This window comes from Budorcas taxicolor, chromosome 17, assembly GCF_023091745.1.
Source record: "Budorcas taxicolor isolate Tak-1 chromosome 17, Takin1.1, whole genome shotgun sequence".
NCBI classification, from domain to species: Eukaryota; Metazoa; Chordata; class Mammalia; order Artiodactyla; family Bovidae; genus Budorcas; species Budorcas taxicolor.
The window spans coordinates 6,050,652-6,339,009 of NC_068926.1; the positions used below are offsets into that span (position 1 = coordinate 6,050,652).

The 288,358-nt window shown below is 45.3% G+C and overlaps 1 non-coding gene across 1 annotated transcript; it reads right to left on the reverse strand.

Moving 5' to 3' along the window:
* Window positions 1-214,320: 214,320 nt before the first annotated feature.
* Window positions 214,321-214,427, reverse strand: LOC128062674 (U6 spliceosomal RNA). The gene has a single exon (XR_008200828.1). It is a non-coding gene; the product is annotated as a U6 spliceosomal RNA (small nuclear RNA).
* Window positions 214,428-288,358: the final 73,931 nt, after the last annotated feature.

Genomic DNA, 288,358 nt, shown 5'->3' on the forward strand with positions numbered 1-288,358 from the left:
GGCGGCCTGGAGACCTGTCTCTCGTGGTCTGACCTTAGCTTTTTCTAATATGCTCATGACTCCTGTAACTAGAATACAGCAGGGCCCCTGCTTTATGTCTCAGAGGGTATCTCCAGCCAGCGAAAGGTGCAAACAGGGCTCATCTCTGATTCTTGTGTCGAGTCTGTATTATGAGTCTTAGGAAGAGTGAAGCAAGCAAAGCCCAGGCAGTCTTGGAACCACTCCACATCCTCATCCCCCAGACCAAACAGACAGGAACACTGGGAATGAAAAAGAAGTTCTCTCCTAAACTGTCAGGAAGTTCTAAGATGAGTAAGCCATATGGGGGACCAGAAGTTGGAAACTTCATTAACTCAGTTAGCACCCTTGCCTAGCGTAAAGGAAGCAGACCCAAATCATGGAAAAAGGGTTTCTACCGTGGGTGTTCCTGCTCATCCAGCTCTCTCTTTGGCACCCCCTTGCCCATGAAGCCCCCTCTTTCAAGTCATGTGGCTTTTCTTCTTCCTTCTCTTCCCTGGGACACTCCCGGCCTCCTCGGAGGAGCGAGAGGTTCACCCCATCCCTTCCCAAGTCTTGCTGACCCACCGGGGGAGACGGGAGATTCCAGCAGCACCAGTGAGAGTAGGGGAGGGAGGGTGTTGATGCTAATTCAGGCTGCAGCGACTGCTTGCTCAGCAGCGGTTCGACTAACAGATAAGCACACCTCCCCTACCCAAGGTTTAACTTTTCCTGGAGACTACCCAGTGTTAACTTGTATGAAGTCAGTTGCCTTGCTCCTATTAGAAAAGCTTGGTTCTCACTCTTTCTGTAACATTAGCCCCTGCCAATATTGTGCTAAGAAGCACTGGGCTTCTTCTTGAATCTGCTATTGTATTACGTTACAAAAGCCTCACATTGACAGTGAAATGGCTCTCTCCGTGGTACCCAGGAGGGACGGCACTGCTGGCATGATAGTCTTGCGGATGCCCCAGATGAAAGAAGGGGGAGGGTTTCCAGTTTATTTCATCCCATGCATTTTTGTTCTTAGTCTATGAAGGCGCTGTTTCTTTCATGAGAGGTAGACATGGGGTGACCACGGGCCAGTTCATCATGTTCTGGAACACCAGATAGATGGGACCTTGTGAAGCTTCTGTTGAATACATTAGGACAAATAGAAGGAAATATCATACAGTCCATCAGAAAATAAACTTTTCAAACTCCTTGCCCCAAGTGCTAGAAAAATTAAAGTTATAAATAGTCTTTAAGAAGATTATAGGTTTGCATATAGTATGATTATTTACTAGGGCAATCCACAGAAATTAACTAAACAAGATACTAGAATTAATCAAATAATTTATAAAGAGGTCAGGCAAAAGAAGAGAATACAAAGATCAATGATATTCAATAATGTTTCTGTATACTTGGAATATTCATTCTGAAAAATACAAAGGACAAGCAAAGTGTTTGGCCTTCCTTCTCTGTGGAGTTTTGTTAGGTTACCACCTGCCTATTAATCAGATGGAACTGTAGGCATTCTGCCCTCAGAAAGGGCTTTCCAGATCCCTGATGTGTGCTTTCTGAGCACCCCATACTTATCTTGTTTATTGGAATTTCCAATTATTGCTTAAGTATCTCTTTCCTTCTAGACTTTAAGCTTCTCCATTAGACTATATCCTGAAGGTAGGAAAGGGGGTCTTGCTGCTACTGCTGCTATGTCACTTCAGTTGTGTCTGACTCTGTGTGACCCCAGAGACGGCAGCCCACCAGGCTCCCCCGTCCCTTGCTTACTGCTAAATCCCTAGTGCCTGGAAGGGAAAACGAAAAGTGTTAGTTGCTCAGTCATGTCTGACTCTGCCACTCTATGGACTGTAGCCTACCAGGCTCCACTGTCCATGGGAATTCTCCAGGCAAGAATACTGGAGTGAGTTGCCATGCCCTCCTCCAGGGGATCTTCCTGACCCAGGGATTGAACCCAGGTCTCCCGCCTTGTAGGCAGATTCTTTACCGTCTGAGCCAACAAAAATGAAGCTATGCACTTCGTGTGTATAGCTTCCTGTATCTCTCCCCTTTGTTTCAGACAGCAGGAAGACTCAAACAGCAAGTCCCTGGGTCTGGCCTTTCATCCCAGGAAGCAGTGGGAGCTCAGGGAAGACAGGGACAAGACAGGTTCATGAACGTTCTTCTGGATTTTGGCCCTGATATTCACAGTCTGGGACTGGACAGGATGCAGCTAGAGGTTACACGGTTCTGTGCAGGCAGTTATGTCCCCTCCCGTGTCCCTTCCCTAAAAGGCCCCTCTCAAAGGGCTGTCTCAGTGCTCCCCTTGTCTGGATTCTGCTCATCGTGTGCCTGATCACTGCCTCCTCGCAGAATAAGCTGGAGTAGCCTCTCCCAGGAAGAGAGGACTCTGTGCCTCCGTCTCCAGTTGTCTCCAGGAGGGTCTCACTGACTGCTGCACCTCTTCTAAGCTTTCTTGCCCAGGAGTGTCTGTAAATGAAGACTTCCTTATTCTGAATGGGGAGGTCCCTGCCTCCTTTTGACACATCTGTCTCAGTTGACTTAGCTCTAGTTCTAATACAAAGAGTCAAAAAGAACAGTGTGAAGCCTTAGGCAATCAAGCGTTTAAATACCTCATTCTAGAACCAAGCAATCAAGAAACGTTTGACACCATGCACCCTCACCTCAAGTCTCATTCCATCAACTTCAATTTAACTCCCTACAAAAATATACCCACCGTGTCATTTTGCTTTGTCCCAGAAATTGAAACATACATTCTAAGTTATAATAACCAACTCCATCCTGTCAAACCCCCTGGAAGAACCTTCATCATTATTACCAAGTCCCCCTATTCCAATCCCAGTGAATTTCCCACGGGACATGCAATCACAAATATTCCCACTGGCTGCAGTTTTAGTAATATTTTTACACCAGGCTGGGAAAATAATTTCTCTCTTTCCCATGTTTGCTTCTAAGTGAGTGCAGCTCAAAATGGATGATTACAATGGAAGATTGAAGTCAGGAGTTGTAGAGAACAAGAAACCACATGGGAGAATCTGAGGTCTAAGAAGCAGAAGAAAGGAGTCTAGTGGGTTCTGAGGTGAAGGGGCCGAGGATGAAACTGGGGTGGGGAAATCAGGACAGAAAAGCAGGGACCATGGGGCAAACACACGGGGAAAACCATCAAGAGCAATTGCCTGGAGCTGGTATTTTACTGCCGTTTACTTCAGGTGCCAGGCACAGGTGGGCTAGGGTGCACCTGGGAAAGAATAAACAGGACCCCAGGGCTTAAACGCATGGAGCTTTGTCTCCCTCCATCCCCTCTCAGGGAGCTGAGCCAGTGTGAGCCCCAACCACACACTGAGAGGCACGTCCTGGCTCCTGTGCGCTGCGCCCCCGGAGCTAGCCCTGACTTCTGCTATCTTTGTGCTCAGCTTGAACAGACTCCACCTTGCAGAGGACCCAGGATCCCCTTGTTCATGGAGAACCACACTGCCTAGCAGTCCTCACCTGGGCCCTGTGCCGTCAACCTTGGACGTCGTGGATCCTTGAACAGTACTCACTGTAGGGCCCTGCGGGCTCCTTCCTGAGGGGACTGACCCGCTGCCCCAGCCAACTTCCTGCAGCCATTGCCCCATGCTGGCCACCTGCCTGACCATAGCTTGCTTCCTTTTCATTGGCTGAAGTTCTCAGAACACTGCATGACTGGAGCTGTGCAGAAGTCAATGACCAGCAGTGATCAGGAGCCCTAGAATGTTGGGTTTAAAATTCCAGCTATGCCATCTATTCTCTGGGTGGCTTTGCACAAGGCACGTAGCCTCTCCAAGCTTGAGTTCTCCCATCCACAAAGGGGGAACTAGTAATTTGTATCTCCTCCGGGGTTGACATGTGAAGAATAAGTGAAAGGCTGTACTTGAATACACCTGGCACTCAATCAATACGTCTTAATCACATTCACAAATCTTATAGGACAGAGTACAATTCATCATTGCCTCCAGACAAGTCATCCTAGTTTAACCCTGTGGGTAGGGTCTGTATCTCTCCTCCCCATTCTCCATGAGTTGCTGAGCCCCTTGTTGGCAGACGTTGATTGGACCCATAAAGTCAACCTCAAAGACTGCTAGTCTGGGGCCACATATTCCATGAGAGGCCAGCCATGCTGCCCACGTGATAGCTCTCTCAAATAACCATGGGGAACAGCCAAGAGACTTAGCGAATTCTGTGTTCACACTTGTGTGCACACACAGTCATACTGCCAGCAGGCTCAACTCGCAGCCAGAAAATGCATAAATATGATCTACACACACCCCCACACAGATTAAAAATATAGGCCAATATCTACTTGCCAAGGAAAGGACTAAGCTATTTTCCTGAAAGAATATATTTAGACCTGACAGCAAGTCCCAGAATTTGCCGAGAAAAGGGGCCTGGGTCTGACACTATCGCTTTCCCACCTGAGAAGGGCTCGTTCACCACAGCGCCTTCGGGTTCTGCGCTCGGCAGAGTTTTGACAGGTTGAGGGGAGGCAGCCTCCAGAAAGCCTTGTTAATTTCGTAGGTGAAATAGCAGGATTGACAGTTGCGGTGATTCCCCACAATAAGGCCATTGAAACGGTGTTCATGGAGGGGTGAACGGAAATGGTTCTGATGTCTTCTGTACACGGTGACCATGGGTCACATTTAATAAGCATTTTGTGCCTGTCTCCCTGGGCTCGTTTAGTGGCTTATTCTTCTTTTCATGGCAGGACGTGGCTCCTATTATCTCAGAAAGAAAAGGGGCAGGGGGAACTCAGCATCCAAAGGGGGCTTTCACTTCGGCTTGAAATTTCCATGGACCCAGTGGTTGGCCAGAGAGTTTCCTAGGAATAGCAATTACTAGGTGGGTGTTTGGGATGGAGTCAACTCCACACATGCCCCTGATTCTCACTCCCACCAGGTGCAGAATATTCAAGTGTGGCCTTCACAAAAGGATTGTGGGGAAGCAGAAGTAGCCGAGCAGAAAGCCCATGCCAAGCTGTTTTACAGGAGGCCAAACTGGATTTCTTGCATTTCTTGCAATTATTTTTTCCTGCTGGCAGGTGGGAAGCATTTCTACTTAATTTTATCCCTCTTGGCACTGACAGTTGGGTTGGATTAAGGACCATATTCGGACCTGAGTTCATTCTCAGTTACTTGGCTTGATTTCTCATGAGTCATGCCTTGCCAGGAAGCTCAGAGATACTGGTCCAAGCAGATGGCCTGTTGGGTCTGCCCTCATTTTCTCGTTCGTTTACCTCTTTGAAGGTCATGGAGCAACTTCCCCACTGCCAGTAGCATCCCCTCACTGTGGGAAAATGCCACTTGGGCCCAGACGGTGAATCAGTAGGGACAGAAGCCAACGTCATCACTCCCCAAAGCTTCCTCACAGAACCCCAGGACCCAGCCGTCACAGATTTGCTCTCTTTCTCCAGCAGGAAGCAAGGCAACTTTGTTGCAAGAAACACATCCTGAGATGCATCCAGGGCTTGAATTTGGTTGGAAATGGATGAGACCTTCAGTCATCCCTTTATTTTAGTACATGTGACTCAAATGCCTGGGTATATGGGTGTGTGTCTCTGTTTCCTTTTGCTCAAGGCATTCAGTGACTGTCATCTTTTCTTTTTTCCCTCCAGCTGCAAGCAGTTAAAGGGAAGAGGCCTTGCTATTTAAAAGCCTTTTAAGCCCTGACACTGTCTACTAGAAAGTGTTAATTCCTTACTGTCCTGACGTTTCTCACCTCTTTGTGGATCATTCTGAGCTTTGGTGCTTTGGGCTATAATCAGTCTTACTTTTCACCTTTCATCTCTTTCCTGTCTGTAACACATGGTGTTCCCTGCCAGCTCCCACTTTCTCTCTTATCCATCTATCTCTATCTACTGGCCTGGCTATATATATCTCTACCTGTCTGTCTCTATATATATCTCCATCTCTATGCTCAGAGTTGACAAATGCCAGAGAGACCTGTAATGAAAAAGTCCCTCCCATTTTAATGCACAGTAAATCCATTTCTATGCAGATTTGAACCCACGTTGGATCCTCCACCACAACTCAGGAAACGATTATTATCTTTCCTACTCCTTGAGAAGAGATCAGGGAAAGAAGATGATGCCCATTTCTAGAGAACTTCTTCTGAAACGCTAAACTCTTCTGAAGTTCATTACTTACAGAGTACTGTTTAGATGGTGGGCATTGTGATGGGCCAGAGGTCCAGAGATGAATGGGTCGTAGCCTCTGACCTCCAGGACTGGCCAGCAAGTTTAGTGGATGAGGACTCAAGCTGAAGACATTGAAAATGACTGAACTGGTACCAGTTGCTGCAAATTGGTCAAGAGAAAAAACTCAGTGGACAGTGGACACTCAGCCTGGGTCATCCAACTGGGAGAACAGGGGAGAGGGTTCATTGTATTTCTAAGTTTGAGAACAATGTCTGGAATAGGTCAGGTGTTCCAAAAATTATTTATTGAATCAAGGGATGAATCTCAGTGGCTGATTTCCCTTTTCTTTTTGGCTGGGCCATTTGCTGCAAGGAATCCCCCTTCTTCCCCAAGATAGGACAGTGTCACTGGGTAGGTATATCTTGGGAATTTGTACCATCTGTTCGGGGCCCATAGAGAGGGTGTACCGGATGGACCCCAGGTCTATTTTGGTCTTTACTTTGCATGTTTCTTGTTTTTCTGCATCCCATGCAGATGGACACTGTCAGGTTATTTATAGCAGGAATGTGCTAACAATAATAGAACAGTTGCTCTAATTCCAAGGCCGATTGAATTAGTTTGGCTTTGCATTCTTTGGCGCACCTATAGCAAACACAGGGTTAAATAGCTGTGGGACCAAGATGGTTCCCATAGAGCATCAGCTGCCACCCATCCTTACCCCCTTCACCAAGACAGTTCTCTCTGAAACATGGGACACAGTGATGGTGTTTGCATGCATCCCACAGGTTTTAGGAACAGTCCATTCCTAGGTGCAAAACTTCTAAATAAAATACTGTACTGGAAAATGTAATTTAACAGGATATTAATACCCATGGCCAAGAATGCAAAGGTGGTTCTTATGTACAAGAATATTCATGATTTTAGAATTTATAATAGTGCACAGCCAAGGAAACCATAAACAAAAATGAAAAGACAACCTACAGAATGGGAGAAAATATTTGCAAATGATGCACTGACAAAGAATTAATTTCCAAAATATACAAACTGCTCATACAGCTCAATATCAACAAAACAAAACAAACGACTTAATAAAAACTGGGCAGAAGACCTAAATAGATATTTCTCCAAAGAAGACATACAGAGGGCCAATAGGCACATGAAAAAATGCTCAACATCACTAATTATTAGAAAAATGCAACTCAAAACCACAATGAGGTATCACTTCACACCAGTCAGAATGGCCATCATTAAAAATTCTACAAATAATGAATGCTGAAGAGGGTGTGGAGAAAAGGGAACCCTCCTACCCTGTGGGTAAGAATGCAAATTGGTGCAGTCACTACGGAAAACGATATGAAACTTCCTTAAAAAACTAAAAATAGGGGGCTTCCCTGATGGTCTAGAGGTTAAGATTTCGCCTTCCAGTACAGAGGGTGCTGGTTCCATCCCTGGTCGGGGAGCTAAGATCTCACACGCCCTGCTGCCAAAATACTAAAGCATAAAACAGAAACAATAGTGTAACAAATAAAGACTTCAAAAATAATCCACATCAAAACATCTTCAAAAAAAAAAAACAAACTAAAAATAGAGTTATCATATAACCTTGCAATCTCATTTCTGGGCGTATATCTGGAGAAAGTGCTAATTTGAAAAGACACATGTACCTCAAAATTCATGGCAACACTACTTATAGTCGTCAAGATATGGAAACAAGGTAAGTGTCCATCAACGGATGAATGGATAAGGAAGAGGTAGTGTATATATAAAATGGAATATTACTCAGCTATAAAAAGAATAAATAATGCCATTTGCAGCATCATGTATGGACCTAGAGATTAGCAAGAAAAGTGAGTCAGAGAAAGACAAATACATGATATTACTTATATGTGGAATCTTAAAAGAAAATGATACAAATGAACTTATTTCCGAATGGAAATAGACTCACAGACATAGAAAACAAACTTATGGTACCAAAAAGGAAAGGGAATGGGAAGGAATATATTAGGAGTTTGGGATTAACAGATATACACTAATATATATAAAATAGATAAACAACAAGGACCAACTGTACAGCACAGAGAAATATACTCAATATGTTATATAATGAAAAAGAATCTGAAATAAAGTATATATAACTGAATCACTTTGCCATATACCTAAAATATAAATCAACTATATTTCAATAAAAAATTAAAATTAAAAAAATTTATAATAGCAAATGGGTGAATGGGCCTCCCTGGTGGCTCAGAGGTAAAGTATTAGCCGGCAATGCAGGAGCCGCAGGAGACGTGAGTTCAATCCCTTAGTCAGGAAGCTCCCCTGGAGGAGGGCATGGCAACCCACTCCAGTATTCTAGCCTGGAGAATCCCATGGACAGAGGATGTTGGTGAGCCACAGTCCATATGGTTGCAAAGAGTCGGACACAACTGAAGCAACTTAGCACACACATAATAGTGAATACTTGAAAACAATCTGTACGTTCGACAGTAGCAGGCTTGTCTAGAAAATTATCCTGCAGTGGTGTGATATAATACTCTGTAACTATCAAATAGTATACTTCAGGATAATAGTTAATACTATTAGAAAGTGGTTGTGATATATTAAGTGAAAACCTGCAGATCAAACACATACATATACATATATGATCTAACCTTGCAAATGTGCATGCCTAGGAAAAAAGATTGAAAGCATACGGTGAGTAATTTCTCAGTGGGAAGATCACGAGTGACTTACTTTCTCGTCCTGCTTTTTTGTTTTTTTTAACAAGATTTCTACAATGAACGTTTATTACCTTTTAATCTAAAAATATACATACTGTTTTGAAGAATAGTCCCTTTGGTTGCTTCCAGGTGGGACTTGGTGTCTGAAGTTTACATTAAATACTAGCTCAGGGCATCTGCTGTGAGAGATGACCAAGGGGAAAAGAGGAAGTGTACAGTCATGGCCTTTAAAGTAGGCATTTAAAAGGTTGCTTTTAATTTAATCTCAAAAGGAAGGAAGGTGGTGTCTTCTCTGTAGATATTTATTAATGCTGGTTTGTATCTTACCCAGGCATCTCGAACTTGCCCTAAAGCCCGTCTATCAAGAACCGGCACGTGTAGGCAGCGCATGCGCTTTTCACGTCCATAAATTGTGTGTTGCCCGAGGCTGGTCCTCTATCAGGTTTGCCGAGGAATGAAGGCCAACCTTTGGAATCTCAGCTTTAAGTAAATAGCAGAAAAGCTTTCGGGAGAGGAAGGAGGACTGTGGACCCAGCTTTTGCTTATATCCTCCCACTTGCCAGTCCCCTGTCTTGGAACCTGGCCCCCACTCATGTGCATTTCCTCATGCACAACCTCCTTGTAAACCCATCTTGGTTAAAGACATGAGCTTTCTAAAGCCTGAGGGAGGAACAGTCTGACTCATAGTCACTGTTTTAACTTGAACAAACTGTAATAGCTACACAGCGGGCTCTGATGATGAGCAGCAGAATTTATCTTTCTTGGTTTGAATTTACAGTGACATACTCAGTGTTATGCGCCTAGATACAGCATCTACAAAGTCAGCTGTATCATGCTCACTATTTTTAACTATAAGAAGAGGAGCCATATCTAATGTAATCTATGATAGCACGGTAACTAAAATGTCCTGCATAATGAGGACGTCTAATAAACAAAGCAGAGCAAGTATTATGTTTCAGAAAAATAGGCAGCCTTAAAATCCAGTTACTACTATTAAAACTTGTCCCAGCAATTGAGAAATGAGGGTCAGCCTTTGACAGCAGAGAAAACAAGATTAGGGACAACCTTTTCAACATGGGATTTAGACAACTGTTGGAGAGAAATAGAGAACACAATTTACTTGACAAAAACTGGTCATCTGAGACAGCTTGGAAAGATGAAAAGAAATGGATTAGAGATTGAATCTATCCTGATTATTCTACTTTAGAATCTGATAATGGCTATCAGTGGGCTTCCCTGGTGGCTCAGAGGTTAAAGCATCTGCCTGCAATGCGGGAGACCTGGGTTCGATCCCTGGGTTGGGAAGATCCAATGGCTATCAGTTCAGTTCAGTCGCTCAGTCGTGTCCAACTCTTGGCGACCCCATGAATCGCAGCACGCCAGGCCTCCCTGTCCATCACCAACTCCCAAAGTTTACCCAAACTCATTTCCATTGAGTCAGTGATGCCATCCACCCATCTCATCATCTGTCATCCCCTTCTCTTCCTACCTCCAATCCCTCCCAGCATCAGGATATTTTCCAATAAGTCATATCTTCGCATGAGGTGGCCAAAGTATTGGAGTTTCAGCTTCAGCATCAGGCCTTCCAATGAACACCCAGGACTGATCTCCTCTAGGATGGACTGACTGGATCTCCTTGCAATCCAAAGTACTCTCAAGAGTCTTCTCCAACACCACAGTTTAAACGTATCAGTTCTTGGGCACTCAGCTTTCTTCACAGTCCAACTCACATCCATACATGACCACTGGCAAAACCATAGCCTTGACTAGATGGACCTTTGTTGGCAAAGTCATGTCTCTGAGCCAGCTATATAGGACCTACTATATAGCACCTGAAGCTCTGCTTAGTGTTACATGGCAGCTTGCATGAGAGTGGAGTTGTGGGAGAATGGATACATACACATGTATGGCTGAGTCCCTTCCCTGTTCTCCTGAAACTATCATGAACAACATTGTCAATCAGCTATACCCCAATACAAAAGAAAATAGTCCTTACATTAAAAAAAAATAATGATCCATCAACATCAAAATAAAGTAAAATCCAAATCAAACATACTTTGCTTAGCTCTTTTCAATCAACTTTGCAACTCTTGCTAATTCTATAATATCATATTGTTTTGTCCTTGCAGTTCTGAGGAAACTTTGGTGGCTATTGTTCTTACATTGCCACTTGAAATCAGTTTCTAGGAAACCCATAGATGTTGTTGGTCTCCTCTTATGTCTCCCACTCAATCTTTGAAATATATTCTGGAAAGGAAGAAATATCTATTCTTTAGTCCTATGAGACTCTTCACTTTCGAGTGAAGAGAATACGGAAGAGACCTTTTCTGTTAAAAGAAAGAATGGAAAACACAGTAGAGGAGGCAGAAAGTCAAGAACACAAGAAGATAAGCAGTGATGCTCTGTATCACCTTTTGGTTTGAAGAATCCCAGTGTCTGTTGTCCCTCTGAGCATAAGACTATCCCAGGGCCTCTGTCTATGAGCAGAACGGCCATGGGAAATGGAAAGCCTGCCATGTCCTGATCACAAGAGAAGCTAAGTTCCAAGCAGCTCTTGAAGATCAGCAACTAGAGAACAGGCCAGGCTCACTCAGGATTTCTATTTTGGAGCTATTAGCAACTACAGCTGTCCTCAGGAGCCCAGGGCTCTGCAGCCTCCATCTGAATGGCTTTCACAATGCCAGATTAAGCATTTATTGAACAAATATATAAATCAATGGACTGCATAATTGGAGAAATGAAGGAAAGCTTTGCTAAACCCTAAAGGCCACAAAATTCCCTCTAAGTACCACTATCTACATTCCATAAGTTTTAACGTGTAGTATTATTGCTACAATTCATAATGATTTTATTAGTTTCATTATTATTTTATTTTTGACATGCTAGAGATGAATTTTTAGTTTACAATGAATGCTTTAGAAAGTTTATCTTTTTATTATTCATTTTAAAGCTAATTTCACTTGGTTGTAAAATATGGTCTATAAATAGAATAGATTCTTTGGAATATGTTGAGACTTATTTATTGACTTTTATTCCTATCTGTGCTTTCTGATTTCTAATCAAGACTCTCTACATAGGTCTTAAATCAAGCTGTTAATTGTGTGGTAAGTCTTTAATACTTTAATTTTTTTGCCTGCTAGATAGACCAGTTTCAAAGAGAGGTATGGTAAACTCTCCCACCATTTTTTATGGGTTTGTCACTGGCTCCTTATAATTCTATCAAATAAGATTTATGTATTTGATGCTATGTGATTAGTTCATACAAAATTAAAATTGTTTATTTTCCTAGTGAATTTAACATTTTATCATTATGAAGCAGCTCCCTCATATTTAAAAGACTTAAAATGTATTTTATTATATTAATATAACTATCTATAAGTTCTTTTGGGTAGCATTTGTGTAATATTCCTATTTAGGTGTTACTTTCCATTCTTTATATTTTAGATATGTGTCTTATAAATAACATATAATTTTGGATCATATACTTGGATATCAAATATGATAATTGAATATCAAAAATATAATCTTATAATCTCTATCTGTATTTGGCAACTTTAGTCCGTTTATGCTTATTGTGACTATTTACATATTTACACTTATTTGTACCATCCTGTGCTAGTTACTTAATTTTTTTGGATACTTTTTTCTTTATTTTGTGCCTTTTTATTGATTAGTTGATAATTTTTTAATGAAATATTTTTCTGTTATTTTTTGGAAATTATGAACTCTATTTTCATTATTTTAATGGTCATCCTTAAAAGTTTAATTGTATCATTGACCTTTGAACAATATGAGTTTGAACTACATGAGTCCACTTATGCTTGGATATTTTTCAGTAGTAAATACTACAGTACTACATGGTCTGTGAGTGATCAAATCCGTGGATGCAGAGAAACCTCGAATATGGAGGGGTGACTATAAATTATACATGGATTAACCCCAGCAGAGTTCAAGGGTCAGCTGTAGTTAACAAAGCTTAAAATGGTATAGAATCTTTTACTCATTTCTTAAACTTTCAGGACATTTAAATCTGACCACTGCCTCACATCTTAGACATTAGACTTTAGATTAGATAAGGTTAGACATCTTAGACATTATTGTTGACTGGTTTTTTAAAAATCTCTAAACTATGTACTATTATTATTATATTACATATTATTGCAGCTCTATATAATAACTATTCATTTACATTTGGATTTGCATGTTTGCCTCTTATTGGCTTACATTTCTTCTTGCATTTTAGATCTCCCTCCAGAGATAATTTTCTTTCTTCCAAAAACATATCTTTTAAAGGTCCTTTTGTCATAGTTTGTTGATGATTCACTCAGCTTTTGTATGTCTGATGGAATTTGATATACCTTGGAATGGAGTTACCAGGATTTGCAGATGGCTGGAATAGAGGTTGAGAATAAGGGAAAGAGGATAGTCAGGAGAGATTCTAGCAGAACACTCCCCATATAGGCACATAAAAGACACTTAGAGATGCTGTAGTGAGAAACCCTGAGGGGTACTGCCTCTGACTAAAATAAATGCTGCTTGATAGACGTGTAAGTCTGAGGACTAAAAATCCTGAGTCCTGAAGACCTTTGTAAACAATTTCAGGTATTCACTCACTCATCAGTTCGTGTTTTGGACTTAATAAATCTGTTTGTTTATTTGTTCATTATTTAATTATTATTTAAACAGAAATTTAAAGCATCTGCTTTGTGTTGGGCATAATGTTAAGTAGTGAGGATGTGAAAATGGGCAAATCTTTACAGGGACTCTGCCCTTGTGGATCAGACAGCCTCGTGGGAGAACAGATAGCAATCAAGTAGTCAGTCACACAAGTCAGTGTAAATATGTAGTTGTGATAAGAGCTCTGAAGAAAGGTGCCTGGTGCTCTGAAGGCCTAGAGTAGGAGGTTTGACTGTTGGGAGGTTAAAGAAGGCTTATCAGAGGAAGAAAACTTCGAGCTGATTGCTAAACGATGATGAGGAACAAACCAGGCACAGAGTGGGTGAAAGAGCCTCTGGGACGAGGACACTGGCAAGTGCAAACACCCTGTGGCAGAAAACATCAGGTCCAAAGCCCTGTGGTGGGGAGATGGGCGTGGACAAGGTATCAGAGAGAAGGAAGAAAGGGATTTAGGGAGACGCTGGGACAATTGGGAACGGACAGACTCGGGTCCTTATAGACCACTCAGGGAGGGGGCCTTATCCTGGGAACAGAGCTGCCGACATGATTTAGGCAGAGGGAGTGACCAGATCAGACTTGTGTTTGAAGAAAAACCAGATAGCTTCCTAGCCTTTTCTCTGTTCTCTGCCTTTGCAGGAGGGCATCTGGGTGCTGTTCTCCTGGAGATGCTCATAAAACTTTCAACACAGGTGGGAGTGGCTGGCGGGAGGCTTTCTGGGACAGACATGGGGACTGTCAGTTTCCTTTCCATGCTCTAAGCCAAGTTTCAGAAATATGTTCTAAGCGCCTCTAGGAAACAAAGGTATAATTAATAACAGCAGCCTGAGCAGCCTTCCTAACCCTTTGACTGTGGAGGACTCTGAGAAGCTGTAGCAGATGAGGGTCAGGCCAGGACTGCTCAGGGCACTGTGTTGTGTGAGTGCCTCTCCTGACGGGGCTTCCCCTCAGCCCTCTTTCCTCTGAGCGGGGAGAGGCATGGCAGGCTAAAAAAGGGGCAATCAGTGAAACATGGAGTGGAGGAAGGAAGAGGGGGTTGCAGGGTCAAATGCGGGGTCCTCGTGGGAAGTGGATCCAAGGCGAGCTCTGGTGCTGGTTCCAGGCTTCGCTGTAGCTACCCCACGGTGTGACCTCAGGCAGATGCCATGACCTCTCTGTTGGCCTCTGCGTCCCAATCTGTAGATGAGGGCTTTCCCAAGGACATCCACACGCTTGGCAGGTGTGGTGAGGGAGGCCTGTGAATAAAGATGATGCAACGTCTTGTGGAGGTTCAATCTTTCTGAGGCAAAAAAATGTTATTCTTATATTAAAACAAATACAGATGTTTTGGCTCAAAATGCAAAATTCACACATCAAAAAGAATACAACAGGCGAAAATTGGTTCATGTTCTTTCCCTTATTACTCAGAGGCCTTGAGTGGGGAGGGTCGGAACGCACTGGATTAGATGTGCTCTGAGATGCCCTCTGGCTCCTTAATGTTTTGATTCTTCGGTTTCATGATGAAGCTCAAGGAGAAGGAGGATTAGGCACTGTGTGGACTCTGCCGGGATTTAGGCGCCCGTTTCAGGTTTGCGAAGGAGTGAGTATTAATGTGGGTGTTCAGCTGTGCTTCACGTTCTCCCGCCTCACCCTTCCCGCCTGCCTTACTCCTCCTTGTTCTGTCAACGCTGGCTCAGTGTCCCTTCCTGGGGGATGCTTTGTCCCTCCCTCCACCCTTCCTGCCCCAATCCTCTAAACACAAATAATTACAAAAACAAAATTATTCGCCAGAGTACTACCGGCAACAGCCTGAAACTCAAAGGACTTGGCGGTGCTTTATACCCTTCTAGAGGAGCCTGTTCTATAATCGATAAACCCCGATAAACCTCACCAATCTTTGCTAATACAGTCTGTATACCGCCATCTTCAGCAAACCCTAAAAAGGAACAAAAGTAAGCTCAATCATAGCACATAAAAACGACTGAGGCTCTCCCTGCTGCCCACAGAGCTCTCCAGGACAGCTCAGAGTTTGCACCATACACTTGTATGGTGTATCGCTGTTTTCTTGCCTCCTCATTGTGTTAATCCGTATTTACAAGCCTTCATGTTGTTGGAGAATAAAGTCTCAGTGTCCAAACAAGCCCTTCGCCATGTAACCTTGCTGACCTTTCTTGCTGTGTGTCTCATAACTTTCTGATTTGTGGCCTGGACGTTGGGCATGCCCAACAACTTGTAGTTCCTCAAAGTGCTATGCTGTCCGCTGGCTTTTGTTTCTGCTTCCTGGAATGCTGTTTTCTGAAACAAGTCTTCCCTTGTCCATATGAAGAATTCCACTTTATCCTTCAAGAATCAGCTCCATTGCTTCTTGGAAAAGCCTTTATTGCTTCCCTGTGTGGAGTCACTGCCCCTCTACATTAGCTCTGTCTGATTTCTAAAGTCACATGTTTGCATGTCGCCTGAACAAATGAAATCTCATGGAGGCCCTTAAGTATGTGCCCCATATGTAGTGTGGCATAAACTCACATCAGTGAATGCCAACTGAATGAATATATGCCCAGGTGAGCGAAAATGGGAGAGGAGTGATCATGCTATACTTCCATAAATGCGTCCCCCAACATTAGCCCAGGCAAAGGGTATAAGTCCTGGGTTCCCAAGGTTGTAAATATAACTCCAAGAATGCCTGTGCTAATTAATTTCATCACCCACTCATCTTCTGAAACGTCCTTATAGAACAACTGCTATTCACTCGTTAATTTATCAAAATGATTTGCACTGTCTTCAGTTCAGTTCAGTCGCTCAGTCCTGTCCGACTCTTTGCGAGCCCGTGAATCGCAGCACGCCAGGCCTCCCTGTCCATCACCAACTCCCGGAGTTCACTCAGACTCACGTCCATCGAGTCAGCGATGCCATCCAGCCATCTCATTCTCTGTTGTCCCCTTCTCCTCCTGCCCCCAATCCCTCCCAGCATCAGAGTCTTTTCCAATGAGTCAACTCTTTGCATGAGGTGGCCAAAGTACTGGAGTTTCAGCTTTAGCATCATTTCTTCCAAAGAAATCCCAGGGCTGATCTCCTTTAGAATGGACTGGTTGGATCTCCTTGCAGTCCAAGGGACTCTCAAGAGTCTTCTCCAACACCACAGTTCAAAAGCATCAATTCTTCGGCACTTAGCTGTTGAGAATTCAGCTTGAAAAAATAGGCAAAGGGAAGAAACAGACAATAAAGGAAATTTGCTAGTCAAATTTTGAAATACATTTATTGAAAGAGAAACAGCAAGGTCATAGGCCAGATCATAAGGCATCTTAGAGTGCCACTGTGGCCTCTGAGTGAGGAGAGGAATGACCTCATCTCCTTTACATTTAAAAAGCTCACTTTGTGTCATGTGCCCTGATTTCAAACTATATTGCAAAGTTATAGTCATCAAAACAGCACAGTACTGGCACAAAAACAGACATATATATAGATCAATGGAACAGAATAGAGAACCCCAAAATAGACGTACTTATATGGTCAATTAATCCATGACAAAGGAGATAAGAATATTGGGAAAAGAGAGCTTCTTCAATAAATGGTGTTTATTAATAACTTGACAACTACATGGGAAAAAAATCAAACTGGACTACTTCCTCCCATCATACATTCAAAGTGGATTAGACACTTCAGTGTAAGACCTGAAGTGACAAAATTTTTAGGAAAAAACAGTCAGTATGTCTTTGACATCAGTCTTAGCAATATTTTTTGGGATGTATCTCCTTAGGCAAGGGAAACAAAGTTAAAATAAATAAATGGAACTATATCAACCTGAAAAGTTTTCAAACAAAAGCTTTTTTGTGAAGAAAACCATCAACAAAATGAAAAGACAAGCTACCGAGGGGAAAAGATATTTACAGATGATATATTTGATAAGGGATTAATATCAAAATAACTCATAGAACTCAATATGAAAAAGGCACAACTAGATTAAAAATGGGCAGAGGCCTTGAAGAGACATTTTTACAGAGAAGACATACAGATGGCCAATCTTTTCATGCGAAAAGATGCTCAACATCACTAATCAGGGAAATGCAGATCAAAATCACAGTGAGATCACTTCACATCTATCAGAATGGCCATCATCAAGAAGACAACAAATAATAAGTCTTGGAAAGGAGGTGGAGAAAGAAAACTCTTGTGCACTGTTGGTAGGAATGTAAATTGGTGCAGCTACTATGGAAAACAGTATGGAAATTCTTTAAAACATTAAAAATAGAGCTACTTACTCTGTTCCAGCAATTCTACTTCTGGGTATTTTTCCCACAGAAAGCAAAAGGAATAATTAGAAACATTATGCAACCCTCTCTTCATTGCAGCATTATTATGGGGAAGGAAATGGCAACCCACTCCAGGATTCTTGCCTGGGAAATCCCATGGACAGAGGAGCCTCGTGGGCTACAGCCCATAGGGCCACAAAAGACTCAGACACAACTTAGCGGCTCAACAACAAAAATGTTCATTGTAGCATTATTTACAATAAGCAAGAAATGGGATCAACTTAAGTGTTCACTGATAGATGATTGGATAAAGAAGACGTCACACACACACACACACACACTGGAATATTACTCAGCCAAAGATACAGAAAACAAACTGTTGGTCACGGGAAGGGAGGCGCTGAAGAGATGAATGAAATAGGTGAGGGAGATTTAGAAGCACAAACTTCCAGTTATAAAATACACAAGTCAGGGGAACGTAACATACAACAAAGAAAGTATAGTCACTAATACTGTAATATCTCTGTATGGTGACAGATGGTAACTAGACTTATCATCGTGATCATGTTGTAATGTTCAAAAATATCAAATCACTATGTTGTACATCTGAAGCTAATATAATATCATTAGAAAACAACTATGCACACCTTTTAAAAAGATTTGTTTTGCATCTTAAAAATCATAATTAAAAGTTAATCATGGGGAAATATACATATACATGAATAAAACAACAAATGAAAAGCTCTGTTTGGCTGTTGTGTTGAACAGAGTTTGTGAGGGGATAGGTGGAAGCAGAAAGATGTTAGGAGATAAGGGATGATGCCATCTTGCACCAGGATGTGGCTGTGGGGGCAGTGGAAAATGGCGAGATTCTGGATGTACTGGGTTGGCCAAAAAATTCATTTGAACCTTTCCATACAATGGTATGGAAAACCTGAATGAATTTTTTGGCCAATCGGATATTGGGTGGGAGCACCAAATGGCTTTGCTAATGGATCGGAAATTGGGATGTGTGAGAGAAAGGAGGCAGAGATGACTCTGAGGATTTTGACCTCAACAACTAGAAGGATGGAGTTAGCACCAACTGAGAGGGAAAGACTCTGGGGTGAGCGGATTAGTGGGAAGACCAGGAGTTTGGACTGCATTCAATTTGAGATCCATGTTGGCTGTGAAAGTGACATGCTGAGTTGGCAGTGAGAGAGATGAGTGGGGACCTGAGGGGAGACACTCAGGCTGGAGATGAGAGTTCAGCATCATTCATACACCAGAGTGGAGGGAAGCTGGCACAGAAGCGGTGAGGCCTGTCCTGGGCTTGGGGCATTGCAGCAGGAGGACCCTGGGAGAAGGAGAAGGGTGAAACAGCACAGGAGATGGAGAAGGAGCAGCCAGTGAGGCCACGGGAGGACCAACAAGGTGATACCCAGGGTTAGAAGGAGGGAGAGAAATGTCAAGATGAATGCGGGGACCTGACAAATATCAGTATTGGAAATGAGAGCAAAATCATGGGGACTTAGGAGTGTATGAGAACTTTCTAGGAAGCTGATCTATTTGTTTTAAGCATACTTAATACCGTACCAGAGCCAGACATCCTGGAATGTGAAGTCAAGTGGGCATTAGGGAGCATCACTATGAGCAAAGCTGGTGGAGGTGATGGAATTCCAGTTGAGCTATTTCAAATCCTAAAAGACGATGCTGTGAAAGTGCTGCATTCAATATACCAGCAGATTTGGAAAACTCAGCAGTGGCCACAGGACTGGAAAAGGTCAGTTTTCATTCCAATCCCAAAGAAAGGCAATGCCAAAGAATGTTCAAACTACCACACAATTGCACTTATCTCACACTCTAGCAAAGTAATGCTCAAAATTCTCTAAGCCAGGCTTCAACAGTACATGAACCGAAAACTTCCAGATGTTCAAGCTGGTTTTAGAAAAGGCAGAGGAACCAGAGATCAAATTGCTGACATCCGTTGGATCATGAAAAAGCAAGAGAGTTCCAGAAAAACATCTGCTTCTTCTTTATTGACTATGCCAAAGCCTTTGACTGTGTGGATCACAACAAACTGGAAAATTCTTCAAGAGATGGGAATACCAGACCACCTTACCTGGCTCTTGAGAAACCTGTATGCAGGTCAAGAAGCAACAGTTAGAACTGGACATGGAACAACAGACTGGTTCCAAATAGGAAAAGGAGTGTGTCAAGACTGTATATTGTCACCCTGCTTATTTAACTTCTATGCAGAGTACATCATGAGAAATGCTGGCCTGGAAGAAGCACAAGCTGGGATCAAGATTGCCGGGAGAAATATCAATAACCTCAGATATGCAGATGACGCCACCCTTATGGAAGAAAGTGAGGAGGAACTGAAGAGTCTCTTGATGAAAGTGAAAGAAGAGAGTGGAACAGCTGGTTTAAAACTCAACATTCAGAAAACTAAGATCATGGCATCTGATCCCATCACTTCATGGCAAATAGATGGGAAAGCAATGGAAACAGTGACACTCTTTATTTCGGGGGGCTCCAAAATCACTGCAGATGGTGACTGCAGCCATGAAATTAAAAGATGCTTGCTTCTTGGAAGAAAAGCTACGACCAACCTAGACAGCATACTAAAAAAGCAGAGACATTACTTTGCCAACAAAGGTCCATCTAGTCAAAGCTATGGTTTCTCCAGTAGTCATGTGTGGATGTGAGAGTTGGACTATAAAGAAAGCTGAGTACTGAAGAATTGATGCTATTGAACTGTGGTGTTGGAGAAGACTCTTGAGAGTCCCTTGGACAGCAAAGAGATCGAACCAGTCCATCCTAAAGGAGATCAGTCCTGAATATTCATTGGGAGGACTGATGCTGAAGTTGAAACTCCAATCCTTTGGCCACGTGATGCAAAGAACTGATTCATTAGAAAAGACCCAGTTGCTGGGAAAGATTGAAGGCAGAAGGAGAAGGGGATGACAGAGGATGAGATGGTTGGATGGCATCACTGACTTGATGGACATGAGTCAGCCAGCTCTGTGACTTGGTGATGGACAGGGAGGCCTGGCGTGCTGCAGTCCGTGGGATCGCAAAGAGTCAGACATGACTGAGTGACTGAACTGAGCTGAACACAGGACAAAACTTACAGCTTTAAATTTTTAGAAATTTGTTACTTATTTGTTTTATCTTTGTGCCGCGTTTTTGTTGCTGTGGGGCTTTTCTCTGGTTGCAGAAATCGTGGGCTACCCTTTAGTTGTGGTGCTTGGGTTTCTCATTGTGGCGGCTTCTCTTGGTGCGGAGCATCGGATCCAGGGCACCGGCTCAATAGTTTTTGCACAGGGGTTTAGTTCTTCTGTGGCATGTGGAAAATTCCTGGATCAAGGAACGCTGGCAGGTCAATTCTTAACCACTGATCCACCAGGGAAGCCCCTAGAGCTGAATTTTTCTTTTTTTAAGGAAAAAGTATTTTCAGTCTTATGGAAGAGAAAAAAATAGACTTTATTTTCAATATTGGCATGTCAAAAGAAGGTCCCCAATACTTGATATGGTCAAACACGGTCTCCAAGATAAAGTCTGCAAGGAAGAAAGAAATCTCACTTCAAATGGATCATTCTAGGAATGTTAAATTGCCCAGAAAACCTTCAGTTTGTGTGTGCTGGCCAGAGATGAGAGAAACTCTAACACAAGCCCCAGGGATGGTAAATGAAGATGAAACAATAGCTAAGCATGGCCCGACCTTGCCACAGACAGTGTCTGAGGTTGTGCTGTGGCCCAGCTTTTCATGGTTTACCTCCTCTCTTGGCAGCTTTTTCCTACTCTGGGTGGGCAGGTTTTCAGGCTAGAGTCTGGCTAGCTTCTGACAAATCCTTGACCCAGCACCAACTCAAGTGCCACTTAATTCTCCATGAGTCCATCTAAAAATTGCACAGAATATCAATGCTGGATTAGAGATCATGGTGCTCAGTGTGGTCCAAATTTAGGTCATATTTCACGTCTAAATCTCCAACAAGCCACACAGACAAGTCACATATGTAATTTAAATTTTCTACTGGGCACCCTTAAAAAACTGAAAGAAACTGGTAAAATTAATTTTGAAAAAAGTGGAAATGTCAGTTGCTCCATGTGTCCAGCTCTTTGTGACACCTGTGGGCTGTAGTCTGCCAGGCTCCTCTCTCCATGGAATTCTCCAGGCAAGAATACTGGAGTGGGTAGCTGTTCCCTTCTCCAGGGGATCTTCCTGACCCAGCGATTAAACCCGGGTCTCCTGCCTTGCAGGCAGATTCTTTCCTGTCTGAGCCACCTAATCGAACCTAATTTTATTTACCCGATACGTCCCAAATATCAACAATTCAACATGTAGACAACATAAAAAATATTGGGGCATTTTACATTCTTTATCTTGTACTAAATATTTCAAACCCAGTGTATTTCACCCTTGAAGCATATCTCAGTTAAGAATGGTCACATTTCACGGGCTCAGTAGTTTCACATGTGTGGTGGCTACAGTGCAGATCCAGACCATGTCCTCCAGTTTACAGATGAGGGGCTGAATACTGGAGGGAAAGACATGAAATAGCAAACACCATTTGGCTGTCACCCTGAAGACTGGCTCTCTGTCCAAAGAATTTCTCGAATGTTCTGCTGTTCCATTGTCCATTTCACTGTTGGACAGCAAAGTCCATTTCACTGTTCCTTGGCATCTTATACGGCAGTCATGAAAAGTCCATACTGATCTCAGCTTTTCAATCCCTCTCCTTACACTGTATTGGCCAAAAAGTCTGTTTGGCTTTTCTCATAACATCCTATGGGCTGTGCTGTGCTGTGCTTAGTTACTCAGTCGTGTCTGACTCTTTGAGACCCCATGGATTGTAACCCACCAGGCCCCTCTGTCCAGGAGGATTCTCCAGGCACGAATACTAGAGTGGGTTGCCATGCCCTTCTCCAGGGGATCTTTCCAACCCAGGGATTGAACCCGCGTCTTCCACATTGCAGGTGAACTGTCTCAGCCACCAGGGAAGCCCAAAAACCTGAGCAAACTTTTTGGCCAACCCAATGTTTTGCTAAATCATTTTGTGTGCATGAGAATCACTATGAGGCGGGTTCCCTGATCTCATTTTCCAGAAGTTCTGATTTAGAAGGCTAAGCATGGGACACGGGAACCTGCGTTTTAACAGCCCTTGGAGGACATAGTGCTATTTGTTCTTAGGCTAATTTTAAGGAATATTCTTTTAGCTTCTTGGTTGTTGTGGAGTCCTAGAGTCCTTAAGGGGGATTTTAAAGATTGCCACAGGCCATTTAGAAAGTCATAGTGCAAAGACTGCTTCGGCTTTTCTTCCCAGATTCTTTGGGTATTTAGAACCCTTCCATCCTTGGCTGTTTTTCAAGGTGGAACATTCTGTGTATCGTATCTCTAAGATCATAGACAGAAGGTTTTGGTTTCCATTTCCCCTCTAGAATGCCAGAAGTAAATGCTTGTTTAATAAAGGGATGAACGAATGTTCTGGAAACTCTCTTGTCAAAGGTGCAAAGGAACAAAGACATAATTCCTAGACCCCTTCTACCTCTGTTTACCCCTTTCTTTTTTGTAGGTATTTGGTTTGCTTTGGGTCTTGGTGACTTAGGACCCTGAGGGCCAGAAGAAAAGGAAGAAATGCCAAGATCATTAGGAAAGTGTCTTTAACAAGTGTGTGGGAGACTTACAAATAAATTAGAAGTCGCTTGCCTGGGTGAAACCTCAGAGAACAAGGGAGCAATCTCCTGTTCCCAGAACAGAATGTCTTAGTTTAAATCCTGGAATGATCATGGCACCTGGAGAAATGAAATAATTTACCTTTGTGAACTGACCTTTGAGAGAATGGTTATCCTAGGTGCAAAAAACTTGGAAGGACTGAGACCAGTTGGTGGAATTTAATCTTTGATTGAGAGCCTAAAACTATCTATAGGATATTGTCTTAAAATATTAAAATAGGCCATCGTTGCAACTTATTTACCTTCTTCCATGTTTCTATAACACCAGCGGCAGCATCGCCACCTCTGCCGCGGTTTCCGCCGTCACCTCCTCAGCACTACCATCGCCGCCGCCAACATCCTCCTCATTATCCCCCTTGAAGAGTGTCTTCTCCTGACCCAAGCCACCCCATAGAGAAATCCTCAGTGTTCACCTGTAAGGCATGGGTAGCTAAGTGGGGTTGGGAGTCAAAAGAGGCGGGAACATCCGTAAGAGCTAAATAGAACACATTGTACTGGAGAAGGCATGGCAACCCACTCCAGTATTCTTGCCTGGGAAATTCCGTGGACAGAGGAGCCTGGTGGGCTACAGTCCCTGAAGTCACAAAGAGTTGGCCATGGTTGAATGACTAACACTAACACTGTACACACAGAACCTTATTTGATTTGTGTTAATAAGAACATGATGGTTAATGGTTGTTTTACACCTACTCTTCAAATGTCTATAAAGTCAGTTAATATTCTTTATGAGTAACAGCACAGACGGCCCTCTAAAACACCTGAACATATCAGCAAATGTTGAATTATGAAATCCCTTCATTTTCATCTGCACACGTTCTGCTCTCCCTCAGCTGTCTTCACGAGGCTGCCAGAAGTTACCCTCTAGTACAGCCTCTTGCTCATCAGGCCCTGTTGATTCAGGGGGATTTGTGAATTGCCTGGAGGAAACGGAGCAGTTGACCTAGCGCTTGAGGAGGACAGAGAACTTTCAGGACTTGTTCTCAGTCCCTGGCCTAACACAGGCCCCTCTACCATCCAATTGTGACCCCCGTGGCTTTTGTAGGAGACACGGTGGCTCCACGGAGGGATTCCATGGGCACAGCAAGGTGGTGGCTATGTGATCCAGGCTCACAAGAGTGTCCCAGAGGTGCCCACCAAGCCCTGATTTCCAATGTGACATCCATCACCTGGGACGTAATCAGGGCAGGGTTTGGCACATTATGAAAACTATCCATGAAGCAGTGAATGAGGATCCGCCAAACAGACCACTTCTGTTATATGAGGTGGCTCAGCTGGTAAAGAATCCGTCTGCAGTGCAGGAGACCTGGGTTCAATTCCTGGGTCAGGAAGATCCCTTGGAAAAGGGAATGGCAACCCATTCCAGTATTTTTGCCTGAAAAATTCCATGGACAGAGGAGCCTAACGGGCTACAGTCCATGGGGTCAGAAAGAGTTGGATGTGACTTAGCGACTTTTACTTTCATACATTAAGATGTACATAGTTCCTGATTTAAGTGTTGTTTTTTTTTTTAAACCTCTCTGTCTCTTTATTGTCCTTCCTCTGAAAGCGCTGGTCCTTGTGGGAGACCACAGCCCTCTGTGATGTGAGCTGTGCATGGCGAGCTTCCAGGAACTGGCCCCCGAGGCCAGAAGGAAATCCTGGCTGAGACCTGGGGCCCTCAGAGCTCCACTCCCCATCACAGGCACGAGCACCTTGGGCACCTTAGGGGAAGACACCAGATGGGAACTCCCTTCCCGCACGGCCTGAGGAACAGAGGCCCATCTGATCCTCCTTCCTCATTCGGCGAGAAAGGGAGCCCCTGGTCCCGAAGGGCCCAGGTCCTAGACAGGGCTCCACCCTGCTGAGCGCCAGGGCCCGGGGAGAGTGTCTGCTGCCCCTGCAAAGAGGCTCTGGCTCCAGGCTCGGGTGGCGGGAAATATGCTGCCTGTCCGAGCAGTTTCTCCTCCAGCTCACGGGCTGCTCCCGGGGCTGCGGCTGTGGGGGCCTTGGCGGCAGGTGAATGGCTAGTTTCCATGTTCTGAGCTGCCTTGCTGAAGAGGGGTTTTGAGAGAAAGGCTGCTGGATGAACTAACCCAGAGGCAGTTCTGACTTCTAGTCAAATCTGGGCCCCCTCTCTCCTTGTGGCTCTGGTTTCAGAGAAGTGCGGCTGGGCATCCCCTGCTCCAAGCTGGCCTGGCTGACCTGGGGGCTTTGGCCAGAGGCCCCACGTTCCTGCACTGCGCAGGGCCCTGCTGGCACTTGCTATGCTTGCTGAGCCCTCTACGTGTGGAATGCAGAGGCCCCTCTGGGGAAGGCTGTGTGTCTGGTGAGGTGCCAACCCACGATGCCAGTGGAAACCTCTGTCTCCAGCAAGGACAAGAGGCACTTCCTGTGATGTCACTTCTGTTGTGCAACCTTTTTTCTCCAGGTATCATTACTTCTCCCCCAGAAAACTCAGAAAAGGGTAGAAAAAGATAGCCTACTGTAGGGAAAGAGCAGATTAGCCAAGATGGTGCCGTCAGGCTCTCTCGCCCCACGGCCTCTCACTCTTGCCCCACAATTTGTAAATAATGATTGTGCAACAGCTGAGATCACTTGTCTCACTGCACATGCCCGTCACAAGGTACTTGCTTGATCACCAGCTACTTTGTGCAGTAAGTATACATAAGCTTCACCTGGAAAAGCCCGGAAGGGCTGTGTGCGGTTATGTTGTGGTCAGTCTCCTGCAACAGATGTGCACCAGCCAGGAGAGAAAAACACGCCTGCAGTTCCTGTGGCTCCTTGCCTCTTAGCTCACGCCTTCCTTACCTGGAGTTCAGCGAAAAGCGCACGCAGTGAGATGCAGCAAGACAACTGGCATCAGGAACAGGATCAGCAATACACCAACCTATCCTATGCCTGGTAGGTCTTTGTGTGATGGTTTGGTCCCTAAGTACTCATGCAGTGAAAGATCTCGCTCCTTCAGACTCATCAGAATGCTTCTCTGTCTCCAGTCCTTACTCCTCAGGGAAGATGAAGTGAAGTCCTGTTGAACTGGGAGGCACCTCAACCTCTGAGGTTATTTTACGGCAGTCTTGGTTTCCACAGATGAACATTCTCATTTTCAGGATTGGTTTGTCTGTTTTCCAGCTCAAAGTCCATTGCATTCAGAGTCTGCCATTTTACTGAGGTTACAAACCAAATTTCCCAGAGGCACTGGTGTGGGTGGCAAGTCCACCCAGCCACCTGGCAGCCACGTGGCACCCTGTTTGTCTGTTGTCTGTTTACTGATATCTGGGGAAAGATTATGAGTTGGGGGATTCCTAAAGGTCTCATAACATACAAGTTTACTGTTTTTCAATTTTTGCAAAAAGTATAGAAGGGTAAAATCCACAACCAAACCCTCCAAACCCAATCCACAGCCAAAGGGCCGTGAGTTCTTCAATATAAAAAGTGCCGAGATTTGGGGCACTTGACATGGGCTTGTATCATGGGTGCAAATGTCCTAATGAGATTTTTCTGGTCCTCTGGTAATGATTTTGGATGGGGCCCCAGAACCAAATTCTATTAAATATACATTATGGCAAATCGGGCTGTAGGGAGAATCCAGTGGATTGATTTATAAATCTGAGCAAAGTGATGGGCCTGTTAGACAGGAGGCAGAGAGAGGGGGTGAAGTCCCAAGAGTGAGCTGTGAGATGATTCTACATTATTAGCTCAGACATTTGCTCCAGAAAGTATCTCTCGCTTTCTCTCCCACGGTTCTGTTTCCGACATATAAACAAGACCTCAAAATTTTAAACAGATGAAATACCTCTGGGCAGAGTTTGCTTTACTGATATTATTTGGATGCATTCTGTTCATAGTGAGCAGCTGGGTGTTGATCTAATTAGCTGAGAGTTAGAAAAGTGAAGACTCACCCTTCTTCCACCTCCTGAGTACTGGGAACCACTTACGATTTCTACAAAGTTAACCTCGGCTGATGAGAGAGCTTTCCTTTTCGGGTTTTGCCTTTGAGCAACTTCAAACTTAACCTGGAGGACAATTTAAATCATTTATTGCTCAAAATTAATTTATTGAGTAGCTTAGGCACTATGAGAATAAAAACAAAAAACGGTGTAAAACTATTATGAAAGTCTACTAGGGTTCTGTTAAAAGCATCACATGTGTCCAGAGGTCCATAATGGAAAACAGAGATATTTGGACAATCAAATGAAAAGTCATTCCAAAGGCACATTTAACAATATGTGGAAAAATTAGTTGTCAGATTGAATTTTCTTCTTTTCTGTCAGGTCCATGGGATCTCACCCAGTAGGGCTCAAGGTGGGTGGGGTAAGGCAAGATGTTTCTCTGTGAGGGACTTAGTTGATTGAAGGACTTTTTTTTTTTTTTTTTTTGCTGTTGTTGGTTTTATTCTTGGTATAAACCATTCATGGATTCCATTTCACCTTCTCTTTTTCTACTTTGTGTTCCTCACTTTCTTCATTATTTTCATCGAGTGAGAGAAGGAAGGGGAAGGTGGAGGGAGACGGAGAAAGCTTTCAATAGTAGCTGCGGCTGGAGTTCAAAGAGCCAGGACCACAAGCAGGGCTGAGCTGCAACTGGCATTGGGTGTGGGGATGGAGCGGCGGGTCTGGGCTGGACCCGGAGTCCGGTGGCACGCTGTACGCATGGCGAGTGGGGGGGCGAGGTGTGGGCAGAGACGGGCGGGAGTTGGTTCTGAAGGAAGAAGCCAGAGGAAGTGAAGGGAGGTGTGGAGTGGGTAAGGGAGTGGAGGGGCCTCTGCGCCCTCTTGGTGCTGGTCCTTACACATTCTGCTGTCTCTGGGCCACTTTCCTCTTTATTTTGTGTAAAGAAAAACCCATACTCCTGCACTCCTCCTGTGTGTCTCCGTTGTTTTCCCACCGCTATCACACTCACAAGGTCTCTGCCACCAGATGTGCGGGTTTTCTCCCACACCGGGCGATTCTCTGCAACACCAGCTCCATGCCCTAACCCAGTTTGACGCTAACTGGAATTAGTGACGATCCCATAGGTTTCGGGCTCAGTCCCAGGAGACTGCCCCTCACTTCAGACGCAAACTGCAGGGAGTAGTTTCCCAGGTGACCTCCCTCTGACTTGTCTACAAACTGGGGGTTCCTGTGACCCTCCCCTTAGACACAATTATTTGCTAGAAAGGCTCACAGAACTCAGGGAAACACTTACATTTTAACAGTTTATCATGTAGTAAAGGATGTGATAAAGGGTACAGACAAACAGCCAGATGGAGAGAAACATGGGACCCCAGAAGAGTCCTGAGCACAAGGGCTTCTCTCCCTGGGAAACTGGTGCATCACCTTGGCCCAAGGTAGATGTGTTCACCAAGCCAGGAGCTCTCAGAACGCTGGGCTTCGGGCATTTTTATGGAGTCTTCATCACATAGGTTTGGTTGATCATTAACTCAGTTGCTTCAGGCTTCCCATCCTGGCTTGATCTTTCTGGTGACTAGCCTCACTCCGGGAGCCATCCAGGAGTCACCTCTTTAGAACAAAAGACACTATCACCCAGGAAATTCTAGGGAAGTCAGGAACCAGAATCAAAGACCAATATTAAACAAAAGATGCTCCTACTGCTTTGATCATTTAGGAAATCACAAGAGCTGAGAGCTCTGTACCAGAAACTGAGGGCAGAGAGCAGTATATGTAAATGTGAATATATGTATGTTAGTCACTCAGTCATGTCTGATTCTTTGCAACCCCATGGACTGTAGCCCGCCTGGCTCCTTTGTTCATGGAATTCTCCAGGCAAGAATACTGGAGTGGGTTGTCATTTCCTACTCCAGGGGATCTTCCCCAACCCAGGGATCGAACCCAGGTCTCCTGCATTGCAGGTGAATTCTTTACCGTCTGAGGCACCAGGGAAGCCATATATATATGTAGATATACATATTATATATACATATATTATATGCATTTTCGATTTTGTCACATTTTGCTAGAACTGATTGTCTCTACTTCCAAGGCACCTTTTCTAACCCCAAAACCCCACTCTTATGTGTCCTGGGTATCCATGGTTACCGTCATCATGATCTTCACACACTGCCTCATTCCCAAGGGCACCATCCAGAAACTTGCAAGCTTCTGGAGGGAAGGGTGTCTCCCCATTGTCACCATATTATTCAAAGTACCAGCCTCAGCTCAGAGTGTGTGCTCATGAATATCTGATGAAAGAGTGTCAAATAAATGTCAGGCCCTGATGTATGTTGCTAGAAAAGGAAACGCATCAGCCCTTTCCCAGAGCAAATAAATTCCTATCATAAGACCTCTGTCCTGTAATCCTTCATATATCACTGGGCAAGGCAAGCCAGCCACTTGCCATCCATTCTTATTTCTGCGCTGACCTCGAGTAGCCTGATATTCTACTGCGCAGCCTGCACACGGCCGTTTGCAATGCAATTGGTTGGATTGCTCCTCCCCATCTGGAGCCTTCATACTGCTAACAGAACATTCTTTTGACGTTCATCAAGCTCCGAGCATCAAGCAGCGCTGCTTCAGCACGTGACTTCCGGTAACCAGGTCCTGCCGGCTTCTCGCTAGTACATTAAAAGTAAAAAGCACACTTACTTCCCCTCTGTAGTGACCTCAGTCCCCCGACCAGGGAAACTGTGACTCAGACGCAGGAAGAAACACTGCTGGTGTCACCAGGAGAAAGTAAGGAGCCGCCTGGGCTGGTGCCGGGGATATTAATAAATCCCTTAGAGTGGATCGTTCGCACCACCAGCCCTCTTTTCTTTAGGGAATTTGAATGTTCGAGTGCTTTAAAGTGGGGATAAAACGACCCATGATTCATGTCCCTGTCTTTCTGAAGAGTTTCTTTGTTTAAGCTCCAACAACCTCTGCAGTGACTTGAAGGTTAAAACTCTTCTTTCCCCAAAAGGAGAAAACCATCTCATTTTTCTATTCATGGCTTTCCTCCTTCAACAGCTGAAAAGAGAGGTGAATTCCTCCCTCTACTCTTCATTCATAACCAGAGAATCTCTTTCCTACTCTCATTTGTTGGGCAATGAGAGCTTTAAAACAGAGGAGTTTGGGATTAGCTGATGTAAACTATCACATGTAGAAGGGATAAACAACAAGGTCCTGTTGCATGATCCAGCGAACCATATTCAAAATCCTGCGATAAACCATAATGAACGAGAATATAAAAAAGAATGTCTGTATGTCTATAACTGAGTCATTTTGCTGTACAGCAGAGGTTGGAACAACATTGTAAATCAACTATACTTCAATTGAAAGAAGGAGAGTATGATTCTCCAACTAATCCTTCAAGGTGTTGGTGGTTTTGTTTTTGTTTCTCCCCTGTCTCTCTTTTCGTTCGTTTTTACTATTAGGCTAGCAAATTTTGGATTTGAGTAGTTTAGACCCCAAACTAGCAGCATGCTAAGTTCATTATGTAAAGGTCACTCGTGGGAGGAAATGCCTCCAGTTGCCTGTGTCTCAGCACAGAGAGAGTTTTTTTCAAAAGGCCTGGTTCTGTTTTCTTTCTTTCATTTTAGATGGTTATGTGTCTTTTATTTGTGACATTTGAATTCCTAAGCTCACAAAGAACTGATTTCATAAATATCCTTTATGATTTTCATAAATAACCTCGCATTTTTGCTAGTCTATTCTTTTTTTAAAATTTATCTATTTTTAATTGAAGGGTAATTGCTTTATAGTATTGTGTTGGTTTCAACCACACATCAACATGAATCAGCCATAGGTTTACCCATGTCTCCTCCCGTGTGAAGATCCCTCCTACCTCCCTCCCCATTCCACCCCTGGTTCTGTTTTCTTAACTGGCTGTGTGCAGCTCTGAAACAGAATGTTCCAGTCAGCATTTGCCCCACAGGTATTGGGGTGTATGCTCAGTCACTAAGTTGTGCCCAACTCTTTGTGGCCCCACAGACTGTAGCCTGCCAGGCTCCTCTGTCCATGGGATTTCCCAGGCAAGAATACTGGAGTGGATTGCCATTTCCTTCTCCAGGGGATCTACCCAACCTAGTGATCGAACCCGAGTCTCCTGCACTGGCAGGGGGGTTCTTTACCACTGAGCCACCAGGGAAGCCTGGTATTGGTGTAAGATCATTCAAAACCTTGAGTGCTTCCAGGAAGTCTGGGAGATTCCTAGGAACTAGGTAAGGTCCAGGAAGAGGGATGGTCTGATTCAGAGCGTATCTTCAGAGCACTGCAATGTTCCATCTGTGACTTTTCAGAGAGAACAGTGGCAATGGGCCATTCCCTTTCAGCCACTATTTCTGTTCTGCTGGCCGACAGATGAGATCTCGGGCACCAAATGTCTCCTCATGAGGCTCAAGATGAGTTGAAGAGAAATTCTAGCTTCCAGAACCACTCATAGGAAAAGGTCTTGGGGGTTCAGTTAAGCAATTTTCTTTGAAGATTTTAGACTCACATTAATTCCCTGAAGATGTTCATTCCCTTTCCAAAGCAATTTCCCTCCGAAGGGTGGTTTGCTCTTGGAAGGGGAACTTTCGTACTGATGTCTGTCATTTATTTCCCACATCTTTTCTGAGAAGGTGTATTGTAGAAAAGCCATAGGAAGTACTCAGTATAATAGTTCCTTCACCCTGGAAACACCTCCTGAGAGGTAGGGGTTGCGGCTGAGACTATATTCCTCTTCCACAGCTCGCTCCTATAAAGCAGCAGAAAAACTGAGCCCCCATGTGTCCACTGATGACCAGAGGTGTCCCGCATCAGGGTGGCCCCTCCGTCTGCCTTTGTCTGTGTTCTCAAGATGAGGATCCTCCGCTCCCGAGAACCCTACTTGTGATTTTCCTTGGTTTAAATCATTCTTATAGGTGCCGTTTCTATTTGTATCACGAGGCACTTCCTGCGTAAGTCTGGTTTTTAATTAAAAAATGTAATGTAGGAACTTGGTTAAAAAAATTCTGTGAATGAATTTACTATAAAAATACTCAATCTGAATACCCCAGACCCATCTCTTCCCAGAAGCTGCTACAGTTTCCTTAGTGTCCTTCTAGAAATATTCTGTTTCCAAGCATATGTGTTTGTATGGACATACACGCACACACACACAGATCTACATTTTAAAGATTACTTTTCCCACAGAGGGGAAAAAAAAGCTTTCAGAGGTATATTGAATAAATTCTCAAATTTTTATTGCTGATTTAGCATGGACAATGATAACAAACTCTATTACTCATTCTAAGTGGGAAAAGTGATATTTCTATTTTCATATATTCTTTATATTAATATGTCCTCAATTCACATATATGCATATTTTAATGTAAATATTAGCATATTATATAGTTTATTTCCCTTTTAAAATATTGTGATAGTTTTTGAATTTATATCAATGCATAAAAGTTTATGTTTCAACACGTAGAAACAAGCCCATCTCACTCTTCTTTAGTTATTGCATGGCATTCTTTAACTAGTTCTTAATCAATGGACAATTTAGCATTTTGACTAGTTTGCTATTATAATACTATGATGGATAGTCCTATACAAATTGTCAATATGTTTAAATATACTTATGGAATAAATTTGTAAAAGTGGAGTTGCTGGGTCAAAGAATATGTGCATTTTTAAAAATTTATTTTTAAAATTTTGACAAATTTTGTTCCCCAAAGAAGCTGTATCACATTAAACTTCGCCAATTACATGAGTATTTCTTGGCATCCTTATCAATATGTTATGTTTAAAACTTTTTGATCTCTGTCAACCTGATAATTAAAAGTTGTGTCTCATTATTTTTTTAATTTACAGTTATTTAATTTCAGATGAAAGTGAGCATCTTCCATGTGTTGGAAAGCCATTTGCATTTCTTTCTTTGTGGGCCACCTGTTCATGGTCTTTGCCGATTTTCCCATTGAACTCTTGGTTATTTTCTTATTTATTCATAAAAGTCTTTTATATATTGAGGAACTGGATCAGTGACTCCTGCCCTCTAAGGCTCTTTCTTCTGCTTCTAACGATCAGTTACTCTTCTTATATATCACCTTCCTCACTCTCTCTCCCACCTGTCTCTTCTGTTACTTTCTTATATGTTTATTTTATCTTGTTTATGTGGATTAAAAAGAAAGATGAGAATCAAGCTTGTGAGGAAGTATACTTTGAATACCCAGAGAGTATATATTTTACAAGATCTGAAGCAAGAAAGGCCCTTTGTATGCGTGCTCAGTTGCCTTAGCTGTATCTGACTCTTTGTGACCCTCCCTATGGACCGCAGCCCACCAGGCTCCTCTGTCCATGGGATTCTCCAGGCAAGAATACCGGAGTGGGTTGCCATGCCTTCCTCCAGGGAATCTTCCTGACCCAGGGATCGAACCTGCCTCTCTTATGTCTCCTGCATTGGCAAGCAGGTTCTTTACCACTAGCACCACTTGGGAAGCCCCAAAGGGCCCGTTACTTGGCATCTACATTAGTACTGAAAGATTGTTTTGAAATAGATCCATGACTGAGAAAGCGAACTTATGGTTACCACAGAGGAAAGGGAAAGGGAGGGATAAATTCAGAGGTTAATATTAAGATATATACACTACTATATACAAAATAACCAACAAGGACCTACTGTATAACACAGGAAACTATACTCAATATTTTGTAATAACCTACAAGGCAAAATAATTTGAAAAAGAATAGATAGATAGATTTCTGAATAACTGAATCACTTAGCTGTACTCCTAAAACTAACACAGCATTTTAAATCAACTTTGTGTGTGTGTGCTTAGTCACTCAGTTGTGTCCAACTCTTCGCGACCCCATGGACTGTAGCCCACCGGCTCCTCTGTCCCTAGGGATTCTCCAGGCAAGAATACTGCAGTGGGTTACCGTGCCTTCCTCCAGGGCATCTTCCCAAGCCAGGGATCGAACCCAGGTCTTCACACTGCAGGCAGATTCTTTACTGTCTGACCCACCAATCAACTGTACTCCAATTTCAAAAAGGAAGGATAAATAAAAAGAGATCGCTCTTCCTCTTGGTTGATTGATGGGCATTGGTAACCTTATATCTGGCTCATTGACCATAAATTAATGCTCAAATTTAACAAACTTCTCAAACTTACTCTCTTATTTTTTGGTTTTCTTCTAACCCTTCCTTCCAATTTATTCCAATTGAATTGGCCAAAATGTTCATTCAGGTGTTTCCATAAGATGTTACAGAAAAACCTGAGCAAGATTTTTGGTCCACTCAGTAGTTACGTCTAGACTTTTCATAAGTACCTGGAGCAGAATGATGCATGTGACGAGATTATGATGGGAAGAGATTATGATGGTCTTGCCTAGGGATGTCTCAGAGGCCTTGATTCATGGAGATGGGGCTCCCATTGAGGGGTATCCTCTTCATAGGTTCTTGTCAAGAACCCTTTCTTTCCAAATCATGTAAAAACCAATTCAACTTTAGCTAATGTGGTAATGATTCGTGGGGAGCAGCAGAAATTCCCTCTGTAATTATGCGTGAATTGATGTGTGATTTCCTAATGAGCTTAAGTGAAGAAATCATCGTTTTGTGATAAATGCTTTATATCTTAAAATGCCAGCAACACATATCTAATAAATTCAATCAAACCACTCTCATTTATATAACATTTGCAATTATTATTTAACATGCTGGCTTTCTTTGCTGCTTTACTGCTTTGGGTAATTGCAGAGTCTAAACGTTCCTTTTTCATAAACAAGGCCACAGAAACTCATTATGTTGGAGTTTTTCCTAATGCGGTCATAAAAGCTTCCATTTTGAAATGCATTTGCATGCTGAGCAGGACAAGACCCCCTTCTCAGAAGACTTTATAGCCATTCAATAAGCTTGTCAAATCGGGGACATTTGTCCCTGATGAGCTAGGTCACTCTCTGACACTCCAGCTTGGGCACCTAGCAATGTCCAAACCATCTGTGGAATAACATTCAATGATCAAAATGTGGTTCCTCTTCATTGAAGAACCAATGAGTGAAGTGACATGACCAGTGGTCACAGGGCAGCAATGAATCTGGTGAATCCACAGAAGATCACAGAACATACTGAGTGAGTCAGTTCTGTATTTGCACTCTGGATGTGCCACTTAAGCAGCTGTGTGACCTTAGGCAAACTCCTCAGCCTCTCTGAGCCTCAGTTTACTCATCTGTCAAATGGAAACAGTGCCTATTGTTGGGAGAATGAGATGAAGTGGCATACGTAAAGCCCCAGGCACACTTCCTGGCACACAACAAATGGACAACAAACTATAGTTAATCAGATAATTATCGGTAGCTCTAAACACTGATAAATGTCAGTGGCAAGTGGCCCTCACCCCACCCAAGCATTTCTCCAGTGACCAAGATGGTAGTTTGCTCCATTTGTATCTTCTAAGTTTCTGAGACAGTGGCAGGAGCTGATAAGAGTTCTGTTCTTGGAACCCAAGGTTATTTCTTGATGAATTGTACTGAGTAGGCGAGTAGGCTGTCAAATCCTGAATGAATGGTCTTTCACTTGAGGTGAGTTAGAATTCAGAGGCCCAAATTGCTTTTGAGACTCATATCAAAATTAACAGCTGTAGCACAATGTTCTTTTTTTACATGTTTATATTTATCTGTCCATTTGGCTGTGCTGGGCCTTGACCGCTGCACGTGAGACCTTCGATCTTGGTGGCGGAATGTGGAAACATCTAGCTGCACCACTCTAACCCCCAGCTGTGGCATGTGGGATTTAGTTCCCTAGCCAGGGAAGGAACCTGGGCCCCCTGCACTGGGAGCATGGACTCTTAGCCACTGGATCATCAGGGAAGTCCCCTCAATATTCTGAAATAACGCAAATGGGAGAAGCATCTGAAAAAGAGTGGATACTCGTTTGGGTGTAACTGAATCGCTTCGCTGTACACCTGTACCTAGCACATTATTGTTAATCAGCTATAACCAGGATAAAACAAACATTTTTAAAACTTAGCAGTCGTAGACTCAGCGTTGGCCGAATGTATTAAAAATCTGTGTAGTGCTAGTTTTCCCAAGGTTCCTTCTAAGAAACTCTACCTTATCGTAGGCATGCCCAGGGGTCAGCCTCAGGAGACCACGTGCTATCCCTGTGACTCAGCCAGTATCCTGCTCAGGCCACTGCTGATAAGGTGGGCACAGGGCCTCGGTCCAGAGCAGTCTTCAGGCTGCCCAACCTCCAGGGCAAGCTAGGCTTGGCCAGTGGTATTTCTTCACTCAGTCACTGAAACTAAAAATTAGAGGGGAAGCTGTAAAGGCACGAGGCTGAGGGCTTTAATGGGCCTTGTATAAGACCTAGTTAAGATGCCGCAGAAACTACGAGAGAGAAGAGGAAGCTGCTGGGAGTAGAGAAGAGGGTCTCTGCACAGATGGCAGGGTCAGATGATAGTTTTCTAGTTCTAGACACAGTCTCCACATATGTCAACAGACCCCCTGTTCCCTGAAGCTGCTTGAAGATGGATTCTTCCTAGGCACTTACTTATAAGAGACCACCTCAAGCCCAGCATGGGTTGCTGCAAGAAAGCAGAGGGTGAAATAAATAGGTAAAAGAAAGGTCAGGATTGATAAATTGTAGCAACAATATGGAGCATTGTTCATTATTCCAGAAGGAGTCTTGTCATCCATTTACTTTTCAGATAACAGTGCAGACCTTGTAAATTGTAATAGAACGTTTGGTTACTGAACATAAATGAATAAAAAAGATGTAAATTCTCAAGATATTTAATTCTAATGAAATTCAAAGGACTTAAACTTCCATTCAAATAGAGAAATCTATTATCTTTTTAGACAATTGGCTTGTTCATTGGGTCCTTCCAAGGACGTTAAGTAAAACACATATGAATGTTCCTTTGTTGCAGTCTGCATAGATTTCACAGCAGCTAACATTTTTTCCTAATAAAGAAACAACTTTCTGTGCTTTTCTGTATTTTCACTGTCACCCTTAGAATTAGACCTTGTCTTTCACCTGAACCACTGCAGTATCCTCCTAGGTGGTCTCACTATGTTATGTAATCAGTTAGCACTTATTAAATGCTTTGTAGGATGTTTCTGCTGCACCTGAACCAACCAGAAGTCCTCAAAGCCATTTCCTCACCCAAGAAAACACAACTTAAAAATATATATATGTATTTTATTATAGAAAATTCCAAACACAAAGAGTAGAGAGAATAATATAATGAATTCCCATATATCCATAGCATAGATTCAACAATCAACTCAGGACCAATTCTGTTTCATGTCTGTATTCGCATATTCCTCCTATCTCCTCTTTTCTCAAACTGATTTTAAAACAAGCCTAAAGTATCCTATTATTTTCCTCATAAATATTGCTATGCATATTTCCAAAAGAAAAACTTCTAATGTAACCAAAATACCATGATCATAACTAAGTTAAAATAATAATTACTCTTTAACAATGTCAAGTATCTAGTCACTGTTTAAATTTCCTTAATTCTTTTCCTTGTGTCCTTATATGACTCATGTTTAATAAGCTTAATCCCTTATCATGATTGACACGTGTGTTAAGTCACTTTCAATGAAGTTTCTCCCTCCCATCCTCTTCTCCCTTCTCTTTTTTGCCCTCTCCTCCCTCTTTCATTGCCTTTCTCTCTTTTGCAATTTATTTTTTGAAGAAAGAGGGTCATTGTTCTGTAGTTTTTCACAGTCTAGATTTTGCTGACCACTTTTTTTGTGCTGTTATTTAAAGTGTTCTTTGATTCACTCTATTGTCCTTAAATTGCTGTTTAGTTTTAGACTGGAGACACTCAGTTTCAGGTTCAACTTTTTGGCCATACCGTAAAGGCAATATTGTGTACCACCACCAAATGCCGCATCAGGCCTTTTTGTCTGTTTTCCTGACATCAGGAGCCATTGAAGATCATTCCGTAAATCCATTAGACCACTTGGGGTTGCAAAGTGGCAATGTCCTAATTTTATCGTTCTTCCCTCATTTATTAACAAGTGAAAATGAAGGTCACTCAGTCATGTCTGACTGTTTGCGACCCCATGGACTATACAGTCCATGGCATTCTCTAGGCCAGAATACTGGAGTGGGTAGCTGTTGTTCCCTTCTCCAGGGGATCTTCCCAACAAGACTGCTTCCCAATTCTCATCAGCTAGTTGTTTACCCTGAGGTGGCGCTAGTGGTAAAGAACCTGCCTGTCAATGCAGGAGACGTAAGAGACAGGGGTTTGATCCCTGGGTCACGAAGATCCTCTGGAAAAGGAAATGGCAACCCGCTCAGTATTTTTGCCTGGAGAATCCTGTGGACTGAGGAGCCTGGCAGAATACAGCCCATAGGCTGTACATAGGCAGCCCATAGGCTGTGCATAGGCAGAATACAGTCTGACTCACACAGAGTCGGACACGACTGAGCCACTTAGCATGCATGCGCAGTTCACAGGAAAGGCAAGATCAATGTTTGTGTTCCCTAGCATCTGTGAGACGTGACCGGTGAGTTTCTTGGTCAAGGGTTATTCTGAACGTGATCCACTGCAGTTATTATTCTTATGAATGATTGTAATGTTCTATCTCTGAATCCTGGGAACTTCCTGAAGCTGGCTCCAGAGGTTTTGGATCAGACTCCCACTGTCTTTGAGGTCTTCCCTGCTGCCCATATTCTAAGATGTTCCAGGATCATCTTGCACAAATCTTACCCTAGACTTGGGTCAGCTTTTTCTCCTGGTTACTTTCAATAGAAAATATATTTAAAGACCATAGTCTAGGCACTAGGGATGTTCATGGTACAGAACTGTTTTTCAATTCTGGGCTTTTCAGGGTAAATAAGTAGTTTTTTTAAAGATAAAATATATTGTAAGTTGATACTGATGCTTCCAATTAAAATTCAAGACTACAGGAGTTTTACTTTATCATATATTTTTATCTGTGATTTCATTGCAAATAATTTTTTTCAGTTGGTCTTTTATTTCTTTTCTTCTTTCCTTTTTTATTTTGCTTATGGTGCTTTTGGCCCTACAAAAGTATTTTATTTTATTTTAAATTATTAAGTAGTCAGATTTGTTAGTCTTTTCCTTACTGCACCTGAGTTTTGAGTCATTGTCCCCTACTCCCATGTTATGAAAGAATTCATCCACCTTTTATTTGGACATATGTGTGGTTCCATTTTTATTTACATTTAAATTTCTAATTCATGTAAAATTTATCTTACTGTGTCTGGATGAAGAAAAGATCCGATTTTATCTTTTTTCCACATGAGTTTCCATTTAATCCAACATTCCTTATTAAAATGTCCACCTTTTCCCACTGGATATGAGATGCCACCTTTGTTATATATTAAATTTCAACATACGATCTGGCCTATTCCTATACCATTGATCTTTCTGTATATTCAGGTGCCAATACTGTACTGTTTGAATTCTAGAAGCTCTCCAATCCACCCTTCGTCTTCAGGGTTTTCTTGGCTATGTTGGCTAAAACAAAACTTTTGAGTGAGTATCTATCTCTATTTCTCCTATCAGGGTCCTCAGCCTGTTTTTCTAAGAAGGCTGATTTAGTAAATGGGATTGAAGGAAGGCATGGGTGGATCCCTTCAGACAGGAATTGGCACACTACAGCCTGCCACCCCATCTGTCTGTAAATAATGCTCAGTTGAAACATGCCTGTTGCCTATGGCTGCTTTCACACTACAGTGGGGGAGCTGAGTCATGGTGAGCAAGCCTGTATGACTGGCAGTGCCGGAAAGATTAAGGTACTATATCTGTCCCTCTAAAGAAAAAGTCTACAGACCCTCGCCTTGAGATAACACATTGGCATCCTAACAGGTCTTCTAGAGATACTGCTAGGGCCCAACGGGACCTGCTCCATGATTTGCAGGGCCCTGTACAAAATGGAAGTTCAGACCCCTTGTTCAAAAAGCTGGAAAAAAGTGTTGCAAAGAGAACTCAGAGATAAAGCTTCTCCTTTTTGCATTTCTCTCTCAATTTGTCATATTATTTTCATATGCTATTTAATTTTCTAAGAAATGAAAAATGGAAAATATTAGCATGAATTTTACTTGCCTTCACATTGTACAATATCTTTTTAAAATCCAAATATAAGAGCATTTAACTTGTGTGCAAACTTATTGAGATTATTCAATTTGTATTTTCTGGCTTATCTGTAGAAGGTGCTTTCAATTGGCCAGAGGTGGCTAACGCTAACCAGATCAGAAAGGTAAGAAAGAGGAAAACCAGGGTCCCTCATGGCTGGGGTGTGCTTGAGGGACAAGTACAGACCCTCAAGGAGGGCCTGAGAACACTTCAGGGCACACAGGGCTTGTCCATTGCCCCACCCACAGCCGCTGGACCAAAGTGGGTGAGTTACCTGTGCAGAGTCACCCTCTAAGGCCTCACACTGTGGAGCCACCAGCTTGCTGGGCGTTGGGCAGCAGTTGTCGGGTAGGTAGGGGTTTGGATTTTGAGAACCGGTCCCAGGGAGGTGTGGGAGGGCAGCTGGAGGAAGACCAGTGTGCCGGCCAACGGTCCCCAATGCACGCTCCACTAACCCAGTAAATTTCACTTAAAAAACACAAATCCAAAGATAAAGTGAGTAAGACTATTAAGACAGGATGACAGTGCATTAAATCCCAAGTTCAGGGCTTGCACATGGTTGACATTAGTCCTGGTCTCAACTAATGATAATGATGCTGGGGAGTGTCTGTCAACACTGCAAGCTTGAAGGGAATAGGTGGAGGTATAAATATTTTGAAGAGCCCTGAAGATGTGTGCTACCTTTTAAAGACACCTTAGAGGGGATGTCCATCTGTTTAAAACCTACAAGTTTTGGGGTCTTTTGTTAGCATGTATTTTTTGTTGTGGTAAAATATATATAATATAACATTTACTGAAGAGGGGACATATGTATACGTGTAGCTGATTCACTGTGCTGTACAGCAGAAACGAACACAACATTGTAAAACAACTATACTCCAAAAAAAATTTAATTAAAAAACAAAAGTCTCTACAAAAATGATTTACCAGTGTCAGCATTTTTAAGTACTGCCCAATTCAGTGACCTTAGGTAAATTCACAGTGTGGAACAGTCACCATCATCCATCTCTGGAGCTTTTTCATCTGTGAAACAAACTCTGTACCCATTAGATGGCAACTCCCCACCTCCCACAGCCCCTGGCAACACCAGTCTATTTTCTATCCTACGAATTTGACTACTCCAGGTACCTCATTTTAAGCAGAAGCATGCAGTATTTGCCCTTTTGTGACTGGCTGATTTCACTTAGCATAATGTTCTCAAGGTTCATCCGTATCGTAACGTGTGTCAAAATCCCCTTCCTTTGAAACTCTGAGTCCCACTCCGCTGTGGGTATAGGCCACGTTGTGTTTATCCAGTCATCTGGTGATGGCCATTTGGGCTACTTCTGTATTTTGACTTTCCTGGTGGCTCAGACGGTAAGAGCTTCTGTCTACAATGTGAGAGACCTGGGTTCAATCCCTGGTTTGGGAAGATTCCCTGGAGAAGGAAATGGCAACCCGCTCCAGTACTCTTGCCTTGAAAATCCCATGGACAGAGGAGCTTGGTGCAGGCTACCATCCATGGGGTTGCAAAGAGTCGGGCACGACTGAGCAACTTCACTTCACTTCACTTCACTTCTGTATTTTAGATATTATGACTAATGTTGCTGGGAGGTGAGTGCATCATGCATCGTCTTCTTAAACTTGGTTCCTTTATCATTGAATAAACCTGCACATAAGATTGCAGTGATGTTGCAGCTGCTCTGTGGGGACCTGATTCACAGGGACCTTCCCTGGGTCACCTCAGTTTTTCACTCAAGATTTGGTTTCTAGCTGCAGAGATCGGCAGTAATAGGAAAATGTTTCAGAAAGAGAAGCCACAGAAGCTTTGTTTTTTGTTTCTGCAAAACAACTTTGCTTTATTTTTTCCCATATGAGGCTTTGTTTTCACCTATGCAAATGTGATTCATCTTTCAGCGCTAGAGAATGGCCTTAAATAACATAATTACTTCACCAATCATCTACTTGGCTCCTGGAAATCATCTTTTTAGTGAGGTCGACTGCAGTTGCTTGAGTTCTATGCAGAACCCAAATCACAAGCAAACTTCTTTTCTTAAAATGCCAATTACTCTCTGAAATGAACGTTATTTTAAAGGGGGGATTTAATTGGAGATTACATCTGCAATGGAAAGATTAAATTATGAAATAAACAAACATATCAGTCTAATAGGTCTTTGGAAAGAATCGGGCATTCTACTCTAAATTTTAAGTACAAATGTGTTCAGATATATATTTAATTCTCTGCCCATTTTTCTGTGCTTTGTGGCTTTCAACCTGAATTCTTTCCTGGGCTGCTTCCAAAGGAACTCATCTCAGGAGGCTGAGTAAGCTTGGGATTCTGTGAGCGCTGGCCCCCAAATAACCTTTTGCTTAAAGACTTTACCTGTATAAATGAAATTCAAGAAATGTTGAGAAACCATTTTGAAATGAATAATACTGAAGCAATTCCAAGGGGTATAATTTGAGATGTATCAAAGGTGGTGGTTGGAGAGTACATTTGCCTCATGGTAAGTTTAAAGAAAATCAAAGATCAAAACAGGTACATGTTCGAGAAGGAAATTAAGAAATGAGAAGTATGGCATTGCTGTATAAAAATCCCGAATGATTTTTCAGAAAATTATTTCAAGGCAAAGTAATACCTTTTTTAACAGAAAAGAACGTGAAACCCCCAAGTTTATAAAGCAGGCTTCCTGGGAATAGGAAATAAAGACAAGTAGCTCTTCAACTTTACATTTTAAAAAGGTACAAGAAAGTAAAGATTTTTTTCCCGCCCCCTAAAATAAGTGCCCATCTGGGAGAATGATAATACAACCACGATAGGAAATCTTTTTCAAGACAGCTTTTTCAGCTACCCGGGGCTAAGAGAAGTGAAAGGAATACGCATCGCTGTCCACCGATGTTCAGTTGGCTGCCCTAGACTGATTACAGGAACTTGCACAGAGCAAAAGTGTGATAGCCAGTGGTGGTGCGTTCTTCACTGCTTAAAAGATCCTTGAAAACGTAGTACTAGATGGGTGCTTTAAGGAGAAAATTCTCATATGTTGTTTGGAGGAAAATACTGTCTTTCATTGACAGTTTATCAAATTGCCATTGTGACTCCTAAATCAGATTAATTTTTAAAAGATTCCTTTTCCACATTTAAAACCTTAGTCATGAGATTTCCTTAAAGGCTTTATTCCAAGACTAGTAAATTAACTGAAATGATATTTTTTCATTTTTTATAATTCTATATATTAATTTTATTTACCTTTTATTTTCTTGCCACAGTGAGCTGTATGTGGGAGCTTAGTCACCTGAGCAGGGATTGAACCCATGCCTCTGCAGTGAAAGTACCGAGTCTTAACCACTGGACCACCAGGGAAGTCTGTGAAATAACATTTTTTGTTGGTGAATCCTTTATCCTCATCTACTGAAATTCCTTGCCAGTCTTTTATGTATTGTTTACAGGTCTGGACACTGAAGTATAGAAAACTGGTCCTTATATTATTAGTTTTTAGATGTGATGGTGGTAATGTAGTTATGTTTAAAAAAAGAGAGTCCTTGTCCTTTAGAGATACATATTGAAATATTTCCTGATAAATACATTATGTTTTGGATTTGCTTTAAAAAGAATGTAGAACCTGGGTAAGTAAGACCACCTCAGTGCAAGCTGATTCTGGGTGCTGAGAGTTCTGTTATTTCCCATACCAGAAAGGTTTTCTTTGCTTTGCTTTTCTTCCTTCTTGTCTTTAAAAAAGCTGTCTTTAGAGGGCTTCCCTGGTGTCCCAGTGACTTAGACTCTGAGCTTGCAATGCAAGGGGCCCTGGTTGGATTCCTGGTCGGGGTGCTAGATCCCACACGCTGCAGCTAAGACCTGGCACAGCTAAACGCATCTGCTGCTGTTGTTAGGCCTCAAAGTCACATCTGGCTCTGCAACCCCATGGACTGCAGCAGACGGGGCTTCCCTGTTCTTTACCAGTTCCCAGAATTTGGTCAAACCCATGTCCTTTGTACTGGTGATGCCATCCAGCCATCTCATCCTCTGTCATCCCCTCTTCCTCCTGCCCTCAATCTTTCCCAACATCAGGGTCTTTTCCAATGAGTTGGCTCTTTGCATCAGGTGGCCAAGATACTGGAGCTTCAGCATTAGTCCTTCCAATGAATATTCAGGGTTGATTTCCTTAAAGATTGACTGGTTTGATCTCCTGGCTGTCCAAGGGACTCTCAAGAGTCTTCTCCAACACCAGTCTGAAAGCATCAATTCTTTAAGAAAGCATCCTTAAGGATTGACTGGTTTGATCTCCTGGCTGTTCAAGGGACTCTCAAGAGTCTTCTCCAGCACCACAGTTTGAAAGCATCACTCAGCCTTTGGTCCAACTCTCACATCTATACATAACTACTGGAAAAACCATAGCTTTGACTATCTGGACCTTTGTTGGCAAAGTGATGTCTCTGCTTTTTAATACACTGTCTAGGTTTATCATTGCTTTTCTTCCAAGGAGCAAGTGTCTTTTAATTTCATGGCTGCAGTCACCAACTGCAGTGATTTTGGAGCCCAAGAAAATAAAGTCTGTCACTGTTTCCCCCTCTATTTGCCATGAAGTAAATGGGACCGGATGTCATGGTCTTAGTTTTCTGAATGTCGAGTTTTAAGCCAACTTTTTAATTTTCTTCTTTCCCTTTCATCAAGGAGCCCTTTAGTTCCTCTTCATTTTCTCCCTTAAGAGTGGTATCATCTGCATATCTGAGGTTATTGATATTTCTCCTGGCAATCTTGATTCCAACTTGTGCTTCATCCAGCCCAGCATTTTGCATGATGTACTCTGCATATAAGTTAAATAAGCAGGGTGACAGTATACAGCCTTGATGTACTGCTTTCCCAATTTGGAACCAGTCTGTTGTTCCATGTCTGGTTCTAACTGTTGCTTCTTGACCTGCATACAGATTTCTCAGGAGGCAGGTAAGATGGTCTGGTATTCCCATCTCTTTAAGAATTTTCCACAGTTTCTTTGTGATCCACAGAGTCAGAGGCTTTAGCGTAATCAATGGAGCAGAGGTAGATGCTTTTCTGGAACTCTCTTGCTTTTTCTATGATGCAATGGATATTGGCAATTTGATCTCTGATTCCTCTGCCTTCTCTAAATCCAGTTCATATATCTGGAAGTTCTTGGTTCATGTACTTTTGAAGACTGGATTGAAGGATTTTGAGCATTACCTTGCTAGCATGTGAAATGAGTGCAGTTATACGGTAGTTTGAAATTCTTTGGCATTGCCCTTCTCTGGGATTGAAATGAAAACTGACCTTTTCCAGTCCCGTGGCCACTGCTAAGTTTTCCAAACTTGCTGGCATATTGAGCGCAGCAGTTTAACAGGATCATCTTTTAGGATTTTAAATAGCTCAACTGGAATTCCATCACATCTACCAGCTTTGTTTGTAGTAATGCTTCTTAAGGCCAAATACATGAATATATATATTTTTAAAGTCTCTTCTTTAATAAAACACAATTGTCTTTACATTCTTTACTGAAGAATCTTTTACTCATTTCCTGGAGTAGAAGAGTGAGTGCAAAGGAGGCATTGTCCCTTTGGGAGTGTGGGTCCCCTCACAGGTTATACTGTGGCTCATGGTTTTCTGTCTCCGTCACACTGACTAGGACAATCATCCCCTGCCTCAGCAGCCTGCTCAGGGCATACTGAGGCACAGGAGCAGAGGCTCCTACAGGCAGAGCTACAGGGCAGGGTCTTTGCACTGTGAACTGAGGAATCTCTTGGAGCCTTTCTGGGTCTCCAAACCCATTTGCTTGGAATAGACACCAAATTCCTACCACTGAGTGTGGTTTTCATTGACACTGTTTTTCCTTTCTTCTTTCTGAATTGGGTGTGCGTATGCAGCACTGCTCTCTCCCCACTAATTGCCAATCCTTGGAGGCAGTAGGGGAATGGGAAAAGAATAACTTTTACTAAATGCTTACTTGTTAAGTGTTAGACAAAGAGCTACCACTTGACAAATGGACTGCCCTGTAATCTTGTGAGATGGAGGTAATTTTAAAACCCCCTGTGAGGTGAAGTGATTTTTTAAAAAATCCTGTTTTACAAAGGAGGAAATTGAGGTTGGAGAGGTTAATGAACTTTTTGGTCTACATAGTTTGGAATATCGTTGGCTGCAAATTAATAGCAAACTAAGCTTGAACAATTTCAGACAATGAAAGGAGCTTATTGGCTAAGCCTTAGATGCAGCAGATTGTAGGGACAACCCTATTAGGATTCTGGCTCTTGCGTCTCTACGTGACTCTCCAGATTCTGCCTTCCTCCAGACTGGATACCCTCCGAGCAACAAAAAAGGCTGCCACAGCCTCAGGCCACATATCTGCATAACATACCAATCAGGGCAAGAAATGCTCCTGTCTTCTCAACTAAGAACCAAGTCCTGCAGCTCCTGGAATGAGATTAACCAATTACCATGAATGACGGGAAGGCTATGCGCTGAGTGGCTCATGCCCATCCCTTGACCATGGCCTTATGGATGAGATTATATTGTAAGGCTGGGGCTCTGGTTAATCTTACCCCAAACACTAGGCTGCTACAAAATTAAATAACTGTTATAAAAGCAGAGAATTACATTCATCAGGTTTCCACAGAAAAATGACTTGATAGAATTAGATGTGCCACCTTCACAGAGAAGGATTGGGAGGTGTGGAGGCCCCTCTTCCACCCATTCTGATGGACCAAACTGGTGGCTGAGTGGAGGAAAGCAAGTGATGGTGGTTATTTCCAGTTTGTGGGGTGGCAAAGAGCCAAGTGGAGAACTTTTTCCTTCCTCCTGGAAGATATTGCAAGAGGCTGTTATACATAGAGAGCCTTTGTACTGTTTCCAATAGTATTAACCATTATTCTTTCTTTCCACACATGCTACAGATGCAGAGTAAAGAATTGAAGCATTAGTAAGAAATTTAAGTTGTTGGGTTTCTCTGAACATGAGCTTGAGCTAAGAATGAGCCACGTGGAGTTCTGCATTTCATTCAGGGTATATAACAAATTGAAGCGAGGTATAGCCAAGAACCAAAAAAAATAATAGACAAAGTGTGTTCTGGTGGTTTAGGAGCTGTGGGCTGCAGGGAGTGGGAAGACCTGGATTTGATACTGTGGAAGGCAGACAGTTGGGTTAAACAAAGTAAAAAAGTTGGGACTTTGCAGAGAAGTTAATATGGCCTCTGTGGGGATCAACCAGAGAGTCTGTGTTGAGAGGCAGCAGGTTGAACGGTAATCGTAAAAACTAGCACTTACTGAGCACTTCATATGTGCCAGACACTGACCTAAATGCTTGACATGTTTTAACTCATTTTAACCCTCATGGAGGTATAAAAGGTTAACTGATTTGTCAGAGGTCACACAGCTAGGAAATGGCAGAGCCAAGATGTACAGGCAGGGGTGCTGACTTTGGCTCATTCTCTTAACAATGTACGTGCTCAGTTGCTAAGTTGTGACTGACTGTTTGTGACCCCATGGACTGTGGCCTGCCAGGCTCCTCTGTCCATGGGATTCTCCAGGTAAGAATACTGGAGTGGGCTGCCGTTTTCTCCTCCACTACACAGACAGGGCCCAATCAGGGGAGCTATCCATGCTCACCGGGCAGAATTACTCATTAGAGGAGGAATCCATGGAAAGCAGAAGTTTAGACACTTGAGTCTTGTGATGGTGCAGGAAACACACCCTCCATGAGATGAGAAGGGAGGCAGAGAGGTAAGTCAGTCTCAGGGCTGAGGAGATGGTGGTGGAAACGTGCATGTGTGAGCAGACTCAGCGCCTCCCTGAAAACTCGGGAGAGGTGGCCTCAACACTGAGTCATGGTTCATCAGCTCTGTCTCACCTCACAGGGCCCTGAAAACCTGGTCCCTGGATGTCAGCCTTGGATGGATAGACAGTAAGGAAAGCCCACAGATGACGCACAGTCTGGGGCAGGGAAGAAAAGGAGAGGGTCATGCGCATAGCTGGGGGGCAAGAGGAGACCATGGGGAGGGGCACCACCAAATTCATCCCTGGCTCGCACAGCTCATCAGAACAATAGGATGTCTGCAGCCCTGAACACTTTACAGCAGCCAGAAGCAACGACCCCTTTGTGATGACAGCTCCACGGAAAGAACGGAAATATCCGCTGTAAGTGCAAAAGGGGAGAAGCAGAAAGAAGCACAGCAGCACTGATCTCGTGTAGAAAACTTAGGCACTTATGATACCAAGCCACATGTTTTACAAGGACGCAGGCATTCCAGGATGTGCAGGGGAATGCCTCAGAAGGAGGAAGGGGAGGGAGGGAATGCACACGGGGCTGGAATGGAGGAGAAAACAGCCAGGACCTCGCCCAAGCCAGAGAGGGGACTGGCGTGGGTGGATGACACTGGTGTGGATTGAACTGGAGAGAGGGGGGTGGCTGCATCCCCCTTGCGTCCCCACAACCAGTGAGGAGAAAGGGCAGAGGACAGTCTCAGCAGCCTGCACGCCAAGCCCAGGCCAGGCTAGGGGAGCACCGTGGGCACAGAACCAGCTTCCTCTGTCTTCCCTGCTTTGGGCACTCTGGAAGGGCATGACGAGCAGCCCCTGGGCCCAGTTGCTTCATCTGTGTTTGGAGGGTTTGTGCTGCCTGTTTTCCAAAGGCTCCTTCCGTCTCAGAAACTCTGGTCCTCCCTCCAGCCTTGCCCAGCCAGCTCCTCCAGAAACAGGCTGTCCCCTCTCTTCCCCACCTCTGAGCCTTTCCCAAGTGTGGAGTCAGGCTCAACATGTGGTGTCAAAGTCCGTGAAAATACAGGGGATCCCACCATCACCCCTCAAGCTGATACAGAAATTACACATTTCTGTAGAAGTTATAATGTGTTTGTAGTGCTGCATGAGTCTGCATGACTCTTGACGCCATAAAGCTTCATGATTCTCTAAAAAAAGGAGTTAGATTCAGTGACTGAAATGAACCATGCCAATGTGTGTGTGTGTGTGTGTGTGTGCACGCATTTTTGTGTATGTGTATGTAAGTGTGTATTGTGTATGTGTATATGTGTGTATATTTATATGTGTGTTTATGGGTATGTGTGATTTATCCAGCCCAGCATTTCGCATGATGTGCTCTGCATATAAGTTAAATAAGCAGGATGACGATATAGGAATCACAAGCTGGAATCAAGATTGCCAGGAGAAATATTGACAACCTCAGATATGCAGATGATACCACTCTAATGACAGAATGTGAAGAGGAACTAAAGAGCCTCTTGATGAGGATGAAAGAGGAGAGTGAAAAGCTTCCTTGAAACTCAACATTCAAAAAACTAAGATCATGGTATCCAGTCCCATCACTTCATGGCAAACAGAAGGGGGAAAAGTGGAAGTAGTGACAGATTTTCTTTTCTTGGGCCCCAAAATCACTGTGGACTGTGGTCGTAGCCATGAAATTAAAAGATGCTTGCTTCTTGGAAGAAAAGCTATGACAAACCTAGACAGTGTATTAAAAGCAGAGACATCACTTTGCTGACAGAGGTCCATACAGTCAAAGCTATGGTTTTTCCAATAGTCATGTACGGATGTGAAAGTTGGACCATAAATAAAGCTGAGACTGAAGAATTGATGCTTTTGAATTGTGGTGTTTGAGAAGATTCTTGACAGTATCTTGACAGCATGGAGATCAAACCAGTCCTGCAATGCTAAAGGAAATCAATCCTGAATATTCATTGGAAAGACTGATGCTGAAGCTGAAGCTCTAAGACTTAGGCCAGTTGATGCAAAGAGCTGACTCACTAGAAAAGATCCAGATACTGGGAAAGATTGAGGGCAAGAGAAGGGGCAACAGAGGATGAGATGGTTAGATACCATCACTGACTCAATGGACATGAGTTTGAACAAACTCCAAGAGGTAGTGAAGGACAGGGAAGCCTGGCATGTAATATATGGGGTCACAAAGAATCAGACACGACTTAGCGACTGAACAACAAACAGATTTGGAGGCAGATTACTTGTGGAGTAAAAAGTATATTACTTGTGAAGCACTAGAAGAGACCCAGAGAGTGGAAGAGGGCGTGAGCCAGGTTTCTGTGGGAGCTGGTCAGGTTCTGTCTCCATCAGGAAGCTGGTCACACAGGTATATTCAGTCTGGGAAAAATTCATCAACCTGTACACTTAGGTGCCCTTTCCTGTATGTATGTTATGTTTTAATTAAAATTTTCTTTTTATCTATTAATCCCAAACTCCTAATTTATCCCCACCCACTTACTTTTACTGTAAGTTTATTTTCTATGTCTGTGAGTTCGTTTCTCTTTAGTAAATAAGTTCATTTATACAATTTTCTTAGATTCCACATACAAATGACATCATATGATATTCATCTTTCTGTTTTACTTCACTCAGTACAATAATCTCTAATTCCATCCATGTTGCTGCACATGGCATTATTTCATTCTTTTTTATAACTGAGTAATATACCATTATATATACTCACACACACACATACGTATACCACAGATACACACTATAAAATAGATAAACAACAAGGGCCCACGTATAGCACAGAGAACCATATTCAATATCTTGTTATAACCTATAATGGAAAAGAATCTGAAAAAGAATATATATGAAAGAATATATATGTTTTCAGATACATATATCGGAAGCACTTTGCTATATACCTGACACTAATACATCATTATAAATCAACTATACCTGGATGCCTGGCCAGCCCTCCTAGCCTCTCTGCGGTCTGCTAGCCTTGAATTTGGCCCCTAAAGGAGGGAAGGTCTACAGGTACTTCATCATGTGGGTCTGTCTGTGCAGAAGTTGAGCTCACTGCTGCAAATTTGCCTTTTACTTAGGATTTGTTGTCACCTGTTTTGCCTAAAGAGGCACATAACCACTGTGCCTTGTTTGGGCTGTGGCCTGGAAACTCAGGCTGCTAGTGGGAAAGGCTGGGTTGGTAATTTCAGAGGAATAAAGTGGATTTGGGGCAGCAGGCGGGGTGGTGAGAATGGAAAGGGGGAGAGGGAGAGGGAAGGAGAAACAGAAAGCATGAAAGAGCAGGCCTGAAGCGGGAGTCGGCCTTGAGTTTGTGCCTCGGCCTGAACACAGGCAGAGGCCGTTAGCAGGGTGAGCGCCGCATTCCACAGGCGAGGAAAAGACTTTAAGCAAGGATTAAAATAGGAAGAGAAACTCATAACCTATGTTTGTTGTACCGGAATGAGAAGCTTATACATGGAGTTATTAGTTTGCACCGGTGTCATCGCCTCTGGCACCGTGTATGGTGGGAAATAGCGGAAGGGAGGGAACCCCTCCCCGCAGAGCCTCTCCGGAGAACCCAGGCCTGCCAAGGAAGGCAGAGGAGGTGAACAAGTCACCTGGCTCGGCCTCCTGCAGGTCGGGCAGTGAGATAAGACGGTTCAGGGCCCCTGCGAAAACCCTCTCAGAAGCGGGGCCCAGCCAGGCTTCAGAAGTCCACCGTGACCCTGTCCGGGCGCCCCGCTGCGCCGCTCACAGGCCAGGACGGGGCCTTGACTCCCCGGCGCCAGCGCTCGGGCCGCCCGCCCGGCTCGCTCCCGCCGCAGCCCCGCCCTCGCCGTCCGCACCCGCACCCCGGAAGGTGCTCCCCTGGATCCCACTACTTTGGCCCTTTTTGCTTCCTCCTTAAGCTCTTTTTCTCCCCTGGCCTAGTGGAAGGAGCTAGAGAGACTGCTGGAAGTTTGGGATTTGGACATGAAGGGAGACTACTTTTCCAGGACAACAGATCGAAGCCTAGAGTCAGCCAGCGCCCTGCTCCGTTGCCACCTCTGCTCCTGACCTGGGCTCCGCTCACCTCCGGCAGGTGGGAAACGGGCTGAGAGCAGGGCCTGCTTCGCTCCAACCCTCTCAGGTTACAGCTTATTGCTAAAACCCACAAGCTGATGTTCAGTTCTCACTGCTTCCGGTCACTCCTGCTTTCTGGAGGCCCTAAAATTCAGCGACGCTGGGACGGGTCAGCTTGGGAGGCTGCTGTGCAGGTTTTTACTCTCACCTAGGCCGCCTTGACGACTATTTATGGTCAATTTAACATGACCCATGATTGAACATCCTCCTTTCCAAGAACCTGAGCCATGGGGAAGTGTGTTTATGTGTGTGTGTGTATATGTATGTATGTATGTATGTGTACACATGTGTGTACCTGTGTGTGTATGTGATTGTGTATGTGTGTGTGTGTTTATGTGCATGCTAAGTCACTTCAGATGTGTCCAGCTCTTTGCAACCCCATGGACTATAGCTCTCCAGACTCCTCTGTCCATGGAATTCTCCAGGCAAGAATACTGGAGTGGGTTGCCATTCCCTTCTCCAGGGGATCTTCCCGACCCGGGGACTGAACCTGTGTCTCTTATGTCTCCTGCATCAGCAGGTAGGTTCTGTACCACTAGCACCATCTGGGAAGCCTGAGTGTGTATATGTATTTGTATATATGTGTATGTGAGATGTGTTTCTGACATACGTGACGTCTGACTCTCCTATACCTAGCACAGTTTCAATCATTCATTCCAATGTTTACTGAGCTCATACCCTGTACTGGGTGCTGCTTTAAAACTTATGAACCAGAAGTGAGAAAAGCAGTTAATTTTGGACTTCATGGAGTTTCTATTCTAGCTGGAGAGAGGGGAAAAAAAGTAAGTACTTTAAAAAATTAAGGCATGAACATGAATCAGCCATAGGTGCACAAACAACAAAATTCTGTAAAACAATAACAATTATCTTTCAATTAAAAAATAAATTAAAAAGAAAAAAAAGCAAAGATTCCAATTAAGAAAAAATTAAGGCATGAGTCCTATTGGGAAAATACAGTGGGGAGGGCGATGAGGGGCACTAGGTTGAGGGGGTCAGTATTAAGCAGGGTGGGTTGCCACGGCCCCACTGGCTGCACTGGAGGTCCCTGTGTTGCCATATTGCCAGCTCTGCTTCCCCTTCACCAAGTGTGTGGATGATGGAGATTAAGTCAATAGCCCAAAACCTGGCCATCATCTATCTGTGTCTCCAAAATAAGATGTGAATGCTCTCACATCCCCAAATCACAAAGGCGCAAACCTGACCTGTCACATCAGCAGAAAGCTCAGAGTTTTCTTGAGTTTTCCTCCCAAAATATTCCTGAGAATCACTGGAATGGATTAGACTTGTCTATCAGTCAGCCCCTGTTTTGCCTGTCTGTGGCCATCCAGCAGGAGAGGGGATCAGCACGGGTCCATGGAGGCTGGGGACATCCAAACCTGCTTGGCCTTCACCTGGCCTAGCAGGCAGCTGGTGCTGAGGTCCAGCTGATGGTCAGGAGAAGCCCTGGAGAAGCTGGATTCACGTTCATGTCCACATTGCTTCTTTGTCACTCCTACTGACCTCTGCCCATTTTCCTTAGCATTAACTTCCTCTAGTCTGGCAAGCACATCCTTTCAGCTTCCAGGTATGGGTCACCCTGCTCAAGTAAATTTCCTCTCAGAACTTTTTTTTTTTTAATACAGTTTGGTTTCATTTGGGAACTTGTTTCATCAAACATGATCAGTTACTTGGGAACCTCTTCTCCAGTGCTGTGTAAATTTGTGAGTGAGGTGGGGGGCACAGCCCAGCTCCACCTGGCAGCATCAGAGACCCACAGGCAGATGAATACATTCAGGGAGTGGTGGGAATCTCACTTCTCCCACAGGGCCAAGCCAAACAAGGACTGTCACTGACACACACACAGGCAGAGTTACGTATGCGCTGTGACTGTAAGGGAAAACAAGAGAACTGATTTCCATAAACTATTGGTGAAAAAATTCCATTTTGTTAACATTTGAAATGTTCAAATAAAACACAAAAGAACTCACCATTCAAATTTGAGCAAAATGTCAACGTTTTACTGTTTTGCTTGAGATTTTTTATGTTTTTAAAGCAATAAAAAGTTGTTATTCCAGGGCAGGGGAAAACCCACCTCGTGGTAAGAGAGTAGCGTGTGCCTCCAGGGGGAGAAGAAATCAATGGTGTCTCTCTTTGGAGACAGGCTACCACACCACCTCATCTCTCAACTCGTCTTTCACATTCAGTATTTCTTTATTTGTTTAATTTCTTTGTTTCTTCAATTCTATTGCATTCTGGGTGATTTCTGCAGGACTATCTTCCTTCTCACTGCTGCTGCTGCTGCTAAGTCGCTTCAGTCATGTCTGACTCTGTGCGACCCCATAGACGGCAGCCCACCAGGCTCCACCGTCCCTGGGATTTTCCAGGCAAGAACACTGGAGTGGGTTGCCATTTCCTTCTCCAATGCATGAAAGTGAAAAGTGAAAGTGAAGTCGTTCAGTTGTGTCTGACTCTGCAACCCGATGGACTGCAGCCCACCAGGCTCCTCCATCCATGGGATTTTCCAGGCAAGGGTACTGGAGTGGGGTGCCATTGCCTTCTCTGTTCCTTCTCACTAAATAACTAAATATCTTTGTGACTACATCCAATCTAAGTTAAATTGCATCTATTAAGAAGCAGAGACATCACTTGGCCGACAAAGGTCCATCTAGTCAAAACTATGATTTTTCCAGTAGTCATGAGAGCTGGGCCATAAAGAAGGCTGAGGGATAAAGAGTCGATGCTTTTGAATTGTGGTGCTTGAGAGTCCCTTGGACAGCAAGGAGATCAAACCAGTCAATCCTAAAGGAAATCAACCCTGAATATTCATTGGAAGGACTCATGCTGAAGCCAAAGCTCCAAAATTTTGGCCACCTGATGCAAACAGCGAACTCTTCGGAAAAGACCCAGATGCTGAAAAAGATTGAGGACAAGAGAAGAAGGGGGCAATGGAGGATGAGATAGTTGGATGGCATCACTGACTCAATAGACATTAAATTTGGGCAAACTCTGGGAGATAGTGAAGGACAGGGAAGCCTGGCATGCTGCAGTCCATGGGTTTGCAAAGAGTCAGACATGACGTAGCAATGACAGATTTTTTTTTTAGTGTTTTAGTGACTTTTTAAAATTTTTGAGATTTCTAATTGATTCTTTTCCCTATCCACTTATTCTTATTATAGCATTGCCTATAGTTTTTGTTTAGTGATTTCTTCTTAATTTTCATAGATTTTACTTTTTATTTCTTTTAATATCCTAAACACAACTATTTTGAACTAAGAAAAACATCAACCTATTTGAAAGAGATTTGTATGCTGAGAATGATAGGATTTGCTGAAGTGTGAAGAATAACTTCTAGGTTTTACAACTTGTTTAGATGGGGATGGGAAACATGGAGAAATACCAGGTCCGTGGGAAAAAATTAGGAGTTCTGTTTTAAGTTTGAAGCCCTTCTTCAAACAGTTGGACAAAACATAACTACTGATGTTAATTTTGAATACAGAATAGGAGAAATAGAGATAGTCCACAGGATAAATTTTAGTTATTGATCCAAGGATTATTCAGTGGCTATAATCTCAAGCTCTATTTTAATTATGAGCTTAAAACTTTAATTCTTCTGTGAGCAAGTGAATAAATATACTCTTAGCAACTTTTATACTATTTTCCTTATAAATTTGCCATTTTTACTTCTGAAAGTTAAAGTATTAGTTGCTCAATGATTCTTTGTGACCCTATGGACTGTAGCCCATCAGGCTCCTCTGTCCATGGAATTCTCCAGGCAAGATAAAGGAGTGAGTTTTCATTTCCTCCTCTAGGGGATCTTCTGGACTGAGGGATCGAACCTGGGTCTCCTGCATGGCAGGCAGATTGTTTACCATCTGAGCCATCAGGAAAGCCTAAATATTTTATGTTTCAGTCACTGGTCGTTAATTCTTGATCCAAATCCCTGTTCCAGAAGTATTGTCACATGATTAGAAATGGAAGTGAGGAAATTAACAGAGAAAATGAAAGTTGAGATGAAAGTCAGATCCCATATTCATATCTTTTGGTACCTTATCACCTACCTCTCTTTTTCTCTGCATATCTGATTATCTTCTCACCTTTGAGCTTCTGTCTCCCTTCTCTCTATCATTTATCTCCCCTGCTGGTTCTGGCCCAGATGGGGAACCAGAAGATTTGATCTTGAGCACAGAGCGGGCTGATCAGATGATGGAGGGGTGGGGATGCTGCAGAGTGGCGGTGAAACGTGCTTCTAGGGGTGACCAGTGCACTCAAGAGGCAATTCTCCCCCAAGCGTACTGCTGGGGGCATGTTTGACAACTATTGCAAGAGAGATTAGTGTTCCTGACTCCAGTTCTATAGGCCAGGGGTCCCCAACCTCCAGGCCTCGGACCAGTACCTCCTGTCAGATCAGTGGTGGCATATTAGAAATCAGTGCCAATAAATGTAACGTGCTTGAACCATCCCAAAACCATCTCCCCAACCTTGGTCTGTGTGAAAAATGGTCTTCTGTGAAACCAGTCCCTGGTGCCAAGAAATGGGGAACTGCTTCAGGCTAATGGCAATATAATTGGGAATCAGAAGCTTCATCTTAAAGTTAATAAAGTAAGATGATGCTTCTTCAGAAGTACTTGGTAAATACTCATTGAGTGAATGAATGAAGAAACAGACTTAGATCAAGCAACAATAAAACAACAACAGACAACCCAAATAGTGGTGATATGTGGTTTCCAGCCTTGGAGCTGGAACCAAAAGATGATTTTCCAAAACTCAGGACAGAAAACTTTAGTAAGTGACTTGCAAAGGTGCAGTCCTCTGAGGTTGGAGGTCACCTACTCCAACCCTCTCCTTTTACAGGTGAGAAACCCAGAAACAGAGAGGTTAAGTGTACCTTCTTCCAAGTCACGGCCTGGTTGGTGGTGGCCAGGCTGGAAACAGATCTCCGGACTCACTGGTTATTCCTGTTTGGCCTCAGGGTTCTCTCTGGGGCCTGAAGCAGTTATTCATCAGTCAGTCACTTGTTAACTCACTCATTCATCCCCCCAGATATGCGCTGAGTACTTCCTCTGTGCTGGTTGTGGGGCGGGAAAAAAGAGAGGTGGAATTCCTGCTTCTGTGAACCTTACCATCTATTGAGGAGACAGGCCATAAATAAATAAACAAACCAAACCAACAGATTGGTTAAAAGAAAAGGAAAGGATCAGGGAGTGAAAACTGCTACGATGAAAACGGGATGTGAAAAAAAAAATGAGGCCTATTTTAGTTTAAGGTTAAAGGAGGGTCTTGTGGGAGCTGCATGTAAGGAGCTTCTCAAAGAAGGACAATCGGGGCCATCCTGAGGAAGAGCATCCCAGGGCTGAGGTCCTTAGAGAAACACGGGCTGGGAGAGCCTGAAGAACAGGGAGAAGAGCAGTGTGAGGAGGGAAGGGAGGGGCAATCTATGTTATTGAGTGGGACACTCAGATCAAAAAGTTGTCAAGCCAAAGTCGTAAGGCTATGCAGCAAGCTGGAAATTGATGATGGTATAATGAGGTGGGGAGAGGGGAGCAAGACAGATGTATCAAAGCCACAGTGGAAACTGTAAATTTACATGAGAAAAGCCTGTATAGGAATGATTAAAATGGGACTGTGAGGTTCCGGGTAATATGATTTCTTTTTTCCCATTTCTTTAGCATTTCCAATTTTTCTCTAATGTGCTTCTTTGCTTAAGTGGCAAAACTGTATAAAATAAATTACAGCTGATGCTTTAAAATTTTTTTAAAAAGACTAAATTTCTGGGTGTCCTGGAATAGATTTGAGTTATATTTTTTTCACTTCAATATTTTAAAATTGCATTTAATATATAGATTTTCAAAAATCAAATAGTACTTAAGAACATGTTGAGAAAGAGCCAAAATGCCCTCGGTTCAGTTCAGTTCAGCTGCTCAGTCGTGTCCTACTCTTTGTGACCCTATGAATCGCAGCATGCCAGGCCTCCCTGTCCATCACCAACTCCCGGAGTTCACTCAGACTCACGTCCATCGAGTCAGTGATGCCATCCAGCCACCTCATCCTCTGTCGTCCCCTTCTCCTCCTGCCCCCAATCCCTCCCAGCATCAGAGTCTTTTCCAATGAGTCAACTCTTTGCATGAGGTGGCCTACACTTACTCAATTCCAGGTTCTGGTTCCATTCTCCTGAGGCAATCACTTCAGGTTTCTGGTATTCATCTCCAAACTTCTAGATAACAGGACTTTATTTTTATTTCTTGATTTTCCCATCATTTTAAGAGTTCCTTTGATCTCTCTCCTATGTTAAATTCTACTTTCCCTCGGCTCCCATATTGGTTTGCTTCCTTGTTTTACTGGAGCCACAGCCTTCTAGAACTTTAACAAAGAGTGCATGCAAAATGAACTTGTGTGCTTCAGTAAACTTTCATTCTGTACTCACATTTGAGTGATAATTTGGTTGGGCAGGAAACTCTACGTAGGAGATATTGTTTCTTCAGCGTGCTTGAAAGCATTGCTCCACTGTCAATGGAGTTTCATTGCAGCCATTGAAAAGGGTGATGATATTCTTGATTCTTCTGTATGTACCTCTTCCTCCTGCTCCCACCACCAAAGCTGTTAGGATCTTCTTTTTATTTTTACTCTATTGAAATTTCACCCATAATGACTCAGGATCGTTTTATTGGGTACTCAGTGGGCCCTGTCAAACTGTACACTTGTGTTCCCTAATTTGGGGAGTTTTTTGTGTGTGTTATTTCTTTAATAATTTCTCCCTTTCCTGTTTTTTTCTTTATTTTTTCTCCTTTTGGAACTTCTGGTACTCATATGTTGGTTGATATTCACATTTTCTTATCTTTTCTCTGCAACTTTGCACCTTTTTCGTTCTATTTTTGGAAGAGTTCCTCAACTTTATTGTCAATCCTTTCTATTGAAATTAAAGTTTGTAGATGTTCTTTTTTGGGTCATTTCGTTTCTTCAGACACTAGTCATTAGAGGACTCTGGACTGGGAGTTAGAGTGGGAGTGATTACAGCTCTTCCAACCCTGGAAGCTAGCATTGTAGGAGCTGAACAAGGTGAGAGGTTATGGGGGAGGGAGAAGGAACTCACTTAAACAAGGAGGTTTTCAGCTCAGTTTTGTGTCTCCAAGGCCAGATCCTTTTGACTCCGTTTCTCCAGAGGGAAACCTTCCAATCTCTGGGATAAAAAAAGGATAGCGTTCTGGCTGAGTATGTTGAGAGATGGAATCTGAGTCTAATTATTCATTGCATAGATTTTAACCAGTAAAATTCTAGTATTCGTCCTCAACTTCCACCCCTGTGTTCACATGTATGTTGTACCTCCAGCCTCTGAGGCTTTCCAGGGGCTTGCATATCTGTAGACTGACTTGTTGGTTCTCCAGCCTTCCTTGTTCTTTTACAGGAACTTAGCAAAGACTGGAAACTGAGGCCTAAGCAGTCCATGGCTCTTAAAATACTTTAATTTACTAAATTATGTCATTATGAACACATTTTGAAGAATATATTTAACATATACATATAATCAAAGCATAATAATGCAGTGAACTCATGGATTTACCATCCAACCACAAAAGGCAGGAGATTGTTAACACTGGTGAATTTCTTCTGAGATGGATCGTTTTCTGAATCATACATTCATTCATTAATTCTCTTCATGAAATCTGTTCAATAACATTTGCATTTCCTCTGCTCTACTTTCTTTTTCTTTTTTTCTCACTTCATCTTCCACTTTTCTTAACCTCTCCTCATATTTTCCATCTCCTGTCTTTCATGCATGTAATTTACCTCGGTGTATTTTGGCAACAGAGTTTGTCAGAATGTCTAGTCTGTCATATTGCTAGAAAAGGAAGTCCCAAATCTCATCCATATGCTTTGTTTCTTGTAATGGTTCATTGATATCACTGGTCAGCTGTCAAAAACTTTTTTGGTTTTTTGCTTTTATGATTTTTAACATTTTCAATTCCCTTTCTGTCAATTTAGAGGAATTTGAGGAGAAATTTGAGATGAACACTTTTGTTCAGTCTGAAGTGTTTAAATTGAAATTAGTTAAGATTCCGTTTTTAGAATTGTGTAGCACTGCATCAGGAATCCAAAATTCTTTTTTTAAAAAAATTTTTATTGAATTATAGTTGATTTATAACATTGGGTTAGTTTCAGGTATGCAGTAAAGTGATTCATATATATATATATATCTGTATCTGTATATATATGTACATATATATATTCTTTTGGGGCCTCCCTGGTGGCTCAGATGGTAAAGCATCTGCCTATAATGCAGGAGACCTGGGTTTGATCCCTGGTCAGGAAGATCTCCTGGAGAAGGAAATGGCAACCCACTCTAGTATTCCTGCTTGGAAAATTCCATGGACTGAGGAGCCTGGTGGGCTACAGTCCAGGGGGTTGCAAAGAGTCGGACATGACTGAGAGACTTCACTTCATGATTTCATATTCTTTTACTTTCTCTTACACTATAGGTTATTACAAGATATTGAGTATGATTCCCTGTGCTATACAGTAGGTCCTTGTTTGTTATCAATATGTACTGTATATATTTTAAAACCAAGCTCCTAATTTGTCCCTGCTACCCTCCTCTTTGGCAACCATAAGTTTGTTTTCTATGTCTATCAGTCTATTTCTGTTTTGCAAATAAGTTTATTTGTATTATTTTTTAAGATTACACAAATAAGTGGTCTGATACTGTTTCCACTGTTTTCCCATCTATTTGCCATGAAGTCATGGGACCAGAGGCCATGATCTTCGTTTTCTGAATGTTGAGCTTTAAGCCAACTTTTTCACTGTCCTCTTTCACTTTCATCAAGAGGCTTTTTAGTTCCTCTTCACTTTCTGCCATAAGGGTGGTGTCATCTGCATATCTGAGGTTATTGAGATTTCTCCCTGCCATCTTGATTCCAGCTTGTGCTTCTTCCAGCCCAGCATTCCTCATGATGTATTCTGCATATAAGTTAAATAAGCAGGGTGACAATATACAGCCTTGACGTACTCGTTTTCCTATTTGGAACCAGTCTGTTGTTCCATGTCCAGTTCTAACTGTTGCTTCCTGACCTGCATATAGGTTTCTCAAGAGCCAGGTCAGGTAGTCTGGTATGCCCATCTCTCTCAGAATTTTCCACAGTTTATTGTGATGCACACAGTCAAAGGCTTTGACATAGTCAATAAAGCAGAAATAGATGTTTTTTTTTTGGAACTTTCTTGCTTTTTCGATGATCCAGCAGATGTTGGCAATTTGATCTCTGGTTCCTCTGCCTTTTCTAAAACCAGCTTGAACATCTGGAAGTTCACGGTTCACGTATTGCTGAAGCCTGGCTTGGAGAATTTTGAGCATTACTTTACTAGCGTGTGAGATGAGTGCAGTTGGGTGGTATTCTTTGGCATTGCCTTTCTTAGGGATTGGAATGAAAACTGACCTTTTCCAGTCCTGTGGCCCCTGCTGAGTTTTCCAAATTTGCTGGCATATTGAGTGAAGCACTTTCACAGAAGATCATGGCATCTGGTCCCATCACTTCATGGGAAATAGATGGGGGAACAGTGGAAACAGTATCAGACTTTATTTTTGGGGGCTCCAAAATCACTGCAGATGGTGACTGCAGCCATGAAATTAAAAGACGCTTACTCCTTGGAAGGAAAGTTATGACCAACCTAGATAGCATATCCAAAAGCACAGACATTACTTTGCCAACAAAGGTCCGTCTAGTCAAGGCTATGGTTTTTCCAGTGGTCATGTATGGATGCTAGAGTTGGACTGTGAAGAAAGCTGAGTGCTGAAGAATTGATGCTTTTGAACTGTGGTGTTAGAGAAGACTCTTGAGAGTCCCTTGGATTGCAAGGAGATCCAACTAGTCCATTCTAAAGGAGATCAGTGCTGGGTGTTCATTGGAAGGAATGATGCTAAAGCTGAAACTCCAGTACTTTGGCCACCTCATGTGAAGAGTTGACTCATTGGAAAAGACTCTGATTCTGGAGGTATTGGGGGCAGGAGGAGAAGGGGACGACAGAGGATGAGATGGCTGGATGGCATCACCAACTCGATGGACGTGAGTCTGAGTGAACTCCGGGAGTTGGTGATGGACAGGGAGGCCTGGTGTGCTGTGATTCATGGGGTTGCAAAGAGTTGGACACGACTGAGCAACTGAACTGAACTGAACTGGACTAAGTGGTATCATATGATATTTGTCTTCTGGTTTACTTCACTTAGTATGATAATCTCTAGGTCCATCCATGTTATTTCATTTTTATGGATGAGTAATATTCCATGTATATTTATATTACATCTTCTTTATCCATTCATCTGTCCATGGACGCTTAGGTTGCTTCCATATCTTGGCAGTTATAAATAGTGCTGCTATAAACATTGGGGTGTATGTATCTTTTCAAATTATGTTTTTCTCCTGATATATGCCCAGGAGTGAAATTGCAGGATCATACTGTAGCTCTATTTTTAGTTATTTTAAAAAACTCCATACTGTTTTCAATAGTGAATATATCAATTTACATTCCTACCAACAGTGTAGGAGGGTCCCCTTTTTCCCACAACCTCTCCAACGTTTATTGTTCGTAGACTTTTTGATGATAGCCGTTCTGACTGGAGTAAGCTAATACCTCATTGTGATTTAGATTTGCATTTCTCTAATAATTAGTGCGAAGAGTTGACTCATTGGAAAAGACTCTGATGCTGGGAGGGATTGGGGGCAGGAGGAGAAGGGGATGACCCAGGATGAGATGGCTGGATGGCATCACCGACTTGATGGACATGAGTTTGGGTAAACTCCGGGAGTTGGTGATGGACAGGGAGGCCTGGCGTGCTATGATTCATGGGGTCACAAAGAGTCGGACACGACTGAGCGACTGGGACACGACTGAGAGACTGAACTGAACTGAACTGAACTGAACTGAATAATTAGTGATGGTGAGCATCTTTTCACGTGTCTTTGGCCACCTGTCTGTCTTCTTTGGAGAGATGTCTATTTAGATCTTCTACCCACTAGTTTTGATTGGGTTATTTGTTGTTCTGATATTAAGCTGGGTGAGCTTTTTGCATATTTTGAGGATTAATCCTTTGTTAGTCGCATCATTTGCAAATATTTTCTCCTGTTCTGTAGGTTGTCTTTTCATTTTGTTTGTGGTTTTTATTGCTGTGCAAAAGCTTTTAAGTTTAATTAGGTCCCATTTGTTTATTATTGTTTTCATTTCCATTACTCTAGGACGTCTAACTTTCTTTGAAAAAGAAAAGAAGTCTCCTTGACGTAGTCATTTAATTTAGTTTTTGCTTAGGTGAAATTATTGGGACAAACTTCTAAGTGGCATTACAAGTGTTCTCCTTTAGCATTCTCTATGGTGAAACCTTGTGGACGGAAAGATTCATTGTGAGACTTATCTAGATGGAAACCTTCACTTTGAGAACATATGTTTTCATTTTATAATATAGTCATCTTGATTAAAGAACTGAACAATGCAAGCTGGTTTAGAGACAAGGAGATACCAAAATATTCACAAGAAACCCATTGTTCTCTTTGTCTTTGAAGGAAGATAATGTTTTGAAATGATCACTTCTTAATTTGGGTGACTGGAAAATCGTCCCTGTATTGCATAATCACTGCTGGGTAACTGCTGGGTTAATAATTGATGGATTTTACAAATTCTTTGAACTGAATGTATTTTTGTAAGCCTAAATCCTGGGTATGTGAAGTGTTAAGTATTTCACTGCAGGATATTAGCGCAGGGCAGTTTTATATCCATATCCAAGCCACACCCACTGCTTCCTTTGTGAGGTAAGAATCTGCCCACAGAGGCCAGTCCAGGACAGCCCTTTGCTGTGATTGGGTAGAGTCCTTTCAGGCAAGGCCCCGCCCCTTGGCCCCGCCCCTCCTGGCTCTGACTTCTGACGTGCAGTCGTCTGTCCTGGAGCACAGGCTCTAATTACCTTTGCCTTAGTCTGCCCAGCAGGACTGCAGATGTTATTAATGGTCATGAAATTATCCAATGCCTTTCCAAACTCCAGACCCAGTTGATGTTTGTGCCTGTGACCCTTCACTGTACTTCATTTCTTTGTTCATTTTGCTGTTGTGTTGAACCTTAACTTTGAGCACAAAACAAAATTTCCGAGAAGAATGTCACTCACCATTTTTTTCCTCACCTCATCAGCCCCCTAATTCCCTATTTATTTGGGACTAGAACTCAAAACTTTGCCTCTTTGCTAGATTGTTTATTTGCAGGTAACTCTTGATTACAGGTATGTCCCATTCTCCCCAGCCCCTACCCATCTCATAGATCTGTTGTCAACAATTAAAAATAACTTGTTCCTCTTTATTATGAAATCAATATATTTTCATGGTTAGAAAAATTAGAGACATGCTGATAAGCAGAAAGAAGAAGAAACATCCATAGTCTCACCTTACAGAGATAAAGACTGTTACAATTTTATGGTCTATTTTTACAGACTTTTCCAGGCAGATGACTTGCCTGGTGACTCAGATGGTAAAGTGTCTTCCTGCAATGTGGGAGTCCTGGGTTCAATTCCTGGGTTGGGAAGATCCCCTGGAGAAGGAAATGGCAACCCCACTCCAGTACTCTTGCCTGGAAAATCCCATGGATGGAGGAGCCTGGTAGGCTACAGTCCATGGGGTTGCAAAGAGTCCAACACGACTGAGTGACTTCACTTTCACTCACTTTCTAGGCAGATAGATAGACATGGGATGATATACTGTTGTGCTGTTAATAATAACTATTTGTTGACTTCTTATTTGTTCAGATTGATTTTCCATGTATTAATTCCTGCATAATTTCAAGAATCCTATGAGGCTTAATTTCTATTCCCATTTTGCAGTTGAGGGGAAACTGAAGCCCAGAGTGGTTAAAAAGATTGCCCAAAGCTTCATAGCTATTCAGTGGAAGAGGTGGGATTTGAACCAGGCAGACTGGCACTAGGCTCTGAACTCTTAAATGATGTTACACCATTATTTAACCCGCTTTTAAACTTTAATAAACTCTCAGTATCTTTTCATGTTACTCTTGGTCCACCAGATGATTTTGAATAATTTTGAAGACAATTAGAATTCAAAAGATGAATATGCTGAACTTTTAAAAGCCAAACAGTAACTGGTTTTCCTTTCCTTAGCTTTAGTTTTATTATTTATTTATTTATTTTTGCTTTGATCTACAATTACATGGATTATTTTGAAGTGGGATAATTCCTTCAGGAATAGGACTTAAGGAAAAACAAAAAATAAACAATGTGAACAATATTCAGTTTATTTCACACTTGTAGGTAATAGTTTGACTCACTCCTTGGTTCCATTATTTCTAAGCAATAATTACTTTAAAAAATACTACTAATTCTTGAATGCTTTCTATGCGTCAGCCTATCTGTGCTGTTTGAGTGCTGACATTTAGTTGACGTAATTTGGATTCTGGTGAAATCAGGGATATTGAAGAGACAAGGCTCTTTTGCGGTGTCCCTGTTACATGCTGTCTCTCCCTGCTGCTGCTGCTGCTGCTAAGTCGCTTCAGTCGTGTTCGACTCTGTGCGACCCCAGAGTCGGCAGCCCACGAGGCTCCCCCGTCCCTGGGATTCTCCAGGCAAGAACACTGGAGTGGGTTGCCATTTCCTTCTCCAGTGCATGAAAGTGAAAAGTGAAAGTGAAGTCTCTCAGTCGTGTCCAACTCTTCTCAACCCCATGGAATCCAGCCTGCCAGGCTCCTCTGTCCATGGGATTTTCCAGGCAAGAGTACTGGAGTGGGCTGCCATCGCCTTCTCCAGTCCTTTTTCCCTAGGTCTTACTCCCAACTGAGTCCCAGCTTGTCCTTGTTCCTTTCTTTCTATTTTCTTTTATTTCCCCTTCTTTCCTTCCTTCCTCACCCTCCATTCCTCTCTCCCTCCTTTCTTTCCTTCCTTTTCCCCCTTCTGTACCTGAATATTCTGTGCTTTCCTTTATCTGGAAATTCTTCAGCTGCAAGTGTCCTGAAACTCTAGTGTGGTTTCAGGCTCATTCCTGTTCTGGAAGGACATTCTTGGCATGCTATTTTGTCTCATCTGAGTTAGAGACAAGGTCTGGATTTGGCCAGTAAATCCAACATGGCAATATCTAGTCAGAATTTTTAGTGATTTCCAGCTGGTCTGTGTAAAATGTATTTGAATTGGCCTCTGGTAGGTAGGATGGACTAAAAACTGTCCAACTTCATAATAGGCTCATCCTTTTATGAATGAGTATACATCCCAGATTCCAGACAAGTCACTGATTGATTAATATTTGGCAGAGGCCATATTTGTTTATTCATTTCTCTACTCCATGCAGTGATATCTAGCACACAGGAGATGTTGGATACCTATTTGTAAAGTTGACAAGGATGTCTCAGGAGATCTGGGTTGCAGTTTCAGCTCCACTATAGGTTGGTTGTTGGAATGAGCAGATTACTGAGCACTTTACCCCTCAACGGCTTCATCCATATTACCCTCTTTGTGAATCTTGGAGACCCAGTAAAGTCATCCCTGAAGATCTTTCATTTCTATAGAAGAATTGTTTCATGGGTTTCCAAGGTAATAACTTTCAAGATTAAGAGTAAAACATATTGACTTTCTTATCTTGAAAGACATACAATTTTAATTCCAAAGAATTGTGTGGGGCAAACATGTGGTAGCTTAGATGTTTTACTCTTTTTTCCCCCCACTTTGATCTGCATTAAGGATAACATTCACATGTAGGGTACTCTCCCATGGGTGACCCAGTGTGAACATCATGGGCTAGGACAAGAATAAGAGAGACTGTGGGATTACATATATTTCTTGGTCTATTAACTGATGCCCTAGCTTCTCTCCCATTGAAGAAAACATATTGATGAAGATGTATTTCAAAACTACCGTAATAAAACCGTGGGGTAGCACTGTAGGAACATGAAAACTGGCCAAAGAGCTTAAATAGAGAGCTTATTCATTGACCCGTGTTTCCATGGGAAAGTTGTGTACAAGAGAACTTCCCAAACTAGTGGGGAGAAGAGGGGTCATTTAATGGATGCGGTTGGGAAAACTGACTCATAATGGAGGGGGCGGGGTTCCTATCTTACAACATATACAGAAACAAATTCCAAATGGATTAATGACCTAAGAATGTAGGGGAAAGAGGCATGTTTTATAGAAGACCATGTAGAAGATTATATTTGTGGCTCTGAGATTTGTAGGGAATTTCTTAACCAAGACCAAAACAACAGAAACCATAAGAGGAAAATTGATGAGTATGACTACATCAAAAGTAAAGATTTCAACTCAGAACAGTTAACCTACATGACAGATGGCACTGGGGAAAGATGTTTGCAGTGTCCAAAAATCAATAACGAATTAATGCCCCCAAGAAAATCCTGCAGGTTGGCAAGAAAAATAGAGGAAACCCACATAGGAAAAATACAGACAAAGAATTTAGGCAGTTCAGAGGAGAAATCCAAATTGCTAAGAAGCATATGAAGAGATGCCATTTCGCTAGTAATCAGAGAAATGCAAATTTCAATGACAATGTGATCCACTTCAAAATCATCAGGTTGTCAAAAATTGGAAATCTTATTAATACTAAGTACTGAAAGGGTTGCAGGGAAATGGGAACCCTCCTGAACTACTGGAGAAAGGATCATATCCTTTGCCTTAGCAGCCTGCTCCTGGTATAGGCCCCAGAACCAGCCTGGCACAAATCTGTGAGGGGACAGCTCTGAGAATACTCCTTGTAGCAAAGAATTGGTGTTGGCCATGAGCCCATCACAGGGACAGGGCAGATTTGGTAATATGTAAGCTGTTGGTTGTCATACTTAGATTTACATACAAGAACAGGATGGAATGCAAAAGCATAGCATTGGCTAAAAGAAAAAAGAAAGAGAATCAGATTTTTAGCACACTGTCTTTTTAAAGTACACACACACACAAAGCAATACCATGTATTATTCAAGTAGGTATATGTGTGCATTCTGTTCATGGGGTTCTCAAGGCAAGAAGTGGTTTGCCACTATTAAAAGATGCTTGCTCCTTGGAAGAAAAGCTGTGACCAACCTAGACAGCATTTTAGAAAGCAGAGACATCACTTTGCCAACAAAGGTCTGTCTAGTCAAAGCTTTGGTTTTTCTGGTAGTCATGTATGGATATGAGGGTTGGACCATAAATAAGGCTGAGAGCCGAAGAATTGAAGCTTTCAAATTGTGGTGCTGGAAGATTCTTGAGAGTTCCTTGGACAGCAAAGAGATCAAACCAGTCAACGCTAAATATTCACTGGAAGGACTGATGCTGAAGCTGAAGCTCCAATACTTTGGCCATCTGTTCCGAAGAGCCCACACGTTGGAAAAGACCCTGAGGCTGGGAAAGATTGAGGGCAGGAAAAGAAAGGGACGACAGAGGATGAGATGGTTGGATGGCATCACCAATTCAATGGCATGAACTTGAGCAAGCTCCAGGAGACAGTGAAGGACAGGGAAGCCTGGCGCGCTGCAGTCCATGGGGTCGTACAGAGTTAGACATGACTGAGCAACTGAACAAGTTGCTTGTGTGCGTGCCCAAGTCACTTAGCCTTGTCTGGCTCTTTATGACCCATGGACTGTAGCCCACCAGGTTTTTCTGTTCATGCGATTTTTCAGGCAAGAGTACTGGAGTGGGTTGCCATTTCCTCCTCTGGGGGATCTTCCCGACCCAGGGACCAAACCCGTGTCTCCTGAATCTCCTGCAATGGCAGAAGGATCCTTTAGCACTGAGCCACCTGGGAAGACCCACCAAGTAGGTATAAAAATAGGAGTGAGGGTGTTTGGAGTCGGGGAGACTGGAGTGGGGATGAGGAAGTAGGAGAGAAAACCATTATAAGATAAAAGAGGGGTGTTTTGTGGATTGATGAATGCATCACGAACTTAAGAGTAGAATTAATTCAACTCTTTGATCCAAAAGAGAAGAAACAGAAATAAAATCAAATTGGGACTTGGATGAGTGAGTGATATCCTTTATGGCAATAAGCTTGAAATACTCTGTTTACATGCTGTATAATAAACCATTGATAAACTTCAATTCTTCATTATTTGTAATAGATTACTTGCCACCTACTTCCCAACTGTCAGAACACAAGAGCTGAGAGCTGTAGTGGGAGCTGTTTGTATTCAAATTCTTTGCTCAACATAATGCTATAGAGTGAATGTAGCCATAAAAACTAAAGAGAGGCTACTACAATATTTGAAGCAAAATGAAGAGAAAGATTTGGAAAAGGTTTGCAATGATTATTCCATAAAAACCGAGTGTGAATACATTTTTATCCATATTTTATTTCTTCCATTAATATTTAAAATCTTCCCCTTATATTTGTAGAGTGAAAAGCAGAGATCTAAATAGCTCTCTAACATTATTTCCCTAGTTCCCATAGCCTGTACCACCTGGATGGATGTCAGGCTCTAAACTCCTAACACAAATGAACAGGAGACAAAATCGTTTTGTGGGATTCTGAAATGAAGTATTTCAGTGGAAGACAGCTAGATTTTGCAAAGCTGTGAAACTGGAGACTGGGCTGTCCTCAAAAATCTACCAACCAGAAATATGGAAAGAGTTCCTTGCTTGAGATTCATCTCTCTCTGTCTCTCCCATCCCAGCCTCCCTTTCTACCCACTTATTTGTGCCAAACTTGCCTGTCAATTTTATCAGAGATGCTAGAAAAGATTTCCTAATCTGCCACCACTCCAAATCGATCAGTAATTGGGTTGATCTCTGTGAGCTTGTTAGAGAACCCCGTCTTGTCTTTTCATGGTCTGTGGCCCCAGTGAACTCGCTTTCTGTGGCGTGCTTCTCAGAGACATCCAGGAAGATGAGCACCCCTAACCCTGCACACAAATAGATTTTATTCAATGAATAATTTGGATTTATTATTTTTTTAGCATTCTTACTGTAAGTACATTGTGCCACTTCTTACTTATGGGTTAAAATGAAGTGGGTTTCTGTTTCTTATTTATTTGCTATTTGTCATTTAAAAATGTGAAATTCTTGGTCTCATGCAGGATTACCATAGATTTGCTTTATCCATTTGCTTTTTTTTAAAAATTATACCAATTACCATTTATTGAGACAGGAACTGTGATTGACTATATATCTATTTTTTGTCCATATATATATGTGATATTTATGTATAATTAATTATATATTCATTAGTGTATATACACTGTTTTATTATGCATATATGTTTATTGTTGTTGTTTAGTTGCTAAGTTGTATCCGACTCTTTTGTGATCCCAGGGACTGTAGCCTGCTAGGCTCCTCTGTCCATGGGATTTCCCAGACAAGAATACTGGAGTGGGTTGCCATTTCCATTTGCTTTGATGATCAGAATGAAACCAACAAATAACGTGGATGTTTCCTGTGGTAATTGACGGGGAGGCAATGCCTGCGCGGCTGCTGCGTGAGAACACTCTGTGGATCTAAGCATCTGAGCATTGTTAATGACCAGAAGTACTTTCGGAGGAAGTGGGGCCAGTGTCCTGGGTACCATCTGATTCCCTCTGAGGGGCTCCAACCACTTGCAGACCATTATCTCATTAGTTCTCAAAATATCCCTGGGAGGAAGAAGGGAAGAAAGATGCTAATGGATAATGAAATGTTACAAAGCACTTTACTAATGAAATAATCACTTCCTTTGCCCCCACCCCTAAATCCCTAAGCCCAGATGCAGAAACTGAGGCCGAGGGAGCTGAAATTGCTGGCCCATGATCCCCAGAGAGAGTGAGAGGCAGAAGCAAGACCTGGGGAGGGGGTGTGGGGTGAGGGGCGGGGGCGGGGAGTGGGATGGAAGGCTGTTGCCTAGCAAGCTGATGGAGCTGTTTTGTTTTGTTTTGTTTAAAGGCAACATGGAGAGAAGGGCTAAATCACTCAAGATAACAGCAAACTTTTATTTTTAAACCAGCACCAGGTGTGAATTGCAGGAAAATCAGAAATGTGCTGAGAAGAGGAGTGGGCACTGGGCCAAGATAAACCCGGGGCCAGGTTCTCGTAAGTGGCACTTGGGGTGCTGCTGGCCTCTTCAGCCAGCTCAGGACTTTGCTGATAAGTACAAGGCAATTTGGGCCACGTCTTTATAGATACACACAGCACGTTTGAAATTGACCTCAATTGGTCTAATTCCTCAGATTTTTAACCCAAGCCTTTGAGGCTATTTTCTTAAAGAACTGCTTTGATCAACTGCTTTCATTTTTAAAGAAGCTGATTTGGTTTGAGTTTCTTCTCTGTTTCAAAAGTAGGAGCCTACATCTTACTGAAAAGTGTTTTGAGAGTCACCTAAGAGGACCCTTCTGGGTCCCTTCTTCTGTTATTCAAAGGTCTTCTGCTTGTGGAACGCACGGCTTCCAGCCCTGGTACATCAGCTGGCTCTTCGCCCTTCTCAGAGGCTGTGTGTGTTCCTTTGTTTAGATTTCATGGCCTTCATGCTCTCTTCTCCAGGCTCTATGAAATCTTTCTTTGGAGAGGTCTCACTACCATACAAATGGCTGGTAAGTGTAGGTCAAAGGAGTGAATCTCTAATTGTGAAACCGCATAGAATCTGTGGGAGAAGAGAATTTGACAACATTCTACCAGGCAGCCTACTTGGAAAGGTCAGCCCCACCAGGAAAAGGTAGATCATTCTTGAAAAAACACAGGTGCTGTTTCTCTCTTAGAGTCAGCTTACCCAACATGTTTAAAGTTGCTAATGTGAATGAATACACAGAATTCATTTGTTCATTCATTCATTTAACAGACTCACAAATGAATAAGTAATGGCCCCTAATCCGCAGGAATTCATTGAAATGTAAATGTAAATTCAGTGACTCCAAGGTAGCTGTGATGGGACTGCATGACCTCAAGCTTTAAAAGGACTCTTGCAGAAAACTGAGAAAAAGCACACTCCCCAGAGATATCACTTTGCCAACAAAGGTCCGTGTAGTCAAAGCTATGGTTTTCCCAGTAGGCATGTACGGATGTGAGGCTTGGACCATAAATAAGGCTGAGTGCCAAAGAATTGATGTGTTCAAATTGTGATGCTGGAGAAGACTCTTGAGGGCCCTTTGGACATTCAAATTACTGCAGTGCAAGGGGGGCCATAAGGAACATTATAGAGGTGGATAGAGAAAGCAGACATTTCTGGCATAAAAGTAGAAGTGTTCATGAGTTTATCATCAAAATTCAAGAAGACTTCTGTATGCTCCAAATCCTAGGTGAAACTAGTAGGAAGAATATGGAATGGATATAAATATATGGCCCAGAATAGGCTTAAAACAACTGATGGAATAATTTCCAGATCAAGGGTGTTTGTTGACATGACATGGTGGCTAAGGCAGAGACTATGAACTGGGTGGCCTGTGTTCCGATCATGTCTCCAGCATTTACTTCTATGATCATGGACAAATTGCACCTCTCTGCTTCAGTGTCCTCATCTGTGAAATGGAGTAATAATGGGTCCTGTCCCAGAACGCTATTGGAGAATTAAATGAAATCATACATTTCAAGTGCTTAGAAACTTGGCTGGCAAAAACCCAGCACTCAGTAAGATTTAACGACTATTATTATTATTCAAAAAGGGCTCTTTCAGAAAAAGCAGAAAAGAGAAATCTTTAACTTTTGTTTTTCAGCCTGCCTAGCTGCAATCAGTGATTTTCTGATAAGCTCACTGGATTGCATACTGGTGTCCCAGAGGGATAGAGGCAACAAGGTTAAATCATTACTCTTAGACCTGATATTCTGTCCACAAAAAGAAAGGGGTTGTGTCCTCCCAGGGTTCTTGATCAACAAGAAGTGAAAACTTGGATCTGACTGGACACATACCATGAGGAAGGCACAGGTCAGGAAGCCTGGAAAGGAAACAGCCCACTGTGTGTTTCTGCGACGTGTGCCCTTTCCAGGAAAGACCACTCCTGACAGTGTTCAGTTCTGTCCAGTTGCTCAGTCGTATCCGACTCTTTGCAACCCCATGAACCACAGCACGCCAGGCCTCCCTGTCCATCACCAACTCCCGGAGTCCACCCAAACCCATGTCCATTGAGTCGGTGATGCCATTCAACCATCTCATCCTCTGTCGCTCCCTTTTCCTCCTGCCCTCAATCTTTCCCAGCATCAGGGTCTTTCCCAATGAGTCAGCTCTTCACATGAGGTGGCCAAAGTATTGGAGTTTCAGGAGAGGCTCTCAGAAACAAACTCCACTCTGTCTTCACAGCAGGTTCTAAGAGGGGAGGAAGTAGGGAAATATTTAGAGACTCCAAGGTAGCCATGATGGGACTGCATGACCGCAAGCTTTAAAAGGACTCTTGCAGAAAACTGAGAAAAAGCACACTCCCCAGAGATATCACTTTGCCAACCAAGGTCCGTGTAGTCAAAGCTATGGTTTTCCCAGTAGGCATGTACGGATGTGAGGCATGGACCATAAATAAGGCTGAGTGCCAAAGAATTGATGTGTTCAAATTGTGATGCTGGAGAAGACTCTTGAGGGCCCTTTGGACAGCAAGGAGATCACACCAGTCAATCCTAAGGGAAGTCAACCTTGAATTGGAAGGGCTGATTCTGAAGCTCTAATACTTTGGCCACCTGATGCCAAGAGTCCACTCATTGGAAAAGTCTCTGATGCTGTGAAAGGCTGAAGGCAAGAGGAGAAGGGGGTGACAGAGGATGAGAGGGTTGAATGGCATCATCGACTCAAAGGACATGAGTTTGAGCAAGCTCTGGGAAATAGTGAAGGACAGGGAAGCTTGGCACCCTGCAGTCCATGGGGTCATAAAGAGTCAGACATGACTGAGCAACTGAACAACAACCAGAGTGACGATATCAGTCCTATTGGGGAGGGGAGCTGAGGCATGCGAAACACTAGAGAAAGGCCTTGCAGAAGTCCCAGGTGAGATCCGGGAGAGAGCGACAGGTCCGGAGCTTGGAGTGATGGTGACATCCAAGCTCGATGGCCTAGAGAAGGCCGAGTTGAGAGAGACCGACTTCTGTTTTCTCTGACAAGGAGGATGGTGGAACAATGCAGAGAAAGAAGGAGCGCCGCCAAGTGATGGCAGAAGCTGGGGAGCTTGTGAGAGACCTGCCGCAGCCACTCTGAATTCAGACCTCAGCAATAAACGAATGACGCTGCAAATCACTGGGGCCACTTGAAGATGAGGTTCTGAAGTTATAACTGGTTGAAATGAGAAGAATCTTAGAGAAAGGAAGACGTGTTAAGGAAAAAGTGCTGGCTAGGCCATGTGTTTATTTTTCAAAATGGAGAGGAAGTTGATTTTACAGGCTATGGACAGGTCACCGTGTTGCACATGCTGGACAAGAGTTGGTCATGGAAGCGTTACTCTGTGAGCACCTTGATGACAATGTAGTGAGCGCTGGAACAAGGTGGGAAGAAGGCACTCCCCCCTCCCTCAGCCTCCTCTTTGTCTTCCTCCATGTGCCTTTGATATTCTTGGGCCAAAGTCCTGAGAAGTCAACCGATGAGAAAGAAATGTGGCAGCTAGTATGTCGCTGTCGTTTCCTGAAGTCACTTGATAACTGTGATGCAGACAGGATGCCAAGGGCACCAGCTAACAAGCCTGTCACACAGGGAAAGGGGAGGAATATGCTGGGGATGTTTGGCTGGGAAGCTACAGCATTAGCGGCCGCTGTGCCTGGTCTCCGTGGGCTGGAAGGGCCGTCAGGCCGGAGCATCTGTCTACTCACTCTCCAGGACTGTGACTTTCCAACTTGCCTGGCTGTTAACCTATAGTAAGAAGGACATTTCCTAGCTCAACCCAGAATATACAGAAACACACATGTGTAACTGAAATTATCATTCCAGAAAACACCAACACTCTCTTATGTACACTCAGTGTACTTCGATATTTTCTAGTCTAGTCAGGTCTACTCTCTTTCATAACAAAATGCTTGTTGAGCCTATTAAATTGATTTCCGGACTTATTAAAGGGCTGAAATTCATAGTTTAAAAGTCTGTGTCTTAGGGACTGGATCTGGGACACACAGATGCTAATTACTGCTTCAGGATCACAACTTCTATGGGCGGAGGTGACAAAAGATGATGTTGGTTTCCTCTGGAGCAGTGAATTATTGCTTCTTCCACTATTCAAGCTCAGGATGAATGAAGGCCTGGTGAGAGTGATGCAGAAAGGATTCAAATATCAAACAGAGACTGAATTAACTCGGCCCCAAGGTCCTTTTTGTTTCTAAGATGCTCTGGTTGGATCAGTGGAACTGACTGCTAAAGCATTCCTGACGTTTTAGGCCACATTGACAGAGGCGTGGTGTACGTCTCCTGGGAGGTCAAGGAGTCACTGGTCCCTGCTATTTCAGACCGCAAATCAGAGTATTAGGAAGCAGTCTGGGAACACACTAGGAGATGTAATTTTGAAATTATTCACTCATTTGCTCATTTGTCGAATGAATGCTTATGGTATGTTTAGTACAGCCCAAGCACTGAACAAGGCTCTGGGGACGCAAGATTGACAAAGCCCCAGACTAAAGGAGCTCACTGTATAGTGAGAAAGAGATGATCATTCAGTATGTTTTTTGAGTGCCTAGCTATCTGTCAGTCACTGCTTTAGGGGCTGGGGTTGTATCAGTGCAAAAGATTAAAAAAAAAAAGAATCCCTGCCCTAATGGAATTTAAGATTATACACGAGAAGTATACAAATAATCAATTTATTCTGATTGCGGTAAGTATGTAGAAGCTAGAGAGTGTCGGCCAAGTGCAGGAGTTAGGGATGTGTCCCTGAGGAGGTGACATTAAAACCGCCACTGAAGGGTGAGTATTGCTAGTTGCAAGGAGAGCAGGAGAGGCAATCGGGAAGGAACATTCCAGACGGAGGAGACAGGAGGCATTTGGAGACGTGAAAAAAATCTAGCCTGCTGGAACGCAGGGTGCAGGGAGGGAACTGACCGCACAAGACCAAGAAGTGGGATTTGATCTTGGGAGCGAGGGAAGCCACGAGAGAGGTGTAGAGACATGTGTGTGCACGCTCAGCCGTGTCCGACTCTTTGCGGCCCCGGGTACTGTAGCCCTCCAGGCTCCTCTGTCCATGGGATTCTCCAGGCAGGAATCCTGGAGTGGGTTGCCATGCCCTCCTCCAGGGGATCTTGTCAGCCCAGGGATCAGACCCGTGTCTCCTGCGTCTCCTGAACTGCAGGTGGATTCTTTACCTGCCGAGCCACCTGGGAACCCTGTAGAGACGCAGATGGACACAAAGATACAGAAAGATCTAGAAGTATAAATGGAGATGGAGAGATGGAGGACTAGAGAAAGAGAGAGATGATGGATTTGAGAGATGTGGGGGATATCCTGGAGGCAGGAGGAAGACCCCAGTGCTTCTATCTTGACCAGCTGGTTGGGTGGGGAAGGGAAGGAGTCCTGTTCAGGGAGATGAGGAGCGGAGGAGACGGAGCCACGGCTGGGGGAAGATCGGGTCAGTTGGGGACATCTTTGCTCATGGAGCTTCAGCTCCTTAAAATACCACCATCCCACTTGTCTGCTGGGAAGACACCTGCTTCTCCTCCAATACCCATGAAGCCTCGTCTTTGCCAAACAGACACACTCCTCACTTAGTAGCACAGTTCTTCCCATGCAGACTCTGCTCACTGCCTCAGCCACACTGCATCACACGTCTCCTTGCTGCCTTTGTCACATCTGCTCATTATCTGCCTAAAAGAATAAGAGTGTCCATGGGCAGCCTGCCGGCCAGGCTCTGCCTTACACCTGCTGTTTAATCCTCCCCACAGCTTTGAGGTTAGTGCTGTCACTCCCCCAGCTCACTGGGAGACAGGCACCAGCAGGTCAGGTGACTTCCCCAGTGGGTGGGGCACTGGTCCCGGCAGAGCTGGGGTCCGAGCCCAGGTAATCTGCCTTCTGGGTGCATGCTCTTAACCACTGTGTGCACCCTATTTCTCACTGGATTGTAGATCCTTGAAGCTCAGAACCATGCATAGTACTTTAAAAAAAAAAGAAACAGTTTGAGAACTTAAATCAGCAAAATAAGAAAAATAAACACAATCGCAACTTGTAAACAAAACAAAATGAGCAGTTATCTAGATCTTTTTCTGCTACAAATTCCAGGAGTTTTGTTTGAAAATCAAAATGTAACTACCATCATGGAGGCTTCCCTAGTGGTTCAGCGGTAAAGAATCTGTCTGCAACGCAGGAGCCTCAGGAGGCGCAGGTTCGATCCCTGGGTCTGAAAGATCCCCTGGAGACAGACATGGCAACCCCCTCCTGTGTTCTTGTCTGGAGAATCCCATGGACAGAGGAGCCTGGCAGGCTACAATCCACAGACTTGCAAAGAGTCTGACACGATCGAAGTGACTTAGAATGCACTCACGCACCATCACCGAATTCTTGAGTTAGAGCTGATCCTTGTTGTTGTTCAGCTGCTAAGGCATGTCTGACTGTTTGCAATCCCATGGACTCTAGTACACCAGAATCCTCTGTCCTCCACTGTCTCCTGAAATTTGCTTAAACTTATGTCCATTGAGCCGGTGATGCCATCGCACCTTTTCATCCTCTGCCTCCCCCTTTTACTTTTGTCTTCAATCTTTCTCAGCGTCAGGGTCTTTTCCAGGGAGCTGGTTCTTCTCAACAGGTGGCCAACGTATTGAAGCTTCAGCTTCAGTGTCACTCCTTCCAGTGAATATTCAGGGTTGATTTCCTTTAGGGGTGACTGGTTTGATCTCCTTGCAGTTCAAAGAACTCTCAAGAGTCTTCTCCAGCACCACAGTGCAAAAGCATCAATTCTTCGGCACTCAGCCTTCTTTGTGATCCAGCTCTCAAACCTGTACGTGACTACTGGAAAAATCATAGCTTTAACTATACGGACCTTTGTTAGCAAAGTGATGTCTCTGCTTTTTAATACACTGTCTAGGTGTGTCATTGCTTTCCTTCCAAGGAGCAAGTGTCTTCTAATTTCATGGCTGCTGTCACCATCTGCGGAGATTTTGGAGCCCAAGAAAAGAAAGTCTGTCACTGCTTCCACTTTTTCCCCTTCTATTTGCCATGAAGTGGTGGGACTAGACGCCATGATCTTCATTTTTTGAATGTTGAGTTTTAAATCAGCTTTTTCAGTCTCTTCTTTCACCCACATCAAGAGGCTTTTTCCTTCCTCTTCACTTTCTGCCATTAGAGTGGTGGTATCATCTGCATATCTGAGATTGTTGACATTTCTCCTGGCAATCTTGATTCCAGCGTGTAATTCATCCAGCCGGGCCTTTTGCATGATGTACTCTACACTGAAGTTAAATAAGCAAGGCGATGATACACAGCCTTGTGGTACTCCTTTCCCAACTTTGAACCAGTCCATTCTTCCATGTTTAGCTCTAACTCTTGCTTCTTGGCCTGCATACAGGTTTCTCAAGAGACAGGTAAGGTGGTCTGATATTTCTCTCTCTTTAAGTATTTTCCACTGTTTGTTGTGATCCACACAGTCAAAGGCTTTAGTGTAGTCAATGAAGCAAAAGTAGATTTTCTGGAATTCCCTTGCTTTTTCTATGATCCAATGGATATTGGAAATTTGATCTCTGGTTCCTTTGCCTTTTCTAAATCCAGCTTGTACTTCTGGAATTTCTTGGTTCAGGTACTGCTGAAGCCTAGCTTGAAGGATTTTGAGCATTACCTTGCTAGCATGTGAAATGAGCACAATTATATGGTAGTTTGACCATTCACTGGCATTTTCTTTCTTTGGGAATCTGGTCCTACCCCCTAGTTTTAAAGATGAGGAGACAGAGGCACCCATTCAGGGTGAAATGCCCAAGGTTGAATGTGCAGCAATGCTGAAGGGCAGGGCCAGGTGCCACCTGTTTCTAATCATGATTCCAGTGCCCTTGAGTGAGTGGCACTGGCCAGGGGCAGGGGGCTCCTCAGGTGGGCATTCCACTCTGCCTGGAAACTGCCCCCATCCTGGGGTCCCTTCTTATTCTCTGTGAACCTTTTACTGCAGGCATGTGGGCACTGGAACATAATCTACATCAAGGTGGGGATCTTTGCTTGTGTTTTGTTTTTGTGTTTTGATGTGGAGCATTTTTAAAGGCTTTTTGAATTCGTTACAATTATTGCTTCTGTTTTATGTTTTGGTTTTTGGCCATGAGGCATGTGGGATCTTAGCTCCCCAACCAGGGATCAAACCTGTACTCCCGTATGGAAAGGCAAAATTTCATGCACTGGTCCATTAGGGAAGGCCCTGGGGGTCCTTGCTTTGTCCTCGCTTTATCCCAGTAACTGAAATAAGCCTGTTGTATCGGCTAAGTCTTGGATGAACCACTGATCTTTCTGGACATACTGTAAGCTTTCCTGCCTCCAGAGCTTTACATAGGAATCATGCTTTAAATAAAGTGAAGTGATGTTACCAAGTTATGTCCAACTCTTTTGCAACCCCGTGGACTGTAGCCCACCAGGCTCCTCTGTCCGTGGAATTCTCCAGGCAAGAATATAGGAGTGGGTAGTCATTCCCTTCTCCAGGGGATCTTCCTGACCAAGGGATAGAATCTGAGAGTTATGCTTGGGGAAAAAAAAAAACAACACCCTCTTAATTCTTTCCAACACTCCCAAACCTATCTCATTCTTTAAGTTTAAGTTAAAATTTACTTTTGTGAAATCTTTCTGAAATGCTCCCTTCCCTTCCTCTGAATTCCTACTGTGTCTCTCTGTATTTTTTATTGTTGTTTGGTGGTGAGAACATTTAAGATCTAAAAGATCTTCCTAGTGCCCAGCAAGCACCTGAACCATCAGAAGCCCTTTAGAGGGTTTGCTAGGGTGAGTCAGTGACATGAAAACATTTTCCACACGTTTTAAGAGAGGTTGGGATTGCTAATGTAACCCTAAAAGTAGGGGGTCAGCAAAATTTCTCTTTAAAGAGACAGAGAGTAAATATCTTAGGCTTTGCGGGCTGTGAGGTTTCTGTAGCAGCCACTCAACTCTGCTGTATGGTGTGGAAGCAGCCATGGAAAATATGAAAATGAATGCATATATTGCAATTAAACTTTATCTGTGGACATTGATGTTTAAATTTCATAAAATTTTCACATGTCATAAATTACTACTTAAAAGTTTCTTAAGAAACTGTTTAAAAAAATGTTAAAACCATTGCTGGAGCCAGTGGTAGAAGTGAGTTTTGACTCCATGGAGTTCATGGTGGTCTCACTGCCCTCAATAGAAAGGAGCTGCTACTCGTGTCCTGGGAAGCTGCTCTCATGGACCATTTCCAAGAAGATCTCTGGGGATTATCCGGGGCCGGGGGGTGGGGTGGAGGACGCAGAGGAGACCCCTGCTGGGGGACTGGGGCAGGAGGTGGGATGCAAGATGACCTCTAAAAGCCCTTTCCTCTTCTCTACAAAATTCTTAGCAGCAGCTTCCTGGGCTTTGAAGTAAAACCACAGGAGCCTAACTGATTGGAGGGAAGGTCATTCTGAATTAGTGGAAAGGTCTGAGTTATAAAACAGTTTATAAGGAATGATGCCTCATTGCATTCAAGGACATTCAGCAATCAAACGAACACTTAACAAAGGGCTGTCAATAATCCATTTGAATTGCACTTTGTACGTTTCAAAGTGCCTTCCAGTACATTATCTCCATTGATCTACCCAGGAACCCTAGGAGACGGACAACCCCATTTTACAGGCGAGGTCGGATGGCTCTGAGATGTTTCAGATCCAGGTCTGTACGGCTCTCTATAGCCTCCATCAGCCTGTTGTTGGAGACATAAAAGTGACAAAAAACTTTATATATCGAGAGTGTGGACATCTAGGTAGCTTCCGTGTTCTAGCTATTGTAAATAGTACTGCAATGAACAATGGGATACATGTGTCTCTTTCAATGTTGGTTTCCTCAGGGTATATGCCTAGGAGTGGGATTGCTGGGTCATATGGTGGTTTTATTCCCAGTTTTTTAAGTCTTCCATAGTGGCTGTATGAATTTACATTCCCACCAACAGTGCAAGAGCATTCCCTTCACAACTTCTTCAGCATTTACTGTTTGCAGACTTTTTGATGATGGCCGTTCTGACCAGTGTGAGGTGATATCTCATGATGGTTTTGATTTGCATTTCTCTAATAATGAGCGATGTTGAACGTCTTTTCATTTTGTTAGCCATCTGTGTGTCTTCTTTGGAGAAATGTCTGTTTAGGTCTTTTTCCCATTTTTTGATTGAGTTGTTTGTTTTTCTGACATTGAGTTGTATGAGCTGCTTGTATATTTTGAAAATTAATCCTTTGCCAATTGCTTCATGTGCTACTATTTTCTCCTTGGGTTGAAAAGGGTTGTCTTTTCACCTTGGTTATAGTTTCCTTTGCTGTGCAAAAGCTTTTATGGAGTTGTAAGAATCTCATGTCTATTTGTATGAAGAATAAACATTCCTAACTCATGCTTGTTTTTAATCCCTGAGAATCTGCCAAAAACATGGCAGTATACCCAGATAAGCGCACAGAGTCCATTCAGCTCTGTTAATAAAACATCGCAAGAGTTCATTAAACGCTGACAAGCTGGAGACCTGGTCTTCACCTGCTCCCTTAGATCAGGATGAAAGAGGCGTTTCCGCTCTGTGGCCTCACATGGGGAGGTGAAGTTTGGCCTCATAGGTGACATAGGGTACATATCCTTAGCAAGTCTGAAGGGTCAGAAATGCGCTTTGAATTAGCAAGATTTCTTCCTTCTGGTAAATTAGTAATTTAGAGCAGTTGGGGGAGCATCTCTGACTCGGGAGGAAATCTAATCATGTTCTAGAAGGTGGGTGGGGGGGTGGGGCGCCGGCGGGCAGAGGGGAGGGACAGAAACACAGCTAGCCAGCAAGCCCTGGCGATTTAGGGGGTAAATCCGCATTTCCCTCCTCAACTTGGGGCTCTCATCAGCATTTTCCTGCCAAATTAGACTTTGGCAAAGCTAAGGGTGCCTTGGCAAACTTTTAAAATTTCCCAAGATCAACTTCCTGGTTCTTAATTAGGGCTTTTATTCGTAGATGTCTATATTTAACTGTGCTCTGTGCGCACTGACCCCTTTTAGATACTGCCAAGAACTTGAGAGACGAGGCCGTTGCGTCTAGACAGGCCAGTTATCCAGATAACTAAGTTCCTCAAACCCGATTCTTAAAGTAAGACACTATGAGGAAACGGACCTTGTCCAATGATTCTTTGGCGAATTCATTAGTTCTGTGCATGCCCTCACTTTTCCCAAGGGAGGCACTTCGCCTGCAGAGGAATACAGGCCTGCTCTATCAAGGTCTCAGCAGTGAACTTGGCAGATGGAGGCGAGATGGAAAACAAGGGTGTGAAAAAGAGGCCTAGAGGAAGGCTCTCAGCTACGCAGCAGGAAGCTGCAAGAATGGTCATTCCACTCATGTTTGTAAAAGAGAAAAATTGAAAATAGCCTGAGCATCTATCACAGGAGAAGTGACTCTATCCATGGAAGCACATTTATTCATACAAGGGAGTACAATTCAGGGGTGTGAAAATGAATGCATTAGAGTTATGCGTGTAGATGTGGGTAGATCTCAAAAAAGTACTGCCGAGTACAAAAAGCAACTTGCTTTATGAAATACCTGCTGTATGAAAACATTTGTAAAAATTTAAAGCATCAATGACGATTGTTATTGTGTATTGTTTGTGAATAGTTATATGTACACGCATGCTCAGTTGTGTCCGAGTCTTTGCAGTCCCATTGGCTGTAACCCTCCAGTCTCCTCTGTCCATGGAATTTTCTAGGCAAGAATACTGGAGAGGGTTGCCATTTCATACTCCTGGGGGTCTTCCTGACCCAGGGATAGAACCCATGTCTCTGGCGTCTCCTGACCAGCATTTAAAAAAATCCGTAGTATATCAAATTAAAAAAAAAAAAACAAACAACAGATCCATTTTTTTTTCTTTTTAAAGGAGAGAAAGAAAATGCATGATAAGGCCACATGCTAAGTCAGGAGAGTGGACCTCAGGAAGGGGATAAGGGGGTCAGTCTGGGCAGGCTCACAGCCTACGGTTGAGGCTGTAGCATTTGCTTTTTCAGCTGGGTGGTAAATTCATGGGCAATTCCCATGGTGTTATCAGCTACACTCTTTAGTGTTCCTGGAATCATTCATAAAAATGCAGAGAGTCTCAAAGGAAAGCTGGGGCTACTGTTTGTTGGGGATGAGTTGGGGAGACAGGAAACGTGTCAGGAGAGGACAGCCTATGACTTCTCTTCTCGCTGAGCTGTGGTCAAGTACGTGAACAGAGGAGCCTGGTGGGCTATAGTCCTTTGGGTCACAAAGAGTCAGACATGACCGAAGTGACTTAGCATGCACACTTACACCCCTTCAGGGAAACAACAGTGTTTGTGGGAAGCTCTGACGGAAGTGCAGAGAATAAGATCCTGGCACCACTTCTGCCCCTCTCATGAGCTAAGGGATGGGCTGTGAGCTCTTGCCTGCCGCAGGTCCCTCCTTTGAAGTGGATCTTGTCAATTCTAGCTGTCTTTGGCGGGTGAAAACCATCCCTGGAGCCCTGTGAGGCAGCTTTGTCAGGGAGTTGATCCCGCTGATACTGGCGGGTGGAGATAAAGTGTGGGGGTGGGGGGAAGTGGGCTTATAAATACTGGATAGAGCTGAGTTAATAATTTGCTTACATAACCCTTTGTGCCTTGCAAACGACCCTGGGGAATAATTACATGAATCATGACAGGGTTTTGTTTGTTTTTTTGGTTTGTTTTATTTTACTTTGTTTCTACCTTTATTTTAGAGAATTTTAAACACACATAATATTAGATACTACTACCCTAGCTACTATCTATTCATCACCTCCTTTGTACAATCATAAAAGATTTGATTTAGGTCATAGGTATGGTGTAGTGGTTTTCCCTACTTTCTTCAATTTAAGCCTGAATTTTGCATTAAGGAGCTCATGATCTGAGCCACAGTCGATTCCAGGTCTTATTTTTGCTGACCGTATAGAGAACTTCTCCACCTGCAGCTGCAGTCCATGGGGTGGCAAGAGTCAGACACAACTTAGCAAGTGAACAACAGCAATAGCAGCAACACCCCAGCTACTACCCAACATCTAAAGCTGTAAACTTATGGTTGATCTTGCCCCAACTATCTACTGACCCCTTTGGAAACGAATCTCAGACAGAAGACCAGGTATTAGTCAGAGTTCTTTGGAGAAACAGAACCGAGAAGGTGTCTGTGTCTGGTATCTTTACCTGTCTATGTCTCTGCCTATCATCTGCGCTGTGCTCCCTTGCTCAGTCATGTCTGACTCTTTCTGACCCATGAACTGTAGCCCGCCAGGCTCCTCTGTCCCTGGGATTCTCCAGGCAAGAATACTGGAGTGGTAGCCTTTCCCTTCTCCAGGGGATCTTCCCAACCCAGGGATCGAACCCAGGTCATCTGGATTGCAGGCAGATTCTTTACCATCTGAGCCACCCGGGAAGCCCACCTATAATCTATCTGGATTTATTTTAAGAAATTGGCTCATCCAGTTGTTGGAGCTGGAACTTCAGGTAAGAGCTGACATTGCAATCTTGAATCTATAGTCTGCAGGCTGTAAATTCAGGCAGGGTTTCTTCTATTAGAGCCTTGAGGCAGAATTTCTTCTTCTGGAAATCTCAGTATTTGGTTTTAAGGGTGTCAACTGATTAGATCAGGCCCACTCACATTGCAGAGGGCAATCAGCTTTACTCAAAATCTACTAATTGAAATGTTAATCACCTGTAAAGAATTACTTTCACAGCAACATCTAGACCGATATTTGACCAGACTACTGGGCACCATAACCTAGCTAAATTGACACATAAAATTTACTATCACAAACTTTTTTATTAATAATGATTTCAGTATGTGTATCAAAAATAAGAACTCCATGTTTTAAACAAGATATTGGGCTTCCCAGGTGGCACTAGTGGTAAAGAATCTGCCTCCCAATGCAGGAGACTCAGGTTCGATCCCTAGGTCAGGAAGATCCCCAGAGGAGGGCATGGCAACCTACCCCAGTATTCTTGCTTGGAAAATCCCAGACAGAGGAGCCTTGTGGGCTACAGTCTATGGGGTCACAAAGAGTTGGACACGACTAAATTGACTTAGCATGCGTGCATGCATGCAAGGAAGGTCTGCACCTTGTGACTGGTTAAATATGTGTTTTACATCTCTTAATCTACATGTTTTCTTAACATTTCTCTCTCTTCCTTACAATTAATTTTTAAAAAATATTGCTTGTCCCATGGAAGCTCTCTCAGTCTGGATTTTGCTGGTGACATTCTCTTAGTGCCATTCATTATGTTCTTCTATCCTCTGTGTGTGTGTGTGTGTGTGTGTGTGTGTGTGTGTGTGTTTTGTAAGCTGGCAGTTAAATTTAGAGGCTCCAGCAGCCATTTAAAGAGATATCAATGTGCATAATTTTGAGAGGTCACTGAAGAATTCTTTATCACCCATTCTGCAAACAAACCAAACAAAAGCAACATGCCTCTCCTATTAGCTTGCTGAGACCTAAAATGGCACTGCTAGAAATGATTTTGTTTTAATTCGCAATTAAAATGCAAATATTCCTAGAGAAAGGAAAACTTATCAGATCTTTATTGCTGGGTATGAATGCCTTTATGAAGTCCTTTTCTGAGCCAGTTTCTGAATGTGGGGGAGGGGAGAGGGATGTGGGTGAAAAGAATACATGGGCAGTGGTGTACATTTCATATTCAGGGACATGGGGTCACTATAAGGAAGGACAGAATCAGTTACCATGGGGCTCATCCTGAGAGCCCCTCAGCTGTGAAGCAACTCTTCTGCTATGGATACCCTATTCAGAGTTTTCAAGCTATTATTTTGTTTCACGCTTATATCAATCCTGGGAAGTGAGTAGAGCTTTTGGCCCTTTTAAAGGTAAAAACACTGAGGCTCAGCCAGGCTCGAGTAACTGGTTAAAGGTCATGTGGCTCATAAAAGCAGCCACGAGGATTCCTGCTGGCATGCCTGGCCCCTCTGCTCTTCCACTCACCCATAGCTTCTGCCTGCATCCTCTTTTGCTTTGAGCTGTGCGCAGGTTTGACACAGGAGATGAGAAGTGGCACCCCCCATAGGTGCTCCCCCATCTCTGTGTGACTTGTTCCTGGACACATTCTGGGGCTTGTGCCCAGAGCTAGGTTGTCTCAGAGGTCAGTCAGGAATCTGCCATTGGCCTCTGAGTAACAAGCCTGTGGTGTATTTTTTTTTTCCCTTTCCTGGGAAAGAAGGGAACACTATCTCTGGAAACCCAGCCTGCTGATTAGATAGAAAAGATGTTTATGACTTCCAGGGTGCTCCCTTGAGTCAGTCATATTCTGAAAAACAAATTGTTTATTGCATGAATGAAATTGTAAGACTAAAAGAAGGTAGCCCCCAGAATTCCATCACCCCAATAAAATCAACTGCTTCCATTTTTTTTTTTTTTTTTTTTTGCGTTCTTTATCAGCCCCTGGCTGGAGGCACGTGCTGTCTGGTTCCTTGCTGAGCATAAAACAGTTGGAGGGAAGTGGGGAGAGACAAATCTGCCCCCCTCCCTCCTCCAATGCCCAACCAAGTTGCTCAACCTGAAGCATTAACCTGCAAGGCTCTGCATCCCAGGCGCCAAGGAGAGGGACCAGCAGAGCCTTATCAACTTACAGCTTCCTCCTTTTCTTCTGCTGGTTTCTTCAAGAACACAGCCATGAACCTTCCTAAGGTAGCTCTTTCTTTTAAAACCGGAAAAGGCAGATCAAAACTAGCAAAGGTAAATGAGAACAAGAAGGAAAGTGCCAAGCAGTTCTGATTTTCCTTCACACAGACATCACATCTAGCTGCAGTTCTTATTCCTGAGTAACTAAAGCCTCGTTATTTAGAAAAATGTATATATATATATATATTTTTTTACTTTACAATATTTTATTGGTTTTGCCTTTTGTGGGCAATTTCAACATTCTAAGACAAAAGGAAGTGCATGGAACCAGTTGCACCTGGGACCACTGTCAGCTGTTTATTCGTATTATAGCTGTTCAATGCACACCCTACATAGACCACTGCTAACCTTGATCAATTTTGTGCATATTTCAAGAGTTTTGCTAGGCACAATCCCAGGCTTTAGCCAGCCAAGAGGAACATGGAGTTCATTTACTCTCAGGACCTATGTACTGTAAAACCTTTGAGATATCCTTAAGGAGAAATGCAACAAGGAAAAGAAAGTTAAGTTTTTGAAAGAAGTCATTTGTCTTTAGCTGAATTCATCTGAGTATGATACGGGTTGCTGCAGACATAAAAATGTCTGGAGTCTGGCTTCAGGGTTTAGAATGATAAAATATTCATGGCGTATAATTTTGCATAATTTGTTTAGCTACCAAGACATAATTTAGTTATTTGGTGGATGAATCCTTCAGAAGACCTAAAGAAGAGAAAACGGACTTCAGGAAGCTAACTCCAGCTTCGATACAAATATAGATAAGGTGAACGTGTCCTGTAGCACCCTGTGTACTCAATACACACACACCCCCCCCCCCCATCTATGTATGTCTACGCGTATGCGTCTTCCTACTGATCCTCAGCGCTGTTTAATCAGGCATTTTATGTGTCTAGTCCCCTAGTCCTACACTGCATCTGATTGCCTATAAACCCGAAGGGAAGAGCTACAGAACTAGTCTTCGATTTCAGTAAGGTGCATTTAGATTATAAAGTCCCTTGATTATGAAGCCAGCGTGGAAACAAACATGATAATTGATTTCTTCGGAGCACTACAAATCAACCTCTGTATCCAGCACTGTGCTGAGCGCTGACCATCGTAACTGTCAGAAGTGGTCCCTGCTACCCGGGGAGCTCACAGCCTAGCTGAGACAAGATACGTAAACAGGAACAAGCGGAGAACAAGCAGCTCGCAGGCATTGCTTAAGCAACTATCACATAAGGAGCTCAGAGCCCTCACCCCAAGACGCAGAGGAAAGGCAGTGCGAGAAGATGACTGTTCTCTGGACCCTCGTTGCCTGCCCAGGCCACGGTCCCATGCTGTGCCAGGGGTGCCCCATCTCTGTGTCTCTGGTCCAGACCCTTTCAACCTACAGTGCAGGGTTATGGTGAGGAGCAAATGAAGTTGTACATGTAAAAGTACTTACACTGGGCTTGGCATATACTTCGTCCTCAGTAACTGTTAGCTCTGCTAGGATAAAGCTTTTAAGGTAACTGCAATGATTTGTAATATGTCTATATACATGTATATACATTGCATTGACAGGTGTATACACATATGTCTGTAAGAGAATGTTGTGTGATCTAATGATCTTGGGTGTTGCTATGACAATTACTGGTTTGCATCCCTCACAACAACAACAACAAAAAAAAGGAAAAAGCAAGAGTTCCAGAAAAACATCTATTTCTGCTTTATTGACTATGCCAAAGCCTTTGACTGTGTGGATCACAATAAACTGTGGAAAATTCTGAAAGAGATGGGAATACCAGACCACCTGACCTGCCTCTTGAGAAATCTGTAGGCAGGTCAGGAAGCAGCAGTTAGAACTGGACATGGAACAACAGAGTGGTTCCAAATAGGAAAAGGAGTGCGTCAAGGCTGTATATTGTCACCCTGCTTATTTAACTTATATGCAGAGTACATCATGAGAAACGGTGGGCTGGAGGAAGCACAAGCTGGAATCAAGATGGCCAGGAGAAACATTAATAACCTCAGATATGCAGATGACACCACCCTTATGGCAGAAAATGAAGAGTAACTAAAAAGCCTCTTGATGAAAGTGAAAGAGGAGAGTGAAAAAGTTGGCTTAAAGCCCAACATTCAGAAAACTAAGATCATGGCATCTGGTCCCATCACTTCATGGGAAATAGATGGGGAAACAGTAGAAACAGTGGCAGACTTTATTTTTCTGGGCTCCAAAATCACTGCAGATGGTGACTGCAGCCATGAAATTAAAAGACGCTTACTCCTTGGAAGGAAAGTTTTGACCAACCTAGATAGCATATTCGAAAGCAGAGACATTACTTTGCCAACAAAGGTCCGTCTAGTCAAGGCTATAGTTTTTCTAGTAGTCATGTATGGATGTGAGAGTTGGACTGTGAAGAAAGCTGAGCGCCATAGAATTGATGCTTTTGAACTGTGGTGTTGGAGAAGACTCTTGAGAGTCACTTGGACTGCAAGGAGAGCTAACCAGTCCATTCTAAAGGAGATCAGTGCTGGGTGTTCATTGGAAGGAGTGATCCTAAAGCTGAAACTCCAGTACTTTGGCCACCTCATGCGAAGAGTTGACTCATTGGAAAAGACTTTGATGCTGGGAGGGAATGGGGGCAAGAGGAGAAGGGGATGACAGAGGATGAGATGGCTGGATGGCATCACTGACTCGATGGGTGTGAGTTTGAGTGAACTCCGGGAGTTGGTGATGGACAGGGAGGCCTGGCGTGTTGCGATTCATGGGGCCACAAAGAGTTGGACACGGCTAAGTGACTGAACTGAACTGAACTGATCCCTCTCAACGCTGTAGAGCCCTGCTCCCCCACAGCGCAAGCTGCAGTAGCCAATCCCAAGGGCCTGTCTGTAGCCCCACAGCCTGCTGTTTGTCGGATTCTGTTCTAAAGGGGAAGGTCAGGGGCTGGGGGTATTTGTGACTGTGTGTCCCAACGTGAGCACAGCAGTGTCTGGGATGCGGACAATGCCCGAGAATTATTTTCTGAATGAACGGGTGCACTGAGTTGCGTACGGTTTCTTACAGGAGCAGAATTTTTGACAGAGAATGGAAGAAAATGTAGGATTGGGTTTGCAGAGGTAAGTGGGAACAGCGTGAAGAGACCGAGGAACAGAGCATGCGTGGGATCAGGAAGCGGAACCTGCATGTCCTGTGCTGTCGGAATTGTTTTCTCTGCACGTGTGTCACTTAAACCCACACACCCAGAGTGCCTGACTGGAGAATATAGCTGTCCTATTAGAGTGTTGAAAGCAGGGCGGTAAAAATAGATATGGGAAAAAGCACAAAGGAGGAACAGTAGAAACAAAACTTCCACGTGTAAGCAAAATAGCTTTGATTGCAAAATGACGACCCTAAAATTGTAATTCCATATGAATTTTAAAACTAACCTTTTACAGATTATAGCCATAATACATATTCATTGCAGCAGATTTGAGATGTGCAGAAAAGCAGACAAAAAATAAAAATTAGCCATAATTCCACCACCTAAAATAACCACACTGATGTAGTTAAGCCTCTAGGTTGTTTTTTTTTCTTTGGCCTGTGCACATGTACATTAGTGAATATAAAATTTTGCATCTTTATCCACTTGTTGTCAGGGTTAGCCTGGTCTCACCCCTCATCCCGGGTTTAGTTCTCATCCCTCGGATCCTGGGATTACAGAGAGTTGATTACAGCAAGGCCCTGAGAGCAGTCAGGAACATGTCTGCTCCCTGCTGGGCCGTTAGTGGCTGGAGCAGGCGTCTTCCTGCCAGGAGAGGCTCTGGGCGCGGTCAGCCGCAGGTTCTGGATGGACCCTGGCTAGCGTCCTGTTGTGGATCCTGAGGGGACCCCAGTTCTATGGCCGGGGCTCGCGGGGACTCACCTTGCTCTGTCTGCCTACCTCTCTCTGGCTTCGGGGCTCAATGTTGCACTTGGTGGATTCATGGAACCTCTTCAAGGTTGTGACGACTCAGGGCCTGGACTTGGTGGATGGATTCTGTATATGTGTGTGTACAGCAGGCTTGTGGACTCGGTGTTCATTCTTTTCTGCCCCTGGCCTGGAGTGTACAGGTATTAATCGATTGAAGGTACCTACCCCCACCCCCTTCCTGCACAGGCTCCCCTCCTAGCCCACCAGAGATCGGACAGAGACAAAACCAGGACTCCATCTTTGGACCAGAGTTCACAAGGGTGGACTGATTTCGGAAACAAGTGTGCATCTCAGATCTCACAGCTGCAATGCCCAGCTTGGACCAGTGGTTCTGCTTCTTCGCTCCAAATCTCTGTGTGGGGGGATCCAGCTCCTGAGTGATCACAGGGCCGAGGTCACAGTTTGTCCCGAATCTGGGCCAAGACCGAGCCTAGGGTGGGTGCCTCAGTGAGAGGCAAAGCACTGCAGGACATAGGGGAGAGTTCTCAGCACAGAGAGGCAGCCGACCCCCAGCAAGAAGAGGCTTCAGAAATCACAATCCATCTTCCCACCCACGGTGAGGCTCCCTTGTCTAAATCTCTTGGTGGAAGATCATGCAACCTCTACTTGGACATGACCAGGAATGAGGAACTCATTCATTCACTCACCACTCAGAATTATGGGACATTTTCTCATATTAAACTGAAAGGTGTTTTGGGAACCATCCATCCAGACGCCCTGGTTCTGCCCTTGGAGTTGTTGTTTTGTGGCTCAGGCATGTTCGACTCTTTTGCAATCCATGGACTGTAGCCTTCCAGTCTCCTTTGTCCACGAGATTTCCCAGGCAAGAACAGTGGAGTGGGTTTCTGCCCCGGGAGTAGCTGGCGGTGAACCTGGCTGGTCCCAGTGGACATCTGGGTAGACAGTAGCTCCCTTCCTCCTCCTAGGCCAGGAGCAAGACATCTGCCCACCTCTGAGTACCAGCCTGGCAGAGAAGTGGGGCTGGGACGGATCCATCCAAGAACACTGTAACCGTTACCAGCTCTGGTCACAGTTGAGGTGTGGAGTTTGCTTTATGGTGAGCAGAGGCAGGTATGGGATAAAGCCCTGGGCCAGGAGCTGGGCAAGACCAGAGAGCTGGAACACATTTACCCTCTGGGTGGCCTTAGCCCCACTGGAAGAGGCGCTTCCTGAAATCAGGGGTGACTCTCTCTTCTGCATCAGGTCTAGTAGTTGGTTCTTTTTGTAATAAACCATGATTAAGAAATTTCAAGACTCCAGGAGACTTGTATAGAACAGACTTTCTGTTCCTTTATTCTCTGAGCAAAACAATAGAATATTTTATTTGTTTCAGCCCTCTGCTTATGAATTAATTTTTTCCCATAGGTCTCAGCAAATGTTAACCCCTCCTCTTCTTTTTGGGAGGTGGACACATAGGCTCAGCTCATTCTAGGACACTGGCTTCAAAGTATCTGACTGCCTTTATCTTCTTTAGGGCAGGAATAATTGGTGGGTGTGGCATTTGATCACAAGCCATTACTTCAATTAAGTGTTTCCTGGGCAGGTCACTTCCTGTTCTTCTATAACAACATTAAAAAGCAAGCAATTTTCCAACTGTGATTTCTCACATCAAATTTGTAAGCACAGTATAGACCATTTATTACAGTAAAATAAAATTTAGCCCTTAGAGTTAGTGCTGACAAATTTTGGTGTGGCTCTAGAACAGTAGTTAAAAATTTTGATCAGTTCTTTCCATCTTTTTCCAAGAAAAAATTAAAATGTATGCTATCAAGGGAGTGTCAGGACCACTTTGAATAATTGATCACAGACTTCCTGGAATGCTATCAAAATCTGACTGCAGATGGCATCAAGTTAGAAGCCATCCTGTCTAGCATAAGAAAGGATAGTTCCCAGCTAAGAGAAAAAAAGGGCTAATTCTATTAAAAGTCAGTGGGTTGATTTTATGACAGTGGCAATAAGGAGGTCTCTGGGCTTTGCAGCAGGAATCAAAATATCTAACTTGGCTGTCAAGGAAGATCTACTTAACTACACATCAGAGAACTGGAAGCAGAGACCATGTATGAGGTGTTAGGCCACTTGTTAGCTGCTGTAACAAAGAAACCCCCAAACACAGTGGTTTAAACAACACGGATGTTAATATTCTACATCCTGTTTGGCATGATGGTTACATGTGGACATACAAATGCCAAAACTCAGTGAAGAGAACCCCTAATTTCTGTGCATTTGGGGATCATTAATTACACCTATATAAGGTGGAATACCAGATCACCTTACCTGTCTCCTGAGAGACCTATATGCAGGTCAAGGAGCAACAGTTGGAACCAAATATGAAACAATTGAATGGCTCCAAATTGGGAAAGGAATATGGCAAGATGTATACTGTCACCCTGCTTATTTAACTGCTATGCAGAGTACATCATGTGAAATGCCAAGCTGCATGAATCACAAACTGGAATCAAGTCTGCTGGGAGAAATATCAACAGCTCAGATATGCAGATGATACCACTCTAATGGCAGGAAGTGAAGAGGAACTTAAGACCCTCTTGATGAGGGTGAAAGAGGAGAGTGAAAAAACTGGTTTAAAACTCAACATTCAAAAAACTAAGATCATGACATCTGGTCCCATCACTTCATGTCAAATAGAAGGGGGAGAAAGTAGAAGCGGTGACAGATTTTCTTTTCTTGGGCTCCAAAATCACTGCAGACAGTGACTATCATCACAAAATTAAAAGATGCTTGCTTGTGGCTCAGACAGTAAAAAAATCTGCCCGCAATACAGGGGACTCAGGTTCAGTCCCTGAGTCGGGAAGATCCCCTGGAGAAGGAATGGCTATGCACTCCAATAATCTTGCTTGGAGAATTCCGTGGACAGAGGAGCCTGGCAGGCTACAGTCCATGGGGTCGCAGAGTCAGACTGAGGGGCTAACACACTTTGCTCCTTGGAAGAAAAGCAAAGACAAATCTAGACAGCATATTTAAAAGCAAAAACATCAGTTTGATGACAAAGGTCTGTACAGTCAAAGCTATGGTTTTTCTAGTAGTCATCTGTGTTTGAGAGAGTTGGACCATAAAGAAGGCTGAGTGCTGAAGAACTGATGCTTGTGAATCATGGTGCTAGAGAAAACTCTTGAGAGTCCCTTGGGCTGCAAGGAGATCAAACCAGTCAATCCTGAACAACCCTGAATACTCATTGGAAGGAGTGATGTTGAAGCTAAAGCTCCAATACTTTGGCCACCTGATGAGAATGGCTGACTCATTGGAAAAGACCCTGATGCTGGGAATGATTTAAGGCAGGAGAAGGGGACGACAGAGGACGAGATGATAGGATGACATCACCGACTCAATGGACATGGGTTTGAGCCAACTCTGGGAGATAGTAAAGGACATGGGAGTCTGGCATGCAGCAGTCCATGGGGTCTCAACGAACCAGACACTACTTAGTGACTGGGCCACAACCACAATTATACTTCGGCTGAAAACAAATAGACACTCATTTCTCTTTCACATCATAGTCCACAGGGGGATAGTTCAATTTTGTTTCCTGGCCAGTTGGCTCAGCCATCCTGAACATGTAACTTCATCTCGGCTGCTTAGTAAGGGGGACCATGGTGGAGGAAACCCAGGGCAAGTGCCCCATCCTCAGGTGGAAGCTGACTTGGAATTGGGCACATCTCTTCTACTCATATGCCACAGGCCCAGACTGGGTCACAGAGTGACAGAAAAGATAGAGGACTAAAGATCTGAGCTGAAAAGACATGTGGCCAGCTGAAACTCCACAGAATGGAGTTTCACACCCCACTACAGTTTGGAGGATGATGCTGGAAAGACTTGGGAAACCTCCATCCCCAGGGTGGTCATAGGAACCAATGGTCATGACGGCTGTGATTCAAAAGGGCAAATGCCAATCTTTAGGGGACAGAACTGACCCAGCTGTGTCACAGTTTGGACCTAGGGACAGAACTATAGTGAGTTGCAATTGGTTATTGGTTCCAAGTGGTTGGAGATGGTAGGTCAGCGAACAGTGGGGCCGGGATGGATATGGGGCAACCGGCACAGCTGGTGCGGGGTGGGGCGGGCAGAAGAGATGACCAAGGAAGACTCAGAGTCTCTATCCTTAGAGACGGTTAATAATAGAGGAGGCAGCTGTCCCTGTTGTTTAGGGCGTGACCCTGCCTGAAACCAAGGAGCTGAGGGAAACAGTTTTTCCTTAAACACAGGCTGAGCGTTTCAAAGGTAAAACAAAGCAGGAGCTGGTGGCTGAGAGCGGTGAGGCTCCCTCTCACCATCAAGGCTCCTGGCATGAGGGCCGCGTCTCAGCTCTCTCCACAGGCCACGGACATCTGAAGAGGATCCACTACAGGCTTATCACTGCCTTTTCTTTAGCACAAACCACAGCTTACCCTTTGCTGAATCCCTGCTTCTCATATCTCCGGCACAATCCACTTTGTGATCGCTACTGAGCTGTATCCTGCATTTGAAAGAACGGTGGCCGAATGCAGATTCAGAAGTATGTTTGGTGGTTAGACACTGCACTGACTGAAGGAGTTTGAGAGTGGGGATGACTGAGGGGGTTCCATCTTTAGCAGAACGATCAGAAAACAACGTGGGTCAAATGTGTGTGGCTTGTCCTGCCTTGCTCTTTGTTCAGCCCCTGTATGGTCTAAATTGAAAGCAGTGAGCTTTCTCATGGAAAAGGTTAGAAAAGCCTTAAAGGCAGTGGCTACATGTCCTACTTCGCTGTTTTCTCAGCTGCTTCTGACAATGCTTGAGATACACATATTTGTTCAATTAATAACCATTTAGATCTAATACAGCATCAACCATTTACCTACTGATCCCTCAAGCAAAGAGTAACTTTCTGTAATCAACCTCCTCAAGCCTCCCTGTATTTAGCCACCACCAGATAACAGGAGTTTTGATAAATCAAGAATTTACAAGCTTTATGCCAACTATAGGAAATATAAGTAAAAATTTTCAAGGCCTGGGACTTTGGCTACATCACTTAACTTCTGGGCCTCAGTTTCTTCATCTGAAAATGGGAGCCAGAGCGAGACCAGGTGATAGCTAAGAACATTTCACAGCATTGATATCATGATTCTCTCTTAGATGAAGCTTATCCTTCAGGCATTTGCACCTCCTCCACTTATCTTTGGAGGTAACAGAGTATTCTCTGTAATGTGTTTCTTGGTCTTAAATGAAAGCAATTCCTGCAATTTAGGCATGGCTAGGGGTATGAGTACAAGTATGAAAGCAATGCTCTTACAGGTAAGTTTTGGAATTAGTTTTTCATTGCTGCATAACCACTTGCCACAAAGTTAGTAGTTTACATCAGTGCAAATCACACAATCCTGTGGGTTGGGAGCCTCGGGTAGGTCGGCTAGATCCCCTGCTTGGGGGCTCATCCACTGAAGTCCATCTACCAGCTGGGGCTGTGAAATCATATGAGGCCCAGGGTGCTCTTCTAAGCTAAGCCAGGCTATTGTCAGTATTTAGTCCTTTGTGGTTGTGGGACTGTGGTCCCATTTTCTTACTGGCTCTAGCCAGGAGTCACTCCCCGCAAGGCTGCCCTCAGGTACTTATTTCTTCAAGGCCAGTAGGAGAGTTTTCGCTGACATTTCTTGTCTCTTTTCATACTGTTCATGGGGTTCTCAAGGCAGGAATACTGAAGTGGTTTGCCATTCCCTTCTCCAGCTGACTGTGGCTCAGATCATGAACTCCTTATTGCCAAATTCAGACTTAAATTGAAGAAAGTAGGGGAAACCACTAGATCACTCAGGTATGACCTAAATCAAATCCCTAACAATTATACAGTAGAAGTGAGAAATAGATTTAAGGGACTAGATCTGATAGACGGAGTGCCTGATGAGCTATGGATGGAGGTTCGTGACGTTGTACAGGAGACAGGGAGCAAGACCATCCTCAAGAAAAAGAAATGCAAAAAGGCAAAATGGCTGTCTGAGGAGGCTTTACAAATAGTTCTGAAAAGAAGAGAAGCCAAAAGCAAAGGAGAAAAGGAAAGATACACCCAGCTGAATACAGAGTTCCAAAGAATAGCAAGAAGAGATAAGAAAGCCTTCCTCAGTGACCAGTGCAGAGAAATAGAGGAAAACAACAGAATGGGAAAGACTAGAGATCTCTTCAAGAAAATTAGAGCTACCAAGGGGACATTTCTTGCAAAGATGGGCTCAATAAAGGACAGATGGTATGGACCTAACAGAAGCAGAAGATATTAAGAAGAGGTAGCAAGAACACAGAAGAACTGTACAAAAAAGATCTTCATGACCCAGATAATCGTGATGCTGTGATCACTCATCTAGAGCCAGAAATCCTGGAAGGTGAAGTCAAGTGGGCCTTAGGAAGCATCACTACGAATAAAGCTAGTGGAGGTGATGGAATTCCAGTTGAACTATTTCAAATCCTAAAAGATGATGCTGTGAAAGTGCTGCACTCAATATGCTGGCAAATTTGGAAAACTCAACAGTGGCCAAAGGACTGGCAAAGGTCAGTTTTCATTCCAATCCCTAAGAAAAACAATGCCAAAGAATGTTGAAACTACCACACAATTGCATTCATCCCACACACTAGCAAAGGAATGCTTAAAATTCTCCAAGCCAGGTCAACAATATGTAAACCATGAACTTCCAAATGTTCAAGCTGGTTTTAGAAAAGGCAAAGGAACCAGAGATCAAATCGCCAACATCCCTGGATCATCAAAAAAGCAAGAGAGTTCCATAAAAACATCTGTTTCTGCTTTATTGACTATGCCAAAGCTTTTGACTGTGTGGATCACAACAAACTGTGGAAAATTCTGCAAGAGATGGGAATACCAGACCACCTGACCTGCCTCTTGAGAAACCTGTATGCAGGTCAGGAAGCAACAGTTAGAACTGGACATGGAACAACAGACTGGTTCCAAATAGGAAAAGGAGTACATCAAGGCTGTATATTGTTACCCTGCTTATTTAACTTATATGCAGAGTACATCATGAGAAACGCTGGGCTGGATGAAGCACAAGCTGGAACCAAGATTGCCAGAAGAAATCTCAATAACCTCAGATGTGCAGATGACACCACCCTTATGGCAGAAAATGAAGAGGAGCTAAAAAGCCTCTTGATGAAAGTGAAAGAGGAGAGTGAAAAAGTTGGCTTAAAGCTCAACATTCAGAAAACAAAGATCATGGCATCTGGTCCCATCACTTCATGGCAAATACATGGGGAAACAGTGGAAACAGTGTCAGACTTTATTTTTTTGGTCTCCAGAATCACTGCAGATGGTGACTGCAGCCATGAAATTAAAAGACTCTTACTCCTTGGAAGAAAAGTTTTGACCAACTGAGACAGCATATTAAAAAAGCAGAGACATTACTTTGGTAACAAAGGTCCGTCTAGTCAAGGTAATGGTTTTTCCAGTAATCATGTATGGATGTGAGAGTTGGACTATAAAGAAAGCTGAGCGCTGAAGAATTGATGCTTCTGAACTGTGGTGTTGGAGAAGACTCTTGAGAGTCCCTTGGACTGCAAGGAGATTCAACCAGTCCATTCTGAAGGAGATCAGCCCTGACTGTTCATTGGAAGGACTGATGTTGAAGCTGAAACTCCAGTACTTTGGCCACTTCATGCGAAGAGTTGACTCATTGGAAAAGACTTTGATGCTGGGAGGGATTGGGGGCAGGAGGAGAAGGGGACGACAGAGGATGAGATGGTTGGATGGCATCGCCGACTCAATGGACATGGGTTTGAGTGGACTCCAGGAGTTGGTGATGGACAGGTAGGCCTGGTGTGCTGCAGTTCATCAGGTCATGGGGTCACAAAGAGTTGGACACGACTGAGCGACTGAACTGAACTGAGCCTGTCTCTTTTAAGGGCTCACCTAATTAGGGTGGCTCACCTAGAATAATCTCCCTTTTAATTAACTCAAAGTCAACTGATTAGGAATCTTAATTATTTTGGGAAAACACATTGCCACCAATCAGAGGGGGTTGTTGCTGTTGTTTAGTCACTCAGGTGTGTCTGACTCTACAACTCCATGGCCTACAGCACACCAAGCTTCCCTGTCCTTCACTCTCCCGGAGTTTGTTCAAACTCACATCCATTGAGTCATTGGTGCCATCCAGAAATCTCATGCTCTGTTGCCCCCGTCTCCTACTGGCCTTAGTCTTCCCAGCATCAGGGTCTTTTCTAGTAAGTCAGCTGTTCGCATCAGGTAGCCAAAGTACTGGAGCTTCAGCTTCAGCATCACTCCTTCCAATGAATTTCCTTTATGATTGACTGGTTTGACCTTGCTGTTCACAGGTGCTACATACACTCCAAGAAAGAGGACTCTATAAAGGGATAGGTATGTACCCAAGATAGCTGGAATCTGGTGGATGGCTCTTAGAATTCTACCTATCACAGCTATAAAAGCTGAGGTTGCAGTCTTAAATGCTTGCAAAAATAGTCAGGCAAAATTACCTGTGAAGATCTCAGAGTTTGTTAGGAGGGACTAGTGGGGTCTATGAGGACCTGGAGAAGATGTTTCTTCCTCAAAGAGGAAAACCTTCACTTCGTGGCATAACTGCTGAGATAATCTGGGAGTCCTGGAAGTGCAAATTCCTGAGTTTCAAACTTGGACCATAATTTTTTTAAATGGTTTTGAAATAGTGTAATTAAAAAAATAAAAACCCCACAATTGTGGGTCGAAAGCAATCTGTTGACCACATGCATGAGTTCTGTATTTGAGAAAGCCAAATCCAGTTGTAGGAGATGACAAAGTAGACCTTGCCAAAGAGAAACCCCATGCTAAAGACAAAATACTTCAGGAAGACAGTCAGCCAGGGCCCTGTATGTGGTCGTGCTTCTTGGGTACCAGAAGCTGACGTTGGAAGTCAGACCTCTGAGGTGGAGCGGGGCTGACTGGAGAGAGCAAGATGGGAGGTTGGGGTTCCACTGGGATCACTGCATTGCGACAGTGTTTACCCTGGAAAAGCCTCTCGGCCTTGCAGTGCGGTTCCATGAGCAGAACGACCCATCAACTCCATTTGTAACACAACACCTTCAACGGTTTGCTGGAAAATTGCTCCCCAAATTATACTTCTGTGAAGGGTACACAGTAATAATGCACCACAAGGGCAAAGAAAAATGCATTGCAATTGGATACATTGAATACTGTAATGTTTCCACAATACCAGAGAGAAGATTGTATTATTAAAATACCAAAGCCATTTTAAAACGCAGTGTTAAAATCACCATGAGCAGGCATTAAGACTGAGAATAACAAATACTGAGTTTTTCTTAGAGTTATGGTGGGTCAAAAAATCCCCGAATCCACTTATACTTTCAGAGAATAGACAGGCATTTACTGGAAAGGGGGACTGAAGTGCAAAGAAATCACTTTGGCTCTCATTCAAGAGAGGAGTGGCAAAAGGATAGACATTTGAGCATCTCTTTAAGCAATCTACAAGGTACAGGAAGCAGGGGCCTGGCCAAAAGTCATGACCAGTTTAGATCAGTCTCCAAAACGCCAAACTTTTCTGGAATTGCCAGTCTTTGTGGGTAAAATAGTCGGTACTTTCAGTGTCCTTAATGACCTTATTTTATGAAGGTTGCTCAGTCATGTCCAACTCTTTGTGACCCCATGCAGTCCATGGAATTCTCCAGGCCAGAATACTGGAGTGGGTAGCCTTTCCCTTCTCCAGGGGATCTTTCTAGCCTAGGGATCGAACCCAGGTCTCCCTCATTGTAGGTGGATTCTTTACCAGCTGAGCCACATGGGAAGCCTAACAATGCTGAAACTAGAACAGGACCACCTGCAAGAGAAGTCACCTTTCCATCCCTTGCTCCCCCGTCCACTGCCTCGGGCTGTGCCTGCAGGCGCACCGGTACAGGGGGTAGCCGTCTCTCTACAAGCAATGTGCAGTTTCTTGCTTCTTCATTTCTTGTGTATGTGCTCTATTTCTCTCTGCCAGTTGTGGGGAGAATGGTGTGTGTGAAAATAGCTGTAGTTTTGCAGGACCAATCAGTCATAAGACTGAACCTTGGGATTTCCCTGGTGGCCCAGTGATTAAGACTGGTCCAAGTTTCCACTGCAAAGGGCGAGGGTTTGATCCCTGGTTGGGGGAACTAAGATCCCGCATGCCATTTGGTGTGGCCAAAAAGGAAGAATAAAATAAGAATTAAAAAAAGAAGACCCAGCCTTGACTGATGAAAGACCTTGGCACCCAGTTCTAAACTGAGATAAGAGGAAGTTGAGTCGACCTATTTCAAGGCCAACCAGAACCTCTTCAATTAGTTTCCTTCCTGTCAATCTCATATTTATTAAACCTTACATTATTTCATCACTGTATCCCAAAGACGATGCCATGGGAAGGGAGTTGGGGAATGCCACTAACTGAAACTGAAGCCCCAAAGACCTACCATCCCACGGATGAGACTAGCCATCTGCTGAAGGGATGACTTGGAGTGTGCTCAGATTAGCTGAGACAGACTCCCCAGACACATCTAAATGTCATTGATCCGAGATAAATAGTAAGTAGCTTTGTAATAGTAAATGATATAAATAGTAAATAGCATTGAAAAAGACCCTGATGCTGGGGAAGATTGAAGGCAGGAGGAGAAGACGATGAGATGGTTGGATGGCATCACCAACTTGATGGACGTGATTTTGAGTAAGCTCTGGGAGTTGGTGATGGACAGGGAAGCCTGGTGTGCCTCGTCCATGGGGTCACAAAGAGTTGGACACGACTGAGTGACTGAACTGAACTGATTGAAATACTAATCATGGAAACAGTACCACATTAATGATAGAAACAAGTAGTTGCTCTACTTGGGATATTTAAAAGCATAAAGATGAAGAACAAGTTGAAGAGCTACTATTTGTCTCTGGCCCTGGGCAGAGGGGTGGGTGCTTTGATCGGTCCAGGGTCTTCTGGCCCACTAGGAGGTGCTCCTCATTAGGGCAGAGGCTCATTAGAGCTTGATGACATCAACCATTAAAAATCTTCCCATGCCCCGCTCTGTGACCTTGCCTTGAGTTAGTAATTTCGTTTTTCAAAAATACTTTCCATTTCAGAAAAAAAAAAATGTACTCAGCAGCTGTCAGCTAGTTTCATGAGTTTGATTAGCCTGAACCAATCATCCAGAACTCTCATGAACTCACAAGTTGAGCTCCTGAACCCTAAGATCTGAAGACCTTGGTGATCTTGTCAAGGTACCAGCCAATGAGTTCCTGCCTTGCTTAAATTACTCTGAAAAAAGGCCTTGCAGCCACAAAAAAACAAGTAAGAAGCCCGGTTAACAACTGAGATGGTCAGTACCCCAGAGTCTTCTTTTCTCCAAACCCATTAGCCCATTCGGCAGGGAGACTTCTTGCCAGGTGAGGGCCCGGGAGCCCCAGCACTGTGGCACAGAGGTGGGTGTGGCAGGTGGAGCTCTCAGAGCACTTCAAGCCTCCAGCTGAAGGCAGCTGCTGTTCTGCCTGTAAGCAGGCAGGGATGGCTGGAAGAAGGACTTGCCGAGCTCTGCCTTTTCGTGAGCAGGCTGGCCACTTCAGCATCTAGACTAATGCTGCCTACCGGGTTTTCTCTCATTCTGCAGCTTCTGTCTGCAGACCTCTGTCTGCTTGGGCTGCCATAACAAAACAGCATAGACTGGGGCATTTAAACAACAGAAATTAATTTTCTCGTGGTTCTGAATGCTGGAAATCCAAGATCAAGATGTTGTCCAGTTTAGCTTCTAGTGAGGACTCTCCTCCCATCTTGCAGACAGCTCCCTTCTTTCTGCGTCCTGACATGGGGAAGTGAGGGAGGGGGGCGTGTAGAGGGGGAGAAAGCTCCATGTCTCTTTTTATGGAATCCCAGGGACGGGGGAGCTTGGTGGGCTGCCGTCTATGGGGTCGCACGGAGTCGGACACGACTGAAGTGACTTAGCAGCAGCAATCCCATCAGACAAGGGCCTAGCCTCATGATCTGATTAATCCCAAATCCTCATTTCCAATTACCATCACCTTGGGGGTTCGAGTTTCAACATGTGAATTTTCAGAGAATACAAACATTCAGTCCTTCGTGGTGCCCTTCATCTTGTCACTGACTTTTCCTCAGGGTCAGGAGCCCATTGCAAGCCCCAGGAACGGTAGTGAAGAGCAGGGCTGAAACTGTTGTAAAATAGAAGTGCCATGTCCTTTTAGAGAAGAGGTGTTGGGAAAGAAGAGCTGCTCACGGAGCTTCACTGACGGGGCTGGTCTCTTTTCTTTTATGAATATGCCCAAGGGAAGTGGTTATAGCCCAGGGACCAACCTCAGGTGCTGCAAAGGAGCCATGGAGGGGAGGGACCCAGAGAGTCACACACCAGTCTTGGGTTCCTTTTGGTGGAGAAAAGCAGTTTGGGGTAGGTAAGGCTCATAACACCTCATGACATCACTGCATTTATTAGCAACCAGCGTGAAACAAACAACCTTTTCTGAAAGCTGAATGACAGCCCAGAATGTATCCCCTTCAGTGCTTCCACCACTACCTTCTACTGAAGGTCATTTGAGCAGTGGGAGAGTCACCTGGAGGTACGATGCTGCTGTCTTTCTGGTTGGCGTCAGGCAGTCAGATCCCCGGACTCGACTGCCGCTATGGCCACTTGGGGAAAGTGCCTTGGGTACCATCTCTAAGAGGACAGCTACAGACCTCACTGGGTTTCTAAATAAAGTTTTATTGGAGTATGGTTGCTTTACAAAGCTGTGTTAGTTTCTGCTGCACAGCAAAGCGAATCAGCTATATGTATACATATACCCCATCTGTTTTGTGATTTCCTTCCCACTCAGGTCCCCACAGAGCACTGAGCAGAATCGCCTGTGCTATATGGTAGGTTCTCATTAGTCACCTATTTTATGTAGAGTTTTGTATATATGCCAATTCCAATCTTCCGGCTCATCCCACCCCTCTTTTCCCTTCTTGGTGTCCGTATATTTGTTCTCTACCTCTGTGACTCTATTTCTACTTTGCAAATCAGTTCATCTGTACCATTTTTCCAGATTCCACATAGATGCATTAATAAACCATATCTGTTTTTCTCTTTCCTGACTTCCTCCACTCTGAATGATAGTCTCTGGGTTCATTCAAAATTGTGCAAATGGCACAATCTCATTCCTTTTAGGGCTGAGTACTATTCCGCTGCATATATGTCTATGCTCCTTTCACATAGGGTGGGGAGTGTCAGCAAAGTATTTTGTCCAGTCAGCACACGTCTCTGGCTCTGAGGCCCAGGCCCCTCTCTGACTGGACTCAGTATTGACGTTCGGGTCCCACACAGTTGTAGTCACATCTGGGGGTTTCCTGACACCCATCCCTGGTCCTTAACACCCAAACTAAGCCAGCCAGCGGTACCGGCTCTCCCCGCCCTGAAGTGAGCTTAGGAGGCAGCAGTGGGCGATAATTAAACAGGTTTGGGAGGTGAGTGATATGAGCATGGTTTCATGGAGGGCCTGAACCCAGACAGACTAAATTCCAGCTCTTCATGACTTTCTGTGTGACTTAGGGCAAGATGCTTAACTTTCCTGAGCTTGTCTCCTCTACCATCCAATTATGTGAACATTAACTTCTGCAAAATTCCTGACACAAAGAAATAGCACAATCAGTGCCGGCTATTATTACTAGTGTTTTTAGTGTGTTATTACTAGTATTTTGATTGTGGTCACACTTAATAGGTGGACAAAACTCAGTGGTGGAGACTCCAAGGATCCTTTGTGTGGGGTCCTTTTAGGGGTGACCACATCTGGCAGCTCCTAAGTTCATGATGAGATGTTAGGCTCAGAAAGAGGGGCTGCAGGGCTGGAGTAGACAGGCACAACTTCAGGAAGAAACATGACCAACTAGGCAGGTAGCCAGAGAGAAACCAAGAAGAATTAGACACAGGCAGAAAACCCATCTGAGAATGGGTACGCCAGAGCTCTGGGTCTCAGCTCAGTGGAAGCCCAGGCCTCCCAGGGCAGGGGCAGCCAGGGCCCTTTGGTAGCCAAGGTGAGCCCTAAGTGGAACTTAGGTTAGACAGGGCTGTTTACCTCTGCAGTCTGGACAGAGCCTAAGGACGGTTGTTATTCCGTCACTCAATTGTGTCTGACTCTTTGTGACCATGGGCTGCGGCATGCCAGGCTTCCCTGTCCCAGTATCTCCCAGAGTTTGCTAAAGTTCATGTCCATTGAGTCAGTGATGCTATCTAACCATCTCATCATCTGCCTTCCCAGCATCAGGGTCTTCCCCAGTGAGTTGGCTCTTCCCGTCAGGTGGCCAAAGTATTGGAGCTTTGGCTTTAGCATCAGTCCTTCCAATGCTGGAAACAAGTTCCACCCAGACTTTCTCAGTATGAAAACTCAAAGAGTGGGTCAGAGTTGATATCTGGGATGAGAGGAATACACAGGGTGAATTTCTCCAGGTCAAATTCTCAGCAGAGATCTGGCTCTGTCCCCAAGAGAAAATTTGAGCTAAAACTCAAATTGCTTGTTTATTAGCAAATGTAAATAATGTACAAATTAAACCACCTACTCCTGTTGAACTAACTTAGGTTATACTGGGGCTGGGATGGAGTGGCTGCTAGTTAGTTAATGCAGTCATGCAAATTAACACATGCCTGGTTTCTAGGCAGATTGCTACTGTCCACAGCCTGGGGCCGGAAGGGAAATCGGGCATCAGACCTGAAAGAAAGCAGTCATCTCTGCTTTGTCTGTTCTGACACTTTTCAGCTGCTTTCCACAGGAGTCTTTTGGGGAGAACATTCAATACCTTTTTTTTCTTAGCCCAACGATGCAAGGAAGCAGAAAATAAAAACTTGGGAAAGAATACCTTAAAACTTGGCATCTTAACGAAAAATTGGCATCTTGGCCAGTGTCCCTCTGGAGATCTAGCGAGGTTATCTTTGTGTGTCTTGTATTTCTCTGTAGCCTCCCAGGACTTCTCAGAGACCTAGAACCATACTCCATCAAGGGGTTATTCAACTTGTCCAGAAGAGATACCTGGACCTCCTTGGGTGGCGGGGGCTGATTCCAGGACACAAGGGAAAGGAAGAGCATAGGATTCCTGTTTTTCATTAGCCACAGGCGTCAGGTCCTCAGCTCTCTCAGGTCCAGAGAGGAGAGAACCTGAGTTATTCGGGTTATAGTCTGAGTGCACACACAGCATTCATGTGTGCTGAGAGAGATGTCTGACTAGCTCCCTTCGTCATCATCTAATACAGAGCAGCTTCTATTGGACTGAGTGTGTGCCAAGTCTCCTGCCATCCCAGTGACCTGCCTGCATTGGTTGGGACACCAAATAGCATAGCATCAGGTGTGGTCCAGGTAGCATGATTGGCCCACTAAGTGCAAGTACCAATCTGGGAAGCCAGGAAGGTTGTGCTCGAAAAGCATTCTTGAGAAGGGGGCTGAGGGCAAGGGCAGGTCCTTACTGTGTCATAGACCAGCGCCAGAACACCTCTGCGATCTTCCCAGTGCAGGGTGGTTGAGCATCATGGAAGGCATGTCAGGGCTAACTCCATGCGAGCAAGGCAGGTGGTAAAGACTGCAGGTGACGCTAGGGAAGGAAGCTCATCTCAGCTTTTCACACCTTGGCTACTTCGTTCCTATCTATGGCTTCTGGAAGCCCACTGCCCATGCTAGATGCCTTATTCCTAACCCCACCTCACTCGGTAGGCGAAGGTCAGTGGGACGAGACAGGAGAGACTGAGGGAATGGACTCACCATGGCCTCTGTGGAGATGCCCTGGGTCTCATCCTTGTCTCCCCTGGAATTACCTGTCTGTCTGTAGAACCATCTCAGGCAGAAGCCCACCATGGGCAGCGCTGATGAAGGGTGTGAGCAGCTTCTTGGAGAGGCGCCCCTGGGACATTCTCCTGGGATGGTGCGCCATGGTGGAAGGACAAGTCATATGGAGACGTGTAACAGATGGTTAAAATCCCAAATGTAAGCTTTTGTCTTGGCTCCCTATGGAACTAGCTGTGAAAGTTTCGGAAGGTCACTTAAGCTTTCCAATCTTTAGTTACCTTATCTGCAAAATGGGAGAAATAACCTAACTTTAAAGAGTGTGGTGAGCATCAAATGAAAATTTTGGCTCTAAAAACATCTTGTAATTCTCAAATGTCATGCAAATGTTTTGTTTCAAACTGTTACTTGAATGACGTTTCTTTTGCTCAATCTGACAGAAAAAAAATTTTTTTAAATGCGAGATTGCAATGCTGCCAGAAAAAAAATTGGAAAAAATTTCTATTACATAAAAGGCTAAGATACACAGATAACTAATTGGATAATATTAAGCCCTTCCCGGGTGGCTCAGTGGTAAAGAATCTGCCTGCCAATGAAAGAGACACAGGAAACGAGGGTTTGATCCCTGGGTCAGGAAGATCTCCTGGAGTAGGAAATGGCAACCCATTCCAGTTTTCTTGCCTGAAAAATCCTATGGACAGAGGAGCCTGGTGGGTTACAGTTCATGGGGTCTCAAAGAGTCAGACATGACTGAGCGTGCCCACATCCACATCCAAGACCTTCTCTTATCTAGATATTCCCATCTCTCTTCAGGAGTTGACAACTGGGCATTTCCCCCAGGAATCCTACCTAACAAAAAATATTAGCATCAGAACTTCACTGGGTTTTCAAGTTTGCATCACATTCCCTGTGGGCTGTTATGTTGAACGTACGGTTGGTTGCATGTTACATTAATTAATTTTTGTTAAACACCTTGAAAAGGAGTGACTATATAAATAGCTGCTAAATCCATATATTGTGAATGTGTTTAATTCTACCCAATGTGTGTAAACACACACACAGATCTAATTTAGAGTTGACATGTAGAAATCAATAAAGGATGTCACAGCAAAATATCGGTGAAGGCAAAATGATTTTTTAAACACTCTTCTGAAATGTTCTGCCCTTTCTCATGGGTAATTTGTCTGTCACTTCTGCGTTCCAGTTCCCCACTGGCTCTGTGAGTAGCATCAAAGCTTGAATAGCCCTACAGGAAAAGGCCTAATAATCCTCTGTGCAAATAGCTGCTTTGTTAGGCTTGAGAGAAAAATTGTGATGATGGGCAATGTATCCTCAAAATATCTCCAGCTTGATTTAAAGAATTTTCTTTTTGGCTGTGCCACACAGTTTACAGTATCTTAGCTCCTCAAGCAGAACCTGCAATGAAAGCACAGAGCCCCAACCAATAGACTGCCCGGGAATTCCCAACGATTTGAAAAAACCCGTATGGTCTCTGCTGCAGAGGCCTGTGGTTTGCTCTGGGAAGAATCTGCATGATAGGTACCTTCTTTCACTAGAGCTGCCTCCACAACTTTGAGAAAATATACTTCTGTTGTTCAAACCACTCAGTCTGTGGAGCCCAGGAGTCCGAGATCAAGGTGTTGGCAGGATGGGCCTCTTCCAAGGCCTCTCTCACTGGCTGGTTGACGGCCATCATCTGTCTGCGTTTCGTGGTCTCCTGCATGTCAGTGTCCCATTCATCTCTTCTTATAAGGACACCAATCACATTGGACTAGGATTCACCCTAGTGGCCTCATTTTACTTGGATTACCTCTTCCAACATCCTATCTCCAAATACTGTTACATTCTGAGATACTGGAGTTTAAGACTTTAACATGTGAATTCAAGAGGAATGCAGTTCCTCTCATGACACTGGAGATTTTTTTAAGTTTATTGAAGTATAGTTGATTTACAATGTTGTGTTAATTTCTGCTGTACAGCAAAGTGATTCAGATAGATATATATATATTCTTTTCCATTATGACTTATTACATGATGTTTAATATAGTTCCCTGTTCTATTATAGTAAGACCTTGTTGTTTATCCATCTATGTATAATAATTTACATATGCTAACTCCTAATTTCCAATCCTTCCCTCTCCTCCACCCCTTAGCATCCATAAGTCTGCCTGCTATATCTGTGAGTCTGTCTCTGTTTCATAGACAGGTTCCTTTAAAAACCAAAAATAAAGTTGCCGTGTGGTCCAGCAATCCCACTCTTAGTCATATATCCAGATAATACTTGAATTTGAAAGGATACGTGTACTTCAGTGTTCATTGCAGCTCTATGTACTATATGCAATATATATTTACTACATGCAAGAGAGCAAAAGAAACACAGACGTAAAGAACAGACCCTTGGACTCCGTGGGAGAAGGTGAGGGTGGGATGATTTGAGAGAATAGCACTGAAGCATGTATATTACCATATGTGAAACAGATGACCAGAGCAAGTTCCGTGCTTGACGCAGGGCATTCAAAGCCGGTGCCCTGGGACAACCCAGAGGGTTGAGGTGGGGAGGGAGGTGGGAGGGGGTTCAGGATGGGGGGACACATGTGCACCCATGGCTGATTCATGGCGACGTATGGCAAAAACCACCACAATATTGTAAAGTAATTATCCTCCAATGAAAATAAATTAATTACAAAAGAAAAGACACATGCACCTCAGTGTTCACTGCAGCACTATTTACAATAGCCAAGATGTGGAAACAACTTAAATGCATGGGTAAAGAGATGTGGTACATACATACAATGGAATATTACTTAGACATAAAAAGAATGAAATAATGTCATTTGCAGCAACATGGACAGATCTAGAGATGACCTACTAAGTGAAGTAAGTCAGAGAGAAAGGCGAATCTCATACAACATTATGTATATGTGAAATATAAAATAGGACACAAAGGGACAGTAAAAAAGTTTGGTCTTGGTACAGGGCAAGAACTGATGTTGTTATTTAGTCATTCAGTCATGTCTGACTCTGCAACCCCATGGACTGCAGCATACCAGGCTTCCCTGTCCTTCACTATCTCCCAGAGTTTGATCCAACTCATGTCCATTGAGTTGATGATGCCATCCAACCATCTCATCCTCTGTCACCCCCTTCTCCTCTTGCCTTCAGTCTTCCCCAGCATCAGTGTATTTTCCAGTGAGTCAGTTCTTTGCATCCGGTGGCCAGAGTGTTGGAGCTTCAACTTCAGCATCAGTCCTTCTGATGAATATTCAGAGTTGATTTCCTTTAGGATTGACTGTTTTGATCTCCTTGCAGTCCAAGAGACTCTCAAGAGTCTTCTCCAACACCACAGTTCAAATGCATCAATTCTTTGGCGCTCAGCCTTCTTTATGGTTCAACTCTCACATCCGTACATGACTGCTGGAAAAACCATAGCTCTGACAATATGGACCTCTGTCAGCAAAGTGATGTCTTTTTTTTAAATACACTGTCGAGCAAGTATTTTTTAATTTCATGGCTGTAGTCACAGTCCACAGTGATTTTGCAGTCCAAGAAAATAAAGTCTGTCACAGTTTCCTTATTTTCCCCATCTATTTGCCATGAAGTGATGCCATGATCTTATTTTTTTTGAAAGTTGCGTTTTAAGTCAGCTTTTTCACTGTCCTCTTTCACTTTCATCAAGAGGTTCTTTAGTTCCTCTTTGCTTTCTTCCATTAGGATGGTGTCATCTGCATTTCTGAGGTTATTGATATTTCTCCCAGCAATCTTGATTCCAGCTTGAGCTTCTTCCAGCCCAGCGTTTCTCATGATGCACTCTGCATATAAGTTAAATAAGCAGGGTGACAATATGCAGCCTTGACGTACTCTTTTCCCAATTTGGAACTAGTCCATTATTCCATGTCTGGTTCTAACCGTCCTTGACTTGCATACAGAACTGATGAAAACCTTTTCCCCCCGGATCCCTAAACACCAGCTTTGTCCCACAACTTGCTGTTTTCATCCTCACTTCTTGATTTGTAAAACCAGCTCTGACTTTCTCCTGAGGCTGTTTCTGCTATGATGGAAGAGAGGTTCTCCGACCCAAAGACTGTCTAGAGGTCATGTATGGCCCCAGTTTACGCTGGTGAAAGAGGGTCTGGAAATGAAGGATGCTTGTGTCATATGGGCAGTGACTTTAGCCTGAGCTAAACTCTCAGATCCACCTAATAGCTGTCAAGTCTCAAGAACTAAATGGCTACCCAGCGAAGTCCACTAGAACTTTCTGCGATGGATGTAAATGCTCTATATATGTGTTGTCCGATGATGGTAGCCAGTAACCACCATATCCACCAAGCATTTGAAATGTGGCAAGTGCAGCTAAGGAATTTAATTTTTAAATATGTTAATTTTAAGTAATCTAGTTTAAATAGCCTCATGGGGATAATCACTGTCACATTGGACAGCACCGTCCTAGACCAAGGATACATAGGAACAGCTCTGGTGTTTGTGGGATGCAGCTGGATTGAAGCAGCGCAAGCTCCTGCTTCTTCCCAACAACACACACTCCCTATGCCCTCTGCTTTCAGTTCCAGTGGCCTTTGGAGAAGGAAGTCATCACCAAAGTCCAATGGAGTGTGCACTCCCTGCCACCAGCTTCAAGTTGGGGCCCTATAAAAAGCTAGGTTAGTTTATTGCTTTACAAGCCAAAGTCTCCAAGAAACCAGATGACTATAGATAGAAATGTTCCTTAGCCACTGGAGGAAAATTTTCTCACTAAGAAATCTACCTCTCAGGAAATATTAACCTGGAAGATTGGTTGAAAGCAATTTTGAGCCCATTGTGGCTTTCTTTGCAAATACTGCTCTGAGAACTCAAGTTAGAAGACTCCATCAGAATAGGGCTTTGGTCAAAATACATAGTACCCGTAACACCTGAGCGTGGCTTCTTATCATCCCATACTGTAAGGGGTTAGCATCTCTGGGAAATCAAGTCACATTTGCTCACTCTTATCATGCATCTGGCTCTGCAGAGCTTAGGTAAGTATCAATTTAGAGCCCTACCATTTTTATTTGTTATTTCACAGAGGTAAGCAGGGTGAGAACTGCCCAAGACAGTGAAGGTAGCCATTACCCGTCATTGGACTAAGTATATAATTTCCCCAGCGATCCTCTGAGTAATAACAAAAACTTATGTGAGGTACATGTAGTGTTATATTCCCTGGGGCTTAATATGGCTCTCAGTAAAATTGATTTTCTGAAATCTTGCAATATACCTCATCAAACTAAATGAAACCTGCTCTGGTTTTATAAGAAGTGATTGGATTGCCTGTGATAAATTAACCCACACCGTCAGAGAGGCACTGGGTAATAGGCCGGTTCATTTTAGCCCCCACAGCTTCCATCCACAATTTTTTTTCCACATGCCCTCATATAACTCCACCAGGGGCTGGGGGGAGCTGCCACTCAACTGAGAGCCTCAGTGGGCTTAGCTGGCCCCATGGAAAGTCATTTCTCCAAGATGGTGATTCATCTCCAATTCCACATGAAGGGAGCATGCCACTGTGGAGAGGAGGCCTCCTAGGACAGAGAAGAAGGCTCAAGTGGGAATTCTGGGGCTTCAGGGAAATGGATTTTGTGAGCGATCAGATGGGGGCCTTGTCCAAGGGGAAAAGCCCTTGTGCTTCTGTGATTTCTCCTTTCAGCAGTATCATTGTGTTATGTTAGTGGAGATCAGAGGGCCTCTCCTCTCCTGTTTTTAAGCTTTACACACACAGAGATATATAATATATGTTATATATCTATAATATATATATTATATATCTATATATCTCTATATATATTATATATCTGTAATATATATATTATATATCTCTCTGTGTGTATGTGTTTATTTATTATTTTATTTTTTAAAGATTTTTTTTTTTTTTTATGTGGACCATTTTAAAGTCTTCATTGAATTTGGCGCAATATTGCTTCTGTTTCATGTTTTGGCTTTTTGGCCCCGGAGCATGTGGAGTCTCAGCTCCCTGACCAGGAATGGAACCGATCCCCGCACATTGGAAGGTAAGGTCTTAACCACTGGACCACCAGGAAAGTCCCTATTTCTTTATTTTTATAACACTTCTGAGAGGCTGGAAACAGCTTTGCATCTCTGAGAAAAGAGGCCATCTGAAATCAAGTCTCCCTTCTGTAAAAGACAACTGTTAGCTGTGCCTCTGAGGCCCAAGGCGGGCAGTTTCCCTTGGAAGGAGCAGTGATTACGGTTGGGCATTGATTCGCTCCATCCCTGGGAGCTGAGTTCCCAAGGAGAGAGCTGAAGAGAAATTACTCAGAGCAAATCCTAGGGGAGGAAGTCAGTCTCCTCTGTGGGAATAACTAAGATCCATTAGGCAGGCATATCTATATAGCATTTGCAGAAGACCACAGCTTATCGTGACAACATTGAAATCCAACTGACATTATGCACCAAGTACTGGGGGAGACTGATAGCAAAATTGCTTATCACGCAGAACGATACCCTAGATGCAAGCACCATGTTGCTAAAATTCTGTCTGGTATGGTTGATTTGGCCAGAGTAGACAGAGCCTCTGAAGAGTGGAAAAAGCAGGAGTTTAAACAAACCAAGTGCCAGATCCCCTCTCGAGACCCACCACCCCCAGAGCATATTCATGCCTGGCCCCATGCCTTTCTCCCCTCCCTAAGGTCCTGCCCAAGTTAATAAGTCTTGGAAAAAGCAAAGAACTGGCAACTTCCCCCAAGCAGACTGTGTAGTGTCTTGCTCAGCTAGAGGGTAGTCTTTTCAAGGAGAATGACAGTGAGGGAGAGATATGCAGTATTCACGAAAGATTTGGGGCAACAGGGGTAGGAAAAATGTGAGAGGTGTTTTCTGTTTGGGAGCACAATGAACGTCAATGTTTTTCAACCCAAGAGGCCAAACTATCCAACAGAGCAAAGAGGGCAGTGAATAAAGTCACCTGGGAAGACAGAGAAGTAAGTTTAAGAGCAATTAGGTGTCACAGAGGGGAATCTTGCAGTGATATAAAATAATGGGTCAATGTTTATTATTAATAATGAAAATAGTCATACATCGTGGGCTAAAGAAAGTTTTGTCTTTGTTATTCAAATTAATATTTTCTTTATTAAGGTAATGAAGGATCCTGGCATGCAGGTTAAGGTTTAAGGTCAGAGTCAGGGTTAGGGTTAGGGTTAAGGTCTGGCTGCTTTCATATTATCTCCAGTCCTATTTATCACTATAACCTGTGTGTCAAGGGTGCATAGTACATGGCAGTGCAAAATAACTGCTTCATTCTTCACTGGGAGGATTTCCAAGAAGCAGTTACCCTGGATGGGTTCAAATGGAGGGAAGGCTGTGCTCAATCAGATGATCTAATTCACAGGCTGCTGTGATTGTCTCTCCCTTCCCTCCGCCCCTTCAAATGGGCCCCTCTTCCCTGCAAGCTTCTGGGTGCTGGCTATTTGCTATTGGCTTTGTTTGATCCTGTCAAGACCTGGAACATGACCGTTGGCACCGGATGCCCTGTTGGGTTTGTTGTAAGTTCTACAACTCACTTCAAGCCTCTCATGTTTCATTTCATCCTTGAAATAGAGAGAATGGAGTTAGCAAGCCGGGGTTAACTAGGATTTGCCATCTTTTTATCTTTCTCCTCTGATATCAGTATTCTAAGTTTACTGAGGTATATGATGTGTGTGTGTGTGTGTGTGTGTGTGTGTGTGTGTGTGTGTGTGTGTGTGTATGTATGAGAAAGAAAGAGAGAGAGAGAGAATCTGTAACCAAATCAGGAGAAGGCTGTAACCTCTTTCTGTTTGTAAAGGGCACCTTCAAAGAGAACCCAACCCTTTGATAGCATGCTAAAATGTTCATTTTTAATTAGTTTCTACTTTCTTCATATTGCAGCAATTAATCCTGCTTCCTAACTTTCATCTCTATAAATAAAGGTATTTAACAGAATTGTAATGTAGTTATATTCTCTTCACCTTCTGTTTTATCTTGCAAAAACACATTATTCCCAGAAATGCTTGTGTTCTGACCTTGCTCCAGAAGGTGCAAAAATGAGCAAATTTCTTGCTCTATGTTTCTGAGAGTTGAACATCTCGCTTCAAGACACTGGTGGGCCCATATTTGGTCTGTTTGTTGGATCCATATGCCTCAGACTGAGCTTCTCTCAATGCCATTATGATCTTAGAGACACGCGGAAGCAGGGCAGAGTTGGCCCAGCAGTGTGGGAGGACCCAGGGGAACATGCAGCAGCCACTGCGGCTCTGGAGTTCAAACAGAGGTTCTCAGCCACGGCGTCCCCCAAAGCAGCAACTGCCATCTTCAGAACGAAGTCAGCAGTGGAGGCTTACCCACGGCGACAGTGAGGAAACCCTTTGCATTTTACAGGTTCCGTCCTTGAACTTGGATGTATCTGTTGACTGATGAAAGCGGAACTTGGGTGGGGACAGCTCCTATTTTTATAAGGCAGTTCAACCCTATTTTGGTTTCTAATCTCAACCGTGTGGTCCACAGTCCTCTGCTCAGGGGTGTGATGTGACTAGCTATTAGAGTGGGGAGGAGAGGAAAGGGGGCTGGAAGCAGCGGGGCCGCCAGGGCGTGGACCACTGTCCTTGGTCCTGAACGCGAGCTTCATGCCGCTTTAGGGCAAGGCCACACTTCACAGCTGATGTCTCCTGTGCATCCGCTTCCAGCTAGTCTGTGTGAGGCCAAGGAAGAGGCTGTGGCAGCACAGAATGAGAGAGGACATCAAAGAGATTCAACCTTGCAGTGGGAAAAAGGATTTTTATTTATGGTGATAAGCAGAGGTTTCATTTGAACAGAAGTCTTGGTAATTTCTTTACAAAACATCCTCTTTAAAGGATTTAAAACAAAATCAGTTTCTGCTCTGCTACTGAAGAAACATGGCTTCAGCTTATGCTTTACAAGGCTGTATAATACCTGGGTGATTTCATGTAAATTTGACCGTTATTAAGTTTTTCCTCTGGGATGTGAGAGAGGAGTCACCCACTAGTGTACTCTGCTCCTGGACCCCCAGCAGCCTGATACAGTGATAGTAACTCCCTTCCTGAGGGTTTGTTTTGCTGTGATCATGAGAATGTTCATGGACCACCAGCAATTCCTAGTTTATATTAAGGATTCTCAAAAAAACCCAGCCAAACAGTCTGCCTCCTCTCAGACAGGCACTCTGCTCTCCCTTGTATCTCTGCGCCTTTCCCCCCAAGCACTCAGAAGCATCTTTTATCTTACCACAGTTCAACCCGCAATCTCTTGGCCTTGGAATGGGTTCAGTACGAAGGAGAGAAACCAAGATTAGCTTTTGGAAGTCTCATGCCAAGGCTGAAAATGTGAGCAGGTTTCCAAGGACTGTGTCTTTTCAGATGGAAACCAAACTCAAGATGTTTCCAATTCTTTGGCAGCCTGTCTCCACTTTGACTTTTCCATGCAAGGAGGTGTAAGAAGTCTATTTACAACTATTGTATAATGTAAAAGTAAATTATTTTGTTGCTATGTTTATTCCTGGTTAATTGAGGAAATTATATCATTTAGCCAAGAGTAAAACCTCGGAGATCTTTCTTCTCATTTCTCTGCCTGTCTGGGGAAACAGGCAGAAGTAAACGATCATGCCCTATTTTATTCCTAGTTAAATGAATTATCACCATAATAATGACCAATAACAGCATCCTGTTTTGGCACAGTTCAACACAGGAATTTCTCAGTGCAAGCTTTGACCTTTATCGTGAATTCTGAACCTTCCTGGTTCCTCAGCTCTTTAAGTTGACCTCTATCCTAGCTGAGGGCAGGACCTTTGAGAGCTAATACTACTTTCAAATTTAGATGAGCTATCCCTTAAAGCACAACTCTTTTGTTGCGGTTATACACAATACCTTTCTGTAGGCTGTTATTGCTTGTTTAATTTTCTATGGAAACGCTCTGCATGCAGAGTTCTCTTCCTTACCTCTGCTCCTGCTGCTTCTCCCAGGGGGACCACCGGAGCTGGCGGCCAGTTGCTGTGGATTCACCAGGACAGCATGGTAGAAGCCAGATACCTCCTGGGGTTTGATGTTCTGAATCTGGGGAGGAGGATAACGCTCTTGTCACATGGGAAACGTGTTGAAAACTTTGTAGTTCCTGAAATTTGAGCAAATTTTAGTTATCCAGTGAAGGCTTGAAAGACAAAGACTGATCAAGGTCAGGCATCTCGAAAGCGCTGTCTGTGGATCCTTCGGGTTATACCCTGAACCTACTGAGTCAGAATTTCTGGCATCTCTATTTTTTAACACCCTCCTCTCACTCACAAGTTATTCTAAAGGTACACTAAAGTTGGAGAACCACTGAGTTAGAGTATAGGAATGTTTCTTCAAGCAGAGAAGCCTAACCTGGGCATTTGGGACCCTGTGTTTGGAAATCTGCCTCCGAATTCTGGGTACGGAAGAGACTTGCTTGATGTAACTGACGCAGACATATGTATCTCACTGCAATGTGAGTCCTAGCAGGGAAAGTTGCATCTGGTTGAAGCACTGAGGCTGTAAGATTCTGGGAAGTTGGCAGGACACCTTGTAGGCTGGTGTCTCCTCCCTCAAAAGGAGGGACAAGACACCAGCCTACAAGGTGTCCTGCCAACTTCCCAGAATCTTTAGAGCTGAAATTCATCTTGGCTGAGAGATGTGCATACCACCAGCAAGGACCTGGTGTCAGATTAAATACGGGCCAAGCAAGATGACCGGCCAGAGACAGCCCAGAAGGTACCCCTATCACCATAAAACCCGAGACTGCCACATGGCAGAGCCGTCCTCCTGGTTCCCTTACTCTGCTGGTCTCCCCTTGGGCACCCCTGCCCAATTAAATCTTTCCTTTGTCAGTATGTGTGTCTCCTGCAATAATTCATCTCCTGGTGTTAAACAAGAATCCACCCTCGGGCCCTGGAAGGGAGCCCCCTTTTCTGCAGCAGTCTCACCAACATAGTGTGATGCAAAGGTCATGACCCAGGAATCAGGAGATGAGTGTTCCTGGCCTGGCGGTGCCCTTCTCAAAAGCTCAGTCTTGGCCACAGCCTTGTTTTCCACCGGGCCTCGGCTTCCATATCTGTAAAATGAGAGGACTGGAATAGGTCTGTGGTTTCCATACTATTTTCCTCAGAGTCAAGAAAGATGAAGGCGCAAGAGGCAGGCTGCGTTTTAGAGGTCAAGATCTTCTCTTCCACCAGAGAAGCTGAGCTTTCATCTTGTTCTACATCACACTTCCACAAAAATGTTGTTTTTGAAAAAAGAAGTCTTCTGCTTTAAAAAAAAGAAAGATAAGAGCAAATTATTAGGCTAGATGATCTATACAATCCTGGGTTTTAGTTGGTTGATCTAGGAAAATACAGCTTCTTCTCTTCGAAACAGAGGATTAAGAAAAACTATACCAACCACTTTGCATGTCAGATTCATCGTACAAAATGTTAATTTAGCATTTGTCATTTAAAAATGAGCCAAGGCTCTAGAAGTTCCATTTTTCCCACAAGAATACAGATAAACTTCAGAATGCTTCTATCAGAGAGAAGTTTGGGCTTTGTCAACCTCGATACTTTACGAATAGTTAAAGATAATAGATGAATTCATAACACTGCTAGGCTTTTCCTCAAAGGGAAACAGCAGGAGTTGATGAAATCTGGAGTGTTTGACTGGTTGACATTAATGGCTAATATTGGGTTTTGAAATATATGTGTGTTTTCATTTTCTGTATCAGCTCTATTCCACATTAATAATGGAAAATCTGGAGTTGATTGCTTTTTGAAAATATCTGCTTAATACTGATGTCCCCAATCACTCCAACTGAAGAACAGAACCACAGCCAACAGACAAGAGAGAGAGTCAGGTGAGATCCCGCCCAGCCTCAGGGGAACTTAGAGTCAGGTGAGATCCCGCCCATCCACAGGGGAACTGAGAGAGAGTCAGGTGAGATCCCGCCCAGCCTCAGGGGAACTGAGAGAGAGTCAGGTGAGATCCCGCCCATCCTCAGGGGAACTGAGAGTCAGGTGAGATCCCGCCCAGCCTCAGGGGAACTGAGAGAGAGTCAGGTGAGATCCCGCCCAGCCACAGGGGAACTGAGAGAGAGTCAGGTGAGATCCCGCCCATCCTCAGGGGAACTGAGAGAGAGTCAGGTGAGATCCCGCCCATCCTCAGGGGAACTGAGAGAGAGTCAGGTGAGATCCCGCCCATCCACAGGGGAACTGAGAGAGAGTCAGGTGAGATCCCGCCCATCCTCAGGGGAACTGAGAGAGAGTCAGGTGAGATCCCGCCCATCCTCAGGGGAACTGAGAGAGAGTCAGGTGAGATCCCGCCCATCCTCAGGGGAACTGAGAGTCAGGTGAGATCCCGCCCATCCTCAGGGGAACTGAGAGAGAGTCAGGTGAGATCCCGCCCATCCTCAGGGGAACTGAGAGAGAGTCAGGTGAGATCCCGCCCATCCTCAGGGGAACTGAGAGAGAGTCAGGTGAGATCCCGCCCATCCTCAGGGGAACTGAGAGAGAGTCAGGTGAGATCCCGCCCATCCTCAGGGGAACTGAGAGAGAGTCAGGTGAGATCCCGCCCATCCACAGGGGAACTGAGAGAGAGTCAGGTGAGATCCCGCCCATCCTCAGGGAACTGAGAGAGAGTCAGGTGAGATCCCGCCCATCCTCAGGGGAACTGAGAGAGAGTCAGGTGAGATCCCGCCCATCCTCAGGGGAACTGAGAGAGAGTCAGGTGAGATCCCGCCCATCCTCAGGGGAACTGAGAGAGAGTCAGGTGAGATCCCGCCCATCCTCAGGGGAACTGAGAGAGAGTCAGGTGAGATCCCGCCCAGCCACAGGGGAACTGAGAGAGAGTCAGGTGAGATCCCGCCCAGCCACAGGGGAACTGAGAGAGAGTCAGGTGAGATCCCGCCCAGCCACAGGGGAACTGAGAGAGAGTCAGGTGAGATCCCGCCCAGCCACAGGGGAAATGAGAGAGAGTCAGGTGAGATCCCGCCCAGCCACAGGGGAACTGAGAGAGAGTCAGGTGAGATCCCGCCCAGCCACAGGGGAACTGAGAGAGAGTCAGGTGAGATCCCGCCCAGCCACAGGGGAACTGAGAGAGAGTCAGGTGAGATCCCGCCCAGCCACAGGGGAACTGAGAGAGAGTCAGGTGAGATCCCGCCCAGCCACAGGGGAACTGAGAGAGAGTCAGGTGAGATCCCGCCCAGCCACAGGGGAACTGAGAGAGAGTCAGGTGAGATCCCGCCCAGCCACAGGGGAACTGAGAGAGAGTCAGGTGAGATCCCGCCCAGCCACAGGGGAACTGAGAGAGAGTCAGGTGAGATCCCGCCCAGCCACAGGGGAACTGAGAGAGAGTCAGGTGAGATCCCGCCCAGCCACAGGGGAACTGAGAGAGAGTCAGGTGAGATCCCGCCCAGCCACAGGGGAACTGAGAGAGAGTCAGGTGAGATCCCGCCCAGCCACAGGGGAACTGAGAGAGAGTCAGGTGAGATCCCGCCCAGCCACAGGGGAACTGAGAGAGAGTCAGGTGAGATCCCGCCCAGCCACAGGGGAACTGAGAGAGAGTCAGGTGAGATCCCGCCCAGCCACAGGGGAACTGAGAGAGAGTCAGGTGAGATCCCGCCCAGCCACAGGGGAACTGAGAGAGAGTCAGGTGAGATCCCGCCCAGCCACAGGGGAACTGAGAGAGAGTCAGGTGAGATCCCGCCCAGCCACAGGGGAACTGAGAGAGAGTCAGGTGAGATCCCGCCCATCCTCAGGGGAACTGAGAGAGAGTCAGGTGAGATCCCGCCCATCCTCAGGGGAACTGAGAGAGAGTCAGGTGAGATCCCGCCCATCCTCAGGGGAACTGAGAGAGAGTCAGGTGAGATCCCGCCCATCCTCAGGGGAACTGAGAGAGAGTCAGGTGAGATCCCGCCCAGCCACAGGGGAACTGAGAGAGAGTCAGGTGAGATCCCGCCCAGCCACAGGGGAACTTAGAGTCAGGTGAGATCCCGCCCATCCACAGGGGAACTGAGAGAGAGTCAGGTGAGATCCCGCCCATCCTCAGGGGAACTGAGAGTCAGGTGAGATCCCGCCCATCCTCAGGGGAACTGAGAGAGAGTCAGGTGAGATCTCGCCCATCCTCAGGGGAACTGAGAGAGAGTCAGGTGAGATCCCGCCCATCCTCAGGGGAACTGAGAGAGAGTCAGGTGAGATCCCGCCCATCCTCAGGGGAACTGAGAGAGAGTCAGGTGAGATCCCGCCCATCCTCAGGGGAACTGAGAGAGAGTCAGGTGAGATCCCGCCCATCCTCAGGGGAACTGAGAGAGAGTCAGGTGAGATCCCGCCCATCCTCAGGGGAACTGAGAGAGAGTCAGGTGAGATCCCGCCCATCCTCAGGGGAACTGAGAGAGAGTCAGGTGAGATCCCGCCCATCCTCAGGGGAACTGAGAGAGAGTCAGGTGAGATCCCGCCCAGCCACAGGGGAACTGAGAGAGAGTCAGGTGAGATCCCGCCCAGCCACAGGGGAACTGAGAGAGAGTCAGGTGAGATCCCGCCCAGCCACAGGGGAACTGAGAGAGAGTCAGGTGAGATCCCGCCCAGCCACAGGGGAACTGAGAGAGAGTCAGGTGAGATCCCGCCCAGCCACAGGGGAACTGAGAGAGAGTCAGGTGAGATCCCGCCCAGCCACAGGGGAACTGAGAGAGAGTCAGGTGAGATCCCGCCCAGCCACAGGGGAACTGAGAGAGAGTCAGGTGAGATCCCGCCCAGCCACAGGGGAACTGAGAGAGAGTCAGGTGAGATCCCGCCCATCCTCAGGGGAACTGAGAGAGAGTCAGGTGAGATCCCGCCCATCCTCAGGGGAACTGAGAGAGAGTCAGGTGAGATCCCGCCCATCCTCAGGGGAACTGAGAGAGAGTCAGGGGAGATCCCGCCCATCCTCAGGGGAACTGAGAGAGAGTCAGGTGAGATCCCGCCCATCCTCAGGGGAACTGAGAGAGAGTCAGGTGAGATCCCGCCCAGCCACAGGGGAACTGAGAGAGAGTCAGGTGAGATCCCGCCCAGCCACAGGGGAACTTAGAGTCAGGTGAGATCCCGCCCATCCACAGGGGAACTGAGAGAGAGTCAGGTGAGATCCCGCCCATCCTCAGGGGAACTGAGAGTCAGGTGAGATCCCGCCCATCCTCAGGGGAACTGAGAGAGAGTCAGGTGAGATCCCGCCCATCCTCAGGGGAACTGAGAGAGAGTCAGGTGAGATCCCGCCCATCCTCAGGGGAACTGAGAGAGAGTCAGGTGAGATCCCGCCCATCCTCAGGGGAACTGAGAGAGAGTCAGGTGAGATCCCGCCCATCCTCAGGGGAACTGAGAGAGAGTCAGGTGAGATCCCGCCCATCCTCAGGGGAACTGAGAGAGAGTCAGGTGAGATCCCGCCCATCCTCAGGGGAACTGAGAGAGAGTCAGGTGAGATCCCGCCCATCCTCAGGGGAACTGAGAGAGAGTCAGGTGAGATCCCGCCCATCCTCAGGGGAACTGAGAGAGAGTCAGGTGAGATCCCGCCCATCCTCAGGGGAACTGAGAGAGAGTCAGGTGAGATCCCGCCCATCCTCAGGGGAACTGAGAGAGAGTCAGGTGAGATCCCGCCCATCCTCAGGGGAACTGAGAGAGAGTCAGGTGAGATCCCGCCCATCCTCAGGGGAACTGAGAGTCAGGTGAGATCCCGCCCATCCACAGGGGAACTGAGAGAGAGTCAGGTGAGATCCCGCCCATCCACAGGGGAACTGAGAGAGAGTCAGGTGAGATCCCGCCCATCCACAGGGGAACTGAGAGAGAGTCAGGTGAGATCCCACCCAGCCACAGGGGAACTGAGAGAGAGTCAGGTGAGATCCCGCCCATCCACAGGGGAACTGAGAGAGAGTTAGGTGAAATCCCGCCTATCCACAGGGGAACTAAGAGAGAGTCAGGTGAGATCCCGCCCATCCTCAGGGGAACTGAGAGAGAGTCAGGTGAGATCCCGCCCATCCTCAGGGGAACTAAGAGGGAGTCAGGTGAGATCCCCCCATCCACAGGGGAACTGAGAGTTAGGTGAGATCCCGCCCATCCACAGGGGAACTGAGAGAGAGTTAGGTGAGATCCCACCCAGCCACAGGGGAACTAAGAGAGAGTTAGGTGAAATCCCGCCCATCCACAGGGGAACTGAGAGAGAATCAGGTGAGATCCCGCCCATCCACAGGGGAACTGAGAGAGAGTTAGGTGAGATCCCGCCCATCCACAGGGGAACTGAGAGAGAGTTAGGTGAGATCCCGCCCATCCACAGGGGAACTGAGAGAGATTTAGGTGAGATCCCGCCCATCCACAGGGGAACTGAGAGAGAGTCAGGTGAGATCCCGCCCATCCACAGGGGAACTGAGAGTCAGGTGAGATCCCGCCCATCCACAGGGGAACTGAGAGAGAGTCAGGTGAGATCCCGCCCATCCACAGGGGAACTGAGAGAGAGTCAGGTGAGATCCCGCCCAGCCACAGGGGAACTGAGAGTTAGGTGAGATCCCGCCCAGCCACAGGGGAACTGAGAGAGAGTCAGGTGAGATCCCGCCCATCCACAGGGGAACTGAGAGTCAGGTGAGATCCCGCCCATCCACAGGGGAACTGAGAGAGAGTCAGGTGAGATCCCGCCCATCCACAGGGGAACTGAGAGTCAGGTGAGATCCCGCCCATCCACAGGGGAACTGAGAGAGAGTCAGGTGAGATCCCGCCCATCCACAGGGGAACTGAGAGTCAGGTGAGATCCCGCCCATCCACAGGGGAACTGAGAGAGAGTCAGGTGAGATCCCGCCCAGCCGCAGGGGAACTGAGAGTTAGGTGAGATCCCGCCCATCCACAGGGGAACTGAGAGAGAGTCAGGTGAGATCCCGCCCATCCACAGGGGAACTGAGAGTCAGGTGAGATCCCGCCCATCCACAGGGGAACTGAGAGAGAGTCAGGTGAGATCCCGCCCATCCACAGGGGAACTGAGAGAGAGTTAGGTGAGATCCCGCCCAGCCACAGGGGAACTGAGAGAGAGTCAGGTGAGATCCCGCCCATCCACAGGGGAACTGAGAGAGAGTCAGGTGAGATCCCGCCCATCCACAGGGGAACTGAGAGAGAGTCAGGTGAGATCCCGCCCATCCACAGGGGAACTGAGAGAGAGTCAGGTGAGATCCCGCCCATCCTCAGGGGAACTGAGAGAGAGTCAGGTGAGATCCCGCCCAGCCACAGGGGAACTGAGAGAGAGTCAGGTGAGATCCCGCCCATCCACAGGGGAACTGAGAGAGAGTCAGGTGAGATCCCGCCCATCCTCAGGGGAACTGAGAGTTAGGTGAGATCCCGCCCATCCACAGGGGAACTGAGAGAGAGTCAGGTGAGATCCCGGCCATCCACAGGGGAACTGAGAGAGAGTCAGGTGAGATCCCACCCATCCACAGGGGAACTGAGAGAGAGTCAGGTGAGATCCCACCCAGCCACAGGGGAACTGAGAGAGAGTCAGGTGAGATCCCGCCCATCCACAGGGGAACTGAGAGAGAGTCAGGTGAGATCCCGCCCATCCACAGGGGAACTGAGAGTTAGGTGAGATCCCGCCCATCCACAGGGGAACTGAGAGAGAGTCAGGTGAGATCCCGCCCATCCACAGGGGAACTGAGAGAGAGTCAGGTGAGATCCCGCCCATCCACAGGGGAACTGAGAGAGAGTCAGGTGAGATCCCACCCAGCCACAGGGGAACTGAGAGAGAGTCAGGTGAGATCCCGCCCATCCACAGGGGAACTGAGAGAGAGTTAGGTGAAATCCCGCCTATCCACAGGGGAACTAAGAGAGAGTCAGGTGAGATCCCGCCCATCCTCAGGGGAACTGAGAGAGAGTCAGGTGAGTTCCCGCCCATCCTCAGGGGAACTAAGAGAGAGTCAGGTGAGATCCCACCCATCCACAGGGGAACTGAGAGTTAGGTGAGATCCCGCCCATCCACAGGGGAACTGAGAGAGAGTTAGGTGAGATCCCACCCAGCCACAGGGGAACTAAGAGAGAGTTAGGTGAAATCCCGCCCATCCACAGGGGAACTGAGAGAGAGTCAGGTGAGATCCCGCCCATCCACAGGGGAACTGAGAGAGAGTTAGGTGAGATCCCGCCCATCCACAGGGGAACTGAGAGAGAGTTAGGTGAGATCCCGCCCATCCACAGGGGAACTGAGAGAGATTTAGGTGAGATCCCGCCCATCCACAGGGGAACTGAGAGTTAGGTGAAATCCCGCCCATCCACAGGGGAACTGAGAGTTAGGTGAAATCCCATCCAGCCACAGGGGAACTGAGAGAGAGTTAGGTGAAATCCCTTCCATCCACAGGGGAACTAAGAGAGAGTTAGGTGAAATCCCACCCATCCACAGGGGAACTGAGAGTTAGGTGAAATCCCATCCAGCCACAGGGAAACTGAGAGAGAGTTAGGTGAAATCCCTTCCATCCACAGGGGAACTAAGAGAGAGTTAGGTGAAATCCCACCCATCCACAGGGCAACTGAGAGTTAGGTGAAATCCCATCCAGCCACAGGGGAACTGAGAGAGAGTTAGGTGAGATCCCGCCCATCCTCAGGGGAACTGAGAGAGAGTTAGGTGAGATCCCGCCCATCCACAGGGGAACTGAGAGAGAGTTAAGTGAAATCCCATCCAGCCACAGGGGAACTGAGAGAGAGTTAGGTGAGATCCCTCCCATCCTCAGGGGAACTGAGAGAGAGTCAGGTGAGATCCCACCCATCCACAGGGGAACTGAGAGTTAGGTGAAATCCCATCCAGCCACAGGGAAACTGAGAGAGAGTTAGGTGAAATCCTGCCCATCCACAGGGGAACTGAGAGAGAGTCAGGTGAGATCCCACCCATCCACAGGGGAACTGAGAGTTAGGTGAAATCCCACCCATCCACAGGGGAACTGAGAGAGAGTCAGGTGAGATCCCACCCAGCCACAGGGGAACTGAGAGAGAGTCAGGTGAGATCCCGCCCATCCACAGGGGAACTGAGAGAGAGTCAGGTGAGATCCCGCCCATCCACAGGGGAACTGAGAGTTAGGTGAGATCCCGCCCATCCACAGGGGAACTGAGAGAGAGTCAGGTGAGATCCCGCCCATCCACAGGGGAACTGAGAGAGAGTCAGGTGAGATCCCGCCCATCCACAGGGGAACTGAGAGAGAGTCAGGTGAGATCCCACCCAGCCACAGGGGAACTGAGAGAGAGTCAGGTGAGATCCCGCCCATCCACAGGGGAACTGAGAGAGAGTTAGGTGAAATCCCGCCTATCCACAGGGGAACTAAGAGAGAGTCAGGTGAGATCCCGCCCATCCTCAGGGGAACTGAGAGAGAGTCAGGTGAGATCCCGCCCATCCTCAGGGGAACTAAGAGAGAGTCAGGTGAGATCCCACCCATCCACAGGGGAACTGAGAGTTAGGTGAGATCCCGCCCATCCACAGGGGAACTGAGAGAGAGTTAGGTGAGATCCCACCCAGCCACAGGGGAACTAAGAGAGAGTTAGGTGAAATCCCGCCCATCCACAGGGGAACTGAGAGAGAGTCAGGTGAGATCCCGCCCATCCACAGGGGAACTGAGAGAGAGTTAGGTGAGATCCCGCCCATCCACAGGGGAACTGAGAGAGAGTTAGGTGAGATCCCGCCCATCCACAGGGGAACTGAGAGAGAGTTAGGTGAGATCCCGCCCATCCACAGGGGAACTGAGAGAGAGTTAGGTGAGATCCCGCCCATCCACAGGGGAACTGAGAGAGAGTCAGGTGAGATCCCGCCCATCCACAGGGGAACTGAGAGAGAGTTAGGTGAGATCCCGCCCATCCACAGGGGAACTGAGAGAGAGTTAGGTGAGATCCCGCCCATCCACAGGGGAACTGAGAGAGATTTAGGTGAGATCCCGCCCATCCACAGGGGAACTGAGAGTTAGGTGAAATCCCGCCCATCCACAGGGGAACTGAGAGTTAGGTGAAATCCCATCCAGCCACAGGGGAACTGAGAGAGAGTTAGGTGAAATCCCTTCCATCCACAGGGGAACTAAGAGAGAGTTAGGTGAAATCCCACCCATCCACAGGGGAACTGAGAGTTAGGTGAAATCCCATCCAGCCACAGGGAAACTGAGAGAGAGTTAGGTGAAATCCCTTCCATCCACAGGGGAACTAAGAGAGAGTTAGGTGAAATCCCACCCATCCACAGGGCAACTGAGAGTTAGGTGAAATCCCATCCAGCCACAGGGGAACTGAGAGAGAGTTAGGTGAGATCCCGCCCATCCTCAGGGGAACTGAGAGAGAGTTAGGTGAGATCCCGCCCATCCACAGGGGAACTGAGAGAGAGTTAAGTGAAATCCCATCCAGCCACAGGGGAACTGAGAGAGAGTTAGGTGAGATCCCTCCCATCCTCAGGGGAACTGAGAGAGAGTCAGGTGAGATCCCACCCATCCACAGGGGAACTGAGAGTTAGGTGAAATCCCATCCAGCCACAGGGAAACTGAGAGAGAGTTAGGTGAAATCCTGCCCATCCACAGGGGAACTGAGAGAGAGTCAGGTGAGATCCCACCCATCCACAGGGGAACTGAGAGTTAGGTGAAATCCCATCCAGCCACAGGGAAACTGAGAGAGAGTTAGGTGAAATCCCGCCCATCCACAGGGGAACTGAGAGAGAGTTAGGTGAGATCCCGCCCATCCACAGGGGAACTGAGAGTTAGGTGAAATCCCACCCAGCCACAGGGAAACTGAGAGAGAGTTAGGTGAAATCCCGCCCATCCACAGGGGAACTGAGAGAGAGTTAGGTGAGATCCCGCCCATCCACAGGGGAACTGAGAGAGAGTTAGGTGAGATCCCACCCAGCCACAGGGGAACTAAGAGAGAGTTAGGTGAAATCCCGCCCATCCACAGGGGAACTGAGAGTCAGGTGAGATCCCGCCCATCCACAGGGGAACTGAGAGAGAGTCAGGTGAGATCCCGCCCAGCCACAGGGGAACTGAGAGTCAGGTGAGATCCCGCCCATCCACAGGGGAACTGAGAGAGAGTCAGGTGAGATCCCGCCCATCCACAGGGGAACTGAGAGTCAGGTGAGATCCCGCCCATCCACAGGGGAACTGAGAGAGAGTCAGGTGAGATCCCGCCCATCCACAGGGGAACTGAGAGAGAGTCAGGTGAGATCCCGCCCAGCCACAGGGGAACTGAGAGAGAGTCAGGTGAGATCCCGCCCATCCACAGGGGAACTGAGAGAGAGTCAGGTGAGATCCCGTCCATCCACAGGGGAACTGAGAGAGAGTCAGGTGAGATCCCGCCCATCCACAGGGGAACTGAGAGAGAGTTAGGTGAGATCCCGCCCATCCTCAGGGGAACTGAGAGAGAGTCAGGTGAGATCCCGCCCAGCCACAGGGGAACTGAGAGAGAGTCAGGTGAGATCCCGCCCATCCACAGGGGAACTGAGAGAGAGTCAGGTGAGATCCCGCCCATCCTCAGGGGAACTGAGAGTTAGGTGAGATCCCGCCCATCCACAGGGGAACTGAGAGAGAGTCAGGTGAGATCCCGCCCATCCACAGGGGAACTGAGAGAGAGTCAGGTGAGATCCCGCCCATCCACAGGGGAACTGAGAGAGAGTCAGGTGAGATCCCACCCAGCCACAGGGGAACTGAGAGAGAGTCAGGTGAGATCCCGCCCATCCACAGGGGAACTGAGAGAGAGTCAGGTGAGATCCCGCCCATCCACAGGGGAACTGAGAGTTAGGTGAGATCCCGCCCATCCACAGGGGAACTGAGAGAGAGTCAGGTGAGATCCCGCCCATCCACAGGGGAACTGAGAGAGAGTCAGGTGAGATCCCGCCCATCCACAGGGGAACTGAGAGAGAGTCAGGTGAGATCCCACCCAGCCACAGGGGAACTGAGAGAGAGTCAGGTGAGATCCCGCCCATCCACAGGGGAACTGAGAGAGAGTTAGGTGAAATCCCGCCTATCCACAGGGGAACTAAGAGAGAGTCAGGTGAGATCCCGCCCATCCTCAGGGGAACTGAGAGAGAGTCAGGTGAGATCCCGCCCATCCTCAGGGGAACTAAGAGGGAGTCAGGTGAGATCCCCCCATCCACAGGGGAACTGAGAGTTAGGTGAGATCCCGCCCATCCACAGGGGAACTGAGAGAGAGTTAGGTGAGATCCCACCCAGCCACAGGGGAACTAAGAGAGAGTTAGGTGAAATCCCGCCCATCCACAGGGGAACTGAGAGAGAATCAGGTGAGATCCCGCCCATCCACAGGGGAACTGAGAGAGAGTTAGGTGAGATCCCGCCCATCCACAGGGGAACTGAGAGAGAGTTAGGTGAGATCCCGCCCATCCACAGGGGAACTGAGAGAGATTTAGGTGAGATCCCGCCCATCCACAGGGGAACTGAGAGAGAGTCAGGTGAGATCCCGCCCATCCACAGGGGAACTGAGAGTCAGGTGAGATCCCGCCCATCCACAGGGGAACTGAGAGAGAGTCAGGTGAGATCCCGCCCATCCACAGGGGAACTGAGAGAGAGTCAGGTGAGATCCCGCCCAGCCACAGGGGAACTGAGAGTTAGGTGAGATCCCGCCCAGCCACAGGGGAACTGAGAGAGAGTCAGGTGAGATCCCGCCCATCCACAGGGGAACTGAGAGTCAGGTGAGATCCCGCCCATCCACAGGGGAACTGAGAGAGAGTCAGGTGAGATCCCGCCCATCCACAGGGGAACTGAGAGTCAGGTGAGATCCCGCCCATCCACAGGGGAACTGAGAGAGAGTCAGGTGAGATCCCGCCCATCCACAGGGGAACTGAGAGTCAGGTGAGATCCCGCCCATCCACAGGGGAACTGCGAGAGAGTCAGGTGAGATCCCGCCCAGCCGCAGGGGAACTGAGAGTTAGGTGAGATCCCGCCCATCCACAGGGGAACTGAGAGAGAGTCAGGTGAGATCCCGCCCATCCACAGGGGAACTGAGAGTCAGGTGAGATCCCGCCCATCCACAGGGGAACTGAGAGAGAGTCAGGTGAGATCCCGCCCATCCACAGGGGAACTGAGAGAGAGTTAGGTGAGATCCCGCCCAGCCACAGGGGAACTGAGAGAGAGTCAGGTGAGATCCCGCCCATCCACAGGGGAACTGAGAGAGAGTCAGGTGAGATCCCGCCCATCCACAGGGGAACTGAGAGAGAGTCAGGTGAGATCCCGCCCATCCACAGGGGAACTGAGAGAGAGTTAGGTGAGATCCCGCCCATCCTCAGGGGAACTGAGAGAGAGTCAGGTGAGATCCCGCCCAGCCACAGGGGAACTGAGAGAGAGTCAGGTGAGATCCCGCCCATCCACAGGGGAACTGAGAGAGAGTCAGGTGAGATCCCGCCCATCCTCAGGGGAACTGAGAGTTAGGTGAGATCCCGCCCATCCACAGGGGAACTGAGAGAGAGTCAGGTGAGATCCCGGCCATTCAGGGGAACTGAGAGAGAGTCAGGTGAGATCCCACCCATCCACAGGGGAACTGAGAGAGAGTCAGGTGAGATCCCACCCAGCCACAGGGGAACTGAGAGAGAGTCAGGTGAGATCCCGCCCATCCACAGGGGAACTGAGAGAGAGTCAGGTGAGATCCCGCCCATCCACAGGGGAACTGAGAGTTAGGTGAGATCCCGCCCATCCACAGGGGAACTGAGAGAGAGTCAGGTGAGATCCCGCCCATCCACAGGGGAACTGAGAGAGAGTCAGGTGAGATCCCGCCCATCCACAGGGGAACTGAGAGAGAGTCAGGTGAGATCCCACCCAGCCACAGGGGAACTGAGAGAGAGTCAGGTGAGATCCCGCCCATCCACAGGGGAACTGAGAGAGAGTTAGGTGAAATCCCGCCTATCCACAGGGGAACTAAGAGAGAGTCAGGTGAGATCCCGCCCATCCTCAGGGGAACTGAGAGAGAGTCAGGTGAGATCCCGCCCATCCTCAGGGGAACTAAGAGAGAGTCAGGTGAGATCCCACCCATCCACAGGGGAACTGAGAGTTAGGTGAGATCCCGCCCATCCACAGGGGAACTGAGAGAGAGTTAGGTGAGATCCCACCCAGCCACAGGGGAACTAAGAGAGAGTTAGGTGAAATCCCGCCCATCCACAGGGGAACTGAGAGAGAGTCAGGTGAGATCCCGCCCATCCACAGGGGAACTGAGAGAGAGTTAGGTGAGATCCCGCCCATCCACAGGGGAACTGAGAGAGAGTTAGGTGAGATCCCGCCCATCCACAGGGGAACTGAGAGAGATTTAGGTGAGATCCCGCCCATCCACAGGGGAACTGAGAGTTAGGTGAAATCCCATCCAGCCACAGGGGAACTGAGAGAGAGTTAGGTGAAATCCCTTCCATCCACAGGGGAACTAAGAGAGAGTTAGGTGAAATCCCACCCATCCACAGGGGAACTGAGAGTTAGGTGAAATCCCATCCAGCCACAGGGAAACTGAGAGAGAGTTAGGTGAAATCCCTTCCATCCACAGGGGAACTAAGAGAGAGTTAGGTGAAATCCCACCCATCCACAGGGCAACTGAGAGTTAGGTGAAATCCCATCCAGCCACAGGGGAACTGAGAGAGAGTTAGGTGAGATCCCGCCCATCCTCAGGGGAACTGAGAGAGAGTTAGGTGAGATCCCGCCCATCCACAGGGGAACTGAGAGAGAGTTAAGTGAAATCCCATCCAGCCACAGGGGAACTGAGAGAGAGTTAGGTGAGATCCCTCCCATCCTCAGGGGAACTGAGAGAGAGTCAGGTGAGATCCCACCCATCCACAGGGGAACTGAGAGTTAGGTGAAATCCCATCCAGCCACAGGGAAACTGAGAGAGAGTTAGGTGAAATCCTGCCCATCCACAGGGGAACTGAGAGAGAGTCAGGTGAGATCCCACCCATCCACAGGGGAACTGAGAGTTAGGTGAAATCCCACCCATCCACAGGGGAACTGAGAGAGAGTCAGGTGAGATCCCACCCAGCCACAGGGGAACTGAGAGAGAGTCAGGTGAGATCCCGCCCATCCACAGGGGAACTGAGAGAGAGTCAGGTGAGATCCCGCCCATCCACAGGGGAACTGAGAGTTAGGTGAGATCCCGCCCATCCACAGGGGAACTGAGAGAGAGTCAGGTGAGATCCCGCCCATCCACAGGGGAACTGAGAGAGAGTCAGGTGAGATCCCGCCCATCCACAGGGGAACTGAGAGAGAGTCAGGTGAGATCCCACCCAGCCACAGGGGAACTGAGAGAGAGTCAGGTGAGATCCCGCCCATCCACAGGGGAACTGAGAGAGAGTTAGGTGAAATCCCGCCTATCCACAGGGGAACTAAGAGAGAGTCAGGTGAGATCCCGCCCATCCTCAGGGGAACTGAGAGAGAGTCAGGTGAGATCCCGCCCATCCTCAGGGGAACTAAGAGAGAGTCAGGTGAGATCCCACCCATCCACAGGGGAACTGAGAGTTAGGTGAGATCCCGCCCATCCACAGGGGAACTGAGAGAGAGTTAGGTGAGATCCCACCCAGCCACAGGGGAACTAAGAGAGAGTTAGGTGAAATCCCGCCCATCCACAGGGGAACTGAGAGAGAGTCAGGTGAGATCCCGCCCATCCACAGGGGAACTGAGAGAGAGTTAGGTGAGATCCCGCCCATCCACAGGGGAACTGAGAGAGAGTTAGGTGAGATCCCGCCCATCCACAGGGGAACTGAGAGAGATTTAGGTGAGATCCCGCCCATCCACAGGGGAACTGAGAGTTAGGTGAAATCCCGCCCATCCACAGGGGAACTGAGAGTTAGGTGAAATCCCATCCAGCCACAGGGGAACTGAGAGAGAGTTAGGTGAAATCCCTTCCATCCACAGGGGAACTAAGAGAGAGTTAGGTGAAATCCCACCCATCCACAGGGGAACTGAGAGTTAGGTGAAATCCCATCCAGCCACAGGGAAACTGAGAGAGAGTTAGGTGAAATCCCTTCCATCCACAGGGGAACTAAGAGAGAGTTAGGTGAAATCCCACCCATCCACAGGGCAACTGAGAGTTAGGTGAAATCCCATCCAGCCACAGGGGAACTGAGAGAGAGTTAGGTGAGATCCCGCCCATCCTCAGGGGAACTGAGAGAGAGTTAGGTGAGATCCCGCCCATCCACAGGGGAACTGAGAGAGAGTTAAGTGAAATCCCATCCAGCCACAGGGGAACTGAGAGAGAGTTAGGTGAGATCCCTCCCATCCTCAGGGGAACTGAGAGAGAGTCAGGTGAGATCCCACCCATCCACAGGGGAACTGAGAGTTAGGTGAAATCCCATCCAGCCACAGGGAAACTGAGAGAGAGTTAGGTGAAATCCTGCCCATCCACAGGGGAACTGAGAGAGAGTCAGGTGAGATCCCACCCATCCACAGGGGAACTGAGAGTTAGGTGAGATCCCGCCCATCCACAGGGGAACTGAGAGAGAGTTAGGTGAGATCCCACCCAGCCACAGGGGAACTAAGAGAGAGTTAGGTGAAATCCCGCCCATCCACAGGGGAACTGAGAGAGAATCAGGTGAGATCCCGCCCATCCACAGGGGAACTGAGAGAGAGTTAGGTGAGATCCCGCCCATCCACAGGGGAACTGAGAGAGAGTTAGGTGAGATCCCGCCCATCCACAGGGGAACTGAGAGAGATTTAGGTGAGATCCCGCCCATCCACAGGGGAACTGAGAGAGAGTCAGGTGAGATCCCGCCCATCCACAGGGGAACTGAGAGTCAGGTGAGATCCCGCCCATCCACAGGGGAACTGAGAGAGAGTCAGGTGAGATCCCGCCCATCCACAGGGGAACTGAGAGAGAGTCAGGTGAGATCCCGCCCAGCCACAGGGGAACTGAGAGTTAGGTGAGATCCCGCCCAGCCACAGGGGAACTGAGAGAGAGTCAGGTGAGATCCCGCCCATCCACAGGGGAACTGAGAGTCAGGTGAGATCCCGCCCATCCACAGGGGAACTGAGAGAGAGTCAGGTGAGATCCCGCCCATCCACAGGGGAACTGAGAGTCAGGTGAGATCCCGCCCATCCACAGGGGAACTGAGAGAGAGTCAGGTGAGATCCCGCCCATCCACAGGGGAACTGAGAGTCAGGTGAGATCCCGCCCATCCACAGGGGAACTGCGAGAGAGTCAGGTGAGATCCCGCCCAGCCGCAGGGGAACTGAGAGTTAGGTGAGATCCCGCCCATCCACAGGGGAACTGAGAGAGAGTCAGGTGAGATCCCGCCCATCCACAGGGGAACTGAGAGTCAGGTGAGATCCCGCCCATCCACAGGGGAACTGAGAGAGAGTCAGGTGAGATCCCGCCCATCCACAGGGGAACTGAGAGAGAGTTAGGTGAGATCCCGCCCAGCCACAGGGGAACTGAGAGAGAGTCAGGTGAGATCCCGCCCATCCACAGGGGAACTGAGAGAGAGTCAGGTGAGATCCCGCCCATCCACAGGGGAACTGAGAGAGAGTCAGGTGAGATCCCGCCCATCCACAGGGGAACTGAGAGAGAGTTAGGTGAGATCCCGCCCATCCTCAGGGGAACTGAGAGAGAGTCAGGTGAGATCCCGCCCAGCCACAGGGGAACTGAGAGAGAGTCAGGTGAGATCCCGCCCATCCACAGGGGAACTGAGAGAGAGTCAGGTGAGATCCCGCCCATCCTCAGGGGAACTGAGAGTTAGGTGAGATCCCGCCCATCCACAGGGGAACTGAGAGAGAGTCAGGTGAGATCCCGGCCATTCAGGGGAACTGAGAGAGAGTCAGGTGAGATCCCACCCATCCACAGGGGAACTGAGAGAGAGTCAGGTGAGATCCCACCCAGCCACAGGGGAACTGAGAGAGAGTCAGGTGAGATCCCGCCCATCCACAGGGGAACTGAGAGAGAGTCAGGTGAGATCCCGCCCATCCACAGGGGAACTGAGAGTTAGGTGAGATCCCGCCCATCCACAGGGGAACTGAGAGAGAGTCAGGTGAGATCCCGCCCATCCACAGGGGAACTGAGAGAGAGTCAGGTGAGATCCCGCCCATCCACAGGGGAACTGAGAGAGAGTCAGGTGAGATCCCACCCAGCCACAGGGGAACTGAGAGAGAGTCAGGTGAGATCCCGCCCATCCACAGGGGAACTGAGAGAGAGTTAGGTGAAATCCCGCCTATCCACAGGGGAACTAAGAGAGAGTCAGGTGAGATCCCGCCCATCCTCAGGGGAACTGAGAGAGAGTCAGGTGAGATCCCGCCCATCCTCAGGGGAACTAAGAGAGAGTCAGGTGAGATCCCACCCATCCACAGGGGAACTGAGAGTTAGGTGAGATCCCGCCCATCCACAGGGGAACTGAGAGAGAGTTAGGTGAGATCCCACCCAGCCACAGGGGAACTAAGAGAGAGTTAGGTGAAATCCCGCCCATCCACAGGGGAACTGAGAGAGAGTCAGGTGAGATCCCGCCCATCCACAGGGGAACTGAGAGAGAGTTAGGTGAGATCCCGCCCATCCACAGGGGAACTGAGAGAGAGTTAGGTGAGATCCCGCCCATCCACAGGGGAACTGAGAGAGATTTAGGTGAGATCCCGCCCATCCACAGGGGAACTGAGAGTTAGGTGAAATCCCATCCAGCCACAGGGGAACTGAGAGAGAGTTAGGTGAAATCCCTTCCATCCACAGGGGAACTAAGAGAGAGTTAGGTGAAATCCCACCCATCCACAGGGGAACTGAGAGTTAGGTGAAATCCCATCCAGCCACAGGGAAACTGAGAGAGAGTTAGGTGAAATCCCTTCCATCCACAGGGGAACTAAGAGAGAGTTAGGTGAAATCCCACCCATCCACAGGGCAACTGAGAGTTAGGTGAAATCCCATCCAGCCACAGGGGAACTGAGAGAGAGTTAGGTGAGATCCCGCCCATCCTCAGGGGAACTGAGAGAGAGTTAGGTGAGATCCCGCCCATCCACAGGGGAACTGAGAGAGAGTTAAGTGAAATCCCATCCAGCCACAGGGGAACTGAGAGAGAGTTAGGTGAGATCCCTCCCATCCTCAGGGGAACTGAGAGAGAGTCAGGTGAGATCCCACCCATCCACAGGGGAACTGAGAGTTAGGTGAAATCCCATCCAGCCACAGGGAAACTGAGAGAGAGTTAGGTGAAATCCTGCCCATCCACAGGGGAACTGAGAGAGAGTCAGGTGAGATCCCACCCATCCACAGGGGAACTGAGAGTTAGGTGAAATCCCACCCATCCACAGGGGAACTGAGAGAGAGTCAGGTGAGATCCCACCCAGCCACAGGGGAACTGAGAGAGAGTCAGGTGAGATCCCGCCCATCCACAGGGGAACTGAGAGAGAGTCAGGTGAGATCCCGCCCATCCACAGGGGAACTGAGAGTTAGGTGAGATCCCGCCCATCCACAGGGGAACTGAGAGAGAGTCAGGTGAGATCCCGCCCATCCACAGGGGAACTGAGAGAGAGTCAGGTGAGATCCCGCCCATCCACAGGGGAACTGAGAGAGAGTCAGGTGAGATCCCACCCAGCCACAGGGGAACTGAGAGAGAGTCAGGTGAGATCCCGCCCATCCACAGGGGAACTGAGAGAGAGTTAGGTGAAATCCCGCCTATCCACAGGGGAACTAAGAGAGAGTCAGGTGAGATCCCGCCCATCCTCAGGGGAACTGAGAGAGAGTCAGGTGAGATCCCGCCCATCCTCAGGGGAACTAAGAGAGAGTCAGGTGAGATCCCACCCATCCACAGGGGAACTGAGAGTTAGGTGAGATCCCGCCCATCCACAGGGGAACTGAGAGAGAGTTAGGTGAGATCCCACCCAGCCACAGGGGAACTAAGAGAGAGTTAGGTGAAATCCCGCCCATCCACAGGGGAACTGAGAGAGAGTCAGGTGAGATCCCGCCCATCCACAGGGGAACTGAGAGAGAGTTAGGTGAGATCCCGCCCATCCACAGGGGAACTGAGAGAGAGTTAGGTGAGATCCCGCCCATCCACAGGGGAACTGAGAGAGATTTAGGTGAGATCCCGCCCATCCACAGGGGAACTGAGAGTTAGGTGAAATCCCGCCCATCCACAGGGGAACTGAGAGTTAGGTGAAATCCCATCCAGCCACAGGGGAACTGAGAGAGAGTTAGGTGAAATCCCTTCCATCCACAGGGGAACTAAGAGAGAGTTAGGTGAAATCCCACCCATCCACAGGGGAACTGAGAGTTAGGTGAAATCCCATCCAGCCACAGGGAAACTGAGAGAGAGTTAGGTGAAATCCCTTCCATCCACAGGGGAACTAAGAGAGAGTTAGGTGAAATCCCACCCATCCACAGGGCAACTGAGAGTTAGGTGAAATCCCATCCAGCCACAGGGGAACTGAGAGAGAGTTAGGTGAGATCCCGCCCATCCTCAGGGGAACTGAGAGAGAGTTAGGTGAGATCCCGCCCATCCACAGGGGAACTGAGAGAGAGTTAAGTGAAATCCCATCCAGCCACAGGGGAACTGAGAGAGAGTTAGGTGAGATCCCTCCCATCCTCAGGGGAACTGAGAGAGAGTCAGGTGAGATCCCACCCATCCACAGGGGAACTGAGAGTTAGGTGAAATCCCATCCAGCCACAGGGAAACTGAGAGAGAGTTAGGTGAAATCCTGCCCATCCACAGGGGAACTGAGAGAGAGTCAGGTGAGATCCCACCCATCCACAGGGGAACTGAGAGTTAGGTGAAATCCCATCCAGCCACAGGGAAACTGAGAGAGAGTTAGGTGAAATCCCGCCCATCCACAGGGGAACTGAGAGAGAGTTAGGTGAGATCCCGCCCATCCACAGGGGAACTGAGAGTTAGGTGAAATCCCACCCAGCCACAGGGAAACTGAGAGAGAGTTAGGTGAAATCCCGCCCATCCACAGGGGAACTGAGAGAGAGTTAGGTGAGATCCCGCCCATCCACAGGGGAACTGAGAGAGAGTTAGGTGAGATCCCACCCAGCCACAGGGGAACTAAGAGAGAGTCAGGTGAAATCCCGCCCATCCACAGGGGAACTAAGAGAGAGTTAGGTGAAATCCCGCCCATCCACAGGGGAACTGAGAGTTAGGTGAAATCCCACCCATCCACAGGGGAACTGAGAGAGAGTTAGGTGAGATCCCGCCCATCCACAGGGGAACTAAGAGTGAGTTAGGTGAAATCCCGCCCATCCACAGGGGAACTGAGAGAGAGTTAGGTGAGATCCCACCCAGCCACAGGGGAACTGAGAGAGAGTTAGGTGAAATCCCGCCCATCCACAGGGGAACTAAGAGAGAGTTAGGTGAAATCCCGCCCATCCACAGGGGAACTGAGAGAGAGTTAGGTGAAATCCCGCCCATCCACAGGGGAACTGAGAGAGAGTTAGGTGAAATCCCGCCCATCCACAGGGGAACTGAGAGAGAGTTAGGTGAAATCCCGCTCATCCACAGGGGAACTGAGAGAGAGTTAGGTGAAATCCCGCCCATCCACAGGGGAACTGAGAGTTAGGTGAAATCCCATCCAGCCACAGGGGAACTGAGAGAGAGTTAGGTGAAATCCCTTCCATCCACAGGGGAACTAAGAGAGAGTTAGGTGAAATCCCTTCCATCCACAGGGGAACTAAGAGAGAGTTAGGTGAAATCCCGCCCATCCACAGGGGAACTGAGAGTTAGGTGAAATCCCATCCAGCCACAGGGGAACTGAGAGAGAGTTAGGTGAAATCCCTTCCATCCACAGGGGAACTAAGAGATAGTTAGGTGAAATCCCACCCATCCACAGGGCAACTGAGAGTTAGGTGAAATCCCGCCCATCCACAGGGGAACTGAGAGTTAGGTGAAATCCCATCCAGCCACAGGGAAACTGAGAGAGAGTTAGGTGAAATCCCTTCCATCCACAGGGGAACTAAGAGAGAGTTAGGTGAAATCCCACCCATCCACAGGGCAACTGAGAGTTAGGTGAAATCCCGCCCATCCACAGGGGAACTGAGAGTTAGGTGAAATCCCATCCAGCCACAGGGAAACTGAGAGAGAGTTAGGTGAAATCCCTTCCATCCACAGGGGAACTAAGAGAGAGTTAGGTGAAATCCCACCCATCCACAGGGGAACTGAGAGTTAGGTGAAATCCCATCCAGCCACAGGGAAACTGAGAGAGAGTTAGGTGAAATCCCTTCCATCCACAGGGGAACTAAGAGAGAGTTAGGTGAAATCCCACCCATCCACAGGGCAACTGAGAGTTAGGTGAAATCCCATCCAGCCACAGGGGAACTGAGAGAGAGTTAGGTGAGGTCCCGCCCATCCTCAGGGGAACTGAGAGAGAGTTAGGTGAGATCCCGCCCATCCTCAGGGGAACTGAGAGAGAGTTAGGTGAGATCCCACCCATCCACAGGGGAACTGAGAGAGAGTTAAGTGAAATCCCATCCAGCCACAGGGGAACTGAGAGAGAGTTAGGTGAGATCCCTCCCATCCTCAGGGGAACTGAGAGAGAGTTAGGTGAGATCCCACCCAGCCACAGGGGAACTTAGAGTCAGGTGAGATCCCACCCAGCCACAGGGGAACTGAGAGAGAGTTAGGTGAGATCCCTCCCATCCACAGGGGAACTGAGAGAGAGTTAGGTGAAATCCCACCCATCCACAGGGGAACTTAGAGTCAGGTGAGATCCCACCCAGCCACGGGGGAACTGAGAGAGAGTTAGGTGAAATCCTGCCCATCCACAGGGGAACTGAGAGAGAGCTAGGTGAAATCCCACCCATCCACAGGGGATTTGAGAGACCCAGGCAAAGCCCACTGATCTCTTCCTGCCTCATTTTTACCAGCTGAAATGGAGGAAACATGTGCAGTTGAGTAACCCCTGTTTTGTATCAGGGAGCTTTTTGGTGTTTTTTTTTTTAACACATTGAATCAGTCATACATATACAGATAGCCACTCTTTTAAAGATTCTCTTCCCAAATAGGTCATTCCAGAGTATTGAGTAGATTTCCCTGTACTATAGACTAGATCCTTATTAGTTACCTATTGCATATATAGCAGCGTGTATAGGTTAATCCCAATCTCCCAGTTTATCCCTTCCCCTCCTCTCCCCCTTGGTAACCATAAGTTTGTTTTGCACACTGTGACTCTATTTCTGTTCTGTAAATAAATTTATTTATACCCCTTTTTTTTTAAGATTCCGTATAACATTGATATATGATATATGTCTTTCTCTGTCTGACTGGCTTCACTCAGTGTGACAGTCTCCAGGCCCATCCATGTTGCTGCAAATGCCATTATTATTTTGTTACTTTCTATGGCTGCGTAGTATTCCGTTATACATGCCACGTCTTTACCCATTTCTCTGTTGACGGATATTTCGTTCGCTTCCATGTCCTGGCTGTTGTAAATAGTGCTGCAGTGAGCATTAAGGTACATGCATCTTTTCAAAGTATGTTTTTCTCCATAGGAAGTTTTTTTTTTTTTTTAAGTTCATGGGTGTATTGTTCTGCTAGGGCTGCCCTAACAAAGGACCACAAACTCAGTGGCTTAAAGAACAAAAAAATATTTTCTCATAGTTCTGGCAGCAAGAGGACAAAGATCAAGTCATAAATTTGGTTGTTTTTCTCTAGAACCTCTCTCCTAGGCTGGCAGAAAGCCTCTGTGGCTGTGTTCCCATGAGGTCCCTCTCTCTATGTCCTAATCTCCGCTTTTTAAAAGGACATCAATCAGACTGGACTAGGGCACACCCTAGCGACCCCGTTTAACTTACTTATTTCTTTAAAGACCATGACCCAAATACACAGTTACATTCGGAGGTACTGGATGTTAGGGCTTTAATACACGAGTAATTAGGGCTTAAATATACGAATCTTAGGGGGACACGATTCAGCCCATATTAATGGGTTAACGTAAGTACAGAACTTTGAGATGTGCTAAAGAATTGCTAAGCATTATCACTGTTATTATTATATTTATTATTACTGTTATTAAGTTGCCATTATTAGGATGCATTTTGCCCTAAATGATTAATTCCTAATCTGTCCATCTGGAATGATCTCTAGGTCTCCAGGACAGAACTGGCCAGTTCTGGCCCAAGCCTGGTGTGGACAGCAGGTCGGCACCTCTCTTCTACGAGGGGTCCAGCTCCTAGAGTGTGCAGACTTGGCTTTGCAAGTTGCTGGCTTTGTAAATTCTCCATGCACTGATATCATCCACCTGTCCGCTCAGCATAAGGTATTTCATGATGAGATCATTTAAATCTGATTTTGAGGTCAGGGAACAAGTCATATTTTTTTTTTTGAAGATATCAAATGGTATCAAAAGCTTTACCAGAGTCAGGCTTTGAACAGTGGGACAGTACGTCACACTTTGATTCATACAGGAAGGATAAAAATAGACCAGCAACAATGGGAAATTATGAGACGTGTCTCTTGAGTCCTCACTGAGAGCCCAGAGGGGCTGTGAAGGGAAATAAGTGTATATGGAGAGACTACCTTCTGCCAGCGTCTGCAAGTGTGTGCCTTGGGGCTGGCACCTACTGTGCTTGATAAATCCTGGGTGATTGATTAATAGAAAAAGATAAGCTGGATACTGGGCTGCAATCCGAGACTTTTTGCTTTTCACATTTAAAGGAGTCTGAATTGACACCTTCCTGGGTCATAATAGCTTGATTTTAGAGCAAGAAAGGAAAGACCCCTTACCTCTACCCCCGCCTGCGGCCCTGGCACTCAAGAAAGCCTGTGGACTCAGACAAAGTTAAGGACAAGCCCGGTTAGTCCGGAGGAGAGCGTGCCAACCCACCCCAGTGTTCTTGCCTGGACAATCCCCACGGACAGAGGAGCCTGGCGGGCTACAGTCCATGGGGTCTCAAAGAGCTGGACACGGTTAGTCGGTACATCCAGTCCTAGGAGGACTCACGTGTGTGTCTAGAACAAGCAAATGCTCAAGAGCACCCATTTTGACTCTGATTTTGGAATTACTTTCTTGGGTGTGTCTAGAGAGGATGAACTCTGACTGCTCTCTGCTGGCCGCTTCTCCCTGGGCCTGTATCGGGGGTCGGGAGTGGGGTTTTGGGAGCAGTGTTTTCACCAGCTTTTCACTATCATGACACACAGAGAACCAAGCTTGTAGGGTTATCCAGGATCCTCCTGGGATACCCAGGTATGTGAATCAGGGTGCAGTTCAGGAAATCAGAAACTGCTCTATTTATTGTATCCAAGAGTTACTCTATGACAGCACAGGAAATTGGTTAAAAACTGGCATTAGGACTGAGGTGAGAACCCACATGGAGGAATGAACGTTGGCACCGCCAGGCTGGGGGAAAGAGGAGAGAAGCTGTGATGCTCAGACCTGGAGCTTGGAGGAGGGTCCCAGAGTGCTGGGCCCAGTCCTTGTAGCACGGGTGTGCTGACAAGCCGCTGCTGGCAGCCAAGAAACTCAGAAGGGGGGCCCTGGGCGCTGGGGCCTGGCCAGGCTGCTGCCAATCCTTCTGAGGGGCAGGAGAGTGCACAAGCTGTAAGCTGGGTTCAGGGTGGAGGGCAGGAGCTAAGGCGAGGTCATTGCTGACCAAACAGCCAGCAGGTCAGCAGGAGAGCGTCCTCTTCCTCCTCTTGCCTTCCGGTCTCCCTCTCTCGCTTGTGGGTAGAGCCTCCCATGGACACATCTGTGATGGCTCCATACTTGCAGCTCCCCAGCACCCAGTATCTCATCACGGAGCAGAGTGCAGAGAGTGGCTCTGGAATCTGGAGGGGATCGCTATAGTTGGCACCCAGGGCTGGGCTACCAGCCGAAGGTATCTGGTCCCACCCCCTGCCCCTCAAGATGGAAAATCAAATCTCAGCCTAATTAGAGCCCACTGGGTGTAAGATCCATCAGGCAGTGCTGGTTTAGAGACCTAACTGTCAGCAAAGAGAGATGAGGCCATATTGTGGGGAGAAGGAAGGAGGATCCAGCAAATGCTGTGAGGTGAGAAGTGTCCCTGAGTGCAATGAGAGGACAGAAAGAAAGCAAGGTTTGAATGTGGGCTCGAGATCAACTGCCAGAACTAAAGCCAGGTTCCAGCCCTGAGGGTGACCCTGACCTGGGGCGAGCTTCTTAACCTTCCGGAGCTGCGAGCTGCGCAGAGCTAGTGAGGATTAAATGAGATAATCCAGGTAAAGTGATTAGCCCAGGGCTGGTCACAGGTGCACAGTCAACGTGTCGGTCTCTACAACTGGAGAATTTGTGCACTTCCTTCCTCCACTCTCTCCGTCCTTATGATCCTGATTGCTGTGCACACATGTGATGACCCATTTCCTCATTCTGACAGGCCTGTGATACTCAAATTCCGCGTTGGATACACTTTGATCTTTACTGGCCGGTTAGAGACTTCATCCTCTTTGTAAAGCTGGTGGGGAGAATGGGTCCATTCAGGATCCTTTCTGTCTCCTACTCTAAAGCAGTGTGGTTCTGCCCGTGTGATGAAGTCAACTCCCCTGGTATCTGGGAGCTTAATCTTCTGTCTGGTTGGAATTAGTGCCATGGTTCCATATTTATGAACAGTGCTGGAGCAGTCATTACTGAGTGCCTTGCTACTACTCTTGGTGACTGTGGGCAGGTAACCAAATGTGTGGTTACATGCCAGCTGGCTCCATGAGACACCTGTCTCTGAAGCCAAGTGGTGTTTTTAAGGTAAGGATGCTACCCGTGGGACAGGGCAATAACACCTGCCTCTGACTGTGAGCAAGCTCTCAAAATTTATCTCCTGCTCTTGGTCTTATGGCTTGTGCCTGACCCCATATCCAGCTGCTGTCCTTGGACTTCAGATTTCACGCTGGCCTGAACAGTGGGCACCTCCTTCACGTTACCTGCTGCTTTACCCCAGATTGGATGCTCTCACCTCAGACCCACGCTCTCCCATGTTCTGGCTCTGTGTAGTCACTCTGCTTGGGTCAATTAATGTGGGGATGTACCTGGAGAGGTTGGAGAAGGGAATGGCAGCCCACTTCAGTACTCTTCCCTGGAGAATTCCATGGACAGAAAAGCCTGGTGGGCTACAGTTTATGGGCTTGCAAAGAGTCAGACATGACTGAGTGACTTACACACACACACACGCACACCTGGGCAGGTACCCTGACAAGATGGTCTTCCTTGTGTATTTGAAGGTAACTAACATCTTACCATTAGAGATACATTGCTTTAGTCCAAGGTATAGGGCTTGGGATGGTAATAAGAGAAGGGAAATGGTTTTATGGTGAAATTTCGGAAATACTGGGTTAACATGGTTAGACAGGTTCCCTTCACCTCAAATCTTCCCTGAGCTGTTAAGGTGTTGATGTTAACTGTGAGCTTCCAAGAAAGGAAGTAGGAAGCAGTGTTCTGCCATCGTCAGCTCGTTTTGGAGAAGTAGTGCCTGAGACTGACAAGTGTTGCGGTGTCAGGGCTGACTTTTTCTTGTGATCTCTGTCTTTCTGTCTCTTTCTAGGTGTCTTCTTCCTAAATAAAAATGCTGTATGATATCACTTGTATGTGGAGTCTAAAATATGACACAAATGAACTTATCTACAAAACAGAAACAGACTCAGACAGAGAAAACAGACTTGTGCTTGCAAGGGGGAGGCAGGGGACGGAAGTGATGGGGAGTCTGGGATTAGCAGATGCAAACTATTATATGCAGGGGAGATGAACAACAAAATCCTACTGTATAACACAGAGAACTATATTCAATATCCTGTGATAAACCTTATGAAAAAGAATATATATGTGTGTGATGAATTATATTGCAGAACAGCAAAAATTAACACAGCATTGTAAATTACCTATACTTCAATTTCAAAAAAGTAATTCTGAAAGGAAACACAGATCAAGTCACGATCAAATTAGTGATAATTAGCCCAATTAGTTTCCAAGCACTTGGGTTTTTCCTTCCCGAAGACCCTCCGCTGTCTCTTCTTTTCCATCTCATCCTAACAGTCTGCTTGGACTTGGCCTGGAAGGGACTGATGGGGAAGACGTGGATCCTGAGCCACCGCACCTCACCAACTTTCCACTTTATTCCTTTATTGTGTTTCCTCGGTTCCCAAACTTGTGACTTTTCTGTCCATCTGTTGTGTCCTCCAGCCCACCCAGTGTGGGTCCCAGGTCTTTATGCCTGATCTCCCCTTCCTCAGATGAGTTTGGAAGGTCACTGATATGGTTTATATGAAGATAGTAGAATATTGGTGATGTTGTGAAGTCAAGTGAGCCTTGGAAACCATCACTGTGAACAAAGCTAGTGGAGGTGATGGAATCCCAGTTGAGCTATTTCAAATCCTGGAAGATGATGCTGTGAAAGTGCTGCACTCAATATGCCAGCAAATTTGGAAAACTCAGCAGTGGCCACAGGACTGGAAAAGGTCAGTTTTCATTCCAATCCCAAAGAAAGGCAATGCCAAAGAATGCTCAAACTACTGCACAATTGCACTCATTTCACACACTAGTAAAGTAATGCTCAAAATTTTCCAAGTCAGGCATCAGCAATATGTGAACCATGAACTTCCAGATATTCAAGCTGGTTTTAGAAAAGGCAGAGGAACCAGAGATCAAATTGCCAACATCCGCTGGATCATGGAAAAAGGAAGAAAGTTCCAGAAAAACATCTATTTCTGCTTTATTGACTATGCCAAAGCCTTTGACTGTGTGGATCACAATAAACTGTGGAAAATTCTGAAAGAGATGGGAATACCAGACCACCTGACCTGCCTCTTGAGAAACCTATATGCAGGTCAGGAAGCAACAGTTAGAACTGGACATGGAACAACAGACTGGTTCCAAATAGGAAAAGAAGTACTTCAAGGCTGTACATTGTCACCCTGCTTATTTAACTTCTATGCAGAGTACATCATGAGAAACGCTGGGCTGGATGAAGCACAAGCTGGAATCAAGATTGCCGGGAGAAATATCAATAACCTCAGATATGCTGATGACACCACCCTTATGGCAGAAAGTGAAGAGGAACTCAAAAGCCTCTTGATGAAAGTGAAAGAGGAGAGTGAAAAAGTTGGCTTAAAGCTCAACATTCAGAAAACAAAGATCATGGCATCTGGTCCCATCATTTCATGGGAATTAGATGGGGAAACAGTGGAAACAGTGTCAGACTTTATTTTTTGGGGGCTCCAAAATCACTGCAGATGGTGATTGCAGCCATGAAATTAAAAGACGCTTACTCATTGGAAGGAAAGTTATGAGCAACCTAGATAGCATATTGCAAAGCAGAGACATTACTTTGCCAACAAAGGTCCATCTAGTCAAGGCTATGGTTTTTCCTGTGGTCATGTATGGATGCAAGAGTTGGACTGTGAAGAAAGCTGAGCACCGAAGAATTGATGCTTTTGAACTGTGGTGTTGGAGAAGACTCTTGAGAGTCCCTTGGACTGCAAGGAGATCCAACCAGTCTAAAGGAGATCAGTGCTGGATGTTCATTGGAAGGAATGATGCTAAAGCTGAAACTCCAGTACTTTGGCCACCTCATGCGAAGAGTTGACTCATTGGAAAAGACCCTGATGCTGGGAGGGATTGGGGGCAGGAGGAGAAGGGGACGACAGAGGATGAGATGGCTGGATGGCATCACCGACTCGATGGACATGAGTTTGGGTGAACTCCAGGAGTTGGTGATGGACAAGGAGGCCTGGTGTGCTGCGATTCATGGGGTCGCAAAGAGTTGGACACGACTGAGCAACTGAACTGAACTGAACTGAACTGAGGGGTCCTCATGCTGTTCCACATTATATTCGTTGTTCAGGAGGAAGAAGAAGGGTGAATGCTATGTTGGCTTCTGACTGCCAGGCTAGTCCTTTTTCTCCTTGAACCAAGCTGCTCCCAGGACTGTATCAATCAAGACTTTTTATTCTGTGTTTTTGATACTTTAACCTTTGGGGCCTTGATATCCCAGTAAGACTGCCTCTCCCAGCTAATTCCTAGAGATACCAAATAGCTCACCTATCTTGCAAACATGCCTTGTAAACCAATCACCTCCTAGATCAGACTCTCACACTCCAGGCCACTATCCACATTCCTAATATCCCAGGGCCAGGTCTCAGGCACCTAGGGACATCCCTGTGCCCCCAAACCTGCTGAAATTATTCAAACAGCCAATCCTAGGCTTGCTTACCTGTCTCATCCATTCTTCCCCATGGAAAGTGTCTCCAGCTCCAAATTTCCTCCCTGCCTCTGCTGGTGACCTTGGTGCATCCCCATGTAACCCCTCCTCTTGGGATCTGTGAGTGTAACAAGCTCTGATCTTCATTGGCAGTTGTTTCCTGAAAAATTCTTTTTATATCTTATATTTTAAAACAGGGCTTGGTCCCAGGGAACTGGCTACACTTTTGGAAGCCCTCCGAGCTCTGGGCCTGTGGAGGCCCAGAGGAAGGATTTCCTGGTGGCGGAGATCTGTGGTGTGAGTGAGCCTGCTAGTTCCTGCCCCTGGAGACGGCCTCTCTGAGGGAGGCCCTGACATCGCTGCTCCTGGCTCTGGAAGACCACTCTCTAGGGTCCAACACTGACAAAACCGCCATCTTTTTTCCTTGTGTGTTTTCACTCAAGCCAGGCATGCCAGAATTTTCAAAGGGAAATCAACTTCAAAATAAGAGAAATCAAAAGGAAAAATGTACCAAGAAACACACACACACACACACACACACACACACAAAACCCCACTAACATACATAGGAACCAAAAACAGAAAATGAAAGCAAAAAAGGAAAGAATGGAAGAAAGGAAAGAGAGGAAAAAGGGAGGGAGGGAGGAAGGAAGGAAGAAAAAGGGAAAGAAAAAGGAGAAAACCTAAGAATGGTCCACTCGAAAGCTCTGGCCGGCAGCCATTCTGGCCGTGCTCCAGCCAGTCCTTTCAGTCCACAAGAGATGAGCTGTTACTGGATGACAGTGAATTCCACCCCCTCCCCCAATGCCCCCATCCCTCCCCTCCACCCTCAGCTACATTATTGATTAAAAAACTGGCATCATTATGGGATCCATTTGGCAGCCACTTCCCCTCTTTGGGTAGGGTTCAAGGCAAATGAACATTGCACTCAGATATTGCTTTCGAGTGTAACTATTCCATTCTGTCTGCACCCTGATTTGGGGTCACACCCCTTCCTGCAGCCCCAGAACCCCAGGACCCCCGGGCTTCATCTGCCTCCATCGCTGCTCCCGGCCACCAGCTCCCAGTGGCCCCCGATCCTCTAGCCTTGCCTCTTTCTGCCAGAAGCTTTCTCCTCCGGCTCTCTTGGACATGATGGTCTGGTCCGGGCTCGCTACTCTGGCCTGTGGTCTTGACACTCTGGAAGACTCTGCTGTCGAATATCACCCTAAGCTCTGGTGCATGCTCCTGGGACACTGTTGAACACAGCCTTGAACTCCTGAGGGTCTGGAAGGGACATTGTACAGAAACCATGTTACTAGATGCTTCTTGCTATATTCTTTGTATGGTAAACAAACATCATCACTCCAGTAAAAAAAAAAAGTGAAAATAGTTAGAAAGGGAAGGAAAGCAGGAAAGACCACACAAAGGCAAACAAGGCTCTTTGAGCTTCTGTGACCTCATTCATATCTATAACAAATAGCGCGTCTTCCACTGAATAAATACTTATTGAGCACCAACTCATTGGGTACTATGACTTCTAGACTCTCGGGGTATGTCAATAAACAGGGGAAAATCTCCATCCTTGTGGTGCTTCCATTCTACTGAGAATGTTCAGTGTCTGCAGACACTAAATACGATAAAGTAGCAAATTAATTAACCAATGGAAGGTAATAGGTGCTGATGAGAATCCAGAAGGCAGGACAGGGCATTAAGGCACCCCAGGGAGGCTCCAACCTGGATTCTTAGAGACAGAGAATTCAGTCAAGGCCTCAATGAGAAGGTGACATTTGAACCTTAAGGGAAGTGAGGGAGAATTTATGCAAATATTAGAGTGCTTTAGGCAGATGGTTCTAGATGGGCCAGTGCAAAGGCTGCGGCATTCAAGGATAGCAAAGAAGTCAGTGTGGCTGCAGCAGAATGCATGAGGGGAGAGCAGTCAGAAAGGGATGGTGGGCTCCTGGGTCATGGAGCATCGTGGGAATGATAGACTTTATAAGTACTTTGACATTTACTCTGAGTAAGATGGGGAGCCGTGGCCAGCTTTGAACAGATAAATAATGTCATTTGACTTATATTTTGAAAAAAGTGCACTTCTAATTTATTGAACACTTGGGATGATGCCAGAAATTATGTTAAATACTCCACATGCACTTTTCTTCTGATCTTCACAGCAACTTTTTGGGAAAGAATCTATTATTATCGTCTAAACTTTAAGAAGTGAGGAAACAGACTAGGGAACTGAGAAACGTGCCCTTAGACAGCTGAGACGCCAAGGGAGCCGGTGGAGCCCCTGACTTCCTGACTCGGAAGCAAGAGCCCGCGACCTGTGCCTTGCGGGCACTGTCATGGCCCCACCGGACTTCCAGCCCTCGCCACCCACCTGGCCACTTTCTGGAGAGCACGATACTCGAAGCAAAAATGAGACCCAACCTCAGGTCTCTGGGTGCCGACTTTGCACAAAGGACATTTCACCCCTGCTTGGCTACATTTAAATTTCTCCTTCACATGTGACCCATTGCGGTTCAAAGTTCATACTGATCAGCATCAGCCCGTGAAATCGGTACATTGTGAAGACACTGATTGAAAGCAAGCATGTGAATATTGCTTATAAAATGCCCCTTCAAACCTACAGATCGATAGTGAGGCCTCGCCTTGTTCCTGTCTGACCTGCCCAGTTTGGCAGGCAGCCCACCTTGGCACTGCAAACCAAACAGCAGATCATAAATCTGGGTATGCCTCAGATTCTCGTAGTACCCCAGCATTCCGCTCCAAGTGGCTTAAATTGGTCAGAGCCTAGGACATGGTCCACTGAGCAACCCCTGGCCCATGTAGAGCCAGTTGTGTGTGTCTGTGAGGTGGGTGTGTCAAGTAAAGGATGAGAGAGTTAATGCAAAGGGTTAAGGTTAAAAAAAAAACAAAAGCAAAAACGCAGTTGTGCTGGGGAAGGTGTGGCAAGGAGCTGTCTGAGAGGGCTGGGACAAAGCCAAAGGGCTTCATTTTGCAGCCTCCTCTGATGGGCAGCTCTGCACCCCAAGAGCAAAAGCTCTAAAACATCATTACTATTTAAAGTGACATCATGATTTATAACAAGATATACATATTTGGTCTTTGTTCCTATTTCTGTCACTGAGTTCCTAAAACCACTGGAATTTTCTAAGTAGTGAGAACAATTAAGATGTCTTCTGCTATGCTAATAAGGCTACTTTTGGAAAGCACCCTGGTAACCTGAGATGGGAAGGGGAGAGGGGTTGGAAGTTGACTCAGATGCCAGAGGCTGATGATTTAATAAATGGTGCCTATGTAAGGAAGCTTCCATAGAAACCCGGAAGGATGGGGCTCTGAGCGTTTCTGAGTTGGGCAACACATAGATTCGGGGAGAGTGATGCACCGGGAGAGGACACGGAGCCTTTTTACCCTTTCCCCACCCCTTGCCCTGGGCATCTTTTCCAACTGTTTGTTCCTGAGTTGTATCTTTTCACAATAAATAGGTGATCTAGTAAGTAAAAAGTTTGTCTGAGTTCTGTGAGCTGCCATAGCAAATCGATCGAACTCAGGCATGGGAAGCTCTGGTCTGTAGCTGACTGGTTAGAAAGTCACAGCCTGGACTTGTGACTGGTGTCTGAAGTGGGGAGGGGTGGTGTGGCAGGGCAGAGCTCATAACCTGGGAGATCCAGTGGCATCTCCAAGGAGACAGGGTCAGACACCTAACTGTACCCAGAGCATTGCTTGGTGTGTTAAATCGCGTGCACACACACACACACACATACACACTGGAACTGGGTGCAGAATGGAACACCTACTTGGAGTGCGAGTGGAGGGAGCAGGAGAAACTGTCAGGCTCAAGTGAGACTCTTCCCAGGGCCATTCAAACAAGGCAAGGTGCACTTCTCCAGGCCAGAGGCTTCCCTGAGTGCAAGTCTGAAGGAGAGCGCAGTCACTGACCAAGGCTGCCGAGCCAAGGGCCACCTTGGAACTCCACCGGACACGTCTGTGGAGTTTTCAGTGTAGCTGTGACCTTGACTTTCACTGACCTTCAGTTGGTGTTCTTCTTCTTCCCAAGAGCATTCTTACCAGAGGGAAGCATTTGGCCACAGGACAAATATCAGCCAGGCTTAGCGGGCGGGAATGCTGCCCCCGTTGGAGCCTCTGGCTCTTGACAGGCTTGACTGGAACATCATCCTGTCTGGCCAGTGGACAGGCAGCTTCTGTCTACACTGGCACACTTCCCGTGTCTATACTACCCTGAAGAGGGGAGCAAACCTGGACCCATTGACTGTAGTATTTGCAGCCGCGTCTCTCAGAGGCAGCAGGTGGTGAGTCGGGCTTGGCAGTCTGTGAGTGAGGCTGGAGAAAGTGGACTCCTGGAACAGAAGCAGCAGATGCGGCCCCTCGAAGGGAGCTACTGTTTGGGGGCGGGGAGTGCAGATGGTGACTGGACCACGGATGTTGCCACCTGTGTGAACTCAAGAGTCACTGGGGCAAAAATTAGTCAGAACCCAATGGGACCTGCTTCTTCAGAAAAGATGCTAGTTAGACCATTCGTTTTTTTATTCAGCAGTTCTCTTTATTTTGCGTGATGATCCATTAGGAGCTAGGAATAGAGACATCTACATTGTAGATGTCTCTACAATTTCCGGCAGAAATCTACAATTTCTGCCTTAAAGTTTGCAGTCAGACCAGTGCTGACCAACACAGCTTCCTGAGGGGCTAGAAATGTTCTCGAGTTTCCCAGGGGAGCTCAGTGGTAAAGAACTCACCTGCCAAGGCAGGAGGTGGTAAGAGACAAGCATTCAGTCCCTGGGTCTGGAAGATTCCCTGGAGGAGGGCATGGCAACCCGCTCCAATATTCTTGCCTGGAGAATCCCGTGGACAGAGGAGCCTGGCGGGCTCAGTCCACATGACTGAAGTGACTTAGCACGCGTGCTGAAATGTCCTGTCTAACTCTGCGCTAGCCAGTAAGGTGGCCACTTGCCGCATGTGGACTATTGAGCGCTCAATAGAGGGCTAGTGCACCCGAGACAGTAAATTTTATTTTATTTATTTATTTTTTTAATTTTTATTTTTACTTTATTTTACTTTACAATACTGTATTGGTTTTGCCATACATTGACATGAATCTGCCACAGGTATACATGAGTTCCCAATCCTGAAACCCCCCCCTCCCACCTCCCACCCCATATCATCTCTCTGGATCATCCCCGTGCACCAGCCCCAAGCATCCTGTATCCTGTATCGAACATAGACTGGTGATTCATTTCTTATATGATAGTATACATGTTTCAATGCCATTCTCCCAAATCATCCCACCCTCTCCCTCTCCCTCAGAGTCCAAAAGTCCATTCTATACATCTGTGTCTTTTTTGCTGTCTCGCATACAGGGTTAGCGTTACCATCTTTCTAAATTCCATATATATGTGTCAGTATACTGTATTGCTGTTTTTCTCTCTGGCTTACTTCACTCTGTATAATCGGCTCCAGTTTCATCCACCTCATTAGAACTGATTCAAATGTATTCTTTTTAATGGCTGAGTAATACTCCATTGTGTATATGTACCACAGCTTTCTTATCCATTCATCTGCTGATGGCCATCTAGGTTGTTTCCATGTCCTGGCTATTATAAACAGTGCTGCAATGAACATTGGGGTACATGGAGACACTGAATTTTAAATTTTATTTAAGTTTAATTAATTCAAATTTAAATTTAAATAGGCACTTGAGAATAGCTACCTTATTGAACAGAGCAGGTTTAGAGGAGGAATCAGTAAAGATATTTTTGGCTGTGAATCACAGTAGATGCAGCTCAGAATCAACAGAGAGTCTACAGAGATGGGACGGTCCTTGGGTTGATTCAATGCAAACATCATCAAGGATTCCGGTTCCTTCCAGGTCTCCTTTCTGCCTTCCTCAGCACGTTGACTTTGACTTCAGCTTTTTCCCTCACGGTCATAAGATCGTTACCGTATCCCTGCCCACAGCATCAGTGTGAGGGCTGTGTTCCTGTTACTCTTGCTAAGGAGAAACACTTCTCAGACGCCCCCACTGCCGCTGCCCCAGCATCTCCCCTCTGGTCTCACTGATGAGATCTGTCACACGCTGTGTCCGTGATGGATACATGACTGATCACCATCAGCGGATGGAAGCAGCAGGGTGCCCCTTGAGGCCAGGCTGCTGGCTGGGCTCTGACACTGAGCAGGCATGGGAAGGGCTGTTGGTGGATAACCACCAGAACTGACTCAGTGGAGACTCCAACAGGTATGCAATTCTAACACACACAAAAGATAAAGGCTCTAAATGATGTAGGAATGAAGGGCTATGGGAGTACAGAGAAAGCAGTGGTAAAGTCTTCCCAGGAGATGTAGAAAAGATAGCTTCTTAACTGAGCCCTGAAAGATCAGATTAAAAATCATCACTTGCCGCAAGCATGGTCTAGCCAAGCTCTGCCAGTAGGTGAGGGGTGGCCCACACTTGGACATGCGAAGCTCTTCACAATAATGATGGCATCATCCCATGGCTTTCTCCAGTTATTCTTCTGCTTGCTCTCATTTCATTTTTCTCCAAAGAAATGGAAAGGAAGTCTCTTGAGCCAGTGGTGAAACTGACCCCTAATTTCTTGCTCCGTGTAGTCACCATCTCTCCATCCATTCATCCACCTTCCTTCACACCCAGCCTTTCTTTGATTCAACTTCCTTCTCTTGGAAGATCGGATGGAGAAAACTGGCAAGTGAGAAGTGGTGTAAAGAATAAGCATGTGATCTGGGACACATGTACACACACCTAGGAGGCCCCTGGTAGTGGGTATGATGAGGCCATAGAGATGGATCTTTTTCAAGATTTTTTTTTTTAATGTTGACTATTTCTTTTAAGTCTTTATTGAATTTGTTACAATGTTGCTTCAAGTTTATGTTGTTTATTTTTAGCCTTGAGACATGTGAGATCTTAGCTGCTCAACCAGGGATCGAATCCTCACCCCCCTGCATTAGAAGGTGAAGTCTTAACCACTGGGTCATCAGGGAAGTCCCAGAGATGGATCTTAATGACACTGATGAGTGGATTTTTTTTTATGCCAGGCATGTTGTCTTATAGTAAAGGAAAACTATTAGCATTAATAACAGCCAAGATGGCGGTCTGCCCCATCTCTCGCTATTTTCATCTTGAGCAGCCCCTGCTTCTACCTTGAAGATGGTTCTATCCCATCACTGGTAAGGGGCTGAGTTGTCTCTGCCTGGGGCTCATCTACATTTTCTTCAGGGAAAGCAGTCAAGGATATGGCCATGTTTTTGCTTCAACTGTGGCGTCTCATAAGCCCCATCGCACCTTGGGTTGGCAGCTGAGGGATTTCCCACACATTTAGTGAGACATCTGAGAGTCAAAGGGATGCAGAAAGGTCATCTACATAATTTAAGACATTTCCTCCCTTACGTGCACGCATGGGCACAGATCCCCACATGCACACACACAGAGCTGAAATACTAGGGGCTGTCAGACAATGCCTTCTCTCAGCTGTTGCTTATTCTCTCCATCCAGTGAATTTTGCTGAGAAAATGTGCACGCCTGAGAAAGAAGAGTTAAGTGGTCTGATGTTGGGGAATAGAGTGTGAGGGAAGCTATTATGTCAACAAAATGTTGAGAGTCTTCTAATTTTTAGCCAATTGTTTAAAAGACGACAGATGGTAATGTTTATGAGATGTATAATTCAAGGCAAATCTGTCCAGATAGAGAGGATACAGCATCCTTAACTTGGCTAACAAATGTTGAGCTGCTTTCAGATAAATAAAACCAACCAAGCCCAAGGCACATAATTGCAACATTGGAGAGATGGAAAACAACCTTATTTTTTTATTATAAATAAAAGAATGATGTGTATGAGAATAAGGGATTGGGATGGTCCTCTCCTTCTCTGCTGATCAGTTATATCATCAGTCACAGGTGAAAGCAGGGCAGCCTCAGATCTTGAATCTTCAACATTTGTCTGCTCTGTCCAAGGTCATGCTGCAGATCAGTTTTTTAGCTCTCCAACTTTTTGTTTTGAGCCGAATAATGAGACCTTCGTTGCATTAATATTTAAGAGTAATTTAGATTGTGCCAGATGATCTTAAAGCTCATTTAAATCAGCTTGAAGATAATATTAAGCTTTCTCCCAGCATAACCTACTACCATAAATGATAGTGTCATCTGCATATAAATGATAAGCTGAGTATGATAATGAATAGCCAAGATAATCAATACAGAATGACATCTGCATTGGATTTCAGATAAATCTTTCAAGAATCCGTTATTCTGCTTTCAGAGTTAAAGATGCATTGTTTTTGTCCAAATCTTCTAAAGAAAACACAAAAGGTTTTCATGAAATGACTCTTTTATTATGTTGGAACGGGGGATGTCCACAAATCATACACGTACTGTTTTGCAAATACAATAATTAGAGTTCACACAGATCATTACTTTATTGGATTGAACAACTGTCTCTTGGCAATTGCTGCTGCTTCTCCTTCCTCTCCTCCTCCCCGCTTCCCGGTTCCCCTCCTTCTCCTTCTTCTCCGCCTCCCCCATCCCTCCATTTCACCCCCTCCCACCCCCCACCTCCCTCCTTCTCCTCCCTCCCCTTCCTTCCAACAATGAATGCTTTTCAAATACTGTTTCACTTGGGACTGACTTGAACCCTTATTTAAATTGCTACAGATCTGTAGGCTGCCTGCCTATGACACCATCTAGGGGAACCTTCATATTCTAAAAGTATTTATTTGAATAAATCATATCTTCCCTCTTTATTGGGCTTCCCTGATAGCTCAGTTGGTAAAGGATCTACCTGCAGTGCAGGAGACCCCAGTTCAACTCCTGGGTTGGGAAGATCCACTGGAGAAGGGATAGGCTACCCTCTCCAGTATTCTTTGGCTCCCCTTGTGGTTCAGCTGGTAAAGAATCCACCTGCAGTGCAGGAGACCTGGGTTCAAGCCCAAGGTTGGGGAGATCCCCTAGAGAAGGGAAGATCCCCTAGAGAAGGGAATATCCACTCCAGTATTCTGGCGTGGAGAATTCCATGGACTGTATAGTCCATGGGGTTGCAAAGAGTCAGACATGACTGGGAGAATTTCACTTCACTTCCTTCTTGATTGACCTAGAACTTACTGATATCTCTTATTTGAATAAAATACAAACTTTGGATAACTATGTATCAAATATGATTTGTAAGAATTAGGGTATATTTTTCTTTCCTAAGAGAAGAGACTATTTTTAAAGTCAAAGAGAAAAAGCATAATAAGGAGAAGTGGAGAAATGGACAAAAAGAAAAGTCAGTGTCAAAAGACACGAACTGGTCTGTGTGTGGCTGAAGAGAGAGGCTGCAAAGTCAACCCTATTCGTCTCCTTAGCAGATCCTGGGTAGCGTCATGCAAGGCGGTGATTACTCTTCCTTTCCTCCCATCTCTCATCACATCTTTTTATCTCTGATGTTCTAGCAGGACTTCCCCAAATGCATCAGGGTCTCTAATCCACATCCCAGACTTTCAGGAGGTGCTCTTAAGGTTTTAGAGCTAGTGGAGAAGGTGGGGTTTGCTCCTGGATCAGGAAAGAATGGTTTTCCCTCTTTGCAGACTCAGCAAGGCCAGTTACTCTTCTGAGTCCAGGGAGATAGAAGGGATGGTAAACATACCAGTAGACAAGCCAATAAGCTCCCTGTGGGCAGCTGGGGATTTGCCTGGTTTATCTGTGTATCTCCTCCCACAGCCCCTGGAATGGAAAGTATACCCAGTGTTTGTTAATGGAATGAGTGGCTGTAGTTAGAGAAAGCCTGTTGTAGAGACCGAGGGCTTACTGTTCCTCTGCATCACTGGACTCGTTCAGGCAAGCGAATAACTCTTCTCTTCTGGGACTCCCCCTGCCCACTCCCGCCCCAGCTCTACATTACTTGAGGAATCACTTCTTGGACTTTCCAGATCTGGAGAGAAAAGACCTTGAGATGAAGGTCTTTTGCTCCTCTCTCAGGGAGGCATAGTTCCCTGAGAAGCTGTGAGGGAAGAGGAACTACGGGGACTCTAGGTGTGGAGAGAAGATCTAAGGGAAAAAGAACTAAGGGGACTCCAGGTATGGTGGGGAGATCTAGGGTAGAAGTCAACTCAAACTGTTCTGCAAACATCACCCTGCCTCATGTCTCCTTATCTTGGCCTTGCCTGTGCTTTATGTCTAGAATGTTCTTGTCAGTCTGGAGGGTTCCTGCTCTTCTTCCTTCAAGATTCTGCCCCAACTGTCATCTTCTTTTTGAAGTTTTCTGATATTTTTTTTGGTAACATTAAATCTTCTTTCTTTGCCTCTGTGTTGCTTTATGTATAACTTTATTAGCACTGGATATTTACCTCCAGGCGTCTGTCTTCTCCACAAAACTGTGGACTCTGAAGGACAAATTTTGTTTCTCTTGATGTGTGCTATGCCAAGCACAGTGCCTGGCACAGAGTAGACACTTAAAGGGGGTTTGCTGAATGAGAATGATGATGCTGCCGGGCACTGAGATGGCGCATGAAAAGAGTGCTGTCAGGCTGTTTAGCTTGTACACTGCACGTCTGTGCACTGGGCTCACATCTCTGGATCTCTTCCCTCTGAGTGGAAAGATGGGGAGGTTGGGGCTTAGGAAAAGGGTCATCCCAGAGCTTCCTCTGTTCCTCTTCTGCCTGACTCCAGGGCTCTAAAACGATGTGAGTTCTCAAGTGTAACATGCTTTCCAGGACCAGAGGTCTTCCCTGTGTCCCCTCAAGTCTCCCTGTCTGTGGCTCATGTCTCAGTCTCCCTCAAGAGACTTCTTGATCTTTCATTCCCTCCATAGGTAAATACTTGTGTTTTAATTTGAGAATAGTATTGAGACCCGATCTTTTCCTGTTGGGATCATTTGTCGAGACTGGAGAGGAGGAAATCATAATGCCTACAGTGGAGGGAGAGAGGAGTGGGATGAAGGTGGAAAAAGTTGCAAAGAAAATAGAATAGAGCCCAAGGAAATCTCCCTCAGTAAGTGGCCAGGCCCACCCGGGTAGATGAGAGAACACACACAGGGGAACCAGAGGGCCAGCCAGGTTTCAGCCATGAAGGGGCAGTTCAGCTCTGAGGGCAGGGCTGTGCTGAGGGGGAGGAGGGTTGCTGGGGTAACCGGCACAGAAAAGGCTCCCATCTGAAGAGCTTTTTCACTTGCCTGATGGTCTGACCAACTAGGGTGATCATCTCACAATGCTCAGTGCTTCCTCTGAGGTTGGTTTATCCTATTCTAACAATGATCGCAGGAACACAGCTCCTTAAAACCTTTTCACACCTTTAATTGTTGTTGCTGTAATCGGTGATGCCATCCAACCATCTCATCTTCTGTTGCCCCCTTCTCCTCCTGCCCTCAATCTTCCCCAGAATCAGGGTCTTTTCCAATGAGTCGGCTCTTCACATCAGGTAGCTAAAGTATTGAAGCTTCAGCATCAGTCCTTTTAATGAATATTTAAGACTGATTTCCTTTAGGATTGACTGGTTTGATCTCCTCGCTGTCCAAAGGACTCTCAAGAGTCTTCACTGGTGCCACAGTTTGAAGCATCCGTTATTTGGCTCTCAGCCTTCTTTATGGTCCAACTCTCACATCCATAAATGACTACTGGAAAAATAATCGCTTTGACTATATGGACATTTGTCGGCAAAGTAATGTCCCTGCTTTTTAATAAGCTGTCTAGGTTTGTAGTAGCTTTCCTTCCAAGTAGCAAGCATCTTTTAATTTTGTGGCTGCAGTCGCTGTCTGCAGCGATTTTGGAGCACAAGAAAATAAAATCTGTCACTACTTCCACTTTTTCCCCACCTATTTAACATGGAGTGATGGGATCAGATGCCATGATCTTAGTTCTTTGAATGTTGAGTTTTTAAGCCAGCTTTTTCACTCTCCTCTTTCACCTTCATCAAGAGGCTCTTTAGTTCCTCTTCGCTTTCTGCCTTTAGGGTGGTATCATCGACATATCTGAGGTTGATATTTCTCCCCACAGTCGTGATTCCAGTCTGAGTCATCCAGGCTGGCATTTCCCAGATGTATTCTGCATAGAAGTTAAATAAGCAAGGTGACAGTATGTAGCCTTGAATCCGATATACAAAGTGAGGCTGTGTTTTGTCATCTGTCTTTACTAGTCACGGTTCAGTGGTTGAAACATGCTCAGAGGGAGCCACAGCTCCAGGCAGGTCTGGTCTCCCCGCATGGCCCTTGCATGGAGGCGCTTGCTGTCTCCTCCAGACAGGCATCCCAGGCCCATGGAGTGTGACTGGAACTGAGGAGCCCTTTGATGGTGAAGGAGGAGATGTCACAGAGACATCCGTTTCCTTCCTTGGGGTAAACTTCATTCTTCATGGCTCTGCCCAAAGCCAGAGCTTTCCCACCCAGGGAGATTAAAGAGCCCTTCTCACCAGTCGGAATCAGTGGTTTCAAAAAACGTCTCCTCTGAAAGAGTCAGAACAGGGTGGGCGATGGGCATACTGATGGGGGTAGGAGGCGGTGAGAGCAAGGGCGCTCAGAGAAGAGCCGAGAGGCGAGTGGTGGGGAACATGCCCTTGGCAGGCCCTGCAGTTTGTTTCCTCAGTAACACAATAGGAGGAAACCTCTAACCAGATCTAGGAAGCAGATAAGGCCCACTGACCTCATGGTGATCAGTGAACTAGGCAAGCGTGAGCCTAGCTATGCAGAGCTCTTCTCCCAGAGTGTGAGCCACAGTCCTCTACCTAGGACACAGGCCAGGCTGGGCTTCGTCCCCTCCTGCACCCCACAGTCTTATGCTGCTACCAGTGGGAAAAACGACCCCCTTTAATAGCCAGCCTATGAGGTAGCTGTCATTTTACACCCCCCACAGCCTGTCCCACATTGTACAGATGAGGAAACTGAGGCAGAGTCGAGGTCAACAGGACATAAGAGAAGAGGAATTTGAACCCAAGGAGTTCAGCTATAGAGCCTGAGCCCTAACCCATGGCAAGAGCCTTCCTTGCCATTTTCAAATAAGATGTTTGTTTAGAATCAACTCAAGAGTTTTATTAGGGATCACTGAGAACAGAAATGGGCTTCCCAGATGACGCTAATGGTAAAGAACCTTCCTGCCAATGCAGGAGATGTAAGAGATGTGAGTTCAGTCCCTGAGTCGGGGAGAGCCCCTGGAGGAGAGCATGGCAACCCACTCCATTATCCTTGTCCAGAGAATCCCAGACAGGAGCCTGGTGGGCTACAGCCGATAGGGTTGCAAAGAGTCGGACACACCTGAAGTGATTTAACATGCAGTCACGAGACCAGAAATCTCCTCCTGGGCCCCTGAGTCTCTTCACTGGTGCTCAGATATGGCCACTGGCATCTTTATTTACTGAGTTGGGAGGAGAGACGGTCTTCAGACGTCACATCTCTGTGGGGGTGGTGCTGGTGGGGGGTGAACCTGGACTCCTCAGCAGGAGCCGTGCTTCTGCTGCTAAGAAGCACGATTCTTCCTCACCTTGTCTCGAAGGCCCAGCGGTCTGTCACCCAGGAGTCTACGTCTTATTTTGCAAACTGAATATCTGCCGGTTATTGATTTGTCTGACACTGAAAAATGTCCACCACTAAAAGGAACGCTGGGTCTTTCATTCTGTTCTCTCCCTCCCTATTTCCTTTATTGAGGAAAACATTCTATGACAAAAACCACGTTAATGGTTCTTTTCATGTTCTGGGCATCTTTCAAAGAAGAGTTCATAAAACTTCATCCCAGCCTTGCCAGGTGAACATGGTCACTGGTGAGAGATGAGGGACCTGAGCTTGATGAGGGGAGTTAAGGAGGTAGGGGAAGGGGCCCAGTGGGGTGGGGCACCCGCAGAAAAGGCCACTGGGCACCTGAGGCTCTTACCTTGGCAGCAGCAAGAGGCTGAATTTAAGCCTCACGAGTCTCAGGCCACTCCCAGAAACAGTGAAGCGGATTCTCTGGGATGCGGACCCCAACGGCACACCTTTTAAAGGCTCCCATGTAATCCTACTGTAGCCTTCTGCTTGTTGCACCGCACGTCTTCTCCTTTTTTTTTTTTTTTACTCAAAAGACATGTGTAACTCCAGCCCAGTCCTTGTTATGGAACTGGGGTGTGGGCTTCTATCAGAAAATGGTCCTACCCGCCAGCTCACATATGAACCCCAGAGTGGGTTCCAGGAGTCCTTTACTTTGACTTTCAGTGACAATTGATATTCATGGTGAGCTAGTTATCTGTTACTGCATAACAAATTACCCCATACTTACTGACTCAGAACAACTGACATTTATTATCTTGTAGTTCCTGTGGGTCAGGAGTGTGGGGGCAGCTTAGCTGGGTGATTCTGGCTTAGAATCTCTTATTAGGTTATAGCCAAGATGTCAACTGGGGCTGCAGGATCCCCCAGCAAGATGATTCCTACAGATGGCGATAGGCAGGAGGCCCCAGTTCCTCACCATGTGGGCCTCTGACAAGGCTGCTTGAGTGTCCTACATGGTAGCTGGCTTCCTCTAAAGTGAGTGACTCGGGAGCCAAAACAAGGAGAAAGACAACACGTTTTTTAGGTCTTCATCTTAGTCATCATATACCATCACTTCCACCACATTCTATGGCAAATGAACAGAGAACTTCCAGATGTACAAGCTGGATTTAGAAAAGGCACAGGAAACAGAGATCACATTGCCAACATCAGTTAGATCTCAGAAAAACCAAGGGAGTTCCAGAAAAACATCTGCTTCTGCTTCATTGACTCTACAAAACCCTTTGACTGTGTGGATCACAGAAAACTGTGGAAAATTCTTAGAGAGATGGGAATATCAGACCACCTGACCTGCCTACTGAGAAACCTGTATGCAGGTCAAGAAGCAACATTAGAACTGGACATGGAACAATGCACTGGTTCAAAATTGAGAAAGAAGTATGTCAAGGCTGTGTATTGTCACTCTGCATATTTAATGTGTATGCAGAGTTCATCATGGGAAATGCTGGGCTGGATGAAGCACAAGCTGGAATCAAGATTACCAGGAGAAATATCAATAACCTCAGATGTGCGGATGATACCACCTGTGCAAAAAGCAAAGAGGATCTAAAGAGCCTGTTGATGAAGGTGAAAGAGGAGAGTGAAAAAGCTGGCTTAAAACTCAACATTCAAAAAACTACGATCATGGAATCCCATCACTTCATGCAAATAGATGGGGAAAAAGTGGAAAATGGCAGGTTTGATTTTCCTGGGCTCCAAAATCTCTGCAGATGGTTACTTAAACCATGAAATTAAAAGACACTTGCTCCTTGGAAGAAAAGCTATGACAAACCTAGGCAGAGTAGCAGAGACATTATTTTGCCTGACAATGGTATAGTCAGGGCTATGGTTTTTCCAATAGTCATGTATGGATGTGAGAGCTGGACCGCAAGAAAGGATGAGACCCAAAGAATTGATGCTTTCAAACTGTGGTGCTGGAAAAGACTCTTGAGAGTCCCTTGGACAGCAAGGAAATCAAACCAGTCGATCCAAAAGGAAATCAAGCCTGACTGTTCATTGGAAGGACTGATGCTGAAGCTCCAATACTTTAGCTACCTGATGTGAAGAGCCAACTCATTGGAAAAGACCCTGATTCTGGGGAAGATTGAGGGCAGGAGGAGAAGGGGCTAACAGAAGATGAGATGGTTGGATGGCATCATCAACTGAATGGACATGAGTTTGAGCAAACTCCGGGAGATAGTGAAGGACAGGGAAGCCTGGTGTGCTGCCGTCCCTGGGTTCACAAGTAGTTGGGCATGACTTAGTGACTGAACAACTACAACAAGCCATTAAACACAGCCCACAGGTAAGAACTGGGAAATTAGATTCCACCATTTAGAGGGAGAAAGAGCAAAGAATTCATGGACATATGTCAAAACCATCACAGTGGGGTACTGGAGATTAGTGGCTTTCCTCATTTTATCCCTCCTTTTTCCCCAGATGGAGGCCTTCGTCCTGGATTCCGGAGATGCACCACGACGCCAAATGCACAGCCGGGAGAGAGACTGTATCCCCTGGGCCAGCTTCTTTACTTCTGCCTTCTCTCTGTTTTGTTCTGGTCCTTGACTTATTTTCCCCAGAAACCCACAGCTCTCTGTCCCGGTTCTGCTTTCTCTTGTCTGGCCTCGGTGTGAATTGTCAGTCTCTTCTCAGTGTGGTCCTGCTTCTGGGGGTGGTCATGGGGCTGGGGATGCTGTGGGCCAAGAGGGAGGAGAAGGTAAGAGAAAAGAAGTCCTCTCTGCGGTCTGATCCCTCACTCAGTCTGTCTCCTCCATGAATCATATCTCCCAGGAGCTCAGCTCCTATTATGCTAATGGAGTGCTTGTCCCATTGCCAGACTTGAACGACATTATACAAGGTCTGGCTTTGAGCTGTTGGAAACTGGAATTAGAGCAGGAGGGAAGGATCTTGCCCACAACATTTGAAACCTTGATTTTAAATTAATTATACATAATTAGCATAATTTAATTACACTTAGGACAGAAGTTTTCAAAGTATGTTCTAAGGAGCCTAAGATTCTGTGAAGATCTTTGGGGAATTTTGCAAATGTTTTATTGAAAAATTTTAAATACCATATGTTTTTAATTGTAAACAAATAATATATTATATACCAACTTTTAACAATCAGCACATAAGCTTGTGCCTGCCAACCTAGCTTTGAGTGTCTGAGCCCAGATATTGGAATAAAGCTCTTCCTACTATGACTATTAACTATAAAATGTCTGGAATTTGCAAAGCAAATCGGTTTTTCATAACCTGTTACCATTTGCAGCTCCTCATCTGTGGGAACCAGTCTTCCCTCACAATTATACAATCAAAAAAATGCTAAAATAAATTGGATGTTTAGGCTGATGTAAGTTCAATTTATGGCCCTAAGTCCCTGTTTTAAATTATGTGTCACAAAGATTTTCCATTATCTCCTCAAAATAAAAATTTTGAGTGAAAGTCTATAAAATAAATGTTTAATAATAATTTTCCCATTTTAATCTGTTTTCTATGTTAGTATATCAGAATACTTGCTGTTGCAAATTAGAGAAAACCCAACTCAAAATGGCTTAAAGCAATAGGAGGATTTGTCACCTTACATATAAAGAAATTCTGGGGTTGGTGGATTTGATGGCTGAGCAACATTGTGGAGGACCTAGGTTCCTCTCATTTTCTATTCTGCCTTCCTCAGCGTGTTGACTTGGGGTTAATTCCCTTCAAAATGGCAAGATGGTTGTCAGTTTCAATTGCCCCATGCTCAGATGGTTGTCAGTTTCAAGCATCCCATGCACACACGTCCCCAAATAGTCAATGGGCAGAAAGGGTAAAGAGTCTCCTCTTAGGACCAAGCACTCTTTCCCAGAAGCCCCTGAGCAGGTCTCCCTCTGGTGTCTAATTGCCTAGAGCCTGTCTAAACCAGGTTTAGAAGGAGAAAGCCCACCATCATTGGCTTTTTCTGAATCACAGACCCTAAAACAAACCTGGGCTCAGGCAGCATGATCATAGGAAAGGAAGGCTGTTGGGACCCTACTAACAGTGTATGCTAGGACTTGCATTCACTGTATGAATTATTTGATAAAATAATTTTCCCATTAAAAAAAATCAGTTGGAGAAACCAGGATTATTGGGAACTTTTCTTGGATTGGCCTTGTGGCTGTTTTTGCGGAAGGTCAGCTTTGCTGATCCTGCCCTAGTTTTGCTGGGAGAGAAGGGAGAGCTCCCGTCTGTATTAACCTCGGGGCTTGCAGCCTGCTTTTTCACATCAGTCCTGTCTGCAGTCACAGTCTTCATGGGGAGTGACAGTTTACAAGGTGCTTTTGTAGATATTGACCCAGTTAATTCCCAAAGGATGATGTAGTCCAGGGGCTCCAAAACCTAATTGACCACCCCATCATCCCCATCACATGGAGGAGCATCTTGAGCTAATGAGAGTCATCGTTCCAACTGTGGACCCACTGAATCAGGATATCCCAAGGTAGGGTTTGGGAATTAATTTTTCTCAAAAAGTGCTTACTGGAAACTGAGAGGGGTTTGACGTGGCTGGAAAGTTGGTGCAGCTGGACAAGAGGCTGCAGATGTCGGTGGTGGTCAGGTGAAGCAGGGACTTGACCTTGTCCTGTGGGACATCAGGTGAGCACCTCTGCAGGCATCATCAGGTGAGACATGGCTGACAGGTGACGGGCATTAAGCCAAAGCAAAGTCAGGGCGAGAAGAGAAGATGGCCCAAGAAGAGGCTAAGGATACACAGTCAATAGGGCTTGGCTTCTTTTTTTGAAATTTTAAAACACTGTAGTATAGTTGATTTACAGGGTCATTTACAATGTGCTAATTTCTGCTGTATAGCAAAGTGATTCAGTTGTATACATGTATACATTCTCTTTCTAATATTCTTTTCCATGATGGTTTATCATAGGATATTGAATACAGTTCCCTGTGTTATACAACAGAACCTTGTCGTATGTCCATTCTATATATAAAAAGAATTAGCAGATTACATTTGCTAATTCCAGCTTCCCATGCCATCCTTCCCCCAGCCGCCTCCCCACTGGCTACCACAAGTCTGTTCTCTGTGTCTCTGAGTCTGTTTCTGTTTTGTAGATAGGATCGCTAGTGTCATAGTTTAGATTCCACATGCAAGTGATATCATGCGGTATTTGTCTTTCTCTTTCTGACCTACTTCACTTAGTATGATAATCCTAGTTGCATCTGTGTTGCTGCAAATGGCATTATTCCATTCTTTTCTGTGGCTGAGTAGTACTCCATTGTGTATATGCAGCACATCTTCTTCATCCATTTATTAACGGACATTTAGGTTGTTTCCATGTCTTGGCCACTGTGAATAGTGTTGCCATGAACATAGGGGAGTGTGTGTGTGTGTGTGTGTGTGTGTGTGTGTGTGTGTGTGTGTGTGACTCAGTCGTGTCACTCTTTGCAGCCTCATGGACTGTAGCCCACCCGGACCTCTGTCACGAGAATTCTCCATGCAAGAATCCTGGAGTGGGTTGCCATTCCTGTCTCCAGGGGATTTTCCCAACCCAGGGGTTGAACCTGGGTCTCCTGCATTGCAGGCAGGTTCTTTACCATCTGAGCCGCCAGGGAAGCCCACAGAGGGTGAGTGTATCCTTTTAAATTATAATTTTGTCTGGATAAATGCCAAGGAGTGGGATTGATGAATCATATGGTAATTCTATTTTTAATTTTCTAAGAAACCTCTAGACTGCTTTCCATAGTGGCTGTACCAACTTACATTTCCACCAATAGTATAAGAGGGTTTCTAGGATTTGGCTTCTAATGGAATTAGGAGAAAGACCTGAAGTAACTCTCCAGTATCTAGCATGGAGGTTCTGTCTAAACAGACCCCTTTTCTCTGTCACTGACTTTCTGGCCAAGGAAGGCAACTTTACAATCCAGCTGTCTCTAAGGCTGAAAGTGCTAGCATTGCCTGTGCTGATGGTGTCCTAACCCTCCCTTCTGCCCACACCTGACCACTAGTCCCTAACCGCAAGAGAACAATCATAAACAACCAGGCTTTCACTGAACTTACACATCATAGTTTTTGTCTGCAGGAAAAAGGAATAAATCCATTTCATGTCAGCTGGAGAAGAAACATCCATCTACAGTGTAAGCAAGGAGAGGGGCTATGTGGGGCTGCTGCTGCTGCTGCTGCTGCTAAGTTGCTTCAGTCGTGTCTGACTCTGTGCGACCCCATAGACGGCAGCCCACCAGGCTCCCCCGTCCCTGGGATTCTCCAGGCAAGAACACTGGAGTGGGTTGCCATTTCCTTCTCCAATGCATGAAAGTGAAAAGTGAAAGTGAAGTCGCTCAGTCGTGTCAGACTCTTTGTGACCCCATGGACTGCAGCCTACCAGGCTCCTCCGTCCATGGGATTTTCCAGGCAAGAGTACTGGAGAGGGGTGCCATTGCCTTCTCCATATGTGGGGCTAATTTGACTTAAATAAATCATTAATGAAGTTCCTTAGCGGCTCAGAGGGTAAAGAGTCTGTCTGCAATGCAGGAGACCCGGGTTTGATCCCTGGGTTGAGACGATCCTGTAGAGAAGGAGAAAAGCCCATAGACAGAGGAGCCTGGAAAGCTACATGGTGTCACAAAGAGTCGGACACAACTGAGCGACTTCACAAGCCAAATCATTAATGTTTAATTAAAGAAAATTTTAAAAAGTGAGTATTAAAGAGCCTGAACTAAACCAGAAGATATTTGAATTCTCAAATTGTATTCTTGTCTCTTTGTATTCATTTTATTCCATTGTGTTCCAGATAAAATGAATTTTAATGTTTTGCTAAAACACTGATGGAAACTATGAATGAACAGCAGGAAGGGTAAAATGAAAATCCTTGAATTTCATAAATAGTTTTTTCATAGGAAAAAAAAAACACCCAGGAAGAGCTCGGCAAATTTACTTTTCTTAAGGGCAATGTTTTATGAGCACCATCTCCAATCTGACCACTTACTTCTGTTTTGCCAAGCTCTCTAGGCTGATTCCCATTCTGTACCTCTCCTCCACATATGGAAGTCTCTACACACCCCATTCATTGCTTCACTCTCTGGAAACCTGGCTTGTTCAGTTGCTGACATCCTGGATGAACTCAGGAAGCCCACTTCTTTGCCACTAACATAAAACACATTAGAGGGAGTCAGTTCATGTATAATAGGGTGGAGATTTCTCATGACTTCAGGTCCACCATCTCATTCACTGAAGAGCAAGTGGAAATGATGTTGAAGAAGAAACAGAGGTTTGGTGAAATGATGCCATTTGCAGCAACATGGACAGACCTAGAGGTTATCACGCTAAGTGAAGTAAGTCAGAGAGAGACAAATGTCACAGATATCACATGCACGAATGAACTCATCTATGAAACAGACTCATGGACATTGAGAACAGACATGTTTGCCAAAGTGGCCACGGGAGGGACGGACTGGGAGCCTGGGATCAGCAGATGCGGACTGTTGTATAGTGGAGTGGGTAAACAAGGCCCCAGTGTATAGCATCGGGACAGAGTCAGTACTCTGTGATAAACCATGGTGGGAAACAATAGGAAAAACAGTGTATACGTGTGTATAACTGAGTGACTTTGCTGCATAGCTGAAATCACCACAACACTGTAAATCAACTATCAGTTCATACCGTATTGGTGTTTTTCTTTCTGGCTTACTTCACTCTGTATAATCGGCTCCAGTTTCATCCATCTCATCAGAACTGATTCAAATGGCAATGATGACCCTGTATGCAAGACAGCAAAAAAGACGCAGATGTGTTTAGCGGACTTTTGGACTCAGAGGGAGAGGGATAGGGTGGGATGATTTGGGAGAATGGCATTGAAACATGTATACTATCATGTAAGAAACGAATCGCCAGTCTATGTCCGATGCAGGATACAGCATGCTTGGGGCTGGTGCAAGGGGATGACTCAGAGGGATGTTATGGGGAGGGAGGTGGGGGGGGTTCATGTTTGGGAACGCATGTACACCTGTGGTGGATTCATGTCAATGTATGGCAAAACCAATACAGTACTGTAAAATAAAATAAAGTAAAAATAAAAATTAAAAACAAAAAAACAAAAACTATCAGTTCAGTTCAGTTCAGTCACTCAGTCGTGTCCGACTCTTTGCGACCCCGTGAACCGCAGCATGCCAGGCCTCCCTGTCCATCACCAACTCCCGGAGCTTACCCAAACTCATGTCCGTTGAGTCTGTGATTCCATCCAACCATCTCATCCTCTGTCATCCCCTTCTCCTCCTGCCTTCAATCTTTCCCAGCATAGGGGTCTTTTCCAATGAGTCAGCTCTTTGTATCAAGTGGCTGAAGTATGGGAGTTTCAGCTTCAGCATCAGTCCTTCCAATGAACACCCAGCACTGATCTCCTTTAGGATGGACTAGTTGGATCTCCCTGTAGTCCAACAGACTTTCAAGAGTCTTCTCCAACACCACAGTTCAAAAGCATCAATTCTTTGGTGCTCAGCTTTCTTTACAGTCCAACTCTCACATCCATATATGACCACTGGAAAAACCATAGCCTTGATGAGACAGACCTTTGTTGGCAAAGTAATGTCTCTGCTTTTGAATATGCTATCCAGGTTGGTCATAACTTTTCTTCCAAGGAGTAAGCGTCGTTTAATTTCATGGCTGCAATCACCATCTGCAGTGATTTTGGAGCCCCAAAAAATAAAGTCTGACACTGTTTCCACTGTTTCCCATCTATTTCCCATGACATGATGGGACTGGATGCCATGATCTTCGTTTTCTGAATGTTGAGCTTTAAGCCAACTTTTTCACTCTCCTCTTTCACTTTCATCAGGAGGCTTTTTAGCTCCTCTTCACTTTCTGCCATAAGGGTGGTGTCATCTGCATATCTGAGGTTATTGATATTTCTCCCAGCAATCTTGATTCCAGCTTGTGCTTCTTCCAGCCCAGCGTTTCTCATGATGTATTCTGCATATAAGTTAAATAAGAAGGGTGACAATATACAGCCTTGACGTACTCCTTTTCCTATTTGGAACCAGTCTGTTTTTCCATGTCCAGTTCTAACTGTTGCTTCCTGACCTGCATACAGATTTCTCAAGAGGCAGGTCAGGTAGTCTGGTATTCCCATCTCTTTCAGAATTTTCCACAGTTTATTGTGATTCACACAGTCAAAGGCTTTATACTTCAGGAAAATAAATTTTAAAAAGGATTTGAAATAGTCAGTTTTTAAAAAGTGGCATATCTATCCAATGGAATTTTACTCAGCAGCAGCACCTTGCAAATACATGGATGAATTTCAAAATAACTTTATTGAGTAAAAGATGCCATACCCATGGGTGTACGTGTCCCCATCTGCAATCCGCCTCCCACCTCCCTCCCCACCCTATCCTTCTGGGTTGTCCCAGTACACCCGTGGCTGATTCATGCCAGTGTATGGCAAGAACCACCACAATATTGTAAAGTAATTAGCCTCCAGTTAATTAATTTTAAAAAAAAGCCAGACCCAATCGTGTATGTATGTTGATGCTACTTTCTCCATTCATCGTCCCGCTCTCCCTCGCCCACTGTGTTCAGAAGTCCACTCTCTACATCTGTGTCTTCTTTCCTTCCCTACAGATAGGTTCATCAGTATCATTTTTCTAGATTCCATATATATGTGTTAATATACTGTATTTGTTTTTCTCTTTCTGACTTACTTCACACCGTATAACAGGCTCTAGGTGTAAGATGGGTGGCTGGTGAGAAGTTTGCTGTGTAGCACAAGGGAGCCCAGGCTGGCACTCTGTGATGAGAGGGTGGGGGGAGGAGATGTCTGTATAATTATGGCTGATTTGTTATTTTTGTATGGCAGAAACCAGCACAACATTGTAAAACTTTCTTTAAAATTTTTTTAAATTAAATAAAAGAAGCCAGACCATACAGTATACGACTTCATTATTAATAAAATTTTGTAAAATGGAAACTACTCTATGACAAAATATGTGGTGGTGTCTAGAGATGATGAAGGGAAGAACAAAGTATTAGGAGTACAAGGCAACATTCAGGGGCGACGGATCCACCGGGAATCTTGACGGTGGTGAGAGTTTCACAAGGGTATACATATGTCAAAGCCCATCAAATTTATACTTAAAGTGTGTGCAATTTATTATGCCTCAATTCTATATAAATAAAGCTATAAAAAGAAAAGCAATGGGAGGAAAAGAGAGAGTGAACATTCTCAACTGAAAGTTTTCAACCCAAGATGACTAATCGTCATTCTCGAGGGAAGTTTTTCTTTATAATTTTACAGCTGTTTTCGCAGGTGTATGTTTCCATATTAATCCCGCAAGTCATGTCAGTAGGTCGTTTCTGTTTACCAGATGCTTGGGCGTAAGGAGGCTTTAGAGACACAGGTTGGTGAAGATGTAAAATTAGTCTTTTCTGTTTTGCCTAGTCCTATTTGCAGCTCCTGGTGGTTCTGAAGGATTTCAACCTCAGCCTGCGCTGGAGGTGGGAGCCTCCCTCTGTGCCTGGCCCCTCTCCAGCTGCCCTTTCTCTCCTCCATGCTCTGGAAGGTCCGATGGAGCAAGCGGCAACTGTGTGCCTGGAGATGCTGAGCAGGAGTGCAGATGCTGGGAGGAGACAGGCTCCCCTGGGCAGAAGCGCTGCTCAGAGACCAAATGCCTTCCCTGAAGAGAAGCAGAAAGAGAAATCAGAGCAGGGAGGGGTGAGACCAGGGCAGTGTGCGGAGAGAAGGAGCCCTTGCTGCCTGTCGTGGGCCCTGGGACGCAAAGTTTGTAGAGGTGAGGTCCCGGGGCCCACCCCCTCCTCCGCATCTTCGCCTGTCTGCATTTTCCAATCACAGACGTCGCTGTGGTGTTTGTGATAATGATACTCAGATCCTCGGGAACAATCCTGCTCAATGCAGACACCTGCTTAGAATGTGGGGTTAGGGTGACGGCTTATCAATTGATACCATAACAGCAGGCAGATGTTGGTGCTCAAGAACATGAGAGATTTCAGCCAGAATCACTCCTGCCATTGGCTGTGACACCAATGATATTACATGTATTGAATATATTTTCTGTAATCTATGGGGCAGCTATGACTAGTCCAGTGTTCTTGCCTGGAGAAGCCCAGGGATGGCGGAGCCTGGTGAGCTGCCGTCTGTGGGGTCGCACAGAGTCGGACACAACTAAAGCGACTTAGCAGCAGCAGCAGCATGACTAGTCAGGCACTGAGCTAGGCGTCTTAGACTCATTATGTATTTAATCCATATACCCATCCTGCCAGGAAGTTATTGTGATCCCCATGCTACAGATGGGAAAATTAAAGGTTAAAGAAACAGAGTGACCGCCTCTCTCACCCAAGACCATATACTTAGCAAGTAGAGCTGCTGGGACTTGAACCTCGGTGAGTCCAGCTCAAAACCCAGTTCTCTTTCTTCCCCGGCAGACCACCACCCTTCCTGGGCCGCTTTCTGTCGGATGCCATCTGCCTATCTCGTAGCTCTTCTTTCTGTTTTGGCTTTGGGTTTTTTTTTTTTTTTTTTTTCTGTGCTCTGAAGTTTTGTCTGCCCCCACATCTCTGCCTCCCAACACGTGAAAAATGACATTAGCTGATAAAGAGTTTAGGGGAAGCACTCACAGTTTCAGAACAGAAACAAAAAGACCAAAAAGCAGTCTGGGAATCACCTTAGGAACTGGAAAGACTCTGGTGGGGTTAGACATCGCTGACCTCCAAGCTGTTTCTCTAAGCAGTCCTGAGTAGTCTCCTAGTCAAGGAGACAATTTCAAGGTGGAAAGGTGAGCTCCAGAGCAGGATTCAGGGTTACCCAAATGAATGCAGATGCCAGGCCTCTTTTTTCCACGGAGTCAGATGGGTCCACCCTGAGGACCTCATGACATTCATTTGTTTCCCTTACCTGGTCTCCTCGGGTGATGTCCTCTCATAAGAGGCAAGGGGCCAGGAAGTGAAGATCTGGGGAATAAGAGGAAATGAGAGCTCTTTGGGAAAGGGCAACTGGGACAAATTAAAAGGGTGGAGGAGATCCTAGCCTAAACGAGGGAGAGGAGAAAGGCTGCAGGAGAATAAGCAAGAGGAGTCTGTGTCTGTGGCCCCTGGACCAGCCGAATGCAGGTTTATTTCCTATAAAAAAATACATTTTTTTCTGTCTTCTCTTGGCAAATAATGACAAGAAAGAATGCTTGCAGAGTTTACTGAAATGGAATAGTCTGCAGGGGTATTCTGATTGAAAGAAATGTGTTCTCAGATACCTTATCATGTTCCCCACCAACTTGTTTTTATTTCAAATTGCCTACAACAGGTGCTAGAGTCTGGGCAAACTGTAATAGCGTACCTTGCAACAGCTGTGCATGGGACGCCCCTAGAAATAGTCCAAAAAGGTTATACAACGTGACCAGTCTCCTATGACTCGGAGCAGCCCTAGAACTTAAAACATTTCCCTGTCCTCAAGTTAAATCAGGCCCGTGTGATATGTGTGCTGTAACTTGATATGAAAGGCTGCTGACAGAAGGGTGGATACCGTGACCACAAAGCTGGTGGTGGGCACACGCAAGAGCACATGGTGGACCCAGTTCTGCAAGTACAGACTATTCAGGATGAAGTTGTTCAGTTCCCCCCCAGTCCGCGGAAGACTGCGGAGTTTAACGCAGCTGCCACCCACAGCTAACGAACGCACTTCTCGAGCTGCAGCCCACATGGAATGAACCATAGTTTCTGAGAACATTTCTAGCACCCTTGTGTCCGCTCTTTTTCTCCACCTCAAGAAAGCGCACGTGAATGCAAGTAAGTGGCAGTGGTGTCACGACATCTAATTTGATGCAAATAAATAAATAAATAAAATCCCTAAACTTTATTTGTAAGAGACTCATAGAAGCACAACCTACAGTTGATGCTGGTACTGTGTGAACCAGGACTGCAGCTGAGAACCATTGGCTCATAGGACCACCTTACTTAGATAAAGTATGTCGGTCACATAGAACAGAACACAGCTTTTCTTCCAGTGTTTTTCCCCATGTGATTTGAAATGGGACAGAATGCTTGCAGGGAGCAGAAGTCTAACCATGTGTCTTGGTCAGGATTCTGAGTTGCAAGAGACATAAACAGATTCTGGTTGACTTAAATAGAAAAGAAACATATAAAAAGGGTGGGGGTACACGCATGGCTGATTCATGCCAATGTATGGCAAAAACTACTACAATATTATAAAGTAATTAGCCTCCAATTAAAATAAATAAATATATAAATTTAAAAAATTTAAAGGGTAATGCTGAGCTCACAGAGTTGTCAAGGCACCGCAGGGCCTGTGCATTCAGAACAATATCCCCACTCAGGCTGCAGAACCTTCCTGGCCAGGGCACCGATGGTACTGAGTCCACAAAGAAGTGGCTATTCCCACCCATGCCACCAGCATGAACACTGCCAGCCCAGCAGCTCGTTTTCTGCAAACCCCTCCACTACCAGAGGCCCGTGAGGAAGCCCGATGACTGGCCAAGGGGAGGGCATGAGATGGAATCCCAGAAAGTATTTTAAAGTCAATGTTCTATGAGGGAAATGAGTAGATAAACTTCATTCTGACATTCTGCTAGACTGCAGGCAAGGCCACCATGCTTCTTGTTCCCATCTTCATCCCCAGGACCTAGCATATTACCTGGCACTTAGAAAGGCACTCAGAAATAAGCATTTCTGGAAATGACGTAAAATTGAATTTTAAATTTAGAAGCACCCTTTCGAAGGGCTGACTGCCAGTCACTATTGCAAATTAGCTCTAGTAAATCAAAGTAAATGAGGAAAGCAATCAAAGATAGACTGTCTAAGCTCAGGGATTGTGTTCACTTACCGTCCACACTATTGCCCTTTGACCTCTAGGTTAGTGGTTGGTTTGTCTGTTTTTACGAACAATGACCACTTTCCTTTTTCTAGTAATAACTGTATGTGCCTGTGCTTGTCCATCCAAATGAACAAATTGATTGAAGGCTTTTTACTATCAAGAAATGAAATGCTCACCAGCCTTCATCTGGAGGTCAGGGAATCTCCCAGAGTATTTACTTCTGTTTTGTGAGACTTCTTTCTTGGATGGGGGAGGGAGCAGAAATGGGGATTCTTTACTTACGGGCAAAAACAATTTTCAGAGGCCTGTTTGCCATGTCCATACAATTACCTGGTCTGCTGTGGGTTGCTAAGAGTCGGACACAACTGAGCGACTTCACTTTCACTTTTCACTTTCACTTTTCACTTTCATGCATTGGAGAAGGAAATGGCAACCCATTCCAGTGTTCTTGCCTGGAGAATCCCAGGGACGGGGGAGCCTGGTGGGCGGCCATCTCTGGGGTCACACAGAGTCGGACACGACTGAAGCGACTTAGCAGCAGCAGCAGCAGCACATTACATTCCTGTTGAATCACCTGAGATGTTTTGCCCTGTTTGTTTCTTCCTGGTCCTTTGCAGAATTCCCAAGTATAAGACTAGAGAGGAGCAGGTATTGCAGAAGATCATTCCTGAAGCAGATTCAGCAAGATGGTCCATGTTAATACATTATATGATTAGTGTTTGAGTTCTGCTGTAAAATGGCAGTATGGATTACTTTCCATGTGCCAAAAGTTTTTTTAATTGACTTTGAATAAATCATAAAAATTATACCCTTTGATCAGAAAAATATCTTTTAAAGTTCAAAGATACAAAATCTCAAGGTTATTGGTTAGGAGACTAGAGCAGTGTTTTGAAATGATCATAAACTGGATTTTATCTAAGTTCAATCAGATGAAAGTGTGAATATGCCTATTCTCTGCCAGTTATTTTCTTGGGGAGAGGGGTTTTTTCAGTACATATGTGTATATGTTGAGTTTCTCTACATATATTCTCTCCCTCACTGGTGCAGAAATTATCTTTTAAAATGATTTGCTTTCTTCAGTTTTGAAAAATATAGCATCTTGATTACAATTATGTTTAAAATAAGTATATGTGAATTAAAAATTATCTCTAAATGGGATAATTGTTGGTTATTGAATTTTTTTCTTTTTTCCCTGTAGTTTCCAATTTTTCAGTAATCAGCATGTATGGCTTCCATGATCAGAAAAAATATACATATTACAGACATTTTTGGCTATATGATCTTCTTGCATTCTTAAAAATTATCATCCTACGAAACATTCACCCCAAAATAACAAGTTTTACGGGAAACGAGGACTGGAGCAGATCACTCAAACCTATGGAAATTTTAAACCAAAGTATTTATAGAAATCAATAGCAATTCTAATAAAAATAGTAGCATAGATAAATACATGAAGCTTGAAATCCATATATTTTCTCTTTTGCAATATATGTCTTGGTGGGCATTCATTTCTGATAGAGAACATTTTCATCAATATTTGGATTTAGGATGTAGCCTTCTTCATGAATTCATTGTTTTGACATAGAGTATAATATCTTGGGCAATGTCTTTATTTTCACTTTCAGTCTGCTCAGAACAGCTTAAGATGGAGGAAGCATAAGGTATATGGCAAGTCGCTGAACCAGACAACACTTACTGAAGTCAAGACTGGAGAGTTCCAGTTTCTTCCTGAATTCTGGCATACATTTGTAAGACTTTAATTTTTGAGAAAGCCTCCCTCAGGTTGCTTCAACATGTTAATACACCAAGGGGAACTGCGCAAGAACGATGCTATTTCTGCATTATACTGACCTCATCCCCTCCTTGTTGCTCAGTTGTGAGCTGATTTATATGAAAGGAATATGCATGGCCTCAGAGCAGAGTTTTTAAAAATTCTAGGCCCCGCCATTGTAGGGCCTAGACTGTAGAGAGCTGGAAAGAGCACCAGGAAGAGAAATCTGGATAAGCTAAAAGTGAAAATTTATCTTCAACCGGCTCAGAGGTTAAAGCGTCTGCCTCCAATACGGGAGACCTGGGTTCGATCTCTGGGTCGGGAAGATCCCCTGGAGAAGGAAATGGCAATCCACTCCAGTATTCTTGCCTGGAGAATCCCATGGATGGAGAAGCCTAGTAGGTTACAGTCCACGGGGTTGCAAAGAGTCAGACACAACTGAGCGACTTCACCTCACCTTATGGGCAAGAAACCAAGAAGCTAAGGAAAGACGGACTTCTTTTCCCAAAGGATAAGCATGAACACTGGTTCACTTGTGGCAGAGCATGGGAAAAAGAAATCTCATATGCTGGCTTCATAAATAAGAAAAGATTAGATAAAAAGTTAAAGAATTACTGAAAAAGAGATGGGTTAGTGTGAGAGTATAGAACTGGGGTTGGGGGGCACACACATCAGGGACATTGATTCCACATCTCCATGAGCTCTGGATGCTCATCTTATGGGTAAGACTGGGGGTTGAAGACCTGGAAGAAGGAGCAATTCCCGTGGAGCAAGAGCCTTGAGCTCCTGAAGGTGAGCAGCAAACCCCGACACCCGCAGCTCGTGCGGAAGGAGTTAAGAAGGCACGCCTCTACCTCTGGTCAGCCTGAAGGTGAGCAGCAAACCCCGACACCCTCAGCACGTGGGGAAGAAGTTAAGAAGACATGCCTCCAACTCTGGTCAGCCTGAAGGTGAGCAGCAAACCCTGACACCCTCAGCACATGGGGAAGGAGTTAAGAAGACATGTCTCTACCTCTGGTCAGGAGGCTCCCCTGGGACCAGTATCCTACCCAACACCAGGAGAGTTCTCCTGTTGCTGGAGGAGGGTGGGAAACTCTCATCTACACGGGACCGCTCAAAGATACAAGGTAGAGTTTGGCTGCCAAGGGAAGGGGGAAGAGGATCACTGAGACAATCCCCAAACTGAAACCAAAATCCAGGACTTTCCTAGGCTGATGGTGAGCCAGGAGAATGAAGAAACCACCCGCACCTATCTGCCCATCTCCCACCACCAGGGTAGCAAACCCCAAGTGACAAGCAACATTTATCTTCTTTCAGATGAGAGGCAAGAGCATTGAAAGGGATCCTCTTTGAGGTACACACAAATAAGGAAGGATGAAAAATAAGGGTAAGTTACCTGACACCCTAAGCTTAAGGCAAAGTTAGACCAGAGTTTCTTAACAGTGTCACTGTTGACATTTGGGCCACATAATTCTTGGCTCTTCTCTGCACGTGTGTGTAGTCACTTCAGTCATGTCTGACTCTGCAACGCTATGGACTGTAGCCCACCAGGCTCCTCTGTCCATGGGATTCTCCAGGCAAGAATACTGGAGTGGGTTGCCATGGCCTCCCTCAGGGGATCTTCCCAATCCAGGGATCCAGCCCTCCTCTGCTTGCACCTCCTGCATTGCAGGTGGATTCTTTTCCCACTGAGCCATCTGGGAAGCCCTGTCCTATGCATTGCAAGATATTTAGCAATATCTTTGGCCTCCACCCACTAGATTTCAGTATCATTCACCTCTTCTAGTTGTGACAATCAGAAACATCTCTAGACATTGTTAAAATTTCCCTGGAGGCAAAAATAACTCCTTGTTGAGAACCATTGTGTTAGAGAAATTTGAAGTTAGTAATGTACTGAAGATGGCCATAAGCATAATAAAACTCAACTCACCTTAACTTATTACTAAGTTAAGTCAATCGACTCAACCTCACACTAAAGGCTTGGAAGAAAAGGCATACCTTTTTTCCAGACCTATATGGTATTTAATTTAGTTTCTATTATTTTCCACATGATGTCTAGCACTCAACAAAAAATTATGAGACAGACAAAAAAAGCAAGAAAAACCAGCTCAGTGTTAAGAGCCAAAGTTATCAACAGAATCAAACTCAGAGACAAGTTTGATGTTGTTACTATAAGGGAGGAAATGATTCTGATTAATATTTAAAAGCTCTAGTGGGTTAGTGAACAACATGCATGAACAGGTGGAGAATTTGAGTAGAGAGACGAGGAGAGGAAAAGGGAAAAAAAGAGGAGGAGGAGGAAAAATACAACTGACATGTCATATGGAAACACTGAAAACCAAATATTCTCGGAAACAAGATATAATTAACTCTCTAAAACAGAAATAGTAGGAAAGCATTGTGGTATTATTGCATGTGTGAAAGTAAAATGTATGACAATGGCAGAACAAAAGATGGGAAGGAGGAATTGGAGATTTACGTATACACGAAGCCTTATAATATTATTTGAAGATAGCATGTAATAAATAAAGATGTATATTGCAAACTTAAGGGTATCTACTAAATATCTTTTAAAGAAGTCTAAATAATAAGACAATACTAGAGATAAAATTGAATAAAAATTATTCAATTTAAAATCAGATGAAAAAAGGAGCAAAGCGACGTATGAAACAAATAAAAAATGAGTATTAAAATGACAGATTTAAGTCCAAACATAATGATAATTGTATTAAATGTAAATAATAAATATATAAGTTAAAAGACAGAAATTATTAAACTGGATTAAAAAAGCAAGATTCAAATTAGATGCTTTTATAAGAAATCAACTTTAAATATGAACATTTATTTAAGGAACTTAAAAGTAAAAGGATGGAAAAGGACATACTATGTAAGTGCTAATCAAAAAAAGCTAAAGTGACTATATTAATACAGCACAGAGTAGACTTTAGAATAAAGACTATTACCAAGATTACAGAATGAAAACATAATAAATAAAAGGGTTCATTCATCAAGAGCACACAACAATCTTAAAGAGATGTATATTTACAGACTTCAAAATACATGAAGTGAAAACTGATAGAAATAACAAGAGAAAAGATAAATCCAAAATTATAATTGGAGATTTCAGTTTTCCTATCTCAGTAATAGGTAGGACAAGTTGACATAAAATTACCAAGGAGATAGAAGATTGAACAATATCAACCAGCTTAACCTACTCAAGACATTCACAGAACATGCCACCTAACAATAGTATAATATACATTATCTTTTCAAGTGGAACATTAACAAGATGAATCATATTTTGGGCATAAAAAATCCTAACAAATTTAAATGAATTGAAATAATATAAAGTATGTTCGCTGACCAGACCTCTAGTTCAAAGAATTAAACTAGAAATCAACAGCAGAAAGATATCTGGAACAGTCACAAACATTTAGGAATTAAATAATACAATTCTATTTAACCTGTGAGTGTCCAGGAGTCTCCAGGGGAGGCATGGGTCAACAGTGGCCTGCTGCGGGGTCAGGAACACTGATTACAACAGTACTTGCACAAGTCCTTTTGAAGGAGGTCACCATTGCTATCATTACCCCTACCATAGTGTGGCCTCAGGCCAAACAACAGGCGGGGAACACAGCCCCATCCATCAACAGAAAGTTGGTTTAAAAATTTACCAAGCATGGCTCTGCCCACCAAAACAAGACCCAGTTTCCCCCACAGTCAGCCTTTCCCATCAGAAAGCTTCCATAAGCCTCTTATCCTTATCCATCAGAGGGCAGACAGAATGAAAACCACAGTCACAGGTAACTAACCGAACTGATCAAATGGATGACAGCCTTGTTTAACTCAGTGAAACTATGAGCCATGCCGTGTAGGGCCACCCAAGATGGACAGGTCATGGTGGAGAGTTCTGACAGAACTGGAGAAGGGAATGGCAAACCACTTCAGTATTCTTTCCTTGAGAACCCCATGAATGGTATGAAAAGACAAAAAGACATGACATTGAAAGATGAACTCCCATGTCTGTAGGTGCCCAGTATGCTACTGGAGAAGAGTAGAGAAACAACTACAGAAAGAATGGAGGCAGGGAGCCAAAGTGAAAACAACGCCCAGCTGTGGATGTGACTGGTGATGGAAGTAAAGTCAAATGCAGTAAAGAACAATATTGCATGGAAACCTGGAATGTTAGGTCCATGAATCAGGGTAAATTGGAAGTGGTCAAACAGGAGATGGCAAGAGTGACCATCGACATTCTAGGAATCAGCGAGGTGAAATGGACTGGAATGCGTGAATTTAATTCAGATGACCATTATATCTACTATTGTAGGCAAGAATCCCTTAGAAGAAATGGAGTAGTCCTCATAGTCAACAATAGAGTCTGAAATGCAGTACTTAAGTGCAATCTCAAAAATGACAGAATGATCTATGTTCATTTCCAAGGCAAACCATTCAATATCACAGTAATCCAAGTCTATGCCCCAACCACTAATCCTGAAGAAGCTGAAGCTGAACAGTTCTATGATGACTTACAAAACCTTCTAGAACTAACACAGAAAAAAAGATGTCCTTTTCACCACAGGGGACTGGAATGCAAAAGTGGGAAGTCAAGAGATACCTGGAGTAACAGGCAAACTTGGCCTTGGAGCACAAATGGAACCCAGGCAAAGGCTAACACAGTTTTGCCAAGAGAATGCACTGGTTGCAGCAAACTCCCATCTTCCAACAACACAAGACATGACTCTACATATGGACCTCACCAGATGGTCAACACCGAAATCAGATTGATTGTATTCTTTGTACAGGAAGATGGAGAAGCTCTAAACAGTCAGCAAAAACAAGACCAAGAGCTGACTGTGGCTCAGATCATGAACTCCTTGTTGCAAAATTCAGACTTATATCGAAAATAATAGGGTAAACCACTAGATCAGTCAGGTATGATTTAAATCAAATCCCTTATGATTGTACAGTAGAAGTGACAAATAGATTCAAGGGATTAGATCTGATAGAAAGAGTGCCTGAAGAACTATGGATGGAGGTTTGTGACACTGTGCAGGAGGCAGTGATCAAGACCATCTCCAAGGAAAACAAATGCAAAAAGGCAAAATGGTTGTCTGAGGAGACCTTAGAAATAACCAAAAAAGAGGAGAAGCCAAAGGCAAAGGAGAAAACAAAAGATATACCCAGCTGAATGCAGAGTTCCAAAGAATAGCAAGGAGAGATAAGAAAGCCTTCCTCAGTGATCAATGCAAAGAAATAGAAGAAAACATTAGAATGGGAAAGACTAGAGATCTCTGCTGGGAGCCAGCACGGGAGATCCCACCCATGACAAGGTCATGTGGAAGAGACCTGATAAGCAAGGCTTCAGGACTCGAGGGACCCCTAGACCTGCTCAAGCATCTACCCCAAAACCAGAATCTGTCTGTCTTACTATTTTATGCCTTTTACCAGCTCTTCTGACATGAACAGGAGGCTATCCCCGACCACCTTTCTCTGGAGAAAATCAACTTAGGGCTCTAGCTAATAAGTCTCCTGGACATGACAGGAATATTTCAATTCAAACCCCCTCTGTTAGCATTCTAGCTTGCCTGACAGGTTTATCCAGACTCTTGCAGCTACGCTTATGATTATTCACAGCTTCCCAACTGTGAGAGGCACAGGAAGCCTAAAAATATAGAGCCTTTTGAAGAGTTAAAGACTATTAGAGTAGTGCTGGTGTAGGATTTCACTGTTGAGCCAATGCTTGCTGCTAAGTTCCCATATCGCTTATCCACTGTGCACCTGGGAGTGCATTAGTTAACATAGTTGGAATGTGAGAAAAACAAAATAGTAGCCTTGAATTTAACCACATCAGACCTTTGAGCTAATTGGTTCTTTCTTCATTGTACCTCGCTGTACCTTTGCTCCGTGAGAACGTAACTCTGTTTGATACTTTCTGAGGCTGACATAGATTAGAAATATAAAGAAAAAACACTTCAAGGGAGAATAAGTTTTCTGGTTGAGCAGCCTTTATCAAAAGAGGGTCATAAAATGTCCACAGGCCTCCAAGGCCAGAAGATAATGTACACAACATCGTTTGTGGGACAGGTATGCAGAAAAAATCCTGGTTTCGATAAGGGCCAAACTGTTGGAGTGTTTGGGCTGATTCTGCATGACCTTGCATCTTTCGTTTCCCTCTATGTACAAGTCAAGGTATAAAAGTCCCTTTAGAAAATAAAGTTACGGGCCTTGCTCATCCAAGCTTGGTCACCCTGTGTCTTTCTTTTTTCTTTCTCTCTCTCTCTCTCTCTCTTTTTCAGGCTGATCCCTTGGAGCATAGGGGCTCTCTGCGTTCACTTTCCTGCCTGGGCTTCTAAGACCTGAACGGGAAGGCGCTCTGCGTCTTCACTCCCTGAGGAGACTGGGAGGGCACCTGCGGCCTCCGTGAACAGAGCAAGTCCCTTGTCTTGGGGCTTTATTGGCTTTCTGTGTAAACAAAGGAACATCAGCCTCTTTTTCTCCTCTATTTTCTTATCTACAACATTCTTTCTTTATCTCTCTCTAAATCATTCGCCGACGCCATCACACTTCGGATACCCTGGATCCAACCAGGGCAGGACCCTGGCAGATCTCTTCAAGAAAATTAGAGATACCAAGGGAATAATTCATACAAAGATGGGCTCAATAAAGGACAGAAATGGTATGGACCTAACAGAAGAAGAAGATATTAGGAAGAAGTGGGAAGAATAAACAGAAGAACTATACAAAAAGAGATCTTCACGACCCAGATAACCACAATGGTGTGATCACTCACCTAGAGTCAGACATCCTGAAATTCGAAGTCAAGTGGGCCTTAGGAAGCATCACTATGAGCAAAGCTAGTAGAGGTGATGGAATTCCAGTTGAGCTCTTTCAAATCCTGAAAGATGATGCTGTGAAAGTGCTGCACTCAATATGCCAGCAAATTTGGAAAACTCGGCAGTGGCCACAGGACTGGAAAAGGTCAGTTTTCATTCCAATCCCAAAGAAGGGCAAAGTCAAAGAATGCTCAAACTACCACACAATTACACTCATCTCACATGCTAGCAAAGTAATGCTCAAAATTCTCCAAGCCAGGCTTCAACAATACGTGAACTGTGAACTTTGAGATGTTCAAGCTGGTTTCAGAAGAGGCAGAGGAACCAGAGATGAAATTGCCAACATTCTCTGGATCATGGAAAAAGCAAGAGAGTTCCAGAAAAACATCTACTTCTGCTTTATTGACTATGCCAAAGCCTTTGACTGTGTGGATCACAACAAACTGTGGAAAATTCTGAAAGACATGTGAATACCAGACCATCATACCTGCCTTCTGAGAACTCTGTATGCAGGTCAAGAAGCAACATTTAGAACTGGACATGGAACAACAGACTAGTACCAAATAGGGACAGGAGTATGTCAAGCCTGTATACTGTCACCCTGCTTATTTAACTTATATGCAGAGTACATCATGCAAAATGCCAGGCTGGATGAAGCACAAGCTGGGATCAAGATTGCTGAGAGAAATCTCAATAACCTCAGATATGCAGATGACGCCACCCTTATGGCAGAGAGCCATAACAGGAACTAAAGACCCTCTTGATGATAGTGAAAGAGGAGAGTGAAAAAGATGACTTAGAGCTCAACATTCAAAAAACTAAGATCATGGCATCTGGTCTCATCACTTCATGGCAAATAGATGAGGAAACAATGGAAACAGTGACAGACTTTATTTTCTTGGGCTCCAAAATCACTGCAGCTGGTGACTGCAAGCCATGAAATAAAAAGATGCTTGCTCCTTGGAAGAAAGGCTATGACAAACCTAAACAGCATATTAAAAAGCAGAGGAATTACTTTGCTGACAAAGATCCATCTAGTCAAGGCTATGGTTTTTCCAGTTGTCATGTATGGATGTGAGTGTTGGACTATAAAGAAAGCTGAGCACTGAAGAATTGATGCTTTTGAACTGTGGTGTTGAAGACTCCTGAAGGTCCCTTGGACTGCAAGGAGATCCAACCAGTCAATCCTAAAGGAAATAAGTCCTGAATATTCATTGGAAGGACTAATGCTGAAGCTGAAGCTCCAGTACTTTGGCCACCTGGTGCAAAGGACTGATTCATTGGAAAAGACCCTGATGCTTGGCACGATTGAAGGCAGGAGGAGAAGGGGATGACAGAGGATGAGATGGTTGGATGGCATCACTGACTCAATGGATATGAGTTTGAACAAGATTTGGGAGTTGGTGGTAGATAAGGAACCCTCGCGTGCTGCAGTCCATGGGGTCACAAAAAGTTGGACATGACTGAGCAACTGAACCAAACTGACTTAACCTGTGACCAAAGTCACAAGAAAGATTATAAAAATATTTGAATAGAATGAAAACACAGCATATCAAAATATGTGCGGTAGAGCTGAAACAGTGCTTAGAAGGAATATGTAGCTGTAAACACCTAATTAGAATAGAAGATCTTTAAATCAATCAAATCAGTCTAAGTTATCACCTTAAGAAACTATTAAAAAAAGAGAAAAATCTAAACAAAGAATAAGCAGAGAAAGGAAATAATAAAGAGCAGAAATCAATAGCATTGCAAACAGAAAAATAATAGGGATAGGAAATGAGACAAAAAGTTGCTTCTTTCAGATCAGTAAAGTTGATAAGCCTCTACCCAGATTAATTAAGGGGAAAAAATCTCAAATACCAATTGTTGTTGTTATTTAGTTGCTAAGTCATGTCTGACTCTTTGTGACCCCATGAACTGTAGCCTGCCAGGCTCCTCTGTCCATGGGAATTTCCTGGCAAGAATTCTGGAGTGGGTTGCCATTTCCTTCTCCAGGGGACCTTCCCAACTCAGGGATTGAACCTGCATCCCCTGCATTGACAGATGGATTCTTTACCACCGACCTATCTGGGAAACCCAAAATATCGATATAAGGATTGAAATAGGACGCATCATTACAAATCACACAGACATTAAAAAGCTAATAAGGAACAACAAATAACACACAAGGGGATTCCCATAAGGATAACAGCTGATCTTTCAATAGAAACTCTTCAGGCCAGGAGGGAATGGCAAGACATACTTAGAGTGATGAAAGAAAATAACCTACAGCCCAGATTACTGTACCCAGCAAGGATCTCATTCAAATACGAAGGAGAAATCAAAAGCTTTACAGACAAGCAAAAGCTGAGAGAATTCAGCACCACCAAACCAGCTCTCCAACAAATTCTAAAGGATATTCTCTAAACCCGAACCCAAAACAATAAAGTAAATGGTAACAGGATCATACTTATCAATAATTACCTTAAACATAAATGGTTTGAATGCCCCAACCAAAAGGCAAAAACTGGCTGAATGGACACAAAAACAAGACCCCTCTATATGCTGCTTACAAGAGACCCACCTCAAAACAAGGGACACATACAGACTGAAAGTGAAGGGCTGGAAAAAGATATTCCACGCAAATAGAGACCAAAAAAAGCAGGAGTGACAATACTCATATCTGATAAAATAGACTTTAAAACAAAGGCTGTGAAAAGAGACAAAGAAAGCCACTACGTAATGATCAAAGGATCAATCCAAGAAGAAGATATAACAATTATAAATATATATGCACCCAATATAGGAGCACCGCAATATGTAAGACAAATGCTAACAAGTATGAAAGGGGAAATTAACAATAACACAATAATAGCGGGAGACTTTAATACCCCACTCACACCTATGGACAGATCAACTAAACAGAAAATTAACAAAGAAATGCAAACTTTAAATGATACTATAGACCAGTTAGACCTAATTGATATCTATAGGACATTTCACCCCAAAACAATGAATTTTGCCTTTTTCTCAAGTGCTCATGGAACCTTCTCCAGGATAGATCACATCCTGGGCCATAAATCTAACCTAGATAAATTAAAAAAAATTGAAATCATTCCAAGCATCTTTTCTGACCATAATGCATTAAGATTAGATCTCAACTACAGGAGAAAAACTGTTAAAAATTCCAACATATGGAGGCTGAACAACACGCTTCTGAATAACCAACAAATCACAGAAGAAATCAAAAAAGAAATCAAAATATGCACAGAAACTAATGAAAATGAAAACACAACAACCCAAAACCTGTGGGACACTATAAAAACAGTGCTAAGAGGAAAGTTCATAGCAATACAGGCATACCTCAAGAAACAAGAAAAAAGTCAAATAAATAACCTAACTCTACACCTAAAGCAACTAGAAAAGGAAGAAATGGAGAACCCCAGCGTTAGTAGAGGGAAAGAAATCTTAAAAATTAGGGCAGAAATAAATGGAAAAGAAACAAAAGAGACCATAGCAAAAATCAACAAAGCCAAAAGCTGGTTCTTTGAAAGGATAAATAAAACTGACAAACCATTAGCCAGACTCATCAAGAAACAAAGAGAGAAAAATCAAATCAATAAAATTAGAAATGAAAATGGAGAGATCACAACAGACAACACAGAAATACAAAGGATCATAAGAGACTACTATCAGCAATTATATGCCAATAAAATGGACAACGTGGAAGAAATGGACAAATTCTTAGAAAAGTACAACTTTCCAAAACTGAGCCAGGAAGAAATAGAAAATCTTAACAGACCCATCACAAACATGGAAATTGAAACTGTAATCAGAAATCTTCCAGCAAACAAAAGCCCAGGTCCAGATAGCTTCACAGCTGAATTCTACCAAAATTTTGAGAAGAGCTAACACCTATCCTCCTCAAACTCTTCCAGAAATTGCAGAGGAAGGTAAACTTCCAAACTCATTCTATGAGGCCACCATCACCCTAATACCAAAACCTGACAGAGATGCTACAAAAAAAGAAAACTACAGGCCAATACCACTGATGAACATAGATGCAAAAATCCTCAACAAAATTCTAGCAATCAGAATCCAACAACACATTAAAAAGATCATACACCATGACCAAGTGGGCTTTATCCCAGGGATGCAAGGATTCTTCAACATCTGCAAATCAATCAATGTAATTCACCACATTAACAAACTGAAAAATAAAAGCCATATGATTATCTCAATAGATGCAGAGAAGGCCTTTGATAAAATTCAACATCCATTTATGATAAAAACTCTCCAGAAAGCAGGAATAGAAGGAACATACCTCAACATAATAAAAGCTATATATGACAAACCCACAGCAAACATTATCCTCAATGGTGAAAAATTGAAATCATTTCCCCTAAAGTCAGGAACAAGACAAGGGTGCCCACTTTCACCACTACTATTCAACATAGTTCTGGAAGTTTTGGCCACAGCAATCAGAGCAGAAAAAGAAATAAAAGGAATCCAAACTGGAAAAGATGAAGTAAAACTCTCACTGTTTGCAGATGACATGATCCTCTACATAGAAAACCCTAAAGACTCCACCAAAAAACTACTAGAGCTAATCAGTGAATATAGCAAAGTTGCAGGATATAAAATCAACACACAGAAATCCCTTGCATTCCTATACACTAATAATGAGAAAGTAGAAAAAGAAATTAAGGAAACAATTCCATTCACCATTGTAATGAAAAGAATAAAATACTTAGGAATATATCTACCTAAAGAAACTAAAGACCTATATATAGAAAACTATAAAACACTGATGAAAGAAATCAAAGAGGACACTAATAGATGGAGAAATATACCAGGTTCATGGATCGGAAGAATCAATACAGTGAAAATGAGTATACTACCCAAAGCAATCTACAAATTCATTACAATCCCTATCAAGTTACCAGCGATATTTTTCACAGAAGTAGAACAAATAATTTCAAGATTTGTATGGAAACACAAAAAACCTCGAATAGCCAAAGCAATCTTGAGAATGAAGAATGGAACTGGAGGAATCAACTTGCCTGACTTCAGGCTCTACTACAAAGCCACAGTTATCAAGACAGTATGGTACTGGCACAAAGACAGAAATATAGATCAATGGAACAAAATAGAAAGCCCAGAGATAAATCCACACACATACGGACACCTTATCTTTGACAAAGGAGGCAAGAATATACAATGGAGTAAAGACAGTCTCTTTAACAAGTGGTGCTGGGAAAACTGGTCAACCACTTGTAAAAGAATGAAACTAGATCACTTTCTAACACCACACACAAAAATAAACTCAAAATGAATTAAAGATCTAAATGTAAGACCAGAAACTATTAAACTCCTAGAGGAGAATATAGGCAAAACACTCTCCGACATAAATCACAGCAAGATCCTCTATGATCCACCCCCCAGAATTCTGGAAATAAAAGCAAAAATAAACAAATGGGATCTAATTAAAATTAAAAGCCTCTGCACAACAAAGGAAAAATATAAGCAAGGTGAAAAGACAGCCTTCTGAATGGGAGAAAATAATAGCAAATGAAGCAACTGACAAACAACTAATCTCAAAAATATACAAGCAACTTATGCAGCTCAATTCCAGAAAAATAAATGACCCAATCAAAAAATGGGCCAAAGAACTAAATAGACATTTCTCCAAAGAAGACATACGGATGGCTAACAAACACATGAAAAGATGCTCAACATCACTCATTATTAGAGAAATGCAAATCAAAACCACAATGAGGTACCACTTCACACCAGTCAGAATGTCTGCGATCCAAAAGTCTGCAAGCAATAAATGCTGGAGAGGGTGTGGAGAAAAGGGAACCCTCCTACACTGTTGGTGGGAATGCAAACTAGTACAGCCACTATGGAGAACAGTGTGGAGACTCCTTAAAAAATTGCCAATAGAACTGCCTTATGACCCAGCAATCCCACTGCTGGGCATACACACCGAAGAAACCAGAATTGAAAGAGACACATGTACCCCAATGTTCATTGCAGCACTGTTTATAATAGCCAGGACATGGAAACAACTGAGATGTCCATCAGCAGATGAATGGATAAGAAAGCTGTGGTACATATACACAATGGAGTATTACTCAGCCATTAAAAAGAATACATTTGAATCAGTTCTAATGAGATGGATGAAACTGGAGCCGATTATACAGAGTGAAGTAAGCCAGAAAGAAAAACACCAATACAGTATACTAACACATATATATGGAATTTAGAAAGATGGCAATGATGACCCTGTATGCAAGACAGCAAAAGAGACACAGATGTGTATAACGGACTTTTGGACTCAGAGGGAGAGGGAGAGGGTGGGATGATTTGGGAGAATGGCATTGAAACATGTATACTGTATCATGTAAGAATCGAATCGCCAGTCTATGTCCGATGCAGGATACAGCATGCTTGGGGCTGGTGTACAGGGATGACCCAGAGAGATGTTATGGGGAGAAGGTGGGAGGGGGGTTCATGTTTGGGAACGCATGTACACCCATGGTGGATTCATGTCAATGTATGGCAAAACCAATACAGTATTGTAAAGTAAAATAAAGTAAAAATAAAAATTAAAAAAAAATAGAAAAAATAAAAAGCTAATAAGGGAATACTATGAAAAACTTTATATCCATTAATCGAACAACTTGGATCAAAGGGCAAATTTCTTAAAAGGTATATTTAACAAGCCACTGATAACCTGAATCACTATACATCCTGTTAAAGAAACTTAATTTATAGTTAAAAGCTTTACTATAAATAAAATTCAAGCCTAAGATGGCTTTACTGCAAAATTCCACCAGATGATTTTGATTTAAAATAATGCCAATATTACACAATCTTTTTCCGAAAACAGATGAGAAACAACCATTTCTTAAGTCATTTTATGAGACTAGCAGACAAAGATATTGTATGCAGAGAAAACTACAAACCAATATCCCTCATGAATATAAATATAGAATTTGTCAATTGAATATCAGAAATACATAAAAAGGATAATATTAATACATTATGATCAAGTGAAGCTTATTCTAGGAATGCAAATACATTCAACGCTTTAAAAACTGTTCATTATAATTTACCATATAAACAGATTAAAGAAGAAAAACTATATGACCACCTCAATAGATACAAGAAAAAGCACTGCATGAAATTCAAAGTCTGATCATGATCTATCTATCTATCCTCAGAAAAGTAAGAATAGACTCCTTAATTTGATAAATGGCTTCTACACAAATCCTACAACTGATATTGCACTTGATAAGGGATTGAATAATTTCCCCCTGAAACTGGGAACAAGGTAAGAATTTCCATTCTCATGCTTGTATTCAAAATTGTCCTGAAAGTCTTAGACAGTACAGTAAAGCAAGAAAAAAAAAAGTATACATGTTAGAAAGGGAGAAATAAAATTGCTTCCACTTGTAGATATCATCATAGTCAATATAGAAAGTCTTAAAAAATCTACAAAACAGCTACTGGAATTAGTAAGTAAGGTCAGCTGGGATGAAAGCTATAACACCAGTATGCCAAAAGTGATTATATTTCTATACACCAGCAATGAATGTTTGTAACGGAAATTAAGTATACACCATTATATGCATATAAATATGGCTGAGTCCCTTCTCTGTTTACCTGAGGCTATCACAGCATTGTTTGTTAATCAGTTATACCCCAGTACAAAATAAAAAGCTTTATAAAGCATCTAAACATTATTGGCAAAAAAATTATATATATACCATTTAAAATAAAGCACAACATGGAAGCAGTCTAAATGTCCATCAACAGATGAATGGATAAAGAAAATGTGATACATATACACAATGGAATGTCACACAGTCATAACAAAGAACAAAATAATGCCATTTGCAGGAACATGGATGGACCTGGAGATTATCACACTGAGTGAAGAAACACACTAAGTGAAGAAACACACTAAGTGAAGTAAGTCAGACAGAGACAAATATCACATATCGCCTATATGTGGGAAAAAATGGTACAAATGAACTTATTAATATTTGCAAACAGAAATAGAGTCACAGATATGAAAAATAAACTTATAGTTCCCATGGGGGAAAGGGAAGGAGGGATAAACTGGGAGATTGGGATCGACCTATACACACTGTTCTTTGCAAAATGGGGTTTCCCTGGTGGCTCAGTGGTAAAGAATCTGCCTGCTAGTGCAGGAGATGCGGGTTCAGTCCCTGGGTTAGGGAGATTCCCCTGGAGAAGGAAATGGCAACCCACTCTAGCATTCTTACCTGGGAGTTCCCATGTACAGAGGACCCTGTTGGGCTACGTCCCTGGGCCTAAGTTGTTTGACTTGGTGACTGAGCACATGCATAAAACAGATAACTGACAAGAACCTGCTGCATAGCACAGGAGACTCTACTCAGTACTCTGTAATGATCCATGTGGGGAAAAGAATATACAAAACAGTGGATATATGTATATGTGTGACTGCTCCACTTTGCTGTACGGCAGAAAGTAATACAACACTGTGAATCAACTATACTCCAATAAAAGTTAAACACATAAGGTGCTATTTACAACAGCACCTAAGAACATTACACAGGTTAACATCTAACAAAATATGTGCAAGATCTACATTCTGAATACTATCAAACTGAGGAAAGAAATCAAATAAGGCCTAAATAAATGGAAAGATATACTATGCTTATGGGATGGAAGTTTCAATATTGTTAAGACAGTGATTGTTCAGATTGTTAAGAGTATGTCAAGGCTGTATCTTGTCACCCTGTTTATTTAACTTAAATGCAGAGGACATCATGAGAAACGCTGGGCTGGATGAAGCACACGCTGGAATCAAGATGGCCAGGAGAAATATCAATAACCTCACATATGCAGATGACATCACCCTTATGGCAGAAAGTGAAGAAGAACTAAAGAGCCTCTTATTGAAAGTGAAAGAGGAGAGTGAAAAAGTTGGCTTAAAACTCAACATTAAGAAAATTAAGATCATGGCATCTGATCCCATCACTTCATGGGAAATAGATGGGAAACTTTATGGAAATAGTAGCAGACTTTATTTTGGGGGGCTCCAAAATCACTGCAGATGGTGACTGCAGCCATGAAATTAAAAGACACTTGCTCCTTGGAAGAAAAGTTATGACTAACCTAGACAGCTTATTAAAAAGCAGAGACATTACTTTGCCGATGAAGATCCATCTAGTCAGGGCTATGGTTTTTCCAGTAGTCATGTATGGATGTGAGAGCTGGACTATAAAGAAAGCTGAGTACCAAAGAATTGATGCTTTTGAAATGTGGTGTTGGAGAAGACTCTTGAGAGTCCCTTGGACTGCAAGGAGATCCAACCAGTAAATGTTAAAGGAAATCAGTCCTGAATATTCAATGGAAGGACTGATGCTCAAGCTGAAACTCCAATACTTTGGCCATCTGATGTGAACAACTGACTTGTTGGAAAAGACCCTGATGCTGGGAAAGACTGAAGGCAGGAGAAGAAGGGGACTGCAGAGGATGAGATGGTTGGATGGCATCACTGACTCAATGGACATGAGTTTGAGTAAACTGCAGGAGTTGGTGATGGACAGGGAGGCCTGGCATGCTGCAGTCCATGGGGTCACAAAGAGTTGGACACGACTGAGTGACTGAACTGAACTGAACTGAAGACAGTGATTCTCCTCAAACATATCCATAGATTGAATGCAATTTCAAGTAAATCCCAGTAAGATTTTTTAGCAAAAATCAACAAGTTGCTTCTAAAATGTTTACAAAAACTAGAAGAATAGTCAAGTCAATTAAAAAAAGTCTGGAAAAGCTATGTTATCTATTTCAAGGCTTATTATGAAGCTGTAATAATTAAGATATTCTTGTACTGTGAAAGGATGAACACATAGACCAACTAAACAGAATAGAGAGTCTAAAAACAGAACCACACATGTATGTTTTTAGGCTGATTTTCAACAAAATTAAAAAGGCATTCCAATGGAGAAAGGATGACTTTCAAATAGTGCTGGAAGAATTAGACACTCGATAACAACAACAGCAATATGTATCAATATTAACAATAACATCAATCCATACTTCTATAAAACTTCAAGAAAAAAGCACAGGAGAAAAATCTTTGTAACCTTGAGTTAAACACTGAATTCTAAGGTATAAAAGCCAAAAGCAATCCAGTTAATTAACTGAACTTTATCAAAATTGAAGACTTTGCTCTTTGGAAGACAGTGTTATGAAAATTTAAAAAACACAGACAGGGTAGAAAATATTTGCAAAGCACCCATCTGATAAAAGACTTATATGTAGGACATATTCAATGTGAATATCAATACTTATTGTGGCGATCATTTTGCAATACATACATATTTTGAGTCATTATGCCATGCGCCCGAAACTAATATTCTATGTCAATTATATTTCAGTCAAAAAAGCAATACATAGAATTCTCATGAGTCAGTTATAAGAACACAAATAACTTCGTAAAACATGGGGAAAATCTTGATAGATGTTTCACCAAAGAAGCTATATGGATGGCCAATAGACACATGAAAAAATACGGAATCGTTGGTCATTATAGATATGCAAAATAAAACCACAGTGAGCTACCAGTACATATCTGTCAGAATGGCTGAAAGAAAAGAAAGCCCAGTGATAAAAAACACTGGTGTGTGTGTGTGTGTGTAAGCCTGGAACTCTGTATAGGGCGGGAGGAGTGAAATGATTGAGCCATTTGGGAAATCAGTGTGGTGGTTTCTTAAAAAGGTAAACATGCACTCACTAAAGGATTCAAGAATTTCACTCTTGGGTATTAATCAGAGAAGAATGAAAATTCACGGTCACAGAAAAACCAGCATTTGCATGTTTACAGCAACTTTATTCATAATCACCAAAAAATTGGAATTAACCCAAATGTCTTTCAACATTTATTTAATGGATAAGTAAACTGTGGCACATCCATGCATTGGAATATTTCTCAGCAACACAAAGAAGTAAGCTACGGATGTGTGCAGCTTGTGTATATCTGAAGTGAGTCATGCCAAGTGAGAGAAATCAGACTCCAAAGGCTACAAACTGTATAATTCCAACACTATGACGTTCTGTAAAAGGCAAAACTATGGAGACCCACCACACTGGTGGTTGTCAGGGTCTGGGGCAGAGCCATCAGGGTGGACTACAAAGGAGCCTGAGGGAACTTTTGGGGGTGATGGAAGTTTTATATCTTGATTGTGGTGATAGTAAATGTAAGTCTGAAAGAAATCTAAATGGTTAACCACACTTGTTCCCCAAGTGATCTGGCATCTACTGCTGATGAAGGCTGTGTGCTGTTTTCTGTTGGAAAATGTTTGGGACCCACAGGGCTCAGGGTCAGATAACCACTCTGCCTGAGCAGACACTGGACAGGCTTCTCGGAGATGGGTGGGCGGGCTCTGGGCCCAGCCCTGCTCCTCTCACCAACCAGCTGGTTGCCCCTGACCGGCGTCCAGTGAGAGGTGAGTTTCGCCCACACTGGCTCCTGGGGTCCCCAGATCTAGGGAATTCGCAACAGCCCCCTAATGTGCTCGTGACCTCTGGCCTGCCAGTGTGGGCACCACACCCCAACCAGTCTCCAAACTGAAGTGAAGTTCAAGCTAGCTCCTCGTAGCTCCTGGAGGCAAACCCTCAGGGCAAGTGAAAGGGTCCCAAAGACGGCAGTGGGGTGTTTTGATCAGTGTAAACTGCTTTGCAGCCTGTACTTTCAGGGGCCAGGCCAGGAGTTAAGACCCTGCCGTTAACAGTCACTTTATCCTCTCCGCCCACTCTGCGGAGCCTGGCAGAAAGGCAGGAGGGGCAGCGGGCAACAGATGCACACAGCGGCTGGGCGGAGGCCCAGCAGATAGGAAGAGGCAGTGCGAAGGCCAGTGTGCCCACACGCTGAACGGCCCTGTTTGCTTGGGGTCAAGCATAACCTTGCTTGCTCCGTGAAGCCCCTCTTCCTCTCCCTTTATCAACCTTTCCTCATGCATCGATTCCATTTGATCACTATGTAATCAGACAGAACTGAAAGCGTGATCTGCGATTTGAAGACCTGTGCTTTGAGAAATTGTGTGTTTGCACTGCTGAGGTTCTAGGAAGGTAGTAATGAGACACAGGAGAAGAGAGAATAGGATGGAGCAGACAGAATCAGGGCTTCTATCGCCATAAGGGGTAATCTCTCCAACTGCCCTTAAGTCCTGACTTGGCTAAAACATTGTGCCCCTTCCCAGCCACAATATCGGGATGGGGGTTCAGGATGGGGAACATGTGTGCACCCGTGGTGGATTCATGTTAATGTGTAGCAGAACCAATACAATATTGTAAAGTAATTAGCCTCCAATTAAAATAAATAAATTAGAAAAAAAAAGACAGAGGGGGAAGGGTTCCTTTAAGAGCAGACCCTGCAGGAGTAAGGTGTGTGTTTCAAGCTCCTCTGGTCCTCCACTTTCCCCGTCAGATGACAGAGGAAACTCTTCCTGAGATTTCTACAGCAGAAACCTGTTGGCAAGGCAGAGATCACCTGGCCACCCACCAAGCTGAGCTGAGATGCTGTGTGGCAGAGACGAGGCAGTGAGCGTTTGTGCATCTCTGGTACCTGGAACAAAATATGCTGAGCTGCAAAGTGTGGCTTTCAGAAGTCACCGATGCCATGTGACAGTGCATGTCAGCTGTTCACATCTTTATTACTGAGCTGCGGGGCCCACTGAGACAGATTTGGGTCCCATGGGTTACCGCACACCCCAAGCAATGATGCTCACCAAGGGGTGTCAGGCCAACTGCAAGACCCCTAAAGTGTAGAAACTCGGCGCCTGTCAGTTCCTTCGGGGGTGCGTGTGTGTGTAGGCGTGTGCATCCCTCCTCCAGGCCCGATGGTGTAACAGCTGAGAGGGATCGGGCTCCCGGCTACAGGAACTTGTACTCCGCATGGTTTTCTCATCTCCCTCTGCTTCCGCCAGGCCTCCCTCCCAGCCCATCTGCCAGTGCCTTCCTCCCCCTCTCTCACGCTCCTCTTTGAGGTGGTAACTAACCAACACAGCAATGCCCTTGTGGCTCCCTTTCCAGCTTCTCTCAGATTAATGGAACAGAAACATGTGCTTGCATCTGATGCCAGTAATCATATCCTGAGTGACCACAGAGGGGGAGATTAAGCAGAGCTCCTGGCCTGGCCCCGGGGGATATGGTTACAGGAAGAAAGCATTTCTTGACAGCAGCAGCCCTGGCTCCCTCTCACCTGCCCCCTCCTCCTTCCCAGGCTTGTTAAGTCGCTTGAATATTTTCCATGAGATTAATTAAGGTCTAGCCAGCAATGGTCCCAGTCACTCAAGAACTGGGTTTTGATCTACTTTTTTGATTTGCAGACAAGGATATGGATGTGAGCAGAACATACTTCTATATTCCTGCCTTTGATGTCAACTCTGTGCTCATCTACTTAGGACATTTTCAAACAGTGAAAAGTAAATAAGTATACGGTTATCTAGCCCAATGACTTAATTCAGCAAATATCAACTGTGAGCAAATTACTCTTCTGAAGGATAAAATCTTTGCCCAAAGGGCACAATGTGGGCAGTGAGGCACATACTCAAACTGATGTGACATGAGGTTGTGTGTGCTGAGTGTGGTGAGAGAAACACAGGAAACCCAGGGAGCACAGGGAAGGGAAAGCTCCTGGCTGGGGAAACCCAGAAAGGCTTCTGGGAAGAAGTGGCATTTGAGGCGAGCCTTGAAGGAAGGTAGGATTTTTGATGAACACAGAGAAGAGGGAAGTCTTTATATGAGAAATGTTCAGCTTAAGCAGAAGCCCAGAGATAAGAGGACACAGGGTATTTGGAGATGAGCGAGAATTTGAGTTACATTGCAAAAGTTTGTCCTAAAGGAGAAGTGGTAGATGAGAAGTGGGTCTGGAAAGACTGAATTTTGAAGCATATAGTGTCAGGCTTAGGAGCTGGGAGTTTCTGCCAATTGCAACGGGAGCCACTGAAGGTCTCAGAACAGAAGAGTGACAGGATTCTGTCTTTCTGCTTGGACTTTTAAAAAGTACCCTTGTAGAAGTGTATTATGGAGACTGTGAGGGGTGCGCAGAGGGCAGGGTAGAGACGGCTCAGTGAGGAGGTTTGGAAAAGAGTAGTAAATAAGCACTTGATGGGACTGGAAAAAGACGTTGCGAAGAGATACTCTGGCAACTGGTTGGATTCAGGAGGTGAGGCCAGTGGGTGAACTAGAGATGATGCTGAGATCGGAGAGAGGTTACTGGAGGCTGGTGGTGCCATTCAGAGAAGGCTGTTTGAAGGGAGGATCAGCGCCAGAGCAGCAAATGACCGATCCAGCCTGGGATATTCAGACAACCAGGAAAGGCGCCTGGGATGAGACGTCCTTAGAGCACGGCACCAGGGCGGGAATTGACAAGAGAGCTGTGATGTGAGGACCATCAAGGCGGGGGGCGGGGGGGTGCCCGGTGAGGCTCCGCGAGGGGGTTAGTGAGGGACGGCAGGGAGTGGGCAGCCAAGCTCAGAAGCTCAGGTCTCTGGGGAAATGGCCATATGAGGAAGATAGGAAAGAGACTTCCCTTGTGGCCCAGTGGCTAAGACTCTACACTCCCAGTGCAGGAGCCAGGGTTCAATCCCTGGTCAGTGACCTAGATCTCACATGCCACAAGCAAAAAAGATCTCTCCCGCTACAACTAACACCCCTTGCGGCCAAATTAAAAGAAAAAAAAAAAAGTCCTGAGTTTCCTGTCCCAGAAGCCAAGAGATTTCCTGACAAATGCTGAACTGGTCAAGGATGACGACTGGGCCAGGGGTGCTGAGGAGGTGGTCCCTGGGTCCTTCCTGAGGCTCCAGCGGGTGGAGAGAGAGGTGGGGCGGAAGGCAGATCAGAAGCTGGTGAAGGTGAGTGGGTGGTGAGGAAGTGTAGGCACAAGGGTATTTCCTGGAGAGCTTTTAAAAATAGGACAGAGGCCCCTTGTTTGGTGCTGGAGAAGGCCTCCTGTCTGAGACCCAGGAGATGGATGCCAGAGGCCAAGAGGAACCCCAAACTGAGATCTCTTATGGGTGTTTGTGATATGATTTTCCTCTAAAGCCAGAAACTGTGGCACGTTCGATCACTGGAGGCAGGGAGGAGTTGGCTGTTTGTACATCAGGAGGCTCTCCTTCAATTGCATCCAGTGTGTCTTACTCCAAAGGGTGAGCACTGGCTTGGTGACTTCTAGACTGTTCCTGAGCCTGGTTTTAGGGACCAACCTGGGGTGACCAGGAAGCTCTGTTCTTCAGGGACTCTGATAGAGGTGCATGGAAAATAAACAAAGGGATGTGTCAGCTTCCACCGTCCCTTTTATGTTCCCCAGGAGGAAAAATTCTGTCCTTTTGAAGATAGATGAGGTTCATTGATCTTTACTCAGGAGAAGCTGTCAGAAAAAAAACCCAAGTGTGGGACCTTGCCCTAGGATGCCTGAATATCCTGGTTTGGGGAGAGCAGGAATGTCACTGCCTGCCATGGGAATGTCTCCCTGGACCGGTCAAGCCACACACACTCAGAATGCTCTCCCTGACCCCCCCATGACACAGCTGAGCCCCTAGGACACTGCCAGATCAGCTTGTGTGAGGTTTAAAATCATATACCCTGACTGTGACTAGCTCCTGGCAGGAGAGACATCCAGAGTCTGGATTTGGGGCCTGTGGATAAGTCACTTGTTACCAAAGGAGGTTAGTGCATCCCCATCACCATTTTGGGAAGGAGGTCTCTTCCACCGTTACATGTTGTAGCTATTTATAGAGTCCTGCAGCCAGCGCCTCTTTCAATCTGCAGGAATTCTCCACATGTGTTATCTTAGAGGGTCTCAGTGCACTGCTGCCCACTACGAAAGACACAGCTGGCAGGGGAGGGGAAGCAAGGGTAGCACTTGACTCCGGCTCGGTCCATCACCAGGGATCCTGAATCTGTCAGGAGAGGCAGAAATAAACAAGTGCGGTTTCAGGCACTTCCTGAAAGTCTAGAGGTGGCAGCACCAAACATCCAGAGCAGCGATGCCTCCCTGCAGTGTCCTAACCACCTCCTTCCCTAGCGACCTCAGCTCCGGTTCTGGTTCCTTGCTTTCCGCGTATTTCCCCGGCCCCTCTATCTCCCAGTGAAGTGTTCCCAATCTTTCACCCAACAAACAAAAGTTTCTGTTGCTTGCAGCCAAGAACCTTGACCCAGTGTGGTACAGTTAAGAGATAATCGGGACCCAGGAAATGGGCTCCACTGCACCCAAGAGGCCAACACTGAGTAAAAGTCACCCTCCTGCCAAGATCTCAGAATGTCAACCTTTCAGTGGGAGAGACAGCAAAGAAACAAACAAATGTTTACACATAAACACACGTGTATATATATCAGATGGTGAGAGGAGAAAAATAAAGTACAGCGAAAGAGAGAAAGTTGAAAGGGCTCTGTTTCAGACAGGGAAGGGAAGGAAGCCTGGTTGGAGGAGGCAGCGCTGACGGGAAACCTGAGTGCATAAGTAAGCTGCTGAGTCGGATGCCCGGAGAAAAGCCTTGCAGTCAGGGAACCCCAAGTACAGAGGGCCTGAGGCCAAAAGAAAAATCATCCTCTCTCTCTCCCTCCCCTGCATAGCTTCCCGAGAGCAGGGATTCTGTCTGTTTTGTTCATGACTGTACCCACTGTTTCCAGAACACGTTTGGGCCCATGAGTATTTGCTAGTTGAATGGAGAATGAGCGGGCATCCGACTGGCAGTCAGTCAGGGTCTGGCTAGTCACTGCAGCCCTTCCGGTGAGCCTCCCAAGGAGGGGTCAGAGCGGCAGAGACAGTTGGGAGCAGCTTCAGGACAAGGGCCACCTGGCGGGGACAGGATGGGTTACCTTAGTCATCTCCGGGTGTCAGGAGGATGAAATTACTGACTGTCTGTACATTTCTCAGCACCACGGGCAGAGTGTGTGCTAAAAGTTGGCTATTGTTAATATGACTCCTCTTCCCAATCAATAATAAACCATAAACCTATGTGTCTATGCCCTCTTGGACTCGGTCTATTGTTTCTTTGTACTGAATTTATAAATTGCTGATCAAATATTCATGTTATTTATCTGCCAAGGAGCAATTACAGGCAGGCTCATTTACGATGCTACTGTTACTGTTGTTTAATCACTCAGTCGTGTCTGACTCTTTAGCGACCCCATGGACTGTAGCCTGCCAGGCTCCTCTGTCTGTGGGATTTCCCAGGCAAGGATACTGGAGTGGGTAGCCATTTCCTCCTCCAGGGGATCTTGCCAGTTCAGGGATCAAGCCTGTGTATCTTGCATCCCCTGCATTGGCCGGTGGATTCTTTACCACGGAGCCGCCAGGGAAGCCTACAATACCATTACCCTGCTGTTTATATGGCGGGAGCTTTATCTCCATCCCCCTTTCCTTGAGGCATGATTAAGGGGTAGTCTCTGGCCCCCCAGGCGCTTGTTGATTCCTTTGCGGGACGGGAAATAGAATCCACCATGGAACTTCCTCAGTGAGGGACCTGCCCTATCTCTGTGCCCCAATCCAGTAAAGTTAGGGCCTCAGATGGGGACAATGATCACAGGCATGGAGGTGGGCTCATGGCTCCAGCTCTGGGTTCCCCTCCCCTCCTTCTCTCTCCCTCATGTCCTAACTGGGCTTCTCATTTGCACCCGGCCCCTGCTGTGACCTTCTCTTGGCCTGGGAAACTATTCCCCAAGGAGAAAACTCCACCTGGCACCTTGTATGACTGTCCACCTTGTTCACTACACATTCGGCCAGAGGGAAATGAGGTCAAATGAAACGAAACTCCCAGTCAGTGTCCATCACCTCCTTTCCCGCTATCAGACACCCCGCTGACCCTCGAGTGAACCGACTCTGAAGCCTTCTCCTGTCTTGACAACCGGTCAGTTTTCCTGGCCTGGGAGGTGCAACCTTTCGCAAACATGATCCCCGGGGCAGGCTCAGGGGAGCGCCTTCTTCCCCTAGAGCCCCCTTCCACCAGGCAGCTGGAGCCAGGTCTCCAGGGTGAAGTGGTGCATTTAGATGGCACATGCTAGATTAACTGGCAGGTTCTCCCCTGATGAGGACTCTATATGCATTGCATGTGGGCATTTAAATTGGTGTAATAGCCTTTGGGAGGGTTATTTGGCAATATATATAAAAAGCCTTAAACATATAGATTCCCCTGACTCAGTAATTCCACCCCTGGGAGTTTATCCTGAGAAAACACTCAGAGATGCAGCCAGAAATGTATGTATAAGAATGGTTACTGTGGTTCTAGTTATAATAGTAAAAACAAAAAATTTGGAAAGAATCCACAGGGACTGTGATAAATAATTTATGATACTTTCCTATAGAGGAATACTAGGCATTCTTATTTTGAAAGTGTACTTAAAGCATATATGATGATACGAATTGTGGCTTCTCTCCTTTTTTTTCCTGCTGATTCTCTCCTCTGCTCTCCGGATCACTCTGCACCCTCCAGGCGGCCTGCCCTTGCCCTCCCTCTGGGTTTGTCCAGTGTGGGCACAGCAGGAGGAGAGTGAAGGCAGGGCTTTGATTCCTGGGCAGCTTCCACCGTGTCGGGGGCTTCCTCCCACCCCTCCCGTCCTCTCGCCTCCAGGTCCTTGACTGCCCCTCCTGCAGCTTTACCCAGAGGACCTCTTCCTGGCGCTCTGTCTAGGTTAGCATGCCTCCGAGTCCCTTCATCAGTCCTCGGGAGGTCAGAGGGAAACCTGTTTCCTCCGCACTGGTACAGTGCAGAAGAGAAGACGTGACGACACGAGGTTAAGGGGCTGAGTCAGGCCAGAAAGCAGCACAACCCCGGCTCTGTACATAAACAAATACGTTCAGGAAAGGAAATCACGTGTGCACTTGGCAGGGAATAAAGGGCTGGAAGGAAATATACCAATGATTAACTGTCTTCACCCCTGGGGGTGAGACTGTAGGTGATTTTTCTGGTCTTACATATACAATTCTGTATTTTGTACATTCTTGAAAATAGCCATGTATCGCCATTAGAGCGGAAAAAATGTTGAGTTAACCTACATTTAAAAACAAAACCAAGACTTCCCTGGTGGTTCAGTGTCTAAGACTCTGTGCTTCCAGAGCAGGAGGCCAGGGTTCGATTCCTGGTCAGGAAAGTAGATCCCACGTGCTGCAACTAAGATTTAAGATTCTGCACACTCCAACTAAGACCCAGTACAGCCAAACAAATTTTAAAAGTACATATTTTTTTTAAAAGACTGAGATGTTGAAAAATTATAAAAATAAAACAAAATTGAAATAAAGTAGAAGAATTAACTAGTTGCTAGCAGTATAATGGCTGGTCAGTTACCTTCAAGTATACAGAAGACAATAGATTTTAACTAAATGTATGATAATGAGATTTAAAAGAAATGTAAATATCTCGGGGGTGAATTTAAACGAGGCCTAGACTGTTTTCAATCCCACCTTGTCTAAGGCTGAGTTTCTTGCCTGATGCTGAGCTGCAGTCCTGGTTAACATAGCTCCCTGCTGGGGCTGGACTCTTCCATATACCCTGTTCTGGCTCTGCCCTCAGCCTTGCCTCTTGTGGTGCTGGGGGGGTGGGGGTGGGGGGGCTGAGGAGGTCTGGGGGAGGCCCCAGAATCAAGCTGAAGAGGAGAGCAGAACAAGTTAATACTTTGGCACATCCCAAAATGTTTCCTTACATGTTGTTCCAGATTCATTTAGAAGGGAGAAATTCCGATTTTCTATTAGTAAAACCCATCATATGCCTCCACGTTCTAAGTAAGGGATTTATTTAATACCAAACACAGCATTACATTTTGGCTTATTTGAAATGGTCTTCCTTTCCCAGTTTCTCCAGCGCTCCTAACTAAAAAGAGTTTAGCTGCTTTTCCACTTGGGTTTCCCAGGTGTCTCAGCAGTAAAGAATCTGCCTGGCAGTGCAGGAGATGTGGGTTTATCCCTGGGTCGGGAAGATCCCTGGAGAAAGAAGTGGCAACCCATTCCAGTATTCTTGCCTGGAAATCACAGGGACAGAGGAGCCTGGCGGGCTAGAATCCATGGGGTCACAAAAGAGTTGAACTCGACTTAGCAACTAAGCAACAACTTATCCACTTAGGGTAGAAGTAACACATACAGAGATATGGTTACCATAACTCATTCAACATTTTCAAAAGTTGATTTTTGTTTTTTTTTTTGTAAAGGGTGGTGGTAGAATGGGAATTTCATATGGGCAAAACTTTTCAGTAATGCTTGATTTTGATCAGATTTCTTTCCTAGTTTCTAAATCAGATGGTTTCTTTAAAAACATGCCATGGGGGTTACATTTTTAAGGAAGTAAAATTAATTGCTTGTACATAGGAAAGATCCCTCTTGCAGGACTTACTTTTAGGGTTTCAGCTACGGGAGCCTTGGCCTTGAGGAAGCATTCAGCTGGCTGGTCTCAGATTAAGAGGTGCAGACTCAAATAGCACCAGGCAACTTGATTGAGCTAGTTATAAAAATAAGAAATAGTTGACCTTGGTGACTCAGACAATAAAGAATCTACCTGCCATGCAGGAGACCTGGGTTCAATCCCTGGGTCAGAAAGATCCCCTGGAGAAAGCAATGGCAATCCACTCCAGTATTTTTGCCTAGAAAACTCCATGGATAGAGGAGGCTGGCAGGCTACAGTCCATGGAGTTGCAAAGAGTCTAACACGACTGAACGACTCACAGTCCTCATATAGTGACTGCTACATGCCAGGCTGGATTCTAAATGCTTCAGGTGTGCCCTCAAAACTGACACTACTGCAACCCTTACTTTATAGATGAGGAACAGGAACACAGACAAATTGCCTAGGGTCTCACACACATAGCAGTAGACTCTGGATTTGAACTCAGACAGGTTGGCTCCAGACCCCAGGCTCTGAAGCTATCAAAACTCTCTGTGCCTTCAGGAATGCATTTTAAAACTTTTGTTGAAATCTAGTTGATTTATAATGTTGTGCTAGTTTCAGATGTACAGTGAAGTGAGTCAGTTATATATATCAACATATATATAGGGCTTCCTAGGTGGTGTTAGTGGTAAAGAACCCACTTGCCAGTGCAGGAAAGGTAAGAACTGCGGGTTCGATCCCTGGGTTGGGAAGATCCCCTGCAGGAGGGCATGGCAACCCATTTCAGTATTCTTGCCTGGAGAATCCCATGGACAGAGGAGCCTAGGGTCACAAGGACTCGGACACGACTGAAGGGACCTAGTATGCACACACATAAATATATATAGGAATGTATTTTCCGTCTCCCTCAGGATGAGGTGTACTTTGACTGAGGTTTGCATTTTGACAATTATATCAAGTCACGCATGGAAGCTGAAGCTAACTGGCTCAGTGTTTCTGATTGATTCCTGTGATCTTTTAACGCATTTCGTAGATTGGTAACTGGAACAACTGCCCAGCTCTTCTGTCCCAAATCCCGCTTCGCTGGGCATCCAAGTGTCTCTGATCATGCTCATTGGAGGAATCGTCAGACACAGTCTTTCAGTCTCAGAGCCTAGAAGAGCTGCATCCTGCAGTCGCACAAGCTTTTGGTTCCTGAAAACACTCTGCCTCCTGATTGGCTGCCAGAGGAAATAGTGTCTGACTCTTTCAGCATCCTTTGTAAGGTACAGTGGCCTCTCGATCAGGGAGAGGTTACTCCAGCAACCAAGGGCCTGCATTCCCCCTCCCAGCTCCAGAGGTGAAGGTGTGCACCAATTACCTTCATCTGCAAAACCCACGTCTCTCTGAGCAGGGTGCCCTCAGCAGGATTTTTTAAAAACCTGCCGCAGGTTAAAAAGCAGACTTGCTTTTAATTTATTAAAAGACTTGGCATTTTTTTTTCCCCCACTGAGCATTTTAAAATGCAATTAGACAAAATGGAATAATAATCAGGCAAAAGCACTGAGGAGTTTTCACGTGAGTAGCCGTCTTTCTCACGCTCCTTTCCCTTTCTGGGCATTCCTGCTGGGACGATGTGTCTGTCATTGGAAGCCCGTTACCCATCCCCACATTCCTGCAGATCTGAGCTCTTGGGACTCGAGTGCTGGATCTTCACACAACCCTTGCCAGACGGCAGGGGCTCATCACCCTCACACTGTGCAATGGTCTGTCTCCTGGTTTAGTATATTTTTTCAAATTTCCCTTAAGATTAGGCTGAGCATGCCTGGAAAATCCCATGGATAGGGGAGCCTGGTGGGCTGCAGTCCATGGGGTCGCTAAGAGTCGGACACGACTGAGCAACTTCACTTTCACTTTTCACTTTCATGCATTGGAGAAGGAAATGGCGACCCACTCCAGTGTTCTTGCCTGGAGAATCCCAGGGATGGCAGAGCCTGGTGGGCTGCCGTCTATGGGATTGCACAGAGTCAGACACAACTGAGGCGGCTTGGCAGTGCATGTTTTAATCTGTTTTAAGCTTTTTGTTTTCCTACAACTTTGAAGGTCACGTCCCATTTGCAGTTATTCCAAAATATTGGCTATATTTCCCATGTCATACTATAGAATACATCACGGAGTTTATCTTACACCCAATGTTTGTGCCTTCCATTCCCGCACCCCTGTATTGCCCCTCCCCCCACTGTAGTAGCCACTGGTTCGTCCTTTCTCTCCGTGAGTGTCCTTCTTTTTTGTAATATTCACTGGTTTGTTGTATTTTTTAGATTCCACATCAAAGTGATGTCATACAGTATTTATCTTTCTCTGTCTGACTAATTTCACTCAGCATAATGGCTTGCAATTCCATCCATGTTGCTACAAATGGCAAAAGTTTGTTCTTTTATGACTGAGTGATGGATTGTACATATGTACATCTTTATCCACTCATCTGTCGACAGAGTTTCCATGTCTTGACAACTTTAAATAAGAATATGTGCATTTTTAAGTAAGTTCCTTACTTAGGGAACTGTGTGCCCAGCAGAGTTTGAGAACTACTATCAACTCTGGGAGCGGGCCCACACCCACCTCTCCTGTCCTCACGCCCCTCGGACTGACACTGTGTTGGGGATCACGGACGTTTCAGGTGGATGATGGCCGAATGAGTGAATGTATGAAATTTCAGGAGACATGCTACAGGATTTTATGAAAACAAAAGGCCCAAACCGTCCCCCCTCAGTCACCGATGACAGTGGTCAAGGGAATGGGAAGTGAGGGGAAGTCAGGAACCTCGTGCATTATGTATTGTTAGCAGGGTCAAGCACATGGAGGACACAGGGGTTGTGGTGTAATAACACGCACACGTGAAGAGGAACCTCATGCCCATTAAATACTATTGGCCCCTTGAAGTGCGAAAGTGTTAGCCGCTCAGTCGTGTCCGACTTTGTGACCCATGGGCTATAGCCTGCCAGATTCCTCTGTGCTAGAAATCTCCAGGCAAGAATACTGGAGTGTGTTGCCATTTCCTTCTCCAGGGGAATCTTCCTGACCCAAGGATCGAACCCGGGTCTCCTGCATTACAGATTCTTTACCATCTGCGCCATCTGAGAAACCCAGCTGGTCCCTTACCACTGGCATAACCAGCGCTTTCTTAGCTGGAAAGCTCAGGATCCCTGTGGTGCTGACGTCTATACTGTAAGTGCCACAGCGGTGAAGAGATGTGGGTCCTCTGGGCTGTCACAGCCTCCCTGCCCTGTCCCCAGGCCGCATCAGATGCCTTTCATATGCCTGTAGAGCATGTCCGCAGCTAGCATGCCTTCTTATGAGACACGCACCTCTCAGGTTGCAGCCTGCCCCTGGGGCTGGGAAGGTCTCTACAGCACTTGCCTCTGTGAGGCCTAGCAGAGAGCCTGCTCACTCCTAGTAAGTGGGCCACAAATACCTGAGGAGTCCGTCCACTCGTAGTCAATGTGGATTTGGTAATTAAAGGTGTTTCCATGACACTGGGATTTGTCAACAGGTCAATAATGGGTTCAAGGAGGCCTGTGAGCCTCAGAAGGGAAGTCATCGCATTTTACCAGCTCAGTTGTCCTATCCCCTTCCTCAGCCAGCCTCTTCCCTAAGTTTTAAAGGGCAACTCATCAAGGGCACACTTGTCCTTTGAAAAGAAACTAGCCAGTTGAAAAGGCTTGTACTGAGTTCCTTGTCCAATCAGGGCACTTCATGGAAAAAACCAGATTTGGTTATTGATCAGATTAAATTTCCATTCAATTCTCTTTTCCTTGCTTCTTTTCTTCCTTCTTTCCTGTCTTTCCCCTCCCTCCTTCCTTCCTAATTTTTGCTCCCAGTGTGTACATTTTTCTGAAGTAGGTTGACATTCTTGGTCATGGGCAATGGGCACCAGATCAATTGCTCCAAATTTAACTTGTTAAAAAATCACAAGAGAAATGATCACCTAGGTGCAGTGTGTTCAGATTTTAAATCTCTCCGGGTTTGGCTGGCTGCTGGAGGCCCACCAGTTTGCTCTCTCCGGCCTATGAGAAAAGTCTTGGACATTTGGGCTTCCAAATAAGATTCTCCTCCAGCCACACTAATACTGACGTCCACGCAAACCTCATTTACCCATGAAAAAGGCCCACTCCCCACACCAGGCCTTGCTCACACCTGCAGCCTGCATCCCTATAGGGTGCTTGCATTCTCTGCAAGCCAGGCTCTCGGCACTCAGCAGGCTGTTGATTCCAATGTCCCCAGGATAAGGGAGACCATGAGGTTGACCTCCTAGCTTTTTATTTCCAAGAGCAGAGAGGCTGAGTTCTCTCTTGCAGTGATCTGAGCAGCTGAGTTCTCTCTTTGTGACCTGACGGATGTTCACTGACCATCACCACATGGACCAGACAGAGCGCAAGGCAGAGTCCACCCGGGGGGGCTGCCAGATTCATGCTCAGGAGCAAACAAAACCACGTTTTGGCACCCCAAATGCATAGATGCAGAGCTCCCCAGGGAGGTCACACACTTAAAAATACTATGTAATCATGCAAACTTGTGAGCCTGGAGTCTGTGGCTCATAAGGTGAGCTTGGGACCCCACAGAGTCAGTGGATGGATGCCCAGAACTTCTTCCTTCTGGTCTTGTTTTCTTTTTTCTCTCCTGACCCTCTGCTCAGCCCCAGGCTGGAGCCCCATCTCACGTCAAAGCATGAAGGCTGTTTTCACTAGGCTTGCTGGTGAATCCTCACACTGTGTAGCCTTGACCTCATTCCCCTTCCCCCAAAAGGAGGCAGAGAACATCGCTCTGTTACAGAGCACCCAGAAGACACACCAACTTGCTTCCTGCTGACACTTCCTCTCACCTCCTTCACCTTGATGCCCTGATGTTCTGAAGGACCACCCTCCCCCACTAGGGATGCAGGGAGAACAGACAGAGAGACTGAACCAGGGGGACTGTGGTAGGGCTGCCAGGAAAGATATTTTATCCCAAATATTTGAGATGTACTTACAATAAAAAAAATTATTCTTCACTGGTCTGAAATTCATGTTTAATGGAGTATCTTGTATGTTTGGGCTTCCCAGGTGGCTCATAGTAAAGAAACCGCCTGCCAGTGCAGGAGAGGCAAGAGACGGGGGTTTAGTCTCTGGGTGGGGGAAATCCCCTGGAGAAGGAAATGGAAACCCACTCCAGTATTCTTGCCTGGAGAATCCCACGGACGGAGGAGCCTGGTGGGCTACAGGGCAAGGGATTGCAAAGTGTCAGACACGACTGAGTGAGTGCACACACACTTGTTACATTTATTCTCTAAATCAGATAATCCTTCCAGGAAGGTCATGGCCACCTTAGGAAGCAGCCTCCTTACTTTATGCCACCACCTAGAATCCCATTTCAGCCAGAGAGGCTGCTCCTGTGAGCTGGGGCTGAAAGGCTTTTTTCAAAAGAGGAAACCCCCCCTTTGGAAAATAAATTTTTTTGTTAAGTTATTCTTAACCCCACCCTGTTGAGGTAATATGACCAAACAAGGGCTTCCTTGGTGGCTTAGACAGTAGAGAATCTGCCTGCAATGCAGGAGACCCAGGTTCGATCCCTGGGTTGGGAAGATCCCCTGGAGAAGGGAATGGCAAACAACTCTAGTATTCTTGCCTGGAGAATTCCATGGACAGAGGAGCCTGACGGGTTGCAGCAAACCCGTGATGGAAGAAAGGACTCGGCCTCCCTCTTCTCCATTCGTTGGTTGATGACTCTTCCATGATGAGATGGGACCACTCTTTCTGCCCTCAACGGGCTGGGGTTTTCATGCTGGTATCAGTTTGCTAGGGCTGCCCTAGCAAGCACCGCAAACTGGGAGGCTTAATAGAAATGTCTTGTCTCCCACTTGTGGAGGCTGGAAGTCTGAGAGCAAGACCTTGGCAGAATTGGTTCCTTCTCTGTCCTGTGATGGAGAATCTTCTAGGCCACTGCCTAGCTTCTGGTGTTTGCTGGGAATCTTCAGCGTTCCCTATCTGTGGAAGCCTCACTCCCATCTCTGCCGTCATCCCCACCTCCCTATGTGTGTCTCTATGTCCCAATGTCTCCTTTTCATATGGACACAAGTCATGTTGGATTAGGGTCTATGCTAAGGACCTCATTCTAACTTGATTACCTGTGTAAAGACCTGATATCCAAATAAGGTGCATTCTGATGTCTGGAGTGTTACGATCCCAACATACTTGTCCTAAGGAGGGGGACCCAGATCGGCTCAGAGCACAGGGCCTGCCAGTCGTGTGTATTTGCATTTTCCAGGAAAGCAGCTCCTAATGAGTCAGTGGTATGGTTCCTCTGATGCCTATGGATAGATAATGATTTAAGGCCTTGGGGTAATGGAAGCTAAACCACTTGTCACCGCCTACTCTGTGTTCCAGGAGATTGCATTGCTGTGGGAGGCAGCCCCAGCCTGGCCCTGCAAAGTTTCTCCCATTATGTGAAGAGCGGGAGATGACAGCCAATATTAATATTCAGCCCTTCAGCCTCCATCAGCTCAGCCCTCTGCACTCCTCCCTAACCCTCCAGAGGGAACAGCAGAGCTCTTCTCTTTGAAGAAAGACTTCGGCAAGTATCTGCCTGCAGTAGGGGACTGGTGATGCTTTGCTTAGAGTGGGCACAAGGAACGGAGTGTGGAAGGGAGAAAGGGAGTGTTTCCTAGAGATCGTCCCCCTCCCTCTTCTAATTCAAGATCAGAATCTGCTTGCTTCCCTTCCTCCATGCAGACGTTGGAAGAAAATGATAAATTTCCTTGTCAGCTTGGGCTCTAAATTCTCATTTATTTATTAGGAAATGATACAGTTTTCTCCAAGCAGCCATCTCTCCTGCTTGCTTAGGTACTGTCCATTACTAAAGAGTTGAAGGCAGAAAAAGACCCAGTTGGAGGCCAGGGTGGTTTTCTTTGTTGTTGTTAGCTCTCAGTGTCTGTATCACCAGGGAGAGTGTTTTTTTGAAGCCAGTCCAGGAAATTTCATTCCAAGAACAGCCTGCTAATCTGAGCTTCTTCAGGACTAGCGGGTGTGATGGAGCTGGCATGATGGGCAAAGAGAGTGGCCCCAGGGTGGTGGCAAGTCATCCCTTGGTCTGCCAGGGCTGCCTTGTCAAGCACTACAGACCTAGTAACTCTAACCTCAGGGTCTGGTTTACGATCACAGTGTTGGCAGGGCTGGGTTCTCCTGAGGCCTCTCTCCTTGGCTCAGGGGTGGTGCCTTCTTACGATGCCCTCACGTGGTCTGCCTTCTTGTTGTGACTACGTCCTAATCTCCACTGTCAACTGAAAAAAAAAAAAAAAAAAAAAGCTCAACCTAAAACTTGAGAATAATGCTTTATTTGGTGGACTAGCTAAGAACCTAAATCTGGTAGCCAGCCTTTTCAGTAGCTTTGAGGGACGCACCTGAAGAGGTAAGGGAAGAGCCAAGATACATAGGAGTTAGGGCAACAAAAATCAGGTAGTTGGAACATCTAAAGATCACCGTTAATTACAGAAAAACAGATAAGTTAATGAATATAGCACTTGTCTATGTACGACAGGGCTTCCTCGGTGGCTCAGCCAGTAAAGAACCAGACTGAAGTGCAGGAAACCAGGGTTCGATCTTTGGCTCAGGAGATCCCCTGGAGAAGGGAATGGCTATCCATGCCTGGAGAATTCCATGGACAGAGCAGCCTGGCAGGTTATAGTCCGCTGAGTGGCAAAGAGTCAGACACAGCTGAGCGACTAACCCGTTCTTCACTTCACTATGTATGGGAAGACACAAGAATCTGGGCTCATTGAAATCGTTCCTTTGATAGTCACCTTATTGGTCCAGTCTCACTTTTCTGGATTCCGTCCTCTCTTGAGTGTACCGGCCTGTGGCTGCTGTGGCTGATGGCTTGATGGCTGCACCGTACTTTGCTTATCAATAGGGCAGGTGACAGTCTTTGTTCACACCACCTCTTATAAACAGACCAGTAACACGGATTAGGGGCCACCCATATGACCTCATTTAACCTTCACTACCTCTGAAAAGACCTTGTCCCCACACAGTCACATTCTGAGATTCTGGGGATTAGGATTTCGATACATGGACTCAGGAGGACTTGGTTCAGCCAGTAACAGTGCCCTGTCTGAGATTCAGGAAAAACTTGAGTTCGACTCTGCCCCTGGGTGAGGGGCTGGGGAGTATATCAGTTGGAGGGTTTTGGGTGAGCAACATGGGAACTGAATGAGAGGCTGTGGAGAGAACACCGATGTAGATGGAAAATGTTCATATGAGTAAACAAAGAATTCTGTGGCCATCAGGCCATCAGCTGCTATAGCCGCCCCACGCTGCCCCCAACAAAAAATGCAAGCTGGGAAGGTTCAGGATGGAAAAAATCACAATATTGGCCCTAAAGAGCTGGTGATGGACAGGGAGGCCTGGCGTGCTACAGCCCACGGGGTCACAAAGAGCTGGACACGACTGTGCATTTGAGCTGAACTAGGTAGTTAAGGTGCATACCAAAGGAAAAATTTCAGTGAGGCCAGACTCTCGCCTTCTCCGTATGTAGAAAAGCACTAAGTTCATTACCTTGAGAAGTCTGGCTTTCTATACTTAACAATGATCGGTTTGATGCTCTGACTACCTGGTTTTTGTTGCAAAAACTCCTCTAAAACCTGGCTCCTCCCTTACTCCTTTTGGAGCAATCCCTCAGCACTACCTGAGAGGCTGGTTCCTGGGCTTGAGGCCCATCAAGTCCACCAAATAAAATATAATTCTCAACTTTTGCATGCGTGCTAAGTCGCTTCAGTCATGTCTGACTCTGTGTGACCCCTTGAACTGTAGCCCGCCAGGCTCCTCTGTCCATGGGATTCTCCAGGCAAGAACACTGGAGTGGGTAGCCATTCTTTTCTCCAGGGAATCTTCCTGACCCACGTCTCTTACATCTCCCGCATTAGCAGGCAGATTCTTTACCACTTGCGCCACCTGGGAAGCCTTCTCAACGTTTTTTTCAGTCGACACCGACAAGATGGGAAGCCTGAGGAGCCAGGCAGTCACCCTGGCCCCTTCGGGGGGCGGGGGCAGGAAGCAGGCGCCCAGGAACTGTGCTGTGCTGGGAACACTCCAATCAGGGCGAGGGGGCTCCAGTGGGCTGAGTCCCAGAAGAGGAGGAGGACAGCTGCCCTCTTGGGTTCACTGCTGGCTGGAGTAGAAGGAGGAGGAGGGGTCTAGAGCTTTGGTCTCAGTGATGGGAGTGAGGGACCAGGGTTCACAGGTCAGGCTGGAGAAAGTGAGTTTCAAGAGTGCCTTAGCAGCGGTCAAGAGAGAATGGATGCTGGAAAACTAAAGCAATACGATCGCCTACAAGATCACTCATTTCCTCACTTGAATAAAGGGGTTACAGCGGATGATCCTTAGGCTCTCCACACGTCACTCAGTCGTGTCCGACTCTGCAACACTTTGGACTGTGGCCAGCCAGGCTCCTCTGTCCATGGGATTTTCAGGCAAGAACACTGGAGAGGGTTCCCATTTCCTTCTCCGGGGGATCCTTCCGACCCAGGAATCGAACTCACATCTCCAGCGTCTCCTGCATGGCATGCAGACTCTTTACACACTGAGCCACTGGGGAAGCTCCTCTGTCTTCACTGAACATTTACTGAAGGGGCCCCCTGCCACTACCTTCCTTTGTCATTAGGTGTTGGTACTCCCACTCCTGGCTCTTTATTGCCTGTGAAGCCTCACTGGGCTTGGACAGCTCCCCGGCATCTCCCACCGTGGAGGTGCCAGCCTCTGTGTGTTCATGAAGGTCATCAGACTTACACGGCTATAAAAAAGTGGGCGACGGTTCTCCGGTAAGGCTCAATTTATTAATGTCTTCTTTGTGATTTGGGCTGGTAATAAATAATATATTCATTATAAACAATCATTCAACCTGCCATTATTTCTTTGGTCCTCAGCTACCTTGTCTACAAAACAAGAGAGTTGAACTCAATGAGTATTAAGGGTTCTTTCTGCTCTAGCTCTGTTGGATTCTATGAAAATTAAACTCCTCGGGGTAGGTAGTCTATGGGGCTTGACTGTGAGGCATCCCCCAAGAAGTTGGAAATGGGAAATGTAATTTCCCTCTGAGAGAAGGATTACAAAGCCAACCAGCACTAGATCAAAGGAGATATATTCAACGTCTCCTTAAATGAACAGGATGGATTTGAGATCAGAGCAGTCTGGATTGACAGCAGGGGCATCCCCAGGGAGAGCATAGCCTGTCGGGGCGAGACAGACCATCCTGGACATGCAGAAAAAGGAGGCTGAGATCGTGAGCACATCAGGATTGAGTTCTGATTTGGCCAAGACAAGGCTGGGGTACAAGGGGCTGGGTACCCACACGTTAGAAGGCTCTGTGGAGGTGATGGGGAGGGGCTTCAGGCCATCATGACCGGACCCCTCAGCAGAGATGATAGTTCATATTGTTAAAACCCATATTGTACCGGCACCAACCAAACACAAAGGGCTTCACCTACAGCTGGAACAGGGAGCTAGGATCCTCATTACGCCCAACATGCATCCTCTAGTGCCCGGGGCATCCGTGGAGTCCCTGGTGTGGGAAGGGCTGTGAGCATGAGACTGTAGGAGGCTCAGGGCAAAAGCTATTTACTGAGCTATTACTGAGCAAAAGCTATTACTATTCAGCTCAGAATTAGTTTAATAACTTTCACGTTCATATCATTCAATTCATTCTTTTTCTCTGATTCCCATTCACCGAGCAATCCCTTGCTTTGATTGTGGTTTCCCACATACTTCTATCTAAAGGGCAAGAAGGCATATGACTGGTTACATGATTGTAAGATGAATGTATTTTTCAAGGTAAACAAATAGGTTTCCTGATTTTTTAAATGTATTTATTTTTAATTGAAGGATAATTGCTCTACAATATGGTGCTAGTTTCTGCCATATATCAACATGAAGAGCCATAGGTATACACATGTCCCCTCCCTCTTTTAACCTCCTTCATACCTCCCGCCCCACCCACCCTCCTAGGTTGTTGCGGAGCACTGGATTTGAGCTTGCTTTGTCATACAGTAAACTCCCACTGGTTGTCTGTCTGACATGCGGTAATATTTATGTTTCCATGATGCTCTCTCAGTTCGTCCTACCCTCTCCTTACCCCTGCGTCCGCAAGTCTGTTCTCCGTGTCTGCCTCTCTGTTGCTGCTCTGCAGATAGGTCCATTGGTACCATCTTTCTAGATTCCATATACATGTGCTGCTGCTGCTGCTGCTGCTAAGTCGCTTCAGTTGTGTCCAACTCTGTGCGACCCCATAGACGGCAGCCCACCAGGCTCCCCCGTCCCTGGGATTCTCCAGGCAAGAACACTGGAGTGGGTTGCCATTTCCTTCTCCAATGCATGAAAGTGAAAAGTAAAAGGGAAGTCGCTCAGTTGTGTCCGACTCTCAGTGACCCCATGGACTGCAGCCCACCAGGCTCCTCCATCCATGGGATTTTCCAGGCAAGAGGACTGGAGTGGGGTGCCATTGCCTTCTCCATATATATGTGTTAGTATACGGTATTTGTTTTTCTCTCTCTGACTTACTTTACTCTGTTTAATAGGCTAAAAATATGGAATGCTTCACAAATTTGTGTGTCATCCTTGCACCGGGGCCATGTTAATCTTCTCTGTATTGTTCCAATTTTAGTATATGCGCCACTGAAGTGAGCACAGGCTTTCTGTTTTGTCAGTCTCTTGGGAGCCTGATCCAGTTGATCACATGAATTCACCTCTATCAGGGAAATCCACTCTTGGCTTGCTGACAAAGTCAACTGCCTCAATTAAACAAACAAACAAACAACCCAATTTAAAAATGAGAAGAGGACCTGAATAGACATTATTCCAAAGAAAACATGCACGTGGCCAGCAAGCAAATGAAAAGGCACATCACTAATCATCAGAGAAACGCACATCAAAACCACAGTGAGATTTCACCTCACACCCATCAGAATGGTCATCATCAAAAAGAACACAAATAACAAATGTCGGTTTGAGGATGTGGAAAAAAGAAAACCCTAGGACACTGTTGGTGGGAATGTAAATTGGTGCAGCCATTGTGGAAAACAGTATGGAGGTTTAAAAAAAAAAAAATAGAGCAAGCAACATCATCTAGCAATTCCACTGCTGGGTGGAATATCCAGGGGATCCTCCTGCCCAAAGGAAGCACAGTGTTCATTTGAAAAGAACACACGCACCCCAATGTTCAGAGCAGCATTATGTACAATAGCTAAGATATGGCAGCAACCTAAGTGTCTGTCAGCCGGTGAACTGATAAAGAAGATGTGGTGTAGATATAAAATGGAATATTATCCAGCTATAAAAAATGAAGTTTTGCCATTTGTAGCAAAATGGATGGACTTGCAGGGCATTATGCTAAGTGAAATAAGTCAGACAGAGAAAGACAATATTGTGCATTATTACTTCCACGTGAAATCTAACAAATGAAAAAATGAATGAATGTAACAGAAACAGACTCACAGATGTAGAGAACTAACTAGTGTCTGCGAGTGTGGAGAGAGAAGCAGGGAGCACCAATATAGGGCAGATGCTTAAGAGGTACAGGATATTAGGTATAAAACCAGCTACAAGGATGTATTGTACAACATGAGGAATATAGCTGAAATTTTATAACTTTAAATGGCGTATAATCCATAAAAATATTGGACCACTATGTTGTGCACTTAAAGTTAGTATAATATTATAAGTCAACTAGACTTCAGTTTTGACAAAAAGCCCACACTTGCCTCATGGAAATACTTCTTGGAAGTAGCTGGCCAGCCCCTCTTTCTTTTTCTGAAGTTTTATTGAAGGATAGCTGATTTACAGCATTGTGTTAATTTCTGCTGCACAGAAAAGTGATTCAGTTATACATACGCATATTCTTTTCCATTACGGTTTATCACAAGTTACTTAATATATAGTCCCCTGTGCTGGACGGAAGGACTTTGTTGTTTATCCACCAACCCCTCTTTCCAGTGGTCCAAGAGAACCGTTACTATTTTCCTATAGAATCTCTGGCTGAATTTCTACAACATGTAAACATTTAACTGGAGACTGGTCAGCGTGATGTAGCGGTTTTCTCTGTTTGTGTGTGTGTGATTTTTGTTCAGTCCCTCAGTTCTTCCTAACTCTTTGCAACCCCACGGGCTGCAGCATGCCAGGCTTCTCTGTCCTTCACTATCTCCCAGAGTTTGTGCAAACTCATGTCCATTGAGTCAGTGATGCCATCCAACCATCTCGTCCTCTGTGATTTTATTAATACTAAATTTATTTTCAAATAAAATCTCACGAAGTTCTCCAAGCTCCAGGTAAACACATCCTCATACCAGCTTCTCTGTGTGGATATGAGATGAACCCCTCAAATATAAAAGGTCCAAATGGAATTCTTAATGCCCTGCCCTTGTCTACACCTGCTCCTCCTCGCCTGTTCAGGCCTCAAACCTAAAATCGTTCTCAGGCTCTCTCTTCTCAAATGCCTGCTTCCACCAACAAAATCCATCTAGAGACCCGTCATTTCCACGCCAGGGCCCCTGCCCCTGCCCCTGAAAGCTTGCTCACAGCTGGCATCCTCTCTTACCTGGATTACTGCCTTGTCAAGGTCTTCCTGCCCCCACTCCTGTGTCTGCATGTTCATTCTCTCTGCAGTGAAGTAACATGTGTGAAAATGTGGCTGGATCATGATTTCCCCTGTTCACAGGGCTCTAGTGTTTCCTGCCGGATTTTGAGTAAAATCCAGACCCCTTACTGGGGTCTACCATCCGGTTTCCTGGCGCCTCGCTCACTGAGCCCTTCTCCCTCTCACTCTCTTGGCTCCAGACACACTGGACTTATTGTTGCTCCTCGAACATTCCAAGCTTGTTCTCTGCTTTGCATTCCCTGCGGGCCCTGCTTACAACCACGGGTGCCCTTGACTTCGGATGGCTCACTTCCTCACACCGATTGAGTCGTTGCCCAAATGACCCCTCAGGGAGGCTTCCCTCACCCTTGCCTCGCTCCTGCTCTCCGGCACTTTGGGGCGCCTCCTGTAGTGGGTGCTGGGGTGTGCTGCCAGCTCCCCAGTCAGGACTGGGAGGCACTCGTTGGTTTAGTCTCTAGTCAGCTGCCAACGGCTCTCACACTGAGTGCTTTCCAGACTCTGACCCTTGCCCGAAGAAGCAGCTTCACCCACGTTTTATGCCCACTCCCTGGAGAAGCCTATATTCAGTGGCTGGTCCTATGTGGGTACAGATGCCCAATCCTCTGGTCTCAGCTGAGCCTACTCCGCTGACTGTCTCATGCTCCGGAGCTAGCCCTGCAGGATGGGGTGAGACTTCTCCAAGTGCATCACCAATCAACTCTCCCCCTGCCCATCCCGTACCCCTCGCGTGTGTCCCACCTGGGAGTGCTCCCTCCAAAACGCCTGCAAATCTCTGTCTCAGAGTCGACTCCCTATAGAACCTGACCTGTGGGCCACCACCTAAAATTATGTGTTTGTTTCTTTTCCATTTCCCCAACTAAGACTTGGGTCTTCCTTGGGGGCTCAGCTTGTAAAGAATCTGCCTGCAATGCAGGAGACCTGGGTTTGATCCCTGGGTCAGGAAGATCCCCTGGAGAAGTATTCTTGCCTAGAGAATTCCATAGGGGGGATATTGTCTGTTCCACTTCTGTATTCTACCAGGATGTTTTGCAACGTGCCTGGTGTTCAATAATTATTTACTGAATGAATGAATGACCATAATCCCAGTATCTATCACAGATACAAGTGAAACTGCCTGTTTGAAGTTGGGGGATGGGGGGAGGATGGAAAGGTCTACTCCACCCTCTATGCCCACCATCCCATCACTTGAGAAGGATTGGAGGCACCTCACCATTCCTTTGGGCTGAGATGATTTGTGAACAGAAAAATGAGATTCACGGCCTGGCTCCCCTACTAAGAAGCCCTTCACTATGTCCCCTCAAGTCAAGCCTTGGCCTGGCAGGCCCTTTAGCCCATGCAGCTGGGACAACAAGTCCACACTCTGCTCTGGGAAAAGAAGCCAGGAGGATGGGAAAGAAAAGAGAAATGGTCCATCTCCCTGATGCCTGATGCTAGGGATGTGGAGAAGACACTGGGGACAGAGAAACTCCTGTGAGATATGCGGCTGGAGGGCTCACCTGAGACTCTGGAATCCCAACTCAGGGGTTCCCTTTTTGCAACAAGGGATCCTACTTGGCGCTTCCCTGAAGTTAGTGCCTTGTTCCTGTAGAAGGCCCAGGAAGCCATGGACGCTGGGGACGCAGGACTTGGGTGACAACTTATTTTCTCCTAGGTCATTAGAGTTTCTTTCCCTCTGCCCAGTGTTGGAATTCTGTGGAATGTTCAATGTGCCATCACCACAAGGATGGAAAGACCGTTTCTAGGACAAAGAAGGTGAAGGAGATGGTTTCATCTGCACCTTCCATTTCTACTGTCCTCTCCTGGTCCATTCCCCAGTTACTCCCAAATCTGGCTGATTTTCACCTCTCTAATTATTTATTTTTGACAGAGACAGAAGAATCAGCTTTTGATCTCCTGACTCCTTGCCTGGGCAGAAACATGCTGAGTTTGACTTGAATATTGCTGGGAAGGCTCCTTCCTGAACCCAGGAGGGGATGTGGCTGGGTGTGCTGGATGAATCCTGCTCGGCGAGGCCCCCAGAGCCCCAGAGAAGGTGAGCCAGGGGCAGCCTCAGCCAGCACTGGCTGTTAGAGCGGCTGCAGCTTGGATTTCACTTCCTCCAAATCAGCCAGAACAAATTCTGCTGCCCAGCCCCTAGGAAGAGGTCCCAGGATTATCCAGCCATCTTCCCTTCCCTGAAGTTCTTTCACAAAGCAAGCAGGGAAAGTTACCCCACAGTCAACCCAGCAAATGTCCAGCAGCCTCTGAGACAGTCTGGACCCGTCCCATGGGCCAGGGAGCTCACTGCACAGTCTGAGGAGGCCAGACCTGGATCCTTCTGCAGGCTGTTGTTGGCCTGGAGGCAGAAATGTCTGCGAAGGATACAGAGCAACAGGAGCTGAGCTCGACAGAGTACATCCATGCCTGGGAGCCAGACTGAAAGGACAAGTCCCTTCCCTGGCACTACGAGGGCCACACATCCAGCCCAGGAAACCCACCCTTTCCCCCAGAGGACCTTGGGGCCACACACCTGCAGTCTCAGCACCAGCAGTGCTGCCAATCGATGAACAAACATCCTCTTAGGAGAGCAGACAACGTGTCTGCATGGCTACACTGTTTCACAACATCCCAGTCACTATTTCAAAGAATAAAACCATTGCCAGTGCAGAGTGTCCTCATCAGAGCACAGGCCTCAGGCTCCATTCTTGACCGCGACACCTACTTAGTTTGGTGACTTACAAATCTTGAGCAGATCCATTCACTTTTTTAAAAAAATTAAAAATAATGCTTTAAAATCTGAAAATGAAAGTGAAAGTTGCTCAGTCGTGTCCAACTGTTTGTAACCCGATGGACTGTAGCCTGCCAGGCTCCTCTGTCCATGGTATTCTCCAGGACAGAATACTGGAGTGGGTAGACAGGGTATCTTCCCAACCCAGGGATCGAACCCAGGTCTCCCACACTGTAGGCGGATTCTTTACCAGCTGCGCCACCAGAGGTGCCCAAGAATACTGGAGTGGGTAGCCTATACCTTCTGCAGCGTATTTTCCCAACCCAGAAATCGAACTGGGGTCTCCTGCATTGCAGGCAGATTCTTTACCAGCTGAGCTACCAGGGAAGCCCTGTTTTAAAAATCTAGGCTTTAGAATTCACATTTGTTAGTAATAATATAGCATGATAAATACTACCATTATCCTCAGATGCCCATGATGGGTCAGGCACTGTTCTAGCAGCTAGAAAAACAGTGGTGGGCAAGGAAACAAATGCGCCCTCCTCAAGGAACTTAAAGCTAGATGGAGAATATTGTCTCCATTCTACAGCCAAGGTCATTCAAATTTCGTGAACTTAAGTTATGACGTGGAAAGTACTTGCCATGATTGCCTGTAGTTAAGTCACTTCCTGTTAGCTCAGCCACCCCAGGGGACCATGATTTACGATGCTGAAACAGGACTCAGGAAGCCATGTTTATTTTGCCTTTGGCAACTGCTGCTGGTAGGTTCTACCAATAGGGGGCACTAGAGGGAGCTGAGAGCTGGAGCAGAGAAGGGACTTGCACCCTCCTGAGTGCCTTCTGAGGATTTCCTTGCTTCTGCTTAGTGGTTGCTATTTGCAGCAGTGGTTAAATCCAGTTTGTGGTTTTTCCAACGTGCGCAGAAGCAGACGCAACGCATTCCTTCCCCAGCGCTTGCCAAGCCGCTCCCCTTCTCCCAGATCTGAACCTCAGCTCCATAGGGCCTCTTCACCAAACTTCTGCTACTGCTACTGCTAAGTCACTTCAGTCGTGTCCGACTCTGTGCACCCCAGAGACGGCAGCCCACCAGGCTCCCCCGTCCCTGGGATTCTCCAGGCAAGAACACTGGAGTGGGTTGCCATTTCCTTCTCCAATGCATGAAAGTGGAAAGTCAAAGTGAAGTCGCTCAGTCATGTCCGACTCTTCGCGACCCCATGGACTGCAGCCTACCAGGCTCCGCCGTCCATGGGATTTTCCAGGCAAGAGTACTGGAGTGGGGTGCCAGCGCCTTCTGACTCTTAATTCCTTAGCCTGGGGTGGGGAGGGGGCAGTGCAGCCACTTTCTAAAGTTGCTACCTTCGTGCTGTATTTTGTTGTTGTTTAGTTGCTAAGTAGTGTCTGAGTCTTTGGAATGGAGCCCGCCAGGCCCCTCTGTCCATGGGATTCTTCATGCAAGAATACTGGAGTGGGTGGGTTGCCATGCCCTCTTCCGGGGGATCTTCCATCATTGTAGTCTGGTATTTTGTTGTTACAACAAAAGTAACACCATTTCTGAATGACACAGTCACGGCTGCCTCATCGGGGCCTGCCCAGCCCTCACACCTGCCCTGTGGGCTGCCCCCCAGAAAAGGCAGCCCCTGTCCCACAGTAGTGGGTGCTGATTGCCTGGCAGTGGTGGCCCCAGCCCTCCACCCCCACCCGTGCTAACACACACACACACACACACACACACACACACACACACACACACACGGTGCTGTCTGAAGCGGGGCTCCAGGATAGCGCTCGGAGCAGAAGGGCATATAAATCAAAGGCCTTAGGTTTTGTGGGCTAATCAATATTTATTCATTCCCGGCAGAGCAGTGGTGGAGCCCGGAGGGGCGCAGAGAGACTGTAAAACGTCTCCTGTGCTGAAGCCCTTGCTGGAGGGAAGGGGCTTCTTTGTTCTCTCACTGCCAAACAGTGCTTGGCACAGCTGAGCCTCAGTGCCCCTGGGAAGCAAAGAGGGGGCTCGGTCGATCTGGTGGAGGAGGACCAGGACCGCACGGAGACCAGGTCAGGCCCGCGGACATAAGCTCTGGAAGCAGCTGCACCCTGCCCTCGTGGAGGCTCATGTCAAACGCAGACCGTCCCCGTGTCCCCAGGGCCGCTCGTCCTTCTTGGACCAGGGCATACCGTGGGAGAGCCCACATTCTGAGGGCGGCAGTTGTGGGCTTATGTCAAGTCCTTGGGAGAGTGCTTGCGTGTGTCTGGTGGATGCTTCACACTGCAGGCATCCTGGGCCTCCCCTTCTGCCCTGGCTTTCTCCGGCCAATCGCATTGCTTGCGTGCTGTTGCTTTTGCAACCTCGTGCCCTCTAAGTCCACACAGCTGCCTCCTCCCTGCCTCCCCATTTTGCATCTCTCCCTCTGACCCAGTCTCCACATAGCCATCTGTTACTGTCTTTAGGCAGGATAGACAATCTTCTCTACCCAGGACTTTCAAAGCTCCCCCTGCACCACTGAATCAGGCCCCCAGTCTGTGGCCTGATATTTTCAAGCCTTTCCCACTGCCCTCAAGTGTACAGCCTGATCTGGATCTCCTTGGACACGACGGAAATGTTTCTCCAAACCATGCACTCCTTCCCATGGCCTTTCTTAGGCTGTTCTCTCTTCCAGTGATACTTCACCCTGAAGAATGGTCCTCTCTTCCTGCGATGCTTCAGCACCCCAAAGAATCTGATTGAATCCATCAAGGTGCAGCTTCAATGCCTCCTGTTTCCTTCGGCCTCTGCTTTCCTCACTGGGAGAGAACTTTCTTGCATTTGGATCACTGTAACAATTTATATTCATTGCACAAGAATGATTTCCTGCTTCATGGATGATTTCTTCCTCTTTCTCTTACGTAAGAGATCAATGGTTCTCAACCAGGGGGTGATGCCCCATCTCTAACCCAGGTGTACTTGGCAGACGTTCTTGGTTGTCATGCTATGAGGGTGCCACTGGTCTCGGGACAGAGGCTAGGGAGGCTGACAGACACCCCACAACACCAGGGCAGCCCCCCACAACATGGAATTATCCAGTCCAAGATGCTAACAGTCCAGGGCTGAGACACCCTGTGTTCAGTTATAAGCCTCCTGAAGGCTGAAACAATACTTCCTATTCTTTTTGTTCTCCAGAGTACTCAGCTTTGAGATAGAAGCTTGGTCAACTATTTGAAATGAATAGCTATAAATATTTAATATACATGTGCATATCTTGTTTGGAGCCTATACGGAGATGCCTTGCGTGCTCCTCTTAATATTGGTGACCACATGTAATTGCTAGGAGAGCTCATGGCCATGGGGCCCCTTCATCATTGATGTTCTCTGGGTCCCTCCCTGCTTCAAAGGACCCCACAAAGTCCCAGACCATTTCTTCTCCACTCGCTATAGAAACTCCTTCACTAAACTATGCTTTAGCGTATTGTCTTTATAGAGGGTCAACATAAGCAGGGCTCCACTGAGCAGGCTTCCTACCTCCTCTGTGGAACTTTCTTTAGTCCCGTTTCATACTGCACGGTGCTGTGTGCTTAGTTGCTCAGTTGCCCCCGACTCTTTACGACCCCGTGGACTGCAGCCCACCTGGCTCCTCTGTCCATGGGATTCTCCAGGCAAGAATACTGGAGTGGGTTGCCATGCCCTCCTCCAGAGGATCTTTCCAACCCAGGGCTCGAACCCGGGTCTCCCACATTGCAGGTGGATTCTTTATCATCTGAGCCACCAGGGAAGAAGGCGACTTTGATTGCAGCCCTTTGGCTTGTAAATGATGAGAGTAAGTTTCTCCTTATTATTCTATGCCCTTTATCCAAGGACCTACATGATTAATTCCTAAGTTTAATTCCAAGAAACATTTTTGTCTCCATAGATGCATATGTATGCTATCTATTGTCAAGAAAACAACTGTCTATGTGACCCAATATGCTTCTCTTTTGGGCTTAGCTGTCAGATAAGTTAGAACCAAATTCAATATCCAAGTGTTAGAATCTGCTCAGCTCAGGTGTCTGAAACTATCTATTTCTTTTGCTTTCTTCAGCAAGAGTGTTATCCTTAAATGCCTTCTCTTGCACTGTGTTTTAATCTGCCTCAAGTCTTTGGGAAGTAAGTAGGATAAATTTTGTCACTAAAAAAAAAAAGAAAAGAAAACAATGTCTTAATGTCATTTTGAGCCATCTTCTCCTTTTGGGCCCAGAGGACCAGGATTCAGGGGGTGGGGCCACCTGGTTAAAATTCTAGCTCTCCTCTATCATCCATGTACCCTTAGGCTTGTTATTAAACCTCTCCTGGAATAAGAAGACTCTCTGCAGGACATTGTTGGTAAGCTCAAATAAGAACTGATAAGTTAGACACAGAAAGACAAATATCATGTGACATAACTTATAGGTGGAATTTTTTTTTTAAAAAGGTACAAATGAACTTCTTTACAAAACAGAAGTAGTGTCACAGACGTAGAAAACAAAATTATGGTTACCAGGGGGTAAGGAAGGAAGGGATAAATTGGGAGATTGGGATTAGCATATACACATTTCTGTATATAAAATAGCTAATAAACAAGGACCTACTGTGGAGCACAGGGAACGCTCCTCGATCTTTTTAGGAAAAGAATCTAAAACTATGAAGAGTGCATATACGTGTATATGTAGAGCTGATTCACTTTGCTGTACACCTGAAGTGCACACAACATTGTAAATCAACTGTGTGAAAGTGAAGTCACTCAGTCGTGTCCGACTCTTTGTGACCCTATGGACTGTAGTCAACCAGGTTCCTCCATCCATGGGATTTTCTAGGCAAGAATACTGGAGTGGGTTGTCATTTCCTAAATCAACTATACTCCAAAACAATTAAAAAAAAAAAAAAGAGGTGATATGTCATTAAAGGCACCTTTCTGTCTGTCTGGGATATTTCCTGCTATATGTACATATGTATATTTCTGTTTCAATGCTTGGCAACATTTACAAAGCCCAGTTTGGTATTTACTCTGACTAATATTGGCCACTTTTCAGTAATACTAACAATTGTACATTTTAACATAGATGCTTATAGTTTTAAAGGTAATGTAACTTTAAAGGTAATGTAGCTGATGGGAAGTTGAAATTCTCTGTTCCTGTGATTTTTTTCTTTCCTTTTTTCTTAGAAAAAAATGAAGTATAGTTGATTTACTTCAGCTGTACAGCGCAGTACAGCTGTGTACGTATATGTATATAACAGTTATATGTACTGTTATATGTATGTATATGTACATGTATATATTCATTTTAAGTTATATGTACATGTATATATTCATTTTCAAATTCTTTACAGGTTGTTCCATCCCTAGGCTGTTCATTTCCAGAGGTAAGTTCTGTAAACAGCAGCACGACCCTTCACTTTAGCCCCTTTGATTGGCTGCTGTGGGTGCTATTTGCAGGTCTTAGGCTTCTGGTTGGCCTTGACGTTTCACATTGTAAATATGTGGAACATGGCCAAAAAAGGCTACTTGGTGTTCTTTCTGCCTTAGGATGGTACGAATTTAGAAACCCCATGAAGAATATCCAATATTATGGATATTCTTTTTCACTAAATGGTTTTCTAGTGAAAAATATGTCTTTTTCACTAAATGGTTTCCCATTTGTTTAGAAGCCCAAAGGCCCTGAAAAAGTTTAAAAAACAAAACACTGTAATCCCTTTGAAAAAAGAAACTTCAATTTTGAGAACAGTTTGATTCTCACAACTTGAGATAAAGATGGGGAAGGACCTGAGGCTCCCAGAGACACCAGGGCCTGTCCTGGTCCTGGGGCCACTACTAGCGGCCCCAGTTCTGCAGAGCCATGGAGGGCCTCATGTTCCAGGCCCCTGAAACTGTTAAAACTAAGACCCAAATCCAGAGACACTTCTTTACTGGGCTGAGAGGAGGAGAGCTGAGGTGAAAGTTAGGAAGCCTTCCAGAGTGGTGTTATCCAATACGGTCATCACCAGCCCCGTGTGTCTCTCTAAATTTATGTTTCTGTTAATTGAGAGGGAAAAAAAAAAAAAATTCTGTTCCTCCATTTCTCCAGCCACTATTCAAAAGCTCAACAGCCACATGTGGCTAGTGGGACCCAGCTTGTGCAGTGCAGAGGTAGAAAGTGAAAGTTTTTATCATAACAGAGAGAACCACTCAACAATGCTTTCTAGAGCTGTTTTCTACTTCCGGGGGGCTTGATGTAGAGCAGTGACATCATGGCATGCCCACTCCTTCTGACAACCCCAAAGTAAGTCTTCTTTCTGGAGCAGGGGCTTTGTGACAGGGGTTCTTCATGTTCTACACTGGGGCCTTGCGTGCAGCTACAGAGCCCTGGGAATAACTGGCAACTGTCCTTGAGTCTGAATATGTGTGCATGTGTGTTCAGGGCTGTGACCCACCCACTCACCATCTCAAATTGGAAGTGTTGCCCTGAAACTGTTTACTTTCTAAGTGGAGCTGTTTCTAGCAGAGCGCATGGCATGAAGTCCCAATACCTACCCCAACGAAAGGATCATGGCTTCTGAAAGGCCAGAATTGTTCTAACTTTGCTCCCTTTTATGTTGATTTAGAGAAATTAAAGTGTCCACTAGGCTATTAGGTGCTTCTTATGTAGTCTCTAACTTCCCAGGGAGGCTTCTGCCTCATGCATCTCAGTGCGTATAAAGAAACCAGTGGCACGCTCTCACCACTGTCTCTCTGTGTACCTAAATCCAGCTGACCTTGACTTTTCTTAATTCTCTGCTTCTCTGGAGGCTTTGGCATGGGGACCAATCCCTCGCTGAAGAGCCCGCATGGGGCCTTTGAAGCTTAGAACAATCTTTTTTCTGGTCCTAAAATAGTGTCGCTCTGATTACCCCTGCTGCCCTGCTGTCGTCATCCCGGGGTTCTGGCCCTGCTTCTGCTTATCCAGATAACGTCTGGCACGCAGAACACTGTGTCAGCTCTGCCCCTAATTTGACACGTTCACCCATGTTCTTTGTTAAAAATAATAACTACCGTCACCCTTCACTGAGCTCTTACCGTGTACCAGAAGCAGAAGTGGGCGCTTCACAGGTGTCATGTAAACTTAATCTCACGGCTGCCATAGCTAACACCTTGTTCCAAGTCCCTGTCACCCCTGGACCACTGAAAAACTCCCTATACAGGCCTCCCTCCTTCTGTCCTTGCCCCCTTGAGCCAACTCCCAACCAAGCAGCCAGAAAGATGCTTCAAAACATGAGTAAGATGACATCATTCCTCATTGGCCTCTTTGGATTCAGAGTCAAGGTCAAAGTCTCTACAACGAGCTATAATACCCTAAGCCAGCGGTCCCCAACCTCTTCAGCAACAGGGACTGACTTCATGAAAGACAATTTTTCCATGGCTGGGGTGGGAGGTGGAGAGGAGGGGGTGGTTTCAGGACGATTGAAGTACACTTCATTCATTGTGCACTGTATTTCCGTTATTGTTACATCAGCTCCGCCTCAGATCATCAGACACTAGATCCCAGAGCTTGGGAACCCCTGACCTGAATGATCTGCCCTCATGGCCTGGGTCACTTCTTAGCCACAGCCATTGTCACACAGCCCTCCTCGCCCCGATCCAGCTGTGCTGCCCTGGGGCCTTTGCACTGGCTTCTCTCTGCCAGGTAGTCACATGGCTCGCTCACCTCCTTCAAGTCTTTCTTTATTCAAGTATCACTCTCCCTGTGAGGGCTGCCCATCCACGCTATTTAAAATCAATCACACACACACACACATACACATACACGTACACTATTTGTTTCCTTTATACTCGCCACCATTAGCGGGTCATATATTTTTCTTCTTTGTTTGCTAGTATATCAGTACCTCCCAAGAAAGAATCTAAGCTCCGCAGAGATAGGGATTTTTGTCTGTTTCCTTTACTAGTTTTTTCCAGTGCCTAGCACGGTGCCTGGCACATGATAAGGTACTCAACAAGCATTTTGCATATGTCCTCAGATCATGCTTCATTCCTGTTTACAGCGGGGGGAAGCTGAAGGGGTAGCCTCTTTCCTGAGATCACACAGCTGGTCCCCATGTGCTTCTTCCCAACATGTGCTCACCCCCCACATGACAAGGACTGTCCCCTCCACAGAGTCGCTGCAGGCATGATGCTGCCCCTCCTCCACGGCCCCCTTGTGTCTTCAGGCAGAGGACTTCCAGAGCATGGCCAGCTCCCGCAAAAGCACGATCACCGAATCCCTAAGACGCCAGACGATGGACGGCGTAACATCTGAAATGACAGCATCTCCTTCCCGTTTCAGCCAGAAAAGCTCAGAAAGTACAGATTCTGCATGAACTCCGGGTGCAAGCCCATTGCATCCTGGGTTGGTGGACAGTCGGGTGAGCCACCTCGCTGCCCACCAGAGCTGTGATAACAAGCTCAACCTGTTATTTTGACTTACGATGGAGGGTGAAGATTCTGGCAAATAAAAGTTGAGATTTCTCATTGTTATGGTCATAACTTAAGCTTTAAGTTTAATTTTGACAAGAGATACAGAACAGAAAGAAAAGTGTTTCAAATATTAGCTAATGGTCAGGTTAAAAAAAAAAAACAAACCTTTTCTTTTTCAAGAATGAATTTGGAAGTACCCGCATCCCAAGCATTGCAAGGTGGATTCTTAACCACTGAACCACCAGGAAAACCTCCATCTTAACCATTTTTACATGTACAGTTCAGTAGTGTCAAATATGTACACATTGTTGTACAACTGATCTCCAGAACTTTTTCATCTTATGAAACTGAAACTTGGTACCCACTGAACATCTTTCCCTTCTCCCCTCCTCCCAGCCCCTGGAAACCACCATTCTACTTCCTGTATCCATGAATTTAATGATAAATGCCTCAAAGAATGGAATCATCCTTTTTGTGTCTGCCTTATTTCACTCAGCATCATTTCTCAAAGTTCATCCATGTTGCCGAATGGACACATTTTTTCAGACCCACTTCTGTACAGGCTTTGTTTGATTGGGCTGAGCCTAAAATCCAGGGCCTATTTTTAGAGATGTTTGATTTTTTCATGTGCATTTTGTCTGCATTTATAATATGTAAAAAAGAATGCTTTGCTTATAACCACCCTGTTCAAACAGCGGGGCTTACCACAGAGCAGTGCTTTTCCATTTAATTATACTTTTCCATTAAAATAAAATCATTTATTAAGACAATTAATCATCAATAAATAGAGAACAGTATTTAACTGAGATGGACTGTGCCCTGTGTGTTTTAGAGTAGTGGTTGTCAAACTGCCCCCAGCTCCTTAGAGACATGTCAGGGGCCACCGAGGAGGGGATTGGGCGAGTGAGATGCCCCCCTCACCCGCCTCCGCCTTTGGTCAGAGCAGCTCCAGTTGTCTGTCTCATACTGTGGGCTTCTGCGTAATATTTTCTTCGGATAAAAAGGTTCCATGGTGAGGTGTCATTAGTGCTACCCATCAAATATTCTGGCCCTCCCTGCCTCTAGAGACATTGGAGAGTTGTGCTTCCTGAATTTCTGATGGTCGGGAAAAGCCACGGGACTGATTCTGGCCAACGAAGGTGTCATTGTGGTCTGGAGCATTTAATTCCCAATGAAATCCCCTCCAGGTCACTCTCATCCCTGCTGTTTCCTTTCGCCATGGTGTTACGGACGACATGCTATGTCCTCCCCACATTCATATGCTGAAACCCCAGTCCTCAGTGTGATGCTATTTGGAGATGAGAACTACGGGAGTTCTCGTGATGGAACTGATGCTCTTGTAAGAAGAGATAAGAGAAACCTTGCTTCCCTCTGCTCTAGGTTATGTGAGGACACAGCAAGGAGACAGCCGTCTATGAGCCAGGAAGGATTCTATCATCAGACACTGAGACTGCCAGCACCTTGATCTTGAACTCCCCAGCCTTCAGAATAGGGTGAAATAAAAACACGTTGCTTTAAGCCACTGAAACTTGAGAGCCGATATGTCACTGCAGCATAACCTGGCCTGTCCTGACCGATACACATAGCTTTTTAAAAATGCGAAAACCATTGTTTGGGGAATATAGAAATGCTTAGGTCGATCCAGGCACCTCTTCACTAATCTTTAACACATCTACACACTGCTTAATCAAGTCTTGCTTTCTGTGGCCTTACGTTGAGCTAGGGTTTACTTATCTTTTCTTTCTCTTAGATGTTCACTCTTTACACTCGTCTGGGACTTGAGAAGTTTCTGGAGTTTCACCAAATAGTTAACTTTTGTAGCTTTTCTGATGCTGCAGATTTTAACTTTACCCAGGAGAAGAATCGTTTGATTGTCACGGATATTCTCATTCAGCTCTGTAATACTTTTCCCCAGCTTTCTAGTCCTATCTCAGCTATTTATAAGGGGGGGAAAGTTCCACATCCACTTCTTCTAGCCTCGTGGTGAAGCCATACTGAGAGGCGGAGAGAAACGGAAGGAAGACGAGGAGGGAGAGGGAGGCGGGAGCCGAGAACACTTCTGACAGCTGGGGTATGTTGCTGATCTCCTTTTCTAACCATGGGCTTCAGAGCTAGTGGGGTCTCCTGCCTGAGACTCACGTGATGGGCTTGTCCAAAATGCACGTTGCTGTTCAGTCCACACTGGGAATATTGAGCTGATTCCCATACACACTAAAGCTTGACTAATATTGTTAAAAATCATTCTGATCACCCCAGTTGGCTACATATACAGCACCAAAAACGTTCTTTTCTTTGTAATATTGGACAATTCCACTTTTTTTGGCCTAGTCTCAGTATCCAAAAAATAAAATTTTGTTTAAAAAAATTGTTGTAGTCATTAAATTCGCAGCCCACATCAAAACTCAGCTTTTCTAATATATAGTTAAACAAAATATACCAGTATTTTGACATGGAGAAAAATGTTCGCATTTTGTGCACTTATTTTTATATACTTTAAACTTGCATTCTTAATTTAAAGCCATGCACAAAAGCAAACAGACAAAGACAACCTTGAGTAACTGATTGCACTGAAGCCAAGTGAGCATCAGTCAAACAGGTCCTGGGCCCCAGGATTATTATAGAAGCAAGACATTGGTCATTGATACTGATCGTCAGTTACATGTCCCAAACTTGATGCCTATTATTTCATGTGATCCTTGTAACTGCTCTTGGAAGGAGGAATTATTGTGCTTTTTTACTAGATTCAGAGAGATCAAGTCACTTGCCCAAGGCCAAGCTGGGAAGCAGCAGAACGTGATTTATGACTTACACCTCCAGCCATTGGCCTTCACAATCCATGACCCAAGCCATTTGCCTTGTGAGGAACTATCTGAGACATCTGAGGAGCAGAGGAACAGGAGTGGGTAAACGTCAGGCAGATTGGGAAAAATGGCCCAGTGGGTATCTTTCACCTAGACCAAATCGTTCTTAATTTGCAAGACAAACCTCAGGTTATGGCATGAGAAATATGGAAAGCCTGGATTGCACACTAGCACCTCCCTCTGAAGAGTATTTGCCTGATCAGGGGAAAAAAGCCACTTCGAATATGGATGTTATTTCATTTGGTCAAAGTAGGTCAGAGCAGCTGGGGTATGCTGGTGCTGTGTTGGGCGGAGGAAATTAAAGTAAGATGGAAAGAACACAATGATGCCACAGCATTTCTGTTCACCTGGGTAATATCACAACCCTCCATCGAGGCAGCGACATTCACAGTTCTGATATGAAATGTCACCAGGACACGCTGGCATACACAGCCCATCTCAGAAATAACTGCTAACGTGGAAAAAACTCTATGTGTTGTTGTATTTCCAATTCTATTCCTACAGGACTGGGTTGGGAAGGAAACAAGCTAGAGAGGATGTCCTCTCCTTCACGGTCATTATTAACTGAAGACGCACATTCAGGTGCATCCCCCTGTACTGAGTGGAAAGCCTCTGGACTTTCCATAACCAGCACCTTGCTCCATGTACCCACACAACCAGCCTCACCTATTGTTTTTATTAATGTTCCTTTATTTAGATTTTAATTTAGTTGTGTGTATAACTCCCCTCTCTGCCTATATTTTCTTCAGCAAGTTGCAAGAAGTGGGGACCTAATAAATGCTTATTAATAATGGTTTTCTGTTGTGGATTTTCTATCCTTATGATGAATTGTCATTGGAGGAGAAATGCTTTGCAATAATATGTGTCAACATTTTAATGAGAACTACTATGTGGAGTGTCTGCAAAGAGCTATTCCAATGTAAGTTATTGAGATACCATAGCATTAATTTTTAGGGATGATATATATTAATATTTGTGTCAGGGGCTGGAGGGTACCCTTGTTCCTAGGGAGGCTGAATCATAACCTGAATGTCTTGCTACTTGGCATGCAGGGGGCACCTCCAAAATGGCATGGTTGTCTTGCTGATTGAGTTGTGTAGATCATGCAAATTCCTTGTGATGGTTTACACTTTAATCCTTCTCTCATGGTAACATAATGGTAATTGATGTCTTTAATCTACTGTGCTATTTAATGCCCTGAGACTTCTGGTAATTTCACACAACCCATCCGCCAGGCTTCTCTGTCCACGGAATTCTCCAGGCAAGTATACCAGAGTGGGTTGCCATTCCCTTCTCCAGGGGATCTTCCTGACCCAGGGATCGAACCCAGGTCTCCTGCATTGCAGGCAGGGTCTTTACCATCTGAGCCGCCACTCAAGGCCATCCAACCCTAACCTCCACTGTGTATTTTCTCTGGGAAAGAAAAACGTTCCTTTCTCTCAGGCACCCCAGCTTTTAAAGAAGCAGAATGACGTAGACTCCATCCTACTGGGTGTGTCCCAAACTGGAGAGAGGTTTTGCCTGTCTGAATTCTGAGTCCCTTGGCTTTCACACTTTTCCTAAGGAATTCTTGAGGTCACTGAGTTAATTTGTCTACGGGATTTCCTTTGCTGAAACTCCATCACTCCAGACTTTGAAGCGTTTGAGGGCTGAGATGAGCCCAGCACAGAGGTAAGGGCAGTTCCTTCCTAAATTTGGCACTTCTGGAACCCCGCTCAAGAAGCACGGAAACACAATGCTTAGCGTGTGCCACCAATGTAAGGAGAGGACGTGGATAAAGGAGGAGGGGAATGTGCAGACTCCTCAGCGCTGATCCGTTCCTGAGCTGGGTACCCTTGAACTCGGTCTGTCTCCCAGCTCCCATCCCTCCTGGAGCACAAAAATGTCAGTGCAGCATCTTAAATGAAAACCAATAATGTATGTATCACCCTCCCGTGGAAACAAATGACTGTAGCAGAATGGGAGAAATAAACTCGCCAAGCACATAAATAACCATTATGTGCATCTCTGCATGACTGCGAGGTATTGGATCTGGAACCTGACAGAACATTACAAAGATTTGTAAATGGCTGTGGCTGTCGAGGTGGGAAACAGCAAACCACATATCTCCAGTGTTTTTGAATTTGTTTTATTTTTGTCAAAACGAAGTACCTAACCTTGATCTTTGCTTTGTCGAATGGAAACAAGATTCCAGTGGGTGTCCGTACTTTCCTAGCTACAGATAGGATGCTATGGGAATGCAGTGTGTCCAGGTCCGGGAGCAATCGATCCTGTGTCTGAAGGTACTCCCTGTGTATGTGGACAAAGGAGAAAGGCGGCAAGGGAAGACGCTTGAGCAGCTGTGGCTCTCGACTCCGCGTGTAGACCCGCAGGAAAGGAGACGCGCACGTGGAGACCGCAGCAGCGCAGGGGGAGGGAGCGCGGGGCAGAGCAGCCTATCTCTCAGGCAAAGGCGGATTATCTCTCACAGAGCTTACTCAGATGTTTCACTCTCCTTTGCTCCTCCTCTGCTTCCCTTTCTTTCCCGGATCTTGAGCATCGATCAGGAGCGGTCCATCTCCAGCACGCCCATGCTCACATCCCTCCGGACAGCCACAGGGGTCACACAGGTCCCTCCTCGCAGGTCCCGTCACTCTTTCCCCCTCACACGTGGTCTCAGAGCATCTCCCTCCCAAGTGCTCCTGAACCTCTGAGCAGCGGGAGAAGCTGTCTCTCAGGATGGAACTTCCTCTCCATGCAGAGCAGAACCCGGACCTAGTTTCTCTCTATTCTCCACACATAGAAGGTGCTCCGAATATTTTTGAAACTTTGAGGCGCTTTAGTTCATCTGTTTCATTCTTTGCCCCACTCGTTAGCAAAAGCATAACTAGCTAAAGTTAGAAAATAAGCCAGCAACCCAAGTGCATGTTCGTAGTCTAAGAAACCAACAATGTACAGTTTTGAGAAATTGTATGAGGCTAGTTTATATCCACTAAAATAACATGTTAACAACATGGAAGGAACAGCTGTTCATAATAGAAAATCTGACAAATAAACTAAGTAAAAGAAATTTAAATCATAAATCGTTCTGCTCCCTATATACACTATCATCATTTTTTATATATGAAACTTCCTGTCATGTTTGGAAATATATAAATGTATCTTTACAATAATTTCTTTTCCTTCCTTCCTTTTTTTCTTCCTTCCTTCTTCGCTCCCTTCCTTTTTTCTTTCTTTCCTCTATTTAAGCAAAATTAGTATCACTCAATGCAGTTGCATAACCCACATTTTTTCACTTAAAAATTCATGCTGAGCATCTTTCCAGATAAATGTCTACAATCTAGTGTTCAGAAATGAGTTTCTAGTTTTCCATCAGGATGCAATTTTCTCTTCGGGTCAAATGCTAGATGGTAACAAACCAACATCTTTCAGAAAATGCTTTCACATAAGGCATTTTAAAAAGAGCTATCCACTGTTTCTCATCTTCACCTCTCCTCCTCTCCTCAAATAACTAAGAAGTTAAAAATGTCTGCTACCTTTGAGATGACATTTAAATATCAATGGTTTTATTGGTAGGAAGTTTGTGATTGTGTAAAAAAAGAAAAGGAGGCTTTCAACTGTTCTGTGAAGGTGTTCTAGAGGTTTTGGGAAGTGGGAGGGAGAAATCTTGAAGGATGAAAGCAGAGAGCAGTGTCCTTTTGTCAGCGGAATTGCAGCAACTTGGGGTGCACTTAGCTTCTTAGGATTAGGGTTGGCCCTGGATTTGGGAAAGGCCGCCCCTTGCCACAGCAGGAGACCTGAATTGGTGCAGTTTGGAGACCACGTGGAGACAGACCCAGGGCTCCCAGAGTCTCTGCATTTTCTGCAGCACAGCTGACAGAGTCTGGCCCCCAGACCATTTTCCCTGGAGGTGACAAGAACAGTCAGATCTACAACTCTTAGAACACTGCTTCTGTAAGGCAGGAAAGAGGAAACCGACACTGGAGGGTTTTCTGGAGAAGATGCTTCCAGGAAACCAGAATGAGTCAAGGTCAGTGGACTGAACCCGTTCTTGGCTATTGAACAGAGCACTGAAGCCTGGGGTCACAGAGCACAACAGAGTAGGACCATAGCCAGCCTCCCCTTTAACTGACGACTTCTCCTTTGAAGCCTCACCAGAGTGCAGATGGAGACCCAAAGGATGGCTTTAGGTCTGCCTGACCTGCCTGTTGATTTCACAGAGGCACAGCGTCTTACATCCAAGGTGAGCATTTTGATGCCCCGGCCTATAAGGAGGGCCACCTGCAATGAAACCAGGCCCTAAAGCAGCTGACTCCCCTGCTCAAGTGATTTCTTAGGAAGGAGGTTGTTCAAAGGCCTCTGGCAAACTTTCCAGTGGCTCATGACCTGAGTAAGTCATGGGGTTAGTAAGCCCTAACCCCTTGTGCTACTGGAAGATGATCTCTGGCCTCGTCTTCAGTATAAAAGAATGCTCTCTTTGCAAAATTCTGCCTTGGTACCATCCTCGTCTTGGCCAGGGATTGCTGCTCTGTTGCTGGCAAAGTGGCAACAGTAATCTCACATTCAGTTCAGTTCAGTCGCTCAGTCGTGTCTGGCTCTTTGCGACCCCATGAACCGCAGCACGCCAGGACTCCCTGTCCATCACCAACTCCCGGAGTTCACCCAAACCCATGCCATCCAACCATCTCATCCTCTGTCGTCCCCTTCTCCTCCTGCCCTCAATCTTTCTCAGCATCAAGGTCTTTTCAAATGAGTCAGCTCTTTGCATCAGGTGACCAAAATATTGGAGTTTCAGCTTCAGCATCAGTCCTTCCAGTGAACACCCAGGACTGATCTCCTTTAGGATGGACTGATTGGATCTCCTTGCAGTCCAAGGGACTCTCAAGAGTCTTCTCTAACACCACAGTTCAAAAGCATCAAATCTTCTGTGCTCAGCTTTCTTTATAGTCCAACTCTCACATCCATACATGACCCCTGGAAAAACCAGAGGAAAAAGCCTTGACTAGGCGGACCTTTGTTGACAAAGTAATGTCTCTGCTTTTTAATATGCTGTTTAGGTTGGTCATAACTTTCCTTCCAAGGAGTAAGCATCTACACATATTAAGGGGAGGAAAAAAAATTTAAATGTTAGGCGCCAGAGGCATCTCACAAAATGCAAGAGCAGAAATGCAGCTAGATCTCATGAAGTCTTGTCACATGTAAATTACTGATGTGTTTGATATGAGTAAACAGAATAGATAACATCAACAGACCAGCAAAGCAATGACAAAACAGCCAAAAAATAAAATAAAATAAAACTAGTAATATTGCCTTAAATGGTTAAAAGGCTTATTTTTCTCATGAAATAATTTCAAAAGTAGGCCATCATCCACGTCATTAGGAATTCAGAGGTGAGATTTCTGTCCTCATGTTTGCAACGTGGCTGCTGCCCATCCAAGCACAGAGTCTGTGTCCCAGTCTAGAAGAGGGGGTGCTGGGATGAGGGTCTTGGTGGCTCAGTGGCAAAGAATCTGCCTGCAGTGCAGGAGATGTGGGTCCGACCCTTGGGTCGGGAAGATCCCCTGGAGAAGGGAATGGCAACCCACTCCAGTATTCTTATCTGGAGAATCCCATGGACAGAGGAGCCTGGCAGGCTATGGTCCATGAGGTCACAAAGAGTTGGACAGGTTTTAGTGACTAAACCACCATCAAACCAGGGACAAAGGGTTTAAAGTGAAAAGGGAGGTTGGACACGGCTAGCTTTTTGGAAAGCTCTCCTAGAGGCTCTGCCTGATGACTTCTCATTGGTATGAATGTAGTCACAAGGCCACAGGAAAGGAAGATGAGAGAAAGATCAGCGGAGAGGAAGGTGAAGAAACTACTTTTGTAGTGGACATATGGCTACCCGGAGTGTAGTCTGATAGCAACTGGGGACGAAGATTAATCAAGGGTTCCTGTGTACTGGTTATCTCCAATCTCTTGATGTATAACAATTTACCCCAAATCTTGTGATTTAAAATAATCACCTCTTTTTTTTTTTCATGACCCTGTAGGGGCAGGGCTTAGGATGAATGGTTTATCTCAGTCTTGCAATGTCTGGGGCTTCGGCTGTGGTGGTAGTTTTGTTCCTAAGTCATGTCTGACTTTTTGCGACCCCATGGCCTACAGCCGACCAGGCTCCTCTGTCCATGGGATTTTCCAGGCAAGAATGATGGAGTGGGTTGCCATTTCCTTCTCCAGAGGATCTTCCCGATCCAGGGATCGAACCTGGGTCTCCTGCATTTTAGGCAGATTCTTTACCCACTGAGCCACCAGAGGCTTCAGCTGGAATGGCTTAAAAACGAGCCGACTCTTCCTTCTTATCACCCAGGGTGTCTGGACTGGGGCTGGAGGATCCAAGACAGCCTCACACACATGTCTGGGGCTTCGGGTGGCGGTGGGCCGAGGCCCCTCAGCTCCCCATCACTTATATTCTCTCCAGCTTGTGGTCTCTCCTCATTCCATAACCTAGCTCTTGCCTCTTGACACAGTCATTGGCTTCCCAGGGGGTGGAAACAGAAGCTGCAGGGCCACTGAAGGAAGGCCTGTCCTAGACATCACATCACACAGCACCATCCTCCAGGTGTGCTGGTCAGACTTGAAAAGTGAGTCAGAGGTCAGCTGGAATTCTAGGGGAAGGCAAACAGACCCCACCCCCTGATGGGGAGGCAGCCCCCACCACGTGTGGAGAGTGTGAGGCGGGAGGAGCTGCTGACTTGGCTTATGCAGAGACTCTGCCCCGCTGGCTGGCCGTGGGCACTGAGGCCGCTCTCCTTCCCTTCTCTCCATGTGGCACTTCGCCTCTGGTCTCTCTACAGATCTGTGGATTCTTTCTGGCTCCATTCATTTATAGATGAGGCTCCTGTTACCCATAAAAGTGTGTTTCCCTAAATAGCAGAGGACCAGCATCAAACATCGTTCAGTCTGACCACGTGATGGGGATTGTGTGTGTAGATAATTACTAGCTTTACCAAAATGCTGTACAGATGTCCTGGTCCAGAAGGACAGGTGAGAGAGGTCTACTCACCTCCCTAAATTTGAAAACAACTGAAGTAGAGGTTCTTAATCTGAAATCCAAAGAATGTGTGAACCCCTTTATATTGTATACAAATTTTAGAACATGTGTTCATTTTTCTGCAGCTGGCATCAGCAAACTCCCAATGGGGACTCTGAACAACCTCACTCACCCACTGTTCATCACCTACCATACACCCACCACCAACAGGCAAGACCTACTGAGAATGGACAGGGCGTCCCTGGTGGCTCAGTGGTAAAGAATCTGCCTGCCAGTGCAGGAGATGCGGGTTCAGTCCCTGAGTGGGGAAGATCCCCTGGAGAAGGAAATGGCAACCCCCTCCAATATTCTTGCCTGGGAAATCCCATGGGCAGAGGAGCTTGGAGGGCTACAGTCCATGGGGTCACAAAGAGTCAGACAGGACTTAGCAACTACACAACAACAACATCGAGAATCGACATACAGCCAGGGGGTGTGATCACTGAATGCTGGAAGGAGACCTATGGGGGTCACTTTTCCGCAAGGCTCCTCTCGTCGGAGGTGCCTGAATCTGGCATGTGAGGGACAGATGTGAAAACTGTCACCATCAGAAAGTCAGTGCACAGGGGTCCGGAATGCTCTAAAAGCACGCGGCCAGGACTGGTGGCTGAGCGTTCTTTTGCTGCTGACCCAGAGGAGACAGACAGGGTTTCGAGCTTGATAATTGCAGCCAAGTAAGGAAATGGCAACCCATTCCAGTATCCTTCCTGGAGAATCCCATGGACGGAGGAGCTTGGTGGGCTACAGTCCATGGGTCGCAAAGAGTCGCACACGACTGAGCAAATTCACTTTCACAAAGCACGTCTGCTTTGCTGCTTCCCCGAAGGCTCACTGAGAGGTCGCAACCAGGTACTGCCAGCTTTGCTGTGTCCTAGACACACTTGGACTCAGCAGTCAGCCTCCCAGCAGGCGGGACCCCTCAAATTCACTGGGCCATTGGCCCCTCCTGTGTCCCAGGATGGGGACTATGAGAAGCAGGGGGCGCTGGGCCATGCCAAGGGGCTCCCTCCACCCCCAGCGACCCCCTTCCTTCTCTCTCAACTGTGGCTGCAACAAGCGGGATAAGCCCTGCCAATTGTCAACAGGCAGTCTCTTCCCACTAAGCCTTCTGCCTAAGGTACGTTTATAAGTGTACTATTCTTAGACCTCAGATTCTCATGAGAGGTCTGGCTCTCTGCTGGATGTCCCTTGACCTCCATTGCTAACACTTTTGCTTTATGCTCTGCACTGGGAGTTTGGATCAGATTTACCCAGCAAAGACCCATCAAGCACCTTGCTAGAAGGGATGAACCTGGAGTGCAAACGATGAGGGAAACAGAGAATTCTTCCTCCAATCATGTGCCCTCCTGTCCCCTTCACTAAGGCTGATCTTGGAGAACTAATTTCTGCTAGGTAAATAGCAATGCGGACATCAATTTCCTGCCCATGGCTGCAGCTTCCACAGTTCCCGTCTTTCATTCAAACATGTGAATGCTTTGCCTAAATAGCACGTTTCTCATTTAGCATACCTTGAAAGACTGCTATGTCACTTGGTCACAATCGTGTGCAGACCGTCTGTGCAAGCCTGGGATGGCTCTGTGGAGGCGCGTCACAGCAGCAAAAGGAGATGCTTCAGCATGCCCGGCAGACTCCCAGGAGAGAAATCGGCTTCCAAAACTCGACTTTGAAAACCTGAATGCTGAGGAACGAGTTTGGAAACTCACATGAATCCATCTTAGAAAGTCATTATTATTTTTTAAAGATGCATTAAAAAGAGTTTTGGGAAGAGACCAAAAGTTTGCACGTCTCCATCTGAAGGTGAAAACCTAAGCTCTGACCTGTCCTGGAGTTTTCAGTTGACTTCTTAGCTGTACCCAGGAAATCTGAAGGCAGCTTCAGAAGTTACTTGCATTGAGAGAACAGCATTGAAACATGTATATTACCATATGTAAAATAGATAAACAGTGCGAGTTTGTTGCGTGAAGCAGGGCACCCAAAGCCAGTGCTCTGGGATAGGGTGTGGGAGGGAGGTGGTGGGGAGCTTCAGGATGGAGGGCCACGTGTATACCTATGGCCAATTCATGTTGATATATGGTGAAAACCATCACAATATTGTAAAGCAATTATCCTCCAATTAAAAGAAATAATTTTTTTTAAGAAATGACAAAAAAAAAAAAAAGAAGAAGTTACCTGCATCCCTGAGGCCCAGGTGACTCAGTGGGTGCAACCATTTCTATTATTCTAAACTTTCATATGACTTCTCCCTTGGCTCAGCAGTAGAGATTCCACCTGCAACGCAGGAAATGCAGAAAAAATGGTTCAATTCTGGGTCAGAAAGATCTCCTGGAGGAGGGCATGGCAACCAACTTCAGTATTCTTGCCTGGAGAATCCCATGGGCAGAGGAGTTTGTTGGGCCTTAGTCCATGGGATCACAAAGAGTTGGACATGACTGAGCTTGCACACACGCAAACTTTCATATATATTTCTATACGTGGTTCTTCCAGAAACCCTATGCAGCATTTATTATGAGTTACATTTTTCAGGTGCAGAAACTGAGGCTCAGGGAAACTAGGATGTTTACCCAAAGCCACATAGCTGGGAAGGGGCAGAGCCCCGTGTCTGCAGTTCTTCTGAATAGCGTCCAGGATACAGTTCACTTCCCACCACGGCACCCTACTCTCAGATACCTAAATCTGAAATCCAGCCTTTTCCAAGAAGACCTAGGAAGCTGAATGCTAGGATCAGAGGAATCTCATCCTCCATTGCCTTTTCCTTTGGCATTGACTGGATGTATCTTATTCTACAGTCTCTGAGCCAGCAGAGCAAAGAGTGATGAGAGTGTTCCGAGATGTAACGAACTAATGTCTTTAACACGGAGATGCCCTGGGTAAAGGTTATATGATACTGCTGCTGCTGCTGCTGCTGAGTCGCTTCAGTCATGTCCGACTCTGTGTGACCCCAGAGACGGCAGCCCACCAGGCTTCCCCGTCCCTGGGATTCTCCAGGCAAGAACACTGGAGTGGGTTGCCATTGCCTTCTCCAATGCATGAAAGTGAAAAGTGAAAGTGAAGTCGTTCGGTCATGTCTGACTCTTAGCAACCTCACGGACTGATGCGTACCAGGCTCCTCCGTCCATGGGATTTTCCAGGCAAGAGTACTGGAGTGGGTTGCCATTGCCTTCTCCATTATATGCTACAGTATTCTCCAAATAGTCTATGAATGGTTGTTCTAGCTTTTTAATTGCAAACATCCTTTATGAAACTGAGGGCCAGGTGATGGAGGGAGAGATCGCCTTCTATTCTATCAGATTGCAAAGCAGGGGCCCTGGAGAAGGAAGCTTGCAGCCACGGTGAGCGGTGAGTTCCCCAAACCTGGAAGCTGGGCTCACCTGCAAGCCTGCTCCAGCTGCTTCCGTGTGGTGCTCCAGGAGATGTGGATCTGGTAGCACCATGTGACTGATGGGTGACCTTGGTCGGGAGGCTTGTTTCTTCCCAGTGCAACAGTGTCACGCTGGGGGAGCACTGCCCACTGAGAGCTGATGTCTCAGCCTCTGTGATAAACAAGGATAAACGAATTAGCCAGGAAAAAAAAATTATTGAATTTTATAGAGAGGATGTTTCGCTTATCTCGTCTTTGCTAACAAAACCGAGACAATCCTGGAGTTGTCCTGGCCTTCTCTCCCCTTCTGTTTTACAAAGTGCCCACAATGCATGCCGTGGAGAGGTGCCCCAGCAGGAGCTCGTACTGAGGATCACATCCCAGCCTGCTGATTCAAGGCCTCCTCAGAGACCGCTTTTTACTTGCTCTTGAAGCCTTGGGATTACTTTGATATGCTGGCCACGTGACTTAACATCATTTCTAACCAGAATCATAATCCAGAATCACTGATTTAAAAGAGCAGGGTGAGGGAAGGGGAGGAGCTGTACAGCGTGTACACATTCAAGGGACACCTCCACACCTTGAAAATATCCTTCCTTATCTCAGCCTATAGGACACGCACTGCTTCCAGGGCAGGGAGAGCCGGAGGCAGTGACCTCAGAATGGGGAGATGAAATTTGCATACGATGAGGTCGAAAGTGGCAAGTTTTCCATTTCTGCTCATTCAGCTCCACAGTCTGATCTCAGCACACAGGGGCCCCAAGATGTGCTCCCTGGTGCTATCATCAGAGGCTTTGATGATTCTGCCCTGACCCCAGGGGCCACAAAACAAGACGAGGTCTGCTCAGCTTGGCATAGCGCAGACTGGGCGGGGCTGGGGGCCCAGGAAGAACTGCTGTCATTTGGCCACTGAAAGAGAAGGCAAATCCACTTCAGAAGTTGGAGAGACAGGGAGGGAGAGAGAGAAACCTGAAACAGATGAATTGCTTGCAATTCTGCGGGCCTGCAGGCTTTTTCTGAAGAGGTCACACCAGCATGATGTGACGGGAGTGGAAATGATGAGCAGCTGGCTCTTGGGAGAGGAGGAGCCTGGGAAACGGCTGAGACAAGGACACTGAGACACAGGGTCGATGATTTCCTCTAAGAAAATTCCTGCTCAGTGGCCTCGGGTGGTCACTGTTACGATGGGGTCCAGGAGGCTGAGCCCACCCACCCAATCTGCCTTGACCAGGATCAAATGCACCTTCTGGGACTCTAACTCAAGTGTCTTACCACTACTGTGTTTCCTCCTTTGATCACCAAGTACAGCTTAGGAGTGTTTCTGGAAGGATTCTTCCCTCTCCTCTGCTCATCCCCGGCCACCTGTTCCTCCCCTTCTGCTGATAGGGAGTTCTGGGGACTCTGGTACGGTTTTTTAACTTCAGGGCATTCTGTCTGTGACATGTCAAAGTGACATGAAGTCCTGGGAATTCCAGCTCAGAACTCTGGGCCCGAGCTCATCAGGGGTGTCTGGGATCATAAGTGTGAGGGCAGGGGTGTTGGGGGTGGAGGTGGGGTTCAGGCAAACAGCTCCTGGGTCCCGAGCAGACCCCAGGGAGAGCTTAATCCTGACTGCCTTTTGTCACCGACGCGGCACACACAGGCAACACGGGGTTTACTTTGCCTGGCTCTCTTGTTTTCTTGTCCTTCAGAAATGACTGCTAATTCTGGCCAGCCACCCTCGTGGAGTCGTTTTAGATTGATTTTGTGAAGCTAGCAGACAGGGTTAGGCTGTGCCACTCAGTGGAGCTGCTGGGGAGGACTTGCTAGAACCGCTAAAGATGTTAGGGTGGTGGGTCAGCAGCTGTGGCCGTGGACTGTGCCAAGTCAGCAGAGCTGGGGCCTGGGGCTTTCTAAGTCCTTGGGGCCCTCGAGGTGAAGGCAGCTCAGCCTATGTCCCATGTGCTTGAATCGCTAAGCACAATCTACACTCCCTGAGGCCTTTCTGTGAACAAGAGACGGCTCCCATCAATTCTCTTCAAAGATGCATGAAGTGCAAGCTACTCTCCCCACTTTGCAGAAGAGGCTCCGCTAGGCCGTGATGAGACTGAGGATCTCCCTCTGACTGTGCATTAGCAGTAGAAGCAGCAGGACTCAAACCCAGAAATCCTCTGTCAGAGCCTGAGGGTCGTAGGAAACACCCCATGGAAGGACGAGGTGGCTGCAAGAATGTTGCCAACACTGTGGCATCACTGAGGCACCCCTTCACCACCCATGGGTCCCTTTCCTGTACGAGGGGTTTCCCGAAGGTCCCTTCTGTCTCTAAACATCTAGAAAGTTATAGGTCTGCTGTTGCTGGGGACAAAGTCTTCCTGTAGAGCAGACTGGACAGCCATCGAAAACAGAAGTGGAAGGAGCTCAGATGATATGACGGCCCCAAGCCAAGTTACCACCACAGCTAACACGTTGTGGTACTTGCTAGGTGTTCGAGCATCGAGCTTTTTGTGGGCATGATTTCACTGAATTCTCCCAACAGACCTGTGAGGCAGAAGCTAACACAGCCCCTGTTAGATGCAGCAACTGAAGCCCAGAAAGGCTGATTAACACACTCGAGGCCACACAGCTCCTAGGTGGTGGAGCCTGAGGCATCTCTCCCTGCCCTCTCTGCCCACCAAGCACATTATATCTGATGCCAGGATACCGAAAGCTCCAGAGAAGACAATGACTGGGCTTAGCACAGAGCAGCCTTCCCAAATGCAATTTCTACCACCAGTTGATGATGGATCCTTGGCCTCTGGAGTCTTCCTTTCAGACCACCTGGGGCTGAGGATGGGACCTGAGTATGAGAAAGCAGCCCTGGAAAATGGGTCCCCTAAACAGGTGAGTTTCAACACACAGGCTTTCATCTGGTTTCCCCATTAGGATTCAGTTCAGTTCAGTCACTCAGTCGTGTCCAACTCTGCGACCCCATGGACTGCAGCACGCCAGGCTTCCATGTCTATCATCAACGCCCAGAGCTTGCTCAAACTCATGCCCATCCAGTCGATGATGCCATCCAATCATCTCATCCTCTTTCATCCCCTTCTCCTCCTGCCTTCAATCTTTCCCAGCACCAGGGTCTTTTCCATTGAGTCAGTTCTTTGCATCAGGTGGCCAAAGTATTGGAGCTTCAGCTTCAGCATCAGTCCCTCCAGTGAATATTCAGAACTGATCTCCTTTAGGATGCACTGGTTGGATCTCCTTGTAGTCCAAGTGACTCTCAAAGAGTCTTCTCCAACACCACAGTTCAAAAGCATCAATTCTTTGGTGCTCAGCTTTCTTCACAGTCCAACTCTCACATCCATACATGACTACTGGAAAAACCATAGCCTTGACTAGATGGACTTTTGTTGGTAAAATGATGTCTCTGCTTTTTAATATGCTGTCTAGGTTGGTCATAGCCTTTCTTCCAAGGAGCAAACATCTGTTAATTTCATGGCTGCAGTCACCATCTGCAGTGATTTTTGGAGCCCAAGAAAATAAAATCTGTCACTGTTTCCATTGTTTCCACATCTATCTGCCATGAAGTGATGGGACCGGATGACATGATCTTTGCTTTTTAAATGTTGAGTTTCAAGCCAGCTTTTTCACTCTCCTCTTTCACTTTCATCAAGAGACTCTTCAGTTCCTCTTCATTTTCTGCCATAAGGATGGTGTCATCTGTGTATCTGATGGCTGGATCAGGAAGATCCCCTGGAGAAGGAGATGGCTACCTACTCCAGTATTCTTGCCTGGAAAATCTCATGGACAGAGGAGTCTGTAGTCTATGGGGTTGCAAGAGTCAGACATGACTTAGCAACTAAACTACTACTACTCAATTCCTCTGCAAGCAGATCATTTTAGAATAGGCTTGAATTCAGAGAACTCGATACACCTGATGTCATGTCAAAAAATAAATGAGCAGATATGTAACTTGACATAGTACACTCCAATGGAAACACAGTTAGTTCTGGCCACAAGTCGGATGACAAGGAATCTAGTCTTGACTGTGACTAGCCATGTGAACTTGGTTAAGCAAAGTACTTTCATGACACACTTCCTGTTTCTTCTTCAGAGCCTGGAAGCCACAGTGGCCCTACGCTTACCCTACAGAGTCTTTTAGGTGATCAAACGCGTTTAAGCATAGTCGTGCTTTGAAAAATGTAAATTTCTATTAGAGCAGCAGGTGATATCAATATTAGATAAACTGAGGGGTTATTTATACTACAAAGGAGTTATTTGCCTTACAAAGAGATTTCTTAACATGTAAATGCTTGCTTACAGAAAATTAATTGGGGAATAAGGCCAGAGGACCACACTATTAATGCATTGTTAAAATATTAAGGTAATAAACCCACGATCAAGGTTTCTGAAATGATCATCTAAGACAGCAGTTTGAATTTTAAAATTCACTACCTATCCATCCATTACTGAAAGCAAGGCACACCTCTAAAGATATCTTCCTCAGAATTGTTACTAATGGAAGTTGAAGTTTCCCTGTTATTTTTGCACACATTTTAATTTTAACCTTCCTTTCCCCTAATTTCTTTACAATGCCGGCTTCTTAAGAGCAGTTTCTATTCCAGAAATGGTAGGTGAGCTTATCCCCTTCACACTTGCCTTTGTTCTCGTTAGCTGTTATCTTGGGTCCTAAATCCAGGTCCCCAAGAAGCAGAACTGTGCAATAACGAAGTAGCTGGAGTAACAGGATTGAAAGTCTCCATCCTTTCACTCTTCCGGATTTTAAGGCCAGGAATACACAACAGAGACTAGGGTCCTGGGTTTTTAGCTCTGTGATAGTAGGTAAAGATGGTGTGAGAAACAAATTTTTAGGGGAAACAATAAGTTAGGAATGAATGACTGGAATTGATTATGCAGAGGGATGGCTATTAAGTTCTAGCCAATCAGTTGGTGTGCCTATCTGGAAAGCTGTGCTAAGAAGGACTCTGAAATCTTCTCTGGGTACCTCAGGGCAAGAATGCTAGGACTGATTAGTAATGTCTACCACGGGCAAGGAGGGAGAGGAAGCCACACTGTGCCATCTTTGACGAAGGTGAGGAGTAGGAAGGACTGGAAGGAGAGTGAATAGCTTTCTCCGAGTTCCCCTAGAAATGTACAACTAACTAGCAGAAGATGCTGTTTTCGAAGTAGTGTTTCCCAGGCTTTCATCCTCCAAACCCCACTTTCCATATTCCCCATGAAAATAACAACACACCATACATTTTTTGTAATTGGTTTGTCTTTTTCCTGCAGCCCAGATTCTGTCATCCTTGGATACTGAGGCCCTAGAGGGAATGAAACACATGGGTAGTATATTTTGTACAGCACTCAGGAGTGGCAACTGTGGCTGTCTGCCCAGGTTCCAGCTTTCAGCCCCGAGATACTCATTTATCCAGGTGCTGGGAGAGCTGATGGCTTACAGCTCTTACCTCCATGATGAAGGGTACCATTTTCTCTCACCGCCCGTTAGTTAAGATGGTAGCTTGGATAGAGAAACTGAGGTGGGTTCCAGCTCAACCTCTCAGGTTCCAATTTGTCCTGCTTTCCCCGTTTCACTCCCATCTGCTCTCTTGACTGCCTGTCTTTTGAACTTCAGGCTCCAGCATCAAACAGAAACAACAATCTCACATGAACTATGTAAAAGTCTCCACAATAGCATAAGATCAAATGCCTTTAATAAATATCTTATCTAGCTAGCTCCTTCTTTTTAATTACCTCAACTATAAATGTTATCTGTGTATCTATCAATCCATCCTCCCTCCTTTTACCCACATATCCATCCTAGAGCTTCATCTTCTGTGATCAAACTCTGGTTAATGTAGTCACGTACAGTAAGTCACCTACATTTGAGCCTTCAAGTTTCGAGCTTCCAAAGATGCCTACGTGTGTTTGCATGTCCAGTCACGTAAGCTAGTTCACATGCCTGGTGCACACTGTCACATATGCACATCCGCTACAAGCAGCTGTGCTTTTGTGTACTATACCTCAGTTCAGTCGCTCAGTCGTGTCCAGCTCCGTGCGACCCCGTGGACTGCCGCCATGCCAGGCCTCCCTGTCCATCACCAACTCCAGGAGTTTACTCAAACTCATGTCCATCGAGTCGGTGATGCCTTCCAACCATCTCATCCTCTGTCGTCCCCTTCTCCCACCTTCAATCTTTCCCAGCATCAGGGTCTTTTCCAACGAGTCAGTTCTTCACATCAGGTGACCAAAGAATTGAAGTTTCAGCTTCAGCATCAGTCCTTCCAGTAAATATTCAGGACTGATTTCCTTTAGGATGGACTGGTTGGATCTCCTTGCAGTCCAAGGGACTCTCAAGAGTCTTCTCCAACACTACAGTCCAAAAGCATCAGTTCTTTGGTGCTCAGCTTTCTTTATAGTCCAACTCGCACATCCATACATGACTACTGGAAAAAACCATAGCTTTGACTAGACGGACTTTTGTTGGTAAAGTAATGTCTCTGTTTTTTAATATGCTCTCTAGGTTAGTCATAGCTTTTCTTCCAAGCAGCAAGCGTCTTTTTATCTCATGGCTGCAGTCACCATCTGCAGTGATTTTGGAGCCCCCAAATATAAAGTCTCTCACTGTTTCCATTGTTTCCCCATCTATTTGCCGTGACGTGATGGGACCGGATGCCATGATCTTACTTTTCTGAACGTTGAGTTTTAAGCCAACTTCTTCACTCTCCTCTTTCACTTTCAAGAGGCTCTTTAGTTCTTCTTCACTTTCTGCCATAAGAGTGGTGCCATCTGTGTATCTGAGGCTATTGATATTTCTCCCAGAAATCTTGATTCCAGCCTGTGCTTCCTCCAGCCCAGTATTCTGCATGATGTACTCTGTGTATAAGTTAAATAAGCAGGTGACGATACACAGCCTCGATGTACGTCTTTCCTGATTTGGAGCCAGTCTGTTGTTCCATATCCAGTTCTAACTGTTGCTTCTTGACCTGCATACAGATTTCTCAGGAGGCAGGTCAGGTAGTCTAGTGATCCGATCTCTTGAAGAATTTTCCACAGTTTCTTGTGATCCAAACAGTCAAAGGCTTTGGCATAGTCAATAAAGTAAAAGCACTATACTGTACGGTACCATACAGATTAGAGTAGTACAGTATCTTTATCTCATGCCCAGGATGTCCGGAAGGGAGCACGAAAGCAGCAGTGATGCAGCTGATTGTGTTAGTTGGATACCTAGACTAAATTTGTTTACAATTTACAAACAAACTTATAAACACATAGGACTTATGAATGTGTTCTCAGAATGGAACTTGATTGTGTGTAGTGGACTTACTGTAGTCACTTTTTAGGATTGCCCTCAGCTGAAGGGAGCTGCTGAGCCCACTGTGACACCCTCTCCCCACCATTAATGACTGCCTGACATGCGGACCAGTCCTGTTGCTTCAAAGTGGGACAACTCTAAAGGGGCTTTAGCTCTTGAGCACACTGTGGGATTGGTTGAGGTCTAACACCACACTCCAGCACCTCCTTTTGCTCAGTTTTGCTTCAATCACCGCCCACCCCCCTGCCCCCCTCGCCACACACATACACTCACACACCCTTCACTGCAGAAACTGATGCCGAGGACGTTTCCAATAAATTTCCTGCATGCAACCTTGTTTTATGACCCTGGATATGTTCCAGGGTCTCCTAGTTTATAGTCTATGGGAACTTGAATAGAATTTGTATCCTACTGTTGTGTGAAAATTGTATAAATCTTAATTATTTTGAATTGGTTCATAGTGCTTTTCAGGTCTACTAAATCCTTTTACCTTTCTGTATATTTATTCTATTAATTTTTGAGAGTTTGATATTGAAACTCCAACTAAAAATATTAATTTATCTACTTAAAAATAATTGTAATATATACTGGAACTATATGTAACTCTGTTCTGTATTTTCCAAGTCTTCTGTAAATGTGTTATCATACGTTCACAATTTAAAAAGAAAAAAATATCCTGTATGCAAACTTGGTCTCAAAGTCTGATTCCTGGGCACCCCAAATGAAGACATGCTTACTTTGGTACCATTCCTTTCAGGCTAACAGTTTCTTATTTGGGACTTCCCTGGTAGCTCAGATGATAATAAATCTGCCTGCAAAGCAGGAGATCCTAGTTTGATCCTCGGTCAGGAAGATCCCTGGAGATGGGAATGGCAGCCTGCTCCAGTATTCTTGCCTGGAGAATTCCACGGACAGAGGAGCCTGGGGGACTATAGTCCACCGGGTCTCAGACTCAGTTGCTGCTGCAAGAGAAGACGCATCTAATGGCGTTGGCAGATATATGAGCAGTTGGTTTCAAGATCTAGGCCTGCCCAGGGAGTTGCATTGGGAGCCCCAAAAGTTCAAGAAGGGTTTCCTGGTACCCCTGAACTGAATCTGGAGGGATGAGTAAAAGTTAGTCAGGTGAGGTGGGGAGTGCACTCCAGACAGAGGGCACAGCAGGAGCAAAGATGGGGACCCCGCAGAGTACAGAGAACACCCCCGGTGCTGTCAGAGAGTCAAGTGTGAATGGCTGTTATGATACGAGAGAAAAGATAGACAAAGACCCTTGGACTTGATTTTACGGGCAGCCATTGAAAGGGTTTCAGCAGTAGGGCCACGTGGTCAGATTTCTATGTAGACTCATAACTGGTGACTTTAAAAGGAGTGTGATGGGCCTGGGGACTTTGCACATCTGGTTTAACCCTCCCCTGGAGAGGCTTCCCCTACTGCAGCTCTGCAGGGGCTGGAAAGATGCAAGCTACACTCCTGAGACTCCGTCATGACGAGGACCCTGGATCCGATTTAGGTTTTAATCAGTTGGTCTAGACCTGTCCAAGGTCTAGAAAGTGGAAACCAAGAAGGGGCTGGGTTTCTGCTGGTTCTGCTGTGCATGGAGATGGCGGGGTTTTCTACAGGGGTTTCTTTTTCAAGATTGCTTCTAATTATGGCTGTTTGCTAATTGTCATGGCTTCCTGATCACACTGGCATCCCCGTGATGGCAGCGGAGCCACAGTTCTGGAACTGGCGGCTGAACCACAAGCTTCTCTGTTTGGCAAGCAGCTTCCTGATCATAAAGAAGGCTGTAGTTCCCTTGGTATCCAGGTTCTGCAATGTGGCTCCAAAGCCGTTTTCAGTAGCTCAACGTGTTTCTTCAGCTTTTCCAGCAATTCTGTAAACCATTTAGTGCCCTCCAACAAATTACCTTCTCTCCAGACCGGATGCAGCGGATGCCGTTCTCTGTACCTGAATCCTGACTGATACCCAGGTAGGACTGAAGGCTGAGGAGGCATGTCACAGAGCTGCTACAAGTGTTCAAGCTGATGATGAGAGGTGTGGGCACATGGAGGAAGGGACACATTGGAACAACCTTTGGGAGGTAAAATGAGCAGTCCTTGGTGATTAACTGGTTGTCAGGAGTGGGAAGTGAGAAAGAATTGATAGCCAAGATGACTCGGTTTTCTGAAGAATCAGTTGGAGAGCAGTCCAGATAACTAAGATCAGGACTTTCAGGGAGATGCAAGTTTGAGGGTAAGAAGATGACTTCAGGTACCTATGGGAAATTCAGTAAAAACCTTTCCTCTTTTTAATAATTAAATCAGCTGCACACATAATTGTGTAATCATTTGTTAATATCCATTCTTTCCTGAATCTGTGAACTTCATTATAGAGGTGCCTATATCTTCTGGGTTGTGCATGGCACAGATTAGCTCAGAGCAGAATTCAGTAGACATCTGTTGAATGTTGAAAAAGTGAGCTGGATAATATAAATTGTAGTGATCATCCTCAGTGCTATCAACATGAGCTGTCTCTGCACTGCTGCTATGAATGGTAATTAAACTCTCAGCAAAAGCATCGATGATGATGGTGATGATGATGATGTGTTTGACCAGGAAAATCACTATGGTTAGAAAATCAAGCCAGAACAGTAGAGTTTCATCAGCATTGCCTCCAAAATCCAGAAAAAATAGACCAGTATCTCCTACTTCAATCAAAATGAACTTCTGTTCCATATTCATTAAGTGCCAAGAGTGTAGTAGGCCTGTTAGGAGGTTTTCCCAGGTGCTTGCAAATGGAAAGACGTCTGTTGATCTGTCATCTGCTTAGCGCAATTGCTAGCTCTTGTAAATCAAAGCCAAAGTTGATTCCAGCAACTCAGAGAAGAGCGTGCCCTCAGCCACTCTGATTTCCTGCAGCTGCTTGCAGAGCACGGCAGCAACCTGATCGTTACGTGCAATGTGGTGATTAAGCTGGGCTGTGACTGGGACAGGTGTCGTCCCTGCTCACTCCCTAGTGCACTGTGCATTTGTGGGTTTGCTGTGCACACACCGCCTCCTGCTATGGGGAGCTGGAGAGGCGTCTCTGGCCCACCAGACACAATGGCCCCTCCTCAAAGAACTGTTTATCATGCCTTTTTGCCTTCCTAAGTGAAATTCACAGATTAGAGAACCTATATGCATAGATAATTTCAAATAAATCAATACCTTGCCCAGTGGTAATATCTATACACTCAGAAAAACTGTTGATGACGAGATGATGATGTGTTTGACCAGGAGCATCTCGGTGGTTGGAAAATCAATCCAGAGGTGTAGAATTTCACCAGCATGCCCCAAATCCAGAAGAGCAGGTGATATATGTAATATACAAGGAAGGTAACGTAGAATATAATGACACGTATCTCAACATGCAAATGACCACACTGCTAATCATGAAGGAGACATCAGATGCGTGTACCCATGAGAAATTCCCATGGACACACCAGCTACCAATGTAGGTTGAGGGTATCTTACATGGATGGCCCCAAAATGACAAGCAGAATCACTGTCAACAGCACAATAGTCCTTTGATAAAGTTCCTAGCAAAACAAAGAACAGTCATCCCCTGATTTACACAGTGGTTGCATTCTTTGGAAACCAACTGTACCCTTAACAGTAAACAAAATTTAAAAACCCTAAACACTGTGTTGTGCTTCTAAGCTCGTATGGTTGGAAACAGGTTTTTCACCTACATAATTGTCCAGTGGGACAGACAGAGTCATGCGGGATGCAGACGGCTCTTCATTGCGAGAGCAGCTCTGGACAATGGTCCACTCAATGCCAACAGACACCCAGTCACTGTGACGGGCCAAGAACACTGCTCCTCTCACATTTCCAAATGTCCCTGAGCGGACAGCACCAGTCCCAGTGAGAACTGCAGTATTCTAGCATGAGCTGCCCCTCAGATCACTCCATTCAGCACACTGCCCACTTGGAAAAGATACGGAGCACAGTGTGGGGAGCTAAGCCTTGAGAGGACAACAGGGAATTGCAGTGATTTTGAGTCCGACAACCCAGGCCTGAGGGTTAGTATAGCTGTAATTTACATGGCAAACACTTTGTAAGGGGTTTGCCTCTGTTAAACTCACAAACAAATAGCAATGGAAGCTCAGTTGCCATTGCATTGTCTGATTATCTGGAGCTAATGCCTTGGAGAGTAGTTCAGCTTAAAAACTTGAAGTCATTATCTGGTTAAAAGAATCCAAGTAAAAAGATCACTAAATGCCATCACATATCAAAACACTTTGCAGCAGGCATTTTATTCAGGGTTAAGTAGTAAGTGCTTTGGTTCAAATCTTAACCCTGCCACTCACTAGCTGTGTGACCTTGGGTAAATTACTTAACACCTCTGTGCCTCAGCAAGCAAAACAGTGCTTCAGTTACATATTGTCAAATGCGTCAGAGGGTTGTCATGAGAATGAAGTGAGTTTACATTTGTAGAGTACTTAGGATGGTATGTGGCATGTGTGGTTAAAATAGCTGAGTATATACATTTTCAGAACAGTGAAATGGTCTCATGCTTACAAAAAATCTGGCTAAATGAGGGAATAATAAGCAATAAAAGTGTGGCTGATCAACAACTCAACAGGGAGATAGATGTCTTAAAACCATTCAAGACTGACTGTCAAGTTTGGAGGAGAGTTGGGCCCCAGTGGGCTGGTTTGGGAAAGCCATGTGGGGAAGAGAGTTGTATAATGACTCGCAAGGGAGAGTAAGAATCCGCATTGTTGAAACAAGGTGGGGGAACCAGCCTGGAGAAGGGGAACCGTTAGAGGAGGCAGGAGGCGCGCTGGGGGCTGGGCTGTGGGAGGCCAGTCTCCCGCCTTTGGGGCTGCAAGTGCAACCCAGACCCTGGGGAGCACGCACACCCATTCAAGATGTACACTGACTGAGCACCATGAAGGATGTGTGTGTCTGTGTGTGTGTTCTGACTTCAGGGGCGCACAAGAGCATATGGGAAGTGAGATCCTCTGTATCCAAAATTATGTTGTGCTTATAGAAAGAACCCTCCATACAAACCTTCAAGTTACAGACTTTCAAAGTTGTGAACTTACGTTCCGTCAACACCAGGCATGAGTGACGTCTCAGCCTGCCCTCCGTCTTCTGTTACCGACCGCCCGTCTGCTCTGCCATCTCCCCCCTCCTCTCCCTCCTCCACTCAGTAACTCTTCTTGCCTGTTCACTCGATGCCAGCCATTGTACTGCACGACTATACTTTTCAAGGTATTGTACTAGAAGATTAAAAGTGGGTTTTCTATTTGGGGTTTTATTTTGTGTTTGTTTTTAATGTATTATTTTCTGCAGAAACTATTATAAGCCTATTATAGTGCAGTACTATATAGCCAATTGTGTTAGTTGGGTGCCCAGGCTAACTTTGTTGGATTTACAAACAACTTGGACTTCTGAATGCACTCTCAGAAGGGAACTCGTTCATATGTAGGTGACCTACCACACTTAATTTTGTAGTAAAGAACATGGAACTGACTTTTTACCATAGACCCTCATCTCGGCCCCAGAAAAGTTGTAATAAAAGTGGTCCATTCCGTTTCCTTTCTGTGAGCAAAATGCTCTGTGTCTGCTCCCTCAAAAATTGGAGACTCCAGGACTACTTGGACTTCTGAAAACAGAAAAAGGAAGAACAAATCCCACCAGAAGAGGCTCTAAATTGTGTAGATGACACCCAAATATTGTTTGGGGTTGAAATCTAAAAGCACAACAGAAAAAGTCTTCCTGGGCCTAATTTCTCAGAGGCAGGAAATTTCTACAGCTCTGTTATTTTAAAGAATCAGAATTTGCCCTGGCACAACTGCAAATAAATGCTAAGACAGAGGACCCTGATGGGCTACAGTCCATGGGGTCTCAAAGAGTTGGACATGGCTGGGTGGCTAACACTCTCAAATATTTAATGAAGTCTTTTAAAATGGATGCTAAGGAACTTCCCTGGTTCTCCAGTGGTTAGGAATCCTGCCAGTGCAGGGGACACAGGTTTGATCCCTGGCCCAGAAAGATCCCACATGCTGTGGGGTGGCTGAGCCCACATGCCCCAGTGACTGAAGTCCGCATGCCCAGAGCCTGTGCCAGGCACCAGGACAGACTGCTGCAGTGAGAAGCCGGAGCATCGCAACTCGGGAGGAGCCCCTGCTTGCTGCAACCAGGGAAAGCCTGGGTACAGGAACAGAGACCCAGTACAGCCAAAAAAGAAGTGGGAAATAAATAAATCTTTCAAAATTTTTTCAAATTTCCTCCTCTTAAAAAAAAGGATTGTTAAGGAAGTAATGTGTGAGCACTTAGGAAAAAAGGATCTATTCAGCCCCAGTTTATCCTTGTTCCTATGTGTCTGAAGAGCCCCATCCAGTGCCACAGAGACAGCATGAAAGCAGGCACGGTGGTCCTTCCTGTGGCCAACGGTATTGCTCACCAAATCACCCACATGCAGTTTCTCAGCCCCTTTGTAGTCAGAGTGGGATCTTTGACCAGCAGACTATGAACTGAAGTGATGAACGTGACTCTGGGCTGAGGCATTTCCCTGCTTCCATTCCACCCTTTCCCCCAGTTCTCTTTGCCCCATCTCTCCAGCCATGTCGACTTTAAGCCAAGATTTCGGGATGCCAATGCAAAAGCGTGGGTCCCATCAGCACTACAGAGAGGAGAGCTGCTCTGGACAGGCACTAAAGTGAGAGGAGATGTTTCACGAGCAAGAAAAAAAGAACTTCTGTTGTAATAAGCAACTGAGACTCGGGGGGTTGTTTGTTCCACAGGCTGTCCCAATACAAAGCCATCTCTGCAGCAGCTCCAGACCCACTGCCCACTCCATCCTCTTCAGTCTTGCTTTGCCTGTTTCCTTGACTGCTTCTCAACTTTGGATCCACGTTTCAGCTCTTCTTCACCTTACAGCTCCAAGCCTTAGAAAATCAGCGAACACGGTCTTAATGTGTTTGCTGATGTCACCATGCCCAGCCAGACTTTCAGAATCTGCCCTCTGCCTGGCTGGCCATGGTCGAGTCTAAGAGTTGAGGGATCTGGAGGGGAGGCAGGTCCTGACATCGCCTAGGAGGTAGCAGAGAGAGACCAGGCAAGAACACGCCGCGACTAACGGGCTAACTCTCACTGGGGGATCCAGTTCTGTGGGAGGCAGAGTGCAGGTAAGAGGGAGTGAAGATCTCCTTGACTTGGTTGTAGCTCCAGCCCCTACACCGGGTCTAGGGTATAAGAGAGGTCTGATAAAATATTCAGTGAACAAATTGGTCAGTTGCATGATGTTCCAGTGAAAGCAATACGGTATGAATTTGTGTCACTTAACTCATTTCTTGAGTACCTGGGGACCACAAGGCCGTGGAAAGAATACTGAGCTGAAAGCCAACTAGAGTAAAATCTGACTCTCCTCTGAACTATGACGTGACCATGAATAAGTCAGTAAATCTCTCTGGGCCTCAGTTTATTCATCCACAAAATGAGGGGATTGGAACAAGCAGACCCCTAGGTCTTTGCCAATTTGAATAGTCTTTGATTATTTAAGTCAGAAACACTACACAAATCAAGCTAGAACAGAAAATGTGTTTCTATGTCTGGGAATTCTCGTGGGGCCTGCAATCCTTTAGACACTATGTAATAGGAAATTATAATTTTTTAACCTTCATGCATATTTATTTTTAACTCTTCTTTCAAATATATATTTTAGCTACGTGATTCAAAAATAAAACTGAGATGTCTCACATCAATCTCTATTAATCTCTGTCTTATTAGGTAACTTACTTATTTTTCTAAGGTTTCTTTATGCTGATACTGATTAATATGCTAAATTTCTTCCTTTACTGATGCAAAAGGGAACATTATATACATGTGCTTGCTGATTTGCTTCAGTCATGTCCGACTCTTTGTGACCCCATAGACTATAGCCCACTATTGGGACTATAGGACTATAAGTTCCTCTGTCCATGGGATTCTCCAGGCAAGAATACTTGATTGGGTAGCCATTCCCTTCCCCAGAGGATCTTCCCAACCGAGGGATCGAACCCAGGTCTCCTGCAGATTTCAAGCAGATTCTTTACCATCTGAGCCACCAGGGAAGTCCAGCAACACTATGTACATACATATGTGTATATACATGTATGTGTGTATGTATATGTAGCTTGTTTGCTTTTCTCACTTTCGAAAGCATCCTAAGAATCTCCCCGTGTTAGCAGTTGGGGATCTTCCTCCTTTTTTCTTTCATTGCTGTATAGTATTCCTTGGTACAATATATCTAAATTTCTTTGAAATTACCCCTTCAGTGAATATTTGGGTTATTTTCCATCCTTTGCTATTTGGTTGCTGTAATAAATAACCTTGCACAGATGTTGGATATATAGACTAGAGCCCCAGGAGAAGAAGGGCTAAGTGAATGGATCAATTTTCTACATTTTGGTAGCTGTGGCTTGATTGTCCATCACAGCTCAGTGCTGTATCCCTGCCAACAATGCTATTCTGATTAGTGAGAAATTGCATTTTTATATGGTTTTTCATTTGTATATATGTCTTGTCATGAGTGAGGTTGAACATCTTTTTCTCTATTTCAGGATAATTTGTATTTTGTCTTCAGTGTCACGTCCTGGGTTTTTTTTTCTTTTTCTCTATTGAGTTTTTAATCTCCTCAGTCTTTTTTCTCTATTTTCAGAAGCACTTTCTTCTCTAGGGAAATTAATGAGCTGAAAGTATCTTAATATTTTTTCTTTTGTCTTTTTATGCTTTTGAAATAACTTTTAAAATGCAATAACTATTGAAAGAATGTATTTAATAAACAACTATATTGACTTCTACTCTACTTCTAGCTCTATGGACTCAGAACTTCTAATTCCTAACTCATTCTTAAATATCAATGGACAATCAAGATTAAAAAATAGCAACCTAAAAATGTCACCCTGAAGAAACAAATAATTCAAGAACAGAAGAGGATTTTTAAAATAATTCTCATATCTTCACAGTAAAGAGGCTGTGTGATTTATCATCCAACCTGGGACAATGTTGAAAGCAATGTGGAGGAGATGTTAATAATTATGCCAGGACAACAGGTATAAACCATGGCGGTCCCTGGTACACAATCAGGATATACAATCATTGTTATGGACTGAAAGTTTGTGTCCCCTCAAAACTCATATGTTGACTCATAAGCCACAATGTAACGGTACTAGGAGAAGGGACCTCTGGAAAGTCATGAGGGTGGAGCTCTCAGCAGATGCTGCCTCTACAAGCACCTTGACCTTGGACATCCCAGCCTCCAGAGTGTCTGTGTTTAAGCCTCCAGTCTATAGCATCTTTGTTATAGGAGTCTGAAGTGCAGTGTGTATTCAGTCGTGTCCAACTTCTTGCAACCCCCTGGGCTGTAACCCGCCAGGCTCCTCTGTCCATGGAATTTTCCAGGCAAGAATACTAGAATGGGTTGCCATTTCCATCTCCAGGGGATCTTCCCAACCCAGGGCTCGAACCCCCATGTTTTGCATTGGTAGGCAGATTCTTTACCACTGAGACACCTGGGAAGCTTTATGGCTAAACTAAGATAATTATTCTACTCCAGGAAGATTTGGGTAGATATTACATATATATATGAGAACAGAATGCTAAGAAAAAGGACAAATCAGAAACCAAGAAAGAATTCTCAAAAATTAGAAAACGTGATTGCCAAATTAAATGTTTAATAGAAATGATAGAATATAAAGATGAGGAAATCTTCTAGAGCATAGAGGAGAAAGAAAATAAGATGGAAAATGTGAAGAGAAAACATATAGAAGATCAATTCCAAGCAGAATCTGCTGCTGCTAAGTCGCTTCAGTCATATCCAACTCAGTGCGACCCCACAGACAGCAGCCCACCAGGCTCCCCCAGTCCCTGGGAATTCTCCAGGCAAGAACACTGGAGTGGGTTGCCATTTAATCTAGCATCTGCCTATTAGGTGTTCACAACAGAGAACAAGGAAAACACAAAGGATAAGTAGCCTGGTAAATATACAAAGAAAAGGCCCAGAGTTTTCTAAACAAAAGGGCTCCCAAATGCCCAGAAAGAAACAAAGAAACAATTCTTCTCTTTAGACACACTCACTGTGAAATGTCAGAACACCCGGGATCAGAAAAATTCCAAGAGTTTCTAAAGAGAAAAAAAAAAATTAGTCACCTATAAGGAAAGAGAATCCGACTAGCATTAGATTTTAAATTCAAAACCACAGATGTGTACAAAAACACAGTGTGCACATAAGTCATAGTCCAAATAGGAACTCAACTGAAAGGGAGCCATATTTTGAGCAAGTGGATGAGTATGAAAAAGAAGGCTATTTGTTCTTGATGTTTGAGACATTTTTGAGTGGCACTGGGGTCATGACATTGGGACCAGGGAGAAGAAACGTAATCATGGCACACTGCTTGGCGTGGTAACGATATTTACATACTCATAATGAAAAGACTGGTTTCTGGTTTTCAGTTTTTAGAATCAACCTATAAACAAGGCGGGGGAAACTTGATTGTGGTTACAGAATAGATAGAATTTGGGAGGCAGAAGTGGGTAGAGAGGTAGAAAAAAGACTTTCTGCTTTTATCATCACCTTCCTGAATGAGTAGTCAGAGGTATCATTGACTGTCAGTGGAGCAAGAATTAGGGGTTTGTATTCAGTTTGAGTAGTAACAGAGAAACCAAAATAGCTAAAACTTTCAAAACATGGGAGGGAGTGGGGGATAAGAATTAAAACTTTATCTACCCTAAAAGGAAGTGGATAGACAATGTCTGCTAAGGTTGTTGATCAAGACAGAGCAGTGTAAACATACCATTTGGAGATGAAAAGAGAAACCACGGGCAGAACTAAAAATAGAAGCATGTTGGAGACTGTTGTCTATGGGAAGCAGAGGGAGGGTAGAGAGAGGTGGGCCAGGGCACTGTTTCTTTACTTTCCAAAACCTTTTGAATTATTTGATATTTTAATCATGCACATATTTTAATCCCACACTCTGGGAAAGTCTGAATTTAAGTCCTGGAAGCCTGTTCACTTTCATGTCATACAAAAAAATGATTACGAAAATAAATGAAATAATCACAGTGAAAAGAGAGAAAGCAGAGAAGCTCAGAGAGGTTACATGACTTATCCCAACTCACACCAGCTCGTGGGTTCTGAACGAAGCGCGGAGCCTGACTCACAGGGCGCGGTGCGCGTGGAGCAGAGCCGAGCAAGGATGTGTTTCGTAAAACAGGGTTTCCATGGTTCCATTTGGCTGCCCTCGGCAGCTATCTGTGAGCACTTCGTCACCTCCAATCCCATTTTAGACTTTGATGGGACCTAAATAAAAACAGAAATGGCCCAGGTGACAGATATATGTGCATTTTACATATTGGGAATGTCCTCAGGTGCTGTCTCTAAAAAGTAAATTCTAAATGCAATCGTATTTCAAACAAATGTGAGGCACTTCCTACCAGAAGAGATGGTGAGGCCAGACTTTCTGCAAGCGGAACGGTCCTTTTGCCACAGGAGCACTGTGCTGGGTGTGTGGAGACCCGAAGCAGCTTGCACTGTGTTTGCTGTGAATGCAACTCCTTCCGTCACCAGGCCTGGTTCAGTGGAACAGTGCTGACCCAGTGCCTCCCCTGCCTGACTTCCCTGGCAAGCCCTCCTTTGCTTCTCTGCCTCACTTCTAGTATATCTAAGGTTTATTTTAGTCCATGCCTGGTTCAGTGCCCTTACCCCAACACCTTTCCAGACCCTTCACTCTTTGAACAAATAGTGACTATATGCCACCACTGCCATCTCTGCCATCCAGGGATTGGGATATAAGTAAGGTCACCAGCAGGGCAAGGACCTTCCTTTTCTGCACATCTGTTCCAGGTGAGGGATGGAACTGCCTTAGCTTCAGCTCTGGACCTTGCATGGACTCCAAACTCCTCTTTCCCTCCTCCTGGAAAGAACAGGCAGCCAGCAAGCTGAATGTAAATTCCTCATCCATCCTTCAGTGGTTTTGCCTGTTCAAGGGGATTGTTCCCATCCTGGACCTAGTTTCTTATCTGAACTTGTTACTCCCTGGTTTTCCCAGGGGGATTATAATATTGAAATTGTCTATTTTTGATGGAAGCTTGCCCCACCCAGACATAAATCCAGGATGTATAGCCATTTCCATAGCTAGGAGGCTGACATGGCAGAAACACATTTGTTTCTGGGATGTAACTTACAATCACCCAGTTGAGCCCTGGGAAATAAAATATAAACGGACAACGTTGGGGTTAGGTGAGGGATGCTGAAGAGGCCCTTGCTGCCTCCACTTGGTGAGCTAAGGACTGAATGGCAAAAGGACTTGTGGTGACTAGACGGACATAATTTTCTGCAAGCTCCGGGAGTTGGTGATGGACAGGGAAGCCTGGCGTGCTGCAGTCCATGGGGTTGCAAAGAGTCGGACGCGACTGAGTGACTGAACTGAACTGATGATCTATATCAGACCTGCCTGAAGGTAAATAAACTTTGCCAGGTGGTGGGGAGATGTCCTGCACTTCCGGTTTCGACACATATTTGCGGCCATCAGCTGATGGGTATGTTGGCTTCTGGGGAGCAGGCCCCTGACTCAGCCTTCATTGAGTGTTCATATGAATCCTGGTCAGAAAACCAGCTACTTTTCTTAAGATCTTTAAAGCAAATTGGGCTGACTGTGGCTCAGATCATGAACTCCTTATCGCCAAATTCAGACATAAATTGAAGAAAGTAGGGAAACCACGAGACCCTTCAGGTATGACCTAAATCAAATCCCTTATGATTATACAGTGGAAGTGACAAATAAATTCAAGGAATTAGACCTGATAGAGTGTCTGAAGAACTATGGATGGAGGTTCGTGACATTGTACAGGAGGCAGTGATCAAGACCATCCCCAAGAAAAAGAAAAGCAAAAAGGCAAAATGGTTGTCTGAGGAGACCTTAGAAATAACCAAGAAAAGAAGAGAAGCTAAAGGCAAAGGAGAAAATGAAAGATATACCCATGTGAATGCAGAGTTCCAAAGAATAGCAAGGAGAGATAAGAAAACCCTCCTCAGTGATCAAGACAAAGGAACAGAAGAAAACATTAAATGGGGAAGACTAGAGATCTCTTCAAGAAAATTAGAGATGCCAAGGAAACATTTCATGCAAAGATGGGCACAGTAAAGGAGAGAAATGGTATGGACCTAACAGAAGCAAAAGATACTAAGAAGAGATGGCAAGAATACACAGAAGAACTATACAAAAAAAGATCTTCATGACCCAGATAAAAACGATGGTGTGATCACTCACCTAGAGCCGGACAGCCTGGAATGTGAAGTCAAGTGGGCCTTAGGAAGCATCACTATGAACAAAGCTAGTGGAGGTGATGGCATTCTAGTTGAGCTATTTCAAATACTAAAAGATGATGCTGTGAAAGTGCTGTACTCAATATGCCAGCAAATCTGGAAAACACAGCAGTGGCCACAGGACTGGAAAAAGTCAGTTTTCATTCTAATCCCAAAGAACGGCAATGCCAAAAAATGTTCAAACTGCCACACAATTGCACTCATCTCACACGCCAGCAAAGTAATGCTCAAAATTCTCCAAGACAAGCTTCAACAATACGTGAACTTCTAGATGTTCAAGCTGGATTTAGAAAAGGCAGAGGAACCAGAGATCAAATTGACAACATCCATTGGATCATCAAAAAAGCAAGAGAGTTCCAGAAAAACATGTACTACTGCTTTATTAACTATGCCAAAGCATTTGACTGTGTGGATCACAACAAACTGTGGAATATTCTTCAACAGGAATACCAGATCACCTTACCTGCCTCCAGAGAAATTTGTATGCAAGTCAAGGAGCAACAGTTAAAACTGGATATGGAACAACAGACTGGTCCAAATGGGGAAAGGAGTACGTCAAGGCTGTGTATTGTCATCCTGCTTATTTAACTTATATGCAGAGCACATCATGCAAAATGCCAAGCTGGAAGAAGCACAAACTGGAATCAAGCTTGCAGGAGAAATATCAATAACCTCAGATATGCAGATGACACCACCCTTATGGCAGAAAGTGAAGAAGAACTAAAGAGCCTCTTGATGAAAGTGAAAGAGGAGAGTCAAGTTGGCTTAAAGCTCAACATTCAGAAAACTAAGATCATGGCATCTGGTCCCATCACTTCATGGCAAATAGATGGGGAAACAATGGAAACAGTGAGAGACTTTATATTTTGGGGCTTCAAAATCACTGCAGATGGTGATTGCAGCCATGAAATTAAAAGACGCTTGTTCCTTGGAAGAAAAACTATTACCAACCTAGATAGCATATTAAAAAGCAGAGACACTACTTTACCAACAAAGTTCCGCCTAGTCAAAGCTTTGGTTTTTCCAATAGTTATGTATGGATGTGAGACTTGGACTATAAAGAAAGCTGAGAGCCAAAGAATTGATGCTTTTGAACTGGGGTGTTGGGGAAGACTCTTGAGAGTCCCTTGGACTGCAAGGAGATCCAGCCAGTCCATCCTAAAGGAAATCAGTCCTAAATATTCATTGGAAGGACTGATGCTGAAGCTGAAACTTCAATACTTTGGCCACCTGATGCGAACAACTGACTCATTGGAAAAGACCCTGATGCTGGGAAAGATTGAAGGTGGGAGGAGAAGGGGATGAAAGAGGATGAGATGGTTGGATGGCATCACCAATGTGATGGACATGAGTTTGAGCAAGTGCCAAGAGTTGGTGATGGACAGGGAAGCCTGGAGTGCTGCAGTCCATGGGGTCGCAAAGAGTCGGACACGACTGAGCGAGTAAACTGGCTGAGGTGGGACTAGTGCTGAAGAACTCACCTGCCAATGCAGGAGACATAACAGACAGGGGTTCCATCTCTGGGAAGATCCCCTGGAAGAGGAAACGGCAGCCCACTCCAGTATTCTTGCCTGGAGAATCCCATGGACAGAGGAGCTTGACAGGCTACAGTCCATGGGGTCGCAAAGAGTCAGACGTAAGTGAATAATAAACTTAGCGTGCCAGATTGCTGTTAGAGGTATTTGGAGATGAGGTATATTCTGGGTAAGTGTCCCCAGTGACTACAAAGCACTCGTGGATTCTAGCTGCCTTAGACATGTAAACTATGTTTTTCCCACGTGTGTATATATCTATGTTGCTGTGCTTGCTTTTTTCAGTTGCTAAGTCATGTCTGACTCTTTGTGACCCCATGGACTGCAGCACACCAGGCTTCCCTGTCCTTCACTATCTCCCAGAGTTTGGTCAAACTCAGGTCTGTTGAATCAGTGACGTCATCCAACCATCTCATCCTCAGTCACCAGCTGTAGTGCCTAATAAAATACAAATACTTTTAAAACCTTATTCAACTGGCAGTAACTTTTTATTAGTATGTGGTTTCTCAAAGGGCATTAAAAATACAATCGCAGGTCTTTTTTATGATCCCCCAACCTCTAATCAGTTTCCATGTTAGATTCATAATCTCTATGTTTTCCTTCAGAGCACTCAACACAATTTTGAATTGCATTTTTATTTGCATGGCCATTTATTTTGTGTCTGTCTCTCCCACTAGACTATAAGCTCCATGAGGGCAAAAGAATGCATTTGTTTTTCCTCACAAATTGTATTTCCAACTCCTAGTAGAGTGCCTGGCACATACTAAGGGCTCAGTAAATATTTGTGAAGCAAATGAATGAGGTGGTGGGGCTGACAGAGGATGTCCTAGAATTGTTTTTGATGGATAAAAAGTTTAGGAAGCAACAATCTGGTCATTTTACAAATATAACTGAGGCCCAGCCCAACCAAGACATTTACCGAAGAGACATGTTGCTCCAAGGCAAATATGGAGGCATCTCCACCCACTGATCTTTTCAGCATCCTTGTCAGTTTCGGATAGCATTTATTATTCTTAGTTTTATTTGTTTATTGTTGGCTGTGCTGGGCCTTTGTGGCTGTGCAGGCTTTTCTCTAGCTGTAAGCAGTAGCTACTCACTAGTCACAGTGCGAAGGCTTCTCTTGCTGCAAAGCAAGTGGGCGCCACATGGTCTCAGCAGATGTGGCTCACAGGCTCTAGAACACACGCTCAATAGTTGTGGCGTATCAGCTGAGCTGCTCCGTGGGATGAGAGATCTTCCCGGATCAGGGATCGAACCCATGTCTCCTGCACGACTGAGCCACCAGGAAAGCCCCAGCATTTATTCTTCATAAAATTACACATTTATTTATTTCTGTGTAACATGGTACTAGGCGTGATACAAAGCAGACCAAGCAAAGATTCAGCTTCTTCAGTGACTGCAATCTTAGAGTGTCCAGTGGCTATTTTATATAGCAGCTTTTATATTGATATGTTTCTGGAATAATTTCATGTAAAGTCTATACTTGACCTTCTGGGGTGTATAATGGTGTCAATCACAAACAATGGGTCACTGAAAAGAGGAGAATCCATTTTCTGCAGCCCCCTTCCCACTCAAGTTGCCTCTGAGTCTCTTCCTCTCGATCAGAATGCTGTTCATTTGGAATCTGGAAGGTAAACATACTATAGCATTTATGGAATGCCAACCACTAGAAAGAACTATTCTAGGTGCCCTGGAGAAATACACAAGACTTAACAGGCACAGTACCTGCTTTAGAGGTGAAAACCAGCACGTCTACATATATTTATTTCTTTGCAGCTAGGGTTCTTTCTTTCCAAACATCTGTTGCAAGGAATTGGCAGCTGCAGAGCTGACCTGCAAATAAATTCAGCTCCATTCACAGTTCCTAAGAATGACTGTGACCAGCTCACTCACATAGGTGAGAAGAAAATATTTTCAGAGAGAGCAGAGGCACATAGGAAAAAGTCACATAGAATAAGTGGGAAAGGCTTGAGAGTGCATACATCGAACACAAATTCTCAGCTATTAAAAAGGAGTGGTCAGTCCAGTTACGGAGACAAATCTGAACATGCATCCTACAGAGGCCTCTGCCAACAGCCTGTGGGCATGTCACACCCCTGCCACCCTCGCCCCCACACACACGATTTAATGACTGTCTGCTGCCATTGCTTGACCAGGAAAATGAGTGGGCATATTTAAAGACTCTAAACTCTATTCTGGAGGAAGTGGGACTCCCAGTTCTACAGATCACAGATAGGAAAGAGTGACTGGATTTCACGTAAAAGAAGAAAAAACATTTTTGACATAAAACATCCTTTCTCTTTGATAGTTAACAGCAATATCTGGATCCTTAAAAATCCCTGTTCTCAGATCATTTAGGTTGGTGTACTCAGAGAAGGCCTCAGTATAGGAAGTGTATCAATAACTGGGCTGCTGCGGATGGCAAGGGCCCTGCAGGCTGGTCACGTGTGGGCCGTCACCCTTTACATCGCCACCACCCAGCATGTGACATCACACCGCCACGCGTTCCTGTCTGAGACGGCATTCTCTCTCTGCCTATGGTCATCTTCCTTGGGAAAGAATGGGAGGGAGCTGAGTGGGCACTGCCTGTCTGCTTCAGGCTTCCTGGCCCTTTGGAAGAGAAACAAGGTTCACAGGGTGTCTACCATATGCCAGGAGCTGTACTGGGCACTTGCCATGCAATAAGCCATTGAATCTACCCAATCACCCAGAGAAGGGCTTTCCATTCCCTTCATCCTGCAGGTTTTAATAACAAACAGGGGCTTCCCTGGTAGCCCAGTGGTTAAAACTTCACTTTTCAGTGCAGGGGCTGCAGGTTCGATCCCTGGTTAGGTCAGGGAGGTAGGATCTCACAAGCCTTGAGGCCAAAAAAAAAACAAAACATAAGACAGAAGTAATATTGTAACCAATTCAATAAACACGTTAAGAATGGTCCACATCAAAATGTCTGTAAAAAGAGGACCAAACAGGTGCAGAAACATGCAGTTCTGTGCCAAGGTCTTGAAGCTATAATGTAGGAAGGGTGTGACATCATAATTTTGAATTACAAAGCTAAAGTCCACTTACAGGCAGGCGATCTGTTTACATCTACCAAGAAGCCCTTCTCGACACCAGGGACAAAGTAGCACCATAACAGATTTGAGCGGAAAATGGGACCTGCGTGGACCCCATCTTTCGAGTTTGAGGAGCTCTTCTTCCTCGCCTGGTGGGGCAGGAGGGGGATATTCTTCCAGGCAGAGCCCTGCTTTCAGTCCTCTGCAGGAGAAAGCAGATACATGACAGACACATCAAGTTCACCCTTCAGACCTTTCTGTGGAACTGCAATGTGTTCTGTTTCATGTTTCCTAAATTATTTGCAACAGGCAGCTGTGCTAGGTCAGAATCTCAGAGGTGCTCTGGGATTCCAGACAGGGTGGGGGCCGCCATCCTGCTCTCTCAGGCTGCGAATAATACAACTCACAAATGTGGGGCATTTAAGGAATTCAGGGGCTAAAAAGAGAAGCTCCTGGCTGGAAGCAGCTAAGATTCCTGGACCTCCATGGTGTCAGGGACCCATTTCAGGAATGTTTTGCTTTTGCTGTAGGATTAATAATACAGCAGCCTTCTATTAGCAATTACTGTGCTCCAAGCACTGGACCCAGGGCCTTTCAGAGGTATTGTATTCATCCAGCCCATCAATTCTGACTTCGTTTAATCCTCTTAACCCTGAGAGGCAGGTATCAGCAACCTCATCTCACAGATGAGTAATATGCTTGGAAAACATCAATAACTCACACAAGTTTTCACAGATTTCAGGCCAAGTCAGGATTCAAACCCAGGCTGTCTGACTCAACTGCTCATATTTTTAACAACAGTATATTGCCTCTAAGGAATTTATTCTGCAGCTAATGAATACATCAGACAGGCTTTTTTTCCACCTCCCTACCCACCAAATGTTTGGGCAATTAAAATAGTTGCGTTCACTTATAAGGGGAATGGAAACACAGCACTTGGGCTTGTCCCAGTTACATTAATTAATTTCGTCTCAGGGTTCTTGATGGTCGCATAAACCAAAGAATCTAGAATCCCATGATGAAATTATGTCATTAAAGCCCTTGGCAGCTTAGCTATTATTTTATGTAAAAGAGATACGTGCCTCCTGAGAAGTCCTTTCCACCGCTAGACAGGATAAAATAAAATATATTAGTCATGTTAGGATTCTATACCATCATGCCGGTCTTTATGTGACATTATTGATAGGAATGCTGCTTGTTTGGAATCTGGAAGGTAAACAGAGTTTCAAATTCCAACCCTCTATTGTGGACTGTAATAAGCATGCCGCATGGTCATGCAAATTAAGGAACTCTGAAACCCCAAACCTCCAATCAGAGCGGCGGCCGCACCGACATTCCAAACACGCCTCTCTCGCCAAAGACAGCCCGGCTTAGACCGCGGAATCTTTGCAGAGCCGGCGTCAAAGGCTGCTGGAGGCTCAGTATCTGGGACATCTCATCGCAGCCGCAGTCCCGTCTCGGGGTGAGGTCGGTGAGGGCAAATAACTAAAGAGTTTTCTCCAAAACGCCATAGTTGGAATTCCCTCTCCCGGCCCGGGATCCCTGGCGTCCCTTCCCCTGCTGCGGGACAAAGTCCCGCCGAGCCCGGGGCCTAGCCGGTCCCCCACGTCGCCCACCTGCCGCACAGGGCGCTGCCCAGCCCGGCGGGGAAGCACTTTCCTGCCGCAGAAAGGACCGAGCCCGAGACACGCCCTGGCTATCTATAGAAAATCGCGCTGAGGGTTCTGCTGACCAGTCACTCGAGATCCCTCCTTGGGCCTTATTATGTCACAGGAACCCAGAATGGAATGCGGAGGATTAAATTCCAAGCCCTTCCCGGCCGGCGGGGCCGGAGGGAGGGGAGTTGGAGGCCATGTGGGCTCTCGGGTGCCCCCTACTGAGTGTCCTTGTCCCTTCGGCTCAGATGCCGGCCAGGCCACGGCTGGTGCAGTGGTCCAGGCCTCCTGAGGACTCCGGGGGCTGCAGGCAGCCCGGCCCTTTGCGCTCTTACAGCATCCAGGGAAACAGCAGGGAGGGAAAGGACAGACTGGACCCGCGGAGCTCACGCTGTAGGTCTGGGTGGTTCGCTGCCCACTCCGAGGCTCAGATTCCTCACCAAAGGAACCCTTGAGACATAAGATAAAGGAATATCACATACAAGGAGGGAAGCCGGGGAGTGGATGCTACAGAGGTGGTGACCTACGAGCAAGGGGTGATGGGGAATTTAGAAACCCCAAGGGCAGTCACCGGTCAGGAATGATGGTAGAAACGATGTGGCAAGGAGGAAATACACCAAGTATGGGCTAATTCTATTTTAAAAGACAAGGGAATTACCAGGTTACTTCGACCTACCAATCTCTGTGTCCCTTATCCATAATACAGGATTAATGATGCTTATGGGCTTCCCTGGTGGATCAGTAGTAAAGAGTCCGCCTGCTAATGCGGGCGACAGGGTTTTCATCCCTGGGTCCGGAAGATTCCATGGAGAAGGGAATGGCAACCCTCTCCAGATTTCTTGCCTGGGAAATCCTATGGACAGAGGAGCCTGGCAGGCTACATACAGCCCATGGTGTCGCAAAAGAGTGGGACACGAATTCGCGACTAAACAACAATAATAATGCCTACTACATAGGTCTGTTGTGACAAATAAATGAGTCTGTTCACAAAAAGGGCTTCCAACAATGCCAGCATGTAGTAAGTCACCTGTTTTGTTATTATTGTTGTTATTATTATCTACCAGTACCAATTGTTGTTATTACAAGATCTCAGAACACAATACTTGGAAAAGAACACTAGCATTGGTAACATTTACGGCACTTTCTGACATGCCAGTCATTCTGCTGAGCATTTTAAATAATGTATCATTTCAGAAACAGCTCTGTGCAGTAATTACCATCATCTCCATCTTTTAACAGTGAAGAACCTAAGCATTTAGTGGCTCTCCCATCAGAGCTGGCCCAGGGCCGGATTCCTCCCTTGCTGTTTGACCTGCAAATACCATTGCCCTTGGTGGGTCTGCAGTGGAGAAAAAGGGCAAATAATAACATCTGTTTTATTTCCTTCATATGACTCTGTTGAGAAAAGTGTTGTGCAAGCTGACATTCCACCCAGAAATAGGAGGAATTTCATCTTCACACAGGAAAGCAAGTCAAAGTAGGAAATACAGAAGCTGAGCAGTGACAGGGAGACAGCATTGTCCTGGCATTGTCCTGCTTCTTTTCAGAGAAGAAGGGACTGTATGGGGTCTCAGGTCACATTTGATCTAAGCCAAGAGCCCATGGAGGTGCCTGTCGTCCTGGGGCGGCCAGGGTGGGGGTGGGGGGGTGACTGGTGCTGTGAAAATTGGAAAGCCCACCACCCGTCAGGTATCTTTGAGGAGCCTGTCAATATTTGTGCAAGTTTACACACACAGACACGTGCACACACAGAGGCACGCACAGTAATAATGTATCACTGGGCTCCCACCATAGCAGAGTGAGTGAAACATGTAAACACATAATAAATTATGCCTATGCCGATGGAGCGTAGAAGCAGTAACTATAAAATACTACCCAGGGGAGAGAAAGTTTATTGAGACAGAAATAGAACACCCCAATCTCATTGCCAATAACATTATTTCACACCCGGAGTAAGCTAGCAGGGTTGTTATTTCTTGAAGGAGAACTTTGTCTTTTTTCTTAAACATTGAATTTTTTTTTTCTTTAAACAATGCCAATCTTTCCTTCTGAAGGGATCTTGAAAATCTTCTACTTTTATGAAAGGGACTGATATCCCACAGAGTGAAGGAATTCTGATGACAAGGCTCTAAGTACTGCTGGTTTTGTTGTCATGTCTCTGACCCTGAAGGCCTTTAGATGGGGTGCAGACCTTGGTTTCCTCCTGAAAGAGACCCCTCTGACAGCCATGCTTCCCATGGGCCCAGGGTTGAGAGGTGACGCTGCACAACAGACTCCTGAGCCGGTGGTCTCCCAAGTAGGGATCACACCCAGAGGATGCTCCCCCAGGCAATCCACTGGGAGCAAAGGAAGATAATATCAAGACCTTTTTTAATTTTATACTATCATTACAAAGCCACTTTTGCATTTAAAATTCAAATATATATAAAGGTAGAATAAGATTCTGAGCTTCCCAGTGCCCATGTAACCATCCGACTTCAAAAATTGGTGATTCATGGCTAGTCTTTTTTCTCCTCTACGCAGCCTCCTACTTGCCCTGTCTGCTCCTCCTTCCACATTCTTTGAAGCAAATCCCAGACACTATATGCTGCAAAGGCCATCTTGTGCCTGCAGACTTTTGACGCCTTGGAGCACTTCCTTATCAAGAGATAAAGAGCCCATGGGGCTTACTGCCTCCTGTGGGACTAGCTTTCCCCATTTCAGGGTCAGTGGATCTTCCCTTGTTCTGCTTGTCTGTATATTAATGGCTCCCCCAAAGATACCCCCGACCTTCATATTCAGACTCCATGAAAGAGGGGTTGGGATTCTTTAATCCCAAGAAGGGTGCGTGCATTGCCATGCATGCCTCTCCACTGTCTCCTGGGAGAGACCCGATGGCCGTGGAGACCCACGCCCACTACTGAAGCCGCTTTTACTCTGTTTCTTCTCTGTGTAAGGAAAGTGTTGTTCCACCCAGTATTTTTCCTGGCAACTCCAATACCAAGGTGCAGTGGGCAGAAGTGTCTGCAGTCCTCCCCTGGGGCTTGGTGACTGGTACACCGTGTTCTGCTCCGGGGGGTTGACAATCAGCACTCCATGTTCCGCTGGACACTTGTCATTACAGCTATAAATATTCCAACACATGGATCTGAAAACAAGCCTATAAAGACCAAGTCTTCCCTCTTTAAAAACAACCACAGTGCCTTCATTGTACTCCGAAACATCAAGAGTTCCTCAGTATAATTGCCTATCCAGTGTTAACATTTCCTCAATTATTCTATAAATATTTTTTATAGTTTGAACTGGGATCCAAACAAGCTCCATATATTGTGAGGGATAAATATGTACCTGAAGTCCATCCTTTTTAATCTATTGATCTCCCTCTCAACCTCTCATTCTCTGTTTTTGCAATTTTTTGGCTAAAGAACTTGGATTGTTTTTCCTAATGAATCTTCTGCAGGCTGGATTTTGCCGATTATGTTCCCTTAGTATGATTTTATCATGGGCCTCCATGCCTAGTGTTTCCCATAAATGAAAAATCAAGAAGTTTCATCAGGTTCCAATTAAATATTTTGGCAAGAACATTCTGTAGGGGGTGGTATGGACATCTATTAGGAGAACATAATATCTGGTCATCTCTTTTTATAGGGGGGATATCTGCAATTTTTGATGATCATTGCCAAATCCTTTAATTCACTGGTGGTTACAAAGTGTGGTTCTAATTCTATCTTCATTTATTTGCTGGAGTACTTCTGTAGAGAGAATCTTCTCATTAGCTATTTGCTAATCTGAGTCCTGGTTCTTTCAGGAAAGGTAAGATAAATGCTTCTCTTACCCCAACTCCACCCCCCCCCCCTTTTTTTAAACCAGTTTTCAAAATAATAAGTTAATCACCTAGAATTCTCTAAAAATGATCACCATTTTATCTTTTTTTTAATATTACTATAAACACATGGATTTCAGTGTATGTAATGTGGTTTAATCCACTGCAGTGGCTCCTAGCAGCCCATTTTTGGCCAATGGAATCTATTCAAGTTGACTCTTGATTTTTTTGATGTGACTCTAATAACAATTGATCTCTTCCTTGCTCTCTGATATGACAAGATATTCCAAGCTCACTTTCGAAACTTCTCCAAGGAGCTGGTTTCTTTTAGTGGGAAATGGTATTCAGAGGTCACAATCTATTAGATTCATATATGCTTTGCTTAATATTTCTGTAATAGATGCTTCTATAATGTACATAATGTGTACACTATGGTAGATACATATTACTTATAAATGGCAAACAAACACACAAAGATAGACATATTCCTGAAAGGGATACTCAGTTCAGTTCAGTTCAGTCGCTCAGTCGTGTCTGACTCTTTGCAACTCCATAAATCGCAGCACGCCAGGCCTCCCTGTTCATCACCATCTCCCGGAGTTCACTCAGACTCACGTCCATCCAGTCCGTGATGCCATCCAGCCATCTCATCCTCCGTTGTCCCCTTCTCCTCCTGCCCCCAATCCCTCCCAGCATCAGAGTCTTTTCCAATGAGTCAACTCTTCTCATGAGATGGCCAAAGTACTGGAGTTTCAGCTTCAGCATCATTCCTTCCAAAGAAATCCCAGGGTTGATCTCCTTCAGGATGGACTGGTTGGATCTCCTTGCAGTCCAAGGGACTCTCAAGAGTCTTCTCCAACACCACAGTTCAAAAGCATCAATTCTTCGGTGCTCAGCTTTCTTCACAGTCCAACTCTCACATCCATACATGACCACAGGAAAAACCATAACCTTGACTAGATAGACCTTTGTTGGCAACGTAATGTCTCTGCTTTTGAATATGCTGTCTAGGTTGCTCATAACTTTTCTTCCAAGGAGTAAGCATCTTTTAATTTCATGGCTGCAGTCACCATCTGCAGTGATTCTGGAAACCAAAAAAATAAAGTCTGACACTGTTTCCACTGTTTCCCCATCTATTTCCCATGAAGTGATGGGACCGGATGCCAGCCATGATCTTCGTTTTCTGAATGTTGAGCTTTAGGCCAGCTTTTTCGCTCTCCTCTTTCACTTTCATCAAGAGGCTTTTTAGCTCCACTTTCTGCCATAAGGGTGATGTCATCTGCATATCTGAGGTTATTGATATTTCTCCTGGCAATCTTGATTCCAGCTTGTGTTTCTTCCAGTCCAGCGTTTCTCATGATGTACTCTGCATAGAAGTTAAATAAACAGGGTGACAGTATACAGCCTTGACGTACTCCTTTTCCTATTTGGAAACAGTCTGTTGTTCCATGTCCCATTCTAACTGTTGCTTCCTGACCTGCATACAGATTTCTCAAGAGGCAGGTCAGGTGGTCTGGTATTCCCATCTCTTTCAGAATTTTCCACAGTTTCTTGTGATCCACACAGTCAAAGGCTTTGGCATAGTCAATAAAGCAGAAATAGATGTTTTTCTGGAACTCTCTTGCTTTTTCCATGATCCAGCAGATGTTGGCAATTTGATCTCTGGTTCCTCTGCCTTTTCTAAAACCAGCCTGAACATCAGGGAGTTCATGGTTCAGGTATTGCTGAAGCCTGGCTTGGAGAATTTTGAGCATTACTTTACTAGCATGTGAGATGAGTGCAATGGTGCGGTAGTTTGAGCATTCTTTGGCATTGCCTTTCTTTGGAATTGGAATGAAAACTGACCTTTTCCAGTCCAGTGGCCACTGCTGAGTTTTCCACATTTGCTGGCATATTGAGTGCAGCACTTTCACAGCATCATCTTTCAGGATTTGAAACAGCTCAACTGGAATTCCATCACCTCCACTAGCTTAGTTCATAGTGATGCTTTCTAAGGCCCACTTGACTTCACATTCCAAGATGTCTGGCTCTAGATTAGTGATCACATCATCATGACTATCTGGGTCGTGAAGATCTTTTTTGTACAGTTCTTCCGTGTATTCTCGCCACCTCTTCTTAATATCTTCCGCTTCTGTTAGGTCCATACCATTTCTGTCCTTTATCGAGCCCATCTTTGCATGAAATGTTCCCTTGGTATCTCTAATTTTCTTGAAGAGATCTCTAGTCTTTCCCATTCTGTTCTTTTCCTCTATTTCTTTGCATTGATTGCTGAAGAAGGCTTTCTTATCTCTCTTTGCTATTCTTTGAAACTCTGCATTTAGATGCCTATATCTTTCCTTTTCTCCTTTGCTTTTCACCTCTCTTCTCTTCACAGCTATTTGTAAGGCCTCCTCAGACAGCCATTGTGCTTTTTTGCATTTCGTTTCCATGGGGATGGTCTTGATCCTTGTCTCCTGCACAATGTCACGAACTTCATTCCATAGTTCATCAGGCTCTCTATCTATCAGATCTAGGCCCTGAAATCTATTTCTCACTTCCACTGTATAATCATAAGGGATTTAATTGAGGTCATACCTGAATGGTCTAGCGGTTTTCCCTACTTTCTTCAATTTGAGTCTGAAGTTGGTGATAAGGAGTTCATGATCTGAGCCACAGTCAGCTCCCGGTCTTGTTTTTGTTGACTGTATAGAGCTTCTCCATCTTTGGCTGCAGAGAATATGATCAATCTGATTTCGGTGTTGACCATCTGGTGATGTCCATGTATAGAGTCTTCTCTTGTGTTGTTGGAAGAGGGTGTTTGCTATGACCAGTGCATTTTCTTGGCAAAACTCTATTAGTCTTTGCCCTGCTTCATTCCGCATTCCAAGGCCCAATTTGCCTGTTACTCCAGGTGTTTCTTGACTTCCGATTTTTGTATTCCAGTCCCCTATAATGAAAAGGACATCTTTTTTGGGTGTTAGTTCTAAAAGGTCTTGTAGGTCTTCATAAAACCGTTCAACTTCAGCTTCTTCACCATTACTGGTTGGGGCATAGACTTGGATAACTGTGATATTGAATGGTTTGCCTTGGAGACGAACAGAGATCATTCTGTCATTTTTGAGATTGCATCCAAGTACTGCATTTCAGACTCTTGTTGACCACGATGGCTACTCCATTTCTTCTGAGGGATTCCTGCCTGCAGTAGTAGATATAATGGTCCTCTGAGTTAAATTCACCCATTCCAGTCCATTTTAGTTCGCTGATTCCTAGAATGTCGACGTTCACCCTTGCCATCTCTTGTTTGACCACTTCTAATTTGCCTTGATTCATGGACCTGACATTCCAGGTTCCTATGCAATATTGCTCTTTACAGCATCGGATCTTGCTTCTACAACTTCTTCCACAACTGGGTATTGTTTTTGCTTTGGCTCCATCCCTTCATTCTTTCTGTATTTATCTCTCCTCTGATCTCCCGTAGCATATTGGGCACCTACTGACCTGGGGAGTTCCTCTTTTGGTATCCTATCATATTGCCTTTTCATACTGTTCATGGGGTTCTCAAGGCAAGAATACTGAAGTGGCTTGCCATTCCCTTCTCCAGTGGACCACGTTCTGTCAGACCTCTCCACCGTGACCCACCCGTCTTGGGTTGCCCTGCAGGCATGGCTTGGTTTCATTGAGTTAGACAAGGCTGTGGTCCTAGAGTGATTAGATTGACTAGTTTTCTGTGAGTATGGTTTCAGTGTGTCTGCCCTCTGATGCCCTCTTACAACACCTACCATCTTACTTGGGTTTCTCTTACCTTGGGTGTGGGGTATCGCTTCACGGCTGCTCCAGCAAAGCGCAGCTGCTGCTCCTTACCTTGGATGAGGGAAAATTTAGTGACCACATGCTTGGTGCCTGGGAAATGTGCTTGAATTATGATACTGGGCCCTCTTCCTTTCCAGCTGTTTTGTCTTGTTCAGTTCTTTCTTTCTCTGAACCTCAGTTAATTCAAGTGCAAAATAAACAGCAATAGCCACATCATGGGGACATGCGATGACCAAATAAGACAGACAAGATAGAGCTTAGAGAGAGGAAGGCACACACACATACACACGCAAACACATACCCTGGTCTCACCAAATAAACAGGCACTACTCATAGTATCTCAACTAAAAGATCAGTATTGACAAAGTTCTGTCTCATGTAGAAGGTTCCCTGTTCTCAAGAAGCTTACAAACCAGAAGAACCAAGAAGCACCAGACACAGGAAAATTCACGTAGCATCCATCCCTCCAAGGGCTCACTGAGCCAATTTGGAGGAGAGAGCTCTCTGGAACCTGGAAAGGTCTAGAAGTCTTTGGGATAAAGATGAACTTTAGCTCGGCCCTGAAGGCTTACCCACGGAAGGGCGTGGGATGGGGATTCACAGGCAGAACATTACGGGCTGGGGAGATGGCCAGGTTTGGGGAAGAAAAGAACGCAGCAAAGCAGGAGGAGGAGGAGAAACTACCAGAAAGAACAAGCCCAGGAAGGAAAGGCTGTTGGAAGGTCCCAGCCCGCTACAGAGGTGAGCAGGAGGAGCACAGAGAACAGGAGCTGGGGGGCCTCATGAGGCAGTGGGAGGAAGGAAGCGTGTGCCTGCAGAGAAGGGTTCTTGCTGACTGGTTTGGAAAAGAGCAGAGCAGCTCAGGCACCAGAATGGTACGACCCCAGACACAGGGGCTACCAAGCTGGAGGCAATCTTCCCTCCACCAGGAGGAAGATGCTGGAGGAAAACAGAGACTCGAAATGGCTTTGAGGAACCAAGCCCCAGGAACTGCCACCGCCAGGGTGGCAGCAAGAAAGCAAACCCTGGTACGACTGAGGCTCTCCAAGAGGTGAGGTGGGGTGAGGCTGGTGGGGGGGTCTGCCCCTTGGGTTGGGCTGCAGCAGGAACTCACCTTCTCCAAGGTCGATTACACGCCAGGCACTGTGTTGCACACTTAACATACCTTCCCCTGTTTAGTCCTCCCGGTCAGCCTCCAAGACAGATGAAGCACTCCCACTGAACTAATAAGGACACGGAGGTTGCCAGAAGCCCCGTGATCCTGTGATTTACTAAACCTTAAACCCAAAATACAGTCCGCGCCCCCAACCATGCAGCAGGCCACCACCAACCCACGCCTTCGCCGGAGACTCCCGGACACCTATAGGCAAGTCTCCTGTGGGGTCACTGCTCCTTCCTCCTGGGTCCTGGTGCACAAGGTTCTGTTGTGCCCTCCAAGACTCTATTTCCCAGTCCTGTGTAAGTTCTGGCAGCTCCGTGGTGGGAATGACCATGTAGCTATGACCTAAATCAAATCCCTAACGATTATACAGTGGAAGTGAGAAAAAGATATAAGGGACTAGATCTGATAGAGTGCCTGTTGAGCTATGGACAGAGATTCGTGACATTGTACAGGAGGCAGGGATCAAGACCATCCCCAAGAAAAAGAAATGCAAAAAAGAAAAATGGCTGTCTGAGGAGGCCTTACAAATAGCTGTGAAAAGACGAGAAGCCAAAAGCAAAGGAGAAAAGGAAAGATATACCCCTTTGAATGCAGAGTTCCAAAGAATAGCAAGGAGAGATAAGAAAGCCTTCCTCAGGGATCAATGCAAAGAAATAGAGGAAAAGAACAGATTGGGAAAGACTAGAGATTTCTTCAAGAAAATTAGAGATACCAAGGGAACATTTCATGCAAAGATAGGCTCAATAAAGGACAGAAATGGTATGGACCTAACAGAAGCAGAAGATATTAAGAAGAGGTGGCAAGACTACACAGAAGAACTGTACAAAAAAGATCTTCATGACCCAGATAATTGAGATGGTGTGATCACTCACCTAGAGCCAGACATCCTGGAATGTGAGGTCAAGTGGGCCTTTGGAAGCATCACTATGAACAAAGCTAGTGGAGGTGATGGAATTCCAGTTGAGCTCTTTCAAATCCTGAAAGATGATGCTGTGAAAGTGCTGCACTCAATATGCCAGCAAATGTGGAAAACTCATCAGTGGCCACAGGCCTGGAAAAGGTCAGTTTTCATTCCAATTCCAAAGAAAGGCAATGCCAAAGAATGCTCAGACTACCGCACAATTGCACTCATCTCACACACCAGCAAAGTAATGCTCAAAATTCTCTAAGACAGGCTTCAACAATACGTGAACCGTGAACTTCCAGATATTCAAGTTAGATTTAGAAAAGGCAGAGGAACCAGAGATCAAGTTGCCAACATCTGCTGGATCATGGAAAAAGCAAGAGAGTTCCAGAAAAACATCTATTTCTGCTTTATTGACTATGCCAAAGCCTTTGACGGTGTGGATCACAATAAACTGTGGAAAATTCTGAAAGAGATGGAAATACCAGACCACCTGACCAGCCTCTTGAGAAATCTGTATACAGGTCAGGAAGCAACAGTTAGAACTGGAAATGGAACGACAGACTGGTTCCAAATAGAAAAAGGAGTACATCAAGGCTGTGTATTGTCACCCTGCTTATTTAACTTATATGCAGAGTATATCTTGAGAAACACTGGGCTGGATGCAGCACAAGCTGGAATCAAGATTGCCAGGAGAAATACCAATAACCTCAGCTATGCAGATGACACCACCCTTATGGCAGAAAGTGAAGAAGAACTAAAGAGACTCTTGATGAAAGTGAAAGAGGAGAGTAAATTTTGGCTTAAAGCTCAACATTCAGCAAACGAAGATCATGGCATCCGGTCCCATCACTTCATGGGAAATAGATGGGGAAACAGTGGAAAGAGTGAGAGACGTTATTTTTTTGGGCTCCAAAATCACTGCAGCTGGTGACTGCAGCCATGAAATTAAAAGACTCTTTGGAAGAAAATTATGGCCAACCTAGACAGCATATTAAAAAGCAGACATTACTTTGCCAACAAAGGTCCATCTAGTCAAGGCTATGGTTTTTCCAGTAGTCATGTATGGATGTGAGAGTTGGACTATAAAGAAAGCTGAGCACAGAAGAATTGATGCTTTTGAACTGTGGTGTTGGAGAAGACTCTTGAGAGTCCCTTGAACTGCAAGGAGATCCAACCAGTCCATCCTAAAGGAAATCAGTCTTGAATATTCATTGGAGGGACTGATGCTGAAGCTGAGACTCCAATACTTTGGCCACCTGATGAAAAGAACTGACTCATTTGAAAAGACATTGATATTGGGAAAGATTGAAGGCGAAAGGAGAAGGGGATGACAGAAGATGAGATGGTTGGATGGCATCACCGACTCAACAGACATGAGTTTGAGTAAACTCCGGGAGTTGGTGATGGACAGAGAGGCCTGGCGTGCTGCAGTCCATGGGGTTGCAAAGAGTCAGACAGGACTGAGCAACTGAACTGAACTGAACTGAAACACAAACTGAAGTTGGGATTTAAACACAGGTCTGTCTCTAAAACCCATTCCACCCTCTTTCCACTACTAATGACTGTCCCTCAGAGTGATGATTGGATTTGTCCATTTAGCACAAAAGTTGCTACTTATGAAACATGTGCCTGGCACATTCTATAGCTTTTCCATGCCTTAACTTCTTGATTTCTCTCATACCTTAGAAGAGGCTCTTCTATTCATCTCATTTCAGAAATGAGGCAGAGAGATGTTAAATAATGCACCTGAGATCACACAGTAAGCAAAAATGCAAGGATTTAGAGCCTACATGCTTGACCTCATGCTGTACCAGCTGCCAGTGGGTGCCCATGTGTGCCAGGACTCTTTACATCCTGTGTTTCCACAATGTGAGTTCCCCCACTCAGGCCATAGTGTGGGTCCCCACGCCACCCCCAGGCACTGTGAGAGAATGAGGTGGGGGGAAGCTGCCTCCACTGAAATTCCCTGAGAACAGGCTATTAGAGGGGCAGGTGGCAGTTCTCTGCTAATGACACTTATTTCCTTGCAGTGGCACCTCTGATCCTAACAACACGCGTTTTGGTTTGTTTTTTGCCCTTGGTTTGGGGAATCTGAGACATCTGACTATTAGGGGTAACAGTGCACGTACCAGGGAGGGGGCCTATCCAACTACTCTGAGGCCAAAATTTTCTTTTTTTTTTCCCAGTCAGAAGGTCTTCATGGGCGGTTTTAGGGAGGGCAAAAGCAGGAGGTGTTAAGAGTGGGGAAAAAAATCTTTGTCCCTTGAGGACTGACTGAAAGGAATGCCTGCTCTCCTGAGATTTGCAGTCCAATTTATCTTCCTTAAATGACCACATTGGAAAATGATCACCGCAGCGACGCAACATTAGAAATGTGAAATGGATAAATAAAACCTTGGGTGAGCGTGCTGGCTGCTGAACCCGTCTGAAAAATGGAGATGTGAAGGGCACACAGACTGAGCCAGGAGAGCCCTCTCAGAGGAATGTCAAATGTTTATCTGGGAGAAAAGAGAAGCTAGTGTCCACAAGCCCTCAGGCTTTCATAGGGCGCTCTCTGTCAGTAAGACTGAACGTTTCCAGAGGTCATTTCCCCGAGATGGTTGCAGCTGCTTTTAGTAACAACTGAGGACCATGGTGGAAGGGGCCTTTGAGGTCACACTTTATAGTCTGACCACCTCACTTTGCAAATGATGAGGCAGGCCCAGAGAGAGGGGGTGACGTGGTCTGATATGTTATGTGCGTTTTCTGCTGGGGTGTTTATAAGAATCAGATCATTCATCAGATTGGAATGTAGGTCACAAAGTTGAAAGTACCACTGGCATCAGTGAACCCTACTACGTTCCAGAGAGCGGTGAGCCTTCTGCAAACACGATCTCATTTAGTCTTCACAATGGCCCAGTAAGAGTGGCACTAGACAGCCAGAATTTTTGTAGCTGAGGCCACTGAAGGCTGAAGAGTTTAAGTGACTTGATCAAGGTCGCACTGCTGAGAAATGTGACACCAAGTCCCATGTTCCCTCTCTGCTACCTTCTGACAAGGATAGCGGAAATGGTAAAATGAACCAGAGTATGCTTCTGGGGATATTATTTTACAATTAAAACTATTATAAACTCTATGAAGTAACATGGTAATTGGTCCTTATATAGCACTGAGTGAAAAATGCAATCCTCAATGTAAAATATGCAGAAGAAAAACGGAAGCTGAATGCTTCACCATGGAGGAGTATGATAAGCTTATTTTATTTCTGCTTTTCTCCCCATTTTAATATTGTGTAATGTGGCCTAGGTCTTTTGTAATGAAAGAATGAATATAATCTTTCTTCAAGAACTAGTACTGTACTCGCAAAATCAATAAGGAAAAGGCTAAAATGAATAGTAATATATTTTCCTTTCCTTGGCAATGAAAGCTAATAAGTAATTGATCTGCAGCATGAGATAGGAGATCATTATACAAAGTCCGTGTATAACATGATTCTCTTTTCACATTCCATCGGGTGTAACAAAAACTCAAATTCAAAGAACTTCAATTTTGCAGCCACCCTGTTTTTATGGCTCGCATAGCCTGGTCTATTAATAAAAGGAGATGATCACTCTGCCATGTTTGCCAGGGGAATGACTAACCATTCTTTCCTTCTGTCTGCAATTGAGTTCCAGCCCATGTCCAGGCTCGGGGACACATTGTGTTGGAAGGTTCCCTCCCGTCCATTCTCTCCTTCCACACGCAGAAGCTCAGGCCAAGACAGGTAACGTTTCCTGCTCCAGATCTTGTGAGTCTTACCGGTGAAATCCTGATTATAAACTGTCCACGGCCCAAAGACCAGGCTCTTCCGGGTCTGGGCCAGTGCCAGCACCCAAAGCTGACTCCTTCCTGTACTAGACGCGTTAAGATTTCAGTGACAGGACAAAATGAAAGCCAGGCTCCACTGCTCACACCCACTATGCAGTTTCTCTGTGCCAAGCACTATGGTAAATGCTTTACAGGGGCGATTTAGCCCCAAAGGCGACCCTGTGGTGAGGTCACAGCATCAAAGGTATTTCAGTGCTGAAGAGAAGGAGGCTCAGCTAGGCTGAGCCCGTTGCCCCAGGTTAACTGGGTCAGAATTTTGACCTGGGCTGCATGCTTTCAGAGCCAGTCCTCTTAACTCTTAGAGTTGAAAGGGACTCATAGCATCAGCTCACGTCCACGGACAAGTTTTTTTTTTCCTGGAGGGTTTAGAAATGCAATTGAGGTAAGACAGCTACTGGACTTGGGCGCCAAACATGCTAGGATCATTTTTTTTAGCAAGCTAGTAAGCCTTAGTGGATGTGATTCAATGGGCATGAGTTTGATCAAACACCAGGAGACGGTGAAGGACAGGGAAGCCTGGCATGCTGCAGTCCATGGGGTTGCAGAGTCAGACACGACTAAGCAAGTGAACAATAACAAAGTGAGCCTTAAAATGAGCCCCTCATACCCACAGCTAAGTAGTTCCTCCTTTCCGCTTCTCCACACCCATGCACACCTCCTGGTTGCCTTGCTTTAACTTAGCACACACACCAGTTTTTAACAGAAAACATATTCAAAGGTAAACGAGTTTAGCAAATGCAATCCACGTTCCAGGCCTGTGCAAGGCTTGAAGGAGGATGGGGTGCCAGTTCTTTTCTAGAATGTGATATGTGACCTCCAGAATTTTAACATCCACTAGCATTTTTTTTTAAACTTTGAACAAGGCGATTAAAAGGAGCCCAATAGATACTGCATTTCGCTGTTGCTCTCTAATAGTGAGCAATACATACTCATCTATCTGCTGGAGGAATTATGCAAATATTTATAAATTCTAATACCTATCAAAGCAGGCCTGAGGCTCCCTGCACTGACTGGCCTGAGTTCTGTTTCCTCTGTTAAAATGAAGTGACCCTGGCTGAATTCAGGGTACACTGTGTTGACCAGTCAATGAGCAGAACTAGGAAAACTGTTATCAATGGAAAGTAGAAGAAAGGGATGAGCAGGCATAAGGTGAGCAAGCTAAAAGCGCATATCTGGAAAGCAGATGCGTCAGGGTTGGGCTTTAGAGCTGTTCAGATCTAATTCAGAATCTTGGCACAAATCAATCACTAGCTGTGTGACCTTGATGAGTCCTGTAGCTCTTCTCAGGTTCTGTTTCAAAACAGCAAAAAAAAAAAAAAAAAGGTACTAATACCTACCTTGCAGGGTTTTAGATTGCTGATAATGTGTGTAAAATATATAGAACCATGCTGGCATCTTGCGCTGCCCAATGCACGCATCATCGTTATTTACAGTCACTGGGAATTTCCACTAATACTTGGCTTGTCTTCATTGTAAATTAAGTTGAGGACTTACAAAAGCAAGGAAAAATAATTTCTTCAAGCAAACTCAACCATCAGCTGAGCAACATTTAAGGAGCACCTGCTGGGTAGATACCAACTTTCTGGACTTCAGTGGGGCCAGGAAAGCAGGGAGTGATCCACTGCTTGCTTTTTTTTAACCATGGCAAGAAAATATAAATGTAAGTGAAAATGAAAGCAACTAAAAAAGGTTCTTTTCAAAACACTAAGCGATGACTCTGTGGAGAGATAAAATGAAGTCACCAATTTATTTCAGTTTCAAAGGCAAACTCTAAATGAATATGGAGATCCAGTTGGCACCCAGGGTTGAGCATCTGTGTAGGCACGGGTGTAGCAGTTAAAGCAATGTGGACTGCTATCACAGATAAACTCCAATAAACAATGTAGCTTACTCCTTGGAAGGCAAGTTATGACCAACCTAGACAGCATATTAAAAAGCAGAGACATTACTTTGCCAACAAAGGTCCGTCTAGTCAAGGCTATGGCTTTTCCAGTGGTCATGTATGGATGTGAGAGTTGGACTGTGAAGAAAGCTGAGCGCCAAAGAATTGATGCCTTTGAACCGTGGTGTTGGAGAAAACTCTTGAGAGTCCCTTGGACTGCAAAGAAATTCAATCAGTCCATCCTAAAGGAGATCAGTCCTGGGTGTTCATTGGAGGGACTGATGCTGAAGCTGAAGCTCCAATACTCTGGCCACCTCATGCGAAGAGTTGACTCACTGGAAAAGACTCTGATGCTGGGAGGGATTGAGGGCAGGAGAAGGGGACGACAGAGGATGAGATGGCTGGATGGCACCAGTGACTCGATGGACGTGAGTTTGAGTGAACTCTGGGAGTTGGTAATGGACAGGGAGGCCTGGCGTGCTGCGATTCATGGGGTCGCAAAGAATCAGACAGGACTGAGTGACTGAACCAAACTGAACTGAAATAATGTATCTTTCTCCTTCTAATAAAGTGCTACAAACCAGGGATGGGAGGGGTGTGGAAGGAGCCTCTGCTCCATGCAGTCCAGGGTCCAGGCTGGCTGAGTCTCTACTCTTTTCAGCAGAAAGATCCCAGTTCTGCCACTACATGGAAGCTCAGCCTGCAGATGGGGGAAGCGGGACAAGACTGAATGCAGCCGTTTCTAGGGGTGGGGCCTGGAAGCCACGCCTGCCCGCTCTGTCTCCACACTCCATTGGCTAAAATTTAGTCACGTGGCCATACTTAACTGCAAGGGAAGCGGGGAAAACAGTCTCTGTTTCCTCAGGAGGAAAGGGAGTTGAGATTTCAGAATAGCAGTTGGTCTCTGCCACAAAGGGCACGGTGCAAACTCCAAGGACACAAAAACCTGTTTGAGAAGCCTGAGACCTGTTTCTTTAATGTCTTCATTCTTGCAGCTAAAGCCAAGTGTTTAGTCCCCAGGTTTATAGTACCACAGGCAAAGTTCACAGAGCACAGTAACAAAATAGACAGGATAATAAAAGTGAAAAAAAGGTAATACGAACTCTAAAAGGGAAAAGTCGAGTGAAATTTACACTGAGAGGGAAAAATCAACATTCACCCTCTCTGCTTACACAAGACTCTTGAGGATGAAGCTTCTGAGAAACCAAGGCGGCATTCACAAAGCTGCATCGGCTAAATTTCAGCCAGACGGCGCTTCTTTCTCAAAACAAGGGTATTTGATTGTTACTGTGTTTTGGTTCCTGGATATTGTAACTCAAGCCTACATCCCCAAATCATGCCATTTGTAATGATCATACCTTGTTCTGGGTGAGCTCAGGTATTAGCAATTCTGCACCCCAGTGGAATGGCTTCCTTTATCAGCAGCTCTAAACCAGGTACCCTCTACTCCTGTGGGTCTGCCTGGGCCATTTTGGGGTCCATGTGGCTCAAGCCAAAAGAAGCTGAGACTGTAGCTCCCCCTCTCATCTTCCACCCTCCTCCACCTTCCTGCAAAAATCCTGCTCTGTAGTTCATGCCATCTTAGCTTCATCTTTTTTAATCACAACACACAGTTAGGAATACATTTTACATTTTCGTCCAGAACTGTGTGTACACACAGTAATTTTCTCGAAATATTCTTTTAAAATTAAGAATGATACTTTCTGATAATTTCTGTTTTATTCCATTGGAAAAATAAATCAATGCTGCTTTTGCGCACGCTAAGTTACTTCAGTCATGCCTGACTCTTTGCAACCCTATGGACTGTAGCCTGCCAGGCTCCTCCGCCCATGGGACTTTCCTCGCAAGAATACTGGAGTGGGGTGCCATGAACTCCTCCAGGGGAATCTTCCCGACCCAAGAATCGAACCTACTCCTCTCATGTCTCCTGCATTGTTAAGAGGGTTCTTTACCACGAGTACCCACCCAGGAAGCCCAAATGCTGCTTAGGAGCCACCAAATTGTTTAGGCAAACCATCTTCCCTAGATTGGCATAGTTGTAATCTACTATTAGCCACTTCCCCAATTACTAGCTTACATTAACAGAATGATTTTTTCTCTCTTTGAAGCCAGTAAACTCACCTCTGCTCCACTTTACCCAAATTTTCCTGAAACTACACCCTGGGCTTTTCTCTATTTCACATTTCAAATCATAATTCCAGTATCTCCTTGGATCTCAGTCTCCTGCTCTTCCAGCCCCAAACCCTGTTACGCTCACTCTACCTACACTTCAAGCTTATCAGTATCTTTGGACACTTAATCTTCAGTTAGCTCCCCTTTATCAGAATCTACCTGGTTTTGCTTGCTCCCCAATCCACATAAAGCCCACGACCACAACCTCCTGATCTGCCTGCCATCCCACCACTTGACACGAGATATTTTGTTTGTGTCCTCCTGACTATAACTGAACTTGCAGTTTGGCCATGAGACAATGGTCATGGCCCAGAAGCATAGACAGTAAAGTATCTGGCCCAGGCTTATCAATTTGGGATGATGTCTACACTGACTCACTTCACTGCTCATTGATTCCTTAGCCCACTGTAATCTCCCCACTTTCAATCCCTCTGCACTATCTTACAGTCTGAGAAATGCAAAGCATACACATTGAAACTTGTATTAACTCTCTGCAACATCTGAGACTGTTAATCTTCAAAATCTCTTCCCCATTACTTTGACTATTCCCTCTTTCCTAATTCTTCTCTTTCCTCTCTTGCTCCTCTTTTTCAAGGTGAAAGTGAAGTCGCTCAGTCATGTCCGACTCTTTGCGACACATGGGCTGTAGCCCACCAAGCTCCTCCGTCCATGGGATTCTCCAGGCAAGAATACTGGAGTGGGTTGCCATTTCCTTCGTTTTCAAGCTTCTTTTTAAGCTCCATCTCTCCTGGTTCCCTCAGCTGCCTCCCCTTCTCATCATACGCTACAATATTCAAGAGAAACCCGTTCACAACCAGGACCTCCACCACCATCTCTGTGATGATGACGCTCACAAATACACCCAAACGTCAGCCCTTGTTGGTTCGTATCCAACGCCTGCTGCACCCCTCCACCTGGATGTCTCACAGTTCAGTTCAGTTCAGTTCAGTCGCTCAGTCGTGTCCAACTCTTTGCAACCCCATGAATCACAGAACACCAGGCCTCCCTGTCCATCACCAACTCGCGGAGTTTACCCAAACTCATGTCCATCGAGTCAGTGATGCCATCCAGCCATCTCATCCTCTGTCGTCCCCTCCTCCTCCTGCCCCCAATCCCTCCCAACATCAGAGTACGCACTCTTCCAAAATCAACATGTCCCAAACTGAAGTTGGGTCCTTCTCTCTACTTAGCATTTGCCAATGGTTTGCCAATGGTTTGCCAATAGTTTGCCATTTCACCTAGGAAAAAAAAAAAAAATTCATGATTATCACTATAATCCTCCAGGATTGAGGTCCAAATGATCCAGCCTCTATCACCATGCTCCACCTCATCACCTGATCTTTTCTCATGATTCACTCTGCTCAACCCAAGCTATCTTCCATGCTCTTCCTCCAGTAAGCCAAGGATGTACTTATCACAGGGCTTTTGTCCTGCTTAGTCCCTCGGCCTAGAATATGACAGCCCCAGATCGGATAGCCACAAACCTGTCTCCCTCACCTAACTCAGGTTTCTGTTGAAATATGAGCTGTTCACAGAAGTGTCTCTGACCAGCCTGCCAAAGTAGCAACCCCTTGTCCATCCCAAAGTAGCAAGCCCACTGTCCATCCCACCAGTGATCACCACCTTCTATGAAGGTGTTTATCTGTTTACCCTCACTACAATGCAAGTTTGTTTATATAGCTGAATCCTCAGCACCAAGGAGAGTACTGAAGACAAGTAAGAACTCAATAATTGATGAATGAATGAGTAATTTATCTCCTCCCCCATCTCCTACCCTCTGCTCCAAAACTATGATTTTGCCAGGATTCTAGAAAGATACACAATTTTCTAAATCATATCCCAAGTCAGTAACATTGCCTTTGGCTTCACCCCTTCCTATTCTCTCCACCCTTCTCCCATCTATCACATATCCCAGTAAATCTGTGGAGTTTGATTTCTCTGTCCTCACTGCACGACCTTGATTGAGAGTCTCAGATCCCTTTGCACATTTCATGAAAGCTGTGGGTCCTCTTTATGCACACAGATACCACATTTTCAACAAAAGAGTTTCTAGATTCTCCAAAGCTCAGTGAGGACACCCCTCCCCCGGGCACCACTGTGTCCAAGGATAAAAATCTCAGGTTCAAAGACTTCTTGTTTCTCACCTAGATAACTTTGATATCTGCTGTGATTTGAATGTATCCTCCTCAAACACCTATGTGGAAATCCTAACCCTCTGGTGTGACGGTATTTAGAGGTGGGGCTTGTGAGAGATGATTAGATCTTGAATGCTGAGCCCCTGTGAATGGGATTAGTGCCCTTATAAAAAGAGACTCTGGAAAGTTGCTTGTCTCTGCCTGCATGCGAGGCTGCGTCAAGAAGATAGTCATCAGTGGGGAACAGGTTCTCATCAGACGCCAGACCTGCCAGCATCTTGATCCTTGACATCCTTGCTTCTAGAACTGTGATTAATAAATGTTTGTTATTTATAAATCACCACCCCCCACCTCTGGTGGCTCAGCTGGTAAAGAATCTGCCTGCAATGCAGGAGACCCTGGTTCGATTCCTGGGTCGGGAAGATCCACTGGAGAAGGGATAGGCTACCCACTCCAGTATTCTTGGATTTCCCTTGTGGCTCAGCTGGTAAAGAATCTACCTGCAGTGTGGGAGACCTGGGGTCGATCCTGGGGTTGGGAAGATCCCCTGGAGAAGTGAAAGGCTACCCACTCCAGTATTCTGGCCTGGAGAATTCCATGGATATGTACAGTCCATGGGGTCACAAAGAGTCAGACACAGCTGAGCGAATTTCACGCTACTTTCACTTTTTAATTTATGGTGTTGTTACAACAGCCTGGATGGACTAAGATGACGTCTTCTAACAGATCTTCGGACACCGATCCTCCCCCTCTCAAGCTCCTCTAGAGCTGCTTGAGTCCTCTTTTAGTACTGCAGTTTGCCCATGGCCTTTCATGTATTGCCTATAATGTCCATCAGTGGTCCGCCATCACTTTAAGAAAAAAATCCCAAGTCCTCCGTGTAGTTTCATGGTTCTGCTTACTCCTCAGATTTAGCCCTTTAGCATACTACATCCACACATGGCTGGAGTCCTTCTGCAAAGCCCATTCACACCTCTTTGTCTTCAAACATGAAGGCCCTTTGCCCTCTGGGTGCCTTGCCTTCCATCTGTTTGGCAAGCTGCCACTCATCTC